The sequence below is a fragment of the Stenella coeruleoalba genome, assembly GCF_951394435.1.
Source record: "Stenella coeruleoalba genome assembly, chromosome: 10".
In the NCBI taxonomy this organism is placed as follows: Eukaryota; Metazoa; Chordata; class Mammalia; order Artiodactyla; family Delphinidae; genus Stenella; species Stenella coeruleoalba.
Window position 1 is genome coordinate 38,727,141 of NC_137156.1, and position 285,784 is coordinate 39,012,924.

The 285,784-nt window shown below is 48.3% G+C and overlaps 5 protein-coding genes and 2 pseudogenes across 15 annotated transcripts in view; 3 read left to right on the forward strand and 4 right to left on the reverse strand.

Moving 5' to 3' along the window:
- Positions 1-14,534: 14,534 nt before the first annotated feature.
- Positions 14,535-47,829, reverse strand: LOC307192623 (bombesin receptor-activated protein C6orf89 homolog). Of its 6 annotated transcripts, none has more exons than XM_079933751.1 (9): positions 47,728-47,829; positions 44,278-44,369; positions 39,583-39,790; positions 38,913-39,126; positions 27,760-27,914; positions 27,490-27,629; positions 26,199-26,328; positions 23,191-23,314; positions 14,535-20,317 (listed from the first exon to the last, which is right to left on the reverse strand). In XM_079933751.1, exons 3-9 carry the CDS (start codon positions 39,769-39,771, stop codon positions 20,223-20,225), a joined length of 1,047 nt encoding a protein of 348 aa, XP_079789877.1. In that variant the 5' UTR covers positions 39,772-39,790; positions 44,278-44,369; positions 47,728-47,829; the 3' UTR covers positions 14,535-20,222. The 6 variants fall into 6 exon arrangements, with proteins under 6 accessions (XP_079789877.1, XP_079789874.1, XP_079789876.1 ...); XM_079933748.1 differs by having other exon boundaries at positions 43,177-44,369; XM_079933750.1 differs by lacking the exon at positions 44,278-44,369 and adding an exon at positions 43,177-43,285 and having other exon boundaries at positions 47,728-47,821.
- Positions 47,830-51,728: 3,899 nt separating this feature from the next.
- Positions 51,729-75,670, forward strand: PPIL1 (peptidylprolyl isomerase like 1). The gene is made up of 4 exons (XM_079932863.1): positions 51,729-52,097; positions 54,607-54,761; positions 71,490-71,558; positions 72,100-75,670. The coding sequence occupies exons 1-4, from the start codon at positions 52,042-52,044 to the stop codon at positions 72,318-72,320; spliced, it is 501 nt and encodes a 166-aa protein (XP_079788989.1). The 5' UTR covers positions 51,729-52,041; the 3' UTR covers positions 72,321-75,670.
- Positions 75,671-87,521: 11,851 nt separating this feature from the next.
- CPNE5 (copine 5) lies at positions 87,522-179,136 on the forward strand. Of its 3 annotated transcripts, XM_079933266.1 has the most exons (22): positions 87,522-87,671; positions 102,413-102,453; positions 104,470-104,516; positions 129,135-129,238; positions 130,704-130,743; positions 130,958-131,034; positions 132,810-132,869; positions 135,007-135,057; positions 135,343-135,406; positions 146,733-146,836; positions 151,612-151,716; positions 159,087-159,128; positions 161,197-161,272; positions 165,256-165,309; positions 168,581-168,642; positions 171,759-171,805; positions 173,427-173,608; positions 174,518-174,645; positions 174,887-174,989; positions 175,759-175,816; positions 176,246-176,319; positions 177,536-179,136. In XM_079933266.1, exons 1-22 carry the CDS (start codon positions 87,577-87,579, stop codon positions 177,752-177,754), a joined length of 1,833 nt encoding a protein of 610 aa, XP_079789392.1. In that variant the 5' UTR covers positions 87,522-87,576; the 3' UTR covers positions 177,755-179,136. The 3 variants fall into 3 exon arrangements, with proteins under 3 accessions (XP_079789392.1, XP_079789393.1, XP_079789394.1); XM_079933267.1 differs by lacking the exon at positions 135,007-135,057; XM_079933268.1 differs by lacking the exons at positions 87,522-87,671; positions 102,413-102,453; positions 104,470-104,516; ... (10 more) ...; positions 165,256-165,309; positions 168,581-168,642 and adding exons at positions 170,636-170,680; positions 171,025-171,121.
- Positions 179,137-187,249: 8,113 nt separating this feature from the next.
- Positions 187,250-212,259, reverse strand: RAB44 (RAB44, member RAS oncogene family; the record flags this gene model as incomplete). The annotated part of the gene is made up of 13 exons (XM_079933265.1): positions 212,042-212,259; positions 204,968-205,079; positions 203,098-203,269; positions 201,694-201,840; positions 200,938-201,028; positions 200,438-200,533; positions 198,258-198,445; positions 196,175-197,637; positions 192,796-192,877; positions 191,628-191,742; positions 190,453-190,554; positions 188,817-188,893; positions 187,250-187,340 (listed from the first exon to the last, which is right to left on the reverse strand). The coding sequence occupies exons 1-13, from the start codon at positions 212,246-212,248 to the stop codon at positions 187,250-187,252; spliced, it is 2,943 nt and encodes a 980-aa protein (XP_079789391.1). The 5' UTR covers positions 212,249-212,259.
- A 15,345-nt stretch (positions 212,260-227,604) lies between these two features.
- CDKN1A (cyclin dependent kinase inhibitor 1A) lies at positions 227,605-236,091 on the reverse strand. Of its 2 annotated transcripts, none has more exons than XM_079934275.1 (3): positions 235,978-236,071; positions 230,732-231,187; positions 227,605-229,185 (listed from the first exon to the last, which is right to left on the reverse strand). In XM_079934275.1, exons 2-3 carry the CDS (start codon positions 231,174-231,176, stop codon positions 229,136-229,138), a joined length of 495 nt encoding a protein of 164 aa, XP_079790401.1. In that variant the 5' UTR covers positions 231,177-231,187; positions 235,978-236,071; the 3' UTR covers positions 227,605-229,135. The 2 variants fall into 2 exon arrangements, with proteins under 2 accessions (XP_079790401.1, XP_079790400.1); XM_079934274.1 differs by having other exon boundaries at positions 227,606-229,185; positions 235,991-236,091.
- A 27,683-nt stretch (positions 236,092-263,774) lies between these two features.
- Positions 263,775-264,582, forward strand: LOC307192350 (small ribosomal subunit protein eS4-like; annotated as a pseudogene). Its single transcript has one exon. The product of its transcript is annotated as a small ribosomal subunit protein eS4-like (transcript).
- A 20,367-nt stretch (positions 264,583-284,949) lies between these two features.
- Positions 284,950-285,784, reverse strand: part of LOC307192203 (large ribosomal subunit protein uL22-like) — a 1,777-nt pseudogene continuing 942 nt past the window's right edge. The window contains exon 1 of the transcript in view: positions 284,950-285,784. This exon is cut by the window's right edge and continues 942 nt beyond it. The product of the transcript in view is annotated as a large ribosomal subunit protein uL22-like (transcript).

Genomic DNA, 285,784 nt, shown 5'->3' on the forward strand with positions numbered 1-285,784 from the left:
GCGTGGGCTCAGTAGTTGTGGCGCACGGGCTTAGTTGCTCCGCGGCATGTGGGATCTTCCCGGACAAGGGCTCGAACCCGTGTCTCCTGCACTGGCAGGCGGATTCTTAACCATTGTGCCACCAGGGAAGTCCCCAGCTTGCATCTTGTATATCTAGTTTTCATTTTGCTTTTCTAATAATAATAATGTTTTTTAATGTTTTATGTTGTTGTTTTAAGCTGCCCAGTTTGTGGTAGTTTGTTATGCAGCCCTAGGAAACTGATGTGGTCATTTTTTTTTTTTTTTTTTTTTTTGCGGTACGCGGGCCTCTCACCGCTGTGGCCTCTCCCGTCGCGGAGCACAGGCTCCGGACGCGCAGGCTCAGCGGCCATGGCCCACAGGCGCAGCCGCTCCGCGGCATGTGGGATCCTCCCGGACCGGGGCACGAACCCGCGTCCCCTACATTGGCAGGCGGACTCTCAACCACTGCGCCACCAGGGAAGCCCGATGTGGTCATTTTAATCGGTGTGCAGTGAGATCTCATTGTGGTTTTACTCTGCATATCCTAGTGGATAATGATAGTGAACATCTTTTCATGTGCTTATTTGCCATCCTCTTTGGTGAAGTGTCTGTTCATGTCTTTTGTTCATTTCGAATTGGATTGTTTTGTGTGTTTTTTGACTGTTTAGTTTTGCAAGTTTTAAAAAAAGTATAATTTTAGGGCTTCCCTGGTGGCGCAGTGCTTGGGAGTCCACCTGCCGATGCAGGGGACCCGGGTTCGTGCCCCGATCCAGGAAGATCCCACATGCCGCGGAGCGGCTAGGCCTGTGAGCCATGGCTGCTGAGCCTGCGCGTCCGGAGCCTGTGCTCTGCAACAGGAGAGACCACAACAGTGAGAGGCCCGCGTACCACAAAAAAAAAAAAAGTACAATTTTAGATGCTCGTCCTTTGACGCATACATGTTTGTCGTTTATTTTTATGGTATTTTACAAAACTGTTGGTTTGTAATGGACTGGAAATTTTAAAAACACAAACTCATCCTTTACCACTGACAATTTGAGAAGCACAGTCCTAGTATGTTTCCTTTTTCTTTCCTTAATGAAGGAATAGCACATGTACAATGTTGGGTTGTGACTTTTTTTTTTCTAGGTAGTTATAATTTCTCCAACTTGCTCATATCTTTCTAACTACCACTTTGCAATGTTCGCAAGATATTCCACAGAGTAGCTGTGGTGTAACTTACCCCGTTCTCAAAGTTAGACATCAGGTGAACCATTTGCCTTTGGGCGCAAGGCTTTTTCTTATATTGTGGATATTATTTTCTTAGTTCCTATTCTCACCATTGTAGCTCAGCTTGCTCTTTAATTAGAATTTACACGTCAGGCTCAGGTCAGATTGCTGGATGCCACATTCCGTGTTCTCGTGGAAACGAAAGGTCACCGGCACTGAATCCAAACCCTGGAAGCCTGGCTTTTGCAGTCCCAGCCACTTGATGGTACACAATTCACTGTATAGTGAATTATCTTTGTGTTTCTGGGTCAGGGAAGGAGAGGGAGTAGGGGAGATGGGAAATGGGGCAAAGAGAAAGGAGCAGAGGAGGGAGTCACACAGAGGTTCAGAGAACGGTTGGGGAGGGAGAGACAGACTGAAGGGCAGGGAGGCAGGGTGAGTGTCAGAGGAAGGGAGAGGAAAAGGGGGTCAAGAGAGTTCAGAGGTGAAAACAGGTCAGACACATCCACATTCTAAGCATGACTGTCATACATTAGCTGGGCAAATCATTTACCCCCTCAACCCTCACTTTGTTCATATGTAAAATGGGATAATACCACCTTCCTCAGAGACTTGCAGGGATGATTCAATAAAATTAATGTCAAATACGTAGCACTTGATAAATGGTAGCTGTTTTGACTCAGTGGAAAGAGGCAGGAGGTCCCCAGGTGCCTCAACAGGGGCAGAATGGGATCTGCTAACTAATTTCCTGGTCTAGGGTTTCTTGCTTTGGGAATAGGGACTAGGGGCTCTGAGGAGAGAGCATCCCCACCACAGTGGGGGCCACAACAAATGGCTCCAAAGAGGAGAGCCTAGCTGACCCAGCCAGCCCCGAATCATGACCAGGTCCCAGCGCCCAGCCCACTGGGGTCGGAGTCTCCCTCTCTCCCCTGAAATACCAAGCTCAGCTAAGGCCCAAAGCCTGTATCCCGGAGACTCTTGGCCTCAGCAGGGCTGGGCGCCTGGCCCAGACCTCCCCTGGGCCACTGGCTTCCTGGTGCAAATTCCTGACAGAGCACAGCTGTCCCAGGCCTTGCTGGGACACTAATGGGACATGAATGGCCCTCTGTAGGAGTGTGGGCCGGCTTGGTTTTGGAGCTGGGGTGAAGGAGCCTGTGGTCAGAATTGTGGGAGCTAAGTCTGGGCCAGCAGGAGGGCCACCTGGAGGTGTGTGTGTGACCAGCAGGGGGCCAGCCTCTACAGGTGTTTGTGCCTGCCCCCGTCACAGCTGTCTGGAGGCCAGGTAACCAGGGCGACGAGGACCAGAGAAGAGTGTCTATGAGGATGGAGGATGGTGATGGCAACAAGGGAGTGGCTGAATGGTACACGTGGGACGGTGTGGATACCAGAATGAGGAAGGTCAGATATCCCCACAGGCAGCACCACCCCCTTCCTCCTGCCATTTTCCAGGCAAAAAATTCAAGCCATTTTTGTCTCCTGCCTGGCCTGTACGCAGTCTTCATCACATTGTCCTTCAGGTCCATTCCAATCTTCTTCTTTTTTCTTTTTTTTTGGCTGCACTGGGTCTTCGTTGCTGCACTCGGGCTTTCTCTAGTTGTGGCAAGCAGTGGCTACTCTTCGTTGCGGTGTGTGGGCTTCTCATTGCGGTGGCTTCTTTTATTTCGGAGCATGGGCTCTTAGGCATGCGAGCTTCAGTAGTTGCAGCACGCGGGCTCTAGAGCACAGGCTCAGTAGTTGTGGCGCATGGGCTTAGTTGGTCCGTGGCATGTGGGTTCTTCCAGGACCAGGGATCAAACCCATGTCCCCTGCATTGGCAGGCGGATTCTTAACCACTGTGCCACCAGGGAAGTCCCAGTCCATCTTCTTTAAAAATGTATTTATTATGAAATGCTTAAGGCATAGGAAAGTATAGATGATAATATAATGAGCACTCATCTGGCCACCACCTGGCTTCGGAGATAAAACATGGAAGCCCCTAGTGTCCCTTCTCTGATCCTAACACTCACCTTCCCAGGCATACCACTGTCTGAATTTGTTCGACATTTGCATGATCTCCATTGTACTTTTACTATACATTCCTTATCCAGGCACAATATGTAATATTGTTTTGTATGTTTTAAAAGGTCAGCGCTGTCCAAAGGAACTCTCTATGATGGTGGAAATGTTATCTGCACCATCCAGTATGGTAGCCACTAATTGCATGTGGTTATCAAGCACTTGAAATGTGGCTAGTGGGGCTAAGGAACTGCATTTTTATTTTAATTAATTTAAGCTTAGATAGCCACATGTAGCTTGTGGCTACTGCATTGGACAGCATGGGTTAGATCCTTCTAAAACTTGTTTTTCCCTTCTTTCCCTCTTCCCTCTTTCCTTCCTAAGATTTCTTGACATCGAGGCATGTAGAGCTCCCTGATCATTTTCCCTGCTGTACAGTATTCTACTATATGAATACACAGCCATCTACCTGTTTTCCTACTGATGGACATTTGGGTTGTTTCCTTTTTGTTTTGTTTTGTTTTCAATAATACAAACGATGCTGCAGCAGTGCTTTTTGTACATATCCCTGCCGGTCTTTCCCAACTTTATTTCTAGTGCCTGCTGTGGCAAACAGTCCCATGACCCTGATGTGGGTTATTCCACAGCCTCCTAGCTAACTGCCTGGCCCCCGGTCTCTGCCCCCCACATTCCCATTCCTTTCCTGGCACCTGTCAGCAGCCCAGCCAGGCTGATGATACTCAAACACCACTTTCATCCTGTGTCATTCCTTCTGAGGAACTCAATGGCTCCCACTGCATGGCATCTGATCTCACAACCTGGCCCTACCCTAGGACTCGCTGTGTTTGCCAGCCTCCTTCTGGTCCTCTGCACACATCGTGCTCTCCCTACTTCTGTGCCTTCATTTTCCATGCAAAGCACCCATTCTGGAATATCTATTTTCCTGCCCCTCGTCCACATACCTAAGTCCTTTAACATATTTGAGGGTCCAGCTCAGGCCTCACGTTCTCTGGGGTAGTTTTCATCCTGCAGCATTCATTCAGGAAACGCTCGTGAAGAGCAGTGTCCTCATGGAGCTCACAGCCTGGCTTTCACCAGCGACTCCAGTCCACCCCTGCCCCCCACCCCCTGCTCCCAGCTTTCTGCACTCCCCTGGCAGCTTAGCATGGATGAAGCTTTGGAATCCAGGGAGGTGTGGGTAAGGCCAGTTATGCCAACCACCTGGGGGGCATTGTCTCCCCAGTCAGATGGGCACCACCAGCCTCTGCCTCCAAGGCTCTCCCTTTTCTGGGCTTCCACCGGTGGCCACTCTCTCCATTTTCTGATGGGCACAATCTTTACATTAATGTTTCTCTGTGTTATATCTCCATTCTGATTTCAGTCAAGTCTGGAAACCATTCCTTCATGTGGCTTTGCATCTAATTCATCTTGTATTGATACGGTTTAATTCTCAGAGAGCATCTTACTTCCCAGTATTTAGTTCTTAAAGTGCACTTTACACTTGATCCCCATGTCTCCACAACAAGATTTTTAAACCTCAAGGGGCTGGGACCACGTTCTTTTCTGTAACCCCAAGGATATCTAGACTAAAACATAACACGTACAGCCAGCCTTTGGTGCTCTGCACAGCTCGACTCAAGATGCCTGGAGACTGGCAGAGGACAGACCTGCAGGCACTGGGGGTCGGGCAGGAGTTGGGGAGCCTGAGGGCCAAGAAGTATCTTCTGGGCCAAGACAGTTCTCTCCGAAGCCTCGTAAGTATGCTGTTGGCTGCACATCTGTGTAGAGTTTTGTCCTCAGCCAGGAAGGGATCTGTGTGGGTGGAAGGAGAATGTGGCTGCCTCTGTCCACATGATCCGCCTTAGGGAACCAGAGGGCAGGAGAGCAGCATGGGGCCTCTGACAGAACATTGAAGGACCCAGCCTCTCGAAGGAGCTGGCGATGAATTCAGCTGAAAAGAACGAGCTTTGTCCTTGTTCCACAAACCCGGGCCAGACAGGGTGAAGGAAAGCATTAAATGCTGGGAGCCAGCAAAGAGGATGAAGGCTGAGCTTGGTGGGAGGCTGGGAGGTGATATCTTCAGGTGATTTTTACCGAGGGTTCAGGATGGAACTGGGCTAAGGGGAGCCAAGGAGAGGACTATGCAGGGTACCGGGGAGCAGAAAGACAGTATTTCCATCAACCTAAGAGGACTGGTGGTCGGGAGCACTGGGTGGGTTCTTCCACTCTTGATTCAGCCACCAACTACGGGCCTCAGCTTTACCTATTCATAAAAAGGGAGGGGTGATTAGAGAACCTTTGGGGTCTGGTCTAGCTCTGCCTGTGATTTCAAGGATGGCTCTTGAGGCTGGAGGAGGGCTGTCCGCAGTGGAGGGCAGAAGCTAACTGAGAGAGGACACAGGCTGAGGATGAGAGGAAAGTGGGAGAATACACCGAGTCCCTGATCTGTGCAGGGACAGAGCTGGGCCCTTCACATACCTGGTCTCAGGTATCTTTATACTGATGTTCCGAAGACAGGATTAGCTGCATTGATTTAGGGATGAGGAAACCAAAACCAGAGAGGTCAGTGGAACTCCCGAAGGTCAGTGTCCCAGCAAGCCAGAAGTGGGATTCCTACTGAGGCCTTTGGCTCCTGAGTCCCTGGCCCTTCCACCTCAGGGGGAGGCTCCTGAGGGGCAAGGAGGCCCTGTGTGTGGGTATGTGCCTGAGTGGATGAAAAGGAAGGGACTATTGAGTTGGCTTTTACACTAATGCTGTAGTTTCTTAGATTTACAAGGTTTTCATTAACTTAAGTTTTCAGTACTTTCACTTTGTGGGGATGGAAAATAAGGATTTTTTTTTTTTTTAAACAAGAACATGGAATATGGTAGGAAGTTGAGAAAATATGAGTTCCTGATCAGAACAGAGTGAAGACAGAGAAAGTCGACTCGAGGTCAGGAAGACAGGGAGAGAGAGTCTCAGCTGTCTACCTGGTGAGGAGGATCCTCAGGTAAGAAAGTGCAAAGATGGGGCTTTTGTGGCAAGTGCTAAATGGGTTGCATAAGTCAATACTTCGTTAATATGGTAAAACGTTAGCATTTGTAAAATCTTAGTGGTGGGTACAGACGCTGTTAGAATTGAGAATGTACCCAGATTATACAGAAACAAACAAAAGGTTTGGCCAGAGCTGCCATGTTAAGCATGAGACATTGAAAAGAAATGGCAGGGTAGCTACAGAAATATATGAAAGAAAGGAACATGTATGTGATCGATGAAAACCAAGTCTAGAAAAACATGTAACCCAAGGAACAGAAAAAAATTTTCCTACAGCATTTTGAACTACAGAAAAATTTAACGGGACTTCCCTGGTGGCGCAGTGGTTGAGAATCCGCCTGCCAATGCAGGAGACATGGGTTCAATCCCTGGGCTGGGAAGATCCCACATGCCAAGGAGCAACTAAGCCCGTGCGCCACAACTACTGAGCCTGCACTCTAGAGCCCGCGAGCCACAACTACTGAGCCCACAAGCCGCAACTACTGAAGCCCTTGCACTCTAGGGCCCACGTGTCGCAACTACTTAGCCCATGTGCTGCAACTACTGAAGCCCACGCGCCTACAGCCTGTGCTCCACAACAAGAGAAGCCACCGCAATGAGAAGCCCTCGCACCACAATGAAGAGTAGCCGCTGCTCACCACAATGAAGAGTAGCCACAGCTCGCCACAACTAGAGAAAGCCCGTGCACAGCAATGAAGACCCAACGCAATCAAAAATAATAAAATAAAATTAAAAAAAATTAACAACAACATGAATTCAAGAAGTAAGCAAAGGTGAAATGACAGAACGAGATAAAAAGGTAACAAACTGATGGCACTTTTATAAAACTAACATATCAGAAGTAACAAGAAACTGAGTAGATATGGCTGAAAAATAAACTGATATGGAGGGAAGACTTAAGATAATCATGGTAAATGAGAAAAAAGGTAAGTTTTTTTATGGTATTCATAATAAGACTACATTAAAGCCTTTTATTGTATTCCCTAGACCACCAGGTACAACACCCAACACATGGTATTTTAAAAATTATTGTTAGGGCTTCCCTGGTGGCACAGTGGTTAAGAGTCCGCCTGCCGATGCAGGGGACACGGGTTCGTGCCCCAGTCCGGGAAGATCCCACATGCCGCGGAGCGGCTAGGCCCGTGAGCCATGGCCACTGAGCCTGTGCGTCCGGAGCCTGTGCTCCGCAATGGGAGAGGCCACAACAGTGAGAGGCGCGTGTACCACAAAAAAAAAGAAAAAAAAATTATTGTTCAACTGTATCAAGTAAATGTAATTGTATATGCTAATACACAAAATGTTCAGTTCTAGATTCAGCATAAGATAGTATACCTCCACAGAGAGGCAAAAAGCTAGATGCTATTTTTACATATTTATAAGGCCCGAACAGGTTAATGTACATTCTTGACATCACAGATTTATTTCTGTGTTAATTCACTTTCAGAAAGCATGTATAACCATAATATACATGGTGAGAAAGTAATTTTATTCATATGTTTGGACATAAAAAATATCATTATGCAGTGTAATAATCCCAGTTGACAGAATCATTTTTTTAAAAAAAACAGATATATTAAGAAAGAATTCAAGAAAAGCAACAACCAAGCCCTGATCGGGCTCCTCTGTTTTGCCGGGTGGCACTGATTTACACCAGCTGTGTACAGTCATTTGTGAGTTCATTTCATGATCAGTGCCTGGCCGAGTTTGCTTTTATACATTACGGAAAGTCATCTCAACATTTGCATTTGTGCAAGCAGGCCTGCTAAAGAACTCTGCCTCTGCTTTGCAGGCAACTGAGAAAGCAGTTCATCTTTTTTTTTTCCCCCGTTTTATTTACATACTGAATATTTTTTTTTACCCTGTGATGACAGCGTAGGTACTGATCTCTGGATAGACACCGAAGTTCTACTATACACCATTTCAAAAGCTTAAATGGGGTTATTTTAGATGTCGGTGCAAATCTTTCCCCAAAATAAGAAAGGACATTTTTATTCTGTTTGGGTAACTCTGAGATTTTTCTAAAGAGATTTAACCTAGAAGGCGTGAAAGTCAATCAGGCGTGAAAGTCAATCAGGGAATCTTCACTATCTTTGCCAAGAGTGGGGCCCCAAGGTCAGGCCAGCCTCCAGCCAGCCCACAAGCTGTGGGTAAATCGTGCGCTTCTCGGGCTGAGCTGAGTCCCTACACTTCCCTCTGCCCACGATGAACACAGAGAGAAAATGGCTCCATTCTTTGGAACCACAGACCATTGAGAGAACTTCGTAAGATGGCTTTTTTCTTCCTTTTGAGAAAAAAAGGTAAGTATTAAAAAAGAGAAGACACTAGTCATAAAAGATCAAGACAATGAAACAAAGGAATAAATATAGAATCTGAAACAGAGAACCTAACAAATGGAAAAGAAAAAGTAGTCATTTTAAAGAAAATACAAACCACCTTCCCCAGAATGAAGAATGGAATTGCAACTCAAAAGAGCACACTTTGGGAATTCCCTGGCAGTCCAGTGGTTAGGACTTGGCGCTTTCACTGCAGGGGCCCGGGTTCAATCCCTGGTCGGAGAACTAAGATCCCCCAAGCCATGCGCAGTGTGGCCAAAAAAAAAAAAAAAAAAGCGCACACCTTTTTCCAGGAAAAACTGATAAACAAGAAAGAAAGAATTCTTCAGGCACATAGATGAAGAAGAAGGAGGAGGACTTCCCTGGTGGCGCAGTGGTTAAGAATCCGCTTGCCAATGCAGGGGACACGGGTTCGAGCCCTGGTCCAGGAAGATCCCACATGCCGCGGAGCAACTAAGCCCGTGCGCCACAACTACTGTGCCTGCGCTCTACACCCCGCGAGCCACAACTACTGAGCCTGCATGCCACGACTACTGAAGCCTGCGTGCCTAGAGCCCATGCTCCTCAACAAGAGAAGCCACCGCAATGAGAAGCCCGCGTACCACAACAAAGAGTAGCCCCCGCACGCCGCCACTAGAGAAAGCCCTCGCACAGCAACGAAGACCCAACGCAGCCAAATAAATAAATAAATACATTTATTTGGGGGGGGAAAAAAAAGGAGGAGGAGGAAAGGAGAAGAAGGAGAGCAAGAAGAATGAGGAGCAGGGGGGAGGGGAGGAAGAATAAGAAAGAAAAAAAGAAAGGCACCTTCATTTTAAAGGGGAATCTTAGGCTGGCCTGTCTTGTCCCTACCAACAGTCAATGCTGCCAAATGACAATGGAGAAATGCCTCCGAAGTTCTGAGCAAAAGGAAATGTGATGCAAGAATATTTTACTCAGCCAAGTCATATTCAAGCACAAAGACCACAGAAACATTCTCAAATACAGAAAACACAGCGTTGATGAGCCATCCTTGAAAAACTTAGTGATGATTCAGCCAACTGAGAGTTTAAAAACAACTCAGGAATGAAGAAGTGATGGTAAAAGTACTGGTGATGAGTCACAAATCATTTTAAATATAAAATGAAGGCTAAATAACTCTGAGAATTATGGTTTCAGAGCAGAAGGAAATGCAATAGACCCTGATAATGTCAATGTAGTTATAATTCACACAAATTGGGAAGTAGAGGAAGAGATAAGGTTGGTAAAAGAGCAGGCTATTCCCTTATCTTCAGAGCCTTGAACCATGACATCTAAAAAGGAAACCTTATTAAGAACAGCTGTAGTTTCTCAATGTTTCTCATCATCTTAACTTCACAGAGATCTTTTAGGAATTAATTTTTTTTTTTTCGTGGGAAAGAAATGTCTACTTCACTTTCTTTTTCTTCTGTTACATTCACATAAAATTGATGTAGTGTTTTTATTCTTTAAATGGCATGACTGGGCCCATTTTAATAAAAGCATTTCTATCTAGCCTTCTAACTAGAAATACCCTCGAGATACCTAGAATGCTGTTCACCTAAAGTCAGTAGTTATCGCTGGGTGGAGGTTTTCATAAGCTCAAACTGTCTTCAATTCTTTATAAGATGAATCATTTTTATAGAAATAACAAAGTCATTATTATGAAAAAATAAGATTGGTGAAATATCTATCTTCAACATGGTACCTAGAGGCTTGTCAGTTTGATTTATTAAGAAAGCCTAAAGTACATGTGTCATGTTGAAGGAATGTGCCCTAATACAATGGAATTCAAACTGAGCAAAAGGACATATTGGAGTATAAAAATATTATCATGGGATAGGAATTATAACTTCTAATTTAAAACAACCTGGATGCAACTAGATCTGCAGAGTCAACGCAATCTCAATCAAAATTCCAGCAAGTTATTTTGTGAATTTCGACAAACTGATTCTGAAGTTTACGAAAGGCAAAGGACCCAGAATAGCCAACTCAATATTGGAGAAGAATAAAGTCAGACAACTGACAATACTGGACCTCAAGACTTACTATAAAGCTACAGTAATCAAAACAATGTGGTATTGGAAAAAGAAGAGACAAAGTATCAATAGAGCAGAGTAGGAAGCCCAGAAATAGATCCACATAAATATGGCAAATTGATCTTTGACGAATGAGCAAAGGCAATACAATGAAGCAAAGATAGTATTTTCAACAAATGGTGCTGAAAGAACTGGACACACACACGCCAAAAAATGAATCTAGGGCTTCCGTCGTGGAGCAGTGGTTGAGAGTCCGCCTGCCGGTGCAGGGGATGTGGGTTTGTGCCCTGGTCCAGGAAGATCCCGCATGCCGCGGAGCGGCTGGGCCCGTGAGCCATGGCCGCTGAGCCTGCGTGTCCGGAGCCTGTGCTCCGCGATGGGAGAGGCCACAGCGGTGAGAGGCCCGTGTAACGCAAAAAAAAAAAAAAGAATCTAGACCCAGACCTTATACCCTTCATAAAAATTAACTCAAAATGGGTCATGGACCTAAATGTAAAATGCAAAACTATAAAACTCCTAGAAGATAACATAGGTGAAAACCTAGGTGACCTTGGGTATGGGGATGACTTTTTGGATTCAACACTAGAGGCATGATCCATGAAAGAAACAATTGATAGGCTGGACTTCATTAAAATTTTGAATTTCTGCACTATGAAAGATAATGTCAAGAGAATGAGAAGACACCAACTGGGAGAAAATATTTACGAAAACATACGTTTGATCAAGGACTATTATCCAAAATATACATAGTCTTAAAACTCAACAATAAAAAAATGAACTACCTGATTACAAAAGGGGCCAAGGTCTGAACAGACACCTCACTGAAGAAGATACACAGATGGCAAGTAAGCATATGAAAAGATGTTCAACATCATATGTTATAGGGAACTGCAAATTAAAACAATGAGGTATCACTATACAACTATTAAACTGGCCAAAATCCAGAACGCTGACAACACCTAATGCTGATGAGGATGAAGAGCACAGGAACTCTCATTCATTATCAGTGGAAATGCAAAATGGTACAGACACTTTATAAGAGCTTGGCAGTTTCTTACAAAACTAAACATTACTCTTATCATACAATCCAGCAATTGTGCTTTTTGGGTATTACCCAAGGGACTTGAAAACTTATGTCCCTACAAAAACCTGCACATGGATGTTCACAGAAGCTTTACTCATAATTGCCAAAACTTGGAAGCAACCAAGTAGGTGAATGGATAAACTGTGGTACATTCAATGGAATATCATTCAGCGCTAAAAAGAAATGAGCTTTCAAGCTATGAAAAGACATGGAGAAAACTCAAATGCATATTTCTAAGTGAAAGAAACCAGTCTGAAAAGGCTACATATTGTGTGATTGATGTCAACTATATGACACTCTGGAAAAGGCAGAACTATGGAGACAGTAAAAAGATCAGTGGTGGCCAGGGGTTAACAGGGAGGGAGGGTTGAAGTGGCAGAGCACAGAGTATTTTTTAGGGCAGTGAAACTATTCTATATATTATATTGTGTATGATACTATAATGATGGATACATGTCAGTATACATTTGTCCAAACCCACAGAATGTAGAACACCAAGTGTGACCCCTAATGCAAATGGACTATGGATTCTGGGTGATGAAGTGTCAGTGTAGGTTCACTGATTGTGACAGATGTACCACTGTGGTGCAGGAAGTCAGTGGTGGGGAAGCTGTGCCTGTGTGGGACCGGGGGTATACAGGAACTCTCTGAACTTTTTGTTCAGTTTTGCTATGAACCTAAAACTGCTCTTAACACACACACACACACACACACACACACACACACACAAAACACACACATAGCCTGGATGCTTCTAGGAATTATGGATGGTCTAGTAGAGGTGGGACACAGGAGATGAGGAGGGGAGGCAAAGCCAAGAAGTGGAATGAGGCTGGAGGGGCCAGCCAGGACTTCTTGTCTTGTGGGTAAGGGAGAGCCATTGAGGAGTGCTGAGCACGGAAGTGAAGTAACACGTGCTTTAGAAAGATCACTGCGGCAGCTAAGTGGACGGTGAATTGGGATGGTGGGATGTGCGTGAGAAACAAATGAGGTGGGGGGTCGGGGGGTGGGAGGGAGGTCCAAGAGGGAGGGGATATAGGTATATATACAGCTGATTCACTTCATTGTACAGCAGAAACTAACACAACATGGTAAAGCAATTATACTCCAATTAAAAAAAAACTGGAAAAAAAATAAAGTCATGAATTCACCGCCTAAAAAAAAAGAAACATATTAGGCAATTACTGGCAAAGCCTAGGAGTGAAACAGCAAGGTTCTAAACTGAGGCAGTAGCCAGGGGGTTGGACATGTGACAAGGAGGCAAACCCTCCAGAGCTTGGTCCTGACCAGAAGCAGAGGTGCTTTGGGAGACAGCTGATGGAGATGAGCTCCTGACACTTGGATTTACAGGACTAGAGCTCAAGTGAGAAGTGGGCTGGGCACGGAGGTTGCCCATGGGTGGAAGGTAAAGCACAGAGTTGAGATCTCTCCCGGGGAGAAAGAAAAGAGGAGAACCCAAGGGCAGACTGGTAGGGGAGACCAGTGTTTCAGAGACAGGCAGAAGATCCTACAGCGGAGACAATTGGAAAGAGGAGGTTCAGGAGGGGAGTAGTGAGTTTCACAGAAGCCGAGGGAGGGAGGTGTTTTCCACAGGTCAGTGTCAAGGGCTACAGAGGGATTGAGAAAGAAAAGGACTGAAAACAGGCAACTCTGCCACCTTTTTCCATGGAATCAAGCCTTACTTTTATTTATTTATTTATCTATCTACCTATTTATTTATGTTGAAGTGCAGTTTTCAAGCAGGTAAATGAATAGCACTGTGGAATGGGATAATTTTTGAAGAACCTACATGAGACTTGGAGCAAATGAGAAGGGATATACATTTTTTAAAAACAAGTATTTTAAAAATTAACTGCAGACTTCTTGACTTATAATCCGGATAATCATTTAACAGGATGTGACTTACCAACAAGACAACGGTTGAATTCATACCATGGAATATTAGCCATTAAAAAGAATGGATTAGAGAGCTATGCCAGCTGACTTGAAGAGAACTCTGTGGGGTATTGAGTAAGAAAAGCAAGAAACATCAAGTGCCTGTAATATGATCCCAATATTGGCAAAGCAATGACAAAAATCTTATGATTTCTGATTGTGATTAGAGAACAAGGAAGAAAGTGTGGAAAGATACATGGCAGGGTATGGCTGTGTATATATTACATTTACCTGACATGGGAAGGGAGGGAGAAGGGTGCAGCAAGTAATAAAAGAAAACAGGATACTAAACACTATATACGAAATGGCCATATTTATGCATTTATATAAAACTATGCATATATTAAAAAGAAATTATAAAAAAATGAACACACAAAAATGACTTAAATCAAATCTCGATTGAGTTGAGTGCTGAGTGGCCCTAATCTTGTGGCAGCGGGGGTGAGCCAGCAAGGGGGCCTGGCTGTCCTCCTGCAAGGACCAAGGACATCCACGGATGAAGTGACACTGTGAGGGCACCTGGGCCGTGTGCAGCCGTCTGGGAGAAGGAAAATGGCGTTGAGGGTCTCATTTGAATTTTGGGCAGAGTGCAAGAACAGGGGAGAGTATTAACAGGAGGACTGAGATTTGAGAACTCATGGAACAGGAGATCAGAAGTCATTGTGGGCAAAGGGTTAGAACAGGGATAACAGAAGAATCTGTGAACGCAGGCGAGTACAAAGCCGGGTGTAGGTGTTAGAAGGACCAAGGCCCATGTGGACAGGTAACCCGGAGGCCCACAGAAGAGCCTTGAGGCCTGCCTCACGAGTAGGATGTGGCTACAAGTCTCCGAGTTACGGGCGAAGAGAAAACTGGAAACCAAAGAATGACATCAAGTACAGGAAAGTTCTTATCAACCAATGTACACACTTTTAATTGCAAAAAGTAAAAATTTTTGTTACATAAAACTTTAATTTACATACATTCTTTACAAGTTTGCAGGACATTAAGTTATGGTCAACATTCCACACTGAACACAGAGTAAGAGCTTAGACCATTTGGAGCACTCGTGGCGGAACAGGTGTCCCCCTTCCTCTGCTCACTGGGACCACCCAGGCCCACCACCCTGGTTCCCTGAAGACGAGCTGCAGCCGTCCTGGCTCCCGTCCCTGATGGCGGCGGGGAAGAGGCTGAGCACTGAGTTCCTGCTTCCCTTTGCCTCTCCAGTGTTCTCCCCCAGCCTAGGCGTCTGTTACTGACCTTTCCCCAGGAGGGAGGGGGAGGAAGAGACCACAGCCAGCACTTTTCTGAGGGTGAAACTATGGAGAGAAGTTTGGAGGGAAAGTCGCCTATGAGGCTGGGGCTTCTCTGGGAATGCCACAGGTCTGTCAGTTTCCGTCACCAATTTTCATAGGTTAAGTGCGAGTTTGTTCCTTGACAGGCTGGAAGTGCTCTGAGGGGCTGAAGTTTGAAGGGTGGGACACTGCTGACCTCACCTACCCCACAGAGCTGTTGTTAGGAATAATGAGGACAATTATGCCTGGCACAAAGCAGATGTCCCAACACTCCAATTTCTGTCTGAAACTCTAAATTGGTTTCCCTCCTCAGCACGGGTGCTTGCAGCTGTGGCTCACTCTTGGATTGATGTGGGCTGACTGACAGATTTCAGCTGCATGAAGACAGGAGGAATGGCCTGTGGGCAGCCCCACCATGTCTGGACAGTTCCAGGCCTCCACTTGCAGTTAACATTTCTTCTCTCTACTATTCTGAAGAGGGCTGGACATTTCACAGTCTCCAGAGAGGGAGAAATAACAGATTTATAGCTCTAATGCTTAAATTACGCAGGACAGGGAAACCAGACACTAGAGGACCTGGACCATAGACGAGCTGGCTGGAAGGTTTCTCACCAAGGCCAGCACTTAAAGCCACGTTGCGCCCGGTGGGTGGACTCGGATGTGGTGCACAAGGGAGACCGCCCGTCCATCTTCTCTGAGATGCTTTTGCAGAAGAAGCTGCTGGAGATATGGGGAGGCTGATGGCGACACAGCACGTTCCCAGAGCCTCCCATTTTTCATTTGTGACAGGGCTCTCTCCATAAGCGCCTGACCTTCATAGCCTCCTGGCTCAGATATGCGTCTGCTCTGGACCCAATATACGCAGGTCCAAACGTGGAGAGGCTCTCAAACCAAAATGCTATTTTAAAGCACATCTCTGGCACTCCCGTCCTTCAACCAATTTTAGTGGGTGAAAAAGTTTAAAAATGAAAGTTAATGAGTGTGGAACTTGTAACTCAGGAGAGTTTTTCTTCCATCGATAGGAGAACTCAAAAGCCTAAGAGATTCCTGTTTAATAATTGATTCTCAAAAGGTAGACAAGAGCGTCTTTCTCCTTGCAACCAGACTTCACTTTCCCCTACGACCTGGCCTTCTGCTGGACAAGGATTAGATGAGAAGCAAACATCTGCTTTGAGGTTTTGAATTTTCACAATGGAAGGCACTGGTTAATGAGCAAAATATCATCTAGACTGTACTAAAATGATTGAGGCCATCACCTGCAGCTGAGGAACTATTTTGTTTTAAAATAATTGTTCCTACGCTGAGGTATATGCTGGGTTTTGGAAGAAGGGAATAGAAAACCGAGAACTCAAAAACAAGTGATGTAAACTCCAAGGGGACCCACAACCGGAATTGGGCAGAGTCCTTCTTCTGGTCACACATCTGGAAACTTGTGGTGATGGGAAGATGGCTGGACATGGTTGTGTTCCAGCCACATTCACTCTTAAAAGAGCTTTCAGATGGGGAGGGAAAAAGTGAAAGGCTTTTTACAAAAGTCATCTGTTAGATTCTCTCCATTTCTGGCTAAAACAGTTTTGAAAACAAACCCTGAAGAGTTCCCGGCTTGCTGACCCTGCCCCTAGGTTCTCCTACCTGGCTGGGCACACCTGAGTCAATTAAACCCACAGCTTCATTCCTGGGCACCATACTTGCTGTAGCAGGAAAATAATGTGGAACCATTATTGGTGGAACCAGCCATCTACAGGACAGTCCTCAGCCCCAGGACTGTCCTGTTTCTTTACTTGTAAAATGAGGATCTAATACCTGCTTTACAGGACTGACAAAAGATCAGAGATCATGTATATCGAGACACTTTTTTTTTTAATTAATTAATTAATTTTTTTTTTTGGCTGTGTTGGGTCTTTGTTGCTGCACGCGGGCTGTCTCTAGTTGTAGCGAGCAGGGGCTACTTTTCTCTGTGGTGCATGGGCTTCTCATTGCGGTGGCTTCTCCTTGTTGCGGAGCACGGGCTCTAGGCGCGCAGGCTCAGTAGTTGTGGCGCACGGGCTCAGTAGTTGTGGTGCATGGGCTTAGCTGCTCTGCGGCATGTGGAATCTTCCCAGACCAGGGCTTGAACCCATGTCGCCTGCATTGGCAGGCGGATTCTAAACCACTGTGCCACCAGGGAAGCCCCTCAAGACACTCAAGCTGGAATGGACTGGACAAATGTTACTATTTCTTTCTCTCAGAAAATGACCCCAAATTTGTCCACTTCATAGACGTTTTGTATTTTGCCGAAGAGGCAGATTCTGTTTTCATAAACCAGTTATTTCACTCTCTCCTTTCCTTGAAAAATTGAGAGTGGCGAGAGGATAAGTTCTACCTCTCTTCATAAGCCAGAACAGGTGTAGAGTCTGTTCAACACCTGACTCCTGGGGACCTCAGGACACCTGGATATAATACTTCAAACTGGTGTCAAAGCAGCCTTTCTCCCCTGAGAGCTGAAATCTGGGGACACGAGCCTCTGCTCTGGGAGCTGACAAGAAAGGGAACCTAACCCATGCGCGGAGGTCACCGCCATGTGACCTCTTACTAAACAACTCAAATTCACGAGAGCAAGTCCCTCTGTTTAAAGCAAGCTCTGCGGTTTTGCTCTTACTGTGGTGGTAGAGATGGGGAGTTATGTGGTCCCACCAGCCCCCCGACCCTGTTTCCTCATCTTTATGACCCTTTTCCCACACCGGGAAACGTGGAGGGACTTTTGCTGCTTCAATGGAGGAGCTGAGAGCTAGGTGAGCAGGGGAGATCCTGCGGCACCCTCACACAAAGACTTGGATAACTAGAAAGGAATTGGCCGGCAACCCATTGATCATTGACTGGTCAGTGGTAGATTCTGCTTTTCAGAATTACCTTGAGAAAAAGGTGAATTACTTCTCAGTATCCAGTAATTAAAAGTGGAAAACCTCTTTGGAGAACTTCTCCCCTAACATAAATCTATATTCAATTCTGAACTGGACATATTTTTAAATGATTTTAAAAAGTCTCTACTTATCTGCTGCCATACCATTCTTTGTTGAACTGTAGACAGCTCAGGGGACCTCCCAGAGGATGACTCAGAACACCAACACATACAAGGGTTTTTCAGTTTTGAGCTGAGGAAGGTATTTTATGAACATTTAAGGTGTAAAGGGCTGGAGTAAAATGGGGAAGGAACACAGGGTAATTCATAAAAACAGAAATTTCCATCAACAAAACAGTTACTTTGCTCCTAAGGAACCCTGTCTTTTGTTAACCCAGAGGACCTAATTTAAGAAAAACGCTGAGAGGCCTCTGAAGAACTTGTTTATGTATAAACCTTCCCCTTATGCAGTAGGGGTAAGGACACTGGAAAGGCTCAAAAAACTTGCACAAAGCTGGCCTCCAAATGATCTCTCTGATCTAAAACCTCTTAAATTGTAACTGCTTAGCAGCATGACTTTCATATGGACACAAAGTTTTGTTTTTCCTGTATCAATTCACACAAGGCCTGATTCTTTTAAGGAAAAATTCCCTCAGGTACAATTCATCCTAGTTTCACTCAAGACCGTGGAGGAAGCTCTGAGCTTTTCCACCCTGGACTCTGCGAACCCTCCATGTCCTTTACAAGCCCACACATAGGCCACTCAAGCACCTGACGATCCTCACTGCTGCTCGTGAGATGTGTAGAGAAAGAGGGCCTGGGGACAAGGTGCAGGGGTGCCTGCAAGGATGAAGACCCCATAAGGAGTCACACCCACCCTCTTCCCTCACCACTGTCTGCCTCTGGTCTGTAACTCGACACAGACACCTCCAGTATCTGTTTGATTTCTGCAGTTCAGAACCAGGGCTGCAGTGTGGTTTGCTTTTTCTTCAACTTGGCAATGGCATTTTCAGAAGCCAGATTTTTAAGAGTCGATAAAGGAATAATAAAGGGAAAAAGGAAACAAGAAAAGAGTGTCCTTCTTTACACACTTAAGACACACTAAAAGCACTTGGGGAAAACAATGAGCATAGTGAATCATCCAATCAAAAGAACATGATTTGGGCTTCCCTGGTGGCGCAGTGGTTGAGAGTCCGCCTGCCGATGCAGGGGACACGGGTTCGTGCCCCAGTCCGGGAAGATCCCACATGCCGCGGAGTGGCTGGGCCCGTGAGCCATGGCTGCTGAGCCTGCGCGTCCGGAGCCTGTGCTCTGCAATGGGAGAGGCCACAACAGTGAGAGGCCCGTGTACCGCAAAAAAAAAAAAAAAAAAAAAAAAAAAAAGAACATGATTTTATAATTTCACAAAAAATAAAAACACCTCACCTTGGCTCCCAGTACAGAGAGAGAAATCATTTCAAGACAGAGGGTCACACAGTCGTACGCCCAGCTGGCCAAGACTCTGGGTCTGGAGTTCCTTCCCCAACCACATTACAACATCAGCTTGACACGTCTGTAAAACATCTTTCCTGCAGAAAGTTGGACCCTAAAGATCAAACCCGGGGAGGCACCCTCTCCCGCTCCGAAGACATTTGGTAAAAGCAACATAGTTGACAAGAGCAGTGCTGCCTCAGCAGTAAAGGGCGCTGGCCCATCCAAGGGAGGGAGACCAGGAGCTCAACTTCTGAGAAGCCATCCAGATAGGCAAGGGACAAGGGGAGGGAGGGGAGAGGCATAAGAACTGATAGAATGGAGACAAGAATTACCTTAGGAATTACCATTTCAATTACAATCAGACTCCGACCTGGCATTGGCATCGCTGATACTCCAAGAGCCATGGACACTGGGAAAGAAGTGCACTTCTTGAGTGCAGTTTGAGGTTATTTGATCCTTTTTCACCGGTTCTAGATTCCATTCTGCTTGGGAAACTGCAATGACTTCTTTAATCATCCATGGCTTTCCAAAAAAAGTACAGGGTGGTGTGACCAGGAAGAGAGGACAGGCAGGCCCACCTGGTAGAGGATGGCTCTAAAGTCAGGACCTGGTGACTGCCCTCTCGTGGCCAGGGAGCCAGCAGAGGGGATCATGTCATGCAAGTGAGGGAAGGTATCGACCGTGCTCCCTGCCTGAAGGGCAGCCTCAAGGCTTTGGTGCCAAAAGGCCTGGAAGAGGCCAGTCTCTCACAGATGGGTATTGGCAAGGTCCTGGCCAAGCAACTGGGCTGGAAGAGTTGGGAGGGCTGGGCTCTGGCCTTTGCTTCCAGCACACAACTGGCTCACACACGCATGCACAGGGCAGGCAACTAAGCAACCAACCCCTGTAAAGTGGTTTCATCGTTTTTTGTTTTTATTTTCCCCCTTTCGATCCGGTCTTCAGCTCTCAAACCTGTTCCTTTAGTTCTGTTTCCTACAGTTCTGAGAGGGCGGTTCCATCACAAATGACCAAAGGCTGGACCCCTCTGGCTATAATGTAGACCTTCCAGTGGGTGGCGCCAGCATAGCCTTGAAGGGAGACACGAACAAGGGAAGCATGTGAATGTCAGGCCTACCCGTGGGCACGAGCAAGGCAGGCCCACCAGAGCTGCCCTCAGATTCACCTACAGACTCAGAGGCAATGCTTGCTCTGGAGGTCTTTTAGCTCTTCTTGGCATAAGTATCCCCAGTTATTATCAGTCCTCTCTGTAACCTGACAGCCAATGGGAGCCACTATGAACCAAAGTGCTTCATCACCAGCCCTCACCTGGGTAATTGTGAATCACCATTCAGCAGGTTTACAAAAGCAGGATGCTCTAGATAAGGCTGATATGGGACATCAATTCTCAGGTCTCATTTTTCTCAGCAAGAAGACAGAACGGGTTCTGAGGGGCGCCAGGACCCCCTATCCAATTCTCCTGAGGTTATACATAATATGGTCTCATTACAGAACTTCCAGATTAACCCAAACCAGTATTTCCTAAATTGTATTCTGCAGACAGTAGCATCCCATAAAATAGTCCAAGGAAAAAGGGTTCCCTGGTCAAGTAAGTTTGAAAAACACTGGATTTCTCCAAGGCTTCTCAGAGCCTTTTGTACACTAATGTATACTATGTTTCAACAAGACAGGCATTTCCCAAAGTCAATGACTCAAGAGCCCTATTTGCCAAGGGTCTCTCCAAGGGGCTCCTGTTTGCCCCCTAGGGTCATGAGTGATCCGAAGAATCGATTAGGAAACACTGACCTATATCATTTGAGCGACAGGAATAGGCTAGGAAGGTAAAGTTACACAATTTTAACACTTCAATAACTTCCTGATGGAAACATTTCTAGAGAATGATATATACCACCCATCTTTAAACTGACAGCGCTGAACGGATGTGCCCTCTACTTGGTGACTCCAGAAAGGTTACTACGAGCCGTGACTGTACCATCATGGCAGGTGTGTGGGCTCACCAGCATCAACCTCTGATGCCCGACTGACACCCACGTCATTCTTGAAAACGCCGCCCGTCACAGGTTTTCTGGTGATCCCCTTCCCCTCCGCTTTCACAGGATAATGCTTATTTTGTCAAAAAACACAGAACCTGCTTCTCACAGTGCTATTCTTAAGGGTCTCTTAGGTGCAGGAGCTGCCACCTGTCCTACAGCCACTAAATTAGTCTCCTCCACTGTCAGGGTCTGCTTTCTTGCCCTCATTTTTCACTGTGGCAGCTGCGGCCACTGCTTCTATTTCTGCCGCTGCTTCAAGTGTCCACTGTCCTCCTCTGCCCTCTCCACCTCCACTCTTCTCCTGACTTGCCCGCTTCCCCTTGCTCTGGTCGGTCTCCATTAGTTCTCGACGTTCCTGTCATGTGCTGGCCTTCATGGACACTGCCGACCACAGGGCTCTTTCCCCTCTGGTCAGCAGTCTGCTGGTCACAGCACAACAAGCAACAGGCTCTGGATTTTAAGCTGTTCTGGACCAGCCGTAGCAGCCTTTGTGGCGCAAAGCTTCTTGGATCACACCACTCACCCATCTTTTTTTCTTTTTCCCTAATTCTATAATTGGCATTCTGGATGCTTGTGGGAGCCGAAAACATGGAATTTGGATAACTCAAGTGTTTCTGTAGTTGTCTGAACTGTCAGGCATTTGTAGAACATAAGACAGAAACTTTTTCAAGCACAACTACACACTCCAAACCCAGAATGCCATACAGACTTGTGCAGCGTCACTCCACTAAAGGAAGACGGTTTTGGAATAATTTCCACATAAGAATCCTCTTTTCCGCAGTAATTCTCAAGTGCCAGACCAGCTGTGCTCCATTATCGGTTAATGCTTAATTTGTGCATTATTTTTATTTTTTCATTTTTAAATGGAAATAAAAGTTATGTAACTTGGTTGGGTTAAAGTTTGGCAGTTCGCAGTCTGCATCCGACCTCCAAATAAGATGAGAGGTTTCTAGGGATTGGGGTCTTCCGAATAGATAAAATTAAAAGAAATCAACTGGAAAACCAGTCTGGGCTCTGCCAGGAACTCCAGGGCTCCCCTAGGTTTTGTGAGGCAAGAAAAACAAGGAGGATGATGGTGATGCTTGCTGATTTATGTGCTTCTGCCAAGGAAATTCCACTGTCAAACTGACAGCTACTGACAGCAGTTGATTCAAGGCTGTGTCTTTGGAACGGATTTTTAGAATATCAGGTACAGAACAAGTCACATTGGGAAATCATGGAGCCAAGGGTGAGTGATGACTGTGAAGCTGTGACCTGGCTGTGGGACACACACGGGAGGCAGTATTTCCTTGGATGGCTGCTGCCCTTACATCCTGCCTGCATCATTTTATTAGCAAAATAGGCACAGAAAGGCTTTCCTCAAATCTGAACTGTACCTCATCTGGCCTGACTCAGTGAAAGGAGTCACTTAACACTGATGCTTTGCCTAACTGATGGTGGGGCCTTGAGGTGGTCACCTCTCCTCTCTGGATCTCAGTCTCCTTATCCGTAAAATAAAGGATCACTCTAAATACTCCCCATAATAATTCTTTCTAAATTGAAATCTCTAAAGCCAATGGAGGGAATTCCCTGGCAGTCCAGTGGTTAGGACTCCATGCTCTCACTGCTGAGGAACTGGGTTCGATCCCTGGTCGGGGAACTAAAATCCCACAAGCCACGTGGTGTGGCCAAAAAAATAAATAAATAAAGCCAATGGACACATACATTCTAAATGTGCATACAAGACATTTCTCTCTGCTACATTTTCTCACTACATCTAAGCATAAATATTGACGTTTTTAATAAAAGAATGCTATTTTGACTCTACTTAATGAATCTTTGTGAAGGCAATATTTAATTTTTAGAATGTTTTTTGAGTTAAAAAGTAAAAACACCCTCCAGTGACCTTGCCCGCCGGAGGCTCCACCTACCAATATCCCCTGGCTCTAGTGGCATCGCCATGGACTGGCAATGTCTTCGGCACTGGAAGGGAGGGATGAGTTGCAACATGGCCTCGCCGCTGCCAATGGTAAACAGGTCATGCATCCTATGCATCTGGAGGAAAAGACATGGGGGAAGAAAAGGAAGGAAAGGAAAACAAAATAAAACCCCTGAGCACGGGACAGTAATACACAAAAACTCTTACACATATGGCTCTGAGCTTCCTCGCAGCCTAAGCAAAGAGGAAAACAGTACCAAGAACACAATTCACAGTTACGTCCAAAAGACAAAAACAAACTAGTTCCTCCTAAGTATGGCATCTCCTGGTACTGAGACCAGGGTAAGATTTCTTCTATGGTTTTTCCTAAAGAGACATCGTGTAGTTTTGTGGGCAGCATCCTCAATGACAGCCCTGTAGCAGAAACGGCACGAGCTTCATAATTCACAACTATTTCTAGCCACAGTTTCAAAGTAGGTCAAAGGCAAAGTATCTAATTGTATTTTAACAAAAGTCTAGCAGAGGCCAACACGTGGTGATCTAAATAGGCAATCTTCTGAGGGTCTGGTTTGACCCAGATAGATAGTTTGCATATCCTTCGGACAACGGTCCATGGAACATTATCACTTACTGTTAGGCTTTTGACAGCAGCAAGTTCAAGTTTATACTTTTTGGCAAGACTCAAGTGAGCAGATACATGTTGCTACTGATTAAAAACTAATGACAGTAAGATCAGCCTCTGATTTTGAAAGCTAAGGAGATAACAGGATATACACCTACACAGGTGCACTCCTGTGTACACAGGAGTACACAGGTGCACTCCTGAGGGCATAATACTGCTACCAACAGGCATTAGGTGCAACCTGCTGTGCACCAGGTAGAGCTGTGAACCCTGGGGTTGGGGAGGGGCAGGGAGTAGAGATAAAGGGAGAGGTTGGTCTTGCTCAGGCTTCTCTTCCTGTCTAGATGGTGAGAGAAAACCCTAGCGTCTCCCGTTCCCTCCCCTCTTCCCCCTCCTCCCAGCCCCTGCCCTCTAGGGAAGCTCTTTATATGCCCTTATAAAGCAGGGGTAAGAAGTCTGACTCCCTGGGCCACATCCTGGTTTTTCCTTCACCGCTTGGGTCCTCTAGAGCCTTGGGATGTGGCCCTATCTTCTCCTGCTTCCCAACCCTGGTCTCTTGGTTGCTCCCACAGGCCCTGGCCATGACTCTGTGTCCATGGAAACGCTAGAGCCATTTCAACTGCTGCTATAGTGACAGAAGGAGGACTAGTGTCTTGAGCTGGCCTGTGACTAACTGGTAGTAACACTGGCAGAAGCCCTGACATATGCAGTCTTGAAAAAATCCCAGAAGACAAAAATAAGTGGATGTATCTCTGTTTCATATAGGCCTGAGGGGGGTGGGACCATGTTCCTCCACATTCAGGATGAGGAGGAACTGACAACGGGATGGAGTGGGCCAGCCCTAGGCAACACCGTGGGGTGGGTAAAGTGGGCCTTGGAGCCCCTCACCCCTTCCCCCAGGGCCTCTCAACAATCAGCCCCCACTGCTTATCTTCTATCCCAAGGCTTCCTCTTGAATTCTGGGCCCACAGACATGTGACTTTACCAGGGTCCAGGGCACAGGGATGTGGACCAAGGGAGGAGTAACAAGGCTGTGGAGGAAGGACAGCCTGGGCCAGGGTGGGGAACAGATGCTCTAAGAAATCAGACTCTCAGGATTTTTGACTATTTGGGCCACTCCCCTTCCCAAAACATCCTTGAGAACTGCAACAAGATGACTCTGACAGTCTGTGTAACTGTGTATTTAACCCTTTGGCTGGGCTCCTTGGTGTCCCTGTTAAGCAGACTGGTGAAATTAACTTAAGGTTCAAGTGGGAAAACCCAAGATAAAGATCAAGGCCCTCACCCAGAATTATATCATAATTATGAAGATGAAATCATACTAGGGCCCCGAGTTCTAGCCGAAAACAGCAGGATAAACTTCTTTAAAATCTGAGGCAACAGCCCAGCACCTCCACCCTACAGCTGGCAGACAGAAGTTCTTACTTCTAGATGGAAGGATTGTTTTTAAAGGCTTTGAAATTCCTTTAACACGATTCAGCAAATTGGAGCCAAACAATAGTGTCAGGAGGTTAAAGACACAACCCAGAGTTGGTAGGGTCACAGTTCAGCAAATTTAATTTTTTAATAAAGGAAAATTCATCCTTTTAATTATTCCAAACCAATCCAGGCTCAAAAACCTTCTTCAGGAATGAGACTCAAAAAAAGAGCAATTCAGAGAAAAGTAAACAGACACAAACACAGAACAGCTATGCCCAGTCCGCTGGCCCCAGAGACGGTAAATGTGGGCTCTGGGTACTTGGCCACGGACTGAGATGAGAACCACTACCACACACACTGGGCTGCCTGCCTCAGGCACAGGCTTGTCAGCCTTTTTATTCCCAAACCTCTCCATGCTCCCAAGCTTTTTGCTTTCCCGGTTCTCTATCTGAAGTTTCTCATTTGTTTTTTTCTGGGGAAAGCCAACCTGGGAGTGGAGGGTGAGGAGAGACCTCTTATTAACTTGCTGTGTCCTTGGGCAAATGACACTCTCTCTGGGGCTCAGTTTCCTTCTCTATAAAATGAGTAAGCTGGACTATTCATTTACATACTATTCATTCATAGTCTGCCTGCTTTCTACTTGGAGGTAGGGAAGTCAGACTAACGGGATGCTCAGGACCCTTCAAATTTTAGGATTTTACTTCCTTTAATATAGAAAAGTAACTTGCCCCCAGGTGTTAAGGGCAGGAAATACATCTGCAAGGTAACTAGACTTTCTGTAAGTGTGTCTTCAGTAAAAAGTCAGGTCTGTTGGCAAGCAGGAGGAGGAGAGAACTTTAGATTATGTGGCTGACCCCTCAATTCACCCCCTAAGTTGACACACAGGGAAGGCTTTATGACATCAGCCCAGGTACCAAATGAGAAAAATTCTAGAGCCAAGTCCTCTCAAAATTTCCTACCTTACTCCCCACAATAGGTTCTGGTTGAAGAAAGAAGCACTTTTTCAAGGAGGCTTCTTTTGGAAACGGCAGGTAGGTGAACACAGGAAAAAGCTCACGTAAAAGGTGTGATCTGTTCAGAGGTCTTCTCCTGTAAAATGTGTAAAAGAGAAAAATGTAGTTAAACTGGGCAAGCCAGCCTAACTCCGTGACTAACAGAGAGCTCGGCAAGGGTGGGAAAACTGTGGGCGGTGGGTGAAGAGGGAAAAATGTCAGGACAATATCTGAAGTATTAGGTCCATGAAGAACAGTCATGCCAAATCAATTAATAGTAAAATGTACACACACACACAAACTCTACTGCCATGATTTGTCTGTGTGGGTGGGGTGTTTATAAAATCCAGCTAAAACAACATATAGAGGGAGAAAAGAAACACTCCATTCATCCTCTCTTGGCAAAGAGACTGAAGTAACAGCAGACAGGGCAAGATAGAAGAAGGGAGGGGGAGGAAGCAAAAGTCGTGAACCTTCTGAGGTGGAGCAGCATGAGGGAGGAAGCCTGTATCAGCTTGTTACACCGAGTATTTGATCATATAAATAAACGGCATTTAAAGAAAGGCAGAAGCACAGAAATCATCCAACAAAAGGCCTGAAAAAGCAGTTTTAATTCTCTTTGGAATGGTTCTAGAAGTACACTGGCCTTCCTTTTCTTCTAGAAAACAACTTCACCTGAAGAAACAGACCATGTCTTCTATAGGACACAGCAAGGAACAAGGAGATAGACCTGGGTCTCAATTCTGGCTGGGTGACCTTAAGCAAGGTACTTAACCTGATTCCCACTTTTCTGATCTGAAAAATGACAGTGATAATTCCTACTTCCCAGAGCTATTATGAGCATCACCAATGAGTAACAGATACTCAGTACCAAGGCACACAGCCTGGCTGCCAAGAAATAACTTTCCCTTTTATTCTTTGTGCTCTCTCTGCAGTCCTCAATGCTCAGGACCCACTCAGCATGAACACAAATGCTAAACACATACTTAGAAGTAAATTATGAGTCTATCAGGCAATCTCGGTGTCCACCACAGTGGTGCCCCTCTTGACACACCTCTTTGGACTCACCCACTTTCTCTCATCAAGTTTGCAACAGTGCACCCCTGAGTATCATTTGACTTAAAGAGTATATTGTAAAGTGCTTGCACAGTGCTGGGCATAGTAGCATCTTGGCAGTAATTATCCATAGTACGGTTCTGACATTTGGTCTGCCCCCTCTCTGCACACATGCACGCTGAGCGGCCCTTTCCACACTCACCATGGGTAAGGAAACGGGAACCACCGTTCAGGAAAGCAGCGCCACCACTTGGTGAAAAACCCTTCGGTGAAGCCTTCTGCAACCTCAGGGTACTGGCACAAAAAGCGCTGAAGCCCCTCAGATGACAGGGGTTGTCCGGTCTTGGCAAGGCAGAAAACAAAAGTGCAACAAGACAACACGGAATTACTAATCACGAATGTCACAGCGCTTGATGTTTCCTAGCCATGAAATGGGTAATCGATCAGTGGGAGAATCTGCCTTCTTGCTCACCTTGATCACCAGAGGATGGAGTCTCTCAAATTTCCTTGGGGTGTCTTCCAGGAGCATCACCTTGAGGGGTAATTTCTGGGCACAGCCGGTGCAGTTGGCAGGGATGGGGTCCGACTCATTCTGCTCACACTCATTGGTCCACCAGGGGTCAAAGTCTGAGAGAGGATGAGATATGGAGAAAGCAGATAGAGCTGGTAAATCTAGTCGCCACAGCAATGGAAGCAGAAAGACATAAGAATAATTTTAAAAGCTAACAGTGTTATCACTGTGACCTCTGAAAAGGTACATATCAAAAAAAAGGTACATATCAAATACATTAACCCCAGAGAAGGGAACAGAGGGCTTAGGGGCCAGAGGTGGAAAGGAGAGGTACTTTTCTCTGTATACTCTTCTAGGCTTTGTGGAAAATATTTTTTAACACATACAAGTATCTCCTAAGTGAAATCAACAACTGAAGTCGAACAGTTTGAGGAGCTATATTTGGAGACATGGGGTTGGAGATGCAGTTCTTCCACCGTTTTCTAACCTGCAACCCATAGGTCTGACCCGGCTACAGCACATGGGGGAGGGGCAGGCAGGAAGGGTGGTCCCATCGTCAGTGATGAGCCCCTCTGCATGCATGTCTTCTCTGACACCCTAGGCCCTGGGTTCACAAGTACAAGTGGAGGCCAGGACGGCTCTGGGAAGGAAAACTGAGAAAAGGGCACAGACAGTAGGGATGGAAAGGAGAGACAGGACTTTTCAGGGGCCCATCTTTGGAGTAGTGAACTGCATCTGCCCGTTGAGCACTCTGTCCGAGCTCAGGGTGGGTAGGGGCTACTAATCATGGTTTCTAGCCCCAAGGACTGCAGGTTGGTCAGAACTAGAAGAATGCCCCACCCAGACCCTGATGTGACAGCTTGCTGGCTCCCCACACCTTTCTCTGGTCCTTCTGTGAGGGGTTGGCTCTGTTTCTATGCAGCTCTTCTCAGTTTCTCTGTGTTCCTTCCCTCTGAGACTATTCTGTTCATATTATTATTACATTATTTCTTGTTTGCTTTCTGTTCCATTCTGGGTTTCACCTGTGTTCTCTGAGATAGATGTTTCTTTCCTTTTTTTTTTAAGATGAATTTTCCCCCAATATTTTATTATGAAAGATTTCCAGAATACAGTAAAGTTGAAAGAATTTTGCAGTAGATATCAGTATATCCACTACCTAGGTTCTACCATTAACATTTTACTATGCTAGTTTTATCATATATCACTGCTACTTTATTGCTTACAGAAGGGATTTAGAGAGACAAGTAGTAGCTTTCTAACCAACAACTTCCTGTTCTGAGTCACACATAAAAGTTAAAGTATAGTAGACAGTACTGTATTGGTCAAGAAAGAGTTGTAACTGTTCACATGTGTTTCAAACAAGTAGGGCTTTTCAAATACCTCAACTAACAAATCACCATCTCCCTTTAGTTCATTTAAATGTTCATATTTTTACTCATTTGATTAGTAGTAAAAGAACTGAGATATTTAATGTTAAATTGCTTTATATTAAATCATTACATATAATTGAGTTTGTGATTGACTTTATTCACAACTAATTCTAAGGGACCAGATACAACGTAACCATATACCACTTTAATTTTAGTATTTGAAGCATACATGCTGGGAGGCTAATGTAACATAGCAGGTCTTTTGAGTGGCCATTGTTGACTGCCCAGAATCCCAACATCTCAGTTTTCTTGAATCTGCTATAGTTAACAGAGAACATTTCATGTAAAAAAAATATGCTAGAGAATTGAGATAGATGTTTCTGATAAACTCTAATTTGAATCCAAAATGTTTCACCACATGGTTTCTGATTAAAACCCAATGGAAACCCAATCAGGAGAGAGCCTACAACAAAAGACGACAGACAACCAAATGTGGCCGAAACCAAGTCAGTTCTTTAAACCAATAAACACATGTGGAAACCGACTCTTAACCACAAAACATTTTCTGTAGTCAGCAGAAGGCAGCAGTCGTGCAGTATAAGAAATCCTCATCGGGGGGAGGGCTGTGTTTGTTCTCAGCACGTCTCCTGAGCATCCTCCGTCTCCTGCAGACAGAACCTGTGTTTCCCTGAGGCAGTTGCCACCCACTCTTCTCATCCAGGGGACTACGCACACCTTGGCACACACAGTGTTCACCATGAGCCTCCGGGGGCAGCAGAAAGCCCTTTCGTGGAACTTGTTTCAGTGGCACACTGAGGCTGCAGTATGCTTTTTTTTTCCAGTGGCATACTCAGGCTGCAATTAAAGTGTTTTTTTCCCCTTCTGGAATATTTTCAAATGTTCCTTATTAGAGGTCAAATATGATGAATTCTTGCCAAAATACAAGAACTCTGGGTAATGGACATACAATGAGGCATAAATAATCATAACAACATGTTACAATTATACAGCATTTCCATTTCCAAAGTACTTGTGAGGGAGGGGGTAGGAAGCGGAAAGAAAACTAACGTGCTCAGCGCCAAGCCCAATACGAGTCATTTCTGCAGGTAATATATCGTTTACTCTTTACCACATAATTACTGAGGAGGCACTGCTATTCTCATTTTACAGATGAGCAGACTGAGACTGAGAGGCAAGAGGAATTACCGAGGCACCTGGGTGCAGTGGGAAGAGCACAGGGGATGCGGTGGGGCGGGTTTAGAGGAGAGAGGCTGCTGAGGAAGACCGTGATGAGGACTTCTAGGGCTTCCTTCTAGGAAGGTTATTCTGGATTGTGACTAGGGTGTCCTGGAAGAGAGAGGCTGGGAAGAGGAAGACCCGGTTATACTTTGTTTTTGTCCTTTTTTGGGGGAGGGAGGGGTTGTACTGTGATGAGAGGTGAAATACGAGAGTCTTTTTTCTTTTAAAAAAAAATTTTTTTTTTGGCCGCAATGTGCAGCATGTGGGATCTTAGTTCCCCAACCAGGGATTGATCCCACACGCCCCTGCACTGGAAGCACGGAGTCTTAACCACTGGACTGCCAGGGAAGTCCCTATAACGAGAGTCTTAACTGAGGTAGTGGGCTTGGGAAGAAAGGGGTGATTCTGGAGGCAGTGATAACACATCTATGGCTCTAAGCAGCACTATGGAGAATGTCTGTGCAGGCTGAGATGGCGCAAGAGCTCCTCATCTAAGGGAGACACTGGAGAGCTGCATATACTTATCATCACATTTTTCTGTAGTAATGTGTCATATTCCAAATGAATCAATTAATTATGACAATCTTCCCAGGAGATAAGAGTAAAGTGTCAGGAGAAATTCTTCTAATTTATACAGAGGTGCTTCATGGGCTAGTAGCAGGCAGTTCTGAACCTAAGGGTATCAAGAGATTATTTTAACTGTAACTTATTTTAGTTTTATTCTGAGCTTTAGATATTCTTGGGATTAACAGGTAGAGATATGTGAAAAGCAGGTGGAGGAAGAAAACCCAAAGAAAGTCAAGAAAGGAAAAGAAAACAATAACAGATAATTTAACAAGGTGGCAGAACACAAGATAGAGATCTGTAGACATGTAAACATCAATAGTGTTCTTACAGTGCTGACCATAATCATTTAAAAATGGAAATGGAAAATGATCTCATTGATAAAAACTGGCAATAAATTTAACAAGAAAGGTAAAACTAGAAAATTTTACTGAAGGATATAAAATAAGACCTAAATAAACATATCATACCATGATCCTCGATGGGAAGACTAAATATCATAAAGATGTCAAGTCTACTCAAAAAATACATATATGAACCTTAATACAACTTGGATAGTATCCCATCAGAGTCTCTTACTGGTGAAGGTGCAGATGGGGTGGGGTTGTGACCACGGCATTCTAAAGTTCATCTAGAAGAGAAAATGTGTGAGAATGGCAACAGGCAACAACCCGCCCCCTGACAAATTAACTCTGGGAAATACTTAAGTGCCAGAAGGCATGCCGGGGTAATGCAAATGAATCACGAAGTATGGTCACGGCTTAAAATCTACAGCGGATACTCCCCTCAGGGCACAGATAGAGTCAGAGAAAGAGCCTCATGTGACAGACACTGGGCAGACTGTGGACCTGAGGACCCTCACCTCTGACTGCTCATGGGTCACTGGAGAGCTCGAGCCTCTCTTTGTGCCACACATGAGGAGGGCAGGACTAGAGGGAAAGGGCATTGCTTTGCTCTCTCTGTGTAGATAATATGAACAAGTAATTCACGAAAAATAAACACAAATGGCCTAAAAGAAACACATGAAAAGACATCCAACTCCACTAAAAGGTGACTTAAAGTGAGATACCACTTTTCAGTTTCTTGACTGGCAAAACAACGGCAATATCCAGTGTTGATGATCTACATATGCTGTTAATAAAAGTTACACATCGGTGTAAGTTTACATAGATAATTTGTTAGTATTTATTAAAATGTAAAATGTGACTGATCTTTGACCCAGCTATTCTACTTCCGAGAATCTATCTTACAGAAATAATAGTGTATGTATATAAAAGTGTGTGTATATGAATGTCCCAAGTCTTTTTTTTATAATAGTAAAAAATCTAGAAACTGTTCAATTATGGAATACTCACAGAATGGAATAATATAAAATCCTGAAAAGTGTGTATACTGGGTTGAATAGCGTCCCCCTTAAAATTGAAGTCCTTCTGGAACCTCAGAAGATGACCATATTTGAAAATAGGGTCCTTGCAGATGTAATTAAACATCAGGTGATACTGAAGTAGGGTTGGTCCTAATTTCAATCTAAATGGTGTCCTTATTAGAAGAGGAGAGGACGCACAATGACACACAGTGGGAAGATGGCCCTGCAGAGATGGGGACTGGAGTTATGCTACCACAGCTAAGGAATGCCAAGGATTGATGGCAACCACCAGAACCTGGAAGAGGCAAAGAAGGATTCTTCCCTAGAGCCGTTGAGAAGGAGAAGAGCCCTAAAACACCTTGATTTTGGACTTCTAGCCTCCAGAACTGTGAGAAAATTAATTTCTACTGTTTTAACCCACCTGCCTTTGGTACTTTGTTACGACAGCCTTGGAAACTAATACAATGTGTCTAGCCAAAAATATGGACATAAGCCCTTTCTTGCATGTGTGACTCAAAAACTATTTTATATTTGTAGATATTAAGTATAGCTATCTGTACAGCCATGGAAAAATTCAGAAAGATGTATATCAAATTATTACCAGTGGCTGCTTGGGTGGAAGAGTTAGAGGGATAGAGGTGAGAAAATTCACTTCATTAGAAGTATATTTTTAAAAATCAAAAATCTCATACCTCTTTTTTTGTTTTCGTATGTAAGCGTTTTTTTTGGCTGCGCCGGACGGCATGTGGGATCCTAGTTCCCTGCTAGGGATTGAACCCTCGCCCCCTGCATTGGAAGCACAGAGTCTTAACCACTGGACTGCCAGGGAAGTCCCTGTATGTAAATGTTTTATGTTATTTTCCAAATAAAAATGTCTTTGGAGGGAATTCCCTCGTGGTCCAGTGGTTAGGACTCCACATTTTAACTGCCGAGGGCCCAGGTTCAATCCCTGGTCAGGGAACTAAGATCCTGCAAGCCGTGCGGCATGGCAGGGGAGAGGGGTGGAATAGATATATGTATATGTATAACTAAATCACTTTGCTGTACACCTGAAACTAACACAACATTGTTAACAACTATGCTTCAATATAAACTAAATTTTTTTTAAAAAAAAAGGTCTTTGGAAACCATGAAAACTCAAGCTAAGATTGTTACCTTTTAATGTAGAGTTCAGTCATCTTGGAAGGCAGGCCCCTGGAGAGGTACCCGACAGAAGAAGAGGCACTGTGGCTAGGCTGGCGGCCAGCCAAGGAAGAGGGGAGTGATGAGGAAAAAGGATCACTGGAAAGGGGTAGTTTATACCATCCATCTGAATTAGGGGAGCACACTGCAAGAGGAAGAGCTACTTTTGATTTCTCTGCAGGCTTCGTCCTCAAGGTGGATAAAGAATTGTGCTTATATGTGGTCTGAGGGACTGAGGAATGGCCAGGCAGTGAGTAGGGGGCAGTGTACAGTTGGGGCTCTTTCTCCCCTTCGCATAGAATTTCCAAAAACAAGGAGAAGTGCCCAGACTTCAACTTGGCCTCCATCTATCTGAAAAGGTTTTATCTGATGTGTGCACTATACAACTGGCTGGAGCCAACATACCACAGAGTGATCAAAGTCCCATGCTAGAAAACAGCCAGCAGCACACAGCAAACCATCCCATGCCAACCCAGGCCACAACTTTTCTTCAATTACCTAACATGCTGCATCTCACTTCTCTGCAGCCCTCCTCTGCTTCTATCCACTCCTCCAGCACCAGACAGAAAGGCGAGTGGAAGCTGGATAGCGACTTCCTAACTTTCTTTTGATTTCCAAGGCTTCTTTATGCAAGATATCCTTCTTATACTAGCTATTTCATACTAAAAAAAAAGGTGTGACAAAGAAGTGAAACTCCACGTCTAAGAGTTCAATAGAACACCATGGTCTGTATTCCAAATTCTCACCGTGATTATGGAATCATTTTGCTGTCTGAGGTGTCAAAAATGGTCTTGCAGACAAAACACAGCCTTGAAGTTAAGAAAGGCAGAAACTGTAACCGCCCAGCCTTCTCTGCGAGTTGGGCACTCTGCAGAACAATGGCGAGCCAAGACTGTCAGGAGGCTTCCTGGTGCCTGAGAGTTGTTTACAAAGAAAACGCACTCAGGCTGGCTCGCTGTGGACAACCATAACATACTCTGGAATTCTAAGCGGAGAGAGTCCTTTTACACAGACTATTAATCTGGTGAAAAGCAAAAAAATAAAAAATAAAAAACAGATTTCTTTCCAGGACCAAAAAAACCTCCCTCTGGGTAAAAAGGATAGAGAAGAAGAAAGGCACAAAGCCAAGACTAGCCCCGCAAGAGGAGGGGGACTGTTTTGTTCACTGCTCTGTTGAGAACAGTTGCTGGTGTACAGTAGGGTCTGAATACACACTCACTGAATGAATGAATGAATGAATGAATGAATGAAACCTTGACTTTTCAGAAGCTTTAACAATAGGATTAAGTCCATGGGGAGAAAAATCAAACAAGTAATCTGAACTTGGAGAAACCTCAAAATAAGGATTAAATAAATATAACCTCATGATTTCTTAGATTTCTCATATTAGAAACGTATCCAAGAAAACCCTGCAAAAGTCCACGACAAAGTCTCTGTGACTTTCACTGGTACGTGCTCAGTATTTAATCAGGCTACTCTCCAGCAGCTTGTTTTGCTTAGCACTTCTAGCATCCTGGGCATGAGGCAGGGGTGAAGTCTTGACCTTGGCCAGGCCCCCTGCATGGGTGGTAATAGGCCCAGAGCCACTTTCATACACCGTAGGGATGGAAGGAACCCAAGAAATCATCTCGCCAACAGCTTTGCCTTCAGGAAGCAACACGTTTGAACCATTCCAAACCAGAGAGTCCATCTATTTTTATAAGTTCTCCTTGTATAAAAATTTGTCTCTAAATGTGAGACTTTTGGCAAGTTAGTCAACCCCCTTGCTCATCAGCTTCCTCATCTTTGAAATGGACATAAAAATAACTACCTTTCGTGACTAATGTGAAGACTGAAGAATACATGGCACAGTATACAGCATAGTGCCAAGTATACTGTAAGTGCCCGACAGAGCTGTTATCACTTTACTCTTTTATTTGTAAATAAACAGGTCCTAGCATTTCACGCTGAGCATTGGCCTGGACTCCAATTCTGATTAGGTTCTTACCTTAGTTCTAAGTCAGTGAATGATCTGCTATTCCCCAAACTCCTTGATATTGGTAGATCTACTTCAACCTTCCCTTGAAAGTTCATGGGTACATAAAGTTCCAATTATGCAGTACAGATACAGAGATGCAGCTTCTCACTGTATGTGAGAACTGTCCCAGGCCTCCTCAGTATATATGGATGTTACAATTACAAATTATAAATGCCCCAAGTAAACAAAATGGTTGGGCCTAACATTCTGGAACCTGGCTTGAATGAGGGCAGAGGCAGCAGGCAGTAATTGTAATGTGCTAGACTAAAGAAACTAAGGTTCAAGTGCTAGTCTGTCACATCTAGCTGGGTAAGCAAGCTATTTCACCTCTCCTGGTTTCAATTTCCTCTTTAAAAAACAGGGGTATGTACCAGGTCAACTCTATAAAGTTCCTTTTGAGCTCTAAGACTCAAGGATTCCACAGAAGGGTGAAAGCCAAAAGGGTGGCTGGCAGGGTCAAAGCAGATATAAAGATATGAGGCCAGGGGCGGGGGTGGGTAAGAACTAAGAATGTGAATGTGAAGAGAAAACTGCAGGTTAATAAGAGAAAGGACTTAGTCAAACAGTAAGTCAAACCTTACCTATAAGAGTGCAGACTGGGAGGATGAGCTGGGCTGAATGCCTAGGAAAAGACTAGTTCAGGAAAATTCTAAAGGGCCAATGGCTTGGAGGACCATTTATTTTTGGACGTGCAGTACCAGCCAGAAAGAACCTTATTTCTTCGGGGACTAGGGAGCTGAGAGAGAAGGCATCTGGTGACCTGAAAGAGTGTTGAATTCCAAAATCAAACTTACAGCTAGACTCTTCAGGTATACCATGTAGCTACAAACTACTCATATCAGAGGTTAAGAGCTCAGACCCTGAAGATGGGCGGCCTAGGTTCAAATCATGGTTCCATGACTAACTAGCCTTATTAGATCAGGCAAGTGAGCTAATTGCACTCTACTTCAGTGTCTTCATCTGTAAAACAGACATAAAACCAGAACCTACTGCATAGGGATATTGTAAAGATCAAATGAGCCAATATATGGAAAGCCCTTTGAACAGGGCCTGGCGTCTGGTAAGTACTAAATAAGTCAGCTTATTTTCTGCTGCAGAGTGGGATGTTTACATGACTCACTGCAGAGTCACTTCATTCACTCCATGAAGAGGAGTTAGGGGCAGGGTATCCTACCCAAGGCTGAAACTTAGAAAAAGAACAACTTCTGTTGCCTTTTGTTCCCTGGGTAGAGTCAAGCGGAAAACCCACCAGTGGTCGGGAAGAAACCTAGCAGCACTGGAGGTGGTGAAGCTGGTAGGTCACTGCTGCTCCCTTCAAGGAGTGTCAGATGATCCCCGGGAGCATTAGGCCAGCCCTTAAGGAAACAATACGCTGAAGGGCTTTCCCATGGGAGCTACATTCACTTTACATTCTCCCTCGACATCTACTTTAAAGGTATTGCTAAGTAGTCCTAACTGAAAGGCAGCTGCTTTGGGGTACCATGACAATAGGAATGAGTTATATATTTTTTACTTTTCTGGCCCTCTTTCAGGCCCAGCAGTTTGCCCTTCTTATACCTAGTTCTCCCCAATATGTTTCTATTCACCACTTAATTATGCATTCTTAAGTTTCCTTCCAAGTGCTAAGCAAAATGCTGTTAGTTTTACATGTCTACAGCTTCCCAGAATTATCACACATAGGAAAATAGGGTGCAGTATCTCCATTTACAAGTAAAAGCAGCACTTTAATAGAATCAACAACATTAAAGACCTAAAACCACACCCTTCCAATGCTCTCTCTTTACAAGTGAGCTCTAAGGACTCATTTTTATTTCTATCTGCAAGGCAAAATATTCATTTGGAGTGGCCAAACAACCTGGCTTGTTGACAAGACACCTATGTTTCTTGACTTTTTAAACTCCGATACACAGAATGAGCAATCACTGTCCGTTGACTATTATTGCTTAACTCAACAGTCTGTGGAGATGTGCTTTATAAGATGGGGAGAAAGAAAGTAGGTGCCATCAACTTGGTCCTAAAAATTGTTGACTTCATCTCATGTGCCAAAGAGTAGAAAATGACGTTAGGGAGGCTGTGAGGGGAAGACAGGAAAGGAGGCAGATGCATCCGAGGCAGCAGCACAGGCTGGCCTAACTGACACGTTTCCCTGGCTCTTTCCCCTACATGCTCTGGACCTTCCTGATAGGAGCTGGAAACTTCATTTTTTTGAGCTTTGTTGTTTCAAAAACAACCTCCCCAGTAAATACAAGAAAGTTATATATTTGGAATTTAAACGTTTAAATACATAAGTTGATTTTTTTAAAAAAACTTACGAGGCTGGGTTTTTGTTTTACAATGTTCCTTTCCTCTGATTTTGATATAATTCTCGAAATCTTTCCATGATTTCCTCAAGTGCACAAAAATAGCTTTCAAAGGAGACCCAAACCAAGTGATGATTTTTATGACTGATTAGATCTTGGCTTAAAGAGTAGCATTATGATTATAAAGCTTAGTTTCAACTGCTAAATATTTTTTGAAAACACTGAAGAGAAAACATACTTCCTCAACAGTTATGCTGAAGCCTAAAGGTTTCAGAACACAGTTAAACAAAAAGTTCTATAATCCATTTGTGATATTAACTTACATATTCCTTCATACAGGCAAATAAGATAAACACTAAGATAAAACAATAATAAATGAATAAAATAAAATCCCCAAATAACACCCCCTTATTCTTTCTCAAAAGTAAATTTCGAATCTTACCACATTACACTATTCTCAAAAGGGAACTCCTCAAATGGTCTATCGGACCAGGAATTCCTATGCTACCATTGATACATTGTTACTAAATTTAAGTGCTTCTTTAATTCAACTTATTGGCAAAATTGTATACGCAGGAGCACTACATAGTGAACTGTGAAACAGAGAGAAAAGACTCAATTGAAAGAGAGGGATATACCTAGACAAAAACCTAGCCAACGGGCTAAGGATTATTAGAGGATACGGACTCAGATGCTTTCAATAAACCAATAGCTATTTATTAAAATCTATTATGGATAGGGATCACAGGAGAGAAAACAGTAGAGTAAGATACACTCAAATCCCTCCTATGAGCGAAAACACTCATCCCCATCATGTGTGTTTTATAATCAGGGGGCTTGAATTTGGCTCCACCCGGTGTGTTTCTCTGACAAGCTTCTTAATCCTCTGAGCCTCAGTTTCTCAATCTGCAAAATGGGGTAATAAAACCCATCCCATAGAGTTTCCCTGAGGATTGAATTAAATGAGACAACATAGGGAAAGTGTCTCTCATTAGATGTCAGTAAATGTTATTTCCTTTCTCATGATATACTGCCAAAAAAGCCGTATCTAATAAATAACAAATGCAGTATTCTACCTGGAAAGGGTCTGTCTGCATCACCCCCATGCAGAGGAACTCCCTTATTTTCTGGCATATACTTCTTGGTAATAGGCAAAGACATCAGCCGGATGTGATGGATGAGTGAGCGCCAGGTATGAGCTCCAGAAAGCACTGGTTCAGGTGGTAATGGGCTGAAAGGTTGAATCACAAAGTAGGCAGTGAGCAAGATTAATCCCAGGGTTACGACGACCTACAAGGAAAGACAGGAAATGGATTAATAATTGTTACAGCAAACAAAATACTTTTAGGCCAAGGAAAAAAAACAGGCATGTTCTACTATTTCCAGTGTGCTTTAAGAACTACTCCATTTTCATAAACAAGCCATTGACATTCACTTCTGAAAGCATTTAAAGCTTGAGAACTGTGAGGACTGCAAGGCTCACCAAGCTTTTATCATACAGACCAGGGGCTATGTCCATCATTTAAAAATATACACAGATACAGTTAATGATAAATACACATCTTTCATCTAGAACATTTAACAAAGTAATCAAATTTGCTAATAACACATCGTAACAAAGAGTAAAGGCCAATTTATTCATAGAAAAACCAAGGTTCAGTGGTGGAATCAGTCAACAGTAATATTTGGGGAGAATGTTGAAGAGTTTGTGCTCTAAGCTATTTCCAAGTCAGAACACATCTTTACCTTGTACACAGCTAGAAGGAGGGGATACTGGGGTGGCCCCCTCTGAGGTTCATTCTTTTCCAGTAGCTGTCTGATAAATTTTTCAATTGCTTTCTCTGACATGCCACACTGATGGCCCGTCTGTCTTACCAAATCAACAGTCTCTGAAAGTTTGTCATAAATGCTGAGCTCATTAGCAGCAAGATCCATGTCTTCTAATACAAAATCCCTGAGAGAGAAAGAAAATGAATGCAAAAAGAAAGATGGTTTCTTTAAAGTACTTCCTCCACAAAGTTACTTCCTATAGAACAGTGCTTTTTGACCAGCTTTTTGACCACCTGTGGGGAAGGAACAATTCTTCTGTAAAACACAATGAATACACTGAGACAATGTCAAGATGCAATACAAGTTTTTAAGTGTTTTTTAATTGTGGGCTAGTAATAAATGGTTCACAGGCCAGCACTGGTTTCCAAACACTTTGAGGAATACCTGTCCAGGGCACAATAAATCCCTAATGGGACTCAGAAACACCAGTGCCATCCAAAATGATTTCTGAAACCAATCACAGGAGATCTGCTGCTGGTAATTTACTAAAATAAAAAGAAATGGAATATGGAAAGTGTTGTTGATCAATTATTTCTCTCCTTTCACATCAGATGAACCTTTTAGCAACACAAGGGGAGGAACTTATCACTGAAGGCAAGATTTACAGAGGAACACATTGATATGCTTTGTTCCTGACAGACCAAGAATTTCAGACAACACAAAACCATGGCATGGTAGCGCTTCAGACTTAGCAGGTTGCAGTTCTCATGCTTTTCTGCAAATACAATCTCAGACAATAAAGGACATTCTGTTTATATTTTACATACTTAAAGGCCTAAGATCTATAACTCATTTCAAAATTCAATTTGCATTCTAATAGTTATTTTAAAGCCAGATTGTTTCACAGTGGCCATAGAATCAAAGGCAAAAAAGAATTCTCTCTGTATCATGTTTCACAGTGGCCACAGAATAAAAGACAAAAATTAAAGGCAAAATAGAATTCTCTGTATCATTTGTAAAATGAAATAAAAAAGTTCTTTTTAAAAAGTGCTTGTGCTACAGAACAATGTTTTTCTTCATTTGTAGGAGGAAAAGCAGTGCTTGGGATCTGTGCTCTCTTCTGTTGGTTGGGTTTTGTTGTTGTTGTTATTTTCTTGCTTTTACATTGCAGAGGGTCCTCTTATTTCACATATTTCATCCCCAAGGTGTTGCTAAGATCAAAAAGCACTGACATGGTACAACTATTTCCTCAGTAAGGAGATGCTGCCCCCTGTAGAACAGAGGACAACAGTCATGAAGCTCCAGCAGAAGGGGTCTGCACTGCCACAAACCAGCACACATCCCGGCATAGCTCCTCTTCTAACAATGCCTCCTCTGATGACTCCTTCCCTTTGGTCCTCTTTCTATTAACCTTTTACTTCACTGGTTCTTAACTGTGCCTGCACATTAGAATCACCTAGAGAGCTTTTAATGAATGCTCATACCAGGGCCCCAACCCAAGACCAACTAAATCAGAATCAGACTTCTAATGGTGGATTAACAGGCAGGTAATCTAGACTTTGGGGATTGGGGGAGGGAGGGAGGAACCCCACATTAAAGGGGACACAACCTTTCTCCAAACTCTCTGCCGTTGCTCAAACTGTTTTTTTAAGACCACAAAGGCCTTCATTTCAAGGTTCAGGTAAAAGGATGGTGAAAACTCTATTTTAAAATGTGTAGTTTTGGGAATTCCGTGGTGGTCCAGTGGTTGGGACTCAGCGCTTTCACTGCTAAGGGCCCAGGTTCAATCCCTGGTCGGGGAACTAAGATCCCACAAGCTGTGTGGCGTGGCCAAATAAAATAAAATGTGTATTTTCCACAAATGGTGCTGGGACAACTGCATATCCACATGCAAAAGAATGAAGTTGGATGCTTCTTTATACCACAGACAAAAATTAACTCAAAACTGATAAAAGACCTCAACTTAAGAGTTAAACTATAAAACTCTTAGAAGAAAACAAAGGGGGAAATTTTTATAACACTGGATTAGGCAATGGCTTCTTAGATATGACACCAAAAGCACAAGTAACAAAAGAAAAATAAATTGGACTGCATCACAATTAACAATTTTTATGCTTCAGATGATACCATCAAGAAAGTAAAACGACAACCTACAGAATGGGGGGGAATATTTGCAAATCATATTTCTGTTAAGGGACAGGTATTCACAGTTCATAAAGAATTCTTACAACTCAATTATAAAAAGACAAATACCCAATTAAAAATGGGCAAAGTATTTGAATAGATATTTCTCCACAGAAGATATACAAATGGCCAACAAACTCATGAAAAGATGTTTAACATCATTAGCCATCAAGGAAGTGCAAATCAAAACCACAATAAGATACCACTTCTCACCCACTGGGGTGACTACAATCAAAAAGTCAGATAATAACAAGTGCTGGCAGTGGAACTCTTGTACACTGTGGCTGGGAATGTAAAATGATGCAGCTGCTTTGGAAAACAGTTTGGCAGTTCCTCAAAAACTCAAATGTAGAGTTACCATATGACCCAGGAATTCCACGTGTATGTACCCATGATAATTCAAAACAAATATCCACACAAAAACTTGTATGTGATCGTTTAAGCAGCATTATTCACAATAGCTCAAAAATGGAAGCAACCCAAATGTCCATAAATGGATACACAAAATGGATATTAATAATATCCATACATCAATAATATTCATACCATGGAATATTACTGGACAATAAAAAGGAATAAAGTACTGATACATGCTACAACATGGATGAACCTTGAAAACATTATGCTAAGTGAAGGAAGACAGTCACAAAAGACTACGTATTACATGACTGCATTTATATGAAAAGTCAAGGATAGGCAAATCTATAGAGACAGAAAATAGATTAATTAGGGGCTGCCTAGGGGAGGGGGTGGGGAGGAATGGGGAGTGACTGTTAATATAGGGTTTCTTCCTGGAGTGACAAAAATGTTCAAAACAAATTGTGATGGTTGCACAACTTTGTGAATATACAAAAACCACTGAATTGTACATTTTATAATGAATTTCATGGTGAATTTCATGGCATAGAAATTATATCTCAATAAAGATGTTGTAAAATGTGTACTTATAGAATCTGAACTTACCCTGTTGTGGCATTTATTACACTCATTGCTACGATTTTGCCTAAGTCACTCGGTCTATTTCCTCATCCAAAAGATAAGAGGATTGAACCAGAAAATTTTTCAAGTTTCCTCTAGCTCTAAAATTCTAGGAGTATATGAATATTTCAGGAAGCAGAAAAAATTCAATACATTAGAAGTTAAAGCCTTATGTCCAAATGCATTCTTGTTATGCCATCTGATATGCCAGGTGTTGTGCTAAGCACTGCAGAAACATTATCTCAGTAAATCGTCACAGCAATCCCATAAGGTAAGTGTGATTAATCCCGTTTCACAGATGTGGAAACTAAGGCTCAGAAAGGTTTCATAACTCGCCAGGATGTGAACACAAGTGTGCCTGACTTCAGGGCTGGTGCTTTTAATCTTTATGCACGCTGCCTCCCTTACCAAGTATGTTCCTATTCTGAGCAGGCAGTTCCGAAAACCACAACACCGTGTCCCTGGATTATCACAAATGAGTGGTTGAAAACTGGAAAGTGATCGACTACAATGATTCCTGAAAAAAGAATAAAGCAATAACTTATTACAATATTTTTCACATCTTGCTTTTGTGACCAGTGATTCCAGAGACACAGCATTTTCCTGTTTAAATGAACAAAGATATTCCAAGCAAGCAAGCAAGCTACAATAAATTATCCAACAATACCCAGTCAAAATCCATTAAAACTCAGTAGAGGACCAGAAAAGGAAAGCAGTGGGAATTCTAAAAAAAAAATTCCAGTAAAAAACTTTAAAGATTTGAGAGATGGGGGCACCTGTAGGTATCCTCAGGGAGAAGAGAACGTCACATTGGTGTGCACTTAGGGGCACCGTGAAGGGGAAAGAAGTGCAGGTGAGGCTAAAAGGAGAACCAACTATCATCGGTTTTGAAGACTGTTTCACAATCTTTGTAAACATCTGCCCACTTTTGATACGCATAAAAATCTCATTAAACTCCCAGTTTGTGTTGCAAATAGGGTTTTTTTTTTTTATTTCAAGTACACAATGGTAATATGATACTGAATACATATATTTTTGCAAGCTGTACATCCTTCTTCTCCGAGATTCTGACACATTTCTCAAGTTATCAGAAGGGTAGTTACTAATAATTTAGTGAAGTTTTCAAGAGCACATGGAGGTCTTGATAAAAAGCCTTCCTTTCGCCTTTGGTAAGATCAGTGGTTCTCAACTGGAGGCAACTCTGCCCCTGAGGGGATATTTGGAAAGTCTGGAGACATTTGTGATGGTCACACTTGAGGCTACTACTGGCATCTAGTGGCTATGACGTTAATTAAACGACAAAAAAATCTTGTCCCTTTAGGTCAGACTATAGAGCAGCTCCCTTGCTGCGATCTGCTGAAAGTCAACCCTTAACACGACAGTTTGTATTAAAAACAAAAACAAAAAACTTGTCCCTTAAAAAAAAACCACACAAAATCATGGCTAAGCATCAAGTATATTCATTTAGACTGAGTGAAATCAGCTGAAGCTTCATGGCAATCCCTTTACCTCCAGAAAGAAGGTCCAACTCTGGCAGAAATGAGCTTTGCCACAGAGGGAAGTTCCGATGAGCGTGCTTGACTCTTAACAGTGGCTTACACCTGCAAGGGCACAGGCAGAATCACTTGCAGAGTTGCAAAAATCAAGGTATCATGCACCACCTTGGATATACTGAATTGTCAGAACCTTGGGAATGGGACCCAGGTGCAGATTTCAAACCTCTTCCCTGCTGATTACAGACACACCTCACAATTAGGAGACATTGCTGTGGAACAGTGGAATCTCAACTGGGGTGATTCTGCTCCAGAATCATAGCTATTAAAATGAGTAATTCTCTAACATCACCTAATATCTAGTCCACAGTCAAATTTCCCCCAAAGGTCCAAAAAAATAAGAAAGAAAGAAAGGCAAGCCATATAACTTTTTAGAAGTCTAGGATCCAACCAATGATCACATTATCACAGTGAGCTGTCATGTCTCTTTGGTCTACTTAAATCTACAATAGATGCTGGTGTGTGTGTGTGTGTTTTTTTTTCTGGCCTTTTATGACATTGACATATTTGAAGCAGGAATCCCCACATCTTTAAACATATTTCTACTTATTCCTATCTTCACCACTTCTAGTTTCTACCATTAAAAAAAAAAAATCCTTCCTCTTCAGATTTCCAGAGCTCATACTCTTCCTCCCTTCAGAGCCAAGCTCCCTTAAAAAAAAAAAAAGTATCACTTCACCTTCTTGTTTCTCAGGTCACCATTCGTTTCTGACCCCCTCATGCCACTGATACTGCTCTCACTAAGGTCACCAAAGGCTTTCTACACATGCCAAGTCCAAAGGACGTTTTTTCAGTTAACACCTTATCTGACCTCTCTGCAGCAGCTGCCATTGCTACCCATTATCTCCCTCAAGGGCTCTCAAACCCTGGCATAATTCTCTTGTTCTCTTCTGAGTCTATGTCCCGGAATGTTGGTATTCATCATGGTTGTCCTTGACTGTCTCATTCCCTCCATGGCTTTAACCACCAGCTATTAGTGATTTCCAAATCTCTTCTCCAGTCTAGAACTCTCTCCAAAACTCAAGACCCATCTATCTAACTACCTACCAGACATCCTGGCCCAAATTTCCTATAGTCCCCTATATGTAATGTGTTCCTGACTTATTTTTCCTCTGCAAACCATTTCTCCTACTATATTCCTTTTCTTAATTAATGGAAACACCAGTTCTCCAAATTTAAAACCTCTCCTCCTGCTTCTTCATCCCCACTAATGAACCAATCACCAAATCCTCAATTCTACATCCTGTATAGGTCTCACATTCATCACCTCTTCAGCTCTATGTGAGCGGCAGTCAAGGCCCTCAACATCTCTCCCACACACCACCACAAAGATATATTTAATCTCTATATTTCCAATCCTCTTTCTCCTTTCTGATCCATCCTCTACAAGTTATTTTTCTAAAACACAAATTGGTGCACATTGCTCATCTATTTAAAGCACCCTCCTTGACTTCCCATGCCCTGCTAGGGAACAATTTAGCATGGTGGTTAAGAACACAGGCACCAGAGTTAGAAAAAGCTGAATGCAAATACTGGATTCTCCATCTACTGTGTGGCCATGAGTCACTGTTTACCCTCTTTAAGCCTCAGAGTTTTCATTTATAAAATGAGGATAATTGTGTCTTTCCAACCATGTTGTTAAGGGATTATAAGGTGATGTATCGAAAACATGTCTCAATACCCAAATTAAATACTTAATAATTATTATAAGATGAAGTCCAAATTACTTAGCATGGCCCTTTATGATCTGGTTACTGCCTACCTGTTCAGTCTCATTTCCCATTCCTCCCTCACAGTTTTCATTGCCATACTATTTCACATCTTTTTGCTTTTGTACACATAATTTCCTTTGCTTACAAAACCTAGCCCCCAGTGCTTTGCCCAATGACTGAACGCTATCCCAACCTTCATTTTTGCCCTATGAACCTTAAACACAACTCTATCATTTTGTATTACATCTACTTCCTTGTCTTCCTCTCACACTAAATTGTTTCTTGAAAGCAGAGATAAGTGGAGAAAATAACAACACAAATAACAGACATGGAAATTCACCTCAGAGACATGGAACCTTATCAGTGTCTGTTGAACAAATTTATAGAAAGGACCTAAAGTGATCATTCTGTTCTCAAACTAATTTGATGTAAGTAATGGTTCATTTATTTTACTTTTTCTTCTTATTTTTTAAAAATACATCAGCCTAATGAGAGGTTAGGTGAGCAAGTTAGGAACTTTACACTTGGATATTTTTTGTGGAGTTTGAGAGCAGCTGTGGAAGAATAGGGATTCACACTGGGTCTTGAAAATTGTTTTGGTCCAAAGCAGAAAGGGTAAACAGGGCCTATAGTATTCAAGCTGGGCGATGTGAACTTCAGTCAAAACTTCAATGTAGGGCTTCCCTGGTGGCGCAGTGGTTGAGAGTTCGCCTGCCGATGCAGGGGACGCGGGTTTGTGCCCCGGTCCGGGAGGATCCCATGTGCCGCGGAGCGGCTGGGCCCGTGAGCCATGGCCGCTGAGCATGCGCGTAAAACTTCAATGTAGCAAAGCTAAATTTGGTTAAGGCATGTTGTTCCTTAGAGGGAAACTGTGATAACTCAAACTCAAATAAGCAAACTTATTAAGGGAGAGATGCCCAAAGAACATTTCACCATGGGAACAACTAAATGAGCAAACAGAAAAAGCCAGAATAATAAGTATCTGGGAATAGTCTCTATTATAAGGAGACGACCAAATACTTTAAAAGAAGTATACTGGTGAATACCAAGGCTATGCAGGCTCTTAGACCAGAAAAAGTGTGGCTTGAAGGGTTAATGGTCTTAAAATACTACGCGGAACACGAGGCAGGCAAACTTCCTTGTTCTAAAAGGAGATTACAAACAGCTCATTTACTTGGGTTAATAAACCAAGTCATATTCCTTTCTGAAATCCGAGATGCCATGTTTATCATATACCAAGATCACACTTTAAAAAAGCATTCTCTCCCTAACAATTATTAGAAAAAGATGTTTCGGAGGGGGGGCGGGGAATCTACTCTCAACCTACCAAAAAGAAAAAATATTAGAAATCTGTCAAAAGGGCAGTGAAATCTAGACTTTGCTAGCACCGCTGTGTTGGACACTGCTGATGACGCCCGCGAAACAAGTTCAATTAGGGTCGAACTCGCTTTGCTCACCCCGGCAGAGCCAAGGAAAAAAAGAGGAAAAGTCACAAGGGAATCGACCCCGGGGGAGTTGCAGGAGGATGCCGTCAGTCTGCAAAACGCCAAAGGCTCAGAAAAGGGGTCAGCGCAGGGGCAGGAGTGGCAGTGGCCCCGAAAGGTGGGCTGCGCGAGGATGTCATAGACGGGTGCGGTGACGAGGCTGTCACGAAGCTGCCTCCCCCCTCCCGGCCTCGGGCCCCAGTCACTCACATGCGGAGCCCGCGCCCCCTCGGGCTCCTCCCGCCTCGGGGACACTAAACTGCCGGGCGTGGAGCATAGGCCGACAACTTCCTGCTTCCGGGCGCGCAACCCGGAAGCAACTCCTACGCCAAAGGCGAGGCAGCGCTCTTTCTACCCGCCCCACGCTTCCGTCAGAAGCCGAAAGCACAAAGACTCGGAGCGCTCGGGAACTCTCGCGAGATCTGGAGAGAACGGGTTCCTGCTCCCCCTGGCGTTGTTTCTTGCTCCTCGGTCCTCTTCAGTTCTTGCCAGGGTTTCTCCTCTTCGTGGGCTACCACGGACTTCATGGCTGAACTGATTCATTCAATGAGCGTTTGCTGAGCCTACTACGTGCCAGGCAGCGTGTTAGGCATTAAGGGGTGGGAGTGGGAGGGATAATGTAAATGGTGGGCAGGCCCTTACCCTTGGGATCTAAAAGAAAGGCAGGCAAACAAATCACTCAGATTTACACACTGCCCACTCATTAATGTTAATTGAGAGTTTACTCTTTGCCAGACATTACAAAGGACTTTACATTCGCGAAACTGCTTCATCAACCTCCATTTACCCTCATACCAAACAAGCTGAAGTTTATGGAAAGGTTAAATTGCTCGAGATTACACTGGAAGCTCCCTCTGTTCAGGTTCTGGTGTGGAACAGGCCGTGTGAATGTTGAGCTGAACTGAATTAGGACATGGTCCCTAACATGGGCTGTTAACAATCTTCTCGGTGAGAAGAAAATCTGACACAAGCAGTTAGACAACGATGGAAGGCGTCACTGAATTAAAGACCAAGAAGAGAGAAGGGGAGAGAGTCTGCTGTAGACAGGAAGAGTAGAGAGGTTTTCTGAAGGAGTTGGAACAAGGACATGGGCGAAGTTTGGGAAAGCATTGCAAGGAAAAGGACTAGCTTGGGCAGAGGTCTGGAAGTGGGAATGCTGGTGCCACATTTAAGGCTTGGATAATAAAATAATAGGAAATCAGGCTGGAGAAGTCAGTGAGTGGTCAATGATGAAGAGCCTTCAAGCCCAGGCCAAGTGATTTGGGACTTTAATGGGCAAAGGGAAGCCATTTAATACTTCATGGCAATATCTTGTAGTATTTCGGGAGGAGGGCTTTGGCTGCTGTGTGTAAGATGTATTAGTGGGGGGAAGCCAAAAGGCAGGGAACCCAGCAAAGGGGCTTCTGAAATAATCCTGTGTTAAAGGTCTGAAACAGCGGTGGGAGTGGGAAGGAAGGGATACAATTTGGGGATCTTTGGAAAAAAGAACTGACACGTCTTGATGTGTCACTCATAGGGAGCAGAGAGAAAGAGGATGATCTTCAGGTTTCCAGCTCAAAAAATGATGTTTCTGTAAAAGTTTATAATTTTGTTTTTAGTAAGGGACATTTATTCAGAAGACACATTAAGCTTAGATACAGAATAAATGAAGTATTATACAAGCTACAATTCAATAGTGAATTTAGAAAAGGAATCCACGCCTCTTTGTCAACTGTGTCCTGAAGTCACTGACACCTAATGTTCTCTTGGGGACAAAAAGGCCAACAAATACTGAGTCTCTTGAGGAAGGATTTGGAATGAGCCAGCAAGACGCTGTCTTATTCTTGTGTTAAACCCCAATACATCCTCATTTTACCCTAAGCCTCCCAAGATATACAGTAAGGAACTACATAAAGTCCAAAGAAAGGAAACTCAGATAACAGACAGAAAGGACCAATGATGAAAACTTTTCCATCCAGCTCAAGGGTCATAACACAAAACTGCAGGAAGTCTAAAATTAATTATACCTTACATTAGCACAACACTCATCAGTCTAAAAAGCTATTTTCTGTCCACTAGTCATTCAATGAAACCTGAGCATCCTATGTTCAGTCCTCTTCAAGGAGGGCACAAAGATGAAGGAGGCACAGTTATACTTTCAAGGAGCTCACTGTCTACTTTGACCTTTACAACCTTGTATACCCTTATTCCTGCTTGACAATTAAGGAAACTAGGATTGAACTGTGGTCAAGAGCACAGGCTCACAGCTGTGGTACTTTGAGCAAATTATTTAATCTCTGTAAGCCTCAGTTTCCTCAAAGTAAAAAGGGAATAGTCATATCTACCTCCTGTGGGTTTGAAGATTAAGTGTTGTCAAAAGTTCAGAAATAAGCTACAAGGATATATTGCATAGCACAGGGAATAGAGCAATATTTTATAATAACTATAAGTGGAGTAAAACTTTTAAATATTGTGAATCACTAGGTTATACACCTGAAACTTACAAAATACTGTAAATCGACTGTACCTCGGTTTTTGCTTTTTAATTTTTATTTATTTATTTATTTATTTATGTCTGTGTTCGGTCTTCGTTTCTGTGCGAGGGCTTTCTCTAGTTGCGGCGGGCGGGCCTCTCACTGTTGCGGCCTCTCTTGTTGTGGAGCACAGGCTGCAGACGCGCAGGCTCAGTAGTTGTGGCTCACGGGCCTAGTTGCTCTGCGGCATGTGGGATCTTCCCAGACCAGGGCTCGAACCCGTGTCCCCTGCGTTGGCTGGCAGATTCTCAACCACTGTGCCACCAGGAAACCCCTGTACCTCAGTTTAAAAAAAAATTTGTTTTAATCTTTGGCTGCGTTGGGTCTTCATTTCTGCATACGGGCTTTCTCTAGTTGCGGCAAGAGGGGGCTACTCTTCGTTGCGGTGCGCAGGCTTCTCATTGCTGTGGCTTCTCTTGTTGTGGAGCACGGGCTCTAGGCTCAGGGGTTTCAGTAGTTGTGGCACGTGGGCTTAGTTGCTGTGTGGCATGTGGGATCTTCACAGACGAGGGATCGAACCCGTGTCCCCTGCATTGGCAGGCGGATTCTTAACCACTGTGCCAGCAAGGAAGTCCCTGTACCTCAGTTTTTTAAAATTTTCAGAAATAGCAGAAGTAAAACACTGGATCACTGGAATAGTAGTAAAAGTTTATTGCACACACACACAATCACACACACACACACACATACACACAACAGTTTGCAAACTGGGGCACTCAGAACATGGAAAGAGGCTCAAAGGTATATTTTTATAAAGCAGCTTATACAGTGAGGAGACAGTGGTTGTTTATTCTTCACAGTGGTTGGTTATACTATTAAGAGTTTTCCTAGTGATAGGGAATGGGTTAAAAGTGGTTACCTCACATTAATTTTGGGGAAGTTTAGGTTTCGTTTATGATTTTCAGAGGCATTAACAAGAAGGGGCCCAAGTTAAGTTTTGCTTGTTTTACAGAATAAGCTAAATTAAGTTTTACTTGTATGACTAATCTGATTTGTCTGCTCAGGGAATTTCCAAGTCTGGGCTCCATTTGTGTTTGATTTTTAACAATGTGAAAGTACACAATAGTCCTTAGCTGGATGCCAGGCACAAAGTAAGCATTCATTTAGCCATCATCATTAAGTGGTGTGCAAAGCATTTACTATATGTTTATTTACCCCATTTCTTTTTTGTCCTCCCTCCAAACCTCATCTCATTGCCTCTACTTTGCTTCTCTTTGATCCTGAGCAAACTCTAACAACCTTGGGGCATCATCTATCCCAGCCACAGTCACTCTAAGCCTTGCTCTAGCCCTAATCTATTTGATCTTCATTCTCCTGTCTCTCCCTTTCCTTATCTCTCATTTTCTTCCCTGTCCTTCCCTCTCCCCTCTCTCCAGACTCTGCCTTTGGAGTCTAGAAGCTCTGATTTGCTGTATGGCTATGGACAAATAAGTCATTTAATTGCTGAGTCTCAGTTTTCACATCTGAAAAATGGGAATAACAACATCTACTTTATATGATTGTTTTGCGCAGTAGATTATAATGTTCAAGTGCTCTGTAAATATACAGCGCCTTACAAGCGTTAGTTACTGGCGTCTCTCATCTCTATTCCCTTCCACTCTTCCTCTCCTTAGACTGTAGGACTTAGTGAATTCTTCCAAATGAAAGGTTAGGATTTAACGCCAATAGAAGTGCAGATTTGCTGGTTGGTCACGCCTTCCACGCCTAAAAGAACCAATCAGAGCGTCCGGAGAGTGGCGCGGCCTCTCTCCACTAGGAGGCCACCTTTTATAGAGCTTGCACTTTTCTCCGTCCTTGTGGACAGCTTGCTTTCGCCTTGCACCCCAGATTCTCGTCCTTGGAGGTGGGGGTCCCTCCCCTTCCTCGTCTCAAGCACCCAAATTTTGGCATCGCTCGAGGTGAATGGCGGGAACCGGAAGTGTGTGCCGCGGCGGCGGGTACCCGGCGAATCGGGTCCCAGGCGAATCGCCGGAAGTAACAATTGCTACGGGAGGTTTCCCCCAGCTTAGCTATGGCGGCGATCCCTCCAGACTCCTGGCAGCCGCCCAACGTATACTTGGAGACCAGGTGAGGGTCTGGCCTCTGGGCCTGGGCTGGCGGAGGCGACGCGGAGCCCAGGCTTAGCCTCGGGGCTGGGTTCCCGGCGCGCTCTTTCGGGAGGCCGACCTCCTCGTGGAGCCGCGGTCGTGGGGGCGGCCTGAGGGCTGAGTGGGGACCGCCGCTGCCCGCGTCCGAGCTCCGCACCGACTCGCGCTGAGACTTTAGCGACAGAGGCCCGATTGCCTTCCTCTCACCCCTCCGTTCATTCATCCTTTCATTCAACTAACGTGTATTGAATCTACAGGCCGGGGACGTAGGATCTGAGGGTCAGAGGTGGATAAAACACAGCCTTGCCTTTAGAAGCTTACAGTATAGTGAAGGAGACAGATTTGTAAATATTAAGGTTGTAAGTAGCACAGTTGTATAAACAGATTTTTAGGAGAACAGGAAGAAGCACATTTATTCTCTCCTATCAAAGAGTGATAATATTGAGCACAAACAGCTAGTGCCGTGCCCCTGATGTGTAGCATCACATTTAGTTTAATCCTCTTAGCAACTCAGATCATGTAGGTACAATTCCAGCTTCTCTCCAGTTTTAGCAGGAGAAATGTCAAAATTTGCAGAGGAAATGGCTTGATTAAACCCATGTAGCTAGTAAGTAGGGGAACCTCATTTGGAGCCTGGTCTGTCTGCCTCACGTGCTAGGTTCTTTAGCCCCATTCATTCCATTGCCCCCTTGGAAAAAGTTAAAAGTGATCTTTCCAAAGTAGGACAAATAACCTTAAGTAACTTCTTACTACTACAACAGTATAAAATTGAAATTCTGTAGTATGACCTTCATCCTGGCCTTTGCCTACCTCTCTCCCTACATCTGCTGTTCTCACATCAGCAGCCAAGGTCCAGCCATCGTCTTTCCATCTTTCTATTCTTGCCCATGCTGCTTTTCCATCAGAGCACAGTTCTCTCAGATGCTGCTCTTGCCCCTTGGCCATTTTCCCCACCTTCTTAATGAGAAAATTCTACTTTTTCTGGCCTCAAGTTGAAAGTATGTTATTTCTGAATTCACCTGTTAGTTTTTTTAATTACAACATAAATCAAAATTTAAATCCAAGCAGTTGTAGAAGTGTATAGAATAAGAAGTGAAAGCAACTCCTCTCTGTAAAAATACCATTAATAGTTTGTTGGATGACCATCCAGATCTTTTTCTCTGTACACATAGGCATCTCTTTTATGTTCTATTTTTAAACAATAATAAGATTGTATGAACATATTATATATATATATTTTTTCTGTAATTTGCTTTTCTTTCGCACACTAGTACATGCAGCCTTCCGTAGTATGGATATTTCATAATTTAGTCATTCCCTCTTTGAAGACTTAAATTGCTTCTCATATTTTTTTTTGTTAGGACAAATACTGGCATAAACATCCTTGCACATATTGTATTCTTAAGCATTTTTGTAAGTTTCTCCATAGAATAGAAACTTAGAAGTTGAAATTGCTGTCAAAAGGTATGCACATTTCAAACTTGTATAGGTATTTTCTGATTGCCATTCCAAAAAGGTATTCCCTGTATTTTACAAATATCCACCAGAATGTTGCTCCGTGAGAGGAAAAGCACTTAGAACTGTATCTTGCACAGAGTAGTTGTTAATCCGTGTTGAATGTTAGGAGTGTGAAGGATGAATTGCCAGTAGAAAGGCTTTTAGAAAGCTATGTTCTAGCACATAGTACATTTATTAATAGAGTGCTTACACTGTGCTTGGCACTGGGTATTCAGGCTATACAGAGTTGACTCAGTTCACACATTCTTGGAGCTTAAAGTCTAGGTGAGTGATGAAATGGAGGGGAAGGCACCTGTCCTAAGTCTTACTTCTTCCTTTTCCTTAGCACTACTTCTAGGGGAAAAGCACTTATCACATTGGGCAGGTATAAAGCTTTGAAGTAATCAGATTTTGCCTTTGTTGTACCCTTCCTAAATACACACAAACTGTACCTTTTTTTTTCCCCATTAGTTTTTTTAATGAATAGGTAGTAATTTACATAGCTCTAAACTACAAAAGCTTAAAAAAGATATTCACTGAAAACCTTCCTGTCTCCCATTTACCCACTTTCCACCCCCACCCAGAAACTTATATATGTATAAATAAATTTGAATTCCCAATTTTTTAATGTCCAACTTAAAAAAAATGACAAATTAAGTGTAAGATTTTTTTCCCCTAATTCAGGGGTTGGTTATATTGGTTTCCAATGATCAGTGATTTCTTGTATACAAGGTGTTAGAATTTTTAGTTGTCCATGGTTATTTTGCTTAAAAGAAGTACCAGAAGCCCCTGCATGGTTTACTCAAAGGAGGTATCTGTGTTTATGTTATTTGCATTGTGTTGTTTTCCTTTGCTGAGCATGAAATCTGATGTTTATCATAATTTCATGATTTATAAGCTTGAAAAGGAAGAGTCATGGAGCAGTCCCATAACGTTTCTGTCTGCTGTGACCTTGTTCTTGACTGGAGCTCTACTGTCCTCTCCCCCTGCAGCATGGGGATCATCGTGCTGGAGCTGTACTGGAAGCATGCTCCAAAGACTTGTAAGAACTTTGCTGAATTGGCTCGTCGAGGTTACTACAATGGCACCAAATTCCACAGAATCATCAAAGACTTCATGATCCAGGGAGGTGACCCAACAGGGACAGGTACAGTTAAGTCAACGTTAGTTTCTGAAGCCTCATGCTGTTATAACTGAGTAGAAGGTAGCCAGGGCTCTCTTCCACATACCAGGGACTGGGTGACTACTTCTGCCCTTGCTAGCACACCCCCTTCCCCAAACACACACAAGTGGAATTGACCAGAAACCAATCTTGACTCCCGGACTTTATAGAGTTTCTCATAACTTCCGTGTATTGCTTACTAAGAGCAAATAATGTTTGCCTGAATTATAGTAATGCATAGAGTAGTCTGGATAATCAGGAGGAAAGAAGGACATTTTCAGTGTTTTGAGGAAAAGAAAATAGTGGGTTCTTAGATTGATTCATTCATTTAACAAATACTGAGCACCTGCCTTGTGTCATATATTTTTCTGAGCTCTGGGATATGGCTGTGCCTAGAGAAAAAAAAAAACAACAAAAAACTTCCTGCTCTCAATAAAGCAGGAAAAGGATGTGGGGATGGGATTTTAGTAGAAAGGTCAGGGAAGTCCTGTCTGAAAGATGTGGTTGGAACAGAGATCTGAAGGAAGTGAAGGAATGAACCTTGTGACTGAGAGAAGAACATTCCCATGGAGGGAAGAGTAGACCCAGAGGCTGTGAGTCAGGAGCCTAGATAGGAGATCATGTAGGACCTTGTAGGGCATAGTAGAGACTTTGGGTTTTATTCTGAATAAGATGGGAGCCATTAGAAGGTTTTGAGCAAAGGAGTGACATGATCTGACTTATTCTTTAAAAAGATCACTCTGGGAATTCCCTGGCAGTCCAGTGGTTAGGGGTCTGTGCTTCCACTGCAGGGGGCACGGGTTCGATCGCTGGTCGTCAGGGAACTAAGATCCCACATGCTGTGTGGCATAGCCAAAAAAAAAAAAAGGTCACTCTGACTGCTGTTTGGCGAATAGATGATGTGGGGCAAGAGTGAGAGCTGGGAACCAGTTAGAAAGCTGCTGTAGTCATCCAGTCTAGATATATGTGGTTGGACTAGCCTAACAGTATAGACGGTGGTGAGAAGTGACTGGATTCAGCTTATGTTTTGATAGAAATGGAGCCAGTGCTGAGGTTGGAAGCTGGGAAGGACAGGCGTGTGAGAAAGAGATGGTCAAGGATGACTTCAAGGGTTTTAACTGGAGTTTAGTGAAATGTGAAGGTGGAGAGAGGAGCATGTTTGGAGGGGGAACATCAAAAATTTGGTTTTGGTTCTGGACACACTATGTTTGAAATGCTTGTCAGATCTTCTGGTGGAAATGTTGATTAATGGGATATGAGTGTGGAGTTCATGGAAAGGTTGGGGATGGAGGTATGAATTTGGGAGTTATCATTGTTGAGTTGGGATTTATTAGTGAAATTGGTAGATGCCAACATTTATAAGTTTCAAGGGCCCTTGCTTCCCAGTCTGCATTTTCTCTCTGCTAATTCCTATTCCTGCTCTTTTGCCTTTAAATAAGCTTGGTTCTCTCTGTGGCAGTTTTTTCTCAGTCTTTTTCTTCCTTGTCATTCTCAGTTGTCCTTTATCCTTTATGATGAAGAGGCATTCTATTTTTTCAATATATATGGACGCATTTCAAAATATAGAATATAGAGGAAAGTAGAAAAAAGAATGGAAAAATCACTCATAAGAGGGAATTTCCTTGTGGTCCAGTGGTTAGGACTCTCTGGTTGGGGAGCTAAGATCCCGCAAGCCACGCGGCGTGGCCAAAAAAGAAAAGAAAAGGAAAAAAAAAAGCACTCATAAGTTTAGCTCCTAAAGATTCCTAACCACCATTAGCTACTCCCCCAATGTCCCACCTCTCAGAAATGATGAACGTTAACTTTTGGCGGCCATTATTCTAGACATCTTTCATTTCAGATACCTAGTTAAAATGATGGATAACTAGCTAGATGGAAATAATTTCAAGAGAATAGGCTATGTCATGCATGCTATTGTTTTTAAAACAAAAAGTATTTTATTTAATTTTGTATATACTTAACAGAAAAATTGACTTCCTGCTGTGAAAGATGAGACACTTAGTACTTAAATTTCTACCCATTCGTATTGTTTAGGGAAAACTTAGTTTTACTTGCTTCCTATGTTGGGAAAAACTCAGTTCTTCCCTCCTGGGTTTTTCCTTTACTTTTATATGGTCGCACAGAACACTTCACTGACACTTCTGGTCACCAAATGTATGGAATTTTTCCCCCACAACAAGCAGTTCCCTGTGACACCAGCTGTGTTTGATTAATTTGCTAGAGCAGGTCAGAGAACTCAGGGAAACCTAAGTGCTTACTTACATTTACCAGTTTATTAAAGGATATTGTAAGGGATACAGATGAACAGAGATGCTTCAGGTGAGGTCTGGGAAGGTGCTGAGAATGGGAAATTCTGTCCCCATGGATTTGGGGTGCATCACCCTCCCAGGGTGGATGTGTTCGTCTGCTTTGAAACTCTATAAACCCTGTACTATTGGGATTTTATGGAGGCTTCCTCATGTAGGCATGATCAATTATTAGCTCCATTTCTAGCCTTTCTCCCCTCCTTCCCTCTCTGGAGAAGGGGGTGGGGCAGGCACTGAAAATTCCAAGCTTCTAATCATGACTTGGTCTTTCTGGTGACCAGCCCCCATCCAGGATCCACCCAGAGTCACCTCATTAGAACAAAAGATGGTCCTAGTGCTCTAATCACTTAGGAATTTATAAGGGTTTCAGGAGCCCCGTGTCAGGGATAGGGTCAAAGACCAAATATTAGAACAAGAGATGCTCCTGGTGTTCTTACCACTTAGGAATTTACAAAGGTTTTAGAGGCTCTGTATATATAGATACATCTTTTTTTCTGTTATCTCACACCTGTCCTCCCTCCCTTGCTCCCACTTTTTTGTTGTTAGTTTTATTTTTCCTTATCAGAGTTTACAGCATTTTCCATTCTGCACCCGTGAGTCCCTCAGTTACAGTGTGGGTTCTACATTTCAGAGGGTTCAGTGCTCACCACTAGGCTTTTCTATTCACAAGTGGTAAAAGGCAGAATTTATTGTTGAGTGGTTTTTATTGCAAGGGCTGGAAGGTGTTATATTTTTAAACTCAATCATGTTTGAGAATTTCTGCCAGTTACACTTATAGTTGAAAAAGATCATGGGGCTTCCCTGGTGGCGCAGTGGTTGAGAGTCCGCCTGCCGATGCAGGGGACACGGGTTCGTGCCCCGGTCCGGGAAGATCCCACATGCCATGGAGCGGCTGGGCCCGTGAGCCATGGCTGCTGAGTCTGCGCGTCTGGAGCCTGTGCTCCGCGGCGGGAGAGGCCACAACAGTGAGAGGCCCGCGTACCGCAAAAAAAAAAAAAAAAAAAAAGATCATGACTTATTTACTGTTCTTGGGCCAGACTAATTCTCTCAGATCTTTTTAGACAATTCTGCTCCATTGCCTTCTGGTTTTGAACATGGCTTTGGAGAATACTGAGGCCAGATTTACTCCTTCCTTCAGTTCAGGGAAATTTTTTTATTTGTATTTCTGAATATTTTCTCTGTTACACTTACTGGATTTTCTGTTTCAGGAAACTAGTTATTCTTTATTTCATTGCCTTTGCCTTCCATATCTGTCACATTTCTCCTGAGTAAGTTAGATGATGTTTTTCTATTTTTTCCTGCATCCACTGAAATAATCTCAGACCTTTACTCTGTGCCTTATTCAGTTTTGAGGCCTGTCTATTCTGTTCTTTACTGCTCTAATTTATTTATTAGAGCTGTCTTGGTGTCATTTGGCTCTCAGTCTGTTTTCTCAGCTCTGCAATCTTTTCACCTTATTCTGTTGATTTGTTATCTTGTCTTTGAGCTCTTGTTTTCTTGGATTCTTATTTTTTGTTGAAGCATCTGTAGCTGAGACAACCATGGAGAAGCCCTTCTTGGATTATATTTTCTCCCTTCTTTTTTTTTTTTTTTCCCGGTACGCAGGCCTCTCACTGTTGTGGCCTCTCCCGTTGCGGAGCACAGGCTCCGGACGCGCAGGCTCAGCGGCCATGGCTCACGGGCCCAGCCGCTCTGCAGCATGTGGGATCTTCCTGGACCGGGGCACAAACCCGTGGACCCTGCATCGGCAGGCGGACTCTCAACCACTGCGCCACCAGGGAAGCCCATATTTTCTCCCTTTTTTCTCCTTCCATTTGTTGTGTATGTTTGCATAGTCTCCGTGCCATTTCTTGTTGTCAAATCCATGCTTAACGTCGGAACCTGCATTGACCTTATCTTTTATTTGCTTGGGTACAGTGTAAGTGGATTCTCTTTGTCACTCTCCCTACCTTTGTGGGACCAGTCATCTTCCCCATCCCAAATGCTAGGTTGCTTTCTTTCCATTTTATTCTAGCCTGCTGAGGGTGTGGGAGAGAACACCAGCTCAGCCCACAGTGAGCCCCTGTGGGAGGGCTGACTTCTGTTCTATCTTCCCAGACTCCATGCCGGTGGTGTCCCTCTACCCCCACCCCAGGCCCTGGGTAGCCCCTGAGTACAGCTGTAGCAGAGGAAAAAGAGGCCTCATACCTTTTTTTCGTTTTCAGCTGGGTTTCTATAACAGAAGACATATTAGTGAGAGAAAAGCATACAAATTTATTTAATATTAGTTCTGCATGACATTTCCTTTATAGGAAAATGAAGACCTGAGGAAGGGGTTACCTTGAGCGTTTTTAGGCTAGGTTTGATAGAGTGGAAAGTTGTGGGAAAATGTGAACGGACAAAAGGGGTATGAGTATAAGCTCAGTGTAGTAAACTAGGGGAGACTTAGCAAGGCTTGTTCATTCAGATTCCTCTTGGGTGTCCCTCTTTCATGAAAGTAGGGATGTTCCTTTCCTCCAAGTATATGGAGGGGACCTCTCATTTGAGAGTCTTATGACCCACTTCAGAGGAATGTCAGAAAGTCCTTCCTGCACCTGCTGTTTCTCACATTCCTTCAACTTGAAATACTCATTATGCCAGGGTGCCTTATTTTGGAGTAGCATGTCCTGATCCCTGTCATGGCCCTGTGTTCCTCCACCTGACTAAGGTGGTCGTTGCTATTATCCTGACCTGCCACTCCTGAGCGCCTGTGGTGTGTGGGCTTCTGTCTTCAAGGGCTTCTTAACTTCTTCAGGGTTGTTCACCCACTCCCCTTGTTGGCTTCTCAAAATTGGAGGGTATTTGTAAGAATTCTGTGGGTGACACTCCTCCTTTCCTGATTACTACTTTTCAGAAGTGCAGGCAGAAGGATCTCTTATTTCTTTCCCTGACTGACTCTTTTCAGAATCATTGGAATAAGTTTGTCTCCTTTTTCTTATTTGGTTGTTGCTGATGAATTTTTGGCTTTGAAAGAAAGTGAATTTTTTGTGTTTGCTTCATCAGTTATTGGGGAAGGCTGAGTCTAATTCTGCTTCAGTCCACTTTCTTTATCTGAAAATGTCCTGTCAACACTTTGTTGTACTTCTTTCCTGTCTTCTTCCTCTTTCTTGTTGTTATGAGATAAAATTTTAGTTCATAACACCAGTGAACTGAGAGTTCTTGATTAGTGTACAAGAATTGGAAGTGACTCAGATGTGAGTGCTCTTGTCAGAGCTTCCCTGTATTTCTGTAATTAGTTTGCAATCCTTCATAATGTCACATTTCCATGAGGTAATTTTAATGAAATTGAATCACTCAAAAGATTTCCAGATAATTGTGTCCAGCCTCAAGTATAGTGACTGGTTGAGCTAAGCCTGTTGGCAGGCTTATGGTGGAAGGCAAACAGGAGTTAGGCCCTCCTGGGTCACTAGTATGGACTGCTGGCTGACTAGGTAACGTAATTTTTGCTTAACATCTCAGATGACCAGCATGTGGCATTCTGGGCTCTTCAGCAGGTCGATGTAGCTTTTCTATCCCCGATGTATCCTTTCTGTCCCTCAGTCCGGCTCCTCTGGAACTATACTTTCCATGTCTTTCTTTCTTTTTTTTTTTTTAATTAATTAATTAATTTTTGGCTGCATTGTGTCTTCGTTGCTGCGTGCAGGCTTTTCTAGTTGTGGTGAGCAGGGGCTACTCTTCATTGTGGTGTGTGGGTTTCTCATTGTGGTGGCTTCTCTTGTTGTGGAGCACGGGCTCTAGGCGCGAGGGCTTCAGTAGTTGTGGCACATTGGCTCAGTAGTTGTGGCTCGTGGGCTCTAGAGCACGGGCTCAGTAGTTGTGGCACACGGGCTTAGTTGCTCCGTGGCATGTGGGATCTTCCCAGACCAGGGATCGAACCCGTGTCCCCTGCATTAGCAGGAGGATTCTTAACCACTGTGCCACCAGGGAAGTCCTCCAGGGTCTTTCTGATACACCTTTGCCGGATGTTTTCTCAATTCAGATGTCTTTGACCTCCTGCTTCATTTTAAACCATTTTTCTTCTTTTAAATTTCCTTTATTGTAATAACTCTATGCTGGATCTTCTCTTAGCCCTCTGAATGTCTTTTCTCTGTTTTCTACTAACTTCTTCTCTTTATCCTCTTCCTATAAGACATGGCATCCTATCAAGCTCTTCCTTTCACGTTTCCAGCTCTGCACTTAGCCTCACAGTGCTCACCAGCTGCCGTGATTACAGTGATTAATTACGTGCTGATTATGCTGTGTGTCACCCTCATTCTGATTTCATCTCACCTCTTAGTAGCTCCAGGAACACCTGAAATTTAACGTGTTGAACAGCAAGCTCTTGTTAATTTTATTCATTTGATGAATATTTGCTAAGAATCTGTGGGGTATCCTGTACTATTCTAAGGCCTGTGAGGAGTATTTAAGCATTAGAAACCAAGGCATTTTTCTCTTCGTTGCAGAGAACCCTGCCCTGCCAAGAAGACAGTGTATTCATTATAAGAGACAACTAGAAAGTAATAATATGATAAATATGCAAATGCATTGTGGTATGCTATGGATTATGTATAGAACATTTGTTGGAATAATTCATAATGAGAGAAAAAGTACAGTGGAATGGGGTTAGAATGGGATGGAGTAATATTTTGAGGTGGGCCTTGAAGGAAGTGTAGAATTTTAACTTTGGACAGGACAGGGAAGGGCATTTTATTGATAGATTTAGGAAGAAGAGTGAATACAGAATGGAGGCACAAGTGACACACCTGTAGGGTGTGAAGGAGAACCCACCACCCCAGGTGTCACGTCTCATGCTGGACTGGCTCTGTGACGTGACCCAGCCACCTCTCCACGCCCAGGACAGATGCATAAAATGTGATTTCTAAGACCCCCGAACTGCATGCTTAGGGGAGAGTAAGGGAGGAGCAGTTTGGGGCAGAGTGCACAGAGTAGTAGGAGACAGCATGGGGGTTAAGATTGGGCCAGTTCGTGGAGACTCCCAGACGGGAGTTCAGATTTGAATTAGCATCATTCGGGGACCATATGGGACTCTTGATAAGAAAAATGTGTGAGGTCATTTAATCCAGCCGTGATATACGGCAAGGTAGTGTAGTGTGGGGGTGAACAGAGGGTTGTGGAGCCCGCTGGGCTTGGGGTTGAATCTTGGCTTCACACGAACACTTACTAAGTGTTATGTTAGACAACTTATGTGACCTCGCTGAGCCTTCTTATATATAAATGGGGAGTGTGGGTATATGTACCTCATGAGGGTTGTTGTGAGTAGTAAACGAGCAGATGTTTATAAAATTGTTAGCACAGGTTCAACACAAAATAGGAGCTCAAAAAAGTATGGGTGTTTATTATTTATTTTGGTTGTTAATTCATTTAACAAATGTCTGTTGGACTCCAGGCATTATTCTAAGAGCTGGGGATAAAATAATGAATAAGAAAGCCCTTATGGAACTCTCATTCTGGTGGGAGAGGCAGTGAACAAATAAGTATGTAGTACACTGTCAGGTTGTACATGACAAATGATATGGAAAAGGGGTTAGAGCAGGGATTCTCAGCCTTGGCAGTACTGACATTTTAAGCTGGATAATTCTTTGTTGTGGGGGCCGTCCTGTGTATTGTAGAATGTTCAGCTGCATCCCTGACCTCCACTCCCTAGATGCCAGTACAAGTCCTCGGTGTGACAGCCAAAAATGTCTCCACGCATTGTTCAGTGTCCCCAGGGGGCAGAGTCACCCCTGGTTGAGAACCACTGGGATAGTGAGGGAGGTGCTACTGTGGATAGTGTGATTAGGGAAGACTTCTCTGATAAGAAGGAATTTGAGCAGAGCTCTGGATAAAATAAAGTAATGAACCATGAGAATGTCAGAGACAAGGACAATCCAGAGGGAACGGCAGTCAGAGGTCTTAGAACCAGAATGTGCTCTGCAAGAAACAGCACAGAGGCCACTGTGGCTGGAGCAGGTGAGTGAGGGGGAGAGTGGCAGGAGGTATCAGAGAACCAGATCATGAAAAGTCTTGTAAGTTGTGATGAAGACTTTGGACTTTGTCTGAAGTGTGATGAAATGTCACTGGAGGATTTTGAGCAGAGGGCTGCCATGATGAGACTTGTTTTAAAAGGATCCCCTGACTTCCACATACAGAATAGACTGGTGTGGAAAGCAGGAGGCAAGGCCGGAAGCAGGGAGATGAATTAGAAACTTTCATTGTTGTCAAAGCTAAAGCTTATAGTTTGCACTATGGTGATAGGGGTTCTGTTGGTTCTGGTCCTCTGGGAAGCACATGCCAAGACAGAGTGAGAAATCCAAGAGATTTAATGGGGTAACACTTGTGAAAGGTAAAGGGGGGAGGGAGCAAGTGTTGGAAGGAGAAGTCTTCACATAACAGTGCAGGTCTAACGTCTGTGAAAGGAGAGAGGGAAGTGGAGAAGGAGCCAGTAGAGGAAAATGAAGAGCTGCCAGTAAGGTGGGATTTCAAGAAAGGTGACATCAACTGTCTGATGCTGCTGTTGGATCAGGCAGGGTGAGGCCTGAGGATTGACCAGTGGATTTAATGACAACGTGGTGGTTCTGATGACCTTGACAAGAGCAGTTTCAGGGAAGTGGTGAGGGCAAACATCTGAATGGAGAGCGTTCAAGAGGCTGGAGAAGAAGTGGGATGGGTTTTTTCTGGAAATTGATGAAGAGAAATGGGGAGATACTTGGAAGACAGTGTTGTTGTCGTTTTTCCAAAATGTGAAATAGTAATACCATGTTTTTATGCTGATAGGAGTGATCTCTCAGAAAGAAAAACTGATACAGGAGAAGGGAAAATTGTAGCTGTAAAGTTCCTTAAAGGTGAATGGGATTGATTAGTATGTGGTGGTGGGATAGTCATTCGAACAATTTATTTATATAGTGTATTAATAATGGATGAAGCAAGGTAAATGGGTAGAGATGTAGGAAGGAAAGTGGATTTGGTGATGAGAACATGTGAAAGCTCTCTTCCTTTTTCTCAGTGAAATAAGAAGCAAAGTTATCCACAAAGAGCAAGGAGCAGAGGGGGAATGGTGGAGGTTTGAAGACAGAGGAACTGGTGTAAACTTGGGCAGACTGCCTCCCAAGGTGGACTGTTGGTCACAACCTGCAGTTGTCTCTCAAAGAAAATGCTCAGATTATCTGAGTTAAAGGAGGCTCATCATCACTGATACTACTGTGTTTGCTTCATGTTATATACTACATGGTTTCCATGCATTGTCTTATTTAATTCTTTTAACAGTCCTATGAGACATAAGTGCTACTACTGTTCCTATTTTTTGGACAAGGAAACTGGGGCTTAGAGAGGGTAAGTATATTGCTTAAGGTTACACAGCTAGTAAGTGGTGGAGTGGGAACCGAAATCCAGATCTCTCTGACCCCAAAGGCAAGTGAGGAAGAGAGGACTCTATCTTAAGAGCTAAAGCTTCTTGGAGAACTGTAGTATTGTTTGCTGTGTTAGATCTGGTATCTGGCATTTGCCCTGGTAATCCAATAGTAGCTCCACTAGTCAGTTCACCCTTTCTGCTGTTACTAACAAAGTGATTGTATCAATTTGGGATGCTTCTGGCTGCAAGTAACAGAAAACTCAACCACAGAGGCTTAAACAAAGAGAGCTTTTGTTTTTCTCACATAACAAAATGTCAGGAGGTAAGCGGTTGCAGGCACTGGTTCATCTGCCCAGCAGAGTTGTCAGGGACCCAGGCTTGCTGTGTCCTTCCACTGCAGCATTCTCAGTGTGTTGGCCTTTGGTCTCAAACTTGTCTTATGGTTGCCAGGTGGCTGCTGCTGCTCCTGACATCACCTCTGCTTTCAAAGAAGGAAGATGAGGAAAGAGCTGTGGGTGAAAGACAGGAGTGTGTTGTCCTTTTTTAATCAGGAAAGCTATAGCTTTCCTAGAAGCTCTACTCAGTGGCTTCTGTTTATGTCAGTAAGTCAGAACTGGGTCATCTGGCTACCCCTAGCTGCAAACGGGACTGGTCAGTACCTGCCTTTTTTGTCTCTGAGGTTGAGGTAGGCCATGGAGAAGGGGTTGGAAATGCTCAGAGGATATCTGCGGTATCTGTTAGAGGCTCTCTTGCTGGAAGAGAGGCTTTGATTGGTTTGGTTAGTTGCCTTCTTGTGTCGAATGCCCCAGGTAGAGCTTTCACGTGGGCCTCCTAATGGCTAACTGGCTGACCTGTGGCTGCTTTAGGGCTGGATATTAATCCGTGATTCCATCAGCTGTGGCATGGGAGTGGTAGGCACAGGTAGCACCAAGTATGGTAATCTTTGTGTAAGAGACCACTCTCCATGTCTTAGATGCCACTCTAGTTCATCTTGAGAGGTTTCTACAGTCAGTGAGCAGGAGAAGGAGGAAGCACATCAGAGCAGTCTTGGGGATAAGACAGGTTTTTTGTTTTTGTTTTTTAAAGAAACAGAAAGCACAGATCATAAAGAAAAAGATTAAGGAATTTCAACTGCAAAAAATTCTTTGCATGAGAAGATCCCATTAAAAGAGTGAAAAAAGTAGGAAGATGGTGGAAGAGTAAGACGCGGAGATCACCTTCCTCCAAACATTCAGAGAAGAGCTAACACCTATCCTTCTCAAACTCTTCCAAAATATAGCAGAGGGAGGAACACTCCCAAACTCATTCTACGAGGCCACCATCACCTTGATACCAAAACCAGACAAAGATGTCACAAAGAGAGAAAACTACAGGCCAATATCACTGATGAACATAGATGCAAAAATCCTCAACAAAATACTAGCAAACAGAATCCAACAGCACCTTAAAAGGATCATACACCATGATCAAGTGGGGTTTATTCCAGGAATGCAAGAATTCTTCAATATATGCAAAACAATCAATGTGATAAACCATATTAACAAATTGAAGGAGAAAAACCACATGATCATCTCAATAGATGCAGAGAAAGCTTTGAACAAAATTTAACACATATTTATGATAAAAACCCTGCAGAAAGTAGGCATAGAGGTGAACTTTCCTCAACATAATAAAGGCCATATATGACAAACACACAGCCAACATCGTCCTCAATGGTGAAAAACTGAAAGCATTTCCGCTAAGATCAGGAACAAGATAAGTTTGCCCACTCTCACCACTCTTATTCAACATAGTTTTGGAAGTTTTAGCCACAGCAATCACAGAAGAAAAGGAAATAAAAGGAATCCAAATCAGAAAAGAAGAAGTAAAGCTGTCACTGTTTGCAGATGACATGATACTATACATAAAGAATCCTAAAGATGCTACCAGAAAACTACTAGAGCTAATCAATGAATTTGGTAAAGTAGCAGGATACAAAATTAATGCACAGAAATCTCTGGCATTCCTATACACTAATGAAAAATCTGAAAGTGAAATCAAGAAAACATTCCCATTTACCATTGCAACAAAAAGAATAAAATATCTAGGAATAAACCTACCTAAGGAGACAAAAGACCTGTATGCAGAAAATTATAAGACACTGATGAAAGAAATTAAAGATGATACAAATAGATGGAGAGGTATACCATGTTCTTGGATTGGAAGAATCAACATTGTGAAAATGACTCTACTACCCAAAGCAATCTACAGATTCAGTGCAATCCCTATCAAACTACTACTGGCATTTTTCACAGAACTAGAACAAAAAATTGCACAATTTATATGGAAACACCAAAGACCCCGAATAGCCAAAGCAACCTTGAGAACGAAAAACGGAGCTGGAGGAATCAGGCTCCCTGACTTCAGACTGTACTACAAAGCTACAGTAATCAAGACAGTATGGTACTGGCACCAAAACAGAAAGATAGATCAATGGAACAGGATAGAAAGCCCAGAGATAAACCCACGCACATATGGTCACCTTTTCTTTGATATAGGAGGCAGGAATGTACAGTGGAGAAAGGACAGCCTCTTCAATAAGTGGTGCTGGGAAAACTGGACAGGTACATGTAAAAGTATGAGATTAGAACACTCCCTAACACCATACACAAAAATAAGCTCAAAATGGATTAAAGACCTAAATGTAAGGCCAGAAACTATCAAACTCTTAGAGGAAAACATAGGCAGAACACTCTATGACATAAATCACAGCAAGATCCTTTTTGACTCACCTCCTAGAGAAATGGAAATAAAAACAAAAATAAACAAATGGGACCTAATGAAACTTCAAAGCTTTGGCACAGCAAAGGAAACCATAAACAAGACCAAAAGACAACCCTCAGAATGGGAGATAATATTTGCAAATGAAGCAACTGATACAGGATTAATCTCCAAAATTTATAAGCAGTTCATGCAGCTCAATAACAAAAAAACAAACAACCCAATCCAAAAATGGGCAGAAGACCTAAATAGACATTTCTCCAAAGAAGATATACAGACTGCCAACAAACACATGAAAGAATGCTCAACATCATTAATCATTAGAGAAATGCAAATCAAAACTACAATGAGATATCATCTCACACCAGTCAGAATGGCCATCATCAAAAAATCTAGAAACAATAAATGCTGAAGAGCGTGTGGAGAAAAGGGAATCCTCTTGCACTGTTGGTGGGAATGTAAATTGATACAGCCACAGTGGAGAACAGTATGGAGGTTCCTTAAAAAACTACAAATAGAACTACCATATGACCCAGCAATCCCACTACTGGGCATATACCCAGAGAAAACCATAATTCAAAAAGAGTCATGTACTAAAATGTTCATTGCAGCTCTATTTACAATAGCCCGGAGATGGAAACAACCTAAGTGTCCATCATCGGATGAATGGATAAAGAAGATGTGGCACCTATATACAATGGAATATTACTCAGCCATAAAAAGAAACGAAATTGAGCTATTTGTAATGAGGTGGATAGACCTAGAGTCTGTCATACAGAGTGAAGTAAGTCAGAAAGAGAAAGACAAATACTGTATGCTAACACATATATATGGAATTTAAGGGAAAAAAATGTCATGAAGAACCTAGGGGTAAGACAGGAATAAAGACACAGACCTACTAGAGAATGGACTTGAGGATATGGGGAGAGGGAAGGGTAAGCTGTGACAAAGCGAGAGAGAGGCATGGACATATATACACTACCAAACGTAAGGTAGATAGCTAGTGGGAAGCAGCCACATAGCACAGGGAGATCAGCTCGGTGCTTTGTGACCGCCTGGAGGGGTGGGATAGGGAGGGTGGGAGGGAGGGAGACGCAAGAGGGAAGAGATACGGGAACATATGTATATGTATAACTGATTCACTTTGTTATAAAGCAGAAAAAAAAAGTGAAAAAAGTAAACTGGAAAAAAGTATTTGCAAAAGCATTAACTGACAAAGGATTAGTATCTAGAATAATCCTGCTAATAAAAATATATAAATTTTAAAATGTGAAACCACTCGGTAGAAATGTGGCTGTTGACAGGAGGGAAGCTAAATAGCCAGTAAACAGGAAATTACGCACAGCTTCAGGGAAACGCAGTTTAAGACACACAAGAGATCTGACACCTTTCAGACCGACAAACATTAGAAAAAGCCTGGCAAAAGGACCTCGAGCAGTAAGGGTAAGAGTGAGAGCACTGTGGGTGGGGCGCACATTGGGGCCACTTCTGGCAAGATAGTTGGGGAAATCTAGTAATGGTGAAATGCTGATACACTGTGAGCCTGCATATCCCCCATGAGGTATAGTCCCTGAGAGCTCCTGCACTTGTGTTTGGGAGACAGTATAAGAATGGTATTGCAGCATGGTTTATGATACCAAAAACAATGGAAAGATCCTAACTATCCATCACCGTGAGAAAAGATGGTGTTGTAATCATTTAGTGGAACGAATGCTACAGAGAGCTGCATGGAACAAAATGGATGAATATCACCTACAGTGGTGACCCAAAAAAAGCTAACTGAAGAAGAATATATAGAGTATAATACCATTTATATAAACCTAAAAACATGCAAACAACAGTACATTTGTTTAGGGATACATACAATATGTAGTAGAAAAGAAAATGCACGGAAATGACAAACTCCTGGTCAGAAAGGGTAGTGGTGACCCGAGAGGAAGATGAGATCCTTCACAGCAGTTGTTAGCTCTTGGGGGAGTGGTGGAGTTGGGGTAGGGAAACAGGGTGTGTGTGCCTGGGGTCTTCGACTGGATTGGCCACACTTTATTTCTTGAGGGGAGGCTGCACAGTTGTTTGTCGTATTATTCTTTGTATCTTTTTATGTCTGAAATATTAAATACATTGAATAAATGTTTAAAGGAGAGGGCAGAAGAGTGGAAGGACTTTGAGGGCACAGAGTTTGGAAAACAGGCCTGTGCCTGTCTCCCTTGTATCTGTACTAGAGGAGGCACACAGCACGTTTTTACCACAGAGCTTCCTAATGTTTGGCTTTATATGTGATCATTGACATCTGTTGCCTGCTGTGCACCGGAGAACTCTTTAATCACTCCCTGTCCATTTCTCCACTATTCCGCATGCCCAAAGGAATGTTTTGATTGGAATTATTTGTCTTTCTGACAATTTGCTGCAAACCCTACTGAGTTGAATTAGGTTATGAAAAGATAACATATTATGATTAAATGGTGCCTTCGAGGCCCAAACTACTTGCAGTTGGTCAAACTATGCCTAGTGAGTGAAGTGGGGCTTCCATGCCCTTTCCTCTCATCTCCTTCCGATTGCTTAAGCCCCCAGGCTTTATCTGTGGCTCTTGACTGGCCTATCCTGTTTGTGGTGCCATTCATATGTTCGGTTTCAGTTCCTGGAGAGTGGGGCCCTGAGGTTCTGGCAGTCCTTGGCTTGCAGAGATCACACTTCCAAGGCTCAGCCTGCAGACAGACAGTGCACTGCTGAGTTTCATCCTCGTCATGCTCATTCAAGCCCTGGAGGTAGGGCTTGACCTTAGTTTGTCCCCATAGCCCTCTTTCTCCTCTCTCATCTTCAGCCCTAGCACTTCTACTAACCAACCCCCCACCCCAAGCTCAAGCAGGAACCTTGACTCTGTAGTCAGAGGGAACATACTGGTTATATAATTGCTGTTTGGAGGTATACTGGCATGTTGGAATTTTTGGAATGAATTTTTACATAGTTTGGTAGTTCAGTAATTTTCCAGAAGCATGGGTAGCCTGGGCCAGGTGGGAGGTTTCCCCAACTCTGTTAACATTCACCCCCATTCCTCTTTGCATGAGAACAGCGTTTTCTTCCTGAACCGGGGGCTGTGACAGGCTCCCTGTGGTGGAGCATCCTAAAAGACACAGCAAAGGATTTTTTACCATGGAAACACCTTAGCAGGGCCCAGGGGCCTCTGGGGGTGGACATGGTGCTTTAACATGCTACTTTCACAGCAGGCTGTAAGAGGAAGTGAGCTCCTTGCCTCTGGCCTGTTGCCTGTCTGCCAGGCAAGCAGAGTAAGCTGATAAATCTGTTCACTTTGTTTCAGGCTGTTTTGTCTTGACTGGTCAACTTGGAGAAACCAAAGTAGTTCAACAAGACATATGGTTGACTAAATAATTAAGAGAGCTATCTCCTATTAGGACATTTTTTCCTATGGAAAAATCTTATTTAACGTATCATTTTTCTCTAACAACAAAACCTGGGTGCCCAGAACAGCAAGGGTATGGACTCTTGTGGATATATAAATAACCTGTGATGTTGCTAGCAAATCATTCCCAATGCCATGTTTCTTCATATTCTCCTTACAGCATACTGCTTCTCCTCCCAATGAATTCTCCCTACTGTAAGATTATTCTTTTCTGCCACATTGCCACCCAGCACTGTCCTTGTTTCTCCTTAAGCTAGTTATCTTTGACTTAAATGAATTTTATTTTCCTTCATCTAGGTTAAGGATGACAAATAGGTTTCAATTCTTATGCCGCATCTGATCCATTAAAAATGGCTGCCTGGATTTCTGGGTTGGTAAGGATTCAGAGGCCAGTCTAAGCTCAGCAGGGAAGAGTGCTGATTGATTAGCAGTGTCTGTGATGGGCATAGGGTTAGGACTTGGAGCACTCCTGTCTAAAGTACCCATAAAAATGTAAAAAATTAGGAAACCTCTTAACACGTCAAACCATGAATGGTGGTTATTTGTAGATGGTTAGATTACAGGGGACTTTAATGTTCCTTTGATAATGATCTATGTTTTCTACATTTTGACAGTGAAAATGTATTACTTTCATAAGCAGGAAAAAAGCACTCAGTGTTATTTTGAAAAGAAACGTCTTACCTAAATGAAACCAGTGATTTGAATGTGCTGTGCCAATGCTTGATTCTGCTGCTGGGCTGTGTAGTTGCAGCGTACTTAGCACAGTGCTAGGCGTGCTCACTGATTTTCCTTGCCTGTACTCCAAAAGTCATTTAACCCTGGACCGTAGTTCTTGGTGTGAGGTGGAATGTGGGCTGATTGGTTTCCTGTCTTCTAACTGGCAGGTCGAGGTGGTGCATCTATCTATGGCAAGCAGTTTGAAGATGAACTTCATCCAGACTTGAAATTCACAGGTAGGTATATGACCTGTCTGGACTGGGTAGGAAGAGGGAGTGGATTTTAAAAGCTCATTCTTTTGGCTGTGATTCAAGGTGAATGCCTGACACCGTGGCCTGGTGCCGTGTAGCTGCCCAGCTGCAGAGCCACAAAGAGCTCTGGTGGGTTAGAGCAAGCGGCCTCAAGAGTCCTGAGCGATTCAGAGTGCCGATCTGAGTGATCTTGATTCTAACTACTTGTTGAATGTTGCTGTTACCAGCTTCCTCAAAGAAGCAGTTGACCTTCTTGAATTTTTGAGGGGAATTGAGAACATGGTCCAGGGTTTAGCAGGGATCATCATGGATAGAGGCTAGGGAGTAGGTGAAGACAAGGAAGATGAGGCCATCGGGTAGTGCAGTTGTTAGCCCTTGTGCAAGGGCAGAGTGCCTGCCCTGAGGGGAAGGTTGTCTGGTCGGGTGGTTGGTCTGGCTTCTTTTTATCCCTAGGCTGGTGTTGCAGATCCAGGCTGGAGCTATGGGGGTTATTCATACTCTTTCCTCTCTCCCTTTTTCCCGCCAGGGGCTGGAATTCTCGCAATGGCCAATGCCGGGCCAGACACCAACGGCAGCCAGTTCTTTGTGACCCTGGCTCCCACCCAGTGGCTTGACGGCAAGCACACCATTTTTGGCCGTGTGTGCCAGGGTATAGGAATGGTGAATCGAGTAGGAATGGTGGAAACAAACTCCCAGGACCGTCCTGTGGACGATGTCAAGATCATTAAGGCATACCCTTCTGGGTAGACTTGCTGCACTCTTGGGCACACCCAGGTCTTCTGAGATGGCCCCAGTGAACCAGTTTCCAGATGACCTAAAATGACACGTAACTCTAAACTGCATTTTGGTCTTGCAAATCTGAGGCGCTGAGGAGGCCTGGGGTCTTGGGTGAGTTAGAGATGGAAGTGTATTTTAATAGGATGCTTCTTTTCTCTTCCCCAGTGCCTGTGTTGACAGAGCATTTGCAGAAATGCCCATGCGTGATTGTTCACAGGTTACTGCTCACTGCAAATGACCCATACTGCTCCTTCTTGTGTGTATCTGCTCTATACACTTGGAACGAAATGAAGCCAACTCTGTCATTTCGCAGTGCCTAACCAGCCTCTTCTTGCAGAAATTTATATTCTGGGCTACACTGCAGTCTTTGGTGGCTGACAGCTGTAGAATTCAAAACCAAGTAGTGTCTATCAGCCTTCTTAACTGTGTGCACCCCCTATTTCAGTCCTTTGCCTTTGTTCTTCCAGGGATTGTATGCATCTCTCTATATATTTTCCCTCTCAAAACCAGAACATCAACACTGCTGTTTCCGACACTTAGACATCCCACGCAAAGCCACATTGAATTTTTGCCAAGTGAAAAATGCATCCAACAATCAAGTTTCTAAGAATGTGTCAAGTGGGGAATGATAATGTGTAATAATTGAGAAATTAATTTATTAAAAAGAAGCAGAAGCATTGACCGTTTTTTCCCCAGGAAGGAGTAGAAATCTATAGTGAGCATATGGAAAGACTATGAATTCTTAAAAAGCAGTATCCTCATAAAGGAGAAGCACCACTTAAGTTTTTTTTTTTTTTTTTTGCGGTACGCGGGCCTCTCACTGTTGTGGCCTCTCCCGTTGCGGAGCACAGGCTCCAGACGCGCAGGCTCAGCGGGCCGTGGCTCACGGGCATAGCTGCTCTGCGGCATGTGGGATCTTCCTGGACTGGGGCACGAACCTGTGTCCCTTGCATCGGCAGGCGGACTCTCAACCACTGCGCCACCAGGGAAGCCCACCACTTAAGTTTTTTAACCTAAGACTTTAGAGAAACTAGGTAAGAGATTTTATATATATATTTTTTAATCTTTCTGATTTTTTTAGGGAGGGGGCGGTGAGAGAAAGGAAGTTAATACCTATGGAATACATAGAACTTCCAAAATAAAATGCCATTGATGGTTGAAATCACTGCTGTAGTTTGATTTTAAATATTGTATGAGGTTCTAACAGCCATTTGGACCTCTGAACCCTTTCAAGTAGTATTGCAGGACTGATACTAAAGTTTTCATATCATTTTAGGTTTTTGCATCTCTAGTAGACTTCTCCCATCCAATAATAGGTTTGACTTTAAAAAAGCAACACAAAAGAAAGAAGTAAGTGATGTTGATTAGCATTTCTGAGTGAGGGGGAATCCCCTGTAGATTAACCAAGTGGATGTGCTGAGAGACCTGAACCATTCCCTGAACTTGGAAGAGATACACCTGCATGTCATCACAAGCCCAGAGGCAAAATGTGTTGTGGTGTTTGTTTTCTTTTTCTTTTTTTTGCGGTACGCGGGCCTCTCACTGTTGTGGCCTCTCCCATTGCGGAGCACAGGCTCCGGACGCGCAGGCTCAGAGGCCATGGCTCACGGGCGCAGCCGCTCCGCGACATGTGGGATCTTCCCGGACCGGGGCACGAACCCGTGTCCCCTGCATCGGCAGGCAGACTCTCAACCACTGTGCCACCAGGGAAGCCCCATTGTGTTTGTTTTCTTAAATGGGTTGTTTGTTGATTGAAAAGGGGATTATAGCTTAACTGTTCATCCTTATCACTCTACATATTTTGGAAATGGTGATTTACTTTATGGAATGGCCAAACAAGGTTCTGTTCCCCAAGCCTTCCCCATGTTCAGCCTCTTTCTCCATCTTTCTGTCTCTTTTCTCTGAAAAACAAAAAAGCAGAACCCATCAACAAACTATATAAATGACTTTGTAACCTCCCAGAGATGGTTTTGGGGTATAGAGTACTATTCTGGGAAAATAGAAATACATTTCTTTCAGCCTGGACTGGGTGGACATAATTGGACCCACCTCTAGGAGCAAGGAATAAGACACTCAACCACTGACCTTCCAGAATTATAATCCTGAAAATCCCTGCTTTCACCCAGGTCATTGAGAGAGGTGGAAACGTATTATCGCTACTTTGAGAAGTAAAGAAGGTTGTGATTACACTGGGAAGAGCTACACGGGCACAGCTCCTTGTTTCTGGATAATATACCAAATGTATGCCAAGGTGATCACACATGCAACATATGCCAGTTTTCATAAAGGATGTGACCTCAAAGAGTAAAACTTGAACTGTTTCAGTTTCCAGTGATTCTGCCAGTTAGCCAGAGATATAGAAATTCCTGACTCTGTGTAAAGGGAGCTTGTGTAAAAGGAATCCTGGTTGATCCCTTTGTCATACGAGTGTCTACACCCTCTCTGGAAAAGTACAGTTACGACAAGTCTTGTGGAAGTGGGGTGTGCTAGGGCACAGATAGCTCATTTCAGTCACAGCTCAAATAGATCAAGGTGAAGGTAGGTTACACAGAGAATGCAGGATGAGTTTGTAACTTAGGTGGAGATTAATGAAGATAGGTTGTGGGACTGTGAGAGCTAATCAAGGGACAGGAGATATATAGCTTTGGTGGGAAGGGTAGGAGATTCCAGACTTTTTAGAGAAGGCTTGAAGTTGGGAGTAGATAAGCCAACGAAAGAAGCCTTCAAACAACTGCCCATGGGATGGGTTAGAAGTTTGGTACCCAGACTGGAAAGTGCGTGGCCCCCAAGGGTCTTAGCCCAGGGCTTCTCACTCTTTGCCACACTCAAGAATCACTGGGGAGCCTGCTAGAAAGCAGATCCGGATTCAGCATCCGACTAGAGATTCTGGGTTTCTAACCAGCTCCCAGGAGATGGTGACTGCTGGTCCAGATACTACACTTTGAGTGGTGAGAGCCTAAAGGTCATGTTTGTCAACATGAAATTGGGGTGGGGAGTGGTTCCTAGAGCATGGAGCAATCAGGACAGTAACCTTTTCTTCTGCCTCCTAGACCAGTAGTGGTCTTAGAAAACGGAAGGGGTTCAAAGCTCTTGGCTTTGGCTGCTAAGATTGAGCTTTAAGAAACAATGCTCTTCCACCTTCCGTTCCCATTTAGTACACCGCGGACATCAGGCCATGTGTGACACTGAGATCCTGTGAGGGTACCAGAGTGGGTGAGATGGTATGGTTCAGTAGATATCACAGAAGTTCAGGGGAGAGGTCATCAGCAATTACGACATTGAGGATAAAGGGCTCTGGAACCAGACTGCCAGAGTTCAGAGCCCAGCTTCACCGCTTAGCAGCAGTGTGATGAACTATTAATAGTTTCTTAATCTCTCTGTGCCTTAGTTTCCTCAACTATAAAATGAGGATAATGGTCCTAACCTCATAAGGCTATTGTGAAGATTAAATGAGCTAGAGCAGGTACTTAGAACAGGGACCAGCATTTAGGAAACAGCTGTCCTTATTACCGGCGGCCCTCGAAGCCACCACATACTTCTGCCTTTTCACACCAACGTTTCAGCAGCCTGACCTTGCACACCTCTCCCTCCCGCTGGGCTAACCTCTGAGAGCAAAAGCCCTTGTCTTATTCCCCTCTGGGAGTTCTCTTAGCACCTTATGCAATTCTTTGAGGTTATTGCTGAATAAATCAAATTAAAAATTGTTCTCTGTCAGGAAAAGATTTGAGATCCATTTGCAGAAATAATAGCATTACCCCAAGTCTCCAAACCCAGGCTTTAGCTGGTATGGTAGCAAAGCCTTTCCACTAAGCCCTGTGGAAGTCCTCAGCTTGATTTATTTTTGGACTGTGTCTCCAGAATATGTCAAAATAGCTTTCCCTGCACAAGGGAAACGATTCCTACCCTCAGATCCTCGAGCCAATCTGAGCTGTCACCGTGGCCCCTTCTGGCACTACATTCTTGCAACGTGTGGAGGAGGAAACATTGAAGAGCACATTTGTTTAAGTGGCAGAGTTTACTGCCTACAAAGCACTTCATGGCCTCAGAGCCCTGTTGCCTGTAGGGTAGATTACTATTTTTCAGGTAAATATCGGATAGGGATCTTCCAGCAACATTTTTTTTACAGATAAAAGAGGGGAGAAAAACAAAAAAAGGAAGCAAAGTATAGGGGAAGAAAACATGTTAGGGTCTCACTCTAAGGCCGGCTTGGTCTGATTTTGAAAAATGGGTCCTTATTTGTTCTTCCAAGTAGGTAATCCATGATCCCTAACTGTCTGAAACCACAGATGGCCAGTTTTGGGTCAGGTTTGTGGACAGTGAGATGTGAGGCTTTTGTGTGACCTTGGGTGAATCACTTTACCTCTGAAACTTGGTTTTCTCATTCATCAAACGAAGATCAGAGCAAGGCCCCATTAGCCCTAAATTTCTGAATCTAGGTCATTCTGAGAAGATTCCTTCAGCTGCCGAATTTCCATTTAGAATGCTGTTTTGGAAATTTGCCACTAGAGGCCAGTGTGAATACAGTTTAGCCTTGCAGCTTCTTCAAACGGCAGATGCCTACCAATGCCTTTTCATGATTCTAAGCCAGGCCTGGCACCCCTTCGGTGTGGAAAACCAGCAGCTGCTCAGACTGAGTGGGGCCAGAATTGAGACATCAGCCTGGCATTGAAAAGGCCTGGGAAGACTCTGTCGGCACAGGCCCGCCAGCCCTCTTTCCTGTCTACTGGACTAGATGGAGGAGAAGCCCTCCGTGCATGGTGAGGGTGCTTGAGCCCCTGTGCCCGGGGCCTGGTTCTGTAGCATGCCTCATTGTAAAGAGCCAGCTCCCTCTTAGCCACTTAATATTGCACTTTACAGTTGAAGCCATTCATTCAGCAAGTAATCTTGGAGCCCCTCTTTTAGGCCCAGCAATAGCAAATATTTTCAGAGTCAACCAGAAGGAAACTTAGAGGACTTCCCTGGTGACGCAGTGGGTAAGAATCCGCCTGCCAGTGCAGGGGACACAGGTTCGAGCCCTGGTCTGGGAAGATCCCACATGCCGTGGAGCAACTAAGCCCGTGCGCCACAACTGCTGAGCCCACGTGCCACAACTACTGAATCCCGTGCTCCTAGAGCCTGTGCTCAGCAACAAGAGAAGCCACCACAATGAGAAGCCCGCTCGCCGCAACTAGAGAAAGTCCGCATGCAGTAGCAAAGACCCAATGCAGCCAAAAGTAAATAAGTGAATAAATTTATTTTAAAAAAAAAGAACCTTAGAAGAAATTATTGTCCTTTCTCTGTTCCATGGTCTGTGGAAGCTGCTTATATGTATTTTTCTCTTAATCTCCAAAGCCATCTTCTGAGGTTGGCATTATTATGCCCATTTGCAGGTGAGCAGACTGCGGACCAAAGACAAGTAGCACTGAGCTTTGTACAAAGTGAATGAATGTATGGAATAACAGGCCCAGTGTTGCAGGGCTAGTAAAAGGCATGTCTAGGACTTGAACTTGAGAACTTCTGATCCCAAGTTTAGCCCTTTTATCTCTACCTTTGACGTACAGAGGAGGAAGATGAGGTGCAGAAAAAGAGAATGATCTGGTGGCAGGGTAGGCATTAGGACCCGAAACTCCTGCCTTGCAGTCTCTCCATCCTAGAGCATCCTCAGCCCAAGCTGGCTGGGAGGCTCCAGCCTTAGTTATCTCCAAGACCCTTCTAAGCAGAGCCTGCACTAGGCCTGCCAAGGCACAGCAGGAGGGGGAGAAGGAGGGAGGGAGGAAAGGAGCACAAATGACCCTAATCAGTGTGTTTATTGGATCATAACTGTATTAGCCTCACCACTCAGCTAATCTCATAGACTCACTTTCCTCTTTGTGAGGATCTGGCCACAGCTTCATTAAAAGCTGCTGGCCTGAGTACCTGTGAGGAAGCTCTTGTACAGCAGAGGTGGTGGGGAAGGAGGCAGAAAGCAATATTTCTACTTCCTCGTTATGCTGACGGGGAAGACGGCCATTTCACATTCACTGTATAAGGAAAGCCCCCAAGGAAAGGGAGTCCAAGGTTCACAACTGTCTTTGGAAACATTCAGCTCTAAGAGAAAATGTTCCCTTTGTGCCTCCCCTTTTTGAAAGCATTTGTGATACTTTAAGAGAAAACGAGAAGGGAAGAAACTCATGTTTGGGGAACATACCACATGCCAGGTGCTTTACATGTATTATTCCATTTAATCCTCTGAAGGCCTGTGAACAAGACATCATAATGTCCGTTTCATAGATGAATCCGTTTCATGGATGAAGCTCCATGTCAGATGGCTGGGTTTTGGCAGAGCTGAGCTTCAGGCTTGGGGTCTGCTGTCTCCCTCGGTCATACCCGAAACTCCCACAGGATTGGTTTCCATACCATTCTCTGCCCCCTCCTCCCTCCAGCTCAGAAAATATAGAAGCTGGTTTTCGAGCCAGGTCATTGTGTAACCTTGGCAACTTCCTTGAGCCATAGTTTTTCCACCTATGGAATGAGAAGGCCAGACTTGGTTTCTCTGGTCTAAACCTGGGCAGTTTTATGATGGTATTTTCTTGTAGCACATTCTCATCTAATTGGACTCTTATACCAGTTTGGAGGGGATGGGCGTATGGGTATCATCATCCCCATTTTTTAAGCTAGGGGAACCTGAGAAGCAGAGATAGAATGAGGGGTTCAAGGTCATAACATGAATGGTTGGAATGGAGACAACCCAGCACTGCCTCTTGCCTCCAGGCAGGCGGGCAGGCGGCCTCTGAGAGGCTGTCAGCAGCAGCTCCCCAACCCTGACACCTGAGCCTCACCCTGGCTCCTGATAGAATTATCAGAGAACTGGGGAACACATACTTACTGTAATCAGAGCAACTTTTCTTAGCCAGGGGTGGAGGAGGCAAGATGTGAAGTGTGTCTGATGAGCTCCTCTCTCAGTGCAGGGCCCAGAGTTAATAAAACTCAGGGAAATCACATCAGGCAGCTGGAGATGCAAGCAGACGGGCTCCAGGGGCAGGGCCACTGGGACTTCAGCTTCCACACAAAGCCAGGCTCGTGGCATTTTGTGCACGTTTCAGTTTTCTTCAGCAGCCAGGCAGGCAGATAAAAGCAGCTTGGCATGAAAATGAATTTAGCGCTTGGGGAAAAAAAAAAGAATGTTTCACCCTTGGTGGCTTTTCAGACTGCCCAGGGCAGGTACAGCCAGGGGACATGCTAAGGAGCAGCAGTGTAGGGAAAATCCGAGGGCGGGGGTGGGGTGGGAAATAGCCCCCTGCCCCACCCCATCAGCCTGAGGTGGGGAGGGGCACAGAGTCCTGAGGCCTAGGCAGACCCTCAAACAACTGTGGCAGGGGAGAAATGGGAGGGATTTGGGGGAATAGACTCGATCAAGCCTTTCCAGTTGAAAGTCCAGCTGTTTCATCCCTCACCCAGGCCAATCAGGAAATCATCAAGTGTGTCGGTGGGAGGCTGGGACTGCAGGGAGGGACATAGGCTGCTTTTAAGCTTCTGAAGGTTCAAGTGCGAGGATTCATTCTCCAGTTCCCAAGATGCGAAAATAAGAGGAAATGGGCTGATATCAAGTGGAGAGAGAGTTCAGGAGGCCCAGGAGCAGACTGGCTGACTGGGGGGTAATATATTCAAATGTAATTAAATCCAGCAAAAAGGAAGAGAGGGAAGCTGAGGCCTGGGAAAGGCTAGGCTGTGGAGGACCAAGATCCAAGACCAAGACCTTCAGGGCACGCCCCCTGCTAGGCAGGAGAAGAGAGAAGTGTCTACCTAAGAGAAGTGTTTTGGAGGTTCAGTGGAAGGAGAAACTCGGTGACCTTGGGTGAATCCAGGCTAGCTTTCTGGAAGAGATTTTACCTGAAAGAAGGGTAGAATGTGGGCCTGGTGGAGAGGAAATGGCAGGAAGAAAGGCCGGGGGCAACCATGTGGCTGGTCCTGGTTGGGTGTAAAAGGCTGATGGTGGGGGTGGGGAGATGGAGGTTCACATTGGCCCTTATCGCAAAAGGCCCAGAGATAGGACACTTGCATTTATAAATAAAGTCAAGGGGACCCATCCCTTCTTGAAGGAGCTGAGGTGAGAAAAAAGGTCTAGGAGTTGATTCTAATCTGAACTCCTGTTAGTTTTTACCTCCAGTTGCTGCTTATTAGCAAAACAACCTTGGGCCAATTTCTTTCCCTCTCTAGGACTCAGTCTTCAGATTTGTAAAATCGAAGTGAGTTGCATTATCTTACAAGTCCTTTGCAGCACTGAGGTTTCCAATACCGCAACTAACAATACTGAGCTAAATACTGGGTTAAATGTGTGTGTGTGGCAGGGGGAGGGTGCACAGTGACACGCTGTGATGTCTATGCTGGACAGGGTGAAAAGTGGAAGGGACAAGGCTCTGAGCACAGATCACATGGTGCTGGGACTAGGTCCCATGGACATGCGAGGGGCTGTCTTGCAGACACTGAGTCACCTAGACAAGCCCTGAGTGAAGATTGGAACAAGAGAGGCTGGTGTCAGGCGAAGACAGGGGCTTTGGTCTCACACAGTCCTGGGTTTGCATCCTGTCTCTGCCACTTATCCGTGAGAGCTTGGGCAAGTTAAGGCCCGTATTCTACAGATTCCTACAGCATAACTCAAAACGAGTGCTCCAACTCCACTGGACAGGGCTTCTGAGGAGACTGGGTCTCCCTCATCTCTCTATCCCTGGCAGTGAACTAGCCCAGCTCACTGCACAGGGTAGTAAAGTTTTATCAAACGAGACAATAGCGTCATAGTTATTGTGAGGATTCAGTGTGTGATGGATGTTAAATTCTTATTGCTAAGCTTATTACATGGTAGGTTCTCAGTAAACAAAATAAATAGATAAGAATCCCTTCCCGGGCTTCCCTGGTGGCGCAGTGGTTGAGAGTTCACCTGCCGATGCAGGGAACACGGGTTCATGCCCTGGTCCGGGAAGATCCCACATGCCGCAGAGCGGCTGGGCCCGTGAGCCATGGCCACTGAGCCTGCGCGTCCGGAGCCTGTGCTCTGCAACGGGAGAGGCCACAACAGTGAGAGGCCCACGTACCACAAAAAAAAAAAAAAAAAAGAATCCCTTCCCTTCTCTGTGCTACTGGTCAAGGAGCCCAGAGATTCTCAATCTGATAGTTGTCAATTCAACAACTGAATTCGTAATAGATGCTCAATAAATGCTTGCTCAATAAATGGAAGGCTAGATGTGAGATGTATGTGGTAGTGAAGACTTGGGCCCTGTTTGGGACTGCTAGGTGGAAGCCAAGGGTCCTCATGAAGGAGTCAGTGTTTCAGAGGGGAGAGATGAACTTTTCATGTAGTCATACGATCAACTGAGCACCTATTACGTGCTAGGCACTGCCTTTGGAGCTGGGAGTGTAACCATGAACAAGGCAAAGTTCTTGCTTGCATAAAACTTGTATTCTCGTGGGGGAACATACAATACAGTACCTCAGGGTACTGCTCTGAGGAAAAATAAAGGAGGGTCAGGGGGCTGAGAGTAACAAGGTACTGTGTTAGGTAGTGTGGCCAAGGAAAGCCCCCTGCAGGGAGGGCATTTGGGCAGAGACCTGGGTGACCCGGGACAAGTGTTCTAGGCTGAAGGAACAGTAGGTACAAAGGCCCTGAGACAGGGGCCTGCAGGGCCCATAAAGAGGCCAGTGTGGCTGGGGTGAGGACTGTGAGGGGGAGAGAAGGACGAGATGAAGTCAGAGAGGTCACAGAGCCCATGGCCCATCAAGTCCTTTTACCACAGAGAGAGATGGAAGCCAGGGCAGGGTCTGAAGCAGAGGAGTGACATAACCCGACTCTGGTTTCAAGTGGATCCCCTGTCTGGTGTGAAGATTCTAGTAGCTAGACTGAAAAGGCAGGGAGGCCTCCCTCACTTGGAAAAACAGGAGAGGCTGGAAGGAGGAGCACAAGAGAAGTGAGAGAGGAAGCCCAGGGGTGGGAGTGGGGGGCGCAGATGGGATCCTAGGGGCGGGAAAGGCTGCTGCACCAGCAGCTGGAAGGCCCTGGGGCTTCCCTTTGCCCAGATGACTGATCTAGCCATGCTGTGATGTGGGGAGAGGCAGAAAGGAGGGGCAGGGTGGGGTTCCAGTTGGGATGGTGGGGCATCTCCAGGAGGAATGGGGGCTGGAGGTGTGGGGAGCCCTGTGGCCAGCTTGTGCCTCTTCCTCCACCCCAGCAGAACATGGCTGCTCCTCAGACCTTCTCAGGCAGGTCCGCACTGCACTTGGGTGCCGGACCTTGCTGTTATTAGTGGAGTTTCTTATTGAGGGAAGAGTCAGGTGACCTTGAGTCCTTTACTCCCCCTCTCTAAACTTTTGAGTGAAAGAAGGGGTTTAACCTAGATGGTCTCCAACCAAGCCCCTTCTAGCATTTCTATTAATGGATGGAATCAGACACTGCATCTCCCCTACCTCTCTACTGCCACAGTGGTTTCAGGTTCCTGTCACGCCCTCTGTCTTTCCATCTCCCCAGGGCTCCCATGTACAGTGGTGCAGGGCATTCACCTCACAGGGGCACCCAGCCAAGGGAGTAAGTGGAGGCTCAAATCAAGCCCATAGTCTGCTCCACAAGCCATGTGCCCTGGCTGGCTCAGGGATGCATTTACCCAAAGTAAAGAAGGCCTTTTTCCAGCTTGTTCTGAGGTGCAGTATGGTTAGCCCCCACTCCCCTGTCCCATGCTCACTCCATCTTCTTTTTTTTTTTTTTTTTTTTTTAACATCTTTATTGGAGTATAATTGCTTTACAATGGTATGTTAGTTTCAGCTTCACAACAAAATGAATCAGTTATATATACACATATGTTCCCATATCTCTTCTGCTCCTCTGTGTTCCTTTTGTCTTACCATCCCCAGCCTCAAACAGGGCAGATCTGAGGGCAGCATTTACACGACAGGCCTGGGGGAGGGTGGAAGACAGCAGCTGCCTCATCTGTGAGCTCTGCCTCCCAAGCCCTGTGGTGCTTTTCCTCTCCTTATCAATGCTGCGGGTTGCCTCTCGAAATTGCTCTGCCGTCATTAACACTGCGGATTAGGTCAGATGAGAGTATGTTTGCAGTCTTGGATGGCAAAGACAAAACGCTGATGCTGATTATTCCAAATCTTCTGGACATGGCCCATTCTGTGCTCACAGTTTGTAATCAGAGGGACAAGCATTGGTTACATGGTGGGGTGGGCAGAGCTGTGGTTGGCTCTAATCTGGTTGCCAGGCCCAGACAACACGTCTGCAGTGCCTGATGGCCTGCCGGCTGGCTTGCCTAAATATCACAGGTGACCTCAGTTACTTGACACTATCATATCCCTCAAAGAAGAAATGACCTCTCCAATGTCAACACCCATAGACTGCTTTTGAACCATCAGCAATTCATTTGCGCGAGCACTGTGAGCGTTTTGCTCTGGGTCTGATCAGCAAGTTTTGTGTTCTGCGGTCACTGGTTAGCTATGTAACTATGGGGTGTCTTTCAGACCACCTCTCCTTCAGTGTCCCCTTCTGAAAAGCCTCTGTGCCCAGAGGAGGCCAAGGCCCATGGCCTTGCATCATGGCCTCTCACCTTCTGCCCTCATATTCTATCTCTGCCACTTTCATCCTGTGCTCCAGCCACACTAGGGTCCCCAAACACAGCTCTCTGGCCCTTAATCATGCTGGTCCCCTGCCAGGAGCACCTGTTCAGCCTTGTCTTCCAGGCAGAAGTTAGTTCATCATCCGTAGCAGCCACTGTCCTGTCTGTACCCTCACCTTTACCACTTCAGTGCACTCCAGCCCCACATCCAACTGTCAGCACCTGTACTTCTTTGCCTGATGCTTTCTCTGGCTTCTGGAACCTGCATTGCCACTTTGTGCTGGTCAGGCCAGAAGTGTCAGGGACTTAAAGCCCTCCAGAAGCGGCCCTCAGCCACTGAGCCAGTGACTGATGAAAGTTGGTGTATACATACCCCTGCTCCCTCGCCCCTCTGGTGGGCTAAGTGTGAGGTGTGTTTTGTATGGTCTCCTAGAGCTTCTCAGTGGGAATGAGCCTTAGTTGCCCACAGTGATAACTGGTTTGATAAACCACCCTTATAGGCTGCCTTCCTTACCTCACCTCCACACTCCCCACATAGCATTTCCTTAATCTCCCCAATAACCTGCTCACATTTAAATCTTTCTCTCGGGGTCTGCTTCTGAGGGAACCAAACAGACATCATCAATGTCCATCTCAGTGTCACCTCCTTTTTGCAGTTGCTCCTGACCCTCCCTTGTGCCCATTCCTGGGGTAGAGCTGTTGGTCACTCTTCTCTACTCTCTGGGCCCTTTATACCTACCTCAACAGCATTCCTCATGCTGCATTGTCATTTATTTTCTGCATGTCCTGGGGTCCCCACTGGCCTGGAACTCTTTGGGGACAGATACTATGTCCTTTTCACCTCTTTATTCTCTGAGCCTAACACAGCACCTAGCACAGAGACGGTGCCCAGTATAATTTTTTTTCCCCAAAGAGCCAGCCATGGAAATGCAATGACTGAGGGGGAACGGAGAGAAACAGACAAGTTCCAGAATTTTTCTAGAAAGAGAATCAGGGGATGCTGTCACATTACAAGGTTATGTGACCAGATGCTGTCACATTACGAGGTTATGTGGTAGAACTTCAGTCTCACCACTCACCTGCTTAATTACCTACAGTGGGTCCCACCTGTTGTCCTCCTCAACTGGGCCTAATTTCATGGATGACTTTTAAGACCCTCCATCATCTGGCCCCATCCTAGGAGGCAGTCAAGGTTTGTTCAGTCAGGCTTTGGTCTCAATGGCTGGGGTTCAAATTCTCACTCTGCCAGTTCCCAGCTGGGTGATCATGGGCGAGTTACTTAGCTTCCCTGGGATAATAATACCTCATGCCTGTACTTATTTTGAGAATTTATACTCACGCATAGTCCTTGTGAATATATTTAAAACCACTGAATTGTACACAAAATGGTGGAATTTTGTAGTACGCAAATAATATCTTAAAAATTAAGCATGGTGTCTGGCCCAGGATAGTCTCTTCGAAAACGGAATGGTGGTTATCACTGTTACCAAGGAAGTTTTCCAAGGGGCCCTAGCACCTGGCCAGGCACAGGGCAGGTATTCTGTAAATACTGGTAGAATGAATGGATAACATATTCCACAAGTATGTCTGGAACATGTGTAGGACAGGTATGGGGTGGGGGGAGGGAACAGAGAGTCCAAGCCCAGTTTTGCATCCTTCAGAAAAGGAGGCCCGACTTATCCTGCAGAGAGGGTCTTAAGCCCAAACCGGAGAGTGGAGCCTTCTGACGCAGCAAGCCCCCGCTGCCCTGGGCATCCCAGCGCCTTTGTTCTTGCTGTCGGGTCCCAGGTTGCAGAACACAGTGCAGCCAATCCTGAGCCATGGGTAAAAGGAAAACACTTAACCCGGGCCGATGAATGTGTTCTTATTTATCTTTGACTCTGGCTGTATCTGATGTTCTGGGAATTGACTTCAAACAGAATCTCGAGGCGCCTGTTAAGGCCCAGCTGCCAAAGCCAGGCCCGCGGGGCGTGGCTTTTCCAGGGCCAGCCTCAGGCTCTAGGCCTCGCCAGGACCCCTCCCCGGGGCACAGGGGCGCGTCGCGTCCAAACGCCCGCCCGGCGGTGGGCGCGGAGGAGGTTTCAGCTCCGCAAGGGTGAGACTGAGGCTGAGAAGGGGTCGCTGGAGATTTCCTGGAGACGACCCTCTGTGCGAAGCCCTGGAGAGACGCCACAGCGCAGCAAACCCAGAAGGGCGAAACTGGGGCAGGGTGGGGCCGCAACGGGCCTGGCTGGGAGGGGGCCCGCCTGAGAGGTGCCTCGACTCTCTCCTCGCTCCCACGGCTGGGATCAGAGCCCAGCACACAGCAGGCGCCTACTTGGTGCAGGTTGCAGAGAACCCCCGAGGATCTCGGGCCGCCCTCTGTCTGGCTGGAGGAAGCTTCTAGACCTGGGGGCTGGTTAAGCCGTGTGGTCACGACGGGCCGGGGATGGGGAGGGCACTGTCGCGTGGCTTAGGTGGCTGACTCCGCGTGGCCAGGCCCGGCGAGAACCAGAGGCGGATGGGGGAGCGCCCATGCACCCACTCTGCCTAGGCCTAAGGACCCTCACTGGGAAACCGAGGCGGCTCCTCCAGACACCGGGGTCGGCCCCACATGCTTCCCCAGGAGATGTGTAATCTGTTTCTGGACTGAGACCTGCCCTCCGTTGGAGCGCACCCTCAGCAAAGATCCCCCCCTCCAAACCTCTGGTTGGGGGTTGCTGTCTCTTTTGCACAGGTCCCTCCCCACCCCCGCTCCGCATAGACCCTTCTCATACAGATGCCCCTTGGTTCACACATCCCTTTCCCTCCTCGGAGATGGAGACCCCTCAGGGAGGTGGGGAGTGGAGGGCGGGCGCAGACGGAGACGCGCACGGCCGAGACCATCTCTAGCTGTCACTCCCCAGGCTCACAGCATCTGGAGCCGCGTCTCCACGCCCGCCACACGCACAGAGATTCACATGCTCGCACGGACACACTCGCACTAGCGCGCAGACCCCGCCCGCGGCCCCGCCCCGGCCCCTGCGGGCGTCCCCTCCGGCGCTCGCGCACCCGGCGCGCAGCCCGCCCCGGGTGGCGGGAGGCGGCGGCTTCGGGCAGATTTGATTTTCCCGCAGCCCGGGAGCCCCGGAGCCAGAGCCCGAGCCGAGGAAGTGGCGCTCGCAGCCGCGTCCCCACCCCCGCCGCGGAGACCCAGCGAGAGGCGCCGCAGCCCCTGCGCTCCGGGCTCGCTCCGCGCTGCCTGAGTTCGGCCACCCCCGCAGCTCACGCCCCATCCGGCCCCCCACACCCCTCTCCTTCTCCTGCACCCTTTCTGTCCCCGCCCCAAGCTCCCCGCCCCTCTCCCGGTGCCCCCTCCACGACTCCGCGCGTCCCTCCCGGTGCCCTCTGCCCGCGCTCCTCCGCCTCTCCCGGCTGCGCCTCAGCTCTCTGTGCTCTTTGCGCCTCTCCGCTGGGCCCCCAGCCTCCTCGTCGCGTCACCCGCGCCCCCTCCTGTATCCTCTGCCCCCGCTCCCTCCGCCCCGCTTCCCTCTCTCACTTCCCACGCCCCCTCTTCGCTCTCCTCTTTCCTCCCTTTGCCGCCCAGCCCCGGCTCCGGAGTTGGGGGAGAGCCCAGGGTTTCGGTTGCTCCGGAGGAGGCGTGAATCGCGCAGGGATTTACTAATTTGGGGTGGAGGGCGCGGTGGGCTATGGAGCAGCCCGAGGACATGGCGTCGCTGAGCGAGTTCGACTCCTTGGCGGGCAGCATCCCGGCCACCAAGGTGGAGATCACCGTGTCCTGCAGGTGAGCCGCCCGCTGGTCCTGGCCCCCGGCCCCGCCCCTGGCCCCGGAGGCCCTGCGCCCCTTTGGCTCCGACCATCTACCTCCGTGCGCCCCCTTACAGAGTGACCTCTTCTCCAGGACGCCCCTTTGCCTGTCCTGCAAGAGCCCCTGCCCAGCCACGGGTGGCGACCGCGGAATGGGAAGCCAGGCTTAGGGTCGTATCCCAGAAAGTTTGCACTCTGGGCTGTTGTTGCGAGGAGAGAAGACACAGGAACGGGGGTCCAGACGCCCGTTTGGGGAGAGGGAGGTAGTGAAAAGACATAGCAGGGTCTTCACAGCAGTCTATTTCTGATCATCCCCTCCCCAAATCCAGAAGAGAATGATCTGCCTCATCCCTCCCAGGCGTGCCCAGCCTCTGCCTTTTGTGCCCTCCTTCCCTCTCTTCTCCCCCCTCCTTTGCCCCAACACCCTCACCCTCTCCTCCCTTACCCACCCACCATTCTAGACCCCAGGATTTGAAAGCCTTTCTTCACCTCCAACAGCAAAACTGACTCTCAGGAAAGGATCAGATTGACTCATTCGTCCTGAGATGTGGATAATTGATAACGACTTAAAGTTGCACCATTAAAAAAACAATAACTGGGGGTACAAAATCTTAAGCCAAAGGACTAGAACGATGAGTGTGGAATTTTAGAGTCCAGCAGGGGAGGGGGAGGCGAGTTTTTGTGGGCTGCCACCCCCAAATCCTCAGTCGTGTCACACAGGCTTTGGGAGTCACTTCTTCATCTAAGCTGGGTCTCCCCCAGGTTCTCCTATGTGAGAGGAAGGCTGCCACAGGCAGTAAGGGATACAAGTGGGGAAGGGGGAATTTATCCCTAGTGCAGGCACCCTGTGGCTGGCCTAGGGTCACTGCCTTGCTGGGATTGTGAGGGGGCACTGTGGCCTACGCAGAGGCTACCTCTTGAGTTTCTGCTGGAAATGCCATTCCCCTGCCCCAAGTGACCAACAGCATTTCCGGGGTCCTGGGTGTGCACTTGTTCCAAATCGCCCAGGCCTCTCTTTGATCAGACCTTTCACCCACCCTCATGGCACCCCCAACCCTGTGTTCCCAAGTTGTGGCATTGGGGAGGTGTAGATGGAGCCAGGGGAACTGGGCTGGGATGTGAAATAGGGAAGGACTTGGCGGGGGGGCTGCGGTTTAGGGTGAGTGGGAGTGAGGGCTGATGAAGTTGAACATAGCTGGCCCCTGCATCAGGCCCTTCTGGGGGCTCCTGTGATAATCCCACATGTCTCCCCTATGGCCCCACATACGGTTTTGTCAGAATTATCTCCCAAGGCCATTTGCATCTTGCCATTACTCTGCTGGGAGATTCCTGACTGCCCATTAGCTCCGGCCTCACCTCCTCAGCCATCCACAGCTGCCCCAGCCTGTCCTCCCTTCCCTGCTGGTGCATGGCCCTGCGCCAGATGCTCCTTCCCAGCCTTCAGTCACGCCTGTGTCGGAGCTGTCTCGGGAGGCTTTTCACCTCAGAGCCTCTGAACAGCACAGTCTCCATCCATATCTCACCCTGCCTTCATCTCTGCCAGTTCGTGTCCCCCCATCCTGAAAAGCCCGGCCTCGTGCTCCCCACTTCCAGCCATCCTTCTCACCCTTGAGAGACACGCAGCCCAAATCACTGCCTTCCGTGTTCCCTGGGTCCTGAGCACTCAGCCTGGGCCACCGGGTCTCTCACATATTGAGCACAAAACCTCTGAAGACATCTCAGGTGTGCAGACTTCATTCCTCTTCCCCCAAAGCAACTTTGTAAGCATTTGAGGGCAGCGATCCCCACCCTGACTCAGACCCACGAACCCAGAGGAGGCAGAGGGCACAGGGCATTGTGGCTTTGGAATCAGATACTTTAAAATGGAATCTGCTCCACCACTTGGGGCAAACTTTTAGCCTCGCTTTCCCCCATTTGTCAAGTGCAAACAACGAACCTGTTATTCGTGGAGAAACCTTATTCACAGAGGTACCCCTCATGCTTGGAAGCATGGCTGGCATGTAGCAGGTCCTCACCGAATACTGTTGGAGGACTTAATTTACAGGAGTAGAGGATCATGAAGCATCCAGCATGCTGCTTTGCACTTGCTTCACACACAGTAGGTGCTCAATAAATAACAACAGTGATTATTGTAAGGCAGTAGCACTTGGCCCCTCCTGTTTGCTCTCTGGAAGCAGAGGTGTCCAAAGACTCAAACCGTTTGCCTAAGCAGTACCTAGGGATGCGGTTGAGTTCCTGGGGGATGTGGTTCTGGGACCAACCCTGGTGTTCATTCCCTTCCATGGGACATCAACCTGAGAAGGGCATGACCCAGGCTCTGCTCCTGCCCTCCCAAAAGCCAGAGAGTGGGGAATAATGAGTTTTGGTAGGAAGGGGTGAGGAGGGAGGAGTCACCTGGAACGGAAGGGAGGCAAGAAAACAATGTGGATAAACTAGAAATTGTAAATCCATCTGTTTGCCTCAACCAGGTCTAACTATCCAGTTTCTAGAACAGATCGAGAGAGGGAGAGAGAGAAAAGGAAAAGGAGGCAAGGAGGAGGAGGATGGGGAGGAGGGAGAGCTGCACAGAATGGCTTTCTCCAGCATATTCTATACTCCATGGCCACCAGTTAATGAGAGCCAAGGCCTCCTCCCCTGCATCTCATGGTCAGCATTGACTGAGCCCCGGGGGAGGAGGCTACAGGGTGCCCCTGCCCTGAGCATCTAGGTGACACCTGCTGGTGGGCAGGGAATAGTAGGGCAGGCAGAGGGGTTGGTGGACTGAGAGCTCCAGGGGGCTTCAGAATGGGCAGCTGGGGATGAGGGGGCCAGTGTTTCAAAGGAACTGGAAACTAGCATTCCTGGGAGCTAGTTCCCTTCCCTTCTGCTCCTTAGGAAGGTCCCTGCCATCCCCTGCAGCCCTAGGAGGTCTCTGCTGTTGCCTAGGGGAGGACCTGACCCCCACCATGCCTATCCTAGGACACTCCTAGCTGAGCAAAGCTGCCTGGCACAGGGGCATGTCTGAGCCCTAGCACAGGACCACAGCAGAGGCCCATCCAGGCCTCTGCTGAAGGCAGGTGACACTGTGGGATGGATGTGTTTGGGCCCCTGCTTCTTTGTGTTGGGTGTCTCCTGGGCTAATCTATAGTCTACTCCCAAACAATTGTTTTCACTGATTTTGGTAAACTCGGACCAAAGATTTTAAAGCCTCTGGTTGTCTGGCTCAATGCTTGTAAGAACATGAGTCTATGGGGTCTGTCTACCTGGGTTCAAATCCCTGTGATTTTGGGTAAAGCACTTAACTTGGGCTGTGGTTTCCTCACCTGTAAAGTAAGTGTAGTAATCCTTATCACAGTAGAAGGATTAAATGGATTAAGCCATGAATAGTAATTTATGTTGCCTATTATTTGACACCTGAAAGTAAATAAAAATCTGTCTCTATAGCTGGTTTGTTTGGGTCCTGGAGATCTGATCCATCTAGAAAGTTCTATTTCCCCCCACCCCCAGCTTTATTGACATATATTTGACATACTGTGTACATTTAGAGATTCTGAGGGGTTGTTTTGGGAGTAAGGTAGATGGTTTGTGAAACCAGATTCCAGCAGACATCGTAGAAAGTGTGAGCCACGAGCTTCTCTTTTCTCTGTTGGTCTGTTCCAAACCTTTCCTGACTTTATTAGCCTCCCTGCAGACCCAGTCAAAACTCACCTGTCCAGTGTCCTGTTCCCAAGGGCCCCACTATTTCTCTATGCCTCGTCTGATGCAGGGATCCAGACCAGCGTGTTGGTTAGAAAGAGCAATTTGCATTTTTTATGTAACAGGAAACCTGTGCGCTTCCGCGGGGTCTTGCTGGCAGAACCACTGAACGATTCTACATGGCGGGGCTCCTGAGACCCACAGGGAAGGCAAGGAGGGGACAGTCCAGAGGCAGGTGGTGGCTTAGCCCTGCTGGGATCTCTCAAGCAGCTGCCCTCTCCCCTCCAGCTGACGTGGGGCTGGTGGGCAGCTGTTGCCTCTGCCCCAGAGATGTTGTTTTCTGCTGTCTGTTCAGGTTGGCGTTTTGGAGAGGCAGCCTAGCTCAAGAGCTGTGCCCTCAGCCTCTCAGAAGGGGTGTGAATGGGCTCAGAACACTGTCTTCTGACAGGCAGGGGGAGGGTGGCTTTGGGGAAAGGAGGAGCCTGGGGGCAGTGTGGCAGCTGTTAGAGCCATTGCTAGGAAAAAGAGGTCTCTTCAGCCACTGACTACATTAAGATACTGTTTAGTGGAGCCAGAGGAATAAAAACAGTGGGATTTATTGAGTGCTTACTACATGCCAGGCATTAACATCTGTACTAGGCTGAACCATATGCAATTGCCTGTACTCAGCTGTTTTTAACCTACTCAAATAGCAACTTGGTGCAAACTCAGACTATTATATTAGTTTTCAATTGCTGCATAACAAATCACCATAGTCCTAGAGCTTGAAACAACAGCCATTTATTACCTCACAGTTTCTGTAGGTCGGAAGCCCAGGCACAGCACAGCTGACTTGTCTGCTCTGGGTCTCTCCAAGCTGAAATCAAGGTGCCTGCAGGGGCTATGATCTCATCTGAGGCTTGGGGTCTAAGCCAAGCTCATTTAGGTTGCTGGCAGAGTTTAATTCCTTGCAGCTGTAAGGTTAAAGTCCTGTGTTCTTTTTGGTTGTTGGTTTGGGGCTCTTAGCTCCTACAGGCTGCCCTCAGGTCCAGCCATGTGGGCCTCTCACAACATGGCAGCTTCCCTCTTCAAAGCCAGCGGGATAATCTCTCCAGAGTCTGCTACTTGATATAAAGTAACAGAAGTGAGTATCCTATCATATTCCCAGGTCCTACTCACACTCAAGGGGAAGGGATTGTGCAGGCTTGCACACCGGGGGTGGGAATCGCAGGGACCATCTTAGATTTCTGCCTACCCCAATTACTGCATCTTTTTTAAGCTTACAACAATCCTATGAACTAGAAAGATACTAGTAGTATTTTTCCCTTTTTGCTGATTAGGAAATCGGGGCTCAGGCTAAGGAACCGGCCCAAGGCTGTACAGTTAGTGTGTTTTGGAGAAGGGGATCCAAATCCAGTTTCCTCAGACTTCAAAACCTTGAGAGCCTCTTGAGTTTGAGGATTGGGGTCTCCAAGGATGAGAATCATGGTAGGGCCTGGGTACCAACCATGGTAGATGTAGCCAAGAAGTAGGTACTCTATCTCCAAGGATGAGAGGCCTTCCTTGCTCAGGGATGCCAGGCAAACCCAGAACCAGAGGAATCCCTAGGGAGCAGAGACCAGAGAGAGTCATGGGATTCCAGCTGGCCTTCCCTGGCATCTAGACCATAGGGTAGTAGCTTACCATCTGTCCTCTTCCAGCCCACAGGTCTCCCTGCTCAGACCTAAGTCCATTGCTGGAGATGACCTACCATTGGGAAGAGAGGGTGGGGAGGAGGTGAGGGGAATAAGGCTGGAACAAGTTTTGGGCACAGAGGAATCAGATTCAGTTAGGAATGCTTTGGCTGTAGGTAACAGAAAATCTGATGGTAGGTCAAGCCCAAAATACATTTATTTTTCTCAGATCACAGTGAGTCTCTACGTAGGTTATCTCAGTTCCAATCTGTCAGCTCACTTTGCCATCAAGGATGCAGCTATCTTTCTATTCTGCCATCATCTAAATGGTGGGCCTCATTGTTACAAAATGACTGCCTCTTTTCTAGGTATCACAACCATATCCAAAGACAGGAAGAAAGACATTGGACCAAAGGCCTCTCTCTGAAAATTTCTTTTTATCTAGAAAGCACAGTCGCTCCCCAAATCTCTCAGCAGACTTCCCCTTCTATTTCAGTGGCCAAAGGCAGGTCTCATGTCCACCCCAGGCCAGTATATTAGTCAGTTTGGCTGGCAAAACAAAGTACCGTAGACTGGGTGACTTAAACAAGAGAAAGAAAAATTTATATCTCAGTTTTCAAGGATGGAGGTCCAAGATCAGGGTGTCACATTCTGGTAAGCCCTCTTTCCTGGCCTCAGATGGCCACCTTCTCACTGTGCTCGCATGGCAGAGAGAGAAGGTGAGAGCAGAGAGCAAGCTCTTCTTATAAGGGCACTAATCCCATCATGAAGGACCCACCCTCATGACCTCAAATAACCCTAGTTACCTCCCACAGACCTCATCTACAATACCAGCACATTGGGGGTTAGTGTTTCAATGTATAAATTTGGGGGGATACACAATCAGTCAACAGCAACAAAGGACAGGAGCCTACCTTCTCTGACTTTAGGCCATCTGCATCAGATAACTGAACCAGCGTGGATTCTATTAGGAAGGGAGTGAGGAATGCTTGCTGGGTGGACAGCCATGGCCTCTGCCACAAGGAGGCTTTCCAGGTGACCCACAGACTACCTGAGATCCCTGGGGCTACAAGGGGCCTCGAGTTTGGTGTCTTTGAGGACTGACTCCTCAGATTTTCCTGCAGTCAGTGGACAGCCAGTGTTAAGTGACTGGGGACTGATTTTCCAAGCACAGCTTGGCTGGACCCCTGACAACCTCTTTTCCTGCTAGTTTCCTGGTCAAGAAAAAAAGACTTAGTGTGATTCCAAAACATTGCAAGGTGCCTCTGTCTCCTAATGTCACTCACCTCTGCTGGCCTAGCCTAGTGCTCCCAGTAGGAGAAATTTTAAGACTTGATGAATGGGATGGGGGGGTGGGCGTGAGGGAGAGAAAAATCAAGCACACTTCCTACATATCTGTTGTAAGCTATTGGCTTCACAACTGCACAAGGCAGGTATGTGACTGCGTGCACAGATGAGGAAACTGAGGTTAAGTAGCTTGTGCAAGGTCACAGAATTACCATGTGGCTGTGTGGAGATTCTAGTTTGAATGGATCTGAGGCCAGAGCTCAGGCTGTTTTTCCTCGGTCACGTAGCTTAAGAGGGACAGTTATTACAATAATTAATAATAACAAAAATGCAAATAGCTCCAGGAAGGAGAGCTCTTTAAGCCACGTGAAAATTGCCTTTTAGACCTTGCTGAGGTTGCCTGGCAGGGAGACAGTGCACGGGAGTGAGGAACAGGATTTGAAAGGGGAGATGGGCGAGTGCCAGGGGCTGGATGCCAAGGTCCCTCTCCTTTCCTGGGATTACTTCTGCCTGTTAGGACAAGGAGCAGGGCAGGGAGAGATGGGAAGCCCTCCAGTCCTCTTCAGCAGTTCCTTTGAGAGCACCCCTGATGAAGCTGGGGGTAGGAAACGGGAGAGTGAGGATGTGAGGGGCGCTGCTGGTGGGGTTTTGGGAGACCCTGGATTTTAGTAATGCAGGCACCTCTGAATGGTCTCCGACTTCAGAGTTCAGTTTTTGGTGCTCCTGGCAAGCTGGGTGACCCTGGCACACCTCAGCCCCAGCTGTCTTGCCTGTACAATGAGGCAATGTCTACCTCCCAGCATTGATACGTAGGGTGAACAGGGTGTCACAGGTTAAGTACACAACAAAGGATTTGGTGCCGATTATATCCACGGTTAATGTGGCCCCCTCCCACCCTCTTTGCCTGCTTGGGGTTAACCAGATGTTTGGTGTTAAAGTGCTCCATGGAGAAATAGGGTGCATCTGGAGGGCCCCTCAAGCTTCGGGGTCTCTCCAGCCTCTTCAGGATTCCTGTTTCTCCCTGATAGTGGTTTACCTGTCCCCAGTCTGCTCTCCTCAACGAAGGCTATACAACAGGCAGGTGGACCCTGCTGGGCGAGGACATGAAGGTGCTCGAGGTCCTGATCAAGCCCAGCAGTAGGGAGCAGGGAGGGGAGAACATGGGGATTCCCTAGAAGCCACCTTATTCTCCACAGGGCTTTTGTGAGCATTTATTGTATGCCAGGCACTTAAATGCAAGTTAGTATGTGCCAGACACTGTTCTGTTTTGCATATATGAACTCCATTAATTCTCAGAAAACCTGTAGGAGAGAGGGACTGTTATTACTCCCACTTTACAGATGGGGATACTGATGCATAGAGAGGCTAAGTGAGGTCATACAGCTAAGGGGTAGAGCTGGGTTTTGGACCCAGCATTGAAGATCCAAGCTATGTGCTCATCACCACCAACTTTTTGTCAGAGGTTGGAGGGATGCTTAGGGAGGCTTGTTGCAAAGAAGTTAAACCATATTTTTGGGGACTTCCCTGGTGGTCCAGCGGTTAAGAATCCACCTTCTAATTCAGGGGACGCGGGTTCCATCCCTGGTCGGAGAACTAAGATCCCACATGCCCCGGGGCAACTAATCCTTTGCGCCACAACTACTGAGCCCGCACACGATAACTAGAGAGCCCACGCATCACAACGAAGAGCCCTCACGCTCTGAGTCTGTGCACCACAACTACAGAGAAGCCCGTGCACCGCAACTAAGACCCGACGCAGCCAAAAATAAATTAATTAATTAAAAAAAAAAAACCAAAACAAACAAACAAAAAACTCCCATATTTCCTTAGCCTTTGAACCTCAGGAAGCTCTTTGGGAATATGATGAAAATTCTGCAAAAAAAAGAATGCATCCATATGGACCAATATGCCACATTTTGCTTATAGTTTCAGGGGGATCCATGGACCTCTATTAGGGACCGCCAGTCCAGGAAAAGCTGAGATGAGTGTTCTTGGTGTGTTTCCTTTTATTCTATAGCCAGAGTCATTTGCTAGTAAATCCACGGAGCGTGTATGGGCTTCGTTTAGAGACAACCTGAACGTGTGATAATCAGTTCACTGAGTAATTTAGCACCGGAGGGACTGTGTCTCCCCGCTCGGACTTCCTGAGGCACGGCTGTGTCTCTTCTCAGACTGGGACTCCCTGAGGGCAGGGCTCTGTCTCCCCTCAGACTTTTGCTCCCTGAAGTGAGGGCTGTATTTCCCCTCAGAGTAGGCCTCCTAAAGGCAAGGCTGTTTTCTCCCTCTCAGACTGAGGCTCCCAGAGGGTAGGATTGTGTTTCCACAGGCTGGGGATCCATAAGGGTCAGGCTGTGTCTCCCCTCAAAGTGGGACTCCCTGAGGCAGGACTGCGTCTCCCCTCAGACCGGGGCTACCCGAGGACGGGGCTGTGTCTCCCCTCAGACCGGGGCTTCCCGAGGACGGGGCTGTGACTCCGCTCAGACTGGGGCCCCCTGAGGGCGGGGCCGTGTTTCCCCTCAGACCGGGGGCTCCCTGAGGACAGGGCTGTTCTCCCCTCAGACCGGGGCTCCCCGGGGGCGGGGCTGTGTCTCCCCTCAGACTGGGTCCCCCCTGAGGGCGGGGCCGTGTTTCCCCTCAGACCGGGGCTTCCCGAGGACGGGGCCGTGTCTCCCCTCAAACTGGGGCCCCCTGAGGGCGGGGCCGTGTTTCCCCTCAGACCGGGGGCTCCCTGAGGACAGGGCTGTGTCTCCCCTCAGACTAGGGCTTGCTGAGGACAGGGCTGTTCTCCCCTCAGACCGGGGCTCCCCGGGGGCGGGGCTGTGTCTCCCCTCAGACCGGGGCTACCTGAGGACGGGGCTGTGTCTCCCCTCAGACTAGGGCTTGCTGAGGACAGGGCTGTTCTCCCGTCAGACCGGGGCTCCCCGGGGGCGGGGCTGTGTCTCCCCGAGGACCGGGGCTCCCCGAGGACAGGGCTGTGACTGCCCTCAGACTGGGGCTCCCTGAGGGCGGGCCCGTTTCTCCCCTCAGACTGGGGCCCCCGGGGGCGGGGCTGTGTCTCCCCTCAGACCAGGGCTTCCCGAGGACGGGGCTGTGTCTCCCCTCAGACCGGGGCTCCCTGAGGACAGGGCTGTGTTTCTCCTCAGACTAGGGCTCGCTGAGGACAGGGCTGTTCTCCCCTCAGACCGGGGCTTCCCGAGGACGGGGCTGTGTCTCCCCTCAGACCGGGGCTCCCCGGGGGCGGGGCTGTGTCTCCCCTCAGACTGGGGCCCCCGGGGGCGGGGCTGCGTCTCCCCTCAGACAGGGGCTACCTGAGGACGGGGCTGTGTCTCCCCTCAGACTAGGGCTTGCTGAGGACAGGGCTGTTCTCCCCTCAGACCGGGGCTCCCCGGGGGCGGGGCTGTGTCTCCCCTCAGACCGGGGCTCCCCGGGGGCGGGGCTGTGTCTCCCCTCAGACCGGGGCTTCCCGAGGACGGGGCTGCGTCTCCCCTCAGACCGGGGCTCCCCGGGGGCGGGGCTGTGTCTCCCCTCAGACTGGGGCCCCCGGGGGCGGGGCTGCCTCTCCCCTCAGACCGGGGCTACCTGAGGACGGGGCTGTGTCTCCCCTCAGACCGGGGCTTCCCGAGGACGGGGCTGTGTCTCCCCTCAGACCAGGGCTCCCCGGGGGCGGGGCTGTGTCTCCCCTCAGACTGGGGCTCCCTGAGGACAAGGCTGGGTCTCCCCTCAGGCTGCAGCTCCCTGATGGCATTGCTGTTTTTCCTCAGACAAGATTCCCTGAGCGGAGGGCTGCATCTCTTCCTCTTTCTGACTGGAGAGCCCCAGCTTGTATTCTGACTCTTGTAAGCTTCTCATTGCGAAGGTGTCACCCTCAGGCCCTGTCCTTTAGCACCAGGCAGTTCTCATTTCAGCCTTTCCAGTGCTTTCTGTCTTTGGTGGGGTCTTCTCAACGCCCAGTGCATGGTCGTTCTTCCTGCAACTGTTTTTGAAATGATTTTGGGGGGGAGAGCAGTGAGGATAAGAGCATTTTGCTCTGCTCCCTGATCTTGATTTAAGGAACAAAAGAAGCCAAGCTTTAGGCTGTCACTAGGACATCTGAAGAATTTTATGCTTTTTGGGGGGGGAAAAATACATTTGCCTGTTGGAAAAAAGTCTCTTTGAGCTCTCCAAAGAAAGATAGTGGAGAAAAGCACGTATGGTCTGGTCTCTCTGTGTCCTTGCGGTTTGAGCCCTGCTTCGCGTTGGAAGACCTGGTTTTTTACCCCTTGGCTTCTTACTGGCTCTGTGCCTGTGGGCAAGTCACTCACCATCTCTGAGCCTTGGAGTCCTCAGTGGATCAACCCCAACAGGGCACTGGGAGTGTATGTGATGGGATGGGCTTCCTGGGACCTGTAAGGAGAAGTGGCTTGTGTCACCTGTCCCGTCTCTCCTTTGTCACCACGTGAGCCTGAGCACCCACCAGGAGAATGACCGCTCCGCTCAGCACCAGGCCGGTGATGAAGACTCACCTGTGTGATGCGCCTCACTCTGTCCAAGTGCTCCACAGCAGTCCTAAGGGAGGAACTGTGTTCTAACTCCACTTTACAGGTGGGGAAACTGAGGCACAGGACGGCAAGTAACTTGTCCAGAGGTGGGATGTGAACCCAGCTTATCTGACTGCAGTCCATATACTTAACCATTAGGCTCTACAGCTAAGAGGAAGTATAGGGGCCGGCCCTGAGCATGACCATGTTGGGAGACAAGGGGCTTGCTCACCCATTGGCCATTCCTTTTGGTTTTCCTTCATCCATCCAATTTGCCAGGACCCTGTTCTGGGTCAGGTGCTAGGCTGGCCTGGAGCAGAGTTGGGGACCCTGCCCCGTGTGAGAGACAGAGGCACCCCTGATTTTGCAGTCCAGGGTGTGCTGAGTATGGTAACGGGTCCTATAAGTCAGAGGATGGCACAGTACAGGCCAGAGAGAGCTCAGAGGAAATGGTTGTTGGTCAGTGTCTGTCCAAGGAAGGCAGAATTGAGGAGAATGAACAGGAATGGTTCTGGAAGGATGGTAAGGATGATCTCAGCAGAGTAGGGGGAAGAGGGTTTGCATTATCTTCAGGTGCCATAGCCAGGATGACCCATGCCACGCGGCTCAGTGAGAGTCCGGAGGGTCACTGGGCAGGGAGCCACCGAAGCTAGGTGGCTGGGTTCTATTTCTTAGTCCAGCTGTGTGCCTCTCGCCCAGGCAGGTCCCATCTGCTTCTCTTTCAAGATAAGACCCCATATCTGTATCTCTCTCTCTTTCTGTCAATCTCTCCCTCTCTCTTTCTCTCTCTCTCTCTCTCTCTCTCTCTCTCTCTCTCTCTCTCTCTCTCACACACACACACACACACACACACACACACACACACACACACGGTCTCACTCTCTTTCTCACTAGCTTAGACATGACTGAACCTGAGTTCCAGAAATAAACTTGGAGGAGGCACAGACCTTGGAGAAGTCAATTGCCTTCTCTCCGAGTCTCACACTCCTGATTTATAAAGGAATTAGAAAAGGTGACCTCTGAGGTTCCTTCCAGATTGAACATTCTAGAATTTTATGTAATTATAGAATTTCATTACAGAATTCAAAGATAAACTTCAGCACTTGCTTTAGTAGGAGTCCCCCTCACCCCGCCCCCTCTTCCTCCATCCCCCAACCCTCTGTATTACTTTCCAGCTCCTCACCGCATCTCAAGTTCCACCACTGTAGAGGCATCTTTGGAATTTAGGCATTTTGTCCTTTGTTTAAATCAAGACAGACACTCCTGCCCCGAATCCTAGCACACTACAGGAGGGGAGGGTCAGCCCAGGCCCAGGTCAGCCCATCTCGGTGTGGATGAGCATACATCAAATTGGTATCTTACCTGTAGCTCCTGCTGCCTACTTTTCAGAGCTGCCTGTGTATCATTTCATCTGATGCTCACGGCAGTGGGCTGGGAGGTTTATCAGAAGGTTTCCAAAGGGACAGCCGCTGGGAGCAGGTCTGAGAGAGGGGTGATGGAGGCCAGCAGAAGGGTCCTGTGCCTTTGGGTCATAGAGGGCTAGCAGGGTAGCTGCCTCTGGGGAGAGGACCCTGAATGAAGAGACTGGAGCAGAGGATGGGAATCTGGTCGGGGACCAGAGCTGGTATGATTGATGAGCACCATCTGGGACCTCCCCGGGTAGCAGAGGATGCCGTATCCTGGCACCAGGCTGCTGTTGCATCTATCTGTCTGTTGGTTGGTCTTTGGCTCCCACCTCAGAGTGGGGAGCATGGGTGGTGGGGTTGACTGTGGGTCAAGTTGTCCAGACAGGCTGTCACTGCTGATGGCTTCAGTGATGGTGACTTAGGGTGAGGTCTCCTTCTAGACCTTTCTGGCTTTGCCACTGCTTGTGCAGCATGGCTACTCCCTGACCCTCCCTGGACCTCAGTTTCCCCCTCCTCAAGGAGAAGGTGGAACAGATGATCCTGAGGGGCCCATCCAGCTCTGATATTTGGAGTTGGCCGGCAGGAAGCCACATAGCCTAGTGTTTCTCCTCTCTGGGGAAAGGGTGCAAGGGACATCGGGGCCCGTGGGGGAGTAGGGGAGTGGAGGAGGGGACGAGAAGACCCCCGGGGACATCTGGGAGGCAAGTGGGACATGGGTAAGATGGTTGGCAAGGGCAGAGCTTGACCTTAGGACAGTGTATGAAGGAGTCAGTAGCTCCAACAGGTGGGAGGGCTCACAGGAAGCCCCTTCAGCAAATAAAGCCCTTGCTCGAGTCAACAAGGGTCTTCAATGAGTGGGTCTCCCGGTGGGCACCTCTGGGAGGCTGTGTGAAGCACAGCTCAGAGCTGTCCCGGGGGGAGTCAGGAAGCCGGGCATTTATCCTCCAACTCCTGCCCATCATTGGCTGCCGTGGGGAGTGTAAACTTCCTGGTATTTGCAGCCCTGCCTCCCCGAGAAAGCCCTTGGAAGAGAAGTAGGAGGAAACTGTGGGTGTGTACAGGAACTAGGAGGGCTGAAGGGGTAGGGCCGAGCATCAGCAACCTTCAGAGCTGGCACTCTTCTCTCTATTGTACAGATGAGGAAACAGACTCAGAGAGGTTAAGTCACTTCCCAGCCAGAGACCAAGTTTTCTTTGAGCCATGTTGCTTCCTGACAGCAGTGGGTCACTGTGGAGTGAGGGACACCAGATGTGCAGGAGATGCCCTTGCCTGATCTCCCTATGATCTCCCATCTGTGAGATGGGATAATGCTTACCCAGTACTGATCTTGCAGGACAGAGTGAGAATTGGGAGCTAATATTTGCAGAACGCTTAGCGCAGTGCCTGGGGTTCAGTGAGTAGGAGCCACGATTGCACAGAGGCAGGGAAGGAGGGGCTCCGCTCCTGTTGTGAGAGCTCTCTGCCTCCAAACATTGTGTCCATCATTTTTTGTTTGTTTGTTTTTTTGGCCACGCTGTGTGGCTTGCAAAATCTTAGTTCCCCAACCAGGGATTGAACCTGGGACTCTGGGAATAAGAGCGCGGAGCCCTAACCACTGGACCACCAGGGAATTCCCAGTCATCTTGCTGCATGAGTTCACGTCTAATTGTTAGGACCATGTGTTAGCTCTGGCCTTGACCACAAAAGGACCCTGTTCAAATGAGTCTGCATCCCCTGGGAGGTATCATTAATTAATCCACTGGCACAGGTGAGATGATTGAATAAACTGGCTGTAAGTAGAGCCCTGAGAGAATGGTACATTAGTGGCTTGATTTCACTTTATTTTTTCAGAGACAGAGAAGTGGTAAAAGGAGAATTTCTAGAACAATTTCTACAACATTGGGCAGATTGTGTTACGGCCCAAGAGCAAGGGGCTGTGGGATCCAGGGCACCAGGGCCCACAGGAGTGTGTGTTGGTGGCAGGGGGTGAGAAGCAGGAAGCACCACACACCCTAGGAGCTGAGCTGAGGAACCTCTGGGGCCCAGCCAGCTCCAATGACCCCTAATAAACTGTGCTGAAGGAGCCTCCTGCTTCCCATTTGCCTGAAGCCAGGCCCGAGGCAGCCTCTGGATCTCAGTAACAGCCTGAATCCCCTGAGATCCTTGGGCTGTGCTAACTCCTGCTCTCTCCCCCTCTTTCAGGAACCTTTTGGACAAAGACATGTTCTCCAAGTCTGACCCATGTAAGTCCTGCACTGACAGTAATAACAGTAACAACAACAGCAACGGCATTGTTTTATTTTTTTCTTTTCCATGATAGTTTATTCCAAGATATTGAATATACTTCCCTGTGCTATACAGTAGGACCTTGTTGTTTAACTATTTTATATATAGTATTAATTCCAAACTTCTAATTTATCCCTCCCCCCTACCTTTCCCCTTTGGTAACCATAAGTTTGTTTTCTATATCTGTGAGTCTATTTCTGCTTTGTAAATAAGTTCATTTGTATCACTTTTTAGATTCTACACATAAATGATATCATATGATAGTTCTCTTTCTCTGTCTGACTTACTTCACTTAGTATGATAATCTCTAGGTCCATCCATGTTGCTGCAAATGGCATTATTTCATTCTTTTTGTGGCTAATATTCCACCATATATGTGTACCACATCTTCTTTATCCATTCATCTGTCCATGGACATTTAGGTTGCTTCCATGCCTTGGCTATTGTAACTAGTGCTGCTATGAACATTGGGGTGCATGTATCTTTTCAAATTAGAGTTTTCTCCAGATGTATGCCCAGGAGTGGGATTGCTGGATCGTATGGTAGCTCTATTTTTAGTTTTTTGTGTTTTGTTTTTTGTTTTTTTTTTTGCCGTATGCGGGCTTCTCACTGCCGTGGCCTCTCCCGCCGCGGAGCACAGGCTCTGGACGTGCAGGCCCAGCAGACATGGCTCACGGGCCCAACCGCTCCGCAGCATGCGGGACCCTCCCGGACCGGGGCACGAACCCGCATCCCCTGCATCGACAGGCAGACCCCCAACCACTGAGCCACCAGGGAAGCCCTATTTTTAGTTTTTAAAGGCACCTCCATATTGTTTTCCATATTGGCTATACCAATTTACATTCCCACCGACAGTGTAGGAGTATTCCCTTTCCTCCACACCCTCTCCAGCATTTCTTCTTTGTAGACTTTTTGATGATGGCCATTCTGACTGGTGTGAGGTGATACCTCACTGTAGTTTTGATTTGCATTTCTCTAATAATTAGCGATGTTGAGCCTCTTTTCATGTGTCTATTGACCATCTGTATGTCTTCTCTGGAGAAATGTCTATTTAGGTCTTCTGCCCATTTTTTGATTGGGTTGTTTGCTTTTTCTGTTATTGAGCTGTAGGAGCTGTTTGTATATTTGGAAATTAAGACCTGTTGGTCGCATCATTTGCAAATCTTTTCTCCCAGTCTGTATGTAGACTGTCTTTTTGTTTTGTTTATAGTTTCCTTTGCTACGACGGCATTATGACTACTACAGTAGCCAACACAGGAGCCTGTACTGAGTGCTCACTATGTACTAGGCATCGTTCCCAGTACATCAAGGCTATCTAATGTTTCACAGATACTGTCTGGAGAAAGAAAACTTGGAGGTCTGACCCTTCCCAGCCCCGTACTTGTGAAGCCTCAACACAACCAAGTGGGTAGGGAGGGCTCAGAAGGTCTCAGCCCCAGGGAAACCAGTGCATTTAAGATCCCCAAATGTCTGTGGCCTAGGGGGATGAGCACTGATTTTGGAGCCCAGGGTTCTAGCCCTAAGCAATGCTGCTCAAGTATATGACCTCAGACAACTCATTGACCTCCTCTGATCCTCAGTTTCCCCATCAGGGAAGTGGGGCTGATGATAATAATAGGCCCCATGAGGCCACCTTGGGCTCTAAAGGGACAAGCGGGTTTCAGATGCTCTCTCCTGCCACACCTCTGCCACTCAGTCCTCCGTCATGCACACCTGTCTACCTGCCTCACACTTTACACTTGCTCTAGCCTAGATGTGAGTGACCCCGGCCCTCCTCCCAAAGGGTGGGTGCCCCTCCCAGACACACCTATATTCTGGGCCCCCTCCTCCAAGCCGACCCCACCCAGACCCAACACTGCTACCCAGGCCGTAGTGTCCTGAGGCGCCTGACCCTCCAGGGCCCTCTGCATCTGGGGCCCACACCTTCCTCTTGGCCTGGGCTGTTAACCCTTTTTTCTCTCCTCTCCTCACAGTATGCGTCATGTATACTCAAGGGATGGAGAACAAGCAGTGGCGGGAGGTAGGTACAGCCCCTCTCCCACCGTGGAAACATCAGCCTGTTCCTGATTGTCTGTCTGTCTGTGCATCTAACTCTACAGTCATCCCACCTGATGTGTTTCCAACTTCAGCATCTAAACCCCCGTGAAGGATAGTAAGGTGTGCAGAGACTTGTCCTTGCTGATGCAAGAAGAGACTAAAGGTGGAGAGAAAGTTCCTGTCCTCAGGGAGCCCCAGTCTGAGGGGGGAGACAGGGAGTCCAGGCCCACCAAGATCATGACCAGAGACATGGGTACAGCCTCTAGCACCATGTCTCAGCCAGAGCAGCCTTCCCGTGGTTTTTGACTAATGTGAGTGAGTGTGGCTTTAGTTAGGTGATTCCCCTGCTCAGAAACCTTTGGTGACTCCCCTCTTCTTTGAATCAAGTCTCAGCTGCTTAGTCTGACGTCCAAGCTCTGCCGTAACTCAGGATGGCCCGCTTTTCCAGCCTTGTCTCAATTCCATTGTCCCCACCAGAGGCCTTTTGCCCCTTGTGATAGGGTGTTTAAGGAGAGGGCAGACTTGAAGTGCTCGCTCTTAAGAATCACAGACACTTTTAGTGGGTGGCTGCTAGATACCTTCAGTCTATTCCCCACCCAAAAGCCAGAGGAATCCTATTAAAACCCAAGTCAAATTCTGTCCCTCCTCTGTTCAGAACCATCCGGTAGCTCCCATCTTGCAAAACTAAAGTCTCTGTGGTGACCCAACAGGCCCTACAGGATCTGACTTCCTTTACCTGACTGACCCATTCCCTCCTGCTCATCCCCTCCATCACTCCACTCCAGCCACACCTGCCTCTTCCTGCCTCAAGACCTTTGTACTTGCTGTTCCTTCTTCCTGGAATGCTCTTTCCCCAGATGTTCACGTGGCCCCTCCACAGTTCCCTCAGATCTTGGCTCAGACATCACCCTATCAAGGTCTTCCCTTGGCTACCCCATCTAACATTTCAGCCTCTCCACCCTTTCCTGCTTAATTTTGCCTCCTTATCACTTTTCACCATAAGCCATAAACGATACTCTGGTTTACTTATTTATTTTGTTTGTCATGTGTCAGCTCCATGAGGGCAAGGATTTTCATCTGTCATTAACTCTTACATTTTGAGCACCTGGAAAGTTGCCCAGCACACAGTAGGTGTTAATAAATGGCTGTTGAAGGAATGACTGGATTAGGAAAAGGAGCCAGGTGACAGAGGCTGGCAAGGATGTGGCAGCTGTTGTCTCGTTCCCGTCTCTGCTTCCTTCTTCCCTTAGACCTTCTGTGCCAGCTGGTTTTCAGGTGCAGAGAATAAAAGGGGGAACTAGTCAAGGGGGAGGGTCCTTGCAGCCCCTGGCTCCTGTCTGAACAAAGAAGGAGCAGACCTCCTTACTCTTAGAGAAGAGGATCTGGCCAAGCAAGGATGAGGTCAAAGTCTGGGAGGTGAAGAATGTTTTCTTCCAGGGTTGAGGAGGTGGGGGTGAATTTACTGGACTCAGAGCTGAAGGGAGTTTCCCTTGACCTTCATAGCTGTGCTCACTCCTTCTGGTGATCAGAAGAGGCCCAAGGATGGGACGAGAGGGAATTTGACCTTGGCAGCCCGATCCATGCCCTTCTCTACCCAGACCTGGGAGGGAGGCCCAGGGGCTCCGGATAGAGACTCAGCTTGGTGTCTCCACTGAGAGAGGGAAGTACCAATGACTAATGGAACAGAGGCAGCTCCAAAGAGCAGAAGGACACAGGTCCAGACCCCAGGGCCTGCGGAAAGGGAAGGAAGAGGAGTGGTGCATGAGATGACCAAAGCCAAGAGCCCACAGGGGCGGTGGTCCCAGGTGACTTGATGAGAATGAGAACGGCCAGTAAAGCTTCAGTAATTCAGACTTCAGAAATGAACCTCCCCTTCCTCGTTGGTGGACTGACTGGAGCATCACCTGCCCTGCTCCCTGATCTGCCCTCCCTCAGGCTTGGCAGAAGCAAGCGGCCAAAGGGAATGAATTTTATCCATAAAATGTATGGGAAATATTTCCGCAGGGGCTGGGCTAAAGTTGACTTTTTCTCCCTCTCCAATACTCTAAGCCAATTAAAGCGTAAACCAGATTGCTGGGGAAATGTTTAGCTTAAAGGAACTAATTACTTTTGAGACCTTTTGGCCGAGCTTCATAGAGAACAGTAATGTCCTAACGTCTCGGTGATTCATTCAGGAAAGTCTGGAAGGGCTCTTCAGAAGGGTGCTGCTCCATGAACCCTTAATTACATCCTGTAATGAGACTTGTCTCATTTGGGTCAGGGCCCACGTTGCATCTTTTTTTTTTTGGCTGTGCCTTGCGGCATGCGGGATCTGAGTTCCCCAACCAGAGATTGAACCCATGCCCACTGCAGTGGAAGTGCAGAGTCTTAACCACTGGACTGCCAGGGAAATCCCCATGTTGCGTCTTGTTATCACACACACTGCAGGGTGGAGCAGAGGAACGGGTGATAGGCCTTGGAATCAGATACACCTGTGCTTTCACTTCTGGCTCCAGCCCTTTCTGGAACAAGTTACTCTTTTTTAAAATTAATTTATTTTTTTCCCATTAATTAATTAATTTATTTATTTTTGACTGTGTTGGGTCTTCACTGCTGCGCACAGGCTTTCTCTAGTTGCAGTGAGCGGGGGCTGCTCTTTGTTGCAGTGTGTGGGCTTCTCATTGCCGTGGCTTATCTTGCTGTGGAGCATGGGCTCTAGACACGTGGGCTTCAGTAGTTGTGGCATGCAGGCTCTGTAGTTGTGGTGCGTGGGCTTAGTTGCTCCACATCATGTGGGATCTTCCTGGACCAGGGCTCGAACCCATGTCCCCTGCATTGGCAGGCGGATTCTTAACCACTGAGCCACCAGGGGAGTCCCTGTTTTTTTTAATCACAGTGTTTATTTATTTGTTTTTCTTTATTTCTTTATTTTTTGGCTGCATAGGGTCTTAGTTGTGGCACTTGGGATCTTCATTGAGACATACAGGATCTTTTGTTGCGGTGTGTGGGTTCTTCGCTGTGGCGTGTGGGCTCCAGAGCAAGTGGGCTCTGTAGTTTGCGGCACGTGGGGTCTCTCGTTGAGGTGCGCGAGCTCAGTAGTTGTGGTGCGTGGGCTTAGTTGCCCAAGGGCATGTGGGATCTTCCTTCCCAGACCAGGGCTCGAACCCACGTCCTCTGCATTGGAAGGTGGATTCTTTACCACTGGACGACCGGGGAAGTCCCCTGGAACAAGTTGCTTTTAACCTCTGTGTTTCCACATATGTAATACGGGAGTAACGCCTACCTTGTAGGCCTGTGGTGAGGGCAAAGCGAGATGATGGATATAACATACCTGCTGTGTAGTCATTGTCTGGTAAATATCATTGTACAACATCATCCAGAGTGTCCGGGCCTTACTGGTCCCTCCCCCATTTCAGTCAATATTTACAACAGTAAGCATTCTTGAGATTGGGCGGGGGGAGGAGGGAGATAGGCCGAAAGAAAAGTGTTTCACCAGAAGCGCAAGATGGAACTAGGGAGTTTGCAGCCTAGAAGGGGAGATTCCCATGCATGAATAATGCTAACAGAGGATGTGATGAGAGGTATTGATGAGAATGGGAGTTCAGAGGAGAGAAAGTTACAGCCAGAATGTCATTTGGATTTTTCAGTGGAATTTGAACCCCAACACCAGCCATCTGGCTAAGGGATGCATGATGTGGAGCAGGGGAGAATGTGGGTTGGAAGGAACTTCAGGGCTCAGCTGGTTCACCCTCCTCATCCTATAGAGGAGCAGGATTGGCCTCATGTGTTGGAATCAGGGTGCTGGACCCCAGTGCAGTGGCAGCGTCCACTTGGAGGAGTTGAGTCGATCTGGGTTTCAGTGAAGCCGGGGGGCATACACAAGGGCCCAGCATCAAAGATGGTGGTGAGGGCTTCCCTGGTGGCGCAGTGGTTAAGAATCCACCTGCCAATTCAGGGGACGTGGGTTTGAGCCCTGGTCCGGGAAGATTCCCACATGCCGTGGAGCCACTAAGCCCGTGTGCCACAATTACTGAGCTTGTGCTCTAGAGCCCACAAGCCACAACTACTGAGCCCACGTGCCACAACTACTGAAGCCCGTGTGCCTAGAACCTGTGCTCCGCAACAAGAGAAGCCACTGCAATGCGAAGCCTGCGCACTGCAGCGAAGAGTAGCCCCTGCTCGCTGCAACTAGAGAAAGCCCGCACACAGCAACAAAGACCCAACGCAGCCTAAATAAATAAATAGATAGATAAATAAATAGATAAGTAAATTTGTAAAAAAAAAGATGGTGGTGAAAGCAAAGGCATGGAGGTGGCTGGAGTAAGCAGGCCAGTCCAGGTCCTGCAGAGTTGGGAGATATAATACAGGGCTAATTATAAAGGAGTGGGTGGGGTTCAGGGAAACCAACGTGGGCTGGTGAATCACAGGGGCTGGGGACAGTGGGACTACTCCAGGCCTGAGGAGGTAAGGGGTGGGAGTGGTTCCTGGAACCCCAAGGGAGCTTGTCTACAGGAGCAGGGGCCCTCAGTGGAGGGACATGGTCAGCCTGGGCAACCTCACTCTCTCCCCACCCTCTGCTCTCCTGCCTTCACCTCCCATTGGTGGAACCCCACTGGAAGACTTAGAGTGGGGGGCGGCTGTTGATCCAGTCCACACAGGTCGGCCTCCCGGGCATAGAGCAGGGTGGGGAAGGGCTGGAAGTAGATCCAGAGGGCCAACGGAGACCATCCAAAACAGAGGGTGAGCAGATGAGTGAGGCTGGTGTTCAGGGTGTGAGGCTGGTAAGATACAGGGAGAGGCAGCTGAAGGGAGCTCCTGACTCTCAGGCTGAGGACTGCTGGGGTCATAGGGTCAGAATGTCAGAGAGGAGACTGACCCCATTTACAAGAGACCATCAGCGCCATGCCCAGCCTTCAGGGGTGACGGTGGCAGAGCTCTGTTGCATGGGCTACCCCTGGGACACAGGCTTCAAGCTATTTCTGTAGGAGGAAAGATACCCTCAAACATATCAAGGCCCTACTTTGCCTGATTCTTTGTGTGACCTGCAGAGGAAAGTATCAGGAAGGGAGAGTTTAAAGAATAATCCAGATCCATCTCTATGGAACTGTCCCTGGGATGGAAGCCTGTTTTTCCTAGTAAACATGAACCCATTCCCATGGCTCCACCTGCTAGTTCATTGCAAAAACTCTCTGTTAGTGGAATCTTGGCCAAGAGATACTCATTCCATGGCCGGAGGGAGTCAAGTGCAAGCACAGCAGTTTCCCTAGGCAGGGTCTCCCATGTTTGCATAAGACCACAGAAGGATGAAAGCTGCTCTCGCAGCCCCTGGCTGCCTGGTTTCAGCTGATTTTAACCGTTTGGGTCATTGTAATGCCTTCTGAGAAAGCTCCGTCTTCCCATCACCTAAATCTGTCACTGAACTTTGTGAAAATTGACTCAAGATGTAATTTTAGCCCAGGAAATCGACCACTATTTGCATCAAGGCTTACTAAGCCCTTCTGCATGTCCCAGGAGAGGCAGGATGGCCAGGTAGGAGGAGTCCCAGAAACTCTGTCACTAGGAAGAGGGAGCTGTGCTTGGTTCCCCATTTGAAAAGTGTAGGGGTGCAGCAAATAATAATAATAATAATGAATTTCACATTGGGAATTCCTTGGCAGTCCAGTGGTTAGGACTCCATGATTTCACTGACGAGGGTGAGGGTTCAATCCCCGGTTGGGGAAATAAGATCCCACAAGCCCCACAGCCAAAAAAAAGAAAAAAAAAGAAAAGTGTAGAGGTGATTCCTGCCCCTCCCTTGCCAGGTGGCTGTCCAGGCTAAGGGCCCTTCAGAAAGGAGGAGATCATGGAATCTTAGGGTGTCCCGCTGATCAACCCACACCACCTGCAGAGCATGTGGCCCCAGCCGCCACGCCCACATGTCCCTGCCTGAGCGCTCAGTCTATTTTTGAGCAACCTCAGCCTGCTGAACATCTTAACACCAGCTGGGAATGACAGTTCATCTCTGAATATTCGGGATGATCTTCCTCGGAGCATCTTGACATGAGCCTCCACATAAATTTGGCTCAACTTACTGTGTGCTGGGAGATGAATGCTGGGGACACAAAGGGTGACCAGACACTATCTACAGCCAGAGCTCACTTTCAATTCAGGGAGGTAACAAAAACAACAATAACTGCAATAGTAATGCTAATAGCAAACATATCTAACAGTGATGTACCAGGCACTGTTCTAAAAAGCATTTACTGTAGTAACTCATTTGATCCTCACAACAAACCTGTGAAGGAGGTAGCAGCAGCATTATTACTGTTATTATTATTATTGGCCTCATTTAACAAAACAGGAAACTGAAGCACAGAGTGGTTAATGTGAAAGTAGTTTCTAGAACATGACGTCAGAACTATAATAGAGTTATACATAAAGGGCATAATTCCACTCGTTCCTAATTCCACACTCCTTAGATGTGCAAGTAAGTTGATTTTCTCATTCACATATTCTTTATTTTTTAAAAAAAATTTATTTCTTTAATTTATTTATTTTTGGCTGTGTTGGGTCTTCGTTGCTGTGCGAGGGCTTCCTCTAATTGCAGCAAGCAGGGGCTACTCTTCGTTGCAGTGCACGGGCTTCTCATTGCAGCAGCTTCTCTTGTTGTGGAGCACAGGCTCTAGGTGCGTGGGCTTCAGTAGTTGTGGCATGCAGGCTCAGTAGTTGTGGCTCGCGGGCTCTAGAGCGCAGGCTCAGTAGTTGTGGCTCACAGGCTTAGTTGCTCTGCGGCATGTGGGGTCTTCCCAGACCAGGGCTCAAACCTGTGTCCCCTGCATTGGCAGGCAGATTCTTAATCACTGTGCCACCAGGGAAGTCCCCCACATATTCTTTCAATGTTTGAGGACAGCTCACATGGCCCTGTTAGTACGCTTTGGGGCAGACCTAGAATGTGACCATTTCTATCAAGAGTTCCTCTTTATATAACTGTCTCTTGTCCCTTTGCTAATCTGGGCACACTCCCTGGAACACACGTCCATTTGTCAATGTTCTTCCCAAAGTGTGTGTCCTGCACCATTCCCTTCTCCAGCTCAGAGCATCGTGGGCTGGCTCCCTCCTCACAGGGGCTTGGACTAGACAATCATGCATTCTGTGTGTTTGTTTCCAAGGGTTATATATCTATCGACATTACCTAGAATTCCACTGGCCTTTTTGGCAGGTGTCTTCGACTTACTTCATATTGAGTTTGGGGGCTCCTGTATCCTCCTCAAACAAGCTGCTATCCAAACAGAATTCCTCCAGCTCAGATTTGGCAATTGAGTTTTTGAATCTAAATGTGAAATTTTACATTTATCTCTGTTACATGTCATTTGGCAGATCCAGTCTGTTGTTATGGTCTGTGAAGATCACGTTGAATTATGGTTGTGCCTCCTGGTCCTGGGTCAGGGGCAGTCATTGTCCACGCGAGTGATAGGGGTTGAACGGGATGGAGTGCTGTGGTCCTCCACTAGAGACCTTTTCCCAGATTGATCTCAGTTACCTAGCTGACCTTTGGGGAGTGCTGTTCAGCCACCTAGGATCTGCATAACTTTGTTATAACCCATCTCGTATTTCTGCGTCTGGTCCCTAAGGACGTCATGAATAACAGTCAAATACCTTGTCAGATGACACCCTGAACTTGATGCCCATCCCAGCTCTGAGATTTACCACGTGACCTGGGTGAGGTATTTATCTTCTCCAAGTCTCATCTTACTCATCTGTAAAATGGGGTTAGGAGAGCTTCTTGGAAGGACTAACTAAGATAATGCTTGTGAAATGCCTGGAAATATCAACTGCAGTGTGCCATTGCCCAGCTCGGGCCCCTGGGCGCCCTTCACAGGGGGAATGACCACACTTGGAGACCCTGGGAACTAAACCAACCCTGCCCGCACCAGGAACCCAGGAGCAACAGCCAACATTCTCAAATACTCAAGCTTCCTGGGAAACCCGAGTTCCCTCCTCAGCCTGGGGCTGTAGGACCTGATTCGCTCCAAGGAGTGAGGGCTTCCAGGGGGAGAGGGAGTTGAAGGGAAGCATCCCAACCATGTGTGTGAGGAGTCCCTCATCAGAAGGGGCTCTTTCAGGAAAGGCCGGACACAGGGATGTCATCCCTGTGTCGTGCCTAGAGCATTGTAGCATGACATACTGGCCACGAGGATGGTGGCTGCGGATGGTGCAGGAGACCCACTCCCAGACTCTGTGACGCCTTTGTCCCCTGCTGGTGTTTATCCTGGGTATCTCCTCTCAGTCTGCCCACAAAACTCTGCCTCTCTGGTGGTGGCCTGTCTGCCTCCTGCCCCCTATCAGACCCCGACTATCCTCCCTGGCTCTGGCCCCAAAGTTCACCCCCAGGCTCATCCCCAAAGTCTCCTTTTTAGCTCCTCCTGAACAGAAGAGGGCTTTTTCCTGTGGCTGTCCAAATGACAGCTCAGGAATTCACCCATTTCTCAAGGCTCTAAGACAAAACATCAACTTCTTAGCCTGGTGTTAGAGCCTCTCCCATTTGGACTACCCTAAGCATGGCCATAAGCCAGGAACTACCATGGATTCAGCCCTTGCTGTGTGCTCTGCTGGCGCATCCCTAATGCTGCAGCCAACTGTGAGGAGATGTGATTGGCCCAGATCACAGGTAGGAACTGAGACGGGAAAAGCTGAAGTGGCTTGTGTAAGGCCATGCAGTTCATCAGTGTGGGGCTGGGACTCAATCTGTTATGAAGCCACCTAACCACAGCTGCCAGGTCTTTGGGGCAGAGACCTGCAGCCTCCCACAGTCAGGGGTGGATACATGCACATCTCTGCTTCCGCTCAACCTCGACGCCAGGGCCTACACAACCGTGAAAGCAGGTCTCAGGCTGATTTCTGCCTCACGCACCTGTGAGTTAGATTGAACCGTATGAATCTGCAATTTGAAAATTTTGGCAATTTCATATGGTCTAACAGTTAAGGTTAGACTCTAATCTAATATTAGTAAGTGGCCGCTAGTCACACACCTGTCCTTACAAGCTCAGAGAGGTCCCTGGGCCTGCCTCTTGCCTGAAAGCCTTCTGAAAGTTGGCCAAGGGATGATGTTCCAGGGTTGGTAAGGATCAGGCCACAGCAGGCTCCATCTGTGGGAGAACCCAGGGGTATCAGAAGCCCAGGCCCACTCCCAAGGCGTGAGGTCACGTCTCTGCAGATTCTCACTCCCTGCTTGTGCAAGTGCTTAAGTGCTTGTACAGCAGTCCTAACCATCCAGGTGTCTCACTACCCCTTCCTGTTGGTTGTGAAAAATCATTGCTAACATCCCTCTGTTAATAGGGCTCTCCAGTACCCAGGAGATAACGTATTAGAGGTGAGGCCTCCTAATTAGGGTCTTTCAAATGTAACTCCCACTCATAAGATGGATGAAACTCATTAAAAAATAATCTAAAATAATGTGTTACAGACAGTAGAACAAAACCCAAGCTGTTTGACTCCAGGCTTTTCCCTCCCTACCTCAGGGCCTGTTACCCGCTATCTTAGGGAAGAAGCTCTTCTTAGCTCTGTCCCTCTCCCTGCATCCAAACACTCATAGCCCCCAGTCTGGTGTACTGCCCACCCTCACTCTATTCCTCCAGAGGAAATACTCCACCATGCCCTTTCCTTTAGCCAGCTCTGATCCACCCTAAGCTGTCTCTGAGCTCCCCAGACACCTCTGTCCCAGCAGCCATGATTACTCCTTGATAACTCTGATTATTTAAGCTACTCAAAGAATCAACCAAGATGTATGGAAAATCTGTGTGACAACAGGCATCCTTTACTGAGTGCCTGCCATGTGTCCAGCATCTCATACTCATCATCCCTAATCCTTATAACAACTTTGCAGGCAGGTACAGATTATGCCTAGACCACGGAGGAGGGGTGGGATCCTGAGCACTTTTAAGAGTCAGACAAACCTGGGTTTGTTTCAGGACCCTGGTACTTAGAGCTGTGTGGCCTAGACACTTATCCCCTCTGAGCCTCAGATTCCTCACATGTAATATGGACAACTAACAATACTTACCTTCTGGATTGTATAAGGATTTGAGATAACATAGGATAAGTTGGAGGAGCCAGGTAGGCACTTGGTAAAAGATAGCTCTTGTTAATAGATCACTGATGGTGCCGGGCAATGTACCAGGCAGTTTATATACTTTATCTCAGGTAGCCCATCCTATAAATAGCAGTGTGGAGGCCAAGAGAAGGGAAGTAACTTAGGTAAGACCCTGTGGTATCCTCCAGGGTGCAAAGCTGTAGCAGGGAGGTCCCTGCCCTCAGAGACCTTACAGGGAGCTGGGGAGAACAGACACATATATAGAAGGATTTATTTATTTATCTTTTAAATTTTATTTTATTTATTTTAATTTTTTGGCTGTGTTGGGTCTTTGTTGCTGCATGCAGGCTTTCTCTAGTTGCGGCGAGCGGTGGCTTCTCTTGTTGCGGACCATGGGCTCTAGGCTCGCAGGCTTCAGTAGCTGCAGCACGTGGTCTCGGTAGTTGTGGCTCATGGGCTCTAGAACACAGGCTCAGTAGTTGTGGCGCATGGGATTAGTTGCTCCGCGACACGTGGGATCTTCCTGGACCAGGGCTCGAACCCGTGTCCCCTGCATTGGCAGACGGATTCTTAACCACTGCGCCACAAGGGAAGCCCTATAGAAGGATTTAAAAGCCTCATTTATTCATCTTGTTGAGGGTGTTGGAACAGATCCTCTCTGAGGCCCCAAGTTTCAGACCACAACTAGTCCAAGAGCCTCCCAAGTAGTTTAGACATGAATTCTCAGCACTTCACAGCAGGGAGAGATCAAGAGGGCTAGGGAGGCTTCCAGGGGGAGACAACACCATACTTTGGACTTGAAGGATGGTGAGAGGAGGAAAGGGCATTCCAGGAATGGGACCTGACATGAGCAAAACCTGGGGGTGGGAATGGCCTGCGTGTCCATGAGCTAGCTGGCTGTGACTTAGTCCAACTGCAGCCCAGTGTGTGCTGGAGGGAGGTTAGAGGTCAGCTCCAGAGGGGAGGGCGGCGCCCCCCTGGGAGCCCTGTTGGGAGTATGTGGTCTTAGATTTTATCACGGTTTCCAGAATCAGTAGTCAGGGAACTGGCATTTATTGAGCACTTACTATATGCCATACAGTGATCCAGGCATACAGTGGAGAACAAGACAGGCAGAGTCCATGCTCTGGAGAGGCTTAGTGTAGTCAGCAAAGAAATTGGATAATTTCAGGTACTGGTTGATCAGTGCTGTGAAAAAGATAAGACAGTGTGATGAGACAGTGACCTGGGAAAAGGGAGCTGCCTTAGTTAAAGGGGCATCAGGGGAGGCCCTGCTGAGGGGCTGGTGATGCGAGTTGAGTCCCAAGTGGTGCCATGCATTAGTCTGGTGGTGGGGAGGTTCCAGGCAGAGGGAGCAGCGAGTGCAGAGGCCCCAAGGTGGGAACAAGCTCTTTTCATCAAAGGACCAAAAGAAAGACTGGTACAGTTTGAGTGGTGTGAATAATAAAGACAGTGGGCCGTATGGTCACAGAGGTTGCACGGGCAGATCCTGCAGGGCTTTGTAGGCCATGTAGGAGTTCAGACACTGCTCTAAGTGTGATGAGAAGCTATTTGAGGGTTTTGAGCAGGGGAGTGATGTAGCCTGGTTTATGTTTCAGAAAGATAACTCTGTCCCCTGTGTGCAGAGCAGATTGTAGGGGAAAGGGCAGCCGCAGGAAGACAATTTGCAGTGTTTGTGGAGCTCCTGGGATGAGATGGGGTGGGCAAGGGCAGTGGGGATCCGCTTGATCCAATGGCCAAGAGTTTAAGTGTGAAATGAAATGACCTTCCGCCCACTAGGCTGTGAGCCCAGTTGGGATCCCTGATGACCAGAACAGGACCTGGCCCCCGTCATAAAATGTAGACCTTTATCAAAAGATTTAAAGTAATGAATGGACCGTTATTGTTACTAAAGCCCAAAGCAGGAGGCAAGCCTCGCTAGGAGGTGGATTCCCAGGCCAGCATGGGGTTGGCTTTCCGACTCTCCCCTTTTTGCAGAGAGGAGTCTGCCTCTGCAAAGAAAGGTCCCTCTTGAGCCTTGGGTCCCTTGGGCAGCCTTTAGTGGTTTTTGCTCTTGTCACACAGCTGCATTTCCAGGGCCTTGACTCCCTGTCATCAGGAGCAGGCAGTCTAGGACCAAGGCCTTACTTCAGGGACCAGGTGAGTCCACAGGTACCTTTTCCCAGTTTTAAGGTTAGGGCTTTAGAACCTGCTTACAATGTCCCTTCAGATCCTGTCTTTTCCACTCCCCATAACCTCTCTCAGTCCTAGTTTTTTTCATCAGCAAAATGGGACCCTGGGACCCTGATGCCTGCTCACTGGTCTGTGATGGGACGTAATGACAGAATCACCTCAGTGCCTTGTTGTGCTCAATACTTTAAATAGTATTATTATGCAATACAGTCAGACAAAGCTATGAGGCGGCTCTGTCCCCCGTCCTGCTGATCCTCAATAGGAGGATGACTGACATTCCTACTGCCCATGCAGTCTCCACCCCAGCAGCACCGTGTGATCTGCCTTGGCCCTCACCACATCCCAGCTGAGGAAGCAATTGGATGGAGGGGTCCTTGCTTCGCCCAGTGACTGCTAGCAAGTGGCAGAGCCGGGGTGTGATGTGGTCTTGAGTCTGAGTCCAGGCTCCTTTCATCTGCCCAGGCCACTGACTTTCAAAATGGGCTTTTCTGGCTCCAGGGTTTGATGTGGTGCCTCAGGGTCCAACTGTGAATCTGTGTGTGGCTCCTGCCACCCCTTCCCCCATTCAGCCAGAGGTGTTTGTTAGTTCTGTGTGATACATTAGACAGGAGCCTAAGATTCCCTTTAAAGAAAGGAGTCTGCCTTTCTAGTAAACCCCGAGGATCTAGGCCAGGTCCCTTGGTAGCTGATAAATCTATTTATTCCGTGGCGTTAGTGTCCAGGCACACTTCATAGCTGCAGCTGAACTGTTGAGAGCGCGGGCTCTGAAGTCAAGGTAACTGGGTCCAAATCCAGGCCACCACCTTCCCAGCTGGGGCGCTTAGGCAAATGCTTAGGCTCAAAAGCCTACTGTGAGGATTAAAGGAGTTAACTCATGTAAAGGGGCTGGCACGTAGAGAATGCTCAATAATGGCTCTTCCTGTAAGAAGCCCTTAAGTGAGAAACCACCGATGCTATCATTTCACTGATGGTGTATAAGGAAGGGACCACTGATGCTATCATGTCAGATGTCATGATGCCATTTGATAGGAACCATAGACATTTTGGGGTGTGCTGGGGGACAGGTGCTATTGTGACAGGCTTTCTCAGGCTTCCCCATTCCCTCAAAAGCGGCTGCTCAGGCAGGACCAGAAGCACAAGCCAGTGGAGAGTGTTTTGCCGGCAGGTTGGCAGCCGGGCTTATTGGTAAAAGGGCCACTCCCCCAGGAGCTGGGACAATTTAACAGATTATCGGAAAAAATGGCTAATTAGGAACTAAGCTTTTTGGCAGGAAGTCTTTTATTATAAAGCTTGATAAAATTTCACAGGCCACTGCTGGTGTCTGGGGCCAGAACAGGAACCTTCTCTGTCCAGGCCTGAGCACTGGGAAGGCCATTGGAGCCTCAGGCACCCCATCTCCCCCTCTGCCCTTCCTCACCTAGAGGCCTTGACAAAACAGGAAATGGTCTGGGAAGCCACCAGGCCACAGAAGTCATGGTTCACTCCGTGTGCCTTTAGGTAAGCCCCATGCTTTCTCTGGGCCTCGTTTTCCTTATTCTCTAAGGAAGAGATGGCCACAGGATCCTGGACCCCTCCCGTGAGAGAACCTGAGAGAAATTTCCAGACCCAAGACGGTGGTGGACCTGGCATGGGACTTCTGTGCCCCTCTGCACAACCCATGCCCTCCTGCCTGATGCCCAGACCTCTGGCCATTCTCCCCAGCCCTGGACACCCACCCAGTCCCCTATTCCCAGAGCCAAGCAGATTCCCTCGTCCTATTTGTATTTGAGTCAGATAGATTTCTGGCCTCTAATTTTAATCCCAGTGAACATGATTCATGAGGATCCAGGGGCTGGGGTCTGCAGCAAGATGTTAGAATCTGCTGTTAAGGAGCCATCAGTAATATATGAAAATTATAGGGGAGCTCCGGCTGGGGAAGGGTGGGCAGCTTGGAGGTAGAGAGCAGCCTGTCAGCTCTGGCCTCCTTCTGTCCTGGCCAGCACAGTCACTGGGGGCTTCGCAGCTGCGGGGGGGAAGGTCTCTGAGGCTTCATGCAGCTGTAATTTGTAAAAAGGCAAGAGCTGCTTAAATCAGGGGCCGTTAAGATTGTTCAGGCTTGCAGAGCCACCCACTCACTACTGAGGCAGAGGATCGCAGTGAACACCGTGATCCTGTCACTCCTGGGAGCCCTGGCCCTCCCCCCGGGCCTCCTGGAGCTCTGCTTCTTCATGTGTAAAATGGGGATGATAATAAAATCATCTCCATGGGGGTCAGTGGGGGGTTAAATGAGATCATGAATGTGTGGAAGTGTTGTGAAGATGAGAAGTCACGATACAAAGCGGAAGGAGGAGGAGGATTTGATGGAAGGGAGAAACCTGGGAGAGGGGGGCATAGACAGGCTTCTGGGACAAGAGGGCACTGCTCAGAGCCAGAGCCCCGCCTGGCCTGGGCTCTTGTCACTGCCCGTTTCCTAATCAGCTATGTGACCTCTGTCAGAGCACCCCATCCCCGCTTCCCTGCCTCTCTTTTCTCATTGGTTGAGAGGATTTGGTTCCTTCTGGCCCTAAAATCTTCAGTTCTGAGTCAACTTGTTAGTCAATGAATGTTCACAGAAATCATAGGAAGGACCAGGACTGTGGTGTGTGTGTGTGTGTGTGTGTGTGTGTGTGTGTGTGTGTGTGTGTAGGGGTTAGAGGTGGTGTGGAGGTTGAGCAGAGGAATAGATCGGGGCGCTCACCTGTGCCACCTGACCTGTAGAACCACCCAATTCCACAGGAAGAATTAACCAGGTGGAAGGGACAGTCAGCACTGAAGAAGTTCAGAGGTTGGGCTGGGGTAAAGACTGATAGGACATATTCCCAGCCTCATTCACAGTATTAACCTCTTATTGTTGAGTGACTCAATCAACTCCTAATTGATTAGGAGCCAGAATGCCTGAGTTTGAATCCTGTTCCTTCCACCCATTAGCTGTGTGACCTTGGGCAAGTCACTCAGTCTCTCTGAGCCTTATCTTAGTTTACTTTTCTGTAAAATGAAGATGATAATAGTACTGCCTCATAAAGTTATTATGAATATTAAATGAGTTAATATATGGAAAACACTTAGCACCTGGCACCTGGTAGGGCTTGGTGACAGTTGTTATCAGTATTGAAGACCAACTGGGCAGCAGATGCTCTGCGCAGCCTTTCATGCACATTTCCCTCTAGCCTTCCCCTGGAGAAGGAAGGATGTTCTGTTTTAGCGATGGGGAAATGCACCTTCCGAGGGGTTACCCAGGTGGTCTCACATAGATAATAAGTAACAGAACCCTGGCCAGTGGGGCTTCTGGGCCACTGGCCTGGCTACCCCTCTGCACCTCCCTGGCTCCAGCCATGGGCATCTGTGGGGAGTTGACCGACATGTTGGGAGACATCCCTGAGCTGCTTGCTGTCACTGCCCCCAGCAAGTGGGTTGTGAGGAAGAAGAAGAGGACCAGATTTTGGAAATCTGGAAGCAACAGAGAGAGCCTCTTCCCAGGCTGCCTTTGTTCTGCATCTCCAGTGTCTGAGCTGGGGATGAGTGGGCCAAGGGCACCACTCCCCCCATTCTCACTAGCAGCCTCCTTGCCCAAGGGGTCCTCCTGCCTTCCCTTTCCTGCAGTGGCCAGAGTGAATTTTCTTCTCTAGGCCTGGGTGGCTAAGCAAAATTTACACATTCTACTTCCTTTTTTCTAACTGAGGCCTGCGCATTGGTAGGTGTTGAGGGGAGCCCACAGGGAGGGCAGAACCTTGATCTTAATGGAGCAGCTAGTTTGTAAGAGCAAAGGGCCAGCCCTGAATTTTCCCCTCAGCCTTACCCTGTATGTGGAAGTTATTTGGAGAGAAACCACACAGAACTGGGACCTCCAGGGGACTTAAGCACAGAGGACCCCTTTAGATGGAGGATAGAAACCTTCTCAGGCATGGAAGATGGGTAGGAAATGTTAGCGGTTAGGGCCAGGAGCATCTCAGAGACAGGGCTGAGTTCAGAGACTTGGGAGATCTATACCTCCTGGGTGGCTGGGCCAGGGTTTGGGATTTATAAAGAACCAGAGTGTGGAATCACAAATTTACAGAGCATGTTTTATGTCCCAGGCTCTCTTCTAAGTATATTACATACACTAAATCATTTAAGCCTCTAACAACTCTATAAAGTGTGGATAAATGGTCATTTCCATTTTATGGAAGAGGAAATTAAGGCAAAGAGGTGAAGGTGTTGCAGGAAGGGGGACCCCTTCCAGGGCCCAAGGGTGGGCTCTTGTCTAACACTCAGAAATTAATTGTCTGAGGAGACACACACACTGACAAAGCAAAAGACTTTATTGGGACGGGGCGCCTGGGTGGAGAGCAGCAGGGTAAGGGAACCCAGGAGAACTGCTCTGCCTCATGGCTCACAGTCTCAGGTTTTATGGTAATGGGGTTAGTTGCCGGGTTGTCTCTGGCCAGTCATCTTGCTTGGCCCAGACTTGGTCTGACTCAGGGTCCTTCCTGGTGGTGCGTGCATCTCTCAGCCAAGATGGATTCCAGCGAAAGGATTCTGGGAGGTTAGTAGGACATATTATGGGCTGGCGTCTCCTCCTTCCTTTTGGCCCCTCCCAAATTCTTCCAGTTAGTTTTACAAGACGTATTATGGGCTGGCATCTCCCCTCTCTCTTTGGCCCCTCCCATATTCTCTCAGTTAGTTTTCAGCAGCAGTACCATGTTCCTTATCAGGACCTCCTGTTGTGAGAAACTTATGCAAGTGGTTATCATGGTGCCTGGCCAAGGTGGACAGTTTCGGTCAACTGTTCCCTAACAAAGGGATTTGGCCAAGGTCACACAGCCAGTGAATAGCAGAGCCAGGATTTGAAACCAGGAAGCCTGGCCTCAGACTGCTCTATTAACTACTTCACTTTACTGCCTTATGTGCGAACCCCCAAGATCTGCCTTCCAAAGCTAGAATTAGTGGTTCTTAAAGCTTTCTGCTTCCCTTTGAGAAATTGATGAAAACCATGGCTTCTCTCCCCAGAAAATGAGGACATGTACAGATATTTGCATTCAATTTCAGGGTGTCACAGCCCACTCAGAGCTGGTTCTAATCTAGCGGTTGCCCTTCCCTGCTGGGCTCTCTGACATCTGTGTGGATGGGGCCGGGATGGCTACTTTCTACAAAGCAGAGGCTGTGGTGAGAGCCCTGGACCCTGAGAGTCCCCACCAAGGCCCACAGGTAGGATGGCTGGGTTGGGACCCTGCATCTCTGAGGGCTGTCACAGACCTTGGGTACCTAGGCTGCATGGGCAGGAGTCACACACTTTACTGGTGACATGAATGTTACTGTGTCTAAGAAGAATGGGGTGGGGGTGGGGACCGTTCTTGGTTTGTGTTCAGGTGAGTTGGAAATGGTATGAGTGTGTGAATGTGTTTGTGAGAGAGAAAATATATCAGTCAGGGTCCCAGCAGGAGAGAGAATTCTACTCAGTTGTTTTCACTGAAGAGATTTAATGGATTTCTTTCAAAGGTATGGGTGAGGTTGAGGACACCCACAGGGACAGTGCAGCACCCAGGGCCTGGCAACAACAGGGAGCTGTTTCCACCCAGGCTTGAAGGGGCAGTGGGAGGAGACAATGTTATTGTGTGTGAGTGAGAGGTGAGCGTGGTGGTGGGTGTGGGGGGAACAGCCCCTCCCAGAACCGTGGTGCTGAGACTGGGCCAGAGACGGAGGAAATAGCCCACATTCTCTCATCTCCCGTCTCCCATCTGCCATCTGCCATCTGCCAGTGCCTCCCACTGGCCAAACCCAACTGGAACCCACAGAGCAAGGGAACCAGGTGATGGAGTTTGATTGGGAAGCAATCTCCTGGAATGGAGAAGGAGCTGGGCAGGGTGGGGCGGCAGCAGGAGACTCTCCGGCATGGAGAACAAGCCTCCAAATCAGTCTAGGACTAACTGCCAGCTCAGTGCCCCCTGCAGGTCAGGAGGCCCATGTCTTGACACAGGCTTGCCCCTTCCCGGCCTTGTAGTTGGATGTGGGAAGGGAAGACCTTACTGCCTGACCTGGGTTCTCAATCCCAGCCTTGCACTGGCCCTTGTCCCAGGGCAGTTTGGTGGGACAGCTGCCCACCTGCCCCCATAAATCTCGACTTCTATGTGTAGCACAGCCCCTGGGAGCCACTTAATTTAGTCCTCACAGAAGTTTCAAGTCTGCCTCCCCTCTGAGGGTCTCGCTCAAACTGATGATATGTAATTAATGCTGCTTAATTGATATTCTTGGGACTTAGTCATAGGGGTTTTAGGAACCCTTGGGAGCATCTTTTGTGACATGTCAGGAGCTTTTCCCACTGAGTTTTGTTGCCAGGGACAAGAAGTAAGCTTTTCAGAGGGTGAATACCCTAATTTCCAGGCTTATTTCTCATTTGTACTTTCTCCTCTCTGGGAGGCTGTCCCAGCCCCTGGGGTCATAGTCCCCTCACCTCCCCGACTGCTCAGCCCCTTCCCCAATTTCATACCACAGCCTCCCCAGTCCACACTTGCCACCTACCCAACAATTCTCTAGGATTCTCTGCATCAGAATTACTTGGTAAAACAAAGCAGATTTGGGGCTTCCCTGCAGCTTTGTTAATCAGAGAATTCCTGTGCCTACCAGTGTTTGGTGGTCTGTGCCCCAGACTTGAGCAGTGTCAGGCCCCCTCCCATCCTTAGAGACCAAGTGTGGACAAAGGGCTTCAGAATGGAATGGAGGGAGGGACAGGCCCTTCCAGGGACCTGGAAGGGCGTTCAGGGCTGGCTTGGCTCAGGATTACAGAGTGGTGAGGGGTTAACCTACCTTCCCCTCCTCCCCAAGCCCCCCTTAGCAGAGTCAGATCTCGTGCCTTTGCGTGCTTCCCGCTGCTTGCTAAAACCTCATCTCTCCAAGTCCCTTCTGGCTTGAAATCTCTAATTCTCTATGTAGAACGAAATACAACCAAATTAATTTTTTCTTTTTTTTTAAAAAAAAACGTCAGTTCAGCTGTGATCTGACCGTCATTAATAGGGGTATAAATTGGATCCGACACGGACCCAGTGGCTTCTTGGATTTTTAAAATTCAAGTTTTCACATTTTTTTCCCTTTGTTATTAGCCCAAGTAATGAAGGCTATAAAACATCTTTAGTAAGTCCCTGGGTTTAAGATTTCATTCGCAGTAGTTTAGGATGTGCATATATGTTAATTACCCCTGGTCCTGGTAATTTATCACCGCCCAGCCAGGCTCACTTGTCCCCTTTCCTGCTCTAGGAGATATTGGGTGCCCTTGGAGTCCCCCTCCGTGTCCTGTTTCCAGGGGAACTCCATTTTCTTCTCCAGCAGAGATCAATCTCTAGGGAATTCCCCCCTATTGCGCTTCAAGTGCCATTTTAAAAGCAGCGCTGTCATCTTCCCTAATGGGTGTTTTCCTTGGAGTCTCTGCCGGGAGTGGAGGGAGATGGAAGGATGCACAAAGGAATACTTGCCTCTTCTGGGCTGGGGTTTATATAAAATTCTGCCGGAGGGAATTTTTATTGTGTTTGAGAGAGGAAGGCAGTGCATTGAGGAGGAGGTAGGTCCCTTTCTTAAGAGGATTCTCTCGAACCTGGGTGTTTTCCTGGAATAGTCTACATTCTAGAAAGCTATTAGGAGAAATTTTCTTTGCATCTGAAGACACACGGGATTAAGAATTAGAAAGGGCAGGAGAGGAAAATGCAGGAACTGTTTTGCAACCAGGGTTATAAGATCGTTATGGAATTTGTGGGGTGGGGCAGGAACCCAGTCTTATTCAACTCAATGTCCTTACCATGGCCTTGCACACAGGGAGGCTTCTATAAATGCTTGTGAAGTAAACCTCATCTTTATTTGGCTTTCATAATGCTTGAGGACTCTTGGCAGTTAGATGAGGTAAAAATATAATAAGCCTTGGGGAGTATCTCTGTGCTTCCTAGATGAGATGCTGCCCGATTCGTGAGTCATTTAATAAAGCCAATTAGATCTTCAAATTAAAAAAATATATATATATATACATATATATATGTATATATAAATATAAAATGAGCTTTGGAGTTAGACATTCTTAGGTTTAGATCCCAGCTGTGCCTAGCTGGTGTGAGCTTGGGCAAGTCACTTAACCTCTCTGATTTTCAGTTTTCTCACTTGTAAAATGGGTAAATGGTCACAGGGTTTTTGTGAGAATTGAATGCAGTAATTCAATGATCCACTTGATCTACTAAGCATTCAGTAAGGGGCTCAGTAAATGTTAGTTTTCTTCCTTCCTCCTACCATGTTCCTACTGAGAATCTGTGGTTCTCAACTCCATCTGCATCTTAGAATCATGTAGGAAACTTTTAAAAAATACAGTTGTTCAGGCCCCACCCATTGAGATTCGGATTTAATTGGCCTGTGGTAGGGCTTGAGCATGGATGGGTTTTTTTGTTTGTTTGTCTTTTTTGCCGCTCCTCATGGCTCGTGGGATTTTAATTCCCCTACCAGGGATTGAACCCTCACCCTTGGCAGTGAAAGCGCAGGGTCCTAACCACTGGACCTCCAGGGAATTCCAAGCATGGGTATTTTAAAAAATCTCCTGTTAAAGGATACGTTTTTTTAAAGACAAAATCACGATTCCCATAGAAATATAAAATGAACACACGGCAAAGATTTATTCAACTTATTAATCAACGAGGGACCCAGAAAGATGTTATAACTGGTTCAAATAATTCCAACAACACACACATATATGAAATCAGGAATACTGAAATGAATTTACAAATAGCTGCAAAATTGGTCTGTATCCACAGGGTAATAATCAAATAATCAATTGCATTCCACTGAGGAAAATCCATTTGCATTTCTATGGATAAAATCATCTGCATTACTCTATGCTTTCTGTAATTTACGGAGTTGTAAAGTAACTCAGAGATAATGAACGATGCAGACCTCTATGAAATCAGATACCTGGACTAGTATGGGAAACAGGATGCCCAGTGATCTGCTTTTTTGTACATTTTAATAACTTTCACACTTCCCCAGCTAGGGTGGAGCACCCTGCCTTAGACCTTTGTATATAGTTCCGTTAACAGTGTTGTCACACTGTATTGTAGTTATTTGTTTGAGTTGTCCCACCTATGATAGAGAAGTCCTTAAGTACAGGATTCGTGTTCTATTTATGTTTGTAACCCAGCACCCACCACACTGCCTGGCCTACTTTATAAGTGCTTAAAAACTGTTGAATTCATAATTGGATTGAGTTGGATAACTCTAAGAAGCAAGCAGAATGAGTATTATTCTCCATCTTCTGATGAGGAAACTGAGGCTTTGAAAGTCTCCGATCAAGTCACACAATCAGCTTGTGATGAAGTTGGGACTCAAACCCTCTCATCGATTTCCTCATTCAACCTTTCTTCATTCAACAATGAGTACCTACTGTATACCAGTCACTGGGAGCAGTGGGCTTCCGCTGTCCTTGCCCTCAGGACCTTATATGTAGGGTAACATGGCTTAGAGAACGTGAGCCAGAATGCCTGGGTCGTGCCTTGAAGTCAGCAATTATTAGCCATGTGACCCTGGACAAATTACTTGGCTTTTTGGTGCTTTCATTTTCTCATCCATAAAATAGGGAAGCCTGCCATAAAAGGATTAAATAAGGTAATATGGTGTGAAGTGTTTACTGCAGCTGCTGGTGCTATAATCATGTGGGACTGTGAGCCTGTGACTCTGTTAAACACTGTGTCAGGTCCTGAGCTGCAAAGATGAGGAAAACTTGGATCCCCGCCAACCCATTGCTTGAGAAGCTCAGTCTAGTGGGATGGAAAGAGTAGATCATTATTAGGTCTTGTGATGAGTGCAGCCATAGGGATATGAGGAGGATTATGGGAGTGCAAGAGAAGGGGTGGGAGTTAGAGAGCTGGACTTTCGGGGAGCTGAGTCCTTAAGCATTAGCGATTGGCCTACCTGGGGTACCTGCCAGGAGGTGGCTATTGCAGTGATTGAGGCGAGAAAATGAAGAGTCCTGACCAAGGCCACGGCAGAGGAGGCAGGGAGAGGGGAGAGATTTAGCTGATGGAATTGATGGGAATGAGAGATTGATTCGCTGTGAGCCTGAGGGCAGGAAGGTGCCACATCTAGTGTTCCCCAGATGACCCCACACTGCCCTGGGTGGGAGGTTCTCTGTGCAGGTTTCTAACTTACTTCAGGGGAGAAGGGGACACCTAGCTATGTCCCAGACAACTGGAAACATGTTAAGAATGATTGACAACCTATTTAAAATATTTTCATTTTGTCTGCCTATCTTGTTTAGTTTGGGGAATATCATGCCCTACCACCATGGAGTGTACAGTGCTTTTGCACTTTATCTTTTAGACCCATGTCCCTTTTTAAAAATAAAATCTCACCAAAATTATCTAGTGGATTGAAGACGTAAAAGAGCTGCTTTGATGGAACTGGTAGCCCGGAACGGTGCCCACACTGCCCCCCCTCCATGACATGGGAAGGCTCCTGGGAGCTCCCAGCCCTGTGAACCACAGTCTAGCCCAGTGGTTCTCCAAGGGAGGTCCCTGCACCAGCAACATCAGTGTCACCTGCATTTTTAGAAGTACAGATTCTGGGCTTCCCTGGTGGCACAGTGGTTAAGAATCCGCCTGCCGGTGCAGGGGACATGGGTTTGAGCCCTGGTCTGGGAGGATCCCACGTTCCGCGGAGCAACTGAGCCCGTGTGCCGCAGCTGCTGAGCCCGCGTGCCACAGCTACTGAAGACCCCGTGCTCCGCAGCAAGAGAGGCCTCCGTGATGAGAGGCCTGCTCACCACAACAAAGAGTGGCCCCCGCTCACCACAACTAGAGAAAACCCGCGCGCAGCAACGAAGACCCAACGCAGCCAAAAATAAATAAATAAATTTATTTAAAAAAAAGAAGTACAGGGCTTCCCTGGTTGCGCAGTGGTTGAGAGTCCACCTGCCGATGCAGGGGACATGGGTTCGTGCCCCGGTCCAGGAGGATCCCACATGCCGCGGAGCGGCTGGGCCCGTGAGCCATGGCCGCTGAGCCTGCGCGTCTGGAGCCTGTGCTCCGCAATGGGAGAGGCCGCAACAGTGAGAGGCCTGCATATCACAAAAAATAAATAAATAAAAATAAATTAAAAAAAAAAACAAGTACAGATTCTTAGCCCTCATCCTAAACCCACTGAATCAGAACCTACAATCTATGTTTTAACAAACACTTTAAGTAATTCTCATGCCCAGAAGTGGGGAGTGACTTGCTTTAAGTCATTCAGGGAGTTTAATGGGATATAATTATTGAGTGTCCAGTGTGTGCCAAACTCTAGTGTATATGTTGCAGGGGTTACCAAGAAAGTTAAGTCTCTGAATTAGTTATGCACTGCTGAGTAACAAATTAGCCCACAGCTTAGCCACTTAAACAACAGGGTCATGGATCTGGGTGTAGCTCTGTGGAATCCTTTACGTCAGGGTCTCTCACAAGGCTGTAGTCAAGGTGTTGGCCAGGGCCTCAGGCTTCTCAAGGTTCAGCTGGGGCAGGATCCACTTCTAAGTTCACTCAGTGGTTCTTGGTAAGATTTAGATTCTCAGGGGTGGGTTGGCTGATAGCCTTGGTTCTTTGCCACATGGGTCTCCCCATAGGGCAGCTCACATCATGGCATGTGGTTTCATCAAAGTGAGCAAGCAAGAGAGAGGGGGCGCCTAAGACGGAAGCCATAGTCGTTTATAACATAACCTTGGAAGTGACTTGTGCTCTAGTCCAGTCTTCATTAGAAGTGAGTCACTAGCTCCAGCCCATATTCAAGGGGAGGGGATTGCACAAGGGCATGAATGCCACGAGATGGGACCTTAAAAGATCCCACAGTCCCTGTCTCTGCCTTGCATTTACAATTGTGGCATCAAATCAATACACACCTAATGCGGAATCAGTCAGAGAAGGAAGGTGGTCATAGAGGTGGCACAAGTTCAGTGGTGGCTCAGAGAGAAGTAATTCTCTGGTTGGAGGAATCAGGAAGATTTCCTGGAGGAGGCAGCATTAACAGCAGACCTTGAAGGATTGGAGGATGTGCCATTGGCTGAGAAGGGGAGGCCAGGTGGAGGACACAGCCTAGGCAAAGGCAGTGAGGTGAACAAGTGAAGGGCCTGCTCAGGTATCCAGGTATCAAAACCATCTCACTTGAGTGGAGCCTATATAGAGAAAGGGAGAATAAAGTGACAATGGAGATTGGAGCCATAGGTGGACAGCTTCCACTGTTAGATGTGGGAGCTCTCCCCTTGATGGGGGGGGTGGGGGCAGGAGCTGGGAGAGGCGTGGCTTCCATCATTACCGGGTTCAGGACTGAGGGGCTCCGAGCCCAGTGCTCCCCTGTTCCACCAGCCTGGCCGTGAGATCCACGCCCCATCTCCTCTTGTAGTTCGGACGCACTGAAGTCATCGACAACACACTCAATCCCGACTTTGTGCGCAAATTCATCGTGGATTACTTCTTCGAGGAGAAGCAGAACCTCCGTTTTGACCTGTAAGTAGAAGATCGTGCTGAGGATGGAGCTGGGGAAGGAACCATGGATGGGAGGTGGGGCTACAGGACCTATAGTGGGGCGGGAGTTTCCTCACGAGGGAAGGTAGCGGGGAGCTGTGATCGTAGAGAAGCTCAGGGTTGGCCTAGGATAAAAGTGACAATTAGCTGAATCCAGCCCCACCTTCATCAGGAGGTGGAAAGGAGGTGGGAGGGGGAACAAAGGCACCCCCCCATTTGTCTCAGTGTGGGAGGGTGCTGGGCAAGCTACCTGATTCGGGGGGTGGTGAGGAAAGATCTTGGGGGCAACCCAGCTCTAATTCTGGGGAGCACTTTCCCCCCAGCTCCCCATTGACTTCTCCCTCTGTCAAAGCTTGTTCTGGGAGAGGGTCTCCTCCAGTTTCCCCTCCTGCAGAGGTAACTTGGCTGATGGGGCTCAAAGCATCTGTGTGTTTATCACAAAGATGCAGAGTGCCCCTCTCCTGAGGTTAAGGATGATGGTGGGATTTTAGTCTGATGAGCAGGTGGAGGAGTGATGTTTTGTTGTATTTTCAGGGTCTAAGGTGATTAGAAAGGATTGTGCTCTAGAGAATTGTGGACTGAGTGGGGAAGAAAAGAGGGGTTGGCACCTGAGAGAGCAAAGGAAAAAAATGCAGTGAAAGGAAATGGCTTTGGAGGCAGCAATAGAAGGACTTGAGGCCCAGAGCAGTCAATGCAGCCCATTGTAGGGAAGTCACCTGGTGACACTTTGGAGAGAGAAAGTGCTCAGGGAAGGGGACTGGCACAATGACGACTGCCCCTCAGTAGGAGTTGTCTGTGCCTAGAATGACTGTTTGGCTGCAGAGATGGCCAGTGTGAGTAGAGGCGGAATGCAGGAGGGAAGGGCTGCAGGTGAGGCTGTGGGTGAGCCAGCCCCAGGTGAAGAGAGGTGCCCAGCTGCAGGATCAGCTGCCTGTGGCGGGCTGAGGTACAGGTATTCATGCCTCCCTCTTTCCTGAGTGCTCAGGCCTGAGGGCAGGTTGGGCAGGCCTGAGCAAAAGGGAACAATCAGGGAAGGTCAAAGGCAAGGTACTGAAGTCCAAGGGCAGCTGAGCCTTAGCTGGGAAGGTGGGAGAACAGTCAGTGAAGAGCAGGGTGGCTCAGGTATCTGTGAACCAGCCAGGGTGGCAGAGCAAGTTTATTTTATTTTTTCAATTTTTAATGAGGTATAACATATATAGTGAAGTGCCCAAATCTTAATAGTGTTATCCCAATGATGCATTTTGATATCCATTTACCACCCAGATCAAGAGGCAGACTAGCACCTTAGAAGGCTCCCATTTGCATCTCCCTGCTATTACTCCCAGAAATATCCACTGTGTTGGTGCCTGGTTTTGGGGGAGCAGGGGTCCTGGCTCAGCTCAAGAAGTCAGGCAATTTGGGGCAGGATGCCCCAGCTGCCTTCACCATCTCTCTGTGTTCCCTGCAGATATGATGTTGACTCCAAGAGTCCTGATTTATCCAAACACGTGAGTTCCGCCAATGCCTGCCCAGCAATTCTGAAAGTCTCTTAAATGCCAAACTCTGAGTTGGCCTTGGGCTTCACTGTGACACAGAATGTGTCTGATGCTGCATCCTGTCATTTCAGAGCCCTCATACTTCCAGGGGTGAGGTGATGGAGGAGGTGGGATGGCTGTGAACAGAGTGGGTGACGGTGGTCTTTTCTGTACCCTGGATGTGCAGGATTTTCTGGGCCAGGCCTTCTGCACCCTTGGAGAGATTGTGGGGTCCCCTGGGAGCCGCCTGGAGAAGTCCCTCACGTAAGTGTTCAGGGGAGTGGGACCTGTCTGGTTTGCTTCCTCAGTGATGGGCCAACTTCCTGTTCATCCCTGCTGAGGGCTGGCTCAGGGGAGGGGCAAAGCAGTCAGCCAGTCATAACAGACAATCGGAAATAAGGAGACCTCATGGGCCTTGCCCTTGCAGGGCTTTTAACCCAGTTATCTTGGAGGGACCCTGGCTCAGTTATTAGAACCCCATGTTCCTTAGCATGGCCCAAGATACTATCTACCCCACTCTCACACCCCACCCCATCATTGTACAGGGGAAGAAACTGAAGCCCAGAGAGGGAAATTGATTTGCCCAAGGCCACACAACTAGGAAGTAGAAGAGCTGGGATTTGAACCCAGGGATCTACTCACAAAGAGTATTCCTCAGATTGTTCATACCTTGTTGAGGCCAGAGCTGGGCATGGTGAGGCCCTCCCTATCCCACCCTGCCCTTGCATCATAGGGTTTTAAGTGCTTTTAGGGGAAGACTATTACACTGAGCAGGCTCTGGGATGTGGAGTCCCAAGGCTTGTCACAGTGGAGCCTGAGGGTGGCTTCAGGGACCAGCCAGGTTGGCCAGGTGATGGGGTGACCTCTCTTGTCCCTGTTTCAGGAAGCCCCAGGAGTAGGGCCCAGGCAAGAGAGGCCTTCACACTAAGACAAGTGTCCAGGTCATAGGGCAGGGTGGGCAGAAAAGCCCTGCACTTGCTTCTGCCAAGTTCACACTGGATGCTGTCCCCTCACCGTGATCAATAACTGCAGAATGTGTTATTGTGTGGGGGTGGGGGGCTGGTCTCTCTCCCAGGCCCTTGTCTCTGACCCCCAGTAACTGTGTGGCAACTTCAGGGTCCCCAGAAAGGCCTCACTATCCCCACAAACGTCTCCTCCTCTGGGTTCACAGAAGATAGTGATAAATAGCTATCATTTATTGAGAACAGGTAGTAAACTTATGTTTGGGGGCTCTGAAGTTTATAGAGTTTGGGGTCCCGGAAGTGAGTTTGTGTCGGCCCCTCTCAGCTCCCCACTGCCTGGATCAAATGCACATGAGTTATTTGGGTCTGTGCTGTCCCCTGACCCACCTTTGGTGGAGGGACACACCTTCAAGTGGGATCAAGGAAGACTTGGGATAGGGGATGGCTACTGAGAGGAGCCTTAAAGGGTAAGCGGGATCTAAAATGCTGAGATGCTGGGTGTTGGTGAAGGAGGGGGATCTACTCTCCCCACTGAAGACACATGAAGTTTTCATGTGTGTAAGTCTAGTTGTCTCCCAGGCTAGACCTATGAAGGGCTCCCTTTCATTGGGCATCTGTTCTGAACCAGACAGTCTTTTGTCTCCATGGCCTCATGTGATTATCTCAGCAATCTCCCCATTTCACAGCCCGAACACTGAGGCTCAAAGAGGTAGAGCAGAGGTTCTCAAACTGTAGCAGGCATCAGCATCACCTGGAGGGCTTGTTTAGTACAGACTACTGGGCTCCAACCCCAGGTCTGGGCAAGGGCCTGAGAATTTACATTTCTAACACATTTCTAGGGGCTGTGATGCTGCTTGCCTGGGGACCACACTTTGAGAACCCCTGGGGTGGAGCTGCCCGGGGCTTCACAACAAGGTTTGGGAAGAAAACCTCTCCTTCCTCTGGCCTGTGGCTCTTGGTCCTGGTTTGATGTTTGACCCAGAACAGAAACCTGTCTCCAAGAATCTAGATGCCAAGTGCTCTGGCCTCTCAGAATGGGGATACTCAGCTCATGACCTGCCCTCTCTCTCTCCACAGAATAGGAGCATTCAGCCTGAATTCCAGGACAGGCAAACCCATGCCAGCTGTATCCAACGGGTAGGCCACCAGACATCTCTAGCCCTGGGGTCCTCAGACATTCAGCCAGCTCTGCAGAGGGGGCCTCAGAGTCCTGGCCCAGTCCCTGCTCCTACCACTGTGCCTTTAGCCCTGGTCAGGGACACAGAGAGGGTCCTGGGTCCCTCCTAAAGTGGCACTTTGGGCCACTCCGCAGCTGGCCCTCCCCCCGTCCAGGCTAGAGCTCCAGCATCCCCAGCCCCAATGGCTCATAGGACTTCAGGGAGCAGGGTGGGGCTTAGAGGTAGGGGCTGTTTCTGGGAATCAGCAGGGGCTGGGCACTCTTCCTTCCCTTCCTCTCTCCCGGCCAGTTTTCTTCCACCTCCCACCTCCTCTAACCCTTCCCCTCTCTTCTCTTCATCTCCTCCCCATCTTCTTCTCCGTCGCTTCCACTGCTGGATGTCAGCCTGCTCACAGAGTAGGTTCCGCTACATCCTTACTCTCCGCATTTGCTTACCAGCTGTGGCAGGCTGGCCTTGTTCCTCCAGCCCCCACCCTGAACATCTGCTTTTGGCTGGCCTCACGCAGATATGGCAACCAAGACCCTCCCACTCTTTCCCTTTCCTCTCCTGGTTGGAGAAAGGGTCCTCACCTGGCAGGGGTCGGGGAGCCAGGGTAGGGAGCATCTGCTTGGGGGACCAGCCTGGAGGTGCCTCTGGAGACGAGCACTTTGGCTGAGTAAGCAAAGCTCCACTGGCCTTTGCAGAGGGCTCCTAGAAGTTGGGGTCCCAACAGCTGGATTGGCCACCAGCCTAGCGGGATGTGGGAAAGAGGCCTTCAGGGGACCCAGGGATGCTCACAGCCCAGGAAGTATATGGATGCTAATTTATAAGAAGAGTAGAGAAGCAGCAATTGGAGAGGGAGCAGGAGTCAGAGAGAGAAACAGAAAGGGAGAGCAAGAAAGACCAGAAGGATGGAGGGAGGGAGGGAGAGAGAGAGAGAGAGGCCAAGCGAGCAGGTGGGAGCAGACTGGGGCTTGAGAGCGTGGAAGGAAAGATTGGAAATAGAAGAGGGGCTAAGAGGCAAAGAGAGGAGCAGATGGAGAACCATTGGACAGAGGAGGCTGGTGTGAGGATTCTATCTCCCTGGTCAAACAAATCAATCTTTACTAGCAAGGAGGGCCAGATTGGGGGGCGGGGGAGGTAGGGAGGGGCTTTGGGTTACTCAACTCAGCTGCCCAAGTCTAGGGGGACAGGCTGTCAGGCACCGCCACCTGCCTATGGCAGGGGAACCTCGAGATGCAGCCTCTGCTCTGCTCACCTGATTTGGAGAGATTTGGGCTGTCTCATCAGCCCTCAGGGCCGGCTCCCATGCCTCCCCTGTTTGAGAACCTCTCCCTTTAAGAGCTGGCACTGGGGAGAGCTCCATCAGTGGTTCTCAAAATGTGATCCACAGTCAACATGCTGGTGACCCTGAGGCTGGCCCAATTGTGGGGCTAGATTTTATCAGCTTTGCACGATTGTAAAGGAAACCAGGCAGGGAGAGAAATGGTGCTCTTGAGGGCCTTCTCTGTGCCAGGCACTGTGTGTGTGCATATTAGTTAGTAAAATGGATGCTACAATTACACCCATTTTATGGGCCATGAAACTGAGATTCAGAGAGGTGTCGTAGTGAGCCCAAAGTCACACAGCTACTGGACAACGTGCCATTTTCTTCTCCCTCCCAGTGGCCCCTGGCTGCACTGGGACCCCCCTGGGTTAGTCCTAAACAATCGGAATGGGATGGGATGGTGCCTGGGGGAGGGGGCCCTCCTGATCAAAGGAAGAGGTAGTGCAGATCCCCTGGGTAGAGCTCCACCCTGGGAATTGCCCTCCTAGAGGGGATTCTCTGGGTGGGTTGACTTCATGTCCCGGTTGCCTCCCTCACAGAGGAGGCACATGGTTGGCCGGGATCTCTCTCCCCCAGAGAGACCCCAGCCAAGAAGTTTAAGGGGAGGGAGCCATGGGAGAGGGCCCGGCAAGCTGCCACCAAGAGTATACCAGCCCTCCTGCTTTACCCCCTTTTACTGCTCTCTCACCTACGATGAATCAGAGTGGCTCAGAGCTGGAATGTTCCAGGACTCTGGGGATCAGCTGGGTGCAGGGTGGGGTGGCTAGCCCACGAGGTCTTTTGCCCACAGAAGTGGTCTTTGGATGGAAAGTTTGAGGACCACTGGTCTGGAAGCCTCCGGGTGAGTCTGGATGCTTTTCCAATTCTAGGACTTTCACTGCAGACAGTACCCTTCTTGGCGGGCTCTTGGGGAGCAGGGGGCGGGGCAGCTCCAGGCCTGGGGGCCTGGCCCAGGAAGCAGTGCCCTAGGCCACAGGAGACTGTGTCTTCTTAGGGGCTTTGGGGCAGATCTGCTGGATGGTTGGGGGTGGCGGGAGGAGGATGAAGAGGGCTGATTCAGGGAGAGTTCAGGCTTGTGGCTCTGTCTTTGTCTGACTTTCCATTCTTTCATCTTCTCCTCTCCCAGTGGTGTCCCAGGGAAGAAATGTGGCACCATCATCCTGTCCGCTGAGGAGCTCAGCAACTGCAGGGTGAGTGGCAGAGGGACTCCAGGACAGGACCTGGTGGGGGTGGGGTTGAAGCAGTGACAGAGAGCAAGCTGGCCTCTCTGTGACCGTTGTGTGTCATTGGAGGGACTGGGGGAAGACAGGGCTCCTCAGTCTGACCTGGCTGTCGTAGAAGTCCACAACATCGGAGCTAGAAGGTGTCTTCCCTTTTTACAGATGAGCTGAGGCCCAGAGACAGGAGGAAACTCGCCCACAGTCAGCAGCAGAGCTGGGCTGGGAGCCCTGGTCCACTCCCCATCATGGCCACCGCTCACTTGTCCTTGAGCCAAGACTGCCTTGGCACTGACACTAGCAACAGAGGGGCCTTTTCTTGGAGCCTGGGCGCTTGGCATTTAGTTGTCATTTTTCACTTTTAGCTCTGGAGTAGGGTGACACCCCTGCATGGGGCTGAGGGAGAGAGAGCATGTGGGGTGTGTGTGTGTGTGTGTGTGTGTGTGTGTGTGTGTGTGTGTGTTGGGAAGCCAGAGTCTGCAATCCTAGCAAAAATCCCTTTGTTTTGCTTCTTCTGTGGGACTGTGGAAAAGAAGGAGATGGGGACAGCTGGCAGGTAGCTGAGCACCCAAGAAGGGACTCAGGGGACCCAATAGCTAATAATGCTGATAAAATGCAGTAATGGTGATAGTTTCTGTCTGTCAATGTCTGGGCATTTTACATGTTATCACTACTTCTGACAACAATCCTAAGAGGTAGGGTAACCATTGTTATTCCCATTTTATGGATGAGGAAAGTGAGGTTCAGAGAGGCTAATCACCTGTTCAAGGACAATAAGTGGTAGAGCCAGGGTTCTAATCCAGGTCAGCCTGATTCTGAAACCCAGGCTTATTCCCCTAAACTACCCAGGCTTGCATGCCCCTTAGGTTAATTAGGAGCCACAGGTGAGAACATAGAGGGTCATAAGGAGAAAAGGAGGAGACAGCGACAGTGTGAGCACAAGACCAATTCTGGGGTAACCTGGGAACTCAGCTTCCTTATGGGGCTGGATCCAGCTCAGATTAGAGGGCCTGGGAGGGATGAGGAGAAACAGCATTTTCTGACCTTCCTGGGAAGGCAGTATAACTATCGTATCCATTAGCTATCAGTATTTACCATATTAGAAGTTAAAATTGAGGGACTTCCCTGGCAGTGCAGTGGTTAAGACTCCGTGCTTCCACTGTAGGGGCGCAGGTTCAATCCCTGGTTGGGGAATTGAGATCCCACATGCGGCAGCATAGTGCTGCCAAAAAAAAAAAAAAAAGAAATTTAAATTATGTATTAATTCATTTAAAAATAACAATAATTTAACCCATTATAGGTTAACAGAAGTAACATCTTTTTTGAAAAATAACTATATTTTCCAAAATAAAATTCATTTATTGAGAAGAGTGCTTTGCTTTATATTTTAAAAAATCACTTTAACGTCTGGCTTAACAGAAGAGCTGGATTTTCATATCAGCTTCTGCAGTCAATCTGTTATGATATCACTGTTGGATAACTTCTAGAAAACTCCATGTCTTATCAGCATTATTATGAAAATAGCTTTGGCCTCGTGGACTCCCTTGGGGGTTCCTGGTCCATACTTTGAGAACTACTGGTGTGTATGGAGGTATAAATTGGTAGCCAATATTAATTGAGCGATTATTCTGAGACACACACTGTGCTAAGTGGTATATAGTATCAGTTTATTTATCTGATGTATTATAATATGTAATGTAATCCGTAGAATGATGTATTATAATATCTGATGTATATGGTCCTCATTTTACAGAGAGGTTAAGGGACCTGCCCAAGGTCACACAGCCACTGAGTAGAAGAGATGTGAGCCCAGGCAGTCTGGTCCTAGAGCCAGGGTCTTTAATGACTAGGCTGTAGTGCCCCAAACTCTGCTTTCAGGGCCTTCCAGTTGGAGAATAAGACACAGAATTGTTAGGACAGGGCAGTATAACAATGACCAAATCATCTCAAACACAATTGCTCAATCTGGTTTCTCTACTTGTCTGTTTACCTCAGTGGGTCTGGAGGAACTTGACCGCAGGACTAAACCTCCCCCTCGTATACACCCAGGAGAGGGCGTGGCGTGCAGTAGGTGATCACAGGGGTTCTTTTGTGAATCTGTGACTGAATGAATAGGAAGCAGGTGATGATGAAAACTCCTATGCCTATATATGCTGGCGACCTCAACGCTGTTAGAGTCCCAACAAGGGAGAGAATGCAGCTGATGCGTAGACTAGAGCTTCTGTTCAAGCTTCCTGAGCCTCAGTTTCCCCACATGTATGCTGGGGCGGATAGGGTGGCAGTGAGGATTAAAGGAGATTGTGAAGGGACTGTGCCTAGCAGGGGCTGGGCTCCTAGTGGGTGTCTGGGAAAGGTTGAATCTGAATTCCCTGAAGCCTAGATTCAGTTTGCCCCCATGCTTATAACTCAGTTGGTGACTTCCTCCCTAGTTTATAATTAAATAAAGTAATGCAAGTGAAATTGCTTTGGAAATTCTAAAGCTCTGGACAATGCTTGGTGCTGTTATTGGTCTTCTTTTCCGGGATTGGTAAACAGTCTGGGTTTAATACCCCTTAGGCTCTGCCTCCTCCTCCTCCTTCCCCACTCCTCCCTTCCCCGCCTTCATCCAGGGATGACAGCAGTTTCTTTGATTTAAGCTGTTTCAGAGCAAGTGGGGGTTGGGGGGGGCTCCCTCCCTTCCTCTTGATATTGTCAGCTCCTTTTCTTTTGGGGCATCTTTGGCTGAGTTCTGTCTTTCCCTAGAATACTTGCAAGGAAAAGAGACTAATTCCCAGCATCTGGCTGAATTAAAATAATTACATCTGAACGGCTTTGCTTCTGTCATTCCAGCATTCAGTAGGAGGATCAAAGGAAGAGGGTGGAGTCTGAGAGATGGTTTTTCACCAGAGCAGGGCTTCCTGCTCAAATGGATATATTCTGCCAAAGCAGACAAACCCTCCCTTCATCCATGGGGATGGTGTGGGCGGGCAGGGACCAGCAAAAGATTAGAGTAGACTCCAGCGGGTCACCAGCATGCTTTGATGGGTTATAGAAAAGCCCTTCTCATCTGGAATTTAAACACCAAGAAAGTGCCAACAATCCGAATTTGATCCAAAATATTATTCAGTGATACTTGATATTGACAACGACGAGTTAATCTCCTGAAGGGGCTCTGAATGACCCAAGAGTTCATTATGCTCATCAGTAAAACAATGATTTTTCCGTGTAATACTGAGCAATATTTGCATAGTCCTCACAGTTGACCAAGACTCTCATGTTAACAGTCTATTTGATTATCACCATGGGGCTCAGGGCTGGGTAGGTGTGAGTAACCCAGTGCACAGATGCAGAGAGGTTGAAGTGACCTGCCTAAGACTGCAGGATTCTAGCCCAAGCCTTGGTTCAGGGAGTCTTTCCCTCACCCAGGGAAGTCCCGAGTCTTCATGGTACACGGAACAGCTGTGGGCTTTGTGGTCTTTGTCAGGCCAGTAGCCTTTAGCAGGCGTGAGTGGCTGGGCTTCTGGAGAGAGGCAGTGGGGTGTTGCAGGTGCAGGGAGCAGATAGCTCCTTGCCTTCCCCTCCCCAGACCCTTAGCTACCCTTAGGGCTGCCAGCCACCCAGACCAGCCTTGCTCTGGAGTCAGGAGGTCCTGGCCGGATGCACATTCTCACTGCCTCCCAGTCAGGTCCCTGTACACACTGGCAAAAGTGTGGCTCACCTCTCACAAGCCAAGGGAGTCAAAGCTTCACACTGCAGCTGCCCCTCCCCCACCCCTTTTAGGTATCAACAGCCTGCTCGTGTATTCATTCATTTCATTTCATCAGATATGCTTTGGCTCAGTTCATGCCCTCCCAGAGTTTCCAATTTAGTATGAGAGAGAGAGACAGAAATTGCCAACCAGCAATCACAGCACAGCAGTGGTCCTCAACCCTGCCTCTTTTTTTTTTTAAAATACATTTATTTATTTATTTATTTATTTATTTTTGGCTGTATTGGGTCTTCGTTTCTTGCAAGGGCTTTCTCCAGTTGCGGCGAGCGGGGGCCACTCTTCATCGCGGTGCGCGGGCCTCTCACTGTCGCGGCCTCTCCCGTTGCGGAGCACAGGCTCCAGACGCGCAGGCTCAGTAGTTGTGGCTCACGGGCCTAGCCGCTCCGCGGCACGTGAGATCTTCCCGGACCGGGGCACGAACCCGTGTCCCCTGCATTGGCAGGAGGATTCTTAACCACTGTACCACCAGGGAAGCCCCCCTGCCTCCTTTTTATAACAAATATTTTATAGCACTCTTTAGTATCTTGAAGGAAAATTCATGGATATACTATACACTATTCCAAAATACATACAGGTGAGGCAGTGAGCCCTTGCAGCTACCTGGGGGGAGATGGATCCAGGCAAAGAGGTTAGCTCTTGCAAAGGCCCAGGAGCAGGAAAAGAGTGATGAGTGACATCAGAGAGGCAAGGGTGTGGGTGAGTGTGGAGGCCAGGTTGTGTGGGACCTTGTGGCCAGGGAGCTTAGCTTTGAATCCTGTTAAAGTCAGAACTCTCATTGTTCTAAAGACAAACTTCAGAGAGAGCCCAGTGTCTCTATATGGGAGGCTCAGGAAGAGTCCTGGGACGGAGGGAGAAAGGTAGGAAGAAAGAGGTAAGGTGAAGTGGGGGGTAGTGGTGAAGGTTTTCTGAGTGTCAGAATATGCAGGTTGATGTGTGTGGCCAGCACAGGTGTAAGTGTCCTTCATGATAAATGATCAGGATTCAGACATCACCTTTTAAAAAAGTTAATTTGTAATGTTTTGGTCTTAGAAATTATCTTTCTGGTTAAAAAAAAACAGAATGAAAGAAAACAGAACAAAAACACTTTTCCTGATGCTAGAAAAATAACATGTTTCTAACAGACAGTTGGAAAATACAAAGAATACAAACATCAACAAGAGATAATCACTGTTGCCATTTTGATGCATTTCCTCCAAGGCTTTTTTTCTGGGCGTACAAATATATAGTTTTTTCTTATAATTAGTAGAATATGGTAACCAGATTTATTTTCCCATGTCACTAGATATTCTTGGAAGACATTTTTAATAGCTGTATATCACTTTTCTGTTTATGGATGGGCCATAATTTATTAAAGCTATTCTCTTAAAGGAAACAGTATAATTATTACTGCAGTGAACATCCTCATAGCTGAATTGTTCCATTTTTCTTTGAACTTTAGTTGATGGATTTTGGTTAGTATGCCAGACACACAGGCTCAATGAGCAGGAGGAAAAACGGTCAATCTGGAGTATTCAGCCTCTGAATGACCAAATCAACAGTTACACAACTGATTGGATTGCTTGAGAAGTCAGTCATTAAGACAGGAGAGAAAAACCAGCTTGACCTCAAGGTGGTTATTCCCGTCAATGTGTAGCGACAGGCCTAGCCTCCTAGACCAACTTTAATACTCACCATCTGCATTAGAATAAACTCTAGCCTATGGAGTCTTTGCTTCTATCCCTGAATGCCTACACCCCAGGCAGGCGGGGGCTCTGGGCCCCTCTATGAATGCAGAAGCCCTTCTGAAGGTCACTGGTCACGGAATCACCCCCAGCTCTGAGTTGTGTTTCTCCCTATGGGAATGCTAAATTTCAGAGTTGTGGCTAATGATTCTTTATTTTTTAATTTAATTTTTATTTTATATTGGAGTATAGTTGATTTACAATATTGTTTTAGTTTCAGGTGTACAACAAAGTGATTCAGTGATACATATATATATATATCCATTCTTTTTTCGGATCCTTTTCCCATATAGGTTTTTTCTTTTTAATCAATGTCTTCTTTTTTCAGACTAAAAAAGGCAATGTACTAATTCCAGGAAATTTGGAAAATGCAGCAAATATTAAAGAGAAGACAGTAAATGTCACCATGGTTCCACCATCTATTTAAAAGTGCTTCTTAGGGTACAGCATGTGAGCAGTAGGGCAAAGTGGTTAGAACTTGGGCTCTGGATCCAGACCAAATGCCATTGCTTACGAGCTCTGTGACCCTGGGCAGGTTACTTGACCTCTCTGTGCCTCAGTTTCTTCATCTGTAAAATGGCTTTATTCAGATTTTTGATATTTTATGTATCATGGATTTTTGCATTGATTTTGATTTTTTAAAATATCGCATTAGGGACTTCCCTGGCAGTCCAGTGTTTGAGATTTCACCTTCTAATGCAGGGGGTGCGAGTTTGATCCCTGGTGGGGGAGCTAAGATCCCATATGGCTCGCAGCCAAAACACCAAAACATAAAACAGAAGCAATATTGTAACATTCAATAAAGACTTTAAAAATGGTCCACATCAAAAAAATCTTTAAAAAAAAATCTCATTAAAATCTTTCATTATTGAGATTTTTGGAATCCCTTAAATTTTGCACTTGCCTTATCCTTGCTCTGATCCTGGGGGCTGCCAGCAAGACCCAAGCCAGAGCAGCCTTCCATTCACCACCCCCCACCCCCGGCACGTTGCTACCCTCTCCCAGCCTTCAGCCCACTTGCTGACCTCCTGGGTCAGGGAGGCCTAACATGCTAGAGTTGGGCCAGGCCACCATCCCAGAGAGAAAGGCTGTTTGCTGTGGTCTCCCAAGCAGCCTGATTAACATGCGGAAAGATGCAAATTGAGGCAATCCTGCTGTTTTAGAAGAACTTAATATGTTTTTTTAAAAGATAGGGTGAAAAGGCAGAAATTGCAGAAAATTATATATTGCGGGAGCTGTTTTATCATCTCTGCAGTTGATTCCAGAGATGCTTCTGGTTTGGGACAGGCATATCATGTGTTCAGAGAGCCCCACTGCCAGGCTGAGAATGTCAAACAGCAGGACCTCTGACCCTCAGCCAGAATTTGCTGCTCCCTGATCCTGCTGGCCCAGTACATTTTATTGCCGCTTCCCTAGCCTCTTCCTGGGGTCACATGTATATCAAGTGTTGATTCATTCATTAACCCTTATTTAAGGGGAACAGTTGAAGCATAGTAAATAGGACTATTGACATAACCCAGAAGCACCTTCAAAAGCAAGTCCCCAAGCAGCTCCATGCTCCTTGTCTCACAGGCTCCCCATGGGCCACACACCCATTAGGGAGGAACCTTGCCTTGGTTATAGCCTAGAAAGCTCTCTGAAGTTCTGTCTTACGCCCATGGATTTGACAATGGCCCCATACAGTTTATCATAATGGGCTTTTGGCGAATGTCTCTGGGTCTGGGTGGCGATAGGGAAGGCAAATCATGTTGAAGAACAAAATAAGCTCCCAGCAATGCCTCACACATATTTGCCATGGGGGTGGGGTGGGGGAATGAGATGTGGCTCACTGGTGGATGTTTCCAGTTAGATGAATTTCAGAGTCAGTCTTTTTTTTTTTTAGCTAGCTTGCATAGAGGAGACTTTTCTAAAATGGATTTCACACTTCTCTGACTTCTCAAACTGAGGCTACAAAACATAACTAAACTTATCTTGATGATTTGGGGTCATCATTTGGAATCTCAGCTATTAATCTTTGGAGCCAGACTGTCTTGTTTCACTCCAAGCTTCTCCTCTTACTAAGCTTTGTAGCTTCAGGAAAGGGTATTAACTTCTCTGTGCCTCAGTCTCCTCAGCTTTAAAATGGGAATAACGATTGCAGTTATCGTAGATAAACACGAGTTGAACATTGGCAATTCCATATGGGTCAGCCCGGGAGTAGATGGCACTTGGCGAGTGTTGGCTTCTATTCTTTTAGCTGTTCTATGCTGGGCACTGTGGACTGGTACTTAACATATATCATCTCCCTTGGTCTTCCCAACAGTCTCACAGGGGGCATTATTACTCCATTTTTCCAGAGGAGAATACCAAGACTTAGGTTAAATTGCTTGCCCCAGGCTGCTCAGCTAGGAGATGGCAGAGCTGGGGTTCCAACCAGGTGTCTGTGGCTCCTTTGTACTGTTCTCTCTGTCAGGTGCTGTGCTGGGACCATGGCCCTCCCAGTGGAGCACTAAATAGTCCTGGAAGTTAGGGTCTATTAAGTTCTGCATTAATATTTTTCTGATATTCCTGCTCCCCTCCCTGACCTTGCAGGGCCCGCAGGGGTCCTTCTAGGAAGGAAAAATAAGAGCTTTGCCTCTGGATTTTGTGGCATCTGTTTTGGTTGTTTCAAATATATGTGTGTATTTCATAGTCAACCAGTATAGGTGTCATGTGCAGCTTGCCTGTATCCATTCAGGTGAAGGTGTCACACAGGTGACCTCCAGATGTGGGAGAGGTCACTGTGATAACCACCAAGCTATGCTGGAGGGATCCTGGATCCCCAGACTGTCCCCTGAGCACCAGCCTTCCCTAGATGCCGCCCCTTTCCCAGTACGCTCCCTGTGGCATCAGCGCCAAGACCTAAACCGCCCAGTTGAAAAGGACAGTGGTGATCATCCTGTCCAATGCGTCACTTTATAGATGAGAAGACAGGCTCAGAGGGCTTGAAGGACTGCTGGGACAAACTAGAACTCAGAGCTTTGCATTCCTTGCTGGGGCTCCTACTCGGCAAAGTCTGGTCTGTTTTCTGATGCCGCTGATGGTTCCATCCATGGGGAGGAGCCAGGGCCCACTTTATGGGCATGTGATCTGTTCAGTCACACAGGACCTGCTCTTGGTTTAATGTTCTGCTATTACAGTCTTGAAATCTCTTAATACTCTTTGAACAAAGGACCTCACATTTTCCCTTTTTACTGGGTCCCACAAATTATATAGCCAGTGCCAGGAGGAGCCTACCAGGTCCTAGGCTTCCTCCTCTTTCTAGGCCTTGGGATGGAACTCCCCAGGGAGGCGTTTAAAGTGCTCCCTCCATCCAGCATGGGATGGGATTGGAACTTTCTCCTGGGGAAAGATAGTGACTGCTGGGGATGGACTTAGAAGGCTAGATATCTTTCTGGGAGGGTGTGAGGGAAAGCCCTGAAGTCTAACTGCCTTTGTTACCACCACTGTGTGATCTTGGACGACCTCTAAAAGCCTCAGTTTCCTCATCTGTAAACTGGGAGACTAGAGGAGTTACTTCATACTGTTATAATGAGGATTCAGTAAAATAATATGTGTAAAGAGAAGGCTTAACACAGCACCTGGCATCGAGTAAGTGCTCGGTAAGTCAGCCATTCTCTATTCCAGGTCTGAAGTCCTAGATTCCTCAGGAGGCTCTCAGATTCCGGGGCTTCTAGGCCTTGGAAGCCCCCAATCCGGCCTCCTTGTCCCTCTCAGGTGGGCGATGCTGAGGGACATGATAAAAGCCATCATTACCTGGGCGCCTCCGTGTGCTGGCCACTGTGCCCCAGCACTGCCCCTCAGGGCCTCCCTTCAGGAGACCCTCTCAGCCCAGGCCAACCCGAATCCAGCCCTGACCCGAGTCAGAAGAAATCAGCGACTCTAAAGATACAGGGAAGCGGGTCTTGTGAACTATAGTGTGCTCTGTGCTGGAAGAGGCATGACTTTGAAATCATGTTGAGTTCATACATGTTGAATTTCTGTTCCACCAGTTGCCAGCTGGTGATGTTGGGCAGGTTACCTAGCTCCCCCAACCCCCAGCGTCCTCATTTGTAAAAAGCAACAAAGGATTATTCTGAGGACTAAATATGATAAGGCTGTAAAGCACTGAGTTCAGTGACAGGCCCACACAGATGGTGTCTAATACATGTTTGTTGAATGAATGAATGAGCCAGTGAATGGAGGGATGCTCTGTTTGCTGTTGTCAGATGTCCTTGAGGGAAGGCATATGAGGTGGTAGAGGTGGGAGTGGGGCAGGGACAGAGACCACACACAGTGGGCGGGGGGAGGGGAGAAATATCCAAATCATCATAACTTGTACACACACAGTACTTAGTGTGTGCAATATACTGTTCTCAGCGCTGTACTCAATTAACTCATTTCATTCTCACAAGCCTATGAGGTGGGCCTTGCCTGTACCCCATTTTACAGATGAGGAAACTGAGCACAGAGAGGGTGAGTAACTTGCCCTAGGTCACACAGCTAGTGAGGGGATGGAACGGAAGCAGGCAGCCTGGCTCCAGAGACCATATTCTTAACCATTATATCGTACCCACTGCCCCAACCTTTGACCATGTCCTTCAAGCTGTGAGAGGTTGCATCTTCATCCCTGCCAGCATTTTGGTCCTCACTGGGCTGTAGGACACTGATCTCCAGAGACCCTCTTCGCCACTGAGAGGAAGCGGGCAGCGTGAGAGAGCTGGGTGGCTTGCTTCCTGCCTCGCTTCCCTCAAGGGCCAGGCCAGGCCCCAGGGACTATTGACAGAGCCTTGAGCTCTGGCCGGTTGGCAGCTGACTTGTCGGGATGCAGAGCTTTCAGGTTGAAGAGACCACACGGGGATGGGCAAAGAGGAGGACACGGGGGCATCTCTGCCCAGTGCCCTGCTGGCTGCAGCGAGCTGAGCGGCTAGGAGCCGTGTGAGAGGAGAGGTCAACCGATTCTCACTAGGCCTGGTACCTTCCTTATGCTCTTGGGTTGAGTGTTAGGTCTGGGTCAGCCAAAGCTGTGAACTAGTCAGGGGAGTCAGAAACCCAGGGCTCTGTTTGATAAACTTGTAGGGGTTGCTCCCTGCTCTGAGCTTTAGGCTCCTCAGCTGTAAAATGGGGGGGTCATGGTCCAGCTATAGCTACCTCAGGGTTAGATGAGCCTCTTGTGAGTCAGTGCATGTGAAAGTGATACGTAAACTTGAATGTCCTCTAGGAACCATACAGTCATGTAAGGGAGTGAGGCGATGTGGCCAGCGAGGGCTTGGGGTTAGGGCTTGGGGTTAGGTGACCAAGCTCAGAGTGGCTTGAGTTAGTCATTGCACCTCTCTCTGAGCCACTCAGTACAATAGTGATGATACCTTGTGCATGAACCTTGACCGAGTGGGTGACGTGCCTGCACTCCGCTCCAGACTTCGCATACTTGATCTCATTCAGCCCTCACCACAGCACTTTGAAGTGTGTACTGCAATCAGCCCCATGTTACAGAGGGGAAACTGAGGCTCTGAGAGGTTACCTCCCTTGCCTGGTCACACAGCTACAAAGTGGTAGAGCCAGGATTCAAACTGGGGCAGCCGGCTCCAGAATCCACCTGCTTCACTGCCCGGCTGCTCCACCAGACCTGCCGGGTGGGGTTGTTTGAAGATGAAATGAGACCCTCCTAAGTGTTAGCTCAGGGCCTGGCACGTGGTGCAGGGCAGGAGCTGCTGTCCTTTCTAACTGGCTTGGGGCCCAGAATCCCCAGGCCCTGGGGCTGTGTCCCCGTAGGGACGGGGCCCCCCTCCAGCCTTCTGTGACTCACACCCCTCTTCTCCCTCCTTCCCACCAGGATGTCGCCACAATGCAGTTCTGTGCCAACAAGCTGGACAAGAAAGATTTCTTTGGGAAGTCTGACCCCTTCTTGGTGTTCTACAGAAGCAACGAGGATGGAACGTGAGTTCTCCGGCAACGCTTCACCCCCACTTCTGGGGGCATGGGCTTTGGGGGGAGGGATGGACTGTGGTGACTTGCCGGGCGGGGGTGGCTTGGGCCATCTCCTCCTGCTGCTGCCCTGAGGCCCCTGCTCTAGAGAGGGCAGGGGCTCTGGGTGGAAGTCAGGGGCTCCAAGGTAGTACCCTGGCCACGCAGATGGGGCTGGTGGGGGATAAGGGGCAGACTGCAAGCCCACAGTGCCATTCTGAGGGTCATTACTAAATGGCTGGCGCTGGGCATGTCAGAGATGGAGGGAGCGGGCAAAAACAGGGCTAGGGCAGGAATGAGGGGCCCCTCTGATAGTCTATTCCTTCTTCCACATGCATCAGTCTACATCTCTAAGCCTTGTCCTCGCTCACGCACAGCCTTCCTAACACCCCACTACACATATTCCCCCCACTACTTCCTACTCAGCATGGCAAATCTGGACCCCCTTCCCCCCTTGGCCCCAGACTTCATTCAAAATCTCTCCCATCTTTGAAGCCTCCATTTCCTTCTCTCCTCTCCCTAATCTGGAAGCCACCCACAATATGATGGAAAGACAACTCGTTGGGCAATGTAAGAGGTCAGTGATGTACACAGAGGGACAGATTCTAGGTTGAGGGTCTTGGGACGTAAGTCCTCTTTTCCAACCCGCTCTGTGACCCTAGACAAGTATGCCCCCTCTCTGGGCCTGTTTTCTCATCAGTAAAATGATCTGGTTAGATTAGGTGGTCTCCATGGTCTCTAAGCACCACAGCTCTGGAAGGCTGCAGCTGCTTAGCTGGGATTCTGCAGAATGAGGAAGCGATGGGGCCAGGGAGGTTAATTAGAGAAACGCTGCTGGAGAAGGGAACTAGGAAGAAGGTTTTGAAGGAGAGGAAAAAAATGGGTCCACGGGGTTTGGGGTTTGGGGGTGGGGGGAGGAGCAGGGAAGAATAACATACTAGAGAAACAGTGTGTGCAAAGCAAGTGTGCCCTGAACAGAGGGCAGGGAGGCCTCGCTAAGTCCCCTAGAATCTGAAATTCTGGGTGTGTGCGTGTGTGTGCGTGTGCATGCGTGCGTGTGTGTGTGTGTGTGTTTGTGTGTGTGTGTGTTGGGGGGCAGGGCAGCAGCAGGGAGGAGGTATGTTTCAGTCGAAGGGAAAACTGATCTTTAAACGAGCGTACAAAACAAGGGAAATTAGGTACGATAATTTGCATAACAAAAGGATCCTTTGTCTCACCATAGGACTCTTAGCAGGATTTCTTTAAATAATTCTTGTTGACTTTGACTTGATTTGAGGGAGGGAGGAAAAGGTCTGAGTAATGTTCTGGGTGCCCATGGAAATGTCCATGCAAGTCCCCTCCAGAAAGGAGGGCAGGGGCCGCCCCAGGGCTTGTCTCAGCGGCGAAGGCTGACTGGCCAGCAGGAGGGAGGGATTTGGGTTGTGGAACAGGAGATGGACATGTTGCAGAGTGTTTGCCAATGATTATTCTAGCAGAGCGGTGTGTAGGTTGGGTGGGGAGGGGGCGGGGGAGAGGGAGAGACTCGTGACTGACGCGGTGAACAGGTGGGAGGTGCTGCGCCAGGCGAGCTGTGGAAATGCAGGGGAGGAGGCAGGGAGGGGAGGACATGGGCAAAAGGGCAGGGCAAGACCTGGCTCTGCGGAACTTGGGTGGGGACCGCCCACCGCCCCCTCCCTGGCAGACGAGCTGCGGGGAACCCAGACTGTTGAAAATGGCAAAGGAGCTGGTCAGATGGGGCAGGCGATGGGGGTTTATTTGGGGGTGAGTTTCACTTGAAGCATGGGCTGGCTCTGTCTGGGGTGAGGGGACACCAAGGGCAACCGGAGAAACCGATCCAGAGGGACCACAGGGAGTGAAATGTCAGGCCTGCCACGCCAGGAGGGAAAAGGGCAGGAAGCATCCACGGAGCACCCGTGCTCCTGGCACTGCATATACCTTGTCTTCTTCAATCAGAATCACTGGTCTGGGAGCAAGAATGTGGTGATGGAGAGCCGGGCTCGGCCAGTCGCTGCCAATCATTAACTCTGTAATTTTAGGCACGTGTCTAACCGAATGGAACTTTATGTGATGGTGGAGATGTTCTGTATCTCACTGTCCCTTATGGTCGCCATCAGCCACGTATAGCTGCTGAGCCCTTGAAAGGGGCTAGTGCGACAGAGGAACTGAATTTTTTATTTCATTTCATTTTAGTTAATTTAAATGTAAATAGCCACGTGAGGCTAGTGGCTACCATTCTGGACAGTGGGGCCCTACCCTCTGCGTTTCAGTTTCTTGGTGTGTGTGATGGGGAGAATCATAACACCTCCCTCCCAGGGAAGCCGTGAGGATTAAATGAGTTAATTCGGGTTATTAGAACAGGATCTGGCAGCGTTAGTTACGGTTCTTTGGGAAGCTCAGTCACGTGCCCAGGGCTGCACAGCTGGAGGTAGTGGTCCTGGGACCGGAGCCCACATCTGTCTGACCCCGTTGGTTCACACCCTCACCCCACGGCCACGTCCCGAGTGTGTGTTGAAATGAATTGAGTTGAGCTGGGAGATGACTGCAGGGACCATTTCCACACTAGGGCCTTGTCCCCCATGGCAAGTACAATAGGGGATCGAGGGGCCTGTGGATTTAGTGATGGAAAAGGCGGGGGGCTTGGGGGAGTTTAAAGAAAGTGGTTTCAGGCAAGAGTCTGAAGCAGAAAACAGACCATACAGGGCTCAGGAAGAAAGACCTAGGGAGGAAATGAGGCTAATAGCTTAGAAGACTTGGTCAGGCAGTTTGGCTGGCAAGCGAGAGGAGCTAGAGAAGGCAGTGGTTCCAAAGAGGTGGGGAGACGGGGAGGGTCCACAGCAGGTCTGTGCGACTGTTGCAGGTGGGAGGTTAGGGCTCCTGCAGGGTGCGAACCTTCCTCCCTTCACCACCAGTTGCTGCTCCTGCCTCCTCCCCCAGTCCAGGCTCCTCTTCCTGCCCGACCTACTGCCCCAGCCATGGGCAGCTGTGGCCCCTCCTTTCCCCGTCCCCATTCCTGTCCCCATCACCAGCTCTGGAGTGTGTGGGGAGGTCTCCCACATGTACCTCACACTCCAGTGGGTGGGCGAGAAGGAGCACAGAAGAGAAACGCTGAGCCATGGTGACAGGAATGACATTTTGACTTGAAAATTGCCAGAGAAGAAATGGCACAGGCTGTGTGGGTATGGGCGGTGCCCAGGCACCTTCCTGGGTGACCTTTCCAAGCCAGGAGGTAGCTGGGGTGGATGCTGGGAAATCTCATGGGGACAGCCCCTGCCCTGAGCTCCTCTCTGGCTTCTCGCTGCCCCTCCACGTGGCAGGGCAGGCTTCCACGGCGGGGCCAGTCAGGCACGGCATGGGGAGTGGGCAGGGGCGCTGGATCGGGGCCCAGCTGGGATTAAGCCAATTCTGCACTTTCAGTTTGCAAAGCAAGCTCATGGATTCAGACTACAAGAGCTGAAAGGGTCTTAGAGATCATCTAAGCCAGGGGCTTTAATTTTACTGGCTTGAAATGCCAGTGAGAGCTATGGAAACTCTCCTCTGAGAAATACATTTATTCATTAGTTCATTCTGAAAAAAATATTACATGAACACCTTACTAAGTGCCAGGTGCTATTCTGGGCACTAGAGATATACCAGTGAACAAGGAAGACAAACCCTTGCCCTTATGGAGCTTACATTTTAGTGACAGACTATGAAAGAAATAAGGAGAAAGACAGACCATGTCAAATGTCAAATGGTGACAGATGGGATGGAAAAAGCAGTATGGAAAGGGACTAGGATATCTCAGAGTCAGGGGACCAGGGGGTATAAATTTTAGATAATGGTTCTCAGGGCAGGTGCTCATGTCAAAGAGATGACAGTTGAGTGAAACCTGAAGGAAGTAAGGAGGTGAGCCGTTAACATGGAAATTTGGGAGAGAGTCCTTCAGACAGGGGAACAGCAAGCACATGAAACTCAGGCACCCAGTTCCACTGACGATTTCAAGGGTTCACAGACCCCTAAAGCCCATCTCCAGATCCTTCCATGGATCTCAGATGAAGGAAGTCTAATAGTGGCCAACTCCCTGGGTTTACAGGCGAGGAAATAGAGGCCGAGAGGGGGACAGTCTTGCTCAAGGTCACGCAGAGAACAGGGGCCAGAGCCACATCTCCTGACACTCTTACCTGGTGCAGGAATCCTTTTTGTAGTGTTATCAAGAAATGGCTGTCTAGGAATAAAGACGCAGATGTAGAGAATGGACTTGAGGACACGGGGAGGGGGACGGGTAAGCTGGGAAGAAGTGAGAGAGTGGCATGGACATATATACACTACCAAATGTAAAATAGATAGCTAGTGGGAAGCAGCTGTGTAGCACAGGGAGATCAGCTCGGTGCTTTGTGACCACCTAGAGGGGTGGGATAGGGAGGGTGGGAGGGAGATGCAAGAGGGAGGAGATATGGGGATATATGTATATATATAGCTGATTCACTTTGTTATACAACAGAAACTAACACACCATTGTAAAGCAATTATACTCCAATAAAAATGTTAAAAAAATAAAATAAACTGAAGTTTATACAAAGATAAAAAAAAAAGGAATGGCTGTCTAGCTTCTACCTGGATGCTGCTAGTGACAGGCAGCTCATCACCTCACGAAGCCATTGTTTCTACTGTCTGGCAACTGCAGAGATTAACAAGCCAGCCCCTCTGGTGATCTGAATTCTGCCTCCCTTGGAGTCAGGACTGACAGACTTCCCTCTCTTCTTTGCCAGGTTCACCATCTGCCACAAGACTGAGGTCATGAAGAACACCCTAAACCCAGTCTGGCAAACTTTCTCCATTCCTGTGAGAGCCCTCTGCAACGGGGACTATGATCGGTGAGATGAGAAAATGTCCCCTGTCCCCAAGCACAGGTGCGGGGGGCACGGTCACGTTGATGAGGGCCATCCCATCAGTACAAGCGAGCAGAGCCTCCTGGAGCTGCGTGCTGGTGGCCCTGCACAGGGTGGAACTGGGGATCCCTCTGGCTCCCTGCCCTTCCCTCACCACACCCCGCCTTTTTTCCTCCGGGTCTGACTTTCCCATTGGTGGAAGCCCTCCCAGGTTGGGGGGATGGGAGGTACCAAGGATTTCAGAGAAGCCCTGGTGTCTGTTGGGCGCCCTGCCCGGAGCTCAGTTGCTGGTCTTTTCACTGTGCCCAGTGAGGGGCAGGTGGGGGCCAGATGGCGGCTCTAGATGCACGTAGAGGTGACTTGGTCCCCAGCAGCCCCAACTCCTGACTGAGAGACTCTGGGGAGTCAGGATCCCAGGATATGTGCTGCCAGGTGAGTTGCCATAAATGGGGATGAGGATTGCAGTGCAAACAGCTCATGGAATTTTTTGACGCTACAAAGCCTACTCATAATACACCTCATCATTGTTTGAGTGTAGATTGTTGAGTATAGATACAGATACCTAGTTTCCAATCCTGACTCTGTGACGAAAAAGCACTCTCAACCTGGGCAAACTTTGACCTGTCTGAGCCTCAGTTTCCTTATCTGTAAACTGGGTACCTAAACATCCACCTACCTTGTAGGGCTGCTTTGAAGCTCACAACCTACATGTAAGGCTCTGGTATACATAAAATGCCGTTCAGCATTTCATCCACAAACGTTAATTGATGCCCTACCATGTGACAGGCACTGCACTAGATGCTGGGAAGTCAGGAGGAAACAAAACACACAGTCTTCACCCTTCACCCAACCTCTTGGAGTTTATATGCTAGTGGGGCAGGCAGACATTAATCCAATAATTGCACAAAGAAACATATAATTACAAATTGTGGCAAATGTAGGGGGGAGAGGGGACACGTAGGATGGGAGCTGTAACACGGTATTGGTCTGTGTTAAGTCACAAGAACCCAGCCTGGTTTCCTGGTGGTTGCTATAGCAGGTGGGCGAGCTGGCAGGGGCTTCTCGGGCAGGGCTGTCCAGGCAGCCCTGAGGAAGCTGGGCCTCTGCTGGCCACTCTGACAGGAGCCCTAGGGTGTCAGAACAGATACCTCAGGGCATCCTGGCTGGTGGCATTGGCATGGGCTCCCTGGCACTCTGTTCACAGTGGCTACTGACAGGGTATGTGCAGTGGGGTGAGGGGACAGGAATGAGCAGACGGATGGCCTCCAGGCATCCCTGTCTCTCTCCCTATTAGGCTGCTGATCCAGGAGATGAAGTGGCTTCTTTTCCTGCCTCGGCTGGGACAGAAAAGCCACAGTCTGTTCCATAGGTGGTCATTGAGCACCTACGATGTGCTCAGCACTGCGCCTCCAGCTGTGTGGCATTCAAGGGAATGTAGCCACATTTCTGTCTTCAGGGGGCTTACAGGGAGCTCAGATGTGCACACGTATATTTTAGACAGTTAAATAGTTGTGCAAAATGAGACTGGAAACAAAAATAGGCATTTCAGCCAAACAAACCCCCGTTCCATGTCTAGCCAGTTCCTGGGGCTTCTGGAGTGGTGGGGAATGGGAGGGGTTGAAGCAACAGGGTCTAAAGGAGGCTCAGGGCAGGGTGGAAGGTTGCGGGGGCAGTGTCAGTTCCTGGGGACAAGGGATGTAGGAAAAATGGTTGGGATAGAGAGGAAGGGAGCGGAAATTCAAGGTTGGGGTATGGGAGAACATGGCAGCTCCATTCTCATAGGGGTGGAAGGAATTGGGATTTCCGACCGCACTGCCTAGAGGTTTCGGGGTTTGTCCAGCTGACCCCCCACAACCCGCATCCCAGGGAAGGCCTCCTAGGGCCTCAGAATCCAGCCTTGTAAGGAGGTCAGCCCAGCTCAGAGGCCTGGGCTCTCCGATCAGCCATCGGAGGAGGTGCGGGTGTGGGGGGAAGGTGCAGGCTTTGCGGAAAGCCCAGGTGGGCTCCCATCCCCCTCCCAGGCTGAGCCCTGGACTGGTTTCCCTCCAGGATGGCTGGGCAGCTTGGGCCCTCCTCCAAAGCCAGGGACAGATTAACTGTGATGTGACTGACAGTGGTGCTAATGGAGGTGTCAGGTGTGTCACACTGGCCTGGTAAGCGAGCAGACCTGCCCCCTGCTGAGCCCTAGGGTCACCCACATACACAACAGCCACTCAGGAGGTGCAGGCATTTGGGAGGCCCCCGTAGGGCAGGACAGGGTGGGCCTTGTTCAGGAAAACAAGGCCGCTTTCCTCTACTTCCGAGGCACCTCTTGAAGTCTCACAGTACACATTGGGTTTAATCCAGCAGCCCTGTCTTCCAGGCCAGCCGGGCGCCAGACACCGTGTTGGGTGCTGTGGACACAGTGAGCTCTCAGACCCAAGTTTCCTTCTGAGGTTGCTCCCAGGCCAAGGTGGGAGACATGGGTCATAATAATAACAGCAAAGGCTCCTGTGGCACTTCTGAGGTAATTGATGTATGTGAACTAATTTAATCCTCCCAACAATTAGTACCTCTTCTGGAAAAGGTACAAATACTATCCACATCTCGTAGGTAAGGAAACTGAGGCCCAGAGAGGTTAAGTAACTCACCCAGGGTCTTACTGCCAGTAGCATCAGAATCTGGACCCAAGCAGGCTGGCTCTAGGATCTGTGTTCTTAAACTCCAGCGCTCTGCTGATGAATGGTCAAGGCGTGGGGTGAGTGGGGTGGGACACTTGGAGGACAGCTCTAGGAGAGTTTGCTCAGGGGCTTGAGCAGGTCTGCTTCGAGATAGGAGGTAGAAGGAAGACTCAAAAGGCCTTGACAGCTGCCTGGATATGGGAGTGAAAGAGACGTAGAGATTATTAGGGTTTGGAGTTTGGAGGATGAGAGACGATGGTACCACTAGTGGAAATGGGAAGTGTGACAGGGAGCCAGACTGTGTGGCTATGGGACAGGTACAGTGGTGTTCTTCCCAGGGGAGAGGAGAACAGAGGTCTGGGAGTCCCCAGGAGGGGGGCTGGCAGAGGTCAGGAGTAGGGGGATGTCAGAGAGATAAGAAGGGACCAGGGGGAGGGCAGCCATAGTCAGGGAGCTGAGAGAAGAGAGTTCAAACAGAAATATCAACTTACTATTGTGAAAAAGAGGGCCAGGGGGTGAGAACCAGGGATCTGCTGAGAAAGGGCCGTTTTCTTGGAATGATGGGGGTGGAAACGAGTTAATCTCATTAAGCTTTAGTGAGTCTTTAGGACATGGGCCAAATTGTGTCCTAATTGGTTTAAATACAGTATCTTATTTTGTGAGTTTAAATTTCACAATAACCCTAGAAGATGGGTACTAATGACATGCCCATTTCACAGATGGGGAAACGGAGGACCACAGATTATGTCATTTGCCAGGGCAAGGAGAAGGTGCATGTCCCTTCTCCAGAAGTCACTTCTGGGCTGACCCTCTAATTTGGGGTTCCCCTGGTTTGGGGTCCCCCTGCCTTTGCTGTGTTTCCAGTCCACACAAGACCAAACCCAAGTGACCCAGCTGAGCAGAACCTGAGTCAGAGGAAGTGGACTCAGGGTCAGAATTAATCTAGCCCTCCAGTGGGGTGAAGTGAGGTGAAGGGTGATGAAAGCACTTCTCCTGCCTTCCCTGAAGTCCCCCTGCTCTGTCCTTGAATATTCTGCGACTTGAGGATTTGTCCCTGTTAAACCAAATTCCTCTGGGTCGGGCTGCTATCACTCACTCACACCTTCATGGTGAATAAGTAGGTTTTAAAAGGGTGTTAAGCGTACTGGGTCTTCACCTGGAGAAGGGAGAGGGTTCCCAGGAGCTGGGGGGCTGTCACATCACCCAAACTTCGGCCCCCTGGATTGAACCAGTTGCTTCTCCTTTGAACCCCACCACACGCTGAGCACCGGGAGGGGCTGGGCCCAATACTATGGCTTCAGTTAGGAGTGTCTTATCCCTGGTTCACACATGCACAAGCTGAACTCAGACACAGGCCACAGTCAGTGCAGTACAGCTGGGGTTGCACAGCACCTCTGCCATCAAGCCTCACTGCCTGGGCCTGTGAGGCTCGATACTCTTCTTCCTCCCAGCAGCTTCTCAGAGTAATGGACTGACTCAGTTAGTTTAGGGTGAACCCCTCAAGGCCTGTCGGCCCTCGGGACTTGTAAGCATCAGGGAAACATACCCTTTCCTGTTTTCCCTGCCTGGGAGAGGGAGAGGCTCATTAGGAGCAGACCTACAGCTCGGTTCAGAGGAGGCTATGGACAGAGCTGCTTGGTGTGCTGGGGGGCAAGCCTGGAGTCTTTGCCAGCGTTCCCCATCCTTGCTGGCCTGCTGGGGCTCACACACCCTGCTCTGTCACTCCTGCCCCACGCATTCAGAGACCCACAGGACACTGGCTCCCTGCCAAGAGGCCTGGTGCTGCTACTGACCAGCTGTGTCTGGCTTTTGCTTCTGCCTTCCCCTGCCTCTGGGCACCTCCTTCTTCCCCAGTTCTGGAGATTTTGGTCTCCGAGCTAATCTGACTCCCTGCAGCCATCCCTGGAGCCTTGGCTGTGATTGCTACTGGGGTGAGTTGGCACAGGAATCTCATACTCAGTGGTCTCAACCTCAGCTGCAAGTTCAAATCCCCTGAGGAGCTTTTTTTTTTTTTTTTAATTTTTATTTAGGCTGTGTTGGGTCTTCATTTCTGCGCGAGGGCTTTCTCTAGTTGCGGTGAGCGGGGGCCTCTCTTCATCGCGGTGCGCGGGCCTCTCACTGTCGCAGCCTCTCTTGTTGCGGAGCACAGGCTCCAGACGCGCAGGCTCAGTAGTTGTGGCTCACGGGCCCAGTTACTCCGCGGCATGTGGGATCTTCCCAGATCAGGGCTCGAACCCGTGTCCCCTGCATTGGCAGGCAGATTCTCAACGACTGCGCCACCAGGGAAGCCCCCCTGAGGAGCTTTTAACAATTCCCCTGCACAGGCTGCACCCCCAGAACAATTGATTCTGAATCTCTGGGGTGAGGCATCAGCATCAGGATTGCTAAAGCTCCCTGGGGGATCCGATGTGTAACCAAGTTTGAAAACCAGTTAATTTCATCTGGAGAGGTTAGTGGCTCTGGAAGCACATTAGAATCAGCCAGGGGACTTTTAAAAACTACCTGTGCCTGAGCCCTATCCAGACCAATTAAATCACGCCTTCTGGCAGTGAGATTAAAAAAAAATTCTCCCCAGTGATTTTTTTGGGTATCCAAGGCCGTGGCTATGACTGGGGTCCTCCTATAGCCTCTGAACACATTGGCTGTCACTGATCTAGTCACCTGAGGGACTGGTGTTGGTGGTCCGTTGTTGTGGTGTGCCCACGTGCCACAACTACTGAGCCCACGTGCCACAACTACTGAAGCCCACGTGCCTAGAGCCCGTGCTCCGCAACAAGAGAAGCCACTGCAATGAGAAGCCCACGAACCGCAACGAAGAGTAGCCCCTGCTCGCCACAACCAGAGAAAAGCACGCGCACAGCAATGAAGACCCAATGCAGCCAGAAACAATAAATAAATATAATAAAATAAATAAATTTATTGTAAAAAAACAAACAAACAAAACTATCCCAGGTGTGGCCCAAATGCTAAAGTGGAGAGGAGGCTTTTTTTTTGTTTTAATTTCTTTTGGGCTGTGTTGTGTCTCCCTTGCGGTGCGCGGGCTTGTCATTGCGGTGGCTTCTCTTGTTGCAAAGCACGGGCTCTAGGCACGTGGGCTTCAGTAGTTGTGGCTCGCGGGCTCTAGAGAGCAGGCTCAGCAGTTGTGGCGCACGGGCTTAGTTGCTCCGCAGCATGTGGGATCTTCCCGGACCAGGGATGGAATCCGTGTCCCCTGCACTGGCAGACGGATTTCCAGCCACTGCATCACCAGGGAAGCCCAGGAGGCATGTTTATAGAGATCCAACGCATGCCAGGCAGTTTTACCAATTTGTCTCCACAGCTATTCTGTAGGGCCGTTATTATCCCTACTTTAAAATGATTTTGTGGCTCAGAGAGGTTAAGCGACATCTCCAGGTCCCAGTGCAAATGGCCCAGCATCCAAGTCCACACCCCAGACACTTTCTACTCTTTCCAGATCACCAGCCTACCTTCAGAGGCCTAGATTTTATTTTTCTTTCCATAATAATTCTCCTCAGAGAGACATAGTTTTTTGTTTTTCACAAAAATTTAAAGGATTCCTCTAAATGGTGGGCTTCTATGCCTGCCCCATTTTACATTTTGGTAACAAAAATCCAGTTGCTGCACAACGTACTGGGCATCCCTTCATTTCCTGAACAGTTTCTACCCTGATGCGGGAGAATCCGCATCCCACCCCCATGCCCCATGGAGGCTCATCTGAAGGGAGACAGCGCCTCCTTCTGGGGGTTCTGGAACTCCAAGGCCGGCTCCCTGCAGACTTGAGGAGATGGGCCGCGGCCATGGGCCAAATGATGAGATATTCATAGAACACGGGCCTGGGCAGCCGCCTCTGTGTGCCCCATTTAGAACTGAAGGCTGGAGACCCAGCTCCCCCATGCCTCTTCCACCTCTCCAGACCCTGACCCTGCAGAGGGACCCGGGCATCTGCCCCATCCCTGGGCATCCCTGGAGGACTGCTGGTACCAAGGGTTAACCTGCAACCTCCACCTCCCTCCTCTGCCTCTGGTCTGCTAGCCTGTTGCCATAGAAACAGGCTAAAAATAAAATGGGCTCCCAAAGCCCAGCCCCAAGCTCAGGAGTCAAAACAAACTAATTAAAGCAGACAGGCTAAAATGTGAAGATAATTACACCCTCACTCAGGAGCCAGTCTGGCATGGAAAAGCTCAGCAGGCCATCCTGAGTCAGGACCCCTGGGTCCATCCCTGACATGCGGGGTAGCTCCCCACCACTCAGACTCCTTGAACCCCAGGGTCCCACCAGGAGAGCCCACCCTGCTTAGGCCTTGGATCTACGGAGCACCACACTCACACTCTAACGGCCCCACCCCTGATAAACTGCAGTATGGCTTCATGCTGGGATCTGTGCCCCATCTGGGGTGGCCAAGAGAAGGTGGGGTGAACTGAAGTCTGAGGCTGCCTTTCTACATCTTCCCTGAAATTCAGGGAAGTCCCAGTGCAGCTTTGGAGCTGCCTCTGTCCCTAAGACCTTTAAAGGCTTCAAGATAGTTCCTTTGTCTCCTGGGCTGCTGCCTCTTCACCGAGGGCCCTCAGAGCCAGGTGGGTGTTCCTCCATCCCCTTTTGGCCCAGGAGCGTGAGAAGGCCACGCAGGTGGCCCCATTCTCAGGCTACGCAGGTGCTGGGTCAAGTCCATCCCACCATGGGCCCTTTGCCTTACAGGACCATCAAGGTGGAGGTATACGACTGGGATCGAGATGGCAGGTAAGCTGGCAGAAGGACAGAAGGTGAGCAAGGAGGGGGACAGCCCCTGGGAGGAAGGTGGATCTTGCCCTCTCATGGAGAGAGCTATGCCCAGGTCCCCACCCATGGCAGCTTGTGGGGTGAGGGGCCTGGGTTTCCTGTGGAGGGACCACTGCCTCTGTGGCTCTTCCGTGCCCAGCTCCACTGAGGCACCAGAGGGCCTGTGTCCTGCAGGACATGGTGCAAGGGGTGTAAGAGGCCTCTTTTCCTCAAACAGCTGCCTAGCGGCCAGCCAGTGTCTAAAATCTCCCCACATTTGGAAGAATGTAGGATTTTCTGAAATGTGCATGTTCTAAGGTACAGGCAGATATTAGTGACCTCCTGAGCATTCATGACCACGTTCTCTGTGTGAGGCTAAGCATCGTGTGGTGACTGAAGTGCAGAAGATGAGCTTGGCTCTCAGAGACTCCCTGAAATCTAGCAGGAGGCCCTTGACTCCTCAGAGGAGCTGTTTGTGGGGAGCAGGGCTGACGGAGTGGGATATGGGAAAGGCGAGCATATGAATGGACCCCGGAGTGGTAAGGCAGAGCCTGAGTAGGGCTGAGCCTAACCTTGGGGAGGCCAGGGGCTTCCTCTTCTGTGTATCTAAGTGCCCCCAAGGAGCCAGTATCACTGGGAATTCATAGACGAGGAACAGAACAGGCCTCTCACAACTTTAGTAGAACCCTCACCGGCTCCTGCTTGTCTGTTGAACCAAATCCAACCAAATCCAAGTATGTCATACTTCCTGACTTTTGTGAGCCCTCCATCCTGTGGTGCTACCAGGGGGGTCATAGAGGGGCTTTAAGCCCTCTGATCTCCACTGGTGCCTATCAAGTCTGTGACATGGATGGGGGATGCCATAAAGGGCTGTGCAAGTACAGCTCTAAGTTAGGCCGGAGCTCCTTCCAAGGAGCTCACCTGCCCAACACCTTCCTGTAGAGAAACTCTAGTGCCAACACTACTCTGCCAGCTCACTCTGTCCCCTCCTCTCTTCGCTTTAACCACATCACAGGCAAGTCAGCTTCAGGCTTCCACCCACGATTCACCTCATCACCTTACCCTGGAGTTCCCCATACCTTTCCTTTACCAGGGAAGCTGGAGACAGCTACCAGATGCCATTGGGTCCCACCATCAAGGAGCTCATAGTCTGAATGCTGAGAGCTGTAAATATGTAGACAAAAGACAGTGTGGACTCAAGGTGGGGCAAGGCCCCAGGGGTACCTCCTGGGCATCACACTCCAGCAGGCATTCCTGGCCAGCATGTTAACCACTGCCCTCTATCAGGGAGAGTGGTGGTGAAAGGCAGCCAACCGCAGGGCAGATGGGAGTTCTGCTTTGTACAAGGTTTTGCTGCACTTACTGTCAACACATGCTTGTGGGGCAGAGATGCAGAAGGTGTAAACACTGCAGAAAACACCTCAAGCTGCCTGGACGGACCTAAAGCTCATTGTCTTTTCAAAAAATGTTATTGGAAAAATGTCAAGTACACAGAAAAGTAGAGAGAAGAGTTTAATGAACACTTTAAGCCTATACCTGAATCTAACAAGTGTTACCTGTTGCCATAGTTGCCTTATCTATGTTTTGATGTAGTTTAAGTTACAGTTCATGGCATTTTTACCTCTAAATATCTCATTGAGAATGTCTAAAAAATAAGGGCATTTTTCTAAATAACTACAAATGTCATTATTGCACCTGACACATTGAACAATAATTCTTGAATACCATCTAATATTCATTTCATGTTCAAATTTCCCCAGTTGTCCCCAAAATACATACTATTGCTCGTTCGTTCAAATAAGAATCCAAGTATTAGAAGTGGGTCCTATTCTCCAGGATCCTGCTCTTTGCTGGGTGTCTGTTGGGTTTCTTGCTCCATGGGTGACACTGGACTCTTCCCAGGGGCCCACCCTCTCTGCTGGTGTGTACCCCTGGAGCAGAGGCCCCGGGCAGAACTGAGAGCCAGGGGAAGGGACATGAGAGGCGGGGGGATGAGCAGAGGCAGCGCACAGCCTGGGCCTCGCCGTTCAGCAGCAACTTTCCCTTGCAGCCATGACTTCATTGGGGAGTTCACCACAAGTTACCGGGAGCTGGCCCGCGGGCAGAGCCAATTCAACATCTATGAGGTGAGGCAGACACCTGAAGGCTGGGGTTTGCTCTGACTATATGTAGCTCCCAGTTGCTGAGGACTAACAGTGAGCCATGGCTGGGTTTTTTTGTTTGTTTTTTTGCGGTACGCGGGCCTCTCACTGTTGTGGCCTCTCCCGTTGCGGAGCACAGGCTCCGGACGCGCAGGCTCAGCGGCCATGGCTCACGGGTCCAGCCGCTCCATGGCATGTGGGATCTTCCCGGACTGGGGCACGAACCCGTGTCCCCTGCATCGGCAGGTGGACTCTCAACCACTGCGTCACCAGGGAAGCCCGTGGCTGGGGTTTTTGCATGTTCTCCTGTGAGGTGGGTGTTATTGTCCCATTTCACAGTTAAGGAGACTGAATCGCAGAAAAGTGAGGGGACTTGACCAAAGCCCAGTAAGTGGCAGACTCGAGAGGCAAACAACCTAAGCTTATCTGACTCCAAATCATTGAGTTATAGTGCCCCCCCTGAGAGAGCTCTTCCAACAAGGAGGGGGAATAGAAGTGCAGGTGGGCAGAGGGTGGGGAACAGTGTCAGAAGGTTCTAGGCCCAAGACCTGAGGTCCTGAGTTCAAGTAGCCTTCTGCCTTTAATCAGAGCAGTCTCAGGGCCTGCAGAATATCTTCTCTTTTCTGGAAGGAAAGAGAGGAACAGGAATCAGGATACCTCCATCTAGACCAGAGAACCTTGGACAAGACACCCGGTCTCTCTGGAGATAATATCATCTGCCCTCCAAGGACACTTTCTACTGCTGAGCCTTTGCCTGTGTGTGTGCTCCCTCTCAGGATACCCTCCCACCTTCCACATCTAGCTCAGGTCCTACTCCTCTGGTGGCCTATTTTCTCCCACTTATGAACTTCATGGACAGCATAGTTCATGCCAGACCTACTGAACTGCAGATACTTATAACCCTAATTTACAGCCTGGGGTTCATATCCTGACTCCACCATGTATTAGCCCTGCGACCCTGGCTGAGTTCTTGCCCCACTCTGTGCCATGCACACTGAGAATTAAATAAGTTACTAGAACAATGTCTGGCCACTAGTGAGCATTACGTCAGTGCTATCTCCTAGTTTCATCTGTTGAGCGCTTGGGTGCCAGGAGATTTACATTTCACAACCATCCTACAAACTGGGTCTATCCTTACATCACTCAGCTAGAGCTGGCTTTGACTCCCATCTCTGAACCCTAATCCCTGTATGCATCTACTCCCTCAACCTGTATCTCTGTTCCGAGTGGGCAGGTCTTGTGTTCCAACTAGACTGAAGCTCCCCAAGGGCAGACAAAGTGACAGCCCTTCCTGTTGCCCTGGTCACATTGGCCTGGGCCCTCCTGGGCACACAGTAGGTGCTTATTATACATTCACACTGAATTCAATTGAACAAGGCTATTTGTGAGAATGGAACGTGATGGATTTCTTTGAAAGAGCCATGATCCTCATAGTTAATTGCTTTGCTATTTGTAAGGACAAAGGACGGAGCCGTCTCTGTCCCCTCACCCAGGCAGAGAGAAGCACGCTCTGTCTTTGGACTCTTTTTTTTTTTTTTTTAGCGGTACGCGGGCCTCTCACCGCCGCGGCCCCTCCCGTTGCAGAGCACAGGCTCTGGACGCGCAGGCCCAGCGGCCATGGCTCACGGGCCCAGCCGCTCCGAGGCATGTGGGATCCTCCCGGACCGGGGCACGAACCCGTGTCCCCTGCATCGGCAGGCACACTCTCAACCACTGTGCCACCAGGGAAGCCCTGGACTCTTTTAAGGACATTTTTAGGGAAGTGAAGGGAAGGGGTCAGGTCTCCTGGAGTTTGATTCTAAGGATGCTTGACAGGCTCAGATGAGGCCACGATCTCTCAGGCTTCAGTGACTTGTTTTCTCAGTCATTGGTCCCTGCCCCCTTGCAATCAATGAGAGAAACTGCAGCACTGGCAAAAAGAAGTGCTGTCTTTACACATCTGAAACGCCATCAGGTAGAAAAGGAATTAACTCTGGCAGCCCCGGGGCAGGCCTTGCACCATGGAGGGCATCCCTGGGAGGCCGGTTTGGGCTCAGGAAGGCCCTTCTAGAGTCAGAAGTGCCTGAAGAGAGAACAGGCTTCTGCCAGGAAAGATCCTCATCTCAGGCCCCAGCATCAGCCTGGGTGTCCAACGCATATGCCCAGCTGTCTTCTGGCCACTCCTTAGACTCAGCCTTCCCAAACTGAATGCACTGGCTAAAGTCCCTGCAGCCCTCCTCTCCCCCTGGCCAGCCAGCTCCTCCTCCTGTGTTGTCATCACAGCGGCCATGGCACCTGGGGAGGCATCCTTGACACCTCCTGCCCCTCATCCCACACCCAGTCCATGACTGAATCCTACTCCTCCTGCTACCTAAATATCCTGACATTTGTCCCCTTCATTCCCGTCTACCCCCACTGTCACTGTCTCCCCTGTGTAGGGACTTTGTGACAGCCCCATAATGGCCTTTCCACCTCCTTCCGTCCTCCAGTCAGTAACCAAATATTCCTCCAAAATTGTAATTGACCACATTGCTGCCCTGCTTAACCCCCGACTGTGCATGTCACCCACTGCCTCTGCCTGGTTCGCACAGGGGAGGGGGGAGACTCCACACCAGCTGAGATCCTAAAGGGACCTTTACCTACAAGGGGAGTCCAAGCTCCTTCACACGGGTGCCATGCCCCAGTGACCCGCAGTCTATGTGCAACTGGGGGGGCGGGGGAGGGCGTGTGTAAGCAGCCGTATACATCACAGCTCTAGGAGCCCCTGCGGTCTAGCGCTGTCCGCTCCCCTCTACCCATCCCCACTCTCAGCCCCATCATGCCATCTGAGGCTCTCTGAACCTCCATGCTGTCTCAGTCTCCGTGGCTTCATTTGTGCTTGTGCCTCCCTTGGGGTTCCCTTTGCTGTTCTTGCCTCAGGAAGCCCCCACCTGCACACCCACTCTACCCCAGGGTCTGAAGTGGATGCCTCTCCTTGGTGCTCCTGCTCTACCCCCCACCCCACTCCCATACCTATTACCTGTTTATCATACTTCCTGCCCCCTCAAAGACCACGATGTCCTCAGGAATGGGGGCAATGTCTTACCACTGTATCCAGAGCCAGCACAGCTGCTGGTCCTGGGAGCCCCTCAGTGCCCCTTGCACAGGAGGGCAGACCCCACACCTGCCCTGGAGACCCTGGGGATGTGAGGAGAGGGAGAGGAGGAGGCTTAGAACTCCAGCTCAGGAGTTGGGAGGTTGCTAGGCTGGCCCCTAGGGGGTGCAGCCGCTTAGGGCTGGAGAGGCTGGTGGGGTGGGGTGGGGGTGGGATGGGGGAGGGGCTGTGTGCCAGGTTATGCATGAAACCTCAGAACAAACAGGATGCTTTCTCAGTGCCCACTTCACAGAAGATCTGAGAACAAAACAGTGCTTTAATATTAAAACAGTTATAATTAGAGAGTGGAAATGTGGCATACAGGCAGATTTAAAGATAACAGAGCAGACTTCAAAGAAATGTGCTTGTGGCCAGATTTTTCGGCGATGCCCAGGCCCCCAGGAGTCCGTGTTCATTCTCCTCCACTGGGAGGGCTACTTTGGGGTAAAAGTTCGAGATCCGGTAAATTCTAAAAGTTCCACACCCTCATAGAACAGATTGGGAAACTGAGGCGCAGTGTAGTCTTGGGGCTGCAGTGTGCCCTCATTTCGACAGGCTGCCTAGCAAGCTGTCGTCCCGTGAATGCCAGTGAGCACCATGTCATCTGGGTGACTTTCATGCCTGTGGTGGCTCCAAGGTTGTTCTGGGCTTCTCTCCCCAGGCTCTCAGTTTCCACCTGCACAGCCTGCTAGCCTCCCACCTGCACTTCCCACCTGTGCCCGAAATCCAGTTCGTTCTTCCTTCTGTGTCTACCTAGTCACCCACGACTCCTCCCTCTCTCCTGCCTTCAGGGCCACGCCCAGCCCTGACTGCTTGGAAACGCTCCTTCTTACCTGGTCACCGTTTTTTTCTGCAGGTGGTAAACCCGAAAAAGAAAATGAAGAAAAAGAAATATGTGAATTCTGGCACAGTGAGTAGCCACCCCCTTTCTGCCATGGGTGTAGACATCCCGAACTAGGTCTGGTGGCAGGAGTCATGTGTGTCTGTGTGTGCTCCTGCGGGGTGTGGGAACGAGACCTGGAGGGTTAGGGGTGGGGAGGGATGGGGCCGATGGAGCAACACGAGGTAGATGTGTAAGAGACACATCAGGCCCTGTGATACAGAATGAGAAATCCCAGAGAGAAACTACCATGGGGACTTCCTGTGGAAGGAAGAGGAAAAAGAGTCGCATTTATTGGGCCCTCTGGGAAATTCCCCATTTAGGTGCTTTTCACAGGTTGTTTCCTTAAGAGGCAGACATTATCATCACCTCATCATGAAAGCGGAAACCAAGGCTGCAAGCAGGGAAGTGACTCAACCAAGGTCACAGAGCTAGAAGGTGGTAGACATGGCAGTGAGCACAACAATTAAATTCAGAGCTTGCAGCTGTTGTGGGCTGTACCCCTGCTTAACCATGACCATGCTGGGATTATACTGGCCCAGTGGCTTCTGGGGGCTGATCTTCAGGACATTCGTGCCTTTCTTCAACAAATATTTACTGTGTGCTACCATGTGCCAGGTGCCTTTCCAGACACGAGGGATACAGCTGGGAACAAGAAAGACCCAAATCCCTGCCCTCCTGGTGCTTATTGTCTAGTGGGGGGGAGACAACACGAATATACACACAAATACCTGTGTGTGTCAGGTGGTTGTGATTGCTGTGGGAGGAAGTAGGGTGAGGTAAATGGATAGGGAATGCAAGAGATGAAACTACTATTTTATTTAGAGTAGTCAAGGAAAGCTTCTCTGAGAAGGTTACATTTGAGCAGAGATTTAAAGAAGGTGAAGGAGCAAGTATTGAGGATATTGAGGAAAAAGAATTCTAGCTGTAGGGATCAGCATGTGCAAAGGCCCTGAGGTGGAGTCCACCAGTGCATTTATAGAACAAACCAATGTCTTTGCAGTGCAAACGCACCCAAGTCTGTACCCTTCGTGTCCCTCCCACTCTAGAGGGCCACAGCCCCATCACCTAATACAGCCAGATGTAGCCATTTGAGTCAGGCCAACTGCAACTCCAGACTAGAAGAGGTCACAGACAGGGAACTCCAGCGTTCCTCCAAGGAACCTTATTTTCTCCATCTGTAAAATGGGGCTAATACATCATCCCTCCCCTGCTTAATGCACAGGGTGGCTGTGGCAGACACATGGGAGATGCAGGACTGTAAACTGCAAAGTACTCTGCTCCTTCAGAGGGGGCTGACCACTGCTTCTCTGATTGTAATTGTTTCACACGCAGGCTTGGAGTGATAGTTCTTTTGTCTGAAGCTGCAGTGTTTCTCAGTGGGGATGCTATCAGTATTTGGGGAAGAATAATTCTTTGTCTCACAGGACTTCCCCATACATGGTGGGATGCTTAGCACCCCTGGCCTCAGCCCATAGCTAGCAATACAGCCCCAGTCATTGTGAGACCCCAAAACTCTCCCTCACATTCCCAAATGCCCCTAGGAGAGGCAACACGTTCCCCAGCTAAGAAATATTAGATGTACAGCTGAAAAAAAAAAGGTTGAAAACCACTGATCTCATCCAGCTTTCTTACTTTAGAGATAAAGAGACTGAGGCCCAGAGAGGAGATGTGATTTGTCTCAGGTCACACAGTGAGTTAGCGACAGAGCAGGACTGGGCTGAGGTCTCCTGACTTTCCCTTGCTCCAGTATTTCCTAATCTTTACCATAAAAAAATCACTCAGGGTCCAGGATGCTTGTTAAAATACAGATGCCCAGGCCAGTTCCCTGGGGTTCTATTTTAGGAAAGCCAGGCTGGACCCCAGAAATCTGTATTTTGTGCTTCTCATACCTTACTTACTATGTGCAGAGTCTCCTGGGGATCTTGTTAAAATGCCAAGAATCTGCGTTTCTACTCAGCATCAAGGTGATTCTGATACTGTTGTTCGGGGACTGTACTTTGAGTACCAAGTCCCTGGGTCAATCCATATGGCCAGGCAAGTTAGGCAATTACTTCGTCCCAGTGCCTGGAGCAGGGTTCAACTCTGGCTGCAGGTTAGACTCATGTGAGGAGCTAAAAAAAAAAAAAAAAAAAAAAATCCAGGGCTGGAGCCCTATCCCAGAAATCCTCATATTATTGGTTTGGGGTCCTCACTCCAGCTGCAAGATGTTTTAAAAGCTTCCCAGGGAGTCTAGTGACCACAGTCAGAGTAGAGGCCACTGTCATAGTCCATTCCTAGAGAAAGGAGGCTTTGTCCATCCAGGTGCCTAACACTGTAACCACAGCGAGTGGGGGTCTCCAAGGCCCAGCTCAGTACTCACAGACCCTCCCATTATTCAGGCTAATGGCTGGTCCCCTTTGTCAAGCAGAGGCACTACCTGGCCTCCCACTGAGTTGATAAAGATGACTGAATCTGTACCAGGAGGGGCCACCCCAAATCCTAGAGTGGAGTTGTCTGACACAAGTAAAAGGTTCCCTGCCCCAATCTTCCCTCATTGAATTGATTTTAGCTGCCAACCTTTTCACTTGTTTCCACCATCCTAAATCATTTTCATAAAGAGCTGCCAGGTAGCTACCTGTCTTTGGAAAGCTGTTGCCAGAGAACTGCCAGGGGCATAGATCAAGAGACCTCTGCTTGGGAGAGGGGGCCCCAGATGCTCAGTTACCTCCAGGGAAAGGACAGGCTGTTTAGCAAGAGGGTCTTGTGTCTGAGAGGGTAGAGATCAAGATGCTGGAGGGATGAGGTGGGACAAGTAAGATTTAAAACAATTGCGGACCAAAGAGACACATTTCAGGATTAACAGTTAGCGGAACACGGAAGCATGGAGCTTGTCAGCATTGACAGATCTTAGTCCTATGTCAGGAAGACCCCCCCCCCAACACTCCACACCTGTGTCCACTCAGGGGAAACTCGATTCCTTGGCTTGAGCCCCTGTACTCCAGTGACAGAGACAGGGCCCTTCCAAAGATGCAGTTGGCATCAAGGTCAAGAGCACAGGGTCTGGCTCCAGACGGACCTGGGTTCCCATCTCACTCGGCCATGTCCTGGTAGTGTCCTTGGACACACCGCATCGCTTCTTTGAGCCTCAGTTTCCTTGCTTGTAGAATGGAGATAATAATAGTACCTCACAGAGTTGTTGTGGGCACTGTTTGCAATGAAGCAGGCAAATGCTGGCGCGTGCTGGGTGCTCCATAGCTGTCAGCAATGCTCTCCCTCTGCCTAGTGCTCCCCGCTGACCAAGCGTCTTTTTGTTTTCAAGGTCACACTGCTTTCTTTTGCTGTGGAGTCAGAGTGCACATTTCTTGACTACATCAAAGGAGGGTGAGAAGAGATGCAGCCTGGTTTCTTCGGCCTCAGGGAGAGGGAAGGGGCCCCGCACATCGACATGAGCAGCTCTGGCCCCACCTGGCCTCTTCAAGGCCATGGCCGAAGACCGCGATCGTGGGCTCTGAGCAGACCCTCAGACAACTCACGCAGAGCCCTGCATGCCCCTGATCCTGAGTGGCTGCAGAGGGCACTACTGAGCCGCGGAGGCCAGCCTGGGTCCCGTGAGGTCCCTGTACCGAGATGGGACCTGCAGGTGGTAGGGACTCCATGACAAAGAGAAATGGGCTTAGGGAGGTGGAAAGAGCCCCGGTCTAGGAGGCAGGAGGCCCAGGCCCTAGGCCCCCCTTTGCCTTGAATTTGCTGGGTTACTTTGGGCACATCACTCTCCCTCCCTGGGCATCAGTCTCCTCTGCACAGAGAGTTGGAATTAAGTGAATTCTAAGGTTCCTTCCTGCTCTGAGCTTCTGATACCGATGGTCTCTCTGGTGGGGGGCGGGCAGTGATTAACCTTCCCAGTGTCATTAGAGACCTACAAAGGGCAGGAAGAACTGGGAAATGAGCCAGGGATGGTCAAACACAAGTTTAAGGAGCAGAAAGAACCAGAAGGGTCAGCATCCAGGCAGGCAGAGAAGCCTGGTGGCTCCAGCCAACAGCTCATGGAAAGAGAGCCTGACTCCAAGGTGAGGTCCTACCCAGCACGCTCCCTGCCAGGACAGGTGCCAGGGCCGGGTGTGGGTAGCCGAGCCCACAGGTGCAGCCAGGTGAGTGATTACACCTGTCTGGAAAGGAGACAGGCAGGGCGGTTGCCAAAGGCTTATCCCAGCCAAGCGGGTTCTTGGCCGCCTGGTTCTCTGGGGCAGAGGGAAAAGTCAGGCCCTGGGAAGCCACACTTACTTTCTCATGACAAGGCTCCCTGCTGCCTTGAGCCTGCAGCGTCCAGGTTTCGAGCTCTCCTCCTACCCCCTGAGCACATGACCTTCCTGCAGTCACCCACAGGCTTTCCTGCCCCTCCTCCATGCCTTCTCCAGGCCCTGCCCTGGCTCCCTTCCCCCATCAAATCTGCTCTATCTGCTCTCCATCTATTAAGCAACCACCCCTTATATTCCATGGTAATTTTCAAACAATCCTCATCCTGTTTATCCTTCTCATTTGCATAGTGCCCCCAATTTACAGAACACAGTGGGCTGGGTGAAGATGATCATCTCCATTTTACATGACGTGTCCAAGGCCCCAGCACTTAGTCGGTAGCAGGGTTCTTTCCGTCACCACATGCCACATTTCTTCCATAGTAATGAACCCACCTCGCAGCTCCCAGGTGAGGTGTGATAGAGATGGATGAGTTGAAGGGCTGGGTGCTGTCTCATTGAGAAGGAGCTCACAGAGGCAAGCCCTGGCTTTCGTCCTCTGCTGTCTTCACACTCTGGAGAACCTGAGTGAGAGGCCGATGTGTGTGTCCAGGCAGGCAGCTGCTGGAGGCCTCTGTCTAGGGATTCTCTCCTGCCTGGCCTCCCTCCCCCGCCACCCTGGACCAGGAGGAAGGCTGTGGGTTCCTCTGCCCCCACGTCAGAGTCCGAGATGGAGCTAGTTGCTGAGCAGCCTGCAAGGAGTACCTTTTCCACAAAAGTAGCTGCTATCCAGTCCCTTCCTTCTCTGAACTGTTTCAGAACCCAGAGCAGGGTTTTTACTTAAGGAGTAAAAAAAAAGCCTGACTCTCCCCTCACCCTTTATTTGGAAGAGCCAGGCCAACAATGTCCCTCAGCTGTAGTCCTGCAGGCCAGAACCACCTCTTGTCGTCTTGTGGCTCCTTCTCCCTCAGAGCTTGGAGTCTACTGAATGCTCTGTCCCCAGGCAGTGGACGAGGGGGAAAGAGTGTGGGGAGGACTGTCTCTGGCCAGCAGACCCTGGGTGGGGTCTCCTGCTAACCATGTCCCTCACGTTTCCTGGAGATTGAAGGGTCCCTGAGCAGCAGCTCAGCTGTGATGAAGTGGAAAGAGGGCTGTGCTTTCTGATAGGGACCATCTTCTAAATGCAGGTGAGGTGAGCCCTGCCTCATCTTTTTTTTTAAAAAAATAAATTTATTTATTTATTTTTGGCTGCATTGGGTCTCCGCTGCTGCGCGCGGGCTTTCTCTAGTTGCGGCGAGTGGGGCTACTCTTTGTTGCAGTGCGCAGGCTTCTCATTGTGGTGGCTTCCCTTTGCTGCAGAGCACGGCTCTAGGCGTGTGGGCTTCAGTAGTTGTGGCTCACGGGCTCTAGAGCACAGGCTCAGTAGTTGTGGCGCACGGGATTAGTTGCCACGGCAGTAAAAGTGCCCAGTCCTAATCACTGGACTGCCAGGGAATTCCTAATTATCTTTTCATCTTGTGATTCCCCCAAGCACCTGAAGGATTTGCTAAAAGAGATTCCTGCACCGCACCAAGGGATTTGGATTCAGTAGGTCCACGGGGGGCCTGAGACTCCTCACAGATTCCCAGGTGATCCTGATTCTGCTGGTCCGTGGGTGCTCTTCCAGTAGCGCTCCTACAGAATTTCCCACAGACCCACAGACTGGCTTTTACTGGCCGCATCCCCCATGGTGTCATTTAACATATTCCTCTATCCCCTGCGTTTCCTCTAAACAACGAGTAGATAGTTCTGGAAGCTCAGTTAGATTCCAGTTCAGTTTTTTGGCAAGACAGCTTCATTTGTTCTTCCCTCAGGAGATGCACAATGCCTTTTTGTCTTTCTTTTTTGCCAAATAAGTTTTAACCCTGAATCTGACTCCAAATTTGCGCCAGGAACACAGGGAAACCCTACTTCACTGGCCTCAGGTGGACTCAGGGGCAGGGTTTGGAGAGGAAATAAGAAATCACAGCCATGTGCCCAGCAGAACATAATCATCTTCAGAGAGCTGTCACACTGCCTAACTCTTTTGATGCTGACAACAGCCCTTTGGGGGAGGGTGTAGCTGATGATACTATCCCGGTTTTCCAGAACTGGAGATGAGTGACTTCACCAAGGCTACATACCTGACAAGCAGTGGGGCTGGGGTGGAAGCCAGGTTTCTCGCTCCCTGTCCAGTACAGGCCTGCCTTTGTCCAGGTTACTCTCCTGCTGTTCTTCCTCTTCTAGGACCCAGATCAACTTCACGGTGGCCATCGATTTCACAGCCTCCAATGGTGAGTGGGGGCATGGGCAGAGGAGCTGAATGGGGGCTGGGGGCCTGGAAAGGGGAGGGCTTTTCAGGGCTGTGGTAGTTGGCCCTAGCTTGGAGCAGATCTCCCATACCCTCTGGCCTCATCCTCACCGCAGAGGAGGAACTTAGGCCTAGAGGACCAAAGATGCAGCCAAGGTGGCGAAGGTACCCCCAGATTGGATCATGGTCACTAACAAATCTGGCCTCTGGGCCTACATACCCTGAGCCACAGCCTTGCCCTTGAGGATACCCACTCTCCTTAGGGCAATAGGACAGCTTCTCTGGGCCCATGGAGAGCCCTGGAGCAGAGGTATTTCCTCACAGGATCAGATTGCACAGCCCCTGTGCAGTTCACCCCACAAGCTAGAGGGGAGAGCCAGAGGCAAGACTGAGCCTTGTGGTCCTCAGGGAGGCAGGAATGCCCAGGAGCTCCGATCCTCACCCTTGCTCGGGCTTCCTTCCTCCTCTGACATTCTCCAGTGTCGGGCTGTGACCAAGTGGCCGGGAGCAATCAATGCCAAACTTTACACTGTTAGAAACATCACAACCTTCCTTGGACTCTGGACCCCCATTAGCAGTGCTCAATGCTCATTTTTGTGCCAATCAGAAGATGCCCAGGTCTCGTACTCCACAGGTGTGTCAGAAACACCCCCCCTCATGGCTGCGGGCCCTCCCATCACAGAGTGGTGGGATGTCAGAGCTGGGAGGGGCCGTAGTATTCATAACAGTGAGGAGAGTTATAATAACATCTGTTTAATCCTCACAACAGTTCTGTGAGGTGGGGACTGTTATTACCCCCATTCTACAGATGAGGAGACTGAGGCTGAGTGGTTAAGAAACTTACGCAGGATCACACAGCTGGTAGGAGGCAGAAAGGATTAATACTTGGCTGTCTGTGCTGTACTGCCTCTTGTTAATAAACGAGTAACTAAAATATGGACAATATTAGTGGTGACAAGGGCTGTGGAGAAAAACAAGTCAGGAAGAGGGATAGGGAGTATGGAGGAGGCTGTAACTTTCAATAGGCTGCTCGGGGAAGACCACAGCAGACCTCAAGAGGTGAGGGAGCAAGCCATGTGCACATCTGTGGAAAAGCGTCCCAGAGCAGAAGAAACAGCCTTTGCCGAGGCCCTGAGGTGGGAATGGTGAGAGACCAGAACTGAGTGAGTGACAGGATGGTAGAAGATGAGGAGAGGGGTAACCGCAGGCCAGATCAAGTGGGGTTTTGTGGGCCCTTGTAAGGACTTCAGATTTAATTCCTGGTGAGACGGGAGCACTGGGGCATTTTGAGCAGAGAAGAGGTGTGATTAGCTGCCTGAGTTTTGACATAGACTCACTCTGGCTGGTATGCTGAGTATGGACACAAGGGTGGAAAGACGGAGATTGGGCTGCTGTAGTCCTATGAGCAAGAGGGTGGTATCATGGAGGAGGGGAGAAGTATAGGTGGGATTCTGGATGTATTCTGAGGGTTTAGCAGCCATGATTTGCTAAAGGATTGAATGTGTGGTAAGAGAGAAAGAAAATGGTTCCCTTGGACACCGCATTCTGAGCCTGGTGACTTGGAGTGTCCAGGCCGGCAAATGTCCCCATGGCCTGTCTTGCAGGGAACCCCTCGCAGTCCACGTCTCTGCACTATATGAGTCCCTACCAGCTGAACGCCTACGCACTTGCACTGACCGCCGTCGGGGAGATCATCCAGCACTACGACAGCGACAAGATGTTCCCCGCCCTTGGCTTTGGGGCCAAACTACCCCCTGACGGCAGGGTATCCCATGAGTTCCCGCTGGTAGGAGGTCCTGGGAGAAAGGGCTGAGGGCTGACCAGGCTGGGGGTGTGGTGACGGGCCTGGTGTGGGGGGCATTCCCATCCTGCCCGCCTAGGGACTTGAGGTGCAGTCTTTGCAGAGGTAGGCTGCCTGCTGGATGTAGGGGAGCTTGTGTCAGAGCTTCCAGAAACCCACTCCCCACCTCAGTCACGAGCACGTCCCCTCCAAGTCTGAAGCCGTCCACAGTGGGCTCTGCCCTTCTTTTCCTAACAAGACCCAGGTGGAGGTGGAGTGGGGATGTGGCTGAACTATTCCCCAAGGCCCCAGAAATGAGGCTAAAAGGTTGTGGGTTGGGTATGGACAACTGTGGGTAGTTCCAGGAGTTCCCTGGGTTGGTCTGAAATGGGGGCCCTGTAGAGATGGCTCCTCAGGCCACCTCCTTTCCCTCCCTCCCATGAGCTGGGGACACTCAGTCGGTTGCTGGATCACTCACAGCAAATGTCCCTCCCATGCCCGTAGGGTGCCAGGCACTGTGCTGGGCACAGGACACAGGAGGATGGAGCAGCTCCTGGCCCTTCCAGAGCAGCTCAGACTCTGCAGTCATTTTAGGGGGTGGTGGGTTTGCCCGAGGTTCCCTAGGCATCCAGGGCTCTGGGGGTCAGGGGGATGCTGTCTGAGCAGGTACAGGGAGTAGGGCAAGGAGCAGGTCTGGACCCTGCTCACCTAGAGCATGTGCTGCCCTTCACGGTGGGCCCCGAGTGCTCCCTCCCCTGCCCCGAGCCTCCGAAGCCCCACCAGAGAAGAGTCTAGGAGAGCCCAGGCCTGCTGACCTCCCCAACCCTGGCTCTGCCCCCACAGACCACCCAGCTTTCCTCCTTCCCATCCCTCCTTCCTTCCTGGGCTCAGGCTCCTTGCCCTCTGTGCCCCCAGAACGGCAACCAGGAGAACCCCTCATGCTGTGGCATCGATGGCATCCTGGAGGCCTACCACCACAGCCTGCGCACGGTGCAGCTCTACGGCCCCACCAACTTCGCCCCCGTGGTCACCCATGTGGCCAGGTGAGTGTGGCGGTCACTGGACCATCCCCACAGCTTGCAAGGTGCTTCCTTCTACCACTGTCCTCCCGGGAAGGCGGGAGGGAGTGTCCCTTCCCACTGATTTGCTTTTCAGGGAGGCCTGACCCTAAAGAGACCCCCTCCCACCGAAGAGCTGTCCCCACTAGTGTTAAGGGTCCTTGTGTTGGGGGGATGACACGCCCAGCGTCCCACCAGACAGACCTCTGACCCCACCCTGCCCCAGGAATGCGGCCGAGGTGCAGGATGGCTCCCAGTACTCGGTGCTGCTCATCATCACGGATGGGGTCATTTCAGACATGGCACAGACCAAGGAGGCTATCGTCAATGTGAGCAGGGATGGGGATGGAGCATGGGGAAACCTGGGGGTGCACCTCCCCCCCTCCTTTAGGGAAACCCTTGGGGCATGACTTCTCCTCTCCCTGCCCTCTTTGGGACCACTCCTGGCTTCTTGCTGTAGAGCCTAGAGGGCCAGCAGTAGGGTTTTGGGGGTGGAGGGTGTTCCGGCTGATAAAGGATCTGGCTGGCGAGCTCTCTACCTACCTCTTCATCACACTGGATGGTCCACTCCATCCAGACTCCCATGGTGCCCTCATTAACCCATCTCTAGGGCTGCTGCCCCAAACCCCAGCCTGGCTTGGCCAGGTAGAAGAGGAGGGAGGTCCAAGGAGCGGGAGGCCCAGGAACATGGCTCTCCCTACCGGGTCGTCTCCCTATATAGGGGCCCCAGCCACAGCTGGCCCTCCCTCTGGGCCCACGTAAAAGCTGTCCCACATGACGGAGGTCCAGAGGCAGAAGAGGGGACAGGAGTGTCTTGCAGAAGCAAACCTATGACCCATTTCTCCCTCTCCCTCCTGCCCTCTCCACCCCCTCTTCCTCTCTGGTATCCCTGTATCCTTGGCTATCCTCTCTCCTTCCTCCTCCCCCTTTTCTGTGTTTCTCTGTGTGTCTCCATCCTTCTCTCTTCCATTTCCTCCCTGTCCTCCTGCCTTTCTTCTTTTGACTCACCCCTTCCTGTCCTTACCTGTGATCTCCCGTTTCTTGTAACTGGCGCCTCGGCTGGGTACCACCCCGCCTACCTCCCATGTTGTCTCCCAGGCTGCCAAACTCCCCATGTCTATCATCATCATCGGAGTGGGCCAGGCAGAGTTTGATGGTGAGTCCCCACCCCCCTAGATGTTCCCCCCAGAGGCTTCAGGCCCTTGGAAATGTCCCCTCCCAAAAGAGTGAGAGCTCACACTGGGGTGTGTGCAGCTATCTGGATGAGCAGGCAGGGTGTGAGTGTGCGTTTGTTTGCACAGGGAGGGGTGTGTCAAGGTGTGTACCGCACACCCACACACCAAGGCTGTGGGGAGGAGGCCCCAAGTCACTCCTCCCTGCTCCACCCTGGGAGCCTGTGGAGGGTGGGGGAGTGGCACCATGGGCTAGAAGTCAGAGACTCACGTGATTGGGCTCCTCCTATCTCCTGGCCTCAGTTTTCTCATCTCTAACGTGGGGGTCTGGGCTGGCGGTCTCTGTCCTGCCAGGCCCAGGTGCCCACCAATTAGTCCCCCCACCCCATGCCTTTGCCCCTCCCCCCCCACAGCCATGGTGGAGCTGGATGGTGATGACGTGCGGATCTCCTCCCGGGGAAAGCTGGCCGAGCGGGACATTGTCCAGGTGAAGTCCAGACCCTGCCTGCCCCACAGAAAATGCAAGAGCCCCTCTAGGCAGGCTGACCTAACTCCCCCTTCTAGGGGCTTCTCTGGAAAGGGGCCCTGGAAGGAGGCACTGGGAGCCCTAGAATGGCTTGGCCACACAGAAGGAAACAGGAGTCAGTCTTAGGGCTGGACCCACCTCTACCACGTCTGAGACTCACCCCTAACACTGTGTTGCCCTGACTGGAATGGTCTGCCATGCCCTCCCTAAGCCCCAGGCCTCCAGGGTCTCCTGTAGAGCACAGAGGCCTAATTACTTGTGCCTTCTGTTATTTTCTGCTGGGCTGCCTTCCTAAGTGAGATGGCAAACCCCATGAAGCGGGGGGAGGTGTCTTTAGTGTTGCTGCAGCCCTTTCCAAGAACGAATGTTGCTTGGTTGATTGAATCAATACCAACGTCTCCATGTAGGATGGCAAATGTAACGAGCAGACAGGTCTTTGTCCTCAGGGAATCCCAGTCCAGTCAAGCCTCAGAATGCACGTCAGTAAGCACATCCCTCTGTGAATCTCTTGCACACGGAGTCCCTAGTGCTTAGGAGATTCAGAATAAAAAACCCAACATTCTCCATACCACCCCCTCCCCCATTAAAAAAATTAAGGGGGAGGGGCCATTCCAGGTGTGGAGACCAAAGACAGGGAGCTAGAAACTGGAGCAAGGGCAGTCTGGGAGGTGGGACCTGTGTATGCAAAGGCCTGGAGGCAGGAGTGAGCCTGAGGCACTGGGAAGGGGGGCAGACATCTCCTGGGATAAAGCCAGAGGGGCCCGACTGTAGGTGTTGGCCCAGAAAGGGAAGAGCAGAAGCAGAGACAGAGAGCACCCTGCAGGAGAGGTGGGAGGAGACCCGCAGGGCCCATTTTCCAGAAGCCAGGGGATTCCTTCAGCATTTCCTGAGTGCCTGCTAAATGCCTGTGCTTGGTGCCAAGACTGCAGAGATGAAGGGATCTTGTTCAGTGGTGTATTGTTTCCTGGCATGAATAGGTGTGCAGTAAGTTATTTGTTGAGTGAATGACAGAACAGGGACTATGATACAGTCCCTCAGAGAATTCACCATGACGGGGAGGGCTTGAGTGAAGTGGGCAGAGGCTGGGGAGAAGTGGGACAGGATCCCAGACCTGGAGATTTGGGGGACTGGTGTCCAGAGGGAGACCTCGCCTGACCCTGCCTCCCCTACTGGACAGTTTGTGCCCTTCAGGGACTATGTGGACCGCACGGGCAACCACGTGCTGAGCATGGCGCGCCTGGCCCGCGATGTGCTGGCTGAGATTCCTGACCAGCTGGTGTCCTACATGAAGGCGCAGGGCATCCGCCCTCGCACCCTGCCCGCGGCCCCAGAGCGCTCGCCCCCGCAGTCCCCCACCCGCACGCCCCCTGCTTCCCCCCTGCACACGCACATCTGAGCCTTGTCTGCTCAGATGGCTGGGGCTTAGGCCAGTAGAAAGGGAGGCGGGGTACCCAGACCCAGCTACAGACCATCCTGCCCAGCCTTTGGAACACGTGTGCCTGGGAGGCCCACAGGGGGTGGGGCTTCTGGAGACTCCTTCCCATACTGCCCAAGCCCCTAGAGTTTGGGGGTACGGGTGGTGGAGGTGGGGATCTGGGCCCCTGCTCTTCTCTCCTTTCATTGACACCTGGTTCTGGACCAGCCAGGAAGATGTTAATCAGGACGACTGGGGTCCCGCTCAGCCCACCTGAGCTATTACCTGGGTAGTCCCGTCTGCTCCTATATCACCCTGAAGCCTGGGCTAAGCCTCCCACCTCCAGGCCCCCTTCTCCCTCCCCTCCTCCTGTGGTGTCTACTCCTATACCTGGCCCCTGACCCCCACCCAGTATCTATCCTGTCCCATTTCCGGTGAACCCTGTGAGGCTGCTGGGTTTGCAGGAGTGCCTAAACATGTGACCCCTCCTTGGGACCCTTGCATGAATTGGGAGTCCTACAGACCCATGAAGGGGATGCTGTGATAGTAGATGGAGGCCACATGGTGGGCAAGGAATGGAGACTTTTCAGGCACAGAGTCGTTTCTGGTGCCTCTCAAGCCCAGTATGACGCTGGTTCTAGAACACAGATCCACAGGCCTCTCCCTGGTCTGAGCCCGTAGGTACCTCCACAGTTGGCTCCTGGCCCCAGGAATCCCCCTTTCTCCCCGGAGACTGCCCAGGGTCCTTGGGGCACCATCTTCTGCTGCCCACCTGGAGGCCTGGGCAAGAAGCAGCCCAGCTCCAGCACTCCCACACTGCCTATGGGGATAGGGGATGGGAGTCCTGGGTTCAAGTCCTGCCTCCAGCCATTGCCGGCTGTGGGAACCTGAACAAGTCCTTTCTACCTTCTGGGTCTCAGTTTCCACATCTGTAAGGCAAGAGGGTTGACCAGATGGCCCTGGGTTTACCTTTAGCTCTGATACCCTGAGAGTCCACATTCATCCCACGCCCAGCTTCCCCCATCCCACTCCTCACCAGTGCAACCCCTTAAGGCCGTCTTGGTTTTAGGGTCACCCTGTTCCATCCCATCACCCTAAATCCACCCTCGTCCTTCAGCCTTGGGCTCTGGCATCTGAGCCTGAGCCCTTGCCCCTGCTGTGGGAAAGGTGAGAAAGATGATCTCATCCCTGGGCCCACCCAGCTGCCCAGCCTTTACCCACATGGTCATGCATGCCAGTCCCTCCTGCCGCATGGGGCTCCTCAGCCCACTGAACCTCCCGTTCCTGGGTGGAGACCAGGCCCCACCCCGTCTGTTGCCAGACGCTGCTTCCCTTCCTGTCATGCATGATGGTGGTGTTTCTATGCTGTCTGGTCCTGTGCCTGTCTCTAAGACAGTCTCTGTGTGGAATTTGCCTTAAACTGAAGTAAATTTGGTTCTTTTACTAAAGTTCCTTGTTTTCCTTTCTCCTGTGAAAAATAGCACAGATGTTGCTGTGTGACAGAGTTCAGGTTCTCCTCTCTCTTTCTTCCATCCTTTTGTTCAAAAAAATGTACTGAGCAACTACTGTGTGCCAGGGTCTATGCTAGGCACTGAGGATGCAGCAATGAACAAAACATAGGCCCTGTCTCCGCATGGAACTTACAACAGACACACAAATAGGACAGGGGAAACACAGTAAGCACATAATAGGCAAATAATGTAATTTCTGGTGGTGATAAGAGTCACAAAGAAAAATAAGAGAATAAGAGGATAGAGAATGACAGGGTGATATTTTAGATGAGGTGGTCAGGGAAGGAGGGCCTTTCTGAGGAGATGACAGTTAGATGAGCCCCGAGGAAATGAGAGAGGGAGGCATGCTGATATCTGAGGCACAAGGGCTCCAAGGAGAAGGAGCAGCAAGTGTAAAGGCCCTGAGGTGTGTTTGAAGAACATTAAGGAGGCCAGTGTGGTTGAAGCTGCATTAAGGAGGGGAGAATGCAGGAGATGGGGTTGGGGGTAAAGAATCTGGAATGTGCAGGGCCTTGCAGGCCACAGAAAGGCCTTCAGCATTACTCTGAGTGAATCAGGGAGCCACTGAGGAGGTGAGAGAGGTGAGTAACGTGATCAGATTATTCCGTGGGTGACTTTACTGCATCTGATCACTCATCTCTCAACAAGTATTTACTGAGCATTAGTGCCAGGCCCTGCTCAGGTTGGAGACACTGTCTCACACACAGTTGCACCCTCATGGGCCTAACCCCTGCTCTGGAGCAATAAGCAAGGAGATCCCACCACCCTGGGGTATCAACACCAAACCAATGAGAGGGACCAGGATCTGTGGCCACCAAAGCGGGGCTCTTGGGGCAGCCTAAATGCCACACAGGTCATGTGCCCAGGATGACTTACTGCTCCTCTGTGTGATGGGACTGTCACTCCTCCCTTGCGGGATCGTTGTGTGGTCAGAGTGACACGTAGATGTGCACGCATGAAGCGTGTGACATTCCCAGGGCCTGCTGCACTAGGTGCACAGTAAACACCACTTTCCTCCTTGTCCCTCTTCACATATAAGTCCCTGTGACCATGAGGGACCAGGATCACAGGGAAAGGGGATTTCTCCCTTCTCTGGGTGAGTTTGCTCTCAGATGAGCCCTCCAGGCAGCCTTTCCCAACCAGCACATCACAAGAAATTGGTGTTAATTATACCAAAGTTTGGGACTTGCTTGCTTCTTAGATGATTTTATGGTAAATTAGAGCTGATTCACCACGGTCCTTATAATTAGATGCCCCTCTGACTTGCATTCCGATCCACTTTGAGTGGATACCGGCTGGAGTCATAGCTCGAGAAGAAGAAAGTTCCCATAACCAGCAGCCCATTTTTACCTCACCTTGGGCTCCCGTGGGAAAGCATCGGGAGGAGAAGGCCGCCTGGCAGGGCAGTCGAGGCTCAGAGCCGCTGCCACTGGTGCACCGAGAGTGTCTTTACTGTGCTCAACACGGTAGCTGGGTTCTTTCCCAAGGTGTGTTCCACGGAACACTGGTTCCCTGGCATGGGTTTTGGGAAACTGCCCACTCTGAGCCCCTCTCAGAGAGTCCCCATGGCCTTCAGGGTATTAGAGGCTTTGATTAGTCCTGTGGCAAAGAGACTATTTTGACTTGGTTCATCCCAATGTTTTCTAAGCGTTTTGACCATGGGGTCAGGGTGTGTGTGTGAGTGTTTGGCTGTAACACTATCACCAAGCAGAACATGTTGTCTTGGGAATTTCAGTAGAGACAGTCTCCCTGGTTCCCAGACCAACACAAAAGCCTGAGGCTTTTTCCCAGGAGGCCAGAGGAGGTCATGGAGTTGGGGAACTTCTCAGAGGGGATGGGGTAGGAGAGGTGAAGACCTCCAGTTGCCTCTGGAGAGAAGGAAGGGGCCTCAAAAGGGGCCCCTGCCCCTGCCACATCAGGAAGAGAAACCACAGAGAAGAAAGGAGGGCGTTTGGAAATTCACAGGCCCAGACTCACGGCTCCATTTTGACTTTACTTTATGATATTCCTTTATTGGGCTGAGAGGTGTGTGTGGGACAGAGCTGGGGGAGGACAGGCAGAGAAGGGAGAGGCAACTGAAGGGTCCCCCTGGGCTGTGAGCCTCTACCCAGGCAGCCCATTCAATCCCCAGGCCTTACCCCAGGATTGAGGACCCCAAGAATGATCAGCCCCCAGATCATTCTTCTACCCACTTCTCTGCCTTTAGAAGTCCCTTTACCACTCTCACTTCAAATGCCCCTGAATTAATAAAAATAAGATTATAATAATAGTAATGACCAACACTCATATGTACTTACTAAGTACCAAGCATTCTTCTAAGCACTTTATATGTATTAAGAAAGTTTACCTTCATAACAACACCATCAAGAAGGTACTATCATGATCCTATTTTCCAGATGAGAAAACTGAGGCATAGAGAGGTCAAGGGACTTGTTCAAGTCATACTACTAGAAAGTAATGGAGCCTATAGTTATCCGTCTGAGCCCCAAGGTGGAATGGGATCAGCGACCTAGTTGCCATTTAATTGCTGTGTCACCTTTGCTGGGCTACGCCTGCCCTCTCTGGATCTTAGTCTCCCAACTGGTAAAATGGAGGGGATGGGATCTATGTCATAGGGGTCTCCCCACCTCTCTTGAATCTCAGCTCTCCCATCAGCCTAACCTCTCAGACCCCCGCCAGACCCCATAGGCTTCCTGGGGCCCTGTTATGTCCAGGCTGGATTCTCTCTATCGCCACACCAGCCCCTCCCACATCCCTGGGATGCCTGGCTGCCATTGGCCTGCAGAAGAGGTCCCTGAGCCTTGCCTGGAAGGGGCAAGAGAGGTAGAAGCAGAGGATGGGGCTGACAGCACAGTTGGAGTAGGCCAGGATGGTGGAGAGGCTGGATGCCACAAAAGCCACCAGCATGGCAGGCAGGTCACCCACAGCTGCCACATAGCCTAGCACAGAGCAGGGTCCCCACATCTGCATGAAGACCACCGGCACCACAAGGATGAGCCCTGTGTTCTCCCGGTGCTCCCAGATGTTCTACCCCCTGGGGCTACGGGTATGTCTCCACATGAGCCAGCCCAGGTGGCTGAAAGAGGAGCCCAGCCCCATCATGCAAGGCAGGAAGGCCAGAGCTCCCAGCAGGGTGAAGTAGCAGGAGGTCTGAGCAGGGTTCAGGAGCAAGAGGCAGGCCTGGGCCTCCTCCTCCACGACCACTCGCTGGAGCAGCCAGTTGGGTAGCAATGCAGTGAGGCCCAGGAGCCACGTGGCCCCACAGAGCAGCAGGCGGACACCCAGGCCAGACGGGAGGGCCGCGTCAGGCCAGGCCACTGCCACGTGGCACAGAAGAGCCATGGCCACCATGCCATAGAAGGTGCAGAACATGGTGGTGGTGTTGGCAGCCTGGCTGATGGTGCAGATGGTGGGTCCCAGCCACCAGTCCTGCCACAGGAAGCTCAGCAGGAGCACAGGCACCACGCCGGCCAGGAAGAGCAGGTCAGACAGCGTGATGCTCGCCGTGAGGCTGTTGGTCAAGGTGAGGAGTGGGTGGGGGGCGCCCAGACCCCGGCCCACCGCCAGCAGCCCCACCTGGGGACGAGGCCACAGACCCCGGCAAAGAGGAGTCGGAGCAGTCGCTCAGGTGTAGCTGTGAGCCCGGCGGTGGACGTGGTGTTGGCCTCCATGCTCCTTCTCTGGACACACAAGGACAGGATAGAAACCTGCCCGAGGGCTGCCTCCCTCTTTCCCTGTTGAGCCCCCTCCTTTCACAGACCCCTGCACACAGTGGGTGCCCTTGGCATGCACCAGCCCCTTTAGACCTCACAACAACCCATCAATTCCCTGGGTTCAAATCCTGACCCTGCTCCTTGGGAGCTCCATGATCTCGGGAAAGTTACCTCATGTTTCTCTACCTCAGTTTCCTCAACTTTAAGGAAACGAGGAAATAAAGGAAACAAAACAGGTGTCAACAGTAACTGTCACTAAAGGATGAGATTCAGGTAATTTTCATTTTCTTCTTTTTAATTTCTGTGTTTCTAAAATTTCTGCAGGGAGTACAAATTGAATCTGATAAACATTATTTACGTATTTAGCATATATATTTAGTATATATATTTATTTATTGTGTGTATATATATATATATATATATATATATATATATTTAACAAAACCTTGCCCTGCCTGTGAAATGAGCAAGTTTTTTTTTATATCTTTATTGAAGTATAATTGCTTTACAAAAATGAGCAAGTTTTAATTTGAAGTTCAAGTGGGAAAATGAATGTGCAAGTGCTTTGAGAAGGTATAAAGCCCCAACCAGTGGTTCCCAAGCATGTCTACACATTGGGATCAGTTGAGGAGTTTCAAAAATACTAATACATGGGTCACACCCCCAAAGACCCGATTTGATTGGTTTGGGCTTTGACAGTTTTGAAAGACCAGCTTGGGAACCTGAATAATCTGAATCCAGTTTCCCCTGCGGCTCCCCAGGCTCCACCAGCCACACCCCAGCTGCTCCTCAAGTGTATCCGGAGATTGACACCTCAAGGCAGAGGGCTGCACCAGGGGCACCATGGCATGGGGCCAGGAGTGGGATCCCCAAATGTGGCGCCTTAGAGGCACATCTTGGTTTGGAAAGAGAGTGGGGTTGGGGCTCAGGGAGACAGGGGCGATGGAGCATATCAGAGGGAACCACTGCCTCTACGGTCATGCTATGCGGGTTACCTGGCGGGGGGCGGGGGGAAGTGCTGCACCCCAGCTGTCAGATCTTCCTCCTCACCCCTACTCCATCCCATAAGCTGAGGACATGGGGAGCCCCCAAATGAGAGAACTCAGGCTGGGAGATGGGGTCAAGGCATCCCAGAGTTGGCTCAGGGGCTGATGTCGTCATCCCCTTTTCTCCTACACCGGGGGTGGAGGCTGGAAAACCCCTCTGGTAGTTGGCTCAGAGCCAGGGCTGGGGGTCCCCTAGGTCCCTCCTGCAGAACCCTGCCTGGAGGACTTGCTTGGTCTCCGGGACCCAACGACAGCCACTTGCCTGAAAACAGCTGAGAAGAGACCAGAGGGGGTCTCTATAAATTCTGCCGCCAAAGCCGCAGATCTCAGACTCTGGTTCCAGGGGCTGCAGGGGAAGGACAGTGTTCCTGAGCCACTCTCTAGGCATTTGTCATTGCTTTTTTATTTCTCCTACATGGCCCAGGCTTGCCTGCTAATAATATGAAATATGATTGGAGAGGAGGGGAGGGAAAGGGATAAGGAAAAGGAGAAGGCTCGAAGGACCTTGCCCCTGCTCTGTCTAAGCATCCATACCTTCCTATAAGAAGCTCTATAACTTCAGGGTTAAGCTTATGGGGCACTGGAGCCTGGGGTTAAAACCTTGCTCAACCACTTGCTGAGCTATGTAACTGTGGGCAATCTACTCAATCTTCTATGCCTAACTTTCCTTATCTGTAAAATGGGGATAATAACAGGCCCCATCTTAGAGGGTTGATGTGAGGATTAAATGAGGTAATACAAGCTAAGTGCTCAGAACAGTGCCTGGCACATAGTAGGTGCTTGGTAAATGATGGCTATTGTTCTGATCCTGCCCAGCCTCAGTTCCAAAAAGCTCTCTTCTCTGACACCCCTGCCCAGGCTCCATCTTATCCCCCTGCCCTCCCCTTCTTATTCCACACCCTGAGACCCATCAACCTAGTCCCACCCTCCATTTCTTAATCAGCCTCAAGCTAAGTTATGACCAGAGCCCCCTTGGCTGACATGCCCTAAGAACTCAGCACTTGCCTGGAAGTTCACTCTGAAGTCTACCTTGAGTCCCTCCTGCTGCTCTCCTCACCTGCCTTGTGCTGCTCTGAGGTTCCCGGGCCCTGCTTAGTGACTTGGAGCCCTTTGACACCAGGAAAGTCTAGCGCCCCCTCCGCAGCTGTACTCTGCACAGAAGCTGGATCCAGCCAGAGAAAGCCAGGAGAGGCCTCTGGGCAGGTGTGCAGTCCCTTCTAGCACCCCACCTCCAAGGAACTTGAGCTAGCTGCCTGAGGTGGGATCAGAGCTGAGATGGGAGGGGCAGGCAGAGAGGCCATTTCTATACTGGATCCCCCAAAGAATAAGGGCTCTATCCACTCTACTGGCTCCCCCAGGAATCACACCCTGCCTACCTGCCTCATTAACTCACTGGCCCATAGGACAGAGATGCTGGTGCCTGCCAGATCCCCAGACCCCTGAGACAGAGCCATTAGCAACAGTAGGACCTGCCCCACCCCCGACTCTCAGCCAGGGCCAGGCATCATTTACTCCAGCTCACCTCTCCCTGTCTCTCTGTCTGTCTCTGTCTTTCTCTGAGCCTACTACAGCCTAGAACCTGCTCAGAACAGAAGGAGGCTTGTGGGCTGACAGGATCCAGGAAGGGAGAAGACATTGGAGCTAAGAAAGAATCAGTGAGCGGGACCAGTAAGAGAAATGGCTGGATCACAGGAATCATTCTGCCTTTACTAGTCTAGAGATTGAATGGGATCCATTAAGGGCATCTAATCTAACCCTCTGGTGGCTTCTGATACCTGAATCTTTCCCACCTCACCTCTTTGCCAAGTGTTACCTGGCTTTGGCTTGTAAGCCTTTAGTGACAGAGAGCTCAGTCTTTTAGAAGTGAGCAGAGGGATAGGGGCCAAGAGTGGAGACTCTGATTAAATTGATTGGAGGTCTCTTTCCTCTATCTCATTCCCTCCTCTTTCTCCTTCATTCTCTCTCTCTTACCCTCTGCCTCCGGAACTGTATTTGCTTGTGTCTATGCAACTGAGGTTTCCTCTGATTCAGCTGAGGAAGTCACCAGTACCTGAATGATTACAAAGTACCAAACTCAGCACCCTGCCCACACTGGACCGCAGTACCTGGTGAGCATTATTTTGGTTAACGGTAAGATGACACAATCGACATTTACAGCAAACACAGATGACAGGAGATAGTCCAACACCAAGAGGCTGTCTGAGACTCTCAAAGCACTCTCCCTAAGGGCACTGAAATTCCCAGCTCCGGGCTGTAATGTGCAGCCACCTTTCAGGAGGCAAATGTTGTGCAATTCTGGGAACTCTCACAAACGCTCCAAAGAGGGACCCTTGAATAATCTGAATCCAGTTTCCCCTGCGGCTCCCCAGGCTCCACCAGCCACACCCCAGCTGCTCCTCAAGTATATCCGGAGATTGACACCTCAAGGCAGAGGGCTGCACCAGGGGCACCATGGCATGGGGACAGGAGTGGGATCCCCAAATGTGGCCCCTTAGAGGCACATCTTGGGGAAAGAGTGTGGGGTTGGGGCTCAGGGAGACAGGGGGGATGGAGCATATCAGGGGCCATCAGAACATCGCTCTTCCCCAGGAATCGGCTTCTGCTCGAAAGAACCCCATGCTTGCAAACAGATACAGTGAGTGTGACAAGGTTCACCGGCTTTGCCACGCACGGAACAGTGGGGCTGCTTTAATAAACAGTGTACTTTGCGATTAACAGGCCATATCAATTTGTAATCAGCACCAAAGCAAGTTCTTTGAAAAGTTTCTCTCCCACGCTTCCACATTTGCTCTTATTTCTGACTACACAAGCAATACCCAATCATTATAGAAGATCTGAAAATACAAATACATATAAGAAGGAAAACACCCTCACACATTTACCTTGTAATTTTACCACCCAGAGATGTTTTGCCAATATTGTGGTGTATTTTCCTTAAGTCACTTTTCTAGACTCTTCTTTCTTTAAAGAGTTTTAACCTCCCCCCTCCCCCCACTACCAGTCTTATTACTCAGAAAAGTCCTTTGGAGTACAAAGGGCAGCGTTAGTGCAGCCACTCCCCTGGGATCCAAGTCCTGACCCGAGGAGGATTTTCCTGAACTTCCAAGCTGGCTGTCTCTGTCATTGCTGTGTCCAGGCAGGTGGGACAGGACCCGAGGAACAGGAAACCCAGGGAGGTGGCCCGCCTACCCTGGCCAGGCCAGGTGCTCAGGAGCAGCAGCCAGCTCTCTTGGGTGGCCTCTCGGGGGCCACCTCCACCAGTGAGCCCTTCAGGCGGTCTTCTTGCATCTTGAGTGACCTGCGTGAAGATGCCTGGGCATCAGTCCTCTCTCTCACCTCCCAGGGGCAGCAGGGAGGGGCCCACGGGTGCAGCTGGGGGGCTGCCCCCCGGAGCTTCCTCTCTCCCAGCTGCTGTGCCCCTGTCCTACGTTCCACATGGCACCAGAAAAATGGGGCCACGGAGACTTCGGCCTCCTGTCTCTTTTCTGGCATTCTCTGTAGCCTACTGTGTGCCAGGCGCAAGGGACTCTGATTATGACAATGAAGCCATCATGTCCTTGCCTTGAGTAGTGAGAGAGACAGAGAGGGGAAGGGGCGATCAGGACCCAGGAATGGGGAGGCACACAGAGGGACTTCACACCAGGTCCTGGAGGGATTTAGGGAACAAGGAGGCAGAGATGGAGCTGAGACTGAGCAGTGGACAAGGGTTCACTAGCAGAAAAGAGGGAAGGGTGTGTTCTAGGCAGAGGGCAAAAGCTCAGCGTCGAGCGAGAGCTTGGGGGTTGGGGAAGCAAAGCCCCTTCGTTCATTCATTTATTCACAATATATTTACTGTGTGCCTGGCTCTGTCCTAAATCACAGAGCCTAAGGACTAAATGGCCAGAAAGAAGCCTTGGAGGCAGCAGGGATTCAGGGCTCTGCCGGCCAGGAAGCCACATTCAGGAACTTGGGCTTTTATCCTAAAGCAAAGGGAAGCCACTGAGCAGTTTCCTGTCGGAGGGATCTGGCGTGATCAGGATTGAAGTTTAGCAAGCTCACTCTAGCTGCTTTGTCAGAGAAGGGGCCCAGAGATCATCTGGTCTAATACCCCTCCCCCCTCACTCACTTCATTCATTTATTGAACACCTAGTATGTGCCAGGCCCCAGGAGGAGGGGCTGAACAAAACAGACATGACCCTGCCCTCCTGGAGCTACAGCCTGGTAGGGAAGGCAGGCAGCAAAAAGAAAACAGACAAATGCATGTGTAGCTACAGTTTGTCAAGAGGGGCTTTTTTGTTTTTTTTTCAAGAAGGGCTTTGAAGGACACAGAGAAGGTAATCATAGCGGTGGGAGGGGGTGTGGTCAGGGAGGGTCCCTCTGAGCGGCTGAAGCTTATGGGGGGGGGGGCGCAGGCAGGGAGATGGCACTGGAGCCAATACAGGCCACTGAGAGGCATTTTGATTTTACTCTAAATGCACTGCATTATTATTACTATTTTTTTGCCGCACCGCTTGGCTTGTGGGATTTTAGTTCCCCAACCAGGGATCAAACCCGGCCCCTCGGCCACTGCACCAAGGCTCAGAGAGGGGACGGGAGATTTCCCAGAGGTGATGCAGCTAACAGGACTGGTAGAATTGGAGTGAGGAGACTCCGTGCAATGTTCTCTCTCCTTCCCCAGACTCCTGAGCCCTGTGCTTTCACAGGTGCTTCCTCAGAATGGGCCTTCCCCTCCCACATGAGTCAGCTGAAGGCTGTCCAGAAGATTCTGGGTGGGAAGCAGCAGGGCGGCACTCACCGGGCCAGGTTCACCACAGGCTCCAGGATGTTGTGACCCAGGGCAGCACTGCACTCTCCAAAGGAGACCCCCAGTTCCTGCAGCCAGACAGATAGGGGTACAGGTGCCATGGGGGAGACCACTGAGAGTCTAGGTGGCAGTGCCCACCACCAAAGACCTGATCATCAGACAGAGTCCCACCCAGTACACCCCCAGGCAACCCCAACCGGTGAGGCAGCCCATCTCCGTCTCCTTGTGGCCCATGGCCCCCAGCCTTGCCCCTCTGCCCACTGTCTCTCCACCCTGGCTGGACAAGGTATCAACGATGCCACCTAGAAAACTCCACAGCATTCAAAGTGATGGTGGGAAGTCTGTGTCCCAACTTGGAGAAGTGTCCTTGGGGACATTTTTAAGTCATTAGTTCTATGTATTTTTAATTTTAAAAATATTTAATTGGGGGAAATATTTGAAAATATAGCTTAAAAAAGTAGAAATACAAAATATAAAACACTCTTGTTAGTGTTTGAGTATATATTTCCATTGTGTTTTATATAACCCTTTTATTGGGGGGTGAGGGGGTGGGCTAAACGTCGTTATACTTTAGGTTAAACATATGAAAGTGCTGTTTTGATAGACACCAAACAGTCAAATATCAGATTTGACTGATTCAACCTAACCTATACCCAGAGATGCAGCTGCTTTTCTGACTTCACGTTATATTGTAAGCATTTCCTCCACACCCTTAAATATTTTTTAGAACAGGATTCTTAATGGCAAATGCTAGCCTCTCACATGAAGCTCCACAAATAACCACCAAAGGTTTGCTCTTATAAATAACACTGTAAAGAATATCCTCATACAAATGTTCAATTATACATAATACACAGGTATCCAGTATGTCATTCTCTTAAGAATTATTATTTCTGACTCTTTCCTTAGGATAAATTGCTAGAGGAGGAATTACTGTGTCAAGGAGATGAGCTACTACTTTTTTTTTTTTTTTTTTTTTTTTTAGCTACTACTTTTAAGAGGAAAAAGTTCCCACCAACCAGGAGTCACAATGATGACCTCATGATCAGGAGAAACTAGAGAAGAAACAGGAAGGAAATACGATATGGAAATGCCAAGAGGGGTGGTGTCAGAGGTAGGGCAGGGAGCGAAAGTCTTTGTTCCACCTTTATTATTCTCCAGATTTTCTGGAATGTAGTTCAGTTCTATTCATAAATAAATAGTATCCACTGTCCGCTGTCTGGTGACAGGGCTTTTGATGCAATCTTCCCAGGGAAGAATTTGGGTCTTAAGATAGAATAAATTAGAAGGAATGTTATGTTAATTGGAGACCACAGATAAAATTAAGATTTGATTGGGAATTTTAAGTGAAGCTTAAAAAGATTTTGACTCTGAAGATATTTTTAGTTAGGTAGGGACACTGTGGGGATTTGCTAATTCAACAGTGAGGTTCAACGTCATGCCCACTGTTACCTTCTCGTGTTTGGGTCTTAGGCCCCGGGTGTGTGGGAGGCTGTCGGTCTTTGATGGAGCAAGGGCAGGAATGGATCCTTCTCTGTGGTATCAGCCAGGGTGACCTATTCATTACCCTCCAGGGAGGGGTCTGCCCAACCCAGGCTGGGGGAGGGGCTGATGCCCAGGTACTCACCTGGGCCAGTTGCTGCCCAGCCTCGGTGGACACTTGCCGATCCTCCTCACAGTCTGTCTTGTTTCCCAAGAGAAGGATGACCACGCTGTCAGACACTGCATCCTGTGCACAGAACATCTTCCCTCAGCAACACATGTTGAGTGCCTGCTGTGTGCCAGGCCCTGGGTAGATTTGGCCATACTCTCCAGGAAGCTGACTGTGTGCCACTTCCCTCCACACATGCCCACCTTTCCATATCACACCCACTCCACACTCTTCCCACCTCTGACACTTTCCCTTCCATCTGCAGTGAACCTCTCTGCCTGCAAACATGTCACCCACTTTCCAAGGCCAACCTCAAAGTCACCTCCCCCAGGAAGCCTTCCTAGATTGCTCCTGTCCATGCTCCTCTTTCCTGCCTGTATTGAGCAGCCCAGCATTTGACTATGCAGGCTGCCTTGGCTCATCTCCTAATTGTTTCATGGATAATAATAATAATAGCTTCTGTTTACTGAGAGTTTACTGTATACCAGGTGCTGTGCTGAAAGCAGTTATATCAGTTAATCCTCACAACTGCTCTATGAGAAAAGTTGGGAAATTGAAGTTCAGAGAGTTTAAGTCACTTCTCCAAGGTCACAGAGTTGGGATGGGATAGTTGGGATACAAACCCAGGTCTTATCAGAACCCAGAACCCAGCTCCCCTCATGTATCACCTTATCCTGCTTCTCTTGCACCTCTTCAACTAGACTAGAAACTTCTAGAGAGAAGACAACATGTCTTTCTTCATACCCCTCTTCTGTGCTAGCACATACTGCAGAATTTCAGCATGTATACATACAGCAAGTAAGTACGTGGGGGAAAGAACTAGAGATGTGTGAACAGAGGAATGATTACCTAGAGTGGCACTAGACTTGCATTATCCCCAGGTGTTAAGAAGACATCACAGAGCTTCTGTATATAGGAAAAAATGGTCATAGGATAAAGGAAAGAGTTTGTTTTGGAGGCCGTACTATGTGGTTGTAGTTTCTTTGTACTACTATGTTCCCAGCCCATCCAGCCACATACCCTCAGTAGATTATGTCACCCATATGTTTGCTGTGTCATTTGTAATCCTGGGAGAAAAGAGGGAGTGGAAAGGATACAGCTTCCCTCTTGACTCCACACACTGGGGCCAACCCCAGCAGCCATCAGCTCACCTGGAGACAGTCCAGCCAGTAGCGCACATGGGCAAAGCTCTCCTGGGAGGTGACGTCGTACATGAGCACCACTCCATCAGCCTTGCGGAGCAGCTGCCGCGTCATGCTGTGGTACCTACCCAGAGAGTCCGCATCAGGCCATGCCAGGCGGCCTGACCCCAAGCCCTGACCTCTCTAGGCCTCAGCCACTCCATCTGCTTCTAATTGCTTCCCAAAGAGAACGTGCATGTATTTTCCTTCTTACAGTGTGCTTATTGTTAATAGGTAACAGTCCTCATGGCTCAAATTTCAGAAGGTACCAAAGGGCACCCCGTGAAAAGTCTCTCTCAGCCAACCCCACCCTCATCCTGCAGCCACCCCCAGAGGCAGCCAGAGTTCCCCATTTTTTTTTTTTTTGATAGCAAGAAGTTTATTTTACCCATTTCTTAAATAGTTTCCCAGAGGTATTATATATATATATTGATACATAAATGTATATGTACACACACACACATATACCCATATACATACTGTTTAAACAAATACAGTGTAAAACACTGTACCTATTAATATTCAGTATTCTGTACTTTGTTTTATCCACATAATAAAATGTCTTGAAGATATTTCCCTATTGGTACATAAAGAGGGTCCTCCATCTTTTTTGTGTTCATAATATTCTATTGTGTGGAGAGACTCTAATATATTTAACTGGTCCATTACTGATGATGTTTAGTTTGTTTCCAATGTTTCATAATATATACAATGTTGCTATGAACAGTCTTGGTCCCTTTGATATTATAGTCATGTATGAGTTCATCAATAGAATGAATTTCTAGAAGTAGAACTTCTGGGTCACAGAAGATGTGCCTTTTCAGTTTTGATCACTACGGCTTAACCAGAAAGTGAAAAGCCAGCGTTTTCAGAAGGACAAGCGATTGGGTGGCTGTCCCCTGTTGGGATGGCCATCACAGGTGCCCTGCCATGCTGAGGGGAACTCTGGGTCTGCTGTCCTGTCTCCTGCATGGGATCTGGACTCATCTCTCCATCCCTGACCTCCTGAATCATCAGGGGTAGAAGCTGCATTTGCACTTGGTTGCCTCTTAGCCCATATTGGACTCCTCAGGGTCGGGGTTGCACTCCACTCCTCTGCAGCCCAGACTCAGCCACTAATGTCGACAGTGCTCGTTACCTCTCCTGGCCAGCTGTGTCCCAGAGCTGCAGCACAAAGCGCTTGTTGTCCACCAGCAGGTTTATGACCCGAAAATCCACTCCTAGGACACACAGAGGAGAGTCAAGCTTACTTGACTTCAAGTTACCATCCCAGACTTGCAGCTGAGGCCTGCCTGAATACATACCTGTCCCCAGTACCAGCCAGGGTGGGATGGGAACCTCCAGCTGCTGGGCTTCCCTTTTGCTCTCCAAATCCCATCCATACTTGAGGGCCCACATCCTCTATGAAGCCTTCCCTGACCACGCAGCTCCCACTGCACTCCCGCCCTGAGAGTTGGCCAGCGTGAGGCACCTTGCATTGTTTTTACCTCTACAAAAAAAATCTGTCTTCTCAACTGCACGGCAGTGTTTATTCCTCAGGCTACTCAGGAAAATCAGTTTTGTTAATTTATTTTTTATAATACTTCTTGTTTCATTCCTAATTATTGCATGTATCTTCCCCCTTTACCCAGACAGCAGCCTGGGAGGGTGGAAGGAATGTTGGCTTCAAGGATGACCAGTTGGGCCGTGAGTTGTCCACCTTCTGCTGCTATACTGGCTGTGTGACCTCAGGCAAGTCACTTCACCTCTCTGAGCCTTCCTTCCTCATCTGCAAGGTGGCAATTTAAAAAGACCCACATCACTGGGTGGTTGGGAGGATTAAATGACTTATGTCCAAGGTTCAGCCTAATTTCTAGGGGGTGCTTAGGAGGTGGTAATTTTTATTATCACTATGAATTCTCATCTCCCTGAGCCCCAGCTCCTCAAATTTCACAGACCCACCCTTCCCTGTGTCATGGTTCTAGACACCTCCTGTGCCTGGAAATATGGTAGTAACAGTGAAGTCCCAGGGAGGTTTGGAATCTTTGGGGAGCACCTTCCAGCCAACCTCCACTTCCCAGGGACACCAGGCCGGGTGGGGCTGTCAGAGAGGGGCTGCTTTGTCCATGCTGAGCCCACTGCAGGGCCCAGACCAGCTCCGGAAAGGGGCATCTCCTCATATTATCCCTGAGCTGGTAAGACCTTCCTCAAGGTCTAGGTCTCTCATGCAGCCCCCAGAAGCAACTGCTGCTGTCCCTGGTGGTGACTGAAGCCACAGACCATCCCCCACACCCATGCTCTCCACAGGAAACTGGGAGAAGTGGCAGATGGGAGCCCTGACCTCAGCAAAATGCTGAAGCAAAAGTCTGTCTGTAGCATCCACTTCTCTTTTTTTTGGCCGCACCACGTGCCATACGGGATGCAGGATCTTAGTTCCCGACTAGGGATCGAACCCGTGTCCCCTGCAATGGAAGCGCAGCGTCCCTTAACTGCCAGGGAAGTCCCTCCATTTCTCCTTACTGCCCCCTTTCCTCCAGGTCTAAGGAAGCCCAGGGTCTGCAGGAACTTCTGAGGTTATCCAATCCAACCCCCTGTGATGATATCCAGCCTCTGCTTAAATACCCACTGTGTGATCTATTGAGCAACCCTAACCCTAACTAAACCCTTGCATTTAGTAACTTTACTCCCACTTTCCACCTCCCTGCCCATCACCCTCCTCAATCCACCCATGTATCCCCGCACCCTCCCCGAAACATGTCACAACTTAACCACAAAAACTGTTAGAAATATAATGTTTTCAGCTTCCCAAGGAATCTGCTGTTTTACATGAACAACCCCAGGGAGAGGGCAAGGCTGAACCCATAAGAGGGTAAAACTTCTGGAGTGGGGGCGTGTGCTTTGAAGGCAGGTGGCCCTGGGTATGAACTTTGGGGCCCAGGTAGGGCAAGAAATTTAACTGGGTCTTCAATTCTTTGTCCTCCTCATCTGTAAAATGGGGGCAGATACGGAGAAGCCTCAAAAAAATGCACAATCAGCTATAATTTGATGGGCTCTGGCTCTGGCTCTGGTCCTCCACCAGCCCTGTTCTCAAATGGAGGCAGGTGAGAAAGGGGGGTGGGAATGGAGCAGGGTGATGCTGAGTGGGGAAATGTTTATGGCTGAGGAAGCTGGAATCATCCCCAATGATAGTTAAACCAGATGGATGACAGCCACCAAGGGCACCAACCCACAGCTAGCAGTGGGACAGATTTGGATCACACACCTGGATCTCAGGTCCTCCCAGCTGGCTAGCAGTGCATGCAAAGTTGCCTTGTCTTTTTACAGTTATGCAATCTGTATTTTTCTCTACTGAATTTTGTGGAAACTTCTTACCACATAATAATGGGAGAGGCTCAATCACAGGGAGGGCTGATGTAAGGAATAAGGCGTGTATGCCTGGTGCATTGTAGGTGGTCAGTAACCCGTAGCTTAGGTGATTAAGGATGGTGGCCTTGCAGACCCTGTGACCCTGTTCAACATCAGACCAGGCCTCCTATGGGTCCCCTTTTCCTGACAAGTCTGCATTTTTAATTGGCAGAGAAAATTTCAAGAACTTGTCCTGGGGGGCATCTCTTACATAAAGTTTGAGAACTTTATCCACTGGTCTAGCACTGATCCCCATCAGCACACACGCTGGTGGGACACAAAGACGTGGACCATTCCGACTTTGCTCCTAAGCTGGCTGTTCCCACAGCTCTTTTCTGTGGCTCTATGCAATGTTCAAGTGGCCACATATCCCAATATTTTTAGAGAGAGGAGGCTTTGTGCTATGGGACATTTCATTTGCAAAAGCCACTGAATTAGACATTATCAAAAATTTACTTATAATAATAACCATAAAAATAACTAATATTGAGCACTTAATACATGCCATTTATTATTCCGAGAACTTGGTATGTATTAACTGAACCAATTCTCACAGCCCCTCTATGAGGTCAGCACTACTGTTGCCCCCATTATGCTCAGAGGGGTTAAATAATTTGCTCAAGTTCATACCACTAGTAAGTGGCAGAGCCGGGTTTTGAGCTCAGGGATCTGTGTTCCTAACTTACCCCACTCTACAAATACATTCTGCGTAAAATATTCAACTTGCCAAAGGCCACTTCCTGCCACAGTCTGGCTGACTGGCCTAGGGTTGGTCCTGAGCAAATTCAAGCAGCAGGGACCCTGCGGTGGCCTGCCCAGGGGCCACGTGGCGGGAGACCTGCTTATTTTCACCATCAGCCAGTGCTGGCAGCTAAATTGCAGGGTGCTTTGTTGATGTGGCAATTATTAGCTAATCAGATCAATGCAGAAAAAGCCAATTACCTGTAATTAGAGATGATTAGTAAAATAGCCAGATTATGCCCATATAAAATAATGTCTAATGCAGGACCTGTGGTGAGGGCAGAACCTACAGCTTCCTCAGGGATGGCTTGCTCTGGGCCTGCTCCAGCTCTTCAGCCTGGTCCCCCAGGTCTCCCCTCCCTCCTCTGCCGCCCTCCCCAGGTGGCCCTTACCCACAGTAGCTGTCAGCCCAGTGGCGAAGGTGTTCTGGTGCAGCAGGTGCAGGAAGGATGTTTTGCCCACATTCGAGTCTCCCAGGAAGATGACGTGGAAGGCGTAATCAGGATTGGCCAAAGGCTCACTGGCCGTGCAGTCCCCTGGGGATGGGGTCAGCCCAATGCCTCTGGAGTCCATTCCTGGATCTTCAGGACTGTTCTCTGCCCTTGGCTCCCTGGATTGAAGGGGCCCTGGTTCTTCTACTGCGTGAGCGGTTGTAGGTTGGGGCCTGGGCTGGGCTTCCAGCTCAGCCCTGGTGGGGAGGGTTTGTGTGGGCTCATGGGGCCCTGCTGCATCCCCAGGCTGAGCCCCTGTGTGGGGAGAGCCCCTTGAAGGTGATGGTTTTTCAGGAGCTGGGGCTTGTGCCTCAGCCTGAGCCTGTGCTCTGTCAGGTGGGAGAGGAGCAGGTGGGGAATCGTGCTCGGGGAGTTCCGGGTGCCCAGTTTTCAGGCCATGAGCCTCAACGGACAGCTCTGACCTGAAATCCTGCCCTCCCTGGTCCCCTGCTTTCCTTTCGTCAGCCCTGGGCTCCTCTTCCGGACTCTGGTGGGGTAGGGCAGGCAGCCCTTCAGGCCCAAGGACCTGGCTGTGAGCTTCCTGTAGTCCCCCAGGATGGCCCGCCTGTGCATCTGGGCTCAGCTTGCCCTGCTCCAATCTCTCAGTGAGAACCTGACCCACAGGCTCCAGGCCCTGGGAGGGCTCATCCAGCCCTGCTGTGAGGGCTCCGGCTCCTGAGGACCCCAGCCCTGGCTCAGATCCAGCGGCATGTGGGTCCTGATGGAGGGCCTCTCTCTGCCTGGGTGGCTTGGCTGGGACAGGCCCAGGCCCGGAGCCCTCGTCATCTGGGTATGAGGCCTGGAACTGTTCACTGGGCCCAGCTGGGGCCTGGGGAGGGGGAGAGGTCACATGAGGAGGGGCCCCATCCTCCAAAGGAATGAGCACTTTGAGCACAGCTGCCACCAGGCCCCCTGACTCCCCAGCTGGAGCACCTGGAAGCCCCCAGCGGAAGTGGACCCCAGGGCTAGGCCCTGACTCCTCCTTAGGTTCCAGGCTGGGGGGCTCTCCAGTCTGCTCTGGGCTGATGTCCTGCCCCTCTGGGTTCACTCCTTTCTCTTCCTCAGTCCCGGAAGGCACCCCAGGGGGGCTTCCTGGAGACCCATCTGGATCTGAAGGTGGCTCCTGACCAAAGAGAGAAGCACGCGGCTCCGGGATGGAGATCTGCCTGACCGCTTGGGGTGTCCGGGGGCCTGAGGAGGCTCTCGGAGCTGGGGGTGGGCTCCTGGAGAGCTGCAGGGCACTGAGGCGGGTGCTGCTGAAGCTGCTGAGGAGCTGGTCCCAGTCATCGCTGTCCCCAGTCAGTCCAGGCAGGGGAGCCTCCTCAGAGGAGACTGACGCCTTCTCCTCACCTGCTCTGGGGACACTAGAAAGGGTGCGGGAAGCTAAGGTCAGGGGAGGGGCGGGTAGAGGTCACACCTACACTGTCGGCATCCATCACCACTGGGTGCGCACCTCACCGCTAGTCCTTCCTCCCAGTCTTCCCTTTGGCAGTGCTTCTGTCCTGGCACACACTCCCTACCCTTCCCCACCTCCAATCCTGCTCATCCTTCCAGGCCTATATGGAGCCTCACCTCCTCCAGGAAGCCTTCCCTACTCTTCTGGCCCATCCCACTCCTCCGACCTGTAACGAGTAGAGTGGGTGCTGTATCCACCAGGGATCCAGCACTGCACTAGCCTGTGTGTGTGTGCATCTCTGTGTGTGTGTGTGTGTGTGTGTGTGTGTGTGTGTGTGTCTGTGTGTGTGTGAATCCCAGCTGTGTGATTCATATGTCATGTGTGTCTGGGCACATGACTTTCCCCCATCTGTCTCCTCGTCTGAGAAATGGGCATGATAATCCTAGCCTGGCAGGGCTGTTGTGAGGTTTAAGGAGGGAGTCTGTGTGCTCTGGGCACTGAGCAGAGCCTCAGAGAACTCAGAGCCGCCCTCCCCTCTTCCAGGAAGCCCCTGGTCTCCAGCCTAGCCCAGGGGTGGCAGCTACTTGCCTCGGTTCCTCCTCCATCTGCCAGGACACACGGCCCTTGGTGGCGTTCAGGTGCTCCCTGGTCACCTGCAGCTGCCCCCGCACCTCTTCCAGCCTCCCAGCCAGGTCACGCTGGGCCTCCCGAAGCTGCTGGTTCTCCGAGCTGGCCTCCTGGTGTGTGCTGCTGAGGCGGTAAAGCTGGGCCTCCAGCTGCAGGAGGTGGAGGGTGAGGAGGAGGGAAGCCCAGGTGCCCTTCAGGGGAACAAACAGCCTCCCAAGGCCACTGTGGGGCACAGACTCCAGGCTCCTGGACACCCAGCTTAAAACATAGGATTGGGGCGGGGGGCGGCTGTTACCCCCTCACTGGCCTAATTAGCTCCATTACCTCCCACCCGGGAGAGACATTGGAATTTGGGGGATGGGGAAGAGAGAGGGAACTGTGTAAGAAACACACACTGCCAGCACCGCAAGGGCCTGAAGCATACATGGGATCACACCCTCCTCTGCTCAGCGTTCTGCAGTGGCTGCTCCTCTCTGAGCGCATCTGGTCTGCAGGTAGCTCCTGATCCAACAGCAGGTCACAAGACTGGGAGATGGAGAGCTTCTTGACCATGCCGTATGGAAGGTAAAGGCCTCACGATAGCCTCCAAGGCCTTGCACAGTCTCCCCCCCCAACCCCACCTCTGTTACATCTCTGACCTTCTCTCCCACTACCACCTCCTCCCCCACCTGCTCCCTCAGTCTGTTCCAGCCCACAGGTCTCTTTGCTGGTCCTTGAACATTCACAGCACATCATACCCACCTCAGGGCCTTTGCACTTGCTATTCCCTCTGCCTGGACTGCTCTTCCCCCAGATACCACATGGTCCACTCCTCACCTCCTTCAGGTCTTTCCTCCAAGTCATCATCTTAATGAGGCCTTCCTTGACTCCCCTATCAAAACCCTTCTGTCCCCCTGCCCTGCTTTACTTTATTCTCCTTAGCACTTTCACTATCTAATATGTTATAGATTTTACTTGCTTATTTAGTTTATCATCTCTCTCTCTGACTAGACAATAACTCTACGGACAGGAGTTATTTGTGTCTATTATGTTCCTCAGAACCTAGAACAGTGCCTGGCACATAGTGGTTGCACCATAAATAGTTGTTGGGTGAAGGAATGAATAGCCTTGGGGGGAGAGGCTTCACATCCACAGGGGACAGGACAAAATGGTCCCATGTGGAAAGTCTAACCTCTTCCCTTGGCAGAAGGGGCCCGCCTCAGTTTCCAAGGAGCAGCTACTGCAGAGGCACCTGGGAAATCAACCCATGTCAGGAGGGTGAGACCAGGTAGCAGGACCAGCCAAGGCAACAGTGGGGAAGACTGGGAACCTGGTCCAGTGCTGCAAGAATGCAGGTTGTCCTGGTTACAACAGATGGTGATTTTACTAAGGTCAGTGGTCTGAAAGTTGAGGAGGGAGGAGACAATGGGGCAGGGTCTCAGACCCAAAGGCTTAGCACAATGCCAACTGGAAGTGACCATAGGTTATGAGACCTGAGGTGTTGGGGTAGCAGGTATTCTGACCAGGAAGCTAGGTCAGGTTCAGCGACAGTAACAACTGTCATATGTAAAGCACCTACTACCAGCCAGGCACCGTCTTAGGCCCTCAAATACAGTATCTCTCATCATCACAGCAGCCTTCTAAGGCAAAAGTTCTGATCTCCATTTCTCTGATAAGGAAACCAGGGGTCAGAGAGGTTAAAAACCTGCCCAAGGTCACTCAGCTGACAATGGAGATGGAAGTTGAATACCACCCTATCACCAAGCTTCTCCAATGCTGAGACTTTGTATTTGCCCAGTGCTTTCCTGTTTCAAAATGCTTTCCCATTTATTACCTCATTTGACACAACTAGCTGGGGAGATGCAGTAGATGTGGCTATTCCCATTTTACAGATGGAGAAACTAAGGCCAGGGCAAGCAAAATTATTTCCTCGGATTTGCATGGTTTTTAATTGGAACAGCAGGAATTTGAACTTGGACCTTCTGACTCATGTCCCAGTACTTCCACTGCAGTACCCAGCCTCAGAAAAAGGCCAGAGACATCGCTTTCCTAGGGGCCAGCTCTGATGCAGGAGCCCAATGAGCCCAGGGAACCCTCAGGAGATGGGTGTCAGGGTCTGTGAATCATCAGAAATTGGGCTCCCGGGGAAACCCGTCACTCACCTCCTTCTGGCCCTCAGTCAGGCGCTGCACCGCGCGTTCCTTGGCCTCCAGGACCTCCTGCATCTGGGAGCTGAGGGCCAGGCCCCGGGCGTCGCTCTGGGGAGCAGAAAGGTCTCAGCCCCTGTATTGCCGAATCTAAGACCCAGCTGGGCTGGGCTGGCTCTCCCCACACTTCACCTCCACCCAGGCCTAGGGTGCAGGGTCCAGGATGTCTCAACAAGGAGGGGTCTAGGACAGCTGCCCTGGCTCAGGCAATAGGAGACAGAAACCCAGAGAGCAGGAGTGGCTCCGGGAGACACGCGAGACCTGGCAGAGGTGAGCAGGGGGCCCAGGCTCAACACTCCCCACCCCACCTCTCTGAGGAATACGAGCTCAGGGATGTGAGAAGATCTCCTCCCAGCAGCCTCCTGCTGCCCCACACTGGCCAGTGGCCGGCCCGCTGCTTGGCCAGCAGGGGAGTTCAGGACCGGGGGAGAGGTTGGCTGTCGCGGAGAGCCTACCTCAGCCTGCAGCTGCTGCTTCTCCTGCCGGATTTGCTGCTCCATCTCCTCATAGAGCTGCTGGACCTCGCGATGGTGGTCAGAGTCCCGCCTGGAAGGGGTGGGGGGTGGGACCAGGCAGCCCATCAGCACCCTGGGACCCTGCTGCTGGCAGAGGTGGTCTGGGCCTGGGTTTGCAGTCTATGCTACTGTCCACCTCACTCTGCCAGCGGCCACTGACCCCCGTCGCCCTGAGAACAGTCATCCCAGTAACAGCTCCTGACATATGTGCCCTTGATATTGATCATCTGATCCCGTCATGCCGACTCCCATAACCATCATCAAGATGTTGGTTCCTGTGGCCCTGTCTCATAGTCCCCAAAGCCCCATCACTCTGTCCCCACTTCCCGCTGTTGCTGTCCTCCTAACCCCATAACTCAGAGCCCCTGGCAAGGCTGTGCCCATACCAACCCCAGGATCACCACACGCATTGTAATCTATGTGAGTGGTGACCTGGGGTTAGGTGCCACAGTGGCCCTGCACCAAGACACACTGACCATTCCCTCTTTGGCTGAAGGCCTAAGTCTGTCCTCCCCAATAGGTCCCCTTTGTCACCCCTTCTTCCAGTTCAGCTCTGCCCGTCTGGCTCCCAAGCCCTGCAGTGGACGCCTGGCCTCCATTCTTTGGAACTGAGAGAATTCGATTAAGATTCAACTAAGATGTAAAGAGCACCCACTGTGTGCCAACACCAGGCAAGGCACCCCGGCCCCAACTCACTTCCTCAGGGTCAGTTCCAGAACCTCCTTGTCAGTCCGTGCTTCCTGCAGGCGACTGTTCATCTTGGCCAGAAAGCCCTCCAGGTTGCCTGTCAGCTGGGGCTCCTCCTGCTGCAGCTTCTTCCATAGCTGCCAGATTTCCGCCTGCCTGGGAGGGGAGGATAGCCAGAGATTAGACACGGGGCGGGACCAGGAGGCAGGGGGAGCCCCACTCCTCGGTTTTAATGGCAACACTCCAAGAGACTTGGGCACCTGGGCCACGAAAATCTATTTACACCCTACAAGATGAAGCTCAAATGCCACCTCCCCCAGGAACCTTTCCCAGTGGTGCCCTTTCCCTTCGTGAATCCCCACAACACTTTGTCTCTCTATGGTTTGGTGATTAATTGTGGGGTGGGGGAACTTGGGAGTCCGATGGCCCAGGGCTTCCATCTGTCTTCTCTCTTCTCCCACTCTAGCTGTGTGACCTTTAGCAAGTCCCATGCCCTCTCTGAACTTATTTGTAAAACGGCCACTGGAGAATGAGACACACCCAGTGAAAGCACCGGCTTGGGGTCTGGCACCCAGTTGGCACTCAGTAAATGCTGCTTTCACATGGATTTAACTAAGTCATGAAGACAGATGCCTGAGGGCTGAGCCCAGGGCAAAGCTGCCAAGTGGGTAAATCACTCCCCACCACACCTGTCCCGCCAGGCTGCACCCCAATCCCACCCTCCCTGCCCCACAACAGCTGCCCCACCCTCCGAGAGCTTGTCCTCACAGAGCCCTGCGGGGTGGGAGAACCTGGGAGAACCTGGGCAGACAGGCGAGGGTGATTCCCTTGCTGGTTCTAACAGACCCAGTGGGACCTGGGGGGTGTGAGAGGGGCATTTCTAGGCAGGAGCCCCTTCTCTAAGCATGAGTGAACGCCAAAAGCCCAGAGCCTGAGGCAGTCTCCAAGCTCTCCTGTCTCCAGTCCTGCCCAACTCAAAGCATCACCATGCCTGAAAAGCATCCCCCATCATACCCCTGGAGGACCCTCTTTTTGGCACCCTCGGGGAGCTTTGTATTTTTAAGAATTGAGTCCCCTTAGGGAGCTGACCCTTCAACTCGCTAATCCTTCTGAGGAGTGACCATGTAGGTCAGGACAGGGAGGGAGAGGTTGAGTGGGATGGACTCCTAGTGGGTAGGCTTTCTCCACACGTGGCTTTAATCCCACAGCAGCTCTTATGCTCACTCTGTGGCCGGGGAAACAGAGGTCGGAGGTTAGGCTACTTGCCCGCAGTCGCACAGCTAACAAGTGGCTAAACCAGGATTTCTGCCCAGCTCTACCTGGCGGCTCCCATTCGACCTTGTGTCCGGGAGAGTCCTCACCCCCACTGACCAGCAGTAGCTCTCCCTGCACCCACAACCATGCTGGCCTTACTCGGGAAGTGAGTGGCTGGCTTCCAGTTGCTCCATGAAGGCAAAGAACGCCTCCTTCTCCTCAGCGTCGGCCTCCTGCACTGGGAAGCTGGTGGCTACAGATCCTCGCTTGAAGGACTGTGGCCTCCTTCTGTGGAGCTTGTGGGTGCTCGGGCTAGAGCCAAAGATGCTCTCTGTGAGACAGAGGGGTGCAGAAGGGAGCAGAGTGGGGCTCGGCTCAGTCCCTTGACCTCCCACCTTGCCTTGCTCCAGTCATTGGGAAAATCATTATATCTGTGTCAGTCACATTTTACAGGGCCAGTGTCATACATTCCTCACATCAACCTTTGGAGTCTACTCAAGGTAGACACGGTGTCCCTTTTACAGATGAACATCTGAGGTCCAGAGAGGCCAAAAGACTTGCTGGAAGTCACACAGCAGCTCCACGGTGGCCAACACAGTCTTTTCACTCAGTCAAGGGATATTTATTGAGCATCTACTATGTGCTAGGGACAAAATTGGCCAAAATCCCTGCCCTGGTGGAGCTGACAGTCTATGAATGCTGAAAAGGACACTTTTTTTTTTTTTAAGTAGATGTGCCAAGTGAGCTAAAGGAATGAACAGGGTAATTTCCACTGAGAGACTAGATAGAGTCTACTTTAGAGGGGGTGGTCAGGAGTGTCCTGAGGAAGTGACACTGGAACTGAGATGTGACTAACAAGAAGGAACAAGCAATGTGGATTTCTAGGGAAGCATATTCCAGGCTGAGAGAGCAGCACATGAAAATGCCCTGAGGTAAGAGCAAGATTGGCATGCTGGAGGAGGCGAGTGGTATTGAGTGAGCCCAAGAGATTGGAAGGGTCTGGATGGTGCTGGCCTGTAGGCCCTGGGAAGGGGGTTGAATTTTGTTCCATAGACCTTGGGAAGTCCCCAGTATAGTGGGCACAATGGACACAGATGTGAAGATGGCCTCTTGGGGCTACATGGACAAAACGTTCCCTCTGCCCCACTCCCGATTCCAGACCCTCATTTCCCTTCCCTACTCCTGGTTTCTCAATCATCAGAACTGGAGCAACCACCTCCTGGGGCGGCCCCAACCTATAAATGCAGATTCCTGGCCTCCCTTCTTGTTGTCCCCCAAACTCTTGGACACTCAGCAGACCTGAGAACTCCAGATGGCTTTGCAGACTTTAAAAGCTGAACAGTGCTTTTCAGGGTCTCTGCAAGGACACCATTCCTTCCATTCGCTGGGCCAGAAGGTCTTCCCCCATCAAGCTCAGCAGGAATATTGTCCATCTCCGGCTTTGGTGTCATTAGGTCTTTCTGGGCATGTCTTGAGAAGCCGGTGTTGGAGTAACCTTGGCCAGTGAGGGCTAAGGAAGGGCCAGGGAAGCCCCCACCCACTAAACATCACCCTCTGCTGCTCCCTGGGGCCTTGATTTCCTTTAACCAAAGCTAGAATGTGACCTTCTTCAGGCAGAAACAAGGCCTGTGGTCTCAAGAACAGGTGGTGCTTAACCTCTTGCTCAAGGGAAAGATTTACTGGGGAGATGACAAGGGAGGTATCAGAAAGCAAGCCTGGAGGCCTCTCTGGAGGAGGGGGATGCTCAGGGGAGCTGCCAGCTAATAAACTGCTCTCTCTGGTGGAAAGGAAGTCAAGTCTCCTGGGCTAGAGTCTTCAGGCTCAGCTCTGCGTCGAACCAACTGCCTTCCCACTCAGGCTAAGTGGTCTTGTCTCCACAGAAATCTGTATCATTATCCATGCCCAGAACTGCCCTTGGGCATGTTATGAAGGTCCTGTGATTGGTAGGGAGTCCTGGGGTCTTTCCTGTCTGCCCAGCCTCGCCTCATGCTGGGCACACTCCCCAGAGGCCCTCCCAGGACAGACATACTGAGCCCAGAGCTGAATTCTTCAAGGGAGAGGCGTCCCTTCCGCTCCACATCCACCCAGTCAAAGATCATCCCTGGCTCCTCCTTGCTGCCCAGGAAGCTGAACTTGGCCACCTGCAAGGAAGAGGTAAGTTAGGCACTGTTCCCACTGGGGAGGGCTCTGGGCCACCCTCAGAAAAGAAGAGGGTGTTTGTCTGTAGCCATCTCCACCTCCCCTCTCCCCAGTTTTGGAGTCCCACCGCCAACCTGACCTCAAGGCAGACCCTTGAGGCTCTTGGACCCTATCCAAGGCCGCCCTCTCAGCAGTGCCTTGAACTTCATCCACACCTTTTCCCTTCCTCCATCCAACATCAAAACCTACCTGTTCTGAGTCTCATCCCTTTAGGACTCTAATAAAGGACAGTAGCCAAATTTCCCCAGAATGTGTTTATTATTCAAAAATTATTTATTCAAAAATTATCTAAAACTGGGCTTCGCTGGTGGCGCAGTGGTTGAGAGTCCACCTGCCAATGCAGGGGACACGGGTTTGTGCCCTTGTCTGGGAAGATCCTACATGCCGCGGAGCGGCTGGGCCCGTGAGCCATGGCCGCTGAGCCTGCGCGTCCAGAGCCTGTGCTCCGCAACGGGAGAGGCCACAACAGTGAGAGGCCCACGTACCACCAAAAAAAAAAAATTATCTAAAACTATTCAGTGATGCAGTATAACAGACTATGTTCTGCATTAAAATATTAATATCTAGTTTAAAATTTTAATTCGAACTTGGAGGACTTCCCTGGTGGTACAGTGGTTAGGAGTCCGCCTGCCTATGCAGGGGACACGGGTTTGAGCCCTGCTCCAGGAGGATCCCACATGCCGCGGAACAACTAAGCCCGTGAGCCACAACTACTGAGCCTGCACTCTAGAGCCCATGAGCCACAACTACTGAGCCCATGTACCACAACTACTGAAGCCCATGCGCCTAGAGCCCGTGCTCCACAACAAGAGAAGCCACCACAATGAGAAGCCCACGCACCGCAATGAAGAGTAGCCCCCACTCACTGCAACTAGAGAAAGCCCACACACAGCAAGAAGACCCAATGCAGCCAAGAATAAAATAAATAAATAAATAAATTTATTTAAAAAAAAAAACTCAGAGTTGCTTGTTCATGTTAAATACAGAATGAATCCTAGATTATTTTTTTATTACATATGGGTTAGGATTAGGCTCAGATGCATTCAGCAAAAACAAACTAACAAACGATAACAGAAAAACTCAAATAGCTGAGGCTTAAATAATAAAAGTTGAGATAAGTAATCTGAAGTATTCGGGCCAGGGCTGCTGTGGCAGCTCCACTATGTCTGCAGGGCCTCAGACTTCAAGCTCGAGGCTTAACTGTCCCTCAGTTCCACCCTCTACATGAAGGTGCAAGAAGCCTCCGGAACTCAAAAATCTCTATTCCAGACAACAGGGTGGAAGAAGCAAGAAATAAAGGTGTCCTCCTTTCCTCATATGAAAATAATTCCATCCCACCTTTCCCAGATGCATATATTTTACATAGCTGCAATCATATTATGATGTATATAATGCTGAACCTTTTTCTTATCCATAATTTCTTCATATCCGTAACTCTCATTGAAATTGCTCCTTCATACTCTTGAATGGGTGTTCCAAAAGTACTTAACTTTTCCCCTATTCTTGGACATTTTTTGGCTCTGTTTTCACTTCTATAAATAAAATGCAATGAATACCGAACAGAAAATTATCTAAAACTTGAAAATAAGTACAAAAAGTGGACAGCACATCCTTTCAGTATTCTACAGGGGAACCAAGGCCACCCAAGCATCTTCTAGATTCTGTGAATGTACTTAATTCAACACATGGTACTGATTAGGGGCCCCAGACTAAATGAAGTCACACGTTAACTTGTAGATTTTGTCCAGGAGAGATGTAAATAACTTTTGTCTGACAGAACAGATAACCCCAAAGATTTATGGCCTGTTGTACATTAACCAACTTTAAAAAAATCTATCTCAGCAATCCGATTCTAACATTTCTTTGTTAAATTGTCCAGCTTTTAAAATGCTCTTTCAACCATTCATAACATTTCTCATTAATAAATGAGTTAAATAAAACCTCTGGTATAGACTCATTTTATTTTTGTCCAAGGGTCATGATTTTACCTTTTTGGAAATTCTACTTTGACAGTTTTGGAGGTTCATGGAGATGCCCCCGTGGACTCAGCTGTCAGAACTCAGTAAACTGCATTGCTGGAAAAAGAGCCCCAGATGGACTCTGGGAACCCAGGAACTTTTTTCATTGGCTCTTGAAGGGAATCTCAAGTGTGACAGAACTTTAAGTTTGCTGACTCTGTTTCTCTAGTTTTTACATTTTTGTTTTTACTGATTTTCTGCTTCTGGTTTTGGTGGTAGCCATGATGGGGAATTCCGTTTTATGGACTGACCATTTGGAGATCTCCATGGGATACATGAAGGAGACCTAGTGTCTGTTGGTTGAGAGACAACGGAAAATCTGGTTTGCTAATCCTTTGTTGTTGGTGGTGGTGTGTTTGTTTTTCTAGGTGTGACCTCAAATCGGTTAAGAATTTTGAGCCCGCTGGGGAGGAGAACAGCTCTTTGAAATCTGAACTGGAGAGTTTTTGTTTCTGTGTTTACTTTTGACCTGTGGCTAGGGTTGGAGAAAAGAAGCCCTGTCTGTGTGTCTACATGTCTGTAATTCAGAATGGCCCTTAACTCTCATTGTGAGTGTGAATATTTTTCTGTATCTGGGTATTAATGACTTAGAGTTCTACATCTCTCACAGGGGTTCTGTGTGGATTGGTTTGTAGAGACAAATAAGTGTTTATATAAATCTAATGGCCCCCAAAGTCACAGAAAAAAAAAAAAAAACTGAACTTCTAATGCTTTAAATGTGCTGGACTTAAAAAAAAATCCCTCTTACAAGAAATTGCTAACTCAGAAAACTTTTAAGGAGCCAGGTTCAGATAATTAAGGTGAATCTTTGACAAATTAAATTAAATTGGTTTAGGACTTCCCTGGTGGTGCAGTGGTTAAGAATCCACCTGCCAATGCAGGAGACATGGGTTCGAGCCCTGGTCTGGAAGATCCCACATGCCACGGAGCAACTAAGCCCATGCGCCACAACTACTGAGCCTGTGCTCTAGAGCCCACGAGCCACAACAACTGAGCCCGTGTGCCACAACTACAGAAGCCCGGGTGCCTAGAGCCCGTGCTCCACAAGAGAAGCCACCGCAATGAGAAGTCCGCGTACCGCAACGAAGAGTAGACTCTGCTCGCCACAACTAGAGAAAGCCTGTGCGCAGCAGCGAAGACCCAACACGGCCAAATAAATAAATTTGTTTAAAAAAAATCAATCAATCTTGTGAAAGTTTTACTGCCACATGTTATATTAATGCAAAACTAGAATTTGGCTCCATCTCTATTAAAATGATAAATTGGTCTTAGAGCTCTAGGCAAGGGATAAAAAGGGGTGACTATTAATCTTCTGTGTAAGTTGCCCGGAAAACTGATTCCATGTCTCAGCAGAATAATTTTCTCTGCTTTATTTTGGCTTTATCGTGTTCTAATTTTCTTTAAAACAAAAAACAGAGCCACTTCGCCTATAAAAGAGCTAAATATCCTTGCAATAGTGTTGCCTTCTATGTTTATTTCAAAATGTTTTATTTTATTGTCACTTTGATTAAATAGGAAACCAAGTACTATTTCCCAGGATCCCATGATTCTGCGGGCCTCTCACTGTTGTGGCCTCTCCTGACGCGCAGGCTCAGCAGCCATGGCTCACGGGCCCAGCCGCTCCGCGGCATGTGGGATCTTCCCGGACCGGGGCATGAACCCGTGTCCCCTGTATCGGCAGGTGGACTCTCAACCACTGCGCCACCAGGGAAGCCCAGGATCCCATGATTCTATCTTAATCTAGTGCCCTATCTTCTGTGATGGCTCTTTTGGTTTTGCCTTCCCAACATCAGATCCTAAGTTTAGAAAAAAATAAAATTAAAATGTCAGGATACCTTTCTCTTTATTTATTAAGTACCTCAACACTATTATAAGAGCATCGTGGGAAGAACTGTCAGATCAGAAAAGATATTCAGCCTTTCCTAGGCTAAGTTTACATAGGTAAAACACTCTTAATATAAATATTTCAGAAACTGCATGCTTTAGGGGAAGGCCCTAGAGATTTCTCAATGTCTTTACTATGCAAAATATGTTCTTATCTTCAGGGGAAACACTAATCAAACTCTTATGAAATAGTTATATACCATATCCCAATAGAGCATTTTACTCTCTTCCATTCTGATATTATTAGTTACTGTAATAACTACAGGCTTTCAGTCTCATTACTAAACACATTTCTGCTTTCCTACCCTTGCCTGAAGGCTTGGTTACAAGCTGCAGGGTAGTTTGTGTCTTCCACAAAGCACACACTCAAAGTCTTGTGGAAAAGGACTGTACCAGGTTCTACGAACTATTGATGCTTTACTTGGGTACAGGATTCCAAGCTGGCATTAGCCGACCTTCAGACCGAGCCAGTGGATCACAATTTCTAGGACTCTTTTCAGTCCAGAAGCAGCCAGCTCACTCAAGACCCAGTAGATGAAGAATTAATTACATGGAACTGAATGAATCGTTAAAGGAAATCGAGCTGTGGTTATTTGCTGGGAATATAGTTGATATTATTTTTTTATTGTTTTATTTTTATGGATGTATGAGGAAATCTTCTCTCTGTCTTCTTGAGCTGTCTCTAACCTTCAGTTTAGGAAATTATGCTTTCATAAACTGAAATTTAACATTTTAAATGGTATCTGAATCTCACTGACCCCCTCCTGATTCAGAAACCAATACTTCAATACTTTTCCTGAATCTCTTTCCTTTCTCTGGCAATATAGTTATTTACACAGTTTCAATAAGAATCTGTCCTCCTTTTTACTGGGATATAGTTGAATAGATCAGTTGTGTAACTGGATGTTGTATTAAAAGATGATTCTCATTTAATCAATTGTGACAAGTCCACTGTAAGGTGCACTTGTCGAAGCAATGCCTGCAAAGCTCTCTCAGGAAGCTGGCCTGGGAACAGGTGATAAGGAAGGTTACTTCTGGGCAGGAGAGGGACCTTAGAAAAATTGGGAACCTCAAGAAGGGAGAAAGTCCCTCACATTTATAGGTGCTGCAGGTGAAAGATGCTAGAGAAAGTCTTATGCTTGGTTTCTATATTAGTAGGGAGGCCAACTTGTTCCAGTTTGCCCAAGACTTTCCCAGTTTCAACACTGAAAGTCCCACATCCCAGGTACCCCTCCAGCCCAGGCAAACTGGGACAGATGGTCACTCTAGGTAGAAGAGCGAATAACAGAGGTTTTAAAAGTCCAACTTAAGATTCCATATGAAAACTTCTGGACAGAAGCTAAAATGGCTCAATACTTCAAAACTCTAGATTTGCAGAGCCCAGTCCAGGAGGTCCACATGCTTTATTTGCTCCCTCACTGCATCTAAGGAAATGATCGAGCCAAATCAACTGAGATCAGAGTGTTTTATGTCAAAAATAAAAAACTTTGGAGATTATTTATGATCACAGGAAATTATCTGAAACTTGGAAATAAGGCAAAAAGGTAGACAGCACATCCTTTCAATACCATATGGGGGTAAAGACTACCCAAGTGTTGTCTAGACGAGAGGAATGCACTTAGTTCATCTCATTGTTTACCTTTCATTAGAAGTCCCAGACTTATCGAAGTTACTTGTTAACTTGTAGATTTTGTCCAGGAGAGGTGAAAATAATTTTTGCCTAGTAGTACAGATAACCCCAAAGATTTATGGCCTGTTGGACATTAGCCATTTTTAAAACTGAACTCAGCAAACTTATCCTAACACTCTTCTGTCAAATTGCCTATAAATATTCCAGCTTCTCAAATGGTCCTTGAACCTGTCCTAACATCTTACTGGTTCCCTCACTGATTGATAATAATAATGAATTAGATAGATCTTTGATAAGTATTGATTTTATATTTACTCAAAAGTCTTTTTTTTTAACCATTTTGAAAATTATATGTTAACATCAGCCATTTGTATTTTTTTGTGGGCCTGAGGGTAGAATATAAGAAGGGTCAGTTTTGATGGGGGAAGAACAAAGTCTTGAGCATAGAGCAGTATCAGGAGGAGACAACAGGTCCAGTGAGACTCCGGCAGCCCACATAGGACCCTTTGTAGAAAATGAAGAGAAACCAAAAAAAAAAAAAAAAATCCAGCCAATCTTGGTCTAGCTCACAGCCTAAGATTACTTCTTGGCATGTACAACCTTGGCTGGTCTTCTGTTGCATTGAAGTTTGCAGTCATTGACATTGTTTGATTTCCATGGCCCTGACTGCTCCCCAAGATAAACTTCCCTGCTCAGTGGGCCTAAAATTATACCATTTGCAATTTAAGAAAAAAAAAAAAATGTCATGAAGAACCTAGGAGTAAGACAGGAATAAAGACACAGACCTACTAGAGAATGGACTTGAGGATATGGGGAGGGGGAAGGGTAAGCTGTGACAAAGCGAGAGAGGGGCATGGACATATATACACTACCAAACGTAAGGTAGATAGCTAGTGGGAAGCAGCCGCATAGCACAGGGAGATCAGCTGGGTGCTTTGTGACCACCTGGAGGGGTGGGATAGGGAGGGTGGGAGGGAGGGAGACGCAAGAGGGAAGAGATATGGGAACATATGTATATGTATAACTGATTCACTTTGTTATAAAGCAGAAACTAACACACCATTGTAAAGCAATTATACTCCAATAAAGATGTAAAAAAATTAAAAAAAATAAAAATAAATTATACCATTCTCAAGTTACTTCTTTGGCCTAAAACCTTTCCTTTGTTAATATGCAAATATTTCTGGAAGAGGGTAACACAAAAGGCCTTATCAATCATTTACACATTAGTATGAACAAATTCCTAGCCTTTCCTAAGAGCAAATTTGAGATGAGAGAAAGCGAAAACAGCAGGCAAGCTCTGCTTTCCTGGGATGGGGAGTCTCAGAAGGCTGTGGAAAAGGGATTCAGGGGGATGGGGCCTTGGACTCACCGCCAGATCCTCTCGAGTGACAAAGCCCCTCTCCTGGGCACCACAGTCCTGGAAGAAGCCCTGCAGTTCTGCAGCTGACTGGGAGGACCAGGACTCTGGCTCGGGGGCCACAGAGGCATCCTGGCCATCAGCTGGCTCTCGCATCTGCCGCCGGCGGCTGGAGCCTAGCTTCCGGCTCTTTCGGGGCACTCTCTGTCCACTCTCCATGGTGCTTTGGCCTGGGGACAGAGAGGTGAGGGGACACTGGGCTGCTGAACACAGTCACTCCCTGCTCGAAACTCTCCCATGACTCCCCATCACCCCTGGAGAAAATCCACGGTGGCTGATGAAGCCCTGCCTGATCTGACCTGCGCTGGCCTCTCTGACTCATCACCCACCCCCAGCTGACGGCCTCCCACACATCCCGCTCAGGGCCTTTGCCCTTTCTGTTCCCTCGCCTGGAATGCTCTTCCCTGAGGTATCCACATGCCCTCATCTCCTTCAATTCTCTGTTCAACTGTCAAAAGTCTTCTCTGGGACTTCCCTGGTGGCGTAGTGGTTAAGAATCCACCTGCCAATGCAAGGGACATAGGTTTGATCCCTGGTCCTGGAAGATCCCAGATGCCGTGGAGCAACTAAGCCAGTGTGCCACAGCTACTGAGCCTCCAGTCTAGAGCCCACGAACCACAACTACCGAGCCCACACACCACAACTACTGAAGCCTGCGCGCTCTAGGTCCTGCATGCCGTAACTACTGAGCCCACATGCTGCAACTACTAAAGCCTGCGTGCCTAGAGCCCGTGCTCTGCAACAAGAGAAGCCAGCGCAGTGAGAAGCCCGCGCACTGCAACGAAGAGTAGCCCCCGCTTGCGGCAACTAGAGAAAGCCCACGGCAGCAACGAAGACCCAACGCAGCCAAAAAAAAAAAGTCTTCTCCAGCCATCATAGGTTCTATTGCCTTACTTGGGGGTGGTTACACAGGATGGTCCAGGATCTCACTGTCTGAAAGACCAGAAAGAAGCAACTTGCTGCTCTACCAGCTTATCCCCTCACATCACAGCTTCCAGCAGGGGCTCTCTCCATCCTCCCTTCCTCCCTCTCTCAGCCTCACCTGGCCTCCAACCTCTTTTTCCTCCTTAACAACGTTTCTCTACTCCTTCCACATATGCACCAGGGAATCCGTAGCTCCCCCACATGGCTTTTATGGCCTTTCAAGACATGCGCATCCTTCACCCCCTCACCTCTGCATCCCATCATGGTCCATGTCATCCTTTCTGAACCACTCGCCATTCCTGGAATGCCAGATTCCCTCGCACGCTTGCTCCCTTTGCCCCAAACCTCCCTGATTCTCTCATCCCCTTGCCTAGCTGATACCTCTTCCCCCTTCACCTTAGAGTCTAACCTCCTCCTTGAAGCTCCTCCATGCTTCAAGCAGGGTTCATGCCCCTTTATCTGTGACCCCATGATGTTCTGGGCTCCCCCTATAGGAATATTATTCTGTGCCTCGGTCCACACTGCTCCCAGCTCCCTAGCACATAGTAGGTGCTCAAGTAAGGGTTGTCAAATTCATTAATTGGGCTACTTTCATCTGTCACTCAAGGTCAGTCCATTGATAAGGATTTTGATGGATAAGGATTTGTCCAGGTGAGACCTCAAGGTAAGAGAGAAGGAGGCTGGAGTCTGGAAGGAGTAGAGTCTGGTCCTAGTGGGGAGTGGCGAGGGGGAGGTGAGAATAAGTCTGGGGCACATAAACTGTATAGGGTGGGAAGGGTTTGATGTGCACATAGGCAGCTTCCTGCAGGTGCTGAGACTTGAGCCAAGCTCTAAAGGAAGCGGGTAAGATTTAGAAGCAGTGAACAGCATGTGTGAAGGGACTGATGAAGCAAGAGCACTACACCCACCCTGGACTTTTCCTGTTGGGGTCAAAGGTCACAGACAGGCTGAGTGGAGGGATCGTGGACTCTGCCTCAGGGACAATGGGCTCATTGCAGGAGTCTGGAGCCACTGGTCTAGCCTCCCCTTGGGCAAGTTCCTTCACACAGGTTGCATAGAACCTCAATGAAGCAATTCCTCACCCTTGGGGAGGCCCCAAACTTTAAAAGTGAAGTAGAGTCTCTGACTCCTTATCAGTTATTGCCTCTTTCTCTTCCCTTTCTGCTTTTTCTCTCTACCTGTTTCTCTCCATATCTCTTTCTGTCTCTCTCTCGGGGCCTTCAAAGTCTGCTTCAGATGCAGCTTTAAGATTATAGATGTAAAACCACAGTGGTGTGCTGGAGGCACACATTAGAGCTTTGCAAGAGCCAATTGGGTACCTCTCTTCCCAATCAGCGGCCTGCAATCACCCGCTGTGGGAGTATTTACACCATGGGAATCAGCAAATGCTACAAGTCAGGGGTTTTTTCCCCCAAAGAACAGTTACCAGAACATCTCTTCTGCCCAAACCCTTCCCAAGATCTAGCATGCATTTAAGCAACAGCTGTTCACTGAGCACCGACCGAATGCCAGCACAGTGGAAAACGAGCCTGCTGTGACGTGTGAGGCTCCATTAGGCAAATTAGGAAAAGTGCCCCTTCCTCTGGGCAGATGCAGCCCAGTGCCAGGGCCCACGGGTTGGCAAGTGGACTGTGGGCTGGATTCCAGTCCCCACTCACCCCCTTGGTCAGGTACCCTTGTACAGGACACAACCTACATACCCAAGTGGAGCCCCTGGCCCTGTAGTTATAGGGGTGGACTAACTCCTGGTCTCCCCTAGAGGCACTCACATAACCTCATGCAGAAGAAGACACAAAATTAATTACAGCACAGTGTGGAAGGGGCAGTAGACCTGTATGCCAAGTGCTGTGAGAGCACTGCGAAAGGAACAACTCGCTAGTGCCTATCAGGGAGGACTTCCTGGGGGAGGTGACATAATTTAGCAGTGAGTTCCAGGGCAGGAGAGATCAGTTTTAACCCTGGATCGCCTCATGATACCCAGCCTTGCTCTGGGCAAGTGTTGGACCCTCAGTTACTCACTGTTTCCTCCGCTGACACACACTGTCCTTCAGAATGCGGGTTGTTCTACTAGATAACTGAGTAGACTCAAAAAAAGATTAGTGTCGTAAAAGAAAAAATAAAGCAGGGGGACTGTTCTATATTCAAGAGAATAAAGATAAATGGCACCTGAATATATTATACAATCGTTAATTGGATTTCCCTTCAAAAAACAAAACAGTAGGGGGCTTCCCAGATGGCGCAGTGGTTGGGAATCCACCTGCCAATGCAGGGGACATGGGTTTGAGCCGTGGTCCGGGAAGATCCCACAGGCTGCGGAGCAACTGAGCCCGTGCGCCACAACTACTGAGCCCGTGCTCTAGAGCCCGTGAGGCACAACTACTGAGCCCACATGCCACAACTACTAAAGCCCGCACGCCTAGAGCCCATGCTCTGCAACAAGAGAAGCCACCACAATGAGAAGCCTGCACACCGGAACGAAAGAGTAGCCCCCACTCGCCGCAACTAGAGAAAGCCCGTGCACAGCAACGAAGATCCAATGCAGCCAAAAATAAATTAATTAATTAATTAAAAAAAAAAAAACAAAAACACAGTAGGAATAAGGGACATTTTGGGGGCAAATGGGGAAATTTGAATATGGACTTCATATTAGACGATATTCACTGAGCAATGTGGAATTTCTTAGGTGTGGTACAAGTGTTGTGATCATGTAGAAGAATCTCTTTGTCTTTACGGGATCCATGCTGAAGTGTATAATGTCTGCATTTCACTTTCAAATGGTTCTAAGTAAATACATAAGCAAATGAACAGGACGTAAGTGTGGGTGGGAGGGGGAGAGTAAATGGGGCAAATTGTTAGCCATCTGTCCAATAGCATTCATTGAACTATTTGCTCAACTCCTTTGTAGATTTGAAAGATTTCTTAATAAAAGGCAGGGGAGATAGGAATTCCCTGGTGGTCCAGTAGTTAGGACTTCATGCTCTCACTGCCGGGGCCCAGGTTCAATCCCTGGTCGGGGAACTGAAATTCCGCAAGCCATGGTTTGGCCAAAAAAACAAAAACAAAACACCGGTGGGGGGGAAGCCAAGAATGAGATTCCAGGGGTTAGAATAGAGAATTTCCTCCACAAATCTAACTGTCCTTCTGCTAGTATCTCCCACTCCCCCATCACCCTTAATGTTGCCCCTGGAAACAATGATGAGATACACACCCCTCCTTGGGGTGCATCTGTCCACACCCAGAGGTCAATATCCATCCTCACTCACCATCCCCCTAAGAGGGGAGTTCCCTCCGTCCATGACCCCACGACCCTCCAGTGGGCTCGGCCTTGGGCCTTGTGTATTGTAATCAAAGAAACACTCACTGAGTGTCAGTACCAGAAGAGAGTCCAACCCACCCTCTCGACCCATAAATGTGGAAAAAGTGGCCAAGAGAGGCAGTGACTTCTAGTCCCATTGCTTTAGAGTCAGACAGACTCTGCCTCCTGAGCCCTGCCGCTCACTGGCTGTGTGACCTTGGGCAAGTCACATAACATCCCTGTGCCTTAGTCTCCTCACTGGAACATGAGACTAATATCTACCACACAGGGTTGTTGTGAAGATGAGAGGAGACAATTGAAGTGGAAACACCCCTTCCCATTCCCAGCAGAGCCCACCTCCCTTCTGGCTTTACTTACTTTCTTTTTATTTTAAATTAATTTACTTATTTATTTTTGATTGGGGATCTTAGTTCCCCGACCAGGGATTGAACCCATGCCCCCTGCAGTGGAAACACAAATTCTTAACCACTGGACCACCAGGGAAGTTCCCTGGCCTTATTTTCTCTTAGCGCTTGTCCCCTTCCCAGAATAGAGTATTTTTATTCATTTATTTGGTAAAATTTGCGTCTCCTCTTACTGAAACAGAAGCCTCATGGGAGTAAGGAATTTACTCTTTCATTCACTGCTCTATCCCAAATGCCTAGAACAGTGCCTTGCATACAGCTGGCGCTTAGCAAATATCTGTTGAATATATAATCCATGTAAAGCGCTCACAGCTATGCCCCGAAAACAGCAACCACTGGGTAAAGTTAGCCATGACAATTGTGGTGACAACATGGATGAGGGTGAAATTCCATCTGCGTCTCATAAAAGTTGGGTGCTGTACAGATACGATTTATCCCCACTCAGCAGATGAGGAAACTCAGGGAGGTAGGCTCCGAAAGGCAGAGACCTGCCCAAGCCATGATGTCAGAAGCAAATCTGGCACCAGATCCACTCTCCTGGTTTGTCATGGGACAGACTTGCTCCAAGACCACTCCTTGGAGAGGTACCTCCTCGGCGGACAGGAGGCCCCTCTGTGGATCACAGACACCTGGCAGAGCAGCCATGATGGGACAGGGCTTTGGAACAGGGCAGAATGGGCAGGCTTTGCTCGGGTCATGAGACTTGGGAACTTAAGTTCCACGTGTACTTCTGTTGACAGAGATAACACACACATGAGATAACACACACATGAGGCAGCAAGATAAGATTCCCAGTGCGGAAGCTTCTAGAACTGAAGTGCTGGGGGAAGAGTCTACTGTGATGTGGGTGTCACATCACTGAGTCTGTCAGGCTCCCACAAGTGAAGGGAGTTAGAATCCCGAAATAGATTCCCTGCGACCACATCGCAGGACATGGGATGCTCTTGACATCACTGTCCGGGAGTTCCTAGTCGAGCTGCACCCTATTTCCATCAGTCCCCTGGCACTTTGTAAGAAAGCAGCACTTCCTGGACACCTCACCAGTCCCCACTACGCCAAAGGCCTCAGCATCAGCCCTCTGAGTCTGTCAATCCTTCTCTCCCTAGAGGGTACTTGGTGGCCCCCTCCTTGCCTGTCAGGAGGCCTAGGGCAGAAAGGCAGCAGGTGACCTACCGCCAGTTCTGTCTCAACATACCTGTCACCATCAGTCAGGGACAGTGGACTGCCCCCTCACGGCTTTGCAACGTACGCCTAAAAACAGTCTATGCCCCCATCATGGCCAGGTATGGCCACTCAGAGACAATGGGGACGCCCTTCGGTCAGTCCTCACGTGTGTACATGTGTGTGCGCACATATATGTGCGCGCACGCGCACACACACACACACACACACACACACACACACACACCGCCCTCACGGTCAACTCTCACAGTCAGACAGGACACCCCTCACGGCTGCTGGCGTCTACGAAGGTCCCTGCCCTCTCAGAGTCACTCAGAACAACACCCTCAGAGTCAGCCCGCAGGGGCAGCCCTCCTTCAGAGGCCTCTCCTCTGCCATATTCCCCTTATTATTATTATTTTTTTGGCCAAGTGCTGTGTCTTGTGGGATCGTAGTTTCCCAGCCAGGGATCGAACCCAGACTCCCAGCAGCAGAAGCGCAGAGTCCTAATCACTGGACCGCCAGGGAAGTCCCCACATTCCCCTTATTGATCATCATTACCTCATCCTTGTAAAAGTGGGAAACCTCATCCTGGCCAGGAGCACACATACATACACGCACCCCCAGCACTACTACCTCTCCCCACTTCCTCGCCCAAGAAATCGTATAAAGTTTGAGGCCAGACTTGAGGGCAAATGAATCCTGCTCCCAGGCATCCCAGAAATCAGCTCCCCACTGTAGGATTCGGTTCAGCAAGCAGGCACCACAGGCTTTCCCTCAGGAAGGGGAGAGTCTTGTAAGAAGGATGCTGTAGGGGACAGGGACAGAATCACAGCATCTGTGATTGCCTTAGGGCCTCTCCCAGTTCCATCATTCTCTCTCCAAAGGGCTGAGGAACTGGGTAAGCTCTTCACTCCAACTACTACAATAACTATAAGTAATAGTGATAGTCACAGAACCCAAATTGTCCATGTCAGTGGGTCTCAGAGACCTCCTAGTATATTTATCCTCTCCCTTCCCCCCACTAACCTGATAGGGAAACCGAGGCTCTGAGAAGCCAGGTGACTTGCCCAGGGTCACATGGCCATTTAAGGGTAGGTAATCTATTCAAGTCTCCTGCCCAAGTGCCTTCTGCTAGATGCAGAGAGGTCCAAATTCATGAGAAAAGGGCTTAGCCCTTTGCACCTCGTTCCAGGAGCTGGGTGGGGACCACAGCTCCCTCCCCAATCCTCACCCCGCCAAAGAAAAGAAGCATTGCAACTCCAGGGTAGCTCCCACCTCTCAGAGACTCCCAATCGTGCATGCAGCCCCGTGCCTCCTGGACCCGGTAATGAGGCAACAACTGCCTCCAGGAGCCCACGAGCTCTGGAACTGTTAACAGTCTTGAGTCTTGCTTAATCACTCTTTCCGTTCCCCGAGGAGCCAATCTCCTGTGTTAATCTATGGGACTTCCTGTCAAAGTGACCACTGGTTACACTTTCGCCATCTTGCCTGGTACTCCCAAGGAGCCCTAGCCCTACAATCTTAGAACTGGAGAAAGCTGGAGCTGATGGGGAGCCACAGAAGCTCTTCAGGGTAAGGTCATCCAGTTCTCAGTGGCAAAGACAGAACTAGGACCCGAGTCTCTGGTTGCCAGAGTGATGCCTCACCTTATCCCAGCAAAAGTGTTGAAGGGCACAGTTATGGCTAAAACTGAGTGTATACACCATGGCTTACCTCAGATCCTCATTCTCAGACCACGTCTTCAAAATCCAGGGGAGGCCCACACCCAAAGCATCTTTTAGGGAATGTCTAACCTAACACCAAAATATATTGTAGAGCTACATCCATCAGAACTGCATGGTACTGGAGCAAAAATATAAATGGATGGACTGATGGGACAAAATAAAGAATAGAAAGGGGGACTTCCCTGGTGGCGCAGTGGTTAAAAATCCACCTGCCAATTCAGGGGACACGGGTTCAAGCCCTGGTCCGGGAAGATCCCATATGCCACGGAGCAACTAAGCCCATGCACCACAACTACTGAGTCTGTGCTCTAGAGCCCATGAGCCACAACTACTGAGCCCACATGCCACAACTACTGAAGCCCGTGAGCCTAGAGCCTGTGCTCCACAACAAGAGAAGCCACCACAATGCGAAGCCTGCGCACCACAACAAAGAGTAGCCCCCACTCACTGCAACTAGGGAAAGCCCGCGAGCAGCAATGAAGACCCAACGCAACCATAAATAAATAAATAAGAATAGAAAGGAACAGACTCACTATATATGGGAATTTATTGTATGATAATGGTGGCATTTCAAATCAGTGGAGAGGGACTTCAAATCAGTGGAGAGGGACTTCCCTGGTGGTCCAGTGGGTGAAACTCCGTGCTCCCAATGCAGGGGGCCCGGGTTCAATCCCTGATTGGGGAACTAGATCCTGCATGCATGCCGCAACTAAGAGTTCGCGTGCCACAACTAAAGATCCCGCATGCCACAACAAAGATCCCGCGCACTGCCGCTGAGACCCAGTGCAGCCAAAATAAATATAAACAAAGAAACAAAAAACAAATAAATAAATATGTTTAAAAAATAAACTTAAAAAAACCCAAATCAATGGAGAAACAATGGTTTATTCAGTAAACTGTGGGAAGAATGGGTTAGGTATCTGCAGAAAACAAAGTTGGAGCTCTAACTCTAAAATAATTCCAGATCAAAAGTTTCAGCATTAAAAAAAATCGTACAATTATATGTTGTTTGCAATTTGCTTCAAAATAGTCAAGGGATGGGGGAATGTGTGGGACGTAGGTGAAATGAGACTGGCCCTGCCCTATTCTGACTGTTGTTGAAGTTGATGAGGGTAACTCTGGCTCCTTCTATTCTTCTCTCTACTTTTGTGTATGTTTGAACAAATGCCAAAAGAAATTATTGGATAATTTAAAAAATACTCTTGGAGCATTTAAGGCCTTTCCAGCCATATCAAAAAGCATTAGAAGCCATAAAATAAAAGACTGAGGCAATCCACCAGATAGAAATTTTTAAAGAAAAAAAGAAAACAAATGAATGGCAAGAACAAAAAAAATTACCATTGACAAATAAAAAGGCAAACAAACTAAGAAAAAATAGCACAGAAAGTAAGCTAATTTCCTTTTTATATCATGAGCTCTTGCAGATCAATGTAAAACCAATAATGCATTAGAGAAATTGTTATCATATATGAATAGACATGCATGGGAAAAAATATGGCTTTTAGACACATGAAAAAATGTTTACCTTCACTCATAATAAAATAAATTTTAAAAAAAACTACAATGAGATAGCATTTTAAGTTATCCAGTTGGTAAAACAAAACAAAACAAACAAAAAAATAACGTACCATGTTGTAAAGGATGTAGAAAAACATTTTCACAGATTTTTTGTAAGAACATAAACCAGTACACCTTTCATGAAAAGTAATGTGATAATATCTATCAACATTTAAAATGCAAAAAGCTTTTTACTCAGCAATTTCAGTTCTAGTCATTTGTCCTATGGGTGATGTACAAAATGACGATTTAAAAGGATATTCATTACAGCATTGTCTGTCGTAGCAGAGGATTGGAAACAACCTAAATTTCCACCAACAGGAAACTAGTTAAATAAGTTCTGATACGTGCATATGATGGAAAATGAGAAAGATCCGGGTAGACTGATATGGAATAACCTTCAAAAGATATTGTTGTTGTTTTTTTAATTGGGGTATAGTTGCTTTACAATGTTGTGTTAGTTTCTTCTATACAAAGAAGTGAAACATCTATATGTATACATATATCTCCTCCCTCTTGGACCTCCCTCCCCACCCCCATCCCACCCATCTAGGTCACCACAGAGCACCGAGCTGAGCTCCCTGTGCTATACAACATGTTCCCACTAGCTATCTATTTCACACATGGTAGTGTATATATGTCAATCCCAATCTCCCAATTCATCTCACCCCCTTCCCCCTCCCCACCATGGCCACAAGTCCATTCTCTATGTCTGTGTCTCCATTCTTGCCCTGCAGTTAGGTTCATCTGTATCATTTTTCTAGATTCCACATATATGCCTTAATATACGATATTTGTTTTTCTCTTTCTGACTTACTTCACTCTGTATGACAGACTCTAGGTCCATCCACGTCTCTATAAATGACCCAGTTTCATTCCTTTTTATGGCTTTTTATTCCATTGTGTATATGTACCACATCTTCTTTATCCATTCATCTGTCGATGGACACTTAGGTTGCTTCCATGACCTGGCTATTGTAAATAGTACTGCAATGAACATTGTGGTACATGTTTCTTTTTGAATTATGGTTTTCTCAGGGTATATGCACAGTAGTGGGATTGCTGGGTCATATGGTAGTTCTATTTCTAGTTTTTTAAGGAACCTCCAGACTGTTCTCCATAGTGGCTGTTTCAATTTACATTCCCACCAACAGAGCAAGAGGACTTCCCTTTCTCCACACCCTCTCCAGCATTTACTGTTGGGATACAGCTTTACCTAAGACTGAGAAAACCTAAGTTACATCAAAGACTGAGGAGGGACACAGAAGAAGACAGGTGCCCTAAAGCCTCCTCTGAAGAGTTGTCATGGCAGCAGTGGCCCTGGGCGAGGCACTTCCCCTTTCTGGGTTACTGAACAGGCAATATGACCTGGGTCATCAGCGTGAATATCCTGGTGCCCCACCACTTCATAGGGGTGTGACCTCAGGCAAGTGATGTAAAGGTTTGTTGCCTCAATTTCTTATCTGTAAAACAGAGGCCATAATAGTGCCCACCTTGGTTGTGTATTGTAAGGATTCAGTGCTATATAAACCCATATAAAGCATTTGGAACCGTGTTAGGCAGATGATAATCAATGTCAGCTGTTGTTACTTTGTGGGGTTTTTTTTGTTTTGTTTTGTTTTGTTTTTGATGGTTTGTTTGTTTTTTTTATTTATTTTTTTATTTTGCGGTACGCGGGCCTCTCACTGTTGTGGCCTCTCCTGTTGCGGAGCAACAGGCTCCAGACGCGCAGGCTCAGTGGCCATGGCTCACGGGCCCAGCCGCTCCGCGGCATGTGGGATCTTCCCAGGCCGGGGCACGAACCCGTGTCCCCTACATCGGCAGGCGGACTCTCAACCAACTGCGCCACCAGGGAAGCCCAGCTGTTGTTACTTTTGTGCTTGTTAATAGGAGACTGAGAGAACCTCCAACTTCTCCATCCTAGCAATTTTCAGGTGGCCTTGTTCACACGCCAGACTGGCTGTTGAGTGATGAGGGGCAGTGAAGTGAGAGCTGGGATCGGGGCGGGGGGCGGATAGGGTTGAGGATTGGGGCTGGGGTGGAGTTTGGGAGACAAATGCTCAGGTCAAGACGGAAATTCAAGCTGCAGTGAATCATTCAAAAAATATTTATTGAGCACCTATGATATGCTGGGAACTTTCTAGGTGTTGGGATACAGCAGTGAATACAAGAGGCAAAGACCAACCCTCAGGGTGCTCGTGTTTCTGTAAGCTGGGTGGGAGGGGGTAAAGCTACAGTGATTTTTGCCAGCTTGCTCACCTGGGCCCTAGGCTGGCTGAAGCGTAGTTATAGCAGCCACTGCTGATGCCCCACCTGCATCCCCAGGCCCATGTCTGTGTTCACTGGAAGTTGTGGTTAATAGTTCCTGACAGGGATATAGCTTCTCACCTCAAACGCTTGCATCCTTCTCATTTTCTCTGGCATCACAGGAACTAGATCCACCCAGGGAGCAACCTGAACTTGCTCCTGGAGGCTGCCCTCAGTCAGCCATGGCTGGCGTCAGTGCTTAAGTACCTGAGAGATACCCAGGCAAGTACCCCCTGGGACAATCCTAGGGCGCATTCCACACGGTCTCCTCAGAGCTCCCAGGTGGACACAGCAGAACTTGCTCACCAGCACCTCCAGTGGCTTTCTCCTTTCCTGTCCCGCACTCTCCGCTCTCCCACTTGTGCTTCCAGCTTCCGCTCTCCCACTTTACTCCCAAGTAAACCACCTACACATACGTCCTTGTCTCAGGTTGCTTTTGAGGGAAAAAAGTCTAAGTTGGTAGCAGAAATGGCAGGAGGGCTTCTGAAAATGGATCCCTCACCAGTGAGATGACAATGGAGGCCCGATGCCAGCAGTGAGTGGGGCGGTGATAACCCCCAACCCCACATAGGCTGCAGCCTCATGGTGACAGAGACCCAGCTGTGGGAGGCAGACCGGGGAGAGGTACAGAAAGATATGGGGCCATGGTAATTATGAGGATTGCAAGGTTGGCTGGCTTCTGTTGACTGCCCTAGAAGTCTTGAAGAAGGAGAATCACAGACTCAACTCAGGGCAGGCTGTGTGGGACAGGAGACCCCCATCAGAGCATTCTAAATGGCCCTCATCTCCTGTGGCCCAAGAGCAGTCTGTGCTGATAATCAGCGCCAGGATCTAGTATAAAGGTGGTGGAGCTACAAGAGAGACCGGATGCACAGCCACAGCTGGTCCTGGAATGGAGATGTTTGTACGGATGAACCTTATACTCCCAGCTTCCCCTGAGCCCTCCAGGCCTGCAGAATGCCCCCTCCCTCTCTAGAGGAGAACACTCTCCCGTCACATGAAGATTCACCCCACCTCCCCTCTCTGCCTCTAGACAAGAGTCAGCAAAACACCTTAAGGACAAGAGAGTAAATATTTTAGGTTTGTGGGCCAAGTGGTCTCTGTCGCAACTACTCATTTCTGCTTTTGTACTACTTAAAAAAACAGCCACAGGCAACAAGCAAATGGGTGTGTCTATATTGAAGTCAAACTTTATACCAAAATGGTCAGTTGGTCCACAGAGTAGGGGTTCGCCAGCCACTTCTCTTAGACCAATAATTGGGTCAGGTCTCAGCGTTGCCCAAGCAGGAAAGTACAGTCCCTGCTACTGGAGGAAACAACTTAGCAAAAAGCTACAGGTGTGGCTGGTATGTATTGCTAGGAACAGGGAAACACATGGAAGAGATCTCAGGGGTATGGGACTGGGGCTGAGGGAGATGAGGAATACAAGATTGCTAGAGAGAATGTTTATTGAGGCCTCTCTCTTGATTCACGATGAAACATCCTGGGGAATTCCCTGGCAGTCCAGTGGTTAGAGCTCTGTGCTCTCACTGCCGAGGGCTCGGGTTCAATTCCTGGTTGGGGAACTAAGATCCCACAGCCATGCAGCGTGGCTCCCTCTCGGAGTCCGATGGGTCCAATGAGTCTGTGGCTATTTCCTAGCCCCTGAATGCAAATTGGTGTGGATGTACTTAGCAGCTAACAGAACCCTCACAATGGTTCCCTAATCTGTGGAATAAGAGCCATTAGGGAAAGGACTGAGTAGCAGTCTCTTAAGTTATCCCACTGGTCAAGATAGTAAATCAGAAGCAAGACCACAGCCCTGGTGGAATTACAAAGGTTAGTCCTACCTTCAAAAACGTAAAGGACACAGAGTGTTTCCCAATCTACCCCCCATCTTGCTCTTACAGAAACCAAATGTAACATGGTGATTGATGATTATCCATGAGGCAGCCCTAATGGCAGCCATTATATCAGATATGGTATCTTTACTAGAATAGTCTCCGCGGCCTCTGACTGTAAGAAGCTAATAATACGGCCAATGCATTCTTTCCAATCCATATCAGAAAAGCAGATCAAAAGTGTGTCATGAGGACTTCCCTGGTGGCACAGTGGTTAAGAATCCGCCTGCCAACGCAGGGGACACAGGTTCGAGCCCTGGTCCGGGAAGATCCCACATGCCGCAGAGCAACTAAGCCCATGTGCCACAACTACTAAGCCTGTGCTCTAGAGCCCACGAGCCACAACTACTGAAGCCTGCGCACCACAACTACTGAAGTCTGCACACCTAGAGCCCGTGCTCCGCAACAAGAGAAGCCACCACGATGAGAAGCCCATGCACCGCAACAAAGAGTAGACCCCACTCACCACAACTAGAGAAAGCCCACGGGCAGCAACGAAGACAAAGCCCAACAAAACCAAAAAAAAAAAAAAAGTGGGTCATGACCACATTCCACACAAATATTCAGAAACCTATCATGTTAGTTTTTTTTTAAAATAAATTTGTTTGTTTTGGCTGTGTTGGGTCTTTGTTGCTGTGCGCGGGCTTTCTCTAGTTGCGGTGAGCGGGGGCTACTCTGTTGCGGTGCACAGGCTTCTCATTGCGGTGGCTTCTCTTGTTGTGGAGTGCAGACTCTAGGCACACAGGCTTCAGTAGTTGTGGCACACAGGCTTAGTTGCTCCACGGCATGTGGGATCTCCCCGGGCCAGGGCTCGAACCTGTGTCCCTTGCATTGGCAGACAGTTTCTTAACCACTGCGCCACCAGGGAAGCCCCATTAGTTAAGTTTTAAATGGTCAAATGAGTTGGGGCATGCTGAGACACTCCCTCTATAGTAAAGGACAAGTTATTATACTGTGGACATCCTACCACTAAAAAGAGGCATAGCGCTGGTGGCCAATAAGGATTTTGGAGGCAGTATACTAAATACTGATCCAACCCATATACTCTATGACTTGATTAAGTGGAGTCCAGAGCAAAAGAGGCTCTGCAATAGGTCCTTGATATGGGGCAAGCGCTTGGGATGTATGGCCCAGCATATCCCACGATACTAGAAATATCCATGGGCGATAAGTAAACAGTGTAAAGTCTCCAAAAGCCCCAAAGGCAGAGCCTCATCTCAGACCCCTAGGATTCTGGAGCAAAGCCACGCCCTGTACAGCAGAGAATTAGTCAGCATTTGAAAAGTAGTTCTTGACCAAATTGCACAATCCAGAGCGAACAGATCATTATTGTTTTAAGCTACTAAGTCTTAGGGTTGTTAACTATGAATAGGTAATCAGAAGATGCAGTAAGAGTACTTTGTTCTTTTTAATGTCATATAGTATTCCACTATATACAGATACCACAACTTATGTATCTTTTCTTATGTTATGGACATTTAGGTTGTTTCTGGTTTGGCTCTGTTATGAATAATGCTGCTATGAACATGTCTTTTGGCAGAAATGTGTACTCATTTCTCTTGAGAACAAACCTAAGAATAGAATTCCTGGTCACGGGGCAGGCATGAGGGAAGGCATCTTCAGGAGATATTGCCAAAGAGTTTTCCAAAGTAGTTAAAATAGTTTATAGTTCCATCAGAAGGTATAAGAGTTCCAGTTGCTCCAAATCCTTGCCAACGTTTGGCATTGTCAGTGTTTTTCATCTTAGTCATTCTGGTAGGTGTGTATCTTATTGTGGTTTTAATTTGCATTTCCCTGATGAGTAACAATATATTCTTTACTAAAAAAACCACACACACAAGAAACCAAAATGTTGACAGTGGCACTCTACAGAGGTGTGATGATTTATTATTTTGTTTTGTTATTGTTGTCTGCTTTTTGTTCTGTAGTCTTGGTCTTTCTATTTGCTAAGCTTTCTGCATTTTTAAAATTTAAGTGCTTAATTTTTTAAATTATAAAAACAATCCAGGGCTTCCCTGGTGGCGCAGTGGTTGAGAGTCCGCCTGCTGATGCAGGGGACACGGGTTTGTGCCCCGGTCCGGGAAGATCCCACATGCCGCAGAGTGGCTGGGCCCGTGAGCCATGGCTGCTGAGCCTGCGCATCCGGAGCCTGTGCTCCGTGACGGGAGAGGCCACAGCAGTGAGAGGCCTGCGTACAGCAAAAAAAAAAAAAAAAAAAAAAAAAAAAAAAAAAAATCCAAAAAACCTCCACCTACTTGTTCTTATAAATAACAAGGTATATTGACGACAACAGTAATATTACAAGTGAAGTCACCAGAAATATTTATTGAGCACCTACTGTATATCCAGCACTGTGGGAGGGGCTTTGAAGGACACAGGGCAGTACAGGACTTATTCTCTGCCCTTGAGAGGTTTACAGTCTAGGTGGAGACAGAAGAACCAGGACATATGGGAGCCAGGAGAAAACAGTCCAGGCCAGGATGTTACAGGAGCTGGAAGGTGTCTGGGGTCAGAGCCACCAAGTGGTTCAGTGCCAGGAAAGACAACAACTCACAGCTCCTGGGCCCATATCCACCCACTTAGTGTGCCCTATCCATAGCCTCTACTCCCGCCATCATAAAACACCTAACTCCTTGTTCAGTTGCTATTCAAAGTGCAATGAAATGGGGGAGGGGTGGGGCAAATGGAAAACGTCCTTGGATGAGTTCCAGGGGCTGGTGTCACAATCTCCCTCCTGCTTCTCACCCACATACCCCTCACACAGAGAGATCCCCATTCAAGGAGGCCTGTCTGACCATCCAGGACCACCACCCCAAGAGCTAAGAGGAGGGGGTGGTCACTGCTTGAGCTGCCTGAGGTAGAACTGGGGAACCCTACTTCTAGCGTGCCCCTTCCCCTTCCAGTCCACTGAGTTGGGGGACAGGCACCCCGGAGTTGCCACCCAGGGCTGAGAAGGTACAAAAGGGAAAGGACATGGAGGAAGGGAGAGGAGCAGAGAGGGACTGAGAGCCCAACTGGGAAAGAGGGGCCTCTGGGGCCCCTAGAAAAGTGCAGGGGAAGGCGAAGCCAAACACTGAGGCCGGCTCCCCCACGGGTGGAGGGGAGGTGGGGTGGTCTGCTACGGGACCCGACCTTCCCCACACCTTCACGGGACCGAGGGGGTTATCAAGGGCCACGAGGGTATCAAATCCCCAGGCCTGTTCCAGGCTGTGCCCACTTCAAGGTCACCCTGCCCAACCTTCGAGGGGAGTGAGGGGACCTCAAAGTTTCGATGATGCTCCCCACTCTGTTGGGTCCCCTTCAAAGTGCTATCTGTTCACTTCTCAAATTATAAGGAATTCAGGTCTGAGAATGCGGGAAAGGGGTAGAACTTTGTAATACTCATCAGACGGTGAGGGGAGGGAGCCAGGTACCTCCAGAGAGTACCACCCAGCTGGTGAGGGTCGTGCCAGCCTCACCGTACCTCAGGGAGAGAGGAAATGGACAGCAAAGGATGAGGAGGGCTTAAATAAGAGTTCACATAATAAAAATACCTAGCACTCTAATAAGCCTAGTTTTCTGCTACCTAATTTTTTTTTAAATAATTCTAATGCCAGAGGCTGGGGGTCTGAGGAGGGTGGGGGCAAGCAGGGTATATACATGAGGAGGAGTTTAAATTAAAACACAAATAATAATTAAGACACACAAACTGAAGGAATCAGGCAAAAGATGTAGAAGAGGCCTACAGTGGCCCCCTTGTTTCCAGGATGACCTAGCTTCCAGCGGCTGGGTTAGGGCTTCCTCTTGGAGCTGATCAGCCGGCGTTTAGAGTGATAGAAATCTGAGGAGAGAGAACAGAAGTCAGCCAGGCCAGGAGGAAGAGGGCCCAGCAGAACCACCCATCCAAGGCAAACTGCAGAGGGGCCAGGGACCCCTCCCCAGGGCCAGAGGGACACACTGCCAAGTCCAGGGAAGAACTGTGGCAACTTCTGGCCCATCTCCCAGAGGAGCATTTCCAGAGCATCCCACCGTACTTCACAGATGTGATTAATAATAGGACCTACGCCCATGGGCCGGCTGTAAGGCAAGCTGCCCTATACAGTAGCCACTAATCCTATGTGGTTATTTAAATTAACTAACGTTAAACAAAATGCAAAATTCAATTCCTCGGTCACACTAGCCAGATGTCAAGTACTTGGCGGCCATGTGTGGCCAGCGGCACTGGACATTTGCATCTTTACAAAGTTCTATCGGAGAGCACTGCTCTGGGGATTGCATTAGATAATCCATGAAAAATGTTCTGCACAATGCCTGGGCTGTATAAAGTTAGCTATTATTATTATTATCATTATCAGTATTAGTTCTGACCCAGCTGCAAATTAGCTGTGGAATTCTTGGCTGCATCTCTCCAAGCCTCATTTTCCTCACCTATAAAATGAGGATAACACGGGTATGGTGCTCTGAGGATTAAATGAAATGCTCTCTAAAAGACTTTGGTTGATGGGGAATTCCCTGGCGGTCCAGTGGTTAGGATTCCACACTTTCACTGCCAAGGGCCCAGGTCCAATCCTTGGTCAGTGAACTAAGATCCTGCAAGCCGTGCATGGTGAAGCCAAATAATAATAATAATAATAACAGTAATAATAATAAAATTTTAAAGTAAAAAATTAAAAAAAAAAAAGACTTTGGTCGAAGGCCTGGCAAAAGACTTTGGTCAAAGGCCTGGCATACTTAGCGTTCAAATGTCAGTATCATTCATTCAGTTTTCCTCAAGCACCTGCTATGTGTCAGATACCATCCTAGGTGCTGAGGATTCAGCAATGAACAACAGAGCTACAGATTCCTTTCTTGTGGAGATAATATCCTAGTTGGGGAGATGGACAATATCAAGATAAGGAAGTAGCCGTTGATAGTTTAAAAAGTGTCAAAAAGAGAAAAATAGGCAGGGAAGGGGGGCTGGAGGTGTGTATGTGTGTTGGGGAAGGGGAGTTAAGTTTGAATAGGACAGCCGGGAAATTCTCATTAGCTTTCTCTCCACTGCAAATTCATTGCGGGACCTTAGGCAAATCATTCTACCTCTCTGGGCCTTGTTTCTTTGCCTACAGAAGGATGGCAATAATGTCTTATGGTATAGGATTGCTATAAGGACTGAAAGAAATCTAGAAACTTAGCAAAGGGCTTGGCATATAATCAATGTTCCAAATAAATGTTAGCTGGTTGTTCTTGGCAGCAGGCTAGCTGTGTGACCTCAGGCAAGTTACTTCCCCTCTCTGGGCCTGTTTCCCACTCTGAGGTATGAGGAAGCTGGGCCAGATAGTTCAGCCCTTGCACCATGAATTCTGGGAGTCTTGATCCCTTGCAGTATCCTTCTCTGCACTTGTCCTCACCTGTCATGCTGGTCTGTCGCCGTTTTCGTCCCTGGGAGGTGCCCGGCCCTCCCGGGGACCCCTCAGGCCGCTCTGGGGAGCGAGGCACGAGCGTGCAGGACAGTGACAGGTCCACGTGGTCCTCCTGAGATGTCCCCTGCAGCAGGGCAGATGAGGTGCTCGGCCACTTGCCCCCTCCCAGGTCGTCCCGGGTCCCCCGGGGCCCTGCAGGCAGGTAGAGCTTGGGCAGGCCAAGGCCCCTCACGCGCTCCCAGGCGAAGTCACCCTCCAGAGGGGTCTCGGTGACAAAGTCGAAGTTCCATCGATCTCGGGCCTCCTGCACGCAGCTGGCCATCAGGGCGTCGCAGTCCCGGCGCAGCTGCTCACTGTCCACCGGGCCAAAGAGGCGGCGGCACGCCTTGCTGCCGCGTGGGATCTGATGGGCATCCCTGGATGGCTCTGACATGGTGCCTGCAGCTGGAACACAAGTAAGACCCTGGTCACTGGAGAAATCAGACCCTCCCTTACCCGGCCGTGCTTCACTCTGTAACCTCAGGCGAGGTCTTCCTACTAGAACGTGAGGTGAGACGATCACTCTGGTTCCTTCCAGCTAATTTCCCCCCACTTCCCTCCCACAGGCTCTCCCAACACCCCAGCAACACACACAGGGCTGGGGCAGAGCTCAGCCAGCCTGGCACCCCAAGGTCACTGGGGAAGCAGGCAGCTGAAGGGCAAGTTTATGTATGTCAACAAAGGCAGGTTTATTGCAATAGCAGGGATCAGGGTCCTGTTTACCACCAGGTATTATCAGGTAAAATGAATTTGTTTTCCCCCCTGAGGTGTCCCTCATGGGTGTGAATGCCCCAAGTCTGTGTGAATTGCCAGAGTCCAGCAGTTTCCTAACCCCAGACCTGGCCAGGAGGTCAATTCCCAAGTAAATGGACAGCTCCTCGAGCCTCCTGAAACCCTCCATCTAGATGCTCATGTGGAGTAATCCTGCTCAGCTACTTAAAACCACCCTGGACTTTGGGGTAAAAAACACCTGGGTTCTAGGGCTTCCCTGGTGGCGCAGTGGTTGAGAATCTGCCTGCTAATGCAGGGGACACAGGTTCGAGCCCTGGTCTGAGAGGATCCCACATGCTGCGGAGCAACTAAGCCTGTGAGCCACAACTACTGAGCCTGCGCGTCTGGAGCCTGTGCTCCGCAACGGGAGAGGCCGCGATAGTGAGAGGCCCGCGCACCGCGAAGAGTGGCCTCGCTTGCCACAACTAGAGAAAGCCCTCGCACAGAAACGAAGACCCAACACAGCAAAGATAAATAAATTAATTAATAAACTCCTACCCCCAACATCTTCTAAAAAATGAATAAATAAAAATAAAAACACCTGGGTTCTAGTCCTAGCTCTGCCACTTACTATCTCAACTTTAAAAAAGTCACTTAACGTCTTTCGGCCTCAATTTCCTCATCTGTAAAATGGGACTGCATGCAAGTCTAAAGCAGGGCTGTAGAAGCATGCTCAAGCAGTTGATCCGTGGGTCCCTCCAGGCAAGGCAGATGGAACAGAGTTGGGAGGCTGTATCTTGGTGGTTAAAAGTGAGGGCTCTGGAACCAGGCCACCTGGGTTGGAATCCAGGCTCTGCTGGGTGAACCTGGACAAGTGGCTTCACTTCTCTGGGCTCTAGTTTCCTCATCTATAAAATGGAGACAGCAATAGTGAATGTCTCAGAGGACAGATGTGAGGATTAACTGAGTTAATGTAGATAATGTGCTTAGAGCAGTACCTAGTATATAGAAGTGCTTGGAAAATATTATTATTATTTCTCTCTGCCTTTAGTTCTGCCTGAGCTCCTCCCCATCACTCCACCTGGGCCACTGCCTCCTTCAGACAGCAGCTGACAGGTGTTGTGCGCTGAGGGCCTTTCCCAAGGATGTCATCATGCAGGCAGCCTGGGGGTGAGGAGCAACTAGGCAGGGCAGGGCAGGGAGATGACTTCTCCCAGGCTGAGCCACATCCTGCCAGGCACATGAGGTGACCTGAAGTCTAGACAACATGGAAGCCCCTGCCCCATTTTGCCTGCATCCAAAGAACCCATTTTTCAGGCAAAGAAAATTAAAGGCACCCGTCTACCTGGTTCCTCTCCTCCCACGTCAGGAGAGGGAAAACTAAGGATGAGTTTGCCCGTGAGGGAGTGCTGGCACCTACCTGCCCTGCTCCGGCCTGACTCCAGGATGAGCTCCTGCACGACCTTGACAGGGACTGGGTTTTCTGGGGACAAGTCCTGCTTTTCAGGCTCTGAGGGTGAAAGTTCTGCTGCGTGACCTCCTGGGACAGGAAGCCCTGAACCCACACCACACCTACCCCTCCACACTCCACCTCTCACAGTGAGTGGAGCCCTCAACGCAATGTCTTAGCTGATAGGGGAGGGGAGGCACTAGGTGACCTCAGATCAAGTTAAAAGGGCAGGAGTTATGAGACTTGCCCCAAAACCACACAGTTAAAAGGATCAAGGGCCACTGCCACATAGAGAGGGGTAACATAGTGCAGTGGGCAAAGCCCACAAATAACCTTTGCTCACTCTCTTCAGGGAAGGATTGAGATTTATTTTTATATTTTATGTGCCAAGGCCTGTTCTAAGAAGTTTACAAATATTAATTTTCTGAAAAAGTGAGTACATTAGCTCTTTTACCGAAGAGGTAACCAAGGTGCAGAGAAGTTAAGTAACTTCCCCAAGGTCACACAGCTCACAAGTGGCACAGCCAGGATTTGAACCCAGGCCTGAATGCCCTGGGTTCTGTGCTCTGGTGTTGAACCCTACTCCCTCTCTAATTTTGAGGTTTCTTAACCAGAGAGCCACTTGAGCTTTTTCAAAATGTAGACTGACAGGCCCCTCCTTCCCCAGACCAATTAAATTCAAATGTTTGACAGCTCTCCAGATGGGCATGTTTGGGGTACCAGCCAAGAGGGGACACACAGAATGTCCTGAATAGACACTATGGATCTCAGTTCTTCATTGGTACATGGAGGAGAAGCCCACCTAGGGCTTTATCAGGGAGCTGGATATTCCCTAGCTTCTAGGAGCTGAAGATGGGACCAGAATCCAGGCAGGGACCCTCTCTACTTCTGCTACCCCTTCCCTTATGGCTCTCATAGGCTCCCCACCAAAATCTTCTCTCATGCCCATTATTATAACTCCCACCTGAGAAAACAAACAAAAACCCTTGTTTTACAAACAAGTAACTGAGAATAGCTTCCTTTGTTGGCCTTCCTGCCTTCGACTTCAACCATATTTTCATACTCAAATAAATGGTTAGCTCTCAGTAAACACTGCTGAACCAATAGGGTACTCTTTTTAAGAGGCGGGGGAGCGACCTCAGATCAGCACTGGAATAGCGGCGGGAAGCAAAGGCGGGTGAAGCCTCCTTCCGCGGGAAGGCGTGTTTGCTATTAGCGCTGGGGCCAGAAGGGGGCGCTGGTCTACAGGAAATCACGCGCGGGATGGGAGGTGCGTGGGCAGAGCCTGGGACAGCGGCAGGGAGTAGTGATGAGTCAGTTTCCTGCAAAGAGCTCCCAGCCCGCCAAAACTTCGCTTCCACTCCGGCTGCACGTCACCCCAGGGTGAGGAGGGGGAGCGGGAGGGGGAGCGGGAGCCGCGAACACGTCACGCTGAGCCAGCTAGGCTTCCAAAACCCCCGCCACTGTTGGGAAACCGCGCGCTCTCGCGCCGTCTCTTGTGACACACACGCGCGCGCGCGCACACACACACACACACACACACACCGCAAGCACAGGCGCGCCGAGATCTGGTCCCTCCACCTTATCTCCACGCCCAAAGCAGGGGATGAGTCAGATCCCTGGAAAATAAAAATAGACGGGAGCAACGAAAACAAAACCGCTCTTAAGTCCTCCCCGAAACGCAACGTGGAGGAAGGGAAGGAAGGAGGGAGCTGCCTGGGCGCCCTAAAGTACCAAACCAGTTCCAAGATTCTCGTCCCCACGGGGAGGGCGCGTGTCCCCGGGGGCCCCTGACAAGGCAGACAAGGCGGACGCACCGTGGTCCGCGCTGGGCGGCGGCGCCCGAAGGGCGACTCGCCCTCCTGCTCAACCGTGTCGCCCTCGGAGAGGGAATTCTGGACTAGGTTGGGGGCGCCCGGAGCCCCCGAATGCAGGCGACGGAGGTCTGGAGCGGCGTCGCACCCCGAAGCCCCATCCCTCAAAGACACGACCCCTCACCCCCTTCCTCCCTTGGCGGGGGCTGTGTGCCCCGCCGCCCCGCAGAGCAGGGCTCGGCCCCCGCCCCTGAATCCGTCCGTCCGACCCAAGGGCAGGCTGGGCCGGGGTTCTCCCGGCAGCGGTGGGACAGACGTAGGTCCGGTTTATGTGCTTCCCTAACTGACTGGCTGGCGCAAGGCCACTCAGCGCCGGGCCGCGGCTCCGGGTCCTCGAGGGCGCGCCGCGGGGCGGGGACCGGACACCCGGTCCTGGACCTCCTGGTGTCCCGGCTTCCCTGGGAACACTCTGTGCCAGCCAAATAGGTCACTGTGCTGATGGGGGGACAGAGACCGTGGAGAGGCAGGGAAGGGGACTTCTGGAGGAGCCGCCGTCTCCCAGCCCTGGCGGGGATCTGACCTCACCCGGCCCCGTTCCCTGGGGTCTTCTTGTCACCGTGAGTCACCTCCTCGCTAGCCCTTAAGGGACGTGTCCCGACACGTTCCCAAGGGCCGGAGACACAGCCCGCGCTGACCTCAGCGCCCAGCCTATTGGCGGACACGGCAGCGTTGGGGACCCAGACCTCGGTTCTGGGCCGGGATGGCACCGATTGGATCCGAGAGCCGCCCGGGAGCGGATCCCAGATGAACCTGCTCGGCTCGGCTTTCCCCACCCCTCCCGGACCCCTCCGCGGACAGGGCTTCATCCCCACGCCGCAAGCGCACCAAGCCTGGGGCCCCGAGCTCACCCTCCGCCCGGTCCACGCCGTCCCTCGCCCCAGCTGAGCTTCAAGCGGAGGGAGCGTGGCGGGGATCTCTGAAATTAGTGCTCCCTCTCCCCGCCCGGAATCTCCGACACATCCCGGCCCCTGTCCCACGCGCACATATAGACTCGGGTGTGCGCAAAACCGAGCCCCAAGCACGGACCCACGCACGCCATTCACCTGTGAACACAGTACACACACGCTGCTGCGGACATACACCCACGGAGGTGCGCGGACCACACGCGGACACGCTCGGCTCAGCTCAGAGCCGCAGCCCGGGATTCCCTCTTGCCTGACCTGGCTCTCTCACCTCCTCTGAGGGTCTCGGTGTCTCAGTGAATCCGCTCCCAGCTCCTCGTCGCCCAGCTACCGACTCGGGCAGCTGCTCACACCTAAGCTGGCGCCGCCTGCATTCCCCTTATAAAAGGGCTGGAGGCGGGACCGGCCGCTCCGCCCACAGCGCGCCGGGGACCGGCCTCTGGGGGGACAACTGCGGCTCCCGTGCGCTCGCAACAGCGCTCTGGAAACCTCTGCGGCCAACCTCGCGTGCTGCAGGAGGGCGCTTCCCTCTCCCCACTACCCGCGCCTGGGTTTGTACGCTTGACACATTTCCCCACGAACTGCGCTCCAAATCTGTTTTTGTCAGTTGGGGAGTGAGTTGCCGCTCCTCCGGAGGGGACGACATTGTAAGTACAGGACCGAGGAGCCCCCTCTCTGGCCCACCACCAACTGACTCTGGGCAAGGGTTTACCCAAAGCAGTTGAATAGACCATGAGGAGTGTCATTAATAAATAAAAATCCTTAAATGATTTAAAAAAAACACACCTCACTTTGCAATTCCCAGAAAAGCCCCACTACACCACCTCTATTCCCATGGATTCCTCACTACAGCACCTCTGCCCATTACCTGAGGCACCCAGAGACCCCAATGAAGCATTCTTGGAGGCCAGAAAGGATTCAATTCCCTTTATTTCACAGATAAGGAAACCGAGGCCCACAGAACTAAAGGGATGAGAAGTTATTTGTCAAATGCTCCAGGGAAGAGAGGACTGGGCACGCTGCTAAGAAAGGGCCAACCTGGTCTCCAGGGGAAATGGGACACTGAACTGACTTTCCCACCCCCTCGTCCTCACTCCCTACACCCACCTCCCTCTCACCTCAGCAGAAGAAAGCTCTGTGATTGCAGCAGATTTGATGGCTAGGAAGGGGAGAAAGATTTGGTGGGTGAGTTAGCTCCTGGGTAGTCCCCACACAGCCCACATACGCTGCTGGGAAACCGAGGCTCAGAGTTCAGTGGCCTGACTCATAACACAGCAAATAAATGGCGATGGCTGGAACATAGGCCTTTTGTCTCTCATCCAGAGCCCTCTGCTTGTTGCCCTCTCTGTTTCAGTGGCTCTAGAATGAGGGAAATGCCCTGCACCCCTCATTTCGAGGCAGTATACTGAGGCAGTATACTGATGAAAGACAATTCTGGAAACGTCCACTGGTGCTTCTGACAGATACAAAAGCAAGTGAGGTGCCCCGCTGTTCCACACCCCTAGCCCCACTTGCACCCCACCTTTGCTTCCTCCTTCACCTAAAACATTTGCAGTTTCTCCTTTTAAAAAATTGCAGAGAACAGAGTGTTAATCTGAACAGAAATCTACTAAGAAATAGAATCCAGGCTTGGAACAGCTACAATTACTGACATCTAGGGCTGTTCAGTGTCTGGAAATCTCTGCCCAGACATGCCCAGTCTATTTCCTCTAATGCAGCTGACCTCAGGAAAGACAGACCTCCTTCTCCTCTACTGCTGGGACAAGAGCCTGGGTAGGGGTAGGAGGGCACATTACCAGACCCCCTTGCCTACCTAATTTTGGAATCAGGCCAGGACTTCAGAAGGACCTCTAAAAGGCCAAGATCCCAGGACCAGCCCCCTTCTCCCCCAGTTCCACCCTCCCCAGTTCCACCCTCCCCACCTCCAACACACCCGTACCCACACCACCCAAAGGCTGGGTTGTCAAATGTCCAGCAGAAGACGGGCATATCCTCCAACTGCCTTGAATCCCCTTGGCTTTCAGACATTTCAGATAGACTTGACATTGTCTGTCTGTTTACTTTGGGAAAAAAATTTAATGAAGGCTTGTATTGAATTATTTAAAGTTTTGTGGTCCTGAGCTTCACAATGAAATAATTCTTTTTGTTGTTTTTGTTGGGAAGTGAATTTTTTTTTATAACTTCTAGCTCACCACCACCACCACAACAGAATTCAACAAATATTTATTAAGCACCTACTGAGTGTCTAGTACTGTTCAGCACTTAAAAAAAAAAGTTTCCAACCATACACTTGAATGTGTAGCCAGGTATGCTTTTAAAGGAGGACTTCTGCCCTGAAGAAGCAAAGAAGCAGGTTGTTAGAAGCCACATGCAAGATCTAACTCCCAAAACACACACACACACACACACACACACACACACACACACACACACACTAGATCCCAGGCCAGTCCCAAGGGATCTGCTGCAAATCACATATTCTGTTCAGAGGAACTCAGACCATGGTCTCCCTAGGGTCTCTGGGGGTCTCCTGTCTCCTACCACCCCCCTCTTCTCTGAAAGCAGGAAGCCCCAAGGACAAAACAGCCACCAGCTTCTTCTATGCCAGGGCTCAACATGTTAGGACATGTTCCTGAGGGCCTGAATGCTAGTCAGGACCACAGCCTGCTGCCCGGGCCTGCTCCCAAGGAAGCAGGCAGCTTAGGGATGTAGGGAGACTCAGCCTGAGAGGCCGGAGGATCCAGGTCAGCCCCCATCCAGGAGGGACGTGATGACGGAAAGGAAAGGTAGAAGCCCTAGCCTGAAGAAGGAGGATGTGAGGAAGGCTCAATGGTGGCCACAGGAGCTGCCCAGAAAGCAGGGGGAAGTGCTGGGAACAATGTCACTGTTTTCTCAGAAAAGGCCTGCGGAGTCCCTAACAGGGGCTGTCAGCTTTCAGTGGAATTCACTTCCACACAGGCTCCCAAGAAGTGAGACCCCCAGAGAAGTGGCAGAACAGAGACATTATTATATTATTGAGCAGAAGTCCCGCTTGCTTTTTTTTAAAGGAAGAATGAGATTGGGAGCTCCCCCAACTCCACCCCCCGACCTTCTGGGGGTTTTACCCAGCCAGTACAAAGATCAGAATTGACCATACAGTGAGGTAGAAGAATTTGTGACAGAATTTGTGCCAAATACTTCCAGCTTCCCTGAGCTAGCAATTTCACCTTGTCTAAGCCTGAAATTTCACCATTAGAAATTCATTTCTATAGTATTAAGTTCTGTTCTTCATTAAATAAGATCATATAGGCAAAATGCTTAGCATAGTGCCTGGCACATAGAAATCAGCACGGCAGATGAGTGCCTGAATCCTGCAGAGGGTTCTGGGTGGCACAGCACAGTGTGAATGTGTTGATCATATCATTTAGGGACTAGAAGGTGGTGAGGGAATGTTGTGAACACAGGCCACCTGAGGAGTGAAGGGCTCCCTGTGCCTTTGCACATATTGTTCCTTCTTCTTGGAATGAGTATTCCTGACCAATATGCCCCACCTCCACTCCTTTCTCCACCCATTGAACTCCTACTGATCCTTCATGACCCGACCTATATGACCCCTTGGGGCAAGGCTTTCTCAGGGCTTCCTCTGGCTCCCAGAGCCCCTGGTAAGCAATACACTCCACTGTGCTTTACTGGCTTGCCTGGTTCATGTGCCTACTGCATCCTCTGAGATGGGAACCTAGAGAGGATGAGCCCATATTTTATTCATCTTTGTACCTTCAAGGCCTAGCAGCCTCAGCCTAATCTCAGTGAATATTTATGGAAGAGCCATTTTTGGCCTGCACTCTGAGGTTAGGCTTCAGTGCCTCTGCTTCTCAGCACTCTCTTTTATTTATTCATTCATCTGTTTACTCATGTATTCATTAAAAAATAATATAATTAACACTCACTGCTCAACCCAAGAATTAGAACATTACAAATCATTGATACCTTCCTGTGATTTCCTCTCCTATGCTGACCCTTCCTCCCCTACCCCAAAATAAACACTATCTTGCAGTGTACACTATTTTATGTTGAACTTTCTTTTGTTTTCAGTAGTTTTATCACATGTGACCAAGACAGTAATGCTCTTCCACTTTTCTACGTGCTCGCCTACATTTCCCAGCCCCTCCTTGTAGTTTAGACTGGGTAACGTGACTGGTTCTAGCCAATGAAATGTGAACATAAGTGACATTTTCCTCCTTGGAACTGAGGTCAAGTGAAATTCTCCAGCCTTTCTGTCCTCCCTGGCTGTGGCAAAAGTGAGGTCTCATGTCCCAGATGGTGCCACCTCACTACGGCAGATCCTCCCTCAGCCTAATTTCCCGAGTGGCTGTGTGGAGCCAAGCACCCCACCAACTTGTATGTGAGAAAGAAATCATCTTTTGTTATATGAAGTCAGTGAAATGTGAAGCTTCTTTGTTCCTGCAGCATAACCTACCTAAGATTTATCCATATGGCTATCGGTGATTGCGGTTTGTGCAAGTCTGTGGCACCCAATGAAGTACAGCTCTGGGCATTTGCACTCTCTTGACGTTGCCTCCCCTTGAATCTGTCTGGCTTATGACTCTTTTAGCCAATAGAATGGGTAATTCTGTGCCTGTTCTAGGTCTAACCCTTAATAAGGTCTAGCAACTTCTGCTTTTGCATTCTTGAGGAACTTGAGACACCACGTGAGAATTTTGATTACTCTGAGACCACCATGCTGAGAGAAGTCATGTGGAGGCCACATGCAAGATAACCAAGGCTACTCCCCCATGCACAATAGCTCCAAGTGATCTCCTAGCTGACCGCCAGCATCAACATGCCAACCACATGAGAGGACCATTTTAAAAGTTGATATTTCACCCTCAGTTAATCCTCCCCAGTTGAAGCCACATGGAGTAGAGACAAGCCATCCCCAATGAGCCCCTGCCTAAATTGTAGAATTGTGAGCAAATAAATGATCGTCGTTGCCACTATGATTTTTTTAAGTCTTTATTGAATTTTGTTACAATATTGCTTCTGTTTTACGTGTTTTGGTCTTTTGGCCGCAAGACATGTGGGATCCCAGCTCCCTGACCAGGCATTGAACTGCACCCCCTGCACTGGAAGGCGAAGTCTTAACCACTGGACCGCCAGGGAAGTCCCACCACTATGTTTTAACATGGCCTGTTATGCAGCAATAGATAATTAAAACAGGGCTCAATCATTTTCACTGTTATTTAACATCCAGTGATTCCCTTCTCCTGTAAATGGGCACTTTGGTTATTTCCAGTTTTCTATTATTATGCATAGGGCTGCTATAATTATTTTTTTTAAAGATTTTTTTGATGTGGACCATTTTTTTTTAACATCTTTATTGGAGTATAATTGCTTTACAATGGTGTGTTAGTTTCTGCTTTTGGACCATTTTTTTAAAAGTATTTATTGAATTTGTTACTACACTGCTTCTGTTTTATGTTTTGGGTTTTTGGCCACAAGGCATGTGGGATCCCAGCTCCCCAACCAGGGATCGAACCCACACCCCCTGCATTGGAAGGGGAAGTCTTAACCACTGGACTGCCAGGGAAGTCCTAATTATTCTTATCCATGTCTTTGGGTCACACATGCAAGAGTTTCTCTTGGACATACACCTAGTAGTAGAATTGCCCCACAATCTTCCTGTCAGAAGAAAAATGATTGGTGAAGCACCTGCACTTGGCGTTTGGACCTGTCTGTGTCTTTCAGGATTACTGGGAAAAGTCTAAAGCACTGCACACATGTTTGGGATTATCATTGCTTGCATTTTTGTGGAAGAATAAAAAGGAATCCAAAGGAATGAAGCACTAATGGTGGAATTTCAGATATACTGGCCACCTGTGGGTAGACATTTGGTGACAAGAGGAACTGCCCACAGACACTGAGTTCAGTCCTCTGAGCCAGCCTTCAAAGCGCCCAAGGCATCCCTCTCCCAGGATCTTTAGCTCAGAACAGCCTTCTGAATGATTCCCAAAAAGTAGGAATTATGCATTCTTTCACTTCTTTCTTTCCTAACAAATTATTTTTAAGCCCCTCCCAAGAAAAAGGCCCATCAAAGTTCTGAGGGTCTTGGGTTTGGATCCTCTGATTGCATAGCAGTGTGGAGTCTTAGAAAGTCATTTCAGGATTTCAGATCCATTATCTGACTCCTCTCCATCCTGGATGGGTGTTTTAGACTCATGTTACAGATGGTGGAATGGAGGCCCCAAGAGGTGCTGGCTTTGGCTGAGATGACACAGGCAGAGAGAGTCAGGGCAGAGCCAGGGCTCTGGCTGTGGCCCCACCCTCTCTGTTCCCCCTCCTATCAGCTGCTTGTCCTTATCTTTGCTCCCCTAGGATGGCACTGAGTGTCACACATAGTCAAGATGCCACCAGAGCCACTGTGGAATGCAACAGCTGCAAACCCAATCCCCAAATGCTGGTGGCCCGAAGTTCAGAGCTAAAGGGAGATTATGCCTCCCTCTCCCCACCCTCAGTGGTTTTTAACAACCCTGCACCTGCTGTGAGGAATGATTACCGACGTCTCCTTTTGGGTACATGCGAGCAGCTCAGTGCTGGACTTAGGAAGAAAAGTGGGAGTGTGTGTTAGAATGACACTAGCCATTGTAATAAATAAACTCTCAAATTACAGTGACAGCCCAATAGAAGTTTCTTTCTCACTCACATATGAATACAATTAAGGCGTTCTGGTTGGCAAGTAGCTGATCTCCATGTGATAATTCAGGGACTCAGGCCCTTTCCATCCTGTGGCTCCACCATGCCCTAAGGCATCAGGATCTCTGCTTCCAGCTGGAGGAAAGAGAAAGAACATCAAGAAGGTATATGCATTTCTTCACACCTGGTTCAGAAGTAACACGCATCATTTCCCACCCACATTCCATTGGTAAGAACTTGTCATGCGGTCCCACTTAGATCAAGGGTCTGTGTAGTCCCCGATGGGGGCACAAATGTGTGATAAGCTGCTAGCCATCTCTGCCACAGCAGAGGAGCGAGGCAGATGAGAACCCTTTCCTCTTCCCCCTCTTCCCACAAGAGAGTTTTTTCCTGCCGAGTTTCCGGACCTGGCTACGAGAAGAACAGTGCATGACCTCTGAGCTGCATGACCTTGGACCTCAATATCTTCATCTATAAAACGGGTACTTTCATATCCATGATCTTACAACCTTTGCTGAGAGGTTGGAAAAAAAACGAGGTAGACATGATGCTCCCCAGTTCCCAGAGGAGGAAACCAGGACACAAAGAGACAGTGTGACTTGTCTAAAGTCACACAGCAGGACCCAATTTCCCCCTTCTGGTACATAGGTTTGTTTTGTTTTGACTAGTCAACATCAAAGTCTGCTGAGAAGTCACTGGACTGAAATGCAGGAAAATCCCCTACTCAGCAAATCCATCTGAAAACCTCCTGGGGGCCTAGGAGGATTACTAAGAAAAAGCCTTTTATTGTCTGAAATGCAGGTATAGAGACCCTGACAGGTTCTTGGTGGGCTGTGTGGGACCCAGCCTGAACCTGGGGGGGCGGGGAGGGAGCCTGCTGTGGTGAGACTTCAGGGAAGGCCCAATCCTCCCTTATCACTTTGCAGATGCCTGAACTCCATCCTTTAGACCATTTTCCCTCCAGCTCAGGAATTCTCAACACAGGGAATGGGAGAAAGGGAACCCCCTTTTGAAAAATGTTCAGGTCCTACAAATACACAGACTCTTTCTAGAAGAAGACACAAGAAACAATGACAGTGGTTGCCTCTGGGAAGGGAAGCAGGTCCCCTGTGCCACCTACCTCCGTGGGCACCATTAGCACCATCTGAGTCTGTGTGGACAGCGCCCCCTGGAGTTGTGCTATGTACAACTCTGGGTGCAAGGTAGGCTTATTCCTTGTAATATATTTTAATAGTTAACTCCATTTAAAATAATAATTAACACAATTAAAAACCTATTCCAATTTCTGGCCCCATCTGGACCTACTGAATTAAAATTGTGTGAGAGTCAACCAGCTACACAAGTATACAGGTATTTTGAAAAATCTCCCTAATAACTGAAACCTCCCCACCCTCCAGCCTCACGGCTTTGGGAACCCTGATTTAATCTGTCCATGCACAGGGTCCCCTTTCTTACCTCTAGAAGTTCTCAGCAGACCGTTCCTTCTGGTTGAGAATGAGAGAACCAAGAATAGATTCTGTCACTAAATGGGAATGGGGGAAGGGAGAAGGGGCAGGTGGGGTGGGAGCTCCAGGCTTAGTGCGCAGGCCAGCTTTACCTTCTGGGCAGTTGGGTCACCCGCACCCCTGCAGCTCTGAACCACCCCTCCTATTCCAACGCCCCCCACCTCCACCCCCCCACCCCACCCGCCCCAGTGTAACACATCAGCATCTTTGGCCAGCACAGCTCAGGCTCGGCCTTGCCCGGGCTTGCCTTTGGTTGCATCATCCTCTGGCCTTGCCCGGTGCAAGCCTCCCACTCACCGCTGGATAAAACCAGCTAATTATATCACGGGAGACCCAAGGCGGGAGCATGTGGGCATTTTCAGCTGACCCAGCCTGTTTCTACTTGCTTTGCATGATTGTTCTTGGTGTTTCAAAATAATAATAACAACTACCAACCAGGGAAAAACTGGCCTGGGGCTGTGGAGCATGCTGCTGAAGCAAGAGCAAGGGTCCACCTGCTGCTCCAGGAAAGACCTACCCAGCACTCAGCTCAGAAAATGAAAAACAAGTCTCTTGACTCCCAAATCAGGGCTCAACAGACAAGCAGCTCTGAGAACAGGATACACTGGAATCAGCAGAATCAGGAATACAAATATTGCTTTGATAGCATCAATAACAGCAGCAAGGTAATTTATTTTTTCAAAATTTTAAAAAATTCTATTTGTAGTTTAGTCAAAAGTAGAGAGAGTTTTGTTTTCCCATAATTTCCTGTATTTATTTTTGGAGGAGATAACACAGTCAAAAGATACAAAATGATATGCAGTGAAAACTCCCTCCTATCCCTGCCCTCCCGCCTTCCATTTCCTTCCCAGAGGCTGTGGCTGGTTGCTTGTGCCTCCTTCCAGAGATAGTCTATGATCAGCCAGATCCACAGTCCTTCATCCAAAACATGTGGGGACAAATGGGTTTCAGAATGCAGAACTTTTCAAATTTTAGACAAGTAATGAGGTGCATGTACCATGTATTTTGCAACATCTTCCCTCCATCAAGGCTCTGTATAGGATGACCCTTGGTCTGAGTTTTAACTTTTTTTTTTTTTTTTTTTTTGCCGTATGCGGGCCTCTCACTGCTGTGGCCTCTCCCATTGTGGAGCACAGGCTCCGGACGCGTAGGTTCAGCGGCCATGGCTCATGGGCCCAGCCACTCCGCAGCATGTGGGATCCTCCTGGACCGGGTCACGAACCTGTGTCCCCTGCATCAGCAGGCGGACTCTCAACCACTGCGCCACCAGGGAAGCCCTGAGTGTTAACATTTTAAGTTCCACATCCAAGTAACCTCTCAACTGCAGGCAAACAGGATGATGGGTCACCCTAAGTCTGGAGTGTAAGGTATTCACACTATCAGGGGTGGGGGGGTTAGCAGAGGAGGAGTCAGATCTTCATTCCTAATGCTTATTTGTGACTGCAAGTTTAAGTCCAAGCCTGCTCAGAAGTTGAGGGAGAGACAAGAAGACCTGATGAGGTCTCCCAGACCTCATGCACCTGTCCGACCACTTAGATCATGCAAAGTCATTCACATTAAGCATGGTTTACCAAGGAAGAAAACAACTTACATTCAGACCTACTGTATTAGGGTTCTCCAGAGAAATATAACACATCTCTCTCTCTCTCTCTCTTCCTCTCTCTCTAATATACATATGTATATATGTAGAGAGAGAGAGACAGACAGAGGGACAGAAATTTATGTAAAGAATTGGCTCACTTGGTTGTGCAGGCTGGCAAGTCCATAATCTGTAAGGCAGACTGGCTGAATGGCAATTTCAACAGGAACTGATGTTGCAGTCTTGAGTCTGAAGGCAGTCTAGTGGCAGAATCCTTCTTCCTGGTGGTGGTAGGAGTGAGAAGATGGACCTCAGTCTTTTCTCTTAGGCCTTCAACTGATTGGATGAGGCTCAATCACATTATGCTAATCGAACCAAATTATGTTAATCAGCTTTATTCAGTGTCTATTGATGTAAATGTTAATCACATCTAAAAAATACCTTCACAGCAACATCTAGACTGGTGTTTGACCAAACAACTGGGCACCAAGTTGACACAAAACCTTCACACCTGTTTAACATCCCAACTCTTCAGCTGTGAGTGTTTGTCAGGGATGCGACATGGAAGTCCCCACCTTCCCAGAACTAACAGTCACAGAGGTAAAGCTGGGGTACACAAAACCATCACGAAGAGTATGAAGAAATGTCTTGGGCTTCCCTGGTGGCGCAGTGGTTGAGAGTCCGCCTGCCGATGCAGGGGACGCGGGTTCGTGCCCCAGTCCGGGAAGATCCCACATGCTGCGGAGCGGCTGGGCCCGTGAGCCATGGCCGCTGAGCCTGCGCGTCCGGAGCCTGTGCTCCGCAACGGGAGAGGCCACGGCAGTGGGAGGCCCGCGTACCGCAAAAAAAAAAAGGCCTTCCAGTTTGTCCTGTCTGCCAAGGGCTTTGCTCCACCCCAGAACTAAGCCATTTTTCTGCTGGTTTTCCTTGAGAACAAAACAGAACCAGAGTATATTCATTCACTCACTCACTTTTTCGTTTTTTCATTCATTCATTCATGATCTTACCAGTCCAAATGGTGATGGGTAGAGGCTATGCCTGCAAAAGGAGACACAAAATACTATGCACCAATAACAAAGGAGAACAGGCTCACATAGGTAAAAGTCCTACCCAGATAGGTTTCTGTGACCAGGTCCAGTTAAAGAAAGGGGTTAGATTTCAGCAGATGGGGACTTGGAAGTCTGAGTTAGGAACCCCCTTCCTAAAACCAAGGGAGGATCCAGGTGGCGCTTAAGTTTATGTGATGATAGAAGTCCTCTATAAGAAAAAGAAGACACAATTATAAATATAGTATTGCCAGAGCACTTCCCACGCAAATGAAAGTCCTGGAAGCCTGCCTTCATTAGCTCACCATAAATCCACGCTGTGTGTAGCTAAACAAGGATCAGGGAGGTGGTAGTGTATGTGCAAGGAGTGGTACCTGGCCTACAGTTTTAAAACTTAAAGGACCAGAATAACCTGGGCTAGAGGACAACACAGGAAAGGCAAGAGAGAGTGGATGGAACCATCTTGCAGGGCCCGGATCAGCCTGTCTCATGCGTGCTGGGGCCCCACCCCCACCCCACTGGCTGTACAGAGGGTGCTCTGGTTGATGGTGCTCTAATCCCTGCCTCCCCCAGTATTAATAATAATGGTAATAATAGTAATAATTAGTATTAAGGAGGCTCACACTTATTGAGCGCTTCCTATGTGCCAGGTACTGTTCTAAGTACTTTGTCCATAGTCACTTGGTGAGTTTTCATAACAGCTCTATGAATGAGATACCATTACTTTCATCCCCATTTTAAAGAATAGGAAACTGGGGGCTTCCCTGGTGGCGCAGTGGTTGAGAGTCCGCCTGCTGATGTAGGGGACACGGGCTCGTGCCCCGGTCCGGGAAGATCCCACATGCCGCGGAGTGGTTGGGCCCGTGAGCCATGGCCGCTGAGCCTGCGCGTCCGGAGCCTGTGCTGCGCAACGGGAGAGGCCACAACAGTGAGAGGCCCGCGTACCGCAAAAAAAAAAAAAAAAAAAAAAAATTAGGAAACTGAAGTAGAGATAGAGATTAAATCATTTGCCCAAGCCAGACAGCGACAGAACAAGGATTTGAACCCAGGCAAGCTGGCTCCAGAGGTAAATCTTTTAACCACTAATAACAATAACAGCTAACACTTAGGTCGTGATTACCCTGTGCCAGCTGCTCCTCTAAGTGGTCACATGTATCAGCTCAACTGATCCTTACAGGTGCTATTATTATCCCCATTTTACAGATGAGGCAACCAAAACACAGAAAGGTCAAGCCACTTGCCTAGGTCCCACAGCTAGGAGGCTGCAAAAGAGGGACTTGAACCCAGGCAGCCTGGTTCCAGTGGCCACATTCTTGTGCACTGAACTGTACCCCTGTGCCATGACTGGATTTAAGGGTAATCTGAAAGCAATGGCCGTGGCTTACTTTTCTCTTCATCATGTGTGGTGCCAGCACTGCAGAATTTAATAAGAACTCAATAAATAGTCAATGAACGTTTCTCTAAAAGAACCCTTCCTGATAACGCACAAAAATCACATTTCAAGTTTATTGTAGAAAATCTGGAAAATACAGAAAGGCTCCAAGAAGAAATGCAAGTCATTCTCACTACAGCAGAGATAACTAGAGCTAACATTTTGGTGTCTTTCCAGCCAGTGTTACAAAATAGGGATCCCACTGTATGTCCTGTCTTGTAACCTCCTTTTTTCTTACTTATCAATACATCACAAACATTTTCCCACATCTTTACATTTTCTTCTGCAACTTCCACAGAGGAATAATTTGTGAATGCTCAAGTGACCTGCTCAGGGTGCCACCAGCAATGAACCAGAATGTCCCCCACAAACAGCCCCCTCCCCAGGGGCCTCCTCATAAACAGCCCTCTCCCACCAATCTCTCCACCCCCATATATGCCCACCCTATACACTCGGCCCTCTTCTACTTCCTGTCATCTCTAGAAAGCTCATGGCATTCCCTTTGCCTTCCTTCTTAGACTCAGGGTCTCCTCCTGCACTCCTGCCAAGGGTGTGTCCCCATCCTTTTCAACATCCCGTACGTCTGTTGTCCTGTTTTCCCCTCTCCAGGTCACTCTGCACCCTTCTCACACCCTCCCTCAGCCACGATCAAACTTTTGTCATCCTGCGCCCCATTCCCACAGGACTTGCTAGAGACAATCCAGTTTCATCCGCAAGCCGGCATTAGGCAATGTCTGTTGCAACGCACTTTGTGACAGAGGAGACAACGCCAGCTAAGGTGCTGAGGCTGTAGCGTGGAAGTCTCTCCCAGGGATACAGATGCATTTTGAACAAGGGCCATCAAGGTACAATGCCTTTACCTAAAAGGGGTCTCTCCTGGTGTGATTTCAAGCTACCAGACAGGGCCTATGAGAGCTATTTTGATGCAAGGATCTCTTTTGATGTACTTTAAATCCCAGCAGGGAGGCAGAGGCCTAATCCACCCTGAGGGTGGGGCAGCCAGGGCATCTTGCCCTAATGGGAGGGAATGAAAGACTTTTGAAGGCAGTGGCTCAAGACAGGTGGCTTCTTGATTCTAGCCGCTGTGCATCAGCCAGGATGGGGGGAGGGAGGACTGTGCAGACAGCCCGCAGGAAGGGGGAAGCCTGGGTGGGGTGAACACGGAGATGGGACTTCTTCCAAACTTGCTCTGCCTGACCTGTACTGTGTGACCTCAAGCAGGTGCCTGTGCTTTTCAGCATCATTGTCATAATAGCACCTACACTACCTACCTCACAGGTTTTTGTAAGGATCTAATGAGGTAAGTTGAGTAAAAGTGCTTTGCCAAGGGTAAAACCCCAAAGTTAGGTGTGGTTAGGACTCTGCCTCTTTCCTTTTTTTGGAAGGTGCTGATAGTAACTTTGTTTTTTAGGGCATTTCCTCCCTAGCTGCACTCTTTCTATAGACAAAGGGTGGTGGTGGATGTGGATGGGAGCCACTCCTGAGGGTCTCCTTAGCTCTGGGCCACTCCGGCCCCCTATCTCTTTGCCCCCAGAGCAGCTTGCTTTTATCACTGGTATTAACTGAGGGTCCTGGCCTGATTCATTTGAACAGTGTGTGGGGTGACTACCATTCTGGATTCCCCCAAATGGAAGCGTTTCCTGGGACTTAGGACTTTCAATGTTAAAATCAGACAAGTCTCAAGTACACAGAGATGGCTGGGCACCACAGGTGTCCCTGGGGGTTCAGTGGGTCAGGTGTGGGTGTGATTTTTGTCTGGTGTGGCATATACACATGTCCAGCGTGCTGAGGTGTGGGTACGTGTGATTATTCATGTTTGTGCACAGTGGGTGTAGCATGGGTCTGTTGATACATTGGGGTTTTTTGTGTTGGGAATATGTTGCTGAGTGTGTAATGATGTGATATACGCATGTGTCTGTAGGATGCGCAGGGCTTCTTCAGCATGCCGTATTTAGTGTGGTATGGGTAATATAAGCATGTGGGCGATGAATGCGTGTTCTTTACAGCAGGGGTTTAAGTGTATATTTTGTGTCTGGTGTAGTGTGTAATGTATGCATGTCATGTGGGTGAGGGGGGCCAGTGCGTTGTGGTGTGTGTGTGTGAAGTCGACCTCCATGTGGTGGTGTGTACAACTCAAAATACATGGTGTTTGTAGTCTGCGCCTGTGAAGTGGTACGCTGTGTGTTGTGTGTCCTATGTTTTTGGTGTGTCATGGGATGCACGCATGTCTTTGGTAAGCAGAGCGAAGGCTGGGTGTATGTTGGGAGTTCTGCACTCCGTGTGGAGGTTGAGACGTGCCGTCTGTGTGCAGATGCACTGCGTTGTGTTCTGCATATGCTCCCAGCACCGTGCCGCGTGGGCTCTGCTCCGCTGGGGAGGTGTGTGCCCTGTGTGGGCCCAAAGCAGAGGGTGTGGTCGTGTGCGGAGGTGTGGGCTAGTGTATGCATGCCGGCTGTGCGGTGTCCACGTGTAGATGCTGCTCCTATGGGATGGGCTGTAGGAGGTGGCTGGAGAGCACAGGCACTGTGGACTCCTCCGCTATGGGGCAGGGCCTAGGGCGCCGCCGCCTCAATGCGCTGGCGCCGGATCTCTTGTCCCGTGACCCGCCTGCGGGCCCTTCTGGGAAGCGGGGCCACGCCCACCGCGGAGGCCGCCGGGAAGCGGCTGAGGCAGAGGCGTGTGCGGTGGCGGCGTCTTTTTCCTCCCTTGCTGCGCTCTGTAAGAGCCGCTCGGTGTTTAAATTGTCCTACTTAATGGCTCCTGTCGAGTGCCGTGCCTCGCAAGTGTATTTTATCGTTTAATCCTCACGGCCAGCCCCTGAGGGGCCTTCTAATCCCCCCCACACAGGTGAGTTACCTCAGGTTCCGAGAGGTGTAGGAGTCCGCCCGGCTAGGGCCCCTAACTCCCCAGCTTGCTGCAGTAATTTATGACGAGGGAAAAGGCCACGGGAAATGGAATTCCCCAAATAGCGTGACCGAGTTTCCCCCAAAACCTGTCGAAAGGTGCTTGCCAAAAATCTCTCCTCAGACCTTTCTGAGTTTCTCGCCCTTGATGGAAAGGGAGGGAATCACGGTTCAGTGCTATGAAAACAAGGTTGAAAGAATGAAGATGTTAGATAAGCTTGTATGGTGTAATGATACTTCCCAGAGGGTGTGTAATCGAATAATGAAGAAGCTGGTTGTCCAAAATTATATTTAATACCCGTCGTGGAGTGAAGGATTACCATCTCTTTTTAAGCTCCATATGGTCGTTCTTCAGATTTGCTTCTGGTGGCATCTAACTCCTCCTCCTCTCCTTCCTTCTTCCATCTTGCTTCATTCCTTCCTCTTTCTTTCTTCTGCCATATTTTCCTCTGTATTTGATCCCTTAGGCTGAATCATATGAAATCGCCTTCTATGTAGATCAAAACTAGTGTTGGCGATTTCATATGTTCAACCTAATACACTTTGGAAAGCTCTTTTATATTTTGCAAAATTCAGGGGAATTGTTTATGTTTGATTAGAGTTGCAGATGTCCTGAGATTCTCACTGATTGGAGGAGCTTGCGCTTATGTATTATGGCTAGAGGGGTGGCATATGGTGTGCTGGAGCCGGCTTGTACTGGCTCTCCACGTGACTTAAATATTCCAAAATTTTTGCAAGTCAGTTGTTAAACCATTGGTAGCTTGAAATTGGCCATGGAGGGAGAATTTACACCATGAAAATTGGCTTCCCTCCTTGCGCCCTCCTGGGATCCAGTTTACCAGGACACTATTAGTTGTTTGATTTATCTTAGGCCAAGTGAAGTCACAGTGAAATCAGTTCAGAGCCACATAGATCCCCAAACAGAAATCGAGACTGAGGGAAGAGTGGAATGGATGCTGGGGAGGCAACCAACAAGCTCAGTGGTTGTGGGAGAAAACACTGAAAACTGGGGGATGTGTTATCATGGTTCATAGTTGTAGTTCACTTTAGTTAATATTAGTCAAGCATTTATCAGTACTGTTTGAAGTACTTTATATGTGTTAACTCATTTAATCCCCACAACAACCTTATGAGGTAGATGTCATTGCTATCTCCATTTTGCAAATGGAGGAACTGAGGCTTGGAGAGGCTGAATAAGTTGGCCAAGGTTATACAGATAGTAAGTGGTAGAGTTTGGCTTTGACCTCAGTTTGGCTTTAACTCAAGGACACATGCTCTTAACTACACTGCCTGTATTACATACGTTAGGTTATACTGCAGTAATAACCCACAAATTTCAGTGTCTTACAATAACAAAGGTTTATTCTTGCTCACATTACATGTTAGCTATGCGTCAAATATGGTTCTGCTTCACACATCTTATTCTGGAACCCAGGCTGAAGGAGCAGCTCCTATCTTGGCCTTTCCCCCAGAGAAAAAAACAATTCTAGTACCATGTGATGATTCTTAAGATTCAAGTAATGTGTGACATACTTCTCATCACATTCCATTGGTCAAAGCACATCACGTGGCCAAGCTTGACTCAAGGAGGGCTGAGAAATAGATTCCGCCTCTCCCCAGGCACTGCAAGTCACATGGCAACCTGCTGGGTAGTGAATAACAGGGAACTGTTTTAGGTTATGTTCCCAGAAGCAGACCCTGAGTCAAGGATTTGTGGGTTAAGTGATCTATTAAGGAAGTGTTCTGGGAGAATCTGGAAAAGGAATGGAGGAGCAGGACAGGAAAGGAGACAAAGCTAAGTAAGGGTATAATTTCAGGCCAAGTCCTGGTCTGAGCCTTATCCAGAGGGGGTTCTGGGTACAAATTATACCTCAGAGTTCATCCCAACTCAAGGCAAGGGAGCTGGGCTTTCATATTTCCACAGCTGTCAGTCATCGGTTAAGGACTGTTCTAAGGATACTTCTGGCTTTCTGAATGTGGGTGAAGCAGTTCCAGCAGCCCTGGACCAACCCTTCAAAAAGAATCACAGGTGCATGGCTCTTGGAAACAAAATCACCCAGAAATCAGGAAAGGGAACAGAACCTGAAAAGAGATCTGAGAAAATTTGGACCGAGCACCAGTAGTGTACACTAAAGGAACAGTAATGCCATCTACCACACTGCCTCTATTTTTTACTGTTTTACTTCTATATCAAAGGTATGACATTATTTCTCCTATAGTTAATGGCATGTCTTTGATGTCAGGAAGAGGAACCCCAGTTTGCTCCTCTTGGAACAACAGGTAATGGGGAGTCATTACAGGTTTTTCAGTAACCCAGTGTAGTATTTGCTGAGCACATGTGTCTAACACTGAAATCTTTCCAGAGTGAAGAAAGATGTGTGCAATACTGCTGTGCAGTTCTGGCAGTAACCCAGAGTTAGTGCAGCCTCCACAGGTTAAGGGCACAGTCCCCAGTAAGACTGCCCTACTCTACCTACACCAGCTGCAAGCTCAAGGGTCCCCAGGCCATGCTCACTTCTGACCAATCGGCTGCAAATTCAGGGTGCCCATGACCCCCTCAGGTTCCATAATTTGCTAGGATTATTTATAGAACTTAGGAAAGTGCTATACTTTATGATTATGGTTTTATTATAAAGGATACAACTCAGAGTCAGCCAAATAAAGAGACATATAGGATGAGGTCTGGGAGGATACCAAACATGGACCTTCCCTGCCCCTTCTCTGTGGAATCTGGATGTATCATCTTCCCAGGACACCAATACATTCACCAACCAGGAGGCTCACCCAAGCTTCGAGTGTCCAGAGTTTTTATTGGGATTTCATTATATATGCATGATTGACTGAACTCAATCTCCAGCCCACCTTCTCTTCCAGGAGGAAGTTGAGCTGATATCACATGGCTCAAATCCCCAACCCTCTAATCACATTATTGGTCTTTCTGTTGTGACCAGCCCCAATCCTGAGTCACTCATTAACATAAACTCAGGTTTGGTCTGAGGGCCCTACCACCATGGTTAACATAGACACCCCTATCACTCAGGAAAATCAGGAAGGGTTCAGAAGCTCCCTCCCCAGAACCTAGGAAAAAGACCAAAATCTTTATTATGCAACATGTATCATCAGATTGAAGAATAATATTGAACTCTGAGCAGAATTTTTCTTTAATTCCACAGGCAGACATATGTGTAAGAGCAAATACAGTACACAAAAGACAAAGAAAAACTATCCCATCCTAAATGCAACCAGGGAAGTAAAACAGATGACCTACAAAGGAGCTAAGAGTAACAGCAGACTTATCTGGCACAGCATTAGAGGCTAGGAGATAATGGAATATCTCCAAGAGAACTATAAGGTAGGTTGCTCTTTCTTATTGAAAAGTAAAACATAAAATAATTATAGGATACTATAGTGATATTTATTTGTCATCACAAAAGAAAGTTAATCTGTTTTGAAGTTATCCATTTAAAAACCAAAACATTAAAAAAAAACAAAACAAAACAAAACATTATTTTAATGATTTCTGATGTAAGTTGTTCCAAAGTGTATCACCCCATCCCTCCCTTCTTAACAGATAGTTCAGGTTCAACATTAGTGTGCTTTTAGATAGTAAGACTCCCAGGGGTTACTGAGGTCTACTAGGCTGTTTGCACCTGCGTTAAATGTTCCCACATGCTGTACTTTATATTTCTCTCTGCTTTTTATAATTCTGTCTCACTGCAGCAGCAATTTTACTGAAGCTCTTAATCTGTTAGTGATTTAATGTGCATTTGTCTGAACATAGGTCAGGGGTTTTCTCCATCCTCCTAATGTCTATAGCTCATTAGCTATATGTGACAGATTATATTTTCTGAAAATGGGCACCACAATATACCCCTTCCAGCATGTTCTCCTTACAGTGTCATGTTGGCATCATGTATGCTTTCTTCTCTTGAATCTGAGTGTGTCCATGATGTTATGTGACTTCCAAGGTCATAAAAGATGATACAGCTTCCACCTCTGGGAATGCTTATTCTTGGAACCTAATCACTATGCCACAAGGAAGGGGAGAAACCACATGGAGAGGCCCTGGGTAGGTGTCTGACAGAGCCCCAGCTGAGGCCCCATTCAGCAGCCAGCACTAATCTACCTTGTGGATGAGTGAGTGCATAAGTGAGTGAGCCTTCTGGTGAGTCCGGCTCAAGCCTTTGAGCCACCCTGGCTGAGGCCAGGTGGAGCAGAAACAAGCTTTCCAAGCTGTCCCTGTTGAGCCTGCCCAAGTTATGGATTTAATGAGCAAAAGAGTGATGGTTGTTTTAAGCCTCTAAGTTTGGGTGGTATCATTCATAGCAATAGATAACTGGAAAACTACGTGACTACTTTTTACTCACTGCTTAAAAGTTGTTCTGTGTGACTTGTTGGTTGGAGCCCTCTGAGACCTCTTAACCCAAAGGTGTCCTTTGTCAATTGTAAGGAAGTTCAAACCTTATAAATTATTTCAAGTTTCCTCCTGCTCTAGACAAAACTTCTTTGGTTTCAAGGAAGGGAAGAAACCCATTCATTTTACCTCAGGAAAGGGGGGTTTAATGAAAGGACACAGGATTATGGGAATCCAAGAACAGGAACTGCTACACAGCATGGCCTCATGGGAACTGCAGCTATTTTTGGATGTGTAAAATATATGTATACATAATATATATTATATATACAAATATATACTATATATACAAATATAGATATATAATATATATATACAAATATATATAATCTATGTATTTGCAGCTTTTCTACCACTCTCTGCACATATACTATATTCTTTTCTCACTACATAGTCTTAGTTATTCATCATTTCAGAAGTGGGTTGTCACATCTTTTCCCACTTCCTAGTCCCCTTTCTAATCTCAATCTTTATAATTCAAGTGCTACTACTGATTCAGTACCCAGTTTCCATTTCTTGAAAAAACATCTGATTAAAACAACTCCTCTTTGCTAAATAAGACCCCACAAAGCACAAGCATCTGGGCTAATTATACCTGAACTGACCTTGGTCAGGTGTCCATCCCAGGGCAGACAGGTGCAATTTTGAGGTAAGGAGTACCCCAGAAAGAGTGTGAGTGTGCATGTAGTGATTGACCTCTAGAACACCTTCTCATTAAGGCTGTTAACTCCTGGACAGAAAATGAAAGCTGAGATGGGCACAAGCATGACCAGATAAGAGTAGCACATAATCAGGAAGTGGCAGCCCAGGGAAGCATCAAGAATGAGGGAGAATGAACAAGAACCATGTCTGGCAGCAGATGGTGAGACCTACAGGCCTTGGTAACACTTGCAGGTGGCATTTCACCCTTGATGGCTCCATGGTGTCCTACAGAGTCTCCAGAGTCCAGCAGACTCTGAGTTCAAATTCTAGGTCAACTGATCTAAAAGCTGTGAGACCTCAGGCAAATTACCCTCTCTGAACTTTGATTTCTTCTTCTGTAAAATGAGGATAATATTGCAGGGTGAAGGTGGGAATTAAATACTTAACACAGGCCTCATTGCAGCCACTCACTAAACATGAACTCCCTTGCTTCCTCCACTGGGAGTCAGAGCTCCGTTTCCAAGTTGTGAAATGTGCTGGGACAAAGATCCTGTGGCTAGAGGTCAAAAGGTTTCTCACCCCAGTTACTCACAGCCTCAAAGGAGTTCCCTGCCTCAGGGCTTTGCACCTTGCAAAGGCGAAACAAGCCTTTATGGGTCCAGGTCTGCCCTGATGGGGCCACCAGCTATACCTTTTTCTAAAAATCACCAGATTCCTAAAAATCTGCAGAACAGAGAGACTGTAGATGGTTTGGAGACATACCAAGAAATGTGCATGTTAGAAATCAGTGAATAGAAATTTACAGTGTAACAGCATTGAAGCTCTTGGATGGGCCCCCTCTCATTTTAAGAACCTAGTGAAACTATGAAACCATCAGGCAGATCTTGGTCCCGTGAAGACTCTCACTGTCCTCAGGCAGTTCAGCACTCTGTACAGCAGCGGTTACTAAATGTCGTGTGTTGCATGTCGAATGCCAGCACCGAGGCACAGAGGCTGAGGGGTGGAGCACTGGATCAGGAGTTCCAGGCCTGGGGTCCATTCCCAGCCTTGCTGCTGACTAGCTCTGTGTCCTTGGGCAAGTCATTTTCCCTCTCACATCCTGGATCTCCACACCTATAAAATAGGAAGGCTGGACCAGACAGTTTCCAAGAGGCCTCAGACTCAAGTAGGGAAGGAGTATCTTTGTGATTAAAAGAACCCTTAAAATTACCCAAACATCAGTTCAAATCCTGTCTTTTCCAATATTAGTGGTGTGACCCTGGGAAAGTTGTTTAACCCCTATGCACCTCAGTTTCTTTATCTGTAAAGTGGGTACAGTTACAGTGTACGGTTGCTCTGAAGACTGAAGAAGATAATACGTGAATGCATGCAACACAACGCCTTGTACATAGTAAGTTTTTGATGAATGTTAGATATTGTTATTAGTGAATGGGGATTTTAAAATAGATTTTTGAAAGCACAGCTCCGTTAATCATATTGACCCCTGGGGCTCCCCAGGCCAGAATCAACAGGTTTCTGGAACATCAGAAGAGGAGCAGATACAAATTTGTACAACAAAGGCATTGCTGTCCTTCAGTTAACAAGTTTCCCTTTGTTGGTGGTGATGGGGGCCTCCTTGTAAGGCAATAATCTTGAAAGACAGGCTATGGGGAGAAAGAAATGATTTTATAAATGTTTTAAGCTACCACTCCCTTAAGTGAGCTTGGAGGACTTGACCATTAAGGAGGTTACTGTAAGCCAGGCTACAGAGAACTCAGTATATGGCACAGAGCAGTATTTCTCTAACTTCCCGGGAGAGAACTAAACTCAGATTCCTGGGTCACACCCCAAATTACTTGATGAGACTGTCCAGGATGGGAGCCTCTGAAGGAACATTTTAAGCCAGTGCCCAGCTACTCTTGTCCGGGAAGTTTAGGAAATCCTGGCAGAGAGGGTATGCCCGCCCCTCAAGCCCTGGTGCATTGTGAAAAGGAGAAGGAGAGGGATGGGGGGGGCAGTAGGTTTCGAGACTGAGAACTGACCCTTCCCTAAGGTACATAGGGGGAGGGAAGGGAGAAATGGTCCTTTTAATGAGGTGACTGAATATTTATCTGTTAGATGCAGTTGAAATGGAAGCAGACCAAGATGCCTAATTGGCAAGTTGTCCCCTCCCTTCTCAGTTCCCACTCCCTGAGGTGTGGATTCATGAGACAGATTAAATCAGTCTCAGGAAATGGGAAAAAAAAATAATGTCTTCTTTGTACATCTGAGTGTCCTGTCATCAAAATGTCACACCATTGTTGTGATGAATTAGGAGATTAGGATTGACATATATACACTAACATGTATAAAATGGATAACTAATAAGAACCTGCTGTATAAAAAAGTAAATAAAATAAAATTCACAAAAAGAAAAAAGAGACACAGGCTGAAAAGCCTTGGGAAAAAACAACAGCAAAAAACAAAAAGAAAGGGGGCCAAGAAGGAAGGTTCTGATGGCCCTTTGGCTACCAGCAAAGCAGTCCCTGCAGAACAGTCAGGTCTCCCAGTGGGGCCTGAAAATGGGATAGAACTTTCCAAAGAGGAACTGATCCGCAGGAAGTGAGAAGAGTTCATTCAGAAGCATGGGAGGGGTATGGAGAAGTCTGGAAAGTCCAGTAAGTCAGATGCTCCCAAGGAGAAGGGCAAAAAAGTGCCCCGGATGTGGGCACTGGGTGGCACTGCTAACAGGGAAGTCCTGGACTATTGCACTCTCACCACCAATGGAGCCCCTGAGGGGCCCCGCCCGAGGACATCAGCTTGATTCGAGGGACTGGGTCTGGGAGGCAGCTTCAGGATCTAGACTGCAGCAGCTCAGATGACGAAGGGGCTGCTCAAAACTCCACCAAACCTAGTGCTACCAAGGGGACTCTGGGTGGCATGTTTGGGATGCTGAAGGGCCTTGAGGGTTAGAAGAGCTTGAGTCGTGAAGACATGGAATCTCTGCTGGACAAGATGCATGACCATCTCATCGCTAAGAACATGGCAGCAGACATTGCAGTGCAACTCTGAATCTGTGGCAAACAAGCTGGAAGGTAAGGTGATGGGGGCATTCAGCACGGTGACTTCCACTGTAAAGGAAGCTCTCTAAGAGTCCCTGGTGCAGATTCTACAGCCACAGTGCCTTGTAGACATGCTCCAGGATATCATGGATGCCCAGCATCATCAGTGCCCTTATGTGGTCACTTTCTGTGGTGTCAACAGCATGGGGAAGTCTACTAATCTTGCCAAGATTTCCTTCTGGCTGTTTAAAAAAAAAAAAAAAGTCACACCATTGTTATCAAGAATTCTTCATCCAGGAGTCTCTCCAGCTCTGAAACCTTATGGGTCTAGGGTCATTCAGGAGCTAAGCCTGGTTAGGGCCCCTTTGGGTCCAGGAAGCTGCCCTTTGCCTTCAGGGCAAGAACCAGAGAACACTCTTCTAGGCTGGCTGGGAAACGGTTTGGGGGCAAGAAGCTGGAGATTAAATCTTCCCAAAGGAACCACATAGCCACCAAATTAAAGGATAAGCCCACCCAGATGGTTTTGAGAGCGTGCTTCCCTGGCCTTGGCATTCTGGGTTTCTCCAATGGTCACACTTCTCCTGGGCCAAGGGTTCATATCCCTGGGACTCTGCCCACTTTCTGTAAGGGATTTCCTTCTTTTTCTTTTTTCCTTTTTCTAGTCACTTCTCACACTGCCCTAGTATAGATGAAGAACCCTGAAATTCTAAACATCTAATGCTTTTGATTATTAATTGTGGAAATAATAATCATAATAAACTCAGATTTGAATCATCATTTATACTGTTTTTAAGTTTTAAAAAATTGTGGTAAAATACATATAAAATTTATCATTTTAACCATTTAAAGTATGCACCTCATTGGCATTTAGTACACTCACAATGTTTTGCAACCATTGCCACTATCTAGTTCCTGAACATTTCCTCACCTCAAAAGGAAACCCTGAACCCGTTGGTCACTCTCCGTTTATCCCTCCCCCCCAGCCACTGGCAACCATTAATCTGCTTTCTGTCTTTATGGATTTGCCTATTCTGGATATTTCATGGAAGTGGAATCGTACAATATGTGGCCTCTGGCTTCTTTCAGTTAGCAAAATGTTTTCAAGGTTTATCCATGTTGTCATGTATCAGTACTTCTTTCCTTTTAAAGATTAAATAGTATTCCATTGTATCGATGTACTACGTTTTTTTTATCCATTCATCAGCTGAAATCCTTTATACTTTTAAAGTGCTTTTTATATACACTGTGTCTGTCACCTGATCCTCACAGAAACTGTGGGAGGTAGTCAGGGCAGGTACTATTCATAATTATTATGATTCTCCCCATTTTACAGATGAAGAGATGAGGCTCATAAAGGTAGGATTACTTGTCCAAGGTCCCATAGCTGGTTAATAGCAGAACCAGAATCAGAAACCAGGTCTCTGAGTTTGAATGACCAAAACCTTTCTTGGGCAATTTGCCTTGTAATCACTAACAGTGTCCTTCCTCCAAGAAGATTATGAGTGGACACATGCTCACTATGGCAAGGCAGGTGAGGACCAGTGAGGGTTCAACCCTTGGACAGGCCTAATTTTGTCCAGTGGCAAAGTTGGTCACTGCCTACAAGGCCTGATCTTGCCAGGCTTCTGTTCAGACCTCCTTAAGGACTCTCCTTACATCTGTGCATGAAACATACTCACCTAGAAAGCTATACTCTCCCAGCACCAAACCTAGCAGTCAGGGCTTCATAAATGTTTGCCAACTGAGACATGTTAAGGGCCTAAGGGTTCTCTGATGCTTTGCTTTTTCTCCCCAGTAACTACTGTGTCACCAGTAGCAATCTCCCACTATCCAGAGCAACCCCTTGGGCCTTATTACTTGGAATGAATAACAAGCAACTAGGAACTCTAGCTCTTTAGTACAAATGAGCAGGATTTTGGGGAGTGGAATCCCACTCTGCAGCAGTGAGGGTGTTATTCCTGTAAAAATAACAAAACCAAATAAAGGAAGGTTTGAAAAACTGAACAACGCAACAAAAATGACCCATAATCTTACTGTTATTTTGAAGAATTACCTTCCATTAGATTTCCTTCCTTTCTACCTTCCTTCCTTCAATCCACCACAAATGTAATACAAAATATTGTAATATTTTAAACATTACCTAATATCTCGCACCCAGAGACAACCCTGTGAACATTTTGCGTATTTTCTTCCAGTCTTTTTCAATACCTTTTTTCATAATTGCGGTTATACAGAATGTTCCATTCTGTTAGTATATATGTATTTTCTGTTACAAGTTTTCTCTAATAAAAGCAATATATGTTTATTACAGAAATTTATGGAAAAAAATTTCAGAAACAGAAGGAAATAAAAATTACTTAGAATGTTCCTTCCACAGATGGAAATTTTAACATGCATTTTTTTACATAGCTGTAATCCTACTGAATACAGTATTTTTTTCTTTTTTCCCACCTACCTTATTAGTATTTCCCCATGTTGCCTCATAGTCTTTATCATTAACTTTATTTTTATTTTATTTATTTGTTAATGTTTACTTTTTATTTATTTATTTTATTTTTGGCTGCACCCCTTGGCATATGGGATCTTAGCTCCAGGGATCAAACCCCCACCCCCTGCATTGGAAGCGCGGAGTCTTAACAGCTGGACCGCCAGGGAAGTCCCTTATTTTTATTTTAATTTTTATTTATTTATTTTTTGCGGTACGCGGGCCTCTCACTGTTGTGGCCGTTGCGGAGCACAGCCTCCGGACGTGCAGGCTCAGTGGCCATGGCTCACGGGCCTAGCCGCTCCACGGCATGTGGGATCTTCCTGGACCGGGGCACGAACCCGTATACCCTGCATCAGCAGGCGGACTGTCAACCACTGCGCCACCAGGGAAGCCCTATTTTAACTTTTAATAGGTAACACATTTACATAGTACAATATTCAAAAAATTCGAAGGATACTATGGAAAGGTTTTTTCCCACCTGTTTCTCATTTGCCAATTTTTCCTTCCGCAGTACCCACTGTTACCTGTTCCTTGTGGACCCTCCTCCTGAAGCACCCTTCTATGCATATCTAAACAAATACATTATACTTAATTATATTCTTCCCTATCTTTTCATTTTTTACACAAAGAATAATGAACTATTCTCACCTTTTTAAACTCGAGTATATCTCAGAGGACTTCCTATTTATATTCAAACAGAGCTTCCTCATTCTTTTTTTTTTTTTTTTAACATTTTCATTGGAGTATAATTGCTCTACAATGGTGTATTAGCTTCTGCCCCATAACAAAGTGAATCAGTCACACGTATACATATATCCCCATATCTCTTCCCTCTTGCGTCTCCCTCCCTTTTTTTTTTTTTTTTTAACACCACACAGGATTCTGCTTTACGTAGTGTAGCATAATGTATTAAACTAGGCCCCATGGTGGAGAGGCAAGGTAGGGGTATGGGTATGGGTACAAACTACTATCTATAATATAAATAAGCTATTGTACAAGGATATATAGTAAAACACAGGGAATATAGCCAATATTTTATAATAACTATAGGTGGAATATAACCTTTAAAAATTGTGAGCCACTGTGTTGTACACTGGAAACTTATATAGTATTATACATCAACTATACCTCAATTTAAAAAAAAAAAAATTAGGGGACTTCCCTGGTGGCGCAGTGGTTAAGAATCCCCCTGTGCAGGGGACATGGGTTTGAGCCCTGGTCTGAGAAGATCCCACATGCCTCAGAACAGCTAAGCCCGTGCGCCACAGCTACTGAGCCTGTGCTCTAGAGCCTATGCTCCGCAACAAGAGAAGCCACTGCAATGAGAAGCCCGCGCACCGCAACTAGAGAAAGCCCACAAGCAGCAACGAAGACCCAATGCAGCCATAAATAAATAAATTAATTTTTAAAAAAAATATTAGACCCCATCGATGAATATTCAAGTTATTTCCAATCTGTTGCAAACAATACTACAGTGACTAACATTGTACGTATATCATTTTTCATGTGTGAGCATCCATCTGTGGAATAAACTTCTAGAAGTGGAATTGCTGGGTCAAAAAGTGAATGCATTTATAATTGATAGATACGGCCAAATTGCATTCTGTTGGCTAGCAGCAGCAGCATATGATTTAACCCAGTGACTAGCCTTAATTACTTTCTCCATCTTTTGTTAACCCTATAACAGAGTTAGAACCAGCCTCAGCGATAAACCAATTTCCGTTTTTGGCCACTCATATGTAATCTGTAATATATTGAAGGCCTACTGGATAACAGACATGTGCTGTGTGTTGAGAAACAAATATGCATAAGACAAGGTGCTGTCCTTGGAAGCTGGTCTTGGGAGCTAGTGGGGGCTGGGAGGGGAGCAAGGAGGAAGGGATATGTAAGAAGAGCCCACCAGGGCTCTGCCCACCAGGCCCTAAACTCCCGAGGAGGAGGAGCTGGGTCTGTTTTTGCTTTCCTTATCCCAGCACCCAGCAGAGCACAGGGTAGGTAGCTGGCATTCAGTATACACTGAGTAGATAAATGATTAAATAATTGAATGTCTGGTGTGGAGGAAAGGGGAAAAGGTTCTGGAGTGAGGCTATTGGTCAGGGCAGGCTTCACAGAGGAGAACAGCAGTTGAGGGCCTCTTTTTTGAGGATTAATTTCACCAAAGTGAAACTCTAGCCCAGAGAGGCTGTTTGTTGGCTTCCTAACTCATAAAGAACAGTTGGGCAAGGTCGGGGGTGACACTTAGGAATGATCTGGGGGCAGATTTGAGTGGGTGAAGTTTGGGGGTCACTCTGATAAGCCCTGGACAATGGGTATCTTCAAAATAAGGCAAAGGGGCTCTTTTCATGCCTAGTGCAGTCATGGCTTATGGTCCCAAGAAGCACCTGAAGCGCGTAGCAGTTCCAAAGCATTGGATGCTGGATAAACTGACTGGTTGGTGTGTTTGCTCCTTGTCCATCTATTGGTCCCCACAAGCTGAGGGAATATCTCCCCCTAATCATTTTCCTAAGGAACAGACTTAAGTATGCCCTAACAGGAGATGAAGTAAAGAAGATCTGCATGCAGCATTTCATTAAGATTGATGGCCAGGTGCACACTGATTATAACCTACCCTGCTGGTTTTATAGAAGTCATGAGCATTGACAAGACTGGAGAGAATTTTTGTCTCATCTATGACACCAAGGGTCGCTTTGCTGTTCATCATATTATACCTGAGGAGGCCAAGTATAAGTTGTGCAAAATGAGAAAGATCTTTGTGGGGACAAAAGGAATCACTTATCTGGTGACCCATGATGTTCGCACCATCTGCTACCCTGATTCCCTCATCAAGGTGAATGACACAATTCAAATTGATTTGGAGACTGGCAAGATTAATGATTTCATCAACTTTGACACTGGTAACCTGTTCATGGTGACTGGAGGTGCTAACGTGGGAAGAATTGGTCACCAACTAGAAGGGACATTCCTCGTTCTTTTGATGTAGTTCATGTGAAAGATGATAATGGCAACAGCTTTGCCACCCGGCTCTCCAACATTTTCATTACTGGCAAAGGCAACAAATCATGGATCTGTCTTCCCCATGGAAAAGGTATCCTCCTTACCATTGCTGAGGAGAGAGACAAGAGACTGGCGGCCAACAGAGCAGTGGATAAAATGATCTCTAGGTGACATGATTGGAAAAGTCTTTGTACTTAATTAAAGATAATACCACATTAGGGCTTCCCTGGTGGCGCAGTGGTTGAGAGCCCGCCTGCCAATGCAGGGGACACGGATTCGTGCCCCGGTCCGGCAAGATCCCATATGCCACGGAGCAGCTGGGCCCGTGAGCCATGGCCGCTGAGCCTGCGCGTCCGGAGCCTGTGCTCCGCAATGGGAGAGGCCGCAACAGTGAGATGCCCACGTACCGCAAAAAAAATAAAAAAGATAATACCACATTAAAAATAATAAGGCAGAGGGTCTCTGAGTTGAGACAAAGGAAGAAAAGGGAGAATGGCTAGTGAAGACTGCCAAGGAGAAGTTAGGTGCAGAGTGCAGCTGTTGTGGGGGAAAGGCCACTCCCCCAACCCTGTCCCAGACTTTGGTACACCCTGGACAGTCCAGGTTCTGCACCCTGCTGGTGCAGGCTGCAGAAAGGCTGCCCACCCCTGCCCCATCAACCAGATTCCAAACCCCAGAAACTGGTCTGATGGCTTGGAAACTCCGACTACATCCCCAGGAACACAAGTGCCCGATTCTCTCTTTGGGGAGCAAACAAGCATGGTTTTAGCTCCTCTAGTTCATTTCCTAGAATTTTAGAAAGAACAGTTAAAGATTTGACTCTTACAGAAAGTTAAATACCAGCCCATCCCCCACCAGCCCATTTGTTTTACAGGTGAGGGAGCTGAGACCCAGAGAGGTGAGGTGGACTACCTGAGGCCACTCAGAAGCAGCGCTAGGTCTAGAAACAGAGCTTCAACTCTGTATCCAGTGCTCTCTGCTCTGAACCAGGGGATGGAGGTCAGGATGGTGACCTAGATGTGGCTCTGGGGCCAGAGAGGGGAGACAAATGCAGGAGCTGGAGGCAGGGTAAGAGCCAGGGTAGGGGTAGGGGTCAGCTACCTACACCTGTTCCAGTTGCTGGGTTATAAACCCTCTAGGAATTCCAGATATTCCACTCATGTCTAAGTTCCCTCCTTGGAAGCAGGTTTGCCAACATGGGTTTCAGAAAGGCCTCGGCCCAGATAAGATAGATGTGTCATGGAGAGAAGCAATCTGGATAAGGGAGGGGGTGCTGGACCACCAGGTTCAGGGGACCATCTTGGGAAAAGCTGTCCCAACCCTGCATTCCCAGGGGCCCAGGATGGCTTCTAGCAGTGACTCAGGGCTTGCAGGCAATATTCCTGGGAACCCAGCCAGAGCAGAGGGGTGGTAACAGGCCCAGATCCTCTCTCATTCCTGGATAAAGGGTGAGAGGCTACTCCTTCTCCTGGACTCTTGGGACATTGACTGCTCTTGGGAAGCTGATTTGAGAATATACCAGAACTTGATTTTCTCTGCATAAAATCCTTAGGGGGGTCTCACTTTGGGATTTAGCCTCTGAAATACCTTTCTGGATACCCTTTCAACCCTGGCCCACCCCCAACCAGGGATTCCTGAGGGGTGAGGGGCAAGTGCATTCCCTTCTCCTGCTGTGGAAGAGGAAAGAAACAATTTACCTATTAGAGTAGACAGAGCTGAATGAAATGATGAAATAACAAAATGATGAAATAAAAAAAAATAACTATCTCTTACATCAGTGAGTGAGTATCTTCAGGTTCCTTGGCTCCTGGTAATCCTCACAGCATCCCTATGAGAGGTTTTATAAGTCCCCTTTTACAGATGGGGAAACTGAGGCCCAGTGAAGTTATGTTACTTTTTCTAGGACACAGAGAGGAAAGTACCCAAGGGCAGGGCTCCATGGCTACTGGCCTAGACAAAGTGACTCCTCCCATTCAGGTCCTTGCCCCTACACCACCCCAGGCCTCCCCTGAACAGCTCATTGGCTTTTCAATGATAAACTCACTCAAAGAGAAACTGAACAATTCTGGTAGCGGGCGTGTTTTTTCAGATTTGGGGGATTGTAACTCATATTAAGAAATGCATTTAATACCACAATGCAGTAACCAGACATAATTCACAGCACTTAGAATAGTTGGTAATTATTTTTTGTTTATTTACAAATATGTAAAAACAAATGGAAGTTTCATAAAATAACGCTTCCCCTTTCTGCCTGAGATGCACTCTAGCATTTTCTGTTCTCTGCTATTCTGTGTCATTATTTTTGAAAAGTGCTCATGTGACTCACTAAATTGACTCCATGACCTGCAGTTTGAAAAGCACCTTTATGGATGGCAGCTGGGTCCCCCCCACCCTTGTCCGCAGGTGGGAAGCAGACAGTGAGGAAGGAGGTCCGACTGTGTACACTTTGTGCCTGGCATTGAACTGTGCCCTTTGGGGACACAGGAAAAGGTACACGCACCTGGATCTCACCCTTCAGTCATTTATAAGCAGAGGAACAAGACTTTCCACACATAAGACAAAGCTGACACAAATTAAAGGCAGAAAGAATCGGTGCCTCTTAAGGACTATATTAGGGCTGCTGTAACAAAATACCACAGACAGGGTGGCCTGAACAAATTTACTTCATCACACTTCTGGGGGCTGGAATTCTAAGATTAAGGTGACAGAAGGCTTGATTTCTCCTGAGACCTCTGTCCTTGGCTTGCAGATGGCTGTCTTCTTGCTGCCTCTTCACATGGTCCTCCCTCTGTACACACACACCCCTGGTGTCTATGTATCCTAATCTCTTCCTATGAGGACACCAGATAGATTGGATTCTAAGGTACTGGGGGATAGGGCTTCAACATATGAATTTGGGAGGGAACAGTTGAGTCCATAACAAGAATCTATGTGCAGAGCACTAGCTCATGCATCTTTACCCCAGGCTGGGCCCTGTGGGCCTTATTCCTGTTTTGAACACAAGGAAGCTGGTGTTGGGAGAGTTTGGTAATGGCTTGTAGTCCTCCAGTTGACAAGTAATGGCACAGCATTTGAGTTCATGTTCCACTCTCTCACATATTGTAGACTTTTGGATTTCATGGGAGACGATGGAGCTGGGCTGAGTTTTAAAAGGCCATCCTGCAGGCAGATGGGAGATGAGTGAGGGCAGAGGAGAGGGAGGAGGCAGTGCTTAGGCAGGACCTCATAGCTTTGTCCAGGTGGATGGAAGAGAAGATAGCTTTACAGACAAGGACAGTGAGAACTGGAAGGTCCTCCTGAGAATTCAGTCCACCCTTCCCATTTCATTGGTGAGGAAACTGGGGCCGGGAAAGGAAAGAGTGATTCAGTGCTTCCACATTGTGTATCTGTGTGTGAAAGTCTTGTCTCCTCCCTCTACTCAAGGCCAAACAACATTGTCAGCTTCTCTGTGCTCTGCGTAGGGCCCAGTATGCCATTCAGAATAGAGATTCAGATGTTTACTCTAGACATGAGACCCTGGGAAGGAAAGGGACAGTGGGTATGGGGGCGTCTCAGTTTTATGCCTCTTGACCCCAATGGTGGTGTGTAAAGGTGTACACTACACCTCAGGAAAAAGCAAGCAATTGCTAATCACAAACACTCTTAGAGCATGAGGATGTAGATTATATATACACACACACATACATACACCTGCTCCCCACAACATACACACTTTTTACCCCCTTTTTTTTTTTTTGCGGTACGCGGGCCTCTCACTGTTGTGGCCTCTCCCGTTGCGGAGCGTAGGCTCAGCGGGCCATCGCTCACGGGCCCAGCCGCTCCGCGGCATGTGGGATCTTGCCAGACTGGGGCACGAACCTGTGTCCCCTGCATCGGCAGGCGGACTCTCAACCACTGTGCCACCAGGGAAGCCCCCCTTTTTAAACTTTTCATGAGAAACACCCTTCAGCCGATTTGGAGTCAGCACCAGAGGGTCTTTTCTCTCTCCAGACTCCTCTTTGCTCTTCTCCCTGCATCCACTAGAATTCTCCATGTTCTCTCATACATCTTCAAGTGAGGTTTTTGCTATAGACAAGCCTCTCTTTCTTTGACCACATCTCAAAGTGTCTGTTATTTTTCTAAAATATTTGCCCAGTGTTGGACTGGTAAATGTTGAACAACCAGCTCTCCAGGGGAAAAAGAGATACATCAATAATTTCAAAAGAGTCAATTGTAGTATTGGGTTGGCCAGAAAGTTCATTCGGGTTTTTCCATAACACCTTACTAGGAAGGGATGAATTTTGAATATATATTACTTTTGTTTTTAATATAATTTATTTAATTATGTGTTTATATCATGCATTTACAACAGAGGTGAAAATTGGTTCTTGGCAGGGGATGAAAAAGTCTTACTCTTCTTATGTAAATATAAAGCACAAATATACATCCAGTGCATAAACAGACATACAATATATCTGTGATATTAAAATTTCACAGGGAGGGTGGTAGGAGATTAGGGGGAAAATGTCTAAAAAGTTTCCTTAGGAGGCAGTAATGAACAAAAGGCTGAGAGACACTGATTCATATAGTTTAATTTTTAATGATGGCTCTGTTTAACAACCAGCTCACAAAATTCCTGAATATTTAGCAATTGGCTCTTGCAAGCCTGTATGAGCTGGTTCCAGTACACCCCCCAGACCTGGTGTGAGGCTGGTGGGAACAAAGTAGAGGAGGGAAAAAGAACCCCCCTCTGCCACCCAAGCAGTGCAGCAGGCTGGTAGGAAAGGTGGCATGCAAGGGGTATTAAGATAAAGAGTCTTTGGACCCCCATAAATCAGTGGGGGCTGCCCCTCTATCAGCCACTGAATCTCTACCCACGACCTTGGGTCTTGGCCCATGTCATCCCATCAGATAGTTCCCCTGTCTTCCAGTAGTCCCAGGGCCTAGGCAACATGGCAGATGGGTGGTGGCATCCTGCAGGGCCCCCCAACCCAACAGGATACAACAGGGATTTGTGCACACACCCTCACCCTTGCCCCTGAAGGGAGCTTCAGAGAATTCACACTTTGTTTAGTGCCTCTTGTTGGGTGGTTCTGATAAAAGGCATACCTCAGGCAGGCGTGGGGAGGGGGGCGGGAGGGTCAGGAAGGGAGGGGCTTGTTTTCCCATTGGGAATCAGAGAGGCCCATTCAGTGTTCCTCCTCATCAGATGTTCCTAGTGATGAGGATGACACAGCCCTCAGTGCTTGATTAAGGTTGGGCCCCTGGAAACTTGGAAGGCTTTGGGTAGCTTTCAGAGCTGCCTAGGGTGGGGTTGGAGAGCTGGGGACCTCAGGCATGCAGATCCCAACAGATTCCAGCATGGGGCCCCCGGTTGGTCCTTCACCCTTGCTGTGTCAGTGGCAGAATGGGGACGGAGGGTGCCCTCCTTGAAGCATTGACTATGGTTGCTCTAATTGCTTCAAGGGAACCCGTCCAGAGACAGCCAAAGGCACTTTGTTTTCTGTAAACAAGGCAGAGAGGAGACACTGAGAAACCTGGGAAGAGGAAGTTCCCTTTCTTCCCTCTAGTCTGTCTCTCCCCCTTTCCTGACCCATTAGGAAGCTAGGGTCTTACCCACTTATCCCAGAGGCTCTCTGAATCGTCACAAAATCTCCACATAGTTCCTTAGAATCTCATTCTCTAAAGGCCCAGCTGCCTCCCAAAAGGGTCAAGCCTAGAAGCCACCTCAAACAGCAACTTTCCTTTACAGCTTTGCCTTTCCCTGCCCTGTAAAATAGGCTTAATCATTGCCTTCTCACTGGGTCAAGGAGTAGGAGTTAATTGGTATGAGTTGAGTGCTCTAAGACTCCCAGTTGAGGCTCTGGTGATCATCGCCCTTTTGTGCCTCCAGCTGCTCTGAGCCTTCTTTTTACAAAGGTCATTTATATGGTGTACTCCTCCACTAGTTCTCCAAAGACTCACTGGGGACTTGCCCCACTCCCTATCTGACAAGACTGTTTCTATCAGTCACTATACCAGCTTCCAGCTTTGGGGCTTTTTTAGTCCTCCCTTAGGAGGCCCCTGAGGCCAGCCCTATCACTTGGAGCTGAGGGAGGCTGGGATCTACACTAGCAGAGGATGGCCAGCCTGCAGTATGATCCAGGAAGAGTTAGCCATAGGGCTCCAAACAGGTGGGCTACATGCCTGAGAGGGCTGGCCAAGGTCAGCTGGCCAAAGATCAGGGGCAGGACTTCCAGTTCTCATGCTTACCACTTCCTACCAACCCCAGAGCCTTTGCACATACTATTCCCTCTGCCTGGAACTCTTTTGTTTTCTTCATTTGATTAACTCCCACTCATCTGCCCCAGCCCAACCATTACTTCCTCCGGGAGTCAGCTTTCTCTCATTTTCTACGTTTATGACAAATCTCTGTGATTACAGTTTTCATAGCAAAGGGATCCTGTTTATTGGACCTAACTTTTTCGGGTGTTAAAATTTGATTAACCTCTGTGTCTCCATTTTAGGCTTCCCAAGAGTAGGTAGAATGTCTGTTCCTGCTCCATTGCACCCCTGTCTAAAGATTTATTGAATGGACGGATGAAATGAGTTTACCACCTCTGTGAGGCCGTCACCACATGACATTCTCTACCTTGTGCTGCAATTAACTGTTTATATGTCTGTCTCTCTAGGACTTGAGGTAATGAGGTGACTTGGTGAAGAATGTGTGTTGTGGAGCCACACTGATTGGGTTCATATTCAGGCTCTGCCGCTTACTAGCTAAATAACCTCAGGCAAGTTACTAAATGTCTCTGTGCCTTGGTTTCCCCATCTGTAAAATGAGGGTAATAGTACACGAGTTAATGCGTGTGAGATGCTTAGAGCAGGGTCAGGCAGGTAAGTGTACTCCAATGAATGTGGGTGCTGTTACTGTATCTGCCACCCAGACCCTGGGGCCTGGGGCATAACAGGTGTTCAGTAAAGGCTTATTGATTGAACCAGCAACGTTTGGGATTGGTCCTAAAAAGAAGAAAACTGAGAGATGGGAGGGAGTGAGCCTGAGGTGAGTATGGAGGGTCTCCAAGGGTGGAGAGAAGTTAGACAATTGGAAATCCAGCTGCCCCAACATTCCCCTACCTAGCAATGCTTTTTCCCCCCAGATGGCCGCAGTTCATTTCAGCTGATTCCAGTTTGCATTTTTTTCCCAATATTCACAGAACCAACCTAATGGTTTCCCCTCAGGGACACCAGCACCACCAGCTGGCACCCCTTCTCCAAAGCTCTGGATTTCAGCTGCAAGGCCAGCCGTCCTCCAAGCTTCTAAGTTTTAACGACTGCAGCCTTTTCCCTTTGTTTCTCCAGCCCTAGGGAAGCCCTACTGCTTCCTGTGGTTGTGACCCACTGATACTTTGATATTCTCTCTTTGTCTTTTCAATTCTTCAAGTACTTAATAATTCTTTATATTAGATTCTCTCTGTTGAAGTGACTGGTGTGGTTTCTGGCTCCTGGCTGGACCCTGACTGCTACTTATCAGATACTCGAACCTGAGGCCCAAAGTGATACAGGTAGAAGCAAGAGCCAGCACCCCACACCCTTTCTTTGCCTGAACTCTAATGGGAAACAGCTGCTTCAGCCCCTTTTCAGCAATACTGTGGACTAGAGAGGGATGTGCTGCTTGCAGGGATATCTAATCAGCCCTGGAAAAACTGGGCCAACAGCTAAACCACACAAACAAAAGAGCTGCAGCTCCACACAGAACTGCCTACTTGGGAAAATGCCAAGACAAACAGGGTGCTCTGGGCCCTACCAGGGCTGCAGGCTTCCTGGACCCGCATGGATGCATCTCAAGGAGAGGCTAAGCCCCCAGAGTCTCTCATTCCTGGACACCAAGTCTTCCTTCAGTCCTTCCAGGATTCCCTGGTATAGGCTGCCCTGTTCTACTTTAGAACCTTCTGGTAAACTGTGGAGCATTCCAGGGCTTACCTCCCTGGTGCATGTCAAAGGCAGTGAAATACACATGACGAGTTTCTAAAAATACTGATGCCTGAGCCCCACCTCAGGGCTGGTCAGAGATTCTGGTCTGGCCCAGCATTGGTATTTATTAAAGCGCTCAAGTGATTCCATGGTGCAGTCAGGATTAAAATCCACTGAGTTAAAAGAATGTATTAGGACAGCAATTCTCAAATTTGAGCATGCATCAGAATTACTTGGAGGGCATGTTAAACCATAGACTGCCAAGCCTCATCCCAGTTTTCCAATTCAGTAGTTCTGGGGCAGGACCCAAGAATGTGCATTTCTTCTAAGTTCCTGGCTGATGCTCCTGGTCTGGGGACCACATTTTGAGAACCCCTTACTTATGAAGTCTGAAGGCCCAGGTTCAAATATCAGCTCTGCCAGATGCAGTTGACTATCCACCTAAGAGGGTTTTGTGAGGACTAAAAGACATAACTTGGACAAAGGGCCCCACACAGTACGTGCTTATGATAATTAGTAGGCAAGGCTACAGAAATCTTTTTTTTTGGGGGGGGGCGGTGGGTACTGCATCATGTGGCTTGCAGGTTCTTGCTTCCCCAAGCAGGGATTGAACCTGGGCCCACAGCAGTGAAAGTGCTAAGTCCTAACCACTGAACCTCCAGAGAACTCCCAGCAAGGCTACAGAAATCTTGATTTATAATATAGCATGTGACATTGAACCATCATTTTAATCAGAGCCTCAACTTTACCCATCTGTAAAATGGGGATAATGATACTCTGGCTCAGCCCGCTTTACAAGTTGAAGAAGGATCAGAGGAGTTCCTTGATGTGAAAGTGTTTTGGATACTATAAAGCCTAGTAGAGTTTTATTAGAAAGGGGTCAGGCAGGCACAGCCCCATCCTGGAGCCATTGGTAGGGTTCCCTGCTCACCAAGGACATCTGAAACAGCAGCTTCACATGCTGGTGAGAGAGGAATTCCAGTGAATCTCTACATGCTTTCCTGCTACCCTCAGTTTATTCAAACATCTAAGGGGAAGAGTTAGGGGGCTGTTTGCTGCCACCCCCCAGCTCAGCAGTATTTCTGCAAAGAAAAGGAATGTGGTGGAAGAGAGCAAAGTTGTGCAAAGATTCCCTCCCCAGGCCTTACCACACAGTGGCCATTAGGTGCCCTTCCTTCTTGATCCTTTCTCTCCCTTTCCCATCTGCCCACCTAGGCACCTCCGCCCACCTGGCTCCATGGAGGGGAGATGGGCAAAAGCTGCCCTCCCAGGAAAACTGTTCTGCTCAGGGTAGGAGCTTGTCCACTTGGTTCCATCTCTTCAGTTCAACTCGCAGGTACATATTGTATGTCTGCTAGTACAAGGCTAACAGGTTAGTTAATATTAATGCTTTCTGCATTTAAAAAAATACATATTTTGGAGGAATGGCCTCAAGGGGCTGAGTTGAAAAGAGCTAGGAGCCCTTGACAGTGAGGACATGAGAAGCAAGTCATCCCCCACACTGCTGGTAGGGTGGGGCAGTAGGCTTGACTTTACTCAGGGGCCGTTTGGCAGAACAGATCAAAAGCCTGAAAATGTGCATTATCTGACTTGGGAATTCAGGTCTAGGAATCCATTCCAAGGAGATATCACAAAATTAACAGTTTTTTGAGTCTTGGCTCTAATGGTGGGTGACCTTGAGCAAGTTATAGCTTCATTCCTAGAATGGGACTTAATGGAGGCAACCCACCAGACAGGGTTGAGGAAAAAATGAGACAATACCTCAAATGCAGTAAGTGCTCACTAATATTAGTACCTTGGTTGGGGGTCCCTCAGATGTAGACCCCCAGATAAGAATTTGGGAGGTGAGCCCAGGAAGCACATAGGGCCATGAGACAGGGGGAGAAGGAAGCCCATGCAGGACACATTTATCAAGCTCTAAACAGAATGAGCTGTCTGCTTGGGAATATCTCTGAAGTAGAGTCAGGAAGGTGAGGGATATCTGGATGTCTCTAGTCCTTTAAGTCTTGCTTTTAAAATGCTCAGGACTGTTTCCACAATTCTTGTACATGAGGGAAAAATAAAGCACTCTCTGGTTTAAGCCACTTATTTTGCTTTTCTGTTACACACAGCTGAGTTTAATCCTTATCTGAAGCTGGAGGCCTGTGGCTGTCCCATCAGGAAGTTTTCCAGGGGACCCACTGTGGAGGCCCCATAACACAAGCAAATGCTGTGATACTAACATCACATTAGGGAAATGATCTCACCAAGGGTCTCTACTCACCCTACCCACCCTCTTGGAGCCTAATTATGTAGTGAAAAAAGTTCTCCTAGGTAGGAGTTCATCACTTTTACCCAAATCCCTGGGGTGTCTGGCACCTCCTGCCTGCTCAGAGGTGCCATGGTACCTCCCCAAACATGTGCTCCATGCACCCAACCCTTCCTACACTCTTCTTCACAACTTATCTCTTCCATGTGCCCTTCTCCTTGGTCTCTGCTCTGTTAGGCAACAGCTAGCACATCTGACAAGTGAATTGGTGTTACTGGGTTAATGTGTCACTGTCCCAAGTAGCAAATGTGCATTTTTGACAGGGGCCAGGAGGAGACAAGGCCCTATGCCCAGAGCTGAATGACATGAAGATCACCAGAAAAACAAGAGGCCACCCTGCTGCTGGTCTCACTTCCTGTGTTCCACTCCCGTTTCCTCCTTCATCCCAACCCTTCCCCTCCTTTGGCACAGCTGACCATGGCCGCAGCTCCTACCTCAGCCATTGCCAGGTCCCCACCCTCTACCGCCATTTGGCCTGAGCTACCATACTGAAAGCGAAAGGAGGAGTTGGAACAGAAAGAAAAATAATAAAACCACAGAAAGAGAAGAAACAGCTGGCAGAATACTGGAAAAATTCCCAGGCGAGAATCCCCAGCTGTCAAGGTCTATGCCTGGCTGAGGATATTCTTAAAGGGCAATCTTGAAATTTGTTGTTAACATTGTTGCCAACTCACAAGAGTACCTGACCCCTGGACCCCACCCTGCCCCAGAGGGGATATATGCATGAAGTTGGAGTTGTGTATGGAGGGTCAGAGCAGAGGGAGGGAGGGAGGGGGAGGGGAGGGCTTAGGGACACACAGTGGGGGCATTGTGCCTGAGGATCCAGGCTCTTCTGGGAGTCCAGGGGACAGGACTTTCCCTGAGACAGAACCCAGCAAGGAGAAGGCTTGGCAAAACCGTGTAGCCAAGAGGGTGTGCGTGCAGGTGCAGGGAGGGGGACTCTAGGAGGCTGCACTGGCAGCAGCTGAGTGGTGGCAGCCAAAATAAAGTTGGCTGCTCTTACCTAAACCGGAGTGAAATTTTATATCCGTTCAGGAAACATGGCTGAAAACTGGAAAAGGTTGAAACAGGGATCTGGCTTGTGCTTCTGCAAGTCTGGAGCAGGCATGGCAGTGGTTGGCAGGCAGGGAGGCAAAAGCAGTGGTATCACCCACACAAAAGCAGGGCTCCAGCCATGCACAGAGACCTGCAGGCTGGCCACCAAGAGGGGCTGGCATTGGGATTTCTGATGAAGAAATGTGAAGGGACCTGCAGGGCAGGGCTGGAGATGAGGGGACAGGGGATGGGGGAGAATGGGAGTGGGTCTGCGACTTAACCTGAACACTGGGTTTGAGGATTAGCTGATGGAGTTTGGAGAGAAGGACCAAGACTGGACATTGCGTACATCATCACATCTTCTGGCCAAGTCTGGGAGACCCTTAGAGCCCCTTTGTTTTGGGCTCAGGACTTGACCCACCAGAAAGGCCCCCTCACCCCTCATGATTTGCAGTTAATGATAATACAAAGAATAATCCACAGTAAACTGGTAGTCAGTCCTCTTTGCTGAGGACAGAATAATTTCTACCAAGTTCATTAATTCCAGACAAACTATGACCTAAGGAATGTCCCAGACCTTATCTACTGATTCTTCTCTGTCTTCACTCCTTTCCCCCTACTCAGCGAGGCCAGAGGGATTCACTGCCCCCTGAACCCCCAAGTCCTTACAGCCACATGCCTCTCCAGTTGACTGCACACAATGCCCCCAGATCCCTACTCTCCCTGCCCACCATTCACACCATCCAGACCAGAGCATGTTACCTGGCAACCTGACCTCTCACCCTTTCTCACTGAGGTTAGTGGAGTAGTGGAATGTCTCAGTGAGAGCATGGGCTCTGGGTTTGAATTCTGCCTCCACCACTCAGTGCCAACACTTCCTCATCTTTGGACTAGAGATAATAACCATACCTACGTTATGTGGATGTTTTAAGGATTAAATGAGTAAATAAAGTACTTAAGACAGTGCTAGGTATGTAGTAAGCTCTCAATAAATGTGAGCTATTATTATTTATATTGTTGCTATTCACTACGCTGTCCATAGAGGAGGGATTTTTGTTTTGTCACCAACTTCATCCGGGTGACTCGAACAGTGTCTAGCACATAGTAGACGCTTAATGAATGTGTGTTAATTTATTGTTGTAAATTCTCTGTTCTAACCTAACTCTTCCCTGTAACACACTTTATACATTTGTACCTCAATGCCTTTGCTCATGCCATTCCTGCTTCTTGAAGGGCCTTACCCCATCCAGTGTAATTCCTCCTACTACTTTGAATTTCCAGCTCCAGCTTCCCCTCCCCTCAGAGGCCTTCCCCAGACTCAGAACCTGCACAAAACAAGCACTCAGTAAAGCCTCAGTGGTTTGTGGCTGGTGTTTTTTAACGCTTTGGCTCCAAAACAGAGTTTCCTTGCTGACTTGGCACTTAATGTTCACCACCTCCTGGGGTGGCCCCTAAGAAGTGGAGACCCCCAGCTACTATATATGTCCTTTATCTTGTGGCTTTGACATTCAGAGTGCTTCCCAAGTGAAGCCACCTGAATAACTAGACATAACTAGACACGTGGTCTCTAAACCAGTTTCTGGGCTTCCTAATTGGTGAGTTGAGAGACATGGCATCTGTTTGCCCAAGAAATACGAGCTAGGCAGCTCTACGTCAGTAGGCCACTTTCCGCCCTGCACGGGGCAACAGCTGCCTGTAACTTGGCTGTCTGTGCACTAAAAAAAGAAATTCCATGGTGACCAGTTGACTCAAGCCAGCTCCCAATGTGAGGCGGTAGTTTCAAAGTAATCCCTGGTGACACCAAATGCTCTCCACCCAGTCCTTAATAAGAAGGAAAAACAAGGGCAAAACTTGAGCGCGAGTTTGCGTGAGTCAATATTCTAAACTGCCTGGAGTGTGCGGTGTCAGCTGGAGTTGGATCTAGAAGGTTGTAGGCCTAACAGCCTCTTCCAGGCAAGCTTGTCCCCTGCAAACTCCCCCCTTCCCCAGAGACAGGGCACTGCCACTTCCTGAAGGACCACAGCACCATCAGGAAGATCCTTTTCAGAAGGCCGAGGGTGGGCGGAGAACAGGAGATTGACCTTACTAGTGGCATTTATGGACCAGGCTGTCCATGGGCCTCCTTGAATAGCATAATTTCATGTTTTCTCCACAACCAGCAGGCACACACTCATCACACATTAGGCCTTCTTCTCATACATTACATACATAGCTCTCTTTTAATCCTCACACACAGCCAGGAAGGCAGGCCCAATTATTTCTGCCATTTTACAGGTGGTGAACCTGAAGCCCAGGAAGGTTAACTGTTCCACCTGCACCATTTGAAAATGGCCAGGCTGGTTGGAACCTGGGCCCAGAGTCCATTGTCTGAGTCTAGAACTAAGCGAAGTTTAGTATGTGCCCTTCCCATCCCAAGAGAGCACCACCACCGCCTCTCCAATACCATTGCCATGCTTCCTGCCTTCCAGTCACTACTATCTGTGTGAACTTTGTGCTCTGCCCTTATTGACCCAGAAGTGCTTCCTGATAAAGAGGGCATCGCCAGTTTTATAGTTTCCTCCTAGCCTCTCTGGCAACACCTGAGCCTGCTGCTTCCCTCTTCCCCCACCCCCAGACTCATAGTCACACACTCACACTCAATGTACAGTCACACACTCAGCATTACACTAGTCACACACACACACCAGACATACTCAATCATACACGTTCACCTATAGACACACATACAGACAGAGTCACTCACCACTGTGGTGGTTCATGGGTGAGGACTACTTTCTAGAAAATCATGCCTGCCTCTCCTTAATGCCCTTTCCCAGCCACTGGAGTTACAGGCTTCTGCCTCATTTCATGTTTAATAAATGAGCCACTCTCGCTCTTTAAGGACCATGGTCCCCCCTCTTCCTGTGCTCACAGGCAAACCTGGATATCCTCTGTATGGAGTTGAGAACCAGCTTTCTTCACCATGCTGCCACCTTGTGACCCGAGCCCAGAACTGTGGGCTCTGTGCTCAGGGGATACCCGCTTCCCTGGGAGGTTCCAGTCGCCAGGTGGGCTGTTAGGGGAGGTCTGCATCCAACTGTCCCATCTACAGTGGGCAAGCTGAGTAAATGAAGATGCCCTCTTCCTTCACCTGATCTTCCCAGGCACAGTCCGTTGGCATGGGAGATGGGTGGGTGTGCCACTTGGACCAGTGTGTGGTAGGCTTGAGCTCACAGACATACGTGTAACTGGCTCTCCCCTTGACCTGACTCACTCCACTCAGGGACACTTCCAGGCCTCTGCCTTTGGTGAGGCAGCCCAGGATGTGTGCCCGCTTTTCCTCCTTGAGCCCAGAGCCAATATGTTTCAGGCAAAGTGATTTCATCTCGTGTCTTATTTTACTCAGTTTTATTTTTGGCCCTCCAGTGCAGTGGGATGAGTCAATCCTACTCCCCAGATGATGGCTCACAGTCATCACTAATCCTGGCTTGTCCCCTCTTGTTTTATGTATTCCCCTTTACCGTGTAGGTCACTCCCAATCCCCTGCTGCGTAGGCAGCCATTCTAGTATATCCTTTTATTTGTATGTATTCTAAGTGCAGGGTTTTGTAGGTATGTGTTATCACACAGCATTGCCTAGTGCCTTATTCTTTCATTACCATTTTCCTAACAGTGTTATTTAAAGTGTTTGGGAAAGGGTTAATGGATACAATGTGTCCGAGAGTGGAAGTGCCTTAAGTGTTCACTGAGTCTCTCTGCATTAGTGATTATGGAAGTGACTGCACTTTTTCACTGAGTTGTGTTTCCTAGAACATAACCTCAGGATTGTGGACCATGGGTGCCCCGACTAGGCAAGGCTGCCCAGAGGCCTGGATCCTCACCTCAGTTCTGCCACAGACTTACCAAGACATCCTGCAGGTTTTTCACCCTCTGACCCATGGATTCCTTATCTGCTAAACAGTCCTTAAACTAAGGCCCTTCTAAGGGCCCATCTACCTTGAATAGTCTTTGACACTCAGAAAGGTGTTGTCTAGGATTCACCAGCCCTAGAATTCATTTATTCATCTAATGGACTGTCTAGGTTCCAATTCCAGCTTCCCCACTTGCTGCTGTGTAATACTGGGCAAGTTACTTAACTGTGCCTCTTTTTTAACCTGAAGACAGTAATAACACCTAGTCTCTGAGGGTTGCTGTGAAGACTAAATAAGTTAATGCCGGTGAACAGTGCTGGGCACCTACGAAGCTTTCATTAAAGATTGTTGGTTTTTTTTCCATTTAAATCCTATAATAGCCCCATGTTCCTGTTTTACAGATGACAAGACCAAGGCCCAAGGAGCCAAGTAATGTGCACAGGCTTGTAATACAGTATTGCTGGAAGCCAACAGAAGCCAAATCCAGGTCTCCAGACTCTGAATGCTGTGCTCTTCCCACCAGAGACAGCCATAGGACTTCGAGCCCCATTGTGCAACCTGGAAATGTTATGCAAAACCTTCTTGATGTTGCTCTGAATGACGAAAGGTGACCCAGTGGCCATTGCACAGACAACTTCTGGCCCTGGCAGTGTTCATTTCTCATTGGCATCCTTCTCCTTTACACCCACTGGCCTTCTCTGAGAAAGAACTTGCTTCCTCCAGGGGTTTCGTGGGTATCCATGCAGCCTCTGAATCAATGTGAATCCCAATGCCAGCCCTGCTAATAGCACATACACACAGCTGAGATGTGCTGGAAGAGCTTGGGCCTAAGGAGTCAGGCCTTGGGTTCTAGTCCTGGCTGTGGCATTTCCTCACTCTGAGGTAAGTTATTTAGCTTCTCTAAGCTTCAGTTTCCACATCTGTGCAATGGGAATAGTAACTATTAACAGAGTTGTTTGAGGACTAAGTTTTCAGAGACTATTCAAATCTTAGTCAAATATTAACACTTGCCTGACCGCTGTAGAACAAAAAGGCTGTTAAAAAGTCTGATGCCGCCTTGGATGAATTGTCAGCCGCTGTATGCATTTAACATTTTTCCTTTCCCCTCCAGGAAATAGACTGTCTGGACCTGCCATCCTTATAGAAAACCTTATTCTTTTTCTGGTCTTGGCAAGTCCTAGTGAGTGCTGGAAAAGACCTTGCAGGCCATTTGGTCCCAGTGTAGCAAACTTGTATCTGATCAAGGGGTGCCTCTGCCTGAAGCAGTGGATGAGGCTGAGTCAGAATTCAGCTGGAAGGACACTGTGGGCCATTTTCAGGGAACTAAGATCCCATGTGCCACAGGCAACTATGCCTGCACGCCACAACTACTGAGCTTGCACACCTCAACTAGGGAGCCTACGGGCTGCAAATTACAGAGCCCACGTGCTCTGGAACCCGAGCGCCACAACTACAGAGCCCACGTGCCCTGGAACCTGCACACCACAACTAAGAGAAAACCCACACACCACGACTAGAGAGAAGCCTGTGGGCCACAACTGGAGAGAAGCTTGCAGGCTGCAACGAAGATTCCTCATGCCGCAACTAAGACTGATGCAGCCAAAAATAAATAAAAAATTTAAAATATATATATATTTATTTTTCGCTGCATCGGGTCTCCATTGCTGCACGCGGGCTTTCTTAGGTTGCATCGAGCAGGGGTTACTCTTCGTTGTGGTGCACAGGCTTCTCATTGCGGTGGCTTCTCTTGTTGCAGAGCACGGGCTCTAGGCACACGGGCTTCAGTAGTTGTGGCTCGTGGGCTCTAGAGTGCAGGCTCAGTAGTTGTGGCACACGGGCTTAGTTGTTCCGCGGCATGTGGGATCTTCCCGGACCAGGAAGTCCCAAAAATAAATCTTAAAAATAAAGTGAGGGAAAAGCCCAGAAGGACAGTACTTACGTGCTTGCAAGACTAAGGACAGTGCCAACCCAGTATCCCTGGGAAAGCAAAACTGAGGCACCTAAAAACCCTACTTAGGGCTTCCCTGGTGGCGCAGTGGTTAAGACTGCCAACACAGGGGACACGGGTTCAAGCCCTGGTCCGGGAAGATCCCACATGCCGCGGAGCAACTAATCCCGTGCGCCACAACTACTGAGCCTGCACTCTAGAGCCCACGAGCCACAACTACTGAGCCCACATGCTGCAACTACTGAGGCCCGTGTGCCTAGAGGCCATGCTCCACAACAAGAGAAGCCACCGCAACAAGAAGCTGGAGCACCACAACGAAGAGTAGCCCCCGCTCACCACAACCAGTGAAAGCCCATGCGCAGCAACAAAGACCCAACGCAGCCAAAATAAGTAAATAAATTAATAATAATAAAAAAAAACCTACTTAGGTGAGTTGTTTACTCACAGCCTGCCCACTCCCAGGACTGGGCAGGCTACAAAATAGGAATTTATCTTCAGTGGGGAATGGTTTTGAGTACCTCAAGTCATCATGAGGGAAATACGATATCATGGGCACAGGCTCCCTGCACACATGGGGGTTCAGGAGCAGGTGTCTGAGACTCACCTGTGGACACCTCAGTGCACGGCACCTCTGAGGCCCCTCCTGGTCCTGAAACGAGTGCTGGGCTCGGACTCACAGGCTGTGGGTTTCAAACCTGACTTAACGTTCCTACTGTCTTCGTGACCTTGGGAAAGGCACTTCTTCTTTCTGGATTCAGTTTCCTCATTTGCAAAGTGGGGCCATGATATCACCTCTCTAACACTCCCTAAACACAAATGAGGACACTTCCCATTCCGAGCACACAGAATAAAGAAAACAGGATAGAAAAAAACTCAGGAAAACCAGAAACTATTGGGTCCCTTTCTTCCTTTTTTTGTTTATGTATTCTCTCTTTTTTCTACCACATCATGGATTACCTTTGAATTAAAAATGAGTAATTAAAGGGGATGGAGTAGAGCTCATGTGAAAAACGCTGAGCTTGGCAACTTTTGGGACTTCCTTTGTGCCAGGCAGAGTTGTTGAAGCTTTACACGCGTTACCTCAGGTTTTGTCCCAACAAGCCTGGAAGGGAAGCAGTGTAGCTCCCACTTCTTAGCTGTGGGTACTGAGTTCCCAGAGAAGTCAAAGGCTTCACTGTCACGAGAGGCCACGGTGACGTGCCAGGAGCGGGTATACAAATGCACAACGATTTGATCAAGGTCATCCCTTCAACTCTGGAAGAAAGCAGAACCTTCTCCCTCTCCTGCAACGTGACCATAGAGCCTCGAAGAAGAGCCTTTCCCAGCAGAGCGATACTCTACGAACCTGCTTCTGGGGCACCTGTTCTGAGTCAAGGTCAGGTTAATTTATTATTAAATAACAGCCTGTGTCTAGCCAAAGGTTTCAGTGTCTGAACCTACTTTTAAAACATTTGTTTCTGTATAAAAACATTGCTTGCTCATGGTATTCTCTTCAGTAGCAACAGAATGCATTCTGTAAACAAAAATGCTAATATACTGTGATTAAAAATACCTCCTAGGGCTTCCCTGGTGACGCAGTGGTTGAGAGTCCACCTGCCGATGCAGGGGACGTGGGTTCGTGCCCCGGTCTGGGAAGATCCCACATGCCGCAGAGCGGCTGGGCCCGTGAGCCATGGCCGCTGAGCCTGCGCGAGCGGAGCCTGTGGTCCGCAATGGGAGAGGCCACAACAGTGAGAGGCCCGCGTACCACAAAAAAAAAGAAAAAATCTCCTAATAATGACTTAATATGCTTCTCTGAAAAAAAGAGCAAATTAAATTTTTAAATGTCTTGCCATTTGTAAGCAAATTGCATCTTTCAAAAGGCAAATGCTGATAAATGGTATTTTTGAAATCCTGGTGGTAGGTAGCCCACCTGTTCTCCCATGCTCCAGAGGCACCATCTGCTGCCAATGTGTCTGCGCCCTGGTAACACAGCACCCCACCCCATCATGCCGCCCCACCCTGATACTGAAACTGACGTTGATGGGGCAATGCTCTGAGCTGCCCAGGGGGATGGGACAGACAAGTCCCATTGTGGCCTGGAAAACCCTCCTTAAAAGAGCCAACACCATTCCCAAGCTCACAGGTGTCTGCCTGTTGCTCAAGAGTCCCAGTCTGGCCACAGTGAGGGAAGTGATGAAAATGAGCAGAGGATCAGGAGACAGCCTTCATGGCTGGCACAGGCACAAACCACTGCATGAATCAGACCTGCACTGACTCCTGGAGCCAGGTACTGTTTGCCCTCTGTCTGAGGCTTTATCTGCCAGGGAGATGGGCAAGCAGCCAAGGGCCCTCTCAGGTGAGGGGTTGTACAGCCAGGCTGTGGCATGCTGCCACACCAGATGTCGACTGGTCTCTCAGAAGGAGCACTGGGCTGGGACTCAGGAGGCTGAGTGCCCAGAGATGGCCCTAGCTGGGCCCCATGAGTCTGAGCAACTCACTCCCCTGTCCCTTCACCTCAGGCTCTTTGTCTGCAGAGTAAAGACGAGGGCAGCATAAGGAATTCTCACATGGTGCTACAGGAGTCTCACAGACATTTGTTTGTTTAAAATATATACATGTGTATCTAATGATTTTTCAAAGTATTTTTTTAAACATTAAACCCGTTCAACCATATGGCTATTAATATACTGAAGTGAATCTGTGTTTCTAGGTGGTTTTGGGGTAGACCTTCCTATCCTGTCACTTATGGGATTGCAAAATGAGGTGTTTTAAAATGTTACCTATTATATTCACTTCTCTGTACAACCAAAACAGGAAAAACTGGGTTCTGAGGTCAATCTAATACCGCATTCATCAAAACAACATTATTTTTCCTATCTTTATAAGTGAATATTATCTACTAGAACTTATACTTTTTATAACAATATCATTTAAATTGTTTTATATATTTTATAGTTATTATATATAAGATTTCATTCCAAAAAGATTTGGCTAGTTTTCAAGTTTGAAAATCACCAATCCCTGATGAACTCTAAGTTCCCCTCTAGCTCTGACTTTCTACCAATCTCCAATTCTAAACCCTGAATAAATTCATGGGGTCTTAAAGTTGTCAGTCCATGTAAAATCTTGAAGTTTCATGCCTTTGCTTTTATGCATGTGGTTTTTTTCTTTATATAACCAGCTTTCTATGCCAATCCCATTCTTCAACACTTAGCTCAAGTGCAACCTCTTCTACGCAGAACACTTAACATGGGTCTTGGACCTAAGCCTTGGTTTCTTCATCTGCAAAATGAGAAACTGCCCTCAAATGGTGAGTTTTAAGTGAGCTGGTGGTATATATATGTAAAACATTTAGTAAAATGCTGGCATGAGTTCAAGGAATGCTAATTATTATCACTATTGTCTTTATTACTATCTTTATTGTTACTATCATAGTGGAAAAAAAGACTTTGGAGTCAGTGGAGATGCAATTCTACTAAACAGGTATGTGACCTCAGGCAAAGAATTTGGCTTAGTATTCTCAACAGGGCAGTACTGCCTCCTAGTGGGTGCCTGGGGAACTGATTTTTTTTTTTTTTATGGTGGTCACACTGGCCAGGGAGCTAACTGACTTTAGGGGAAGGGGACAGAGGTACTCGATGTCTGGTATACAAAGAATTACCCATGCCCACGGGTCTGAACCAACTACAGGTAGAAAATATTAAAAGCACCTGCATAAAGCCATTAAAGAAAGAATGATTAAATGGAATAAAGCCACTGTCTAGAAGTAATTGAGTACTTTACCCTGTGCATTTGCACTAAATTTTTTTCTAATTGTCATTCCCCTTCTATCAAAGGATATATACTATTTAATACTTAAACTGTGTTTAAGTGCCAGGAACTGTTTTAAGCACATTTCATGTATTAATTCACTTAAACCTTCATAACAACCCCATGGGATAGGTACTTTTTAATTTACTCCCCTCCCCCTGCCCCATGTTGTGAGGTTTGGTTTTTTTGTTTGTTTGTTTTGGTTTTTTGGCCTTGCAGCATGAGGGATCTTAGTTCCCCCGACCAGGGATCCAACCGTGCACCCTTCAGTGGAAGTGTGGAGTCTTTTTTTTTTTTTTTTTTTACTTTTATTTGCATTTATTTTTTGCAGCATTTATTCCCAGGCCATAAGTTTTTGTTTCTTCAATTTCTTCTGGGATATCTTTTTCTTCTGGGCAACCTCCTCTTCTGATTTAGGAACAATCTGTTATTTTTCAGTAAGGATCATCTCAATGTGGCAGGGAGAGCT

Excerpts from the sequence above, each read along its gene's own strand:
- CPNE5 (XM_079933266.1), top strand. The coding sequence starts at position 87,577 with ATGGAGCAGCCCGAGGACATGGCGTCGCTGAGCGAGTTCGACTCCTTG. Across the intron at positions 131,035-132,809 it reads CGCCTGGAGAAGTCCCTCAC|AATAGGAGCATTCAGCCTGA; the intron begins GTAAGTGTTCAG and ends CTCTCTCCACAG. Across the intron at positions 174,646-174,886 it reads GTGGTCACCCATGTGGCCAG|GAATGCGGCCGAGGTGCAGG; the intron begins GTGAGTGTGGCG and ends ACCCTGCCCCAG.
- PPIL1 (XM_079932863.1), top strand. The coding sequence starts at position 52,042 with ATGGCGGCGATCCCTCCAGACTCCTGGCAGCCGCCCAACGTATACTTG. Across the intron at positions 52,098-54,606 it reads AACGTATACTTGGAGACCAG|CATGGGGATCATCGTGCTGG; the intron begins GTGAGGGTCTGG and ends CTCCCCCTGCAG. Across the intron at positions 54,762-71,489 it reads AGGTGACCCAACAGGGACAG|GTCGAGGTGGTGCATCTATC; the intron begins GTACAGTTAAGT and ends TCTAACTGGCAG.
- LOC307192623 (XM_079933746.1), bottom strand. Across the intron at positions 27,915-38,912 it reads TGCAGACAGACCCTTTCCAG|ACTTTGACCCCTGGTGGACC; the intron begins GTAGAATACTGC and ends ATCCTCTCTCAG. Across the intron at positions 23,315-26,198 it reads AACCTATTGTGGGGAGTAAG|ATGCATAGGATGCATGACCT; the intron begins GTAGGAAATTTT and ends CTTTTCCTCCAG.
- CDKN1A (XM_079934275.1), bottom strand. The coding sequence starts at position 231,176 with ATGTCAGAGCCATCCAGGGATGCCCATCAGATCCCACGCGGCAGCAAG. Across the intron at positions 229,186-230,731 it reads GCGACAGACCAGCATGACAG|ATTTCTATCACTCTAAACGC; the intron begins GTGAGGACAAGT and ends CTCTCTCCTCAG.